Source organism: Phyllobates terribilis, unplaced genomic scaffold, assembly GCF_046119375.1.
Source record: "Phyllobates terribilis strain yellow unplaced genomic scaffold, ASM4611937v1 Scaffold_61__1_contigs__length_8056638, whole genome shotgun sequence".
NCBI classification, from domain to species: Eukaryota; Metazoa; Chordata; class Amphibia; order Anura; family Dendrobatidae; genus Phyllobates; species Phyllobates terribilis.
The window spans coordinates 812,189-1,099,370 of NW_027362821.1; positions in this window are offsets into that span (position 1 = coordinate 812,189).

Sequence of the window (287,182 nt, forward strand, 5' to 3'; positions counted from 1 at the left end):
GTTGCTTATAGCGGTCTCTGTGAGCTTCTCAATGCTGTTCAGCCAGCCAGGTATCCTGCCTGCAGTAGATGGAATGTGGCAATGGAACACTGCTGCGCGTGTCACAATAGGCTCTGAGCCTTTATATACCTGCGCACAGCAGCAGCCACCTTCAGTCTGCTGCTGGACAGCCAGCAGCAGCAAGCCGAAAAGTGCAGGCATGTAAGGGATCTAGAGTAGTGTTGAGCCACCCCCATAGTGTTCGGGTTCGGTTCGGTTCGTCGAACACCGGGATGTTCGAGGAACTGTTCGTCGAACTGTTCGTCGAACACCCTAGAACACCATCGAACACCGTTAAAACCAATGGCAGACAAACAAAAACACATAGAAAACACCTTCAAAGGTGTCCAAAAGCTGACAAACTGCTCAGAAGACACTCTCTTTAAAAAAGCCGGCCGGCAATTCAACAGCGGCATACACCGGTACCCGACAATTTAGACAAGAAGGAATAGAGCATCACACATAGATTAGATAGATAGAAACATGTCAGTCACACATATAAGAAGCACAGTGACAGTGTTGGTTACTGCACTTGTCATTTAGTGTAAAGGATTTATTAAAAAAAATATTAGTGTTTTCATGCACCGTCTCTTTAAAAAAGCCGGCCGGCAATTCAGCAGCGGTACCCGACAATTTAGAACAGAAAGAATAGAGCTTCACACATAGATTAGATAGATAGAAACATGTCAGTCACATATATAATAAGTACAGTGACAGTGTTGCTTACTGTACTTGTCATTTAGTGTAAAGGATTTATTTAAAAAAATAATAGTGTTTTCATGCACTGTCTCTTTAAAAAAGCCAGCCGGCAATTCAGCATCTGTACTCGACAATTTAGAACAGAAAGAATAGAGAATCACACATAGATTAGATAGATAGAAACATGTCAGTCAGATATATAATAAGTACAGTGATAGTGTTGGTTACTGTACTTGTCATTTAGTGTTAAAATAAAGGATTTATTAAAAAAAAAATTTAGCGTGGGGTTCCCCGTAATTTTAGTCTCTAGCGGAGGTTAAGCAGACGGCTGGGGCAGATGTTTGAAGCCTGGGAAGGGGGTAATACCCACGGAGCTTCCCAGGCTACTAATATCAGCCCCCAGCTGAATACCTAGCCTTTACTAGCTATTAAAATGGGGGACCCCCCAAAAAAATGACGTGGGGTCCCCCCTAATTTAATAGCTAGCAAAGGCTAGGCAGACAGCTGGGGGCTGATATTAATAGCCCAGGAAGGGTGCCATGAATATTGGCCCCCTCCCAGGCTAGAAACACCAGCCGTCAGCCGCCCCAGAAATGGCGCATCCATAGGATGCGCCAATTCTGGCACTTAGCCTCGCTCTTCCCACTGCCCTGTAGCGGTGGCAGTGGGGTAATAGGGTTGGGGTTGATGTCAGCTTATAATGCCAGCTGACATCAAGCCCAGGTTAGTAATGGAGAGGCGTCTATAAGACACCCCCATTACTAACCCCATAGTGAAAGTTAAAAGAAAACACAACACCCAGAATAAAGTCCTTTAATTGAAATAAACACAATTCTTTATTGTTCTAAATTAAACCATACTTACCATCACGCCCATTCCAGCTGAAGCCAACGATCTCCTGCAATAAAAGAAAAATAATAAAGCAACCTCATCCTTACCTTTCGATGGTTCCCAGGACAGCTCCAGCTCTGCTACATCGAGATGACAGGCTGGACCGCAGCAGAACGCTGCCATCCAGCCTGTCAACCCGCAGACACTGAGAAGAGCAGGCTTGCTTCGCTCCTCAGTGTCTCGCTGTGACGGCATCCAGATGAGCCGAGGTCATGTCCAATGAACTCGGCTCACCTCATGCACGTCACTGACAGCGTGGGAAAATTCTCCTGCACTCAGCGCTTCAGCGTGGGAGAATTCTCACGCTGAAGCGCTGAGTGCAGGAGAATTTTCCCACGCTGTCAGTGACGTGCATGAGGTGAGCTGAGATCATTGGACATGAACTCACCTCATGCACGTCACTGACAGCGTGGGAAAATTCTCACGCTGAAGCCCTGAGTGCAGGAGAATTCTCCCACGCTGTCAGTGACGTGCATGAGGTGAGCTCATGTCCAATGAACTCAGCTCACCTCATGCACGTCACTGACAGCGTGGGAAAATTCTCCTGCACTCAGCGCTTCAGCGTGAGAATTTTCCCACGCTGTCAGTGACGTGCATGAGGTGAGTTCATGTCCAATGATCTCAGCTCACCTCATGCACGTCACAGCGTGGGAGAATTCTCACGCTGAAGCGCTGAGTGCAGGAGAATTTTCCCACGCTGTCAGTGACGTGCATGAGGTGAGCCGAGTTCATTGGACATGACCTCGGCTCATCTGGATGCCGTCACAGCGATACACTGAGGAGCGCAAGCATGCCTGCGCTTCTCAGTGTCCGCGGGATGACAGGCTGGATGGCAGCGTTCTGCTGCGGTCCAGCCAGTCATCTCGATGTAGCAGAGCTGAAGCTGTCGTGGGAAACATGGAAAGGTAAGGATGATGTTGGTTTATTATTTTTCTTTTATTTCAGGAGATCGTTGGCTTCAGCTGGAATGGGCGTGATGGTAAGTATGGTTTAATTTATAACAATAAAGAATTGTGTGTTTATTTCAATTAAAGGACTTTATTCTGGGTGTTGTGTTTTTTTTAAATACTTTACTAGAAATTCATGGCGGTCATGTCTAATACTGGCGTGACCCCATGAATTTTGGGCTTAGGGCCAGCTGATAATACCAAGCTGGCCCTAACCCCTTTATTACCCAGTGAGCCACCGCACCAGGGCCCTGGATGAGTTGGGTACAGCGCCAGAAGATGGCGCTTCTATGAACGCGCCATTTTCCGGGGTGGCTGCGGACTGCAATTTGCAGCGGGGGGGGGCAGAAAGCTTGGGTCTTCCTGCGCTGCAGATTCCAGCCCCCAGCTCCCTAGTTGTACCTGGCTGGACACAAAAATAGGGCGAAGCCCCACGTATTTTTTTTTTAATTATTTCATGAAATTCATGAAATAATTAAGAAAAAAAGGCCTTCTCTATATTGTTGTGTCCGGCCAGGTACAAATAGGCAGCTGGTGGTTGGGGGCAGCCCGTTCCTGCCTGCTGTACCTGGCTGGACCCAAATATAGTGCGAAGCCCCACCTCAATTTTTTTTAATTATTTAAGGAAATTCATGAAATAATTAAGAAAAAAAGGCCTTCCCTATATTGTTGTGTCCGGCCAGGTACAAATAGGCAGCTGGTGGTTGGGGGCAGCCCGTTCCTGCCTGCTGTACCTGGCTGGACACAAATATAGTGCGAAGCCCCACTTCAATTTTTTTTAATTATTTAAGGAAATTCATGAAATAATTAAGAAAAAAAGGGCTTCCCTATATTGTTGTGTTCGGCCAGGTACAAATAGGCAGCTGGTGGTTGGGGGCAGCCCGTTCCTGCCTGCTGTACCTGACTGTACACAAATATAGTGCGAAGCCCCACTTCAATTTTTTTAAATTACTTCAGGAAATTCATGAAATAATTAAAAAAAAATTGACGTGGGGCTTCGCACTATACTTGTGTCCAGTCAGGTGCAGCAGCCAGGAACGGGCTGCCCCCAACCACCGGCTGCCTATTTGTACCTGGCCAGACACAACAATATAGGGAAGACCTTTTTTTTTTAATTATTTCATGAAATAATTAAAAAAAAATTGAGGTGGGGCTTCGCACTATATTTGGGTCCAGCCAGGTACAGCAGGCAGGACCGGGCTGCCCCCAACCAACAGCTGCCTATTTGTACCTGGCCGGACACAACAATGTAGGGAAGCCCTTTTTTTCTTAATTATTTCATGAAATAATTTAAAGAAAATTGACGTGGGGCTTCACCCTGTTTTTGTGTCCAGCCAGGTACAACTAGGCAGCTGGGGGCTGGAATCCGCAGCGCAGGGAGAACCAAGCTTTCTGGGCCACCCCCGCTGCAAATTGCAGTCCGCAGCCACCCCGGAAAATGGCGCGTTCATAGAAGCGCCATCTTCTGGCGCTGTACCCAACTCATCCAGGGCCCTGGTGCGGTGGCTCACTGGGTAATAAAGGGGTTAGGGCCAGCTTGGCATTATCAGCTGGCCCTAAGCCCGAAATTCATGGGGTCACACCAATATTAGACATGACCACCATGAATTTCTAGTAAAGTATTTAAAAAAAACACAACACCCAGAATAAAGTCCTTTAATTGAAATAAACACACAATTCTTTATTGTTCTAAATTAAACCATACTTACCGTCACGCCCATTCCAGCTGAAGCCAACGATCTCCTGAAATAAAAGAAAAATAATAAACCAACATCATCCTTACCTTTCCATGGTTCCCATGACAGCTTCAGCTCTGCTACATCGAGATGACAGGCTGTACCGCAGCAGAACGCTGCCATCCAGCCTGTCATCCCGAAGACACTGAGAAGCGCAGGCTTGCTTGCGCTCCACAGTGTCTCTCTGTGAGGGCATCCAGATGAGCCGAGTTAATGTCCAATGAACTCGGCTCACCTCATGCACGTCACTGACAGCGTGGGAAAATTCTCCTGCACTCAGCTCTTCAGCGTGGGAGAATTCTCGCGCTGAAGCGCTGAGTGCAGGAGAATTTTCCCACGCTGTCAGTGACGTGCATGAGGTGAACTGAGTTCATTGGACATGAGCTCACCTCATGCACGTCACTGACAGCGTGGGAGAATTCTCCTGCACTCAGCGCTTCAGCGTGAGAATTTTCCCACGCTGTCAGTGACGTGCATGAGGTGTGCCGAGTTCATTGGACATGAACTCGGCTCATCTGGATGCCGTCACAGAGAGACGCTGAGGAGCGCAAGCAAGCCTGCGCTTCTCAGTGTCTGCGGGATGACAGGCTGGATGGCAGCTTTCTGCTGTGGTCCAGCCTGTCATCTCGATGTAGCAGAGCTGAAGCTGTCGTGGGAACCATGGAAAGGTAAGGATTATGTTGCTTTATTATTTTTCTTTTATTGCAGGGGATCGTTGGCTTCAGCTGGAATGGGCGTGATTGTAAGTATGGTTTAATTTAGAACAATAAAGAATTGTGTCTTTATTTCAATTAAAGGACTTTATTCTGGGTGTTTGTGTTTTTTTTTAACTTTGACTACGGGGTTAGTAATGGGGGTGTCTTATAGACGCCTCTCCATTACTAACCTGGGCTTGATGTCAGCTGGCATTATAAGCTGACATCAACCCCAGCCCTATTACCCCACTGCCACCGCTACAGGGCAGTGGGAAGAGCGAGGCTAAGTGCCAGAATTGGCGCAACCTATGGATGCGCCATTTCTGGGGCGGCTGTCGGCTGGTGTTTCTAGCCTGGGAGGGGGCCAATATTCATGGCACCCTTCCTGGGCTATTAATATCAGCCCCCAGCTGTCTGCCTAGCCTTTGCTAGCTAATAAAATAGGGGGGACCCCACGTCATTTTTTTGGGGGGTCCCCATTTTAATAGCTAGTAAAGGCTAGGTATTCAGCTGGGGGCTGATATTAGTAGCCTGGGAAGCTCCGTGGGTATTACCCCCTTCCCAGGCTTCAAACATCTGCCCCAGCCGTCTGCTTAACCTCCGCTAGAGCCTAAAATTAAGGGGAACCCCACGCCAATTTTTTTTTAAATAAATCCTTTATTTTAACACTAAATGACAAGTACAGTAATCAACACTATCACTGTACTTATTATATATGTGACTGACATGTTTCTATCTATCTAATCTATGTGTGATGCTCTATTCCTTCCATTCTAAATTGTCGGGTACCGCTGCTGAATTGCCGGCCGGCTTTTTTAAAGAGACAGTGCATGAAAACACTATTATTTTTTTTAATAAATCCTTTACACTAAATGACAAGTACAGTAAGCAACACTGTCACTGTACTTCATATATATGTGACTGACATGTTTCTATCTATCTAATCTATGTGTGAAGCTCTATTCTTTCGGTTCTAAATTGTCGGGTACCAGTGTACGCCGCTGCTGAATTGCCGGCTTTTCATGTTTCACTGTGATCACAGTTCCCATCGATTTGGGCAATCACTCTAATGCCACAACCACCATGGCTGTGGCATTACAGTGAGTGGCAGACAATCCCTGCATGATTGGTGAACTAAATAGCGCCAGACATGCAGGACACGCTTTTGGTGCACGAACAGTTATCGAACATAACCTCGAACAGCCGAATTTTTTGCAAATCGTTCGGGTTCGTCGAACAACTCGAACACCGCCTAAAACAGCTCGAATTTGAGATTGGCGAACAGTTCTAGTCGAACACCGCTCATCTCTAATCTAGAGGTTGACAACATGTCTTCTTAACGGGAGTCCAGGTGCCCATCTCCACAAATGGACTTTTCAGGATCCGAGGGTGGCACCGTAGGCTGCAACCAATTGCCGCAACTTCTTTAATTTCATGCCTGCAGACTAAAAAAAATAACCCAAAAAAGTTTGGTTGATTGGTCCTTTGGCGTACTTTTAAAGTGTTGCTTATAACAGTCTCTGTGAGCTTCTCAATGCTTTCAGCCAGCCAGGTATCCTGCCTGCAGTAGATGGAATGTGGCAATGGAACACTGCTGCGCGTGTCACAATAGATTCTGAGCCTTTATATACCTGCGCACGGTAGCAGCCACCTTCAGTCTGCTGCTGGACAGCCAGCAGCAGCAGCAGCAAGCCAAAAAGTGCAGGCATGTAAGGGATCTAGAGGTTGACAACATGTCTTCTTAACGGGAGTCCAGGTGCCAATCTCCACAAATGGACTTTTCAGGATCTGAGGGTGGCACCGTAGGCCGCAACCAATTGCAGCAACTTCTTTAATTTCATGCCTGCAGACTATAAAAAATAACCCAAAAAAGTTTGGTTTATTGGTCTGTAGCGTTCTTTTAAAGTGTTGCTTATAGCAGTCTCTGTGAGCTTCTCAATGCTGTTCAGCCAGCCAGGTATCCTGCCTGCAGTAGATGGAATGTGGCAATGGAACACTGCTGCGCGTGTCACAATAGGCTCTGAGCCTTTATATACCTGCGCACAGCAGCAGCCACCTTCAGTCTGCTGCTGGACAGCCAGCAGCAGCAAGCCGAAAAGTGCAGGCATGTAAGGGATCTAGAGTAGTGTTGAGCCACCCCCATAGTGTTCGGGTTCGGTTCGGTTCGTCGAACACCGGGATGTTCGAGGAACTGTTCGTCGAACTGTTCGTCGAACACCCTAGAACACCATCGAACACCGTTAAAACCAATGGCAGACAAACAAAAACACATAGAAAACACCTTCAAAGGTGTCCAAAAGCTGACAAACTGCTCAGAAGACACTCTCTTTAAAAAAGCCGGCCGGCAATTCAGCAGCGGCATACACCGGTACCCGACAATTTAGACAAGAAGGAATAGAGCATCACACATAGATTAGATAGATAGAAACATGTCAGTCACACATATAAGAAGCACAGTGACAGTGTTGGTTACTGCACTTGTCATTTAGTGTAAAGGATTTATTAAAAAAAATATTAGTGTTTTCATGCACCGTCTCTTTAAAAAAGCCGGCCGGCAATTCAGCAGCGGTACCCGACAATTTAGAACAGAAAGAATAGAGCTTCACACATAGATTAGATAGATAGAAACATGTCAGTCACATATATAATAAGTACAGTGACAGTGTTGCTTACTGTACTTGTCATTTAGTGTAAAGGATTTATTTAAAAAAATAATAGTGTTTTCATGCACTGTCTCTTTAAAAAAGCCAGCCGGCAATTCAGCATCTGTACTCGACAATTTAGAACAGAAAGAATAGAGAATCACACATAGATTAGATAGATAGAAACATGTCAGTCAGATATATAATAAGTACAGTGATAGTGTTGGTTACTGTACTTGTCATTTAGTGTTAAAATAAAGGATTTATTAAAAAAAAAATTTAGCGTGGGGTTCCCCGTAATTTTAGTCTCTAGCGGAGGTTAAGCAGACGGCTGGGGCAGATGTTTGAAGCCTGGGAAGGGGGTAATACCCACGGAGCTTCCCAGGCTACTAATATCAGCCCCCAGCTGAATACCTAGCCTTTACTAGCTATTAAAATGGGGGACCCCCCAAAAAAATGACGTGGGGTCCCCCCTAATTTAATAGCTAGCAAAGGCTAGGCAGACAGCTGGGGGCTGATATTAATAGCCCAGGAAGGGTGCCATGAATATTGGCCCCCTCCCAGGCTAGAAACACCAGCCGTCAGCCGCCCCAGAAATGGCGCATCCATAGGATGCGCCAATTCTGGCACTTAGCCTCGCTCTTCCCACTGCCCTGTAGCGGTGGCAGTGGGGTAATAGGGTTGGGGTTGATGTCAGCTTATAATGCCAGCTGACATCAAGCCCAGGTTAGTAATGGAGAGGCGTCTATAAGACACCCCCATTACTAACCCCATAGTGAAAGTTAAAAGAAAACACAACACCCAGAATAAAGTCCTTTAATTGAAATAAACACAATTCTTTATTGTTCTAAATTAAACCATACTTACCATCACGCCCATTCCAGCTGAAGCCAACGATCTCCTGCAATAAAAGAAAAATAATAAAGCAACCTCATCCTTACCTTTCGATGGTTCCCAGGACAGCTCCAGCTCTGCTACATCGAGATGACAGGCTGGACCGCAGCAGAACGCTGCCATCCAGCCTGTCAACCCGCAGACACTGAGAAGAGCAGGCTTGCTTCGCTCCTCAGTGTCTCGCTGTGACGGCATCCAGATGAGCCGAGGTCATGTCCAATGAACTCGGCTCACCTCATGCACGTCACTGACAGCGTGGGAAAATTCTCCTGCACTCAGCGCTTCAGCGTGGGAGAATTCTCACGCTGAAGCGCTGAGTGCAGGAGAATTTTCCCACGCTGTCAGTGACGTGCATGAGGTGAGCTGAGATCATTGGACATGAACTCACCTCATGCACGTCACTGACAGCGTGGGAAAATTCTCACGCTGAAGCCCTGAGTGCAGGAGAATTCTCCCACGCTGTCAGTGACGTGCATGAGGTGAGCTCATGTCCAATGAACTCAGCTCACCTCATGCACGTCACTGACAGCGTGGGAAAATTCTCCTGCACTCAGCGCTTCAGCGTGAGAATTTTCCCACGCTGTCAGTGACGTGCATGAGGTGAGTTCATGTCCAATGATCTCAGCTCACCTCATGCACGTCACAGCGTGGGAGAATTCTCACGCTGAAGCGCTGAGTGCAGGAGAATTTTCCCACGCTGTCAGTGACGTGCATGAGGTGAGCTGAGATCATTGGACATGAACTCACCTCATGCACGTCACTGACAGCGTGGGAAAATTCTCACGCTGAAGCCCTGAGTGCAGGAGAATTCTCCTACGCTGTCAGTGACGTGCATGAGGTGAGCTCATGTCCAATGAACTCAGCTCACCTCATGCACGTCACTGACAGCGTGGGAAAATTCTCCTGCACTCAGCGCTTCAGCGTGAGAATTTTCCCACGCTGTCAGTGACGTGCATGAGGTGAGTTCATGTCCAATGATCTCAGCTCACCTCATGCACGTCACAGCGTGGGAGAATTCTCACGCTGAAGCGCTGAGTGCAGGAGAATTTTCCCACGCTGTCAGTGACGTGCATGAGGTGAGCCGAGTTCATTGGACATGACCTCGGCTCATCTGGATGCCGTCACAGCGATACACTGAGGAGCGCAAGCATGCCTGCGCTTCTCAGTGTCCGCGGGATGACAGGCTGGATGGCAGCGTTCTGCTGCGGTCCAGCCAGTCATCTCGATGTAGCAGAGCTGAAGCTGTCGTGGGAAACATGGAAAGGTAAGGATGATGTTGGTTTATTATTTTTCTTTTATTTCAGGAGATCGTTGGCTTCAGCTAGAATGGGCGTGATGGTAAGTATGGTTTAATTTATAACAATAAAGAATTGTGTGTTTATTTCAATTAAAGGACTTTATTCTGGGTGTTGTGTTTTTTTTAAATACTTTACTAGAAATTCATGGCGGTCATGTCTAATACTGGCGTGACCCCATGAATTTTGGGCTTAGGGCCAGCTGATAATACCAAGCTGGCCCTAACCCCTTTATTACCCAGTGAGCCACCGCACCAGGGCCCTGGATGAGTTGGGTACAGCGCCAGAAGATGGCGCTTCTATGAACGCGCCATTTTCCGGGGTGGCTGCGGACTGCAATTTGCAGCGGGGGGGGGGGGGGCCCAGAAAGCTTGGGCCTTCCTGCGCTGCAGATTCCAGCCCCCAGCTCCCTAGTTGTACCTGGCTGGACACAAAAATAGGGCGAAGCCCCACGTATATTTTTTTTAATTATTTCATGAAATTCATGAAATAATTAAGAAAAAAAGGCCTTCTCTATATTGTTGTGTCCGGCCAGGTACAAATAGGCAGCTGGTGGTTGGGGGCAGCCCGTTCCTGCCTGCTGTACCTGGCTGGACCCAAATATAGTGCGAAGCCCCACCTCAATTTTTTTTAATTATTTAAGGAAATTCATGAAATAATTAAGAAAAAAAGGCCTTCCCTATATTGTTGTGTTCGGCCAGGTACAAATAGGCAGCTGGTGGTTGGGGGCAGCCCGTTCCTGCCTGCTGTACCTGGCTGTACACAAATATAGTGCGAAGCCCCACTTCAATTTTTTTAAATTACTTCAGGAAATTCATGAAATAATTAAAAAAAAATTGACGTGGGGCTTCGCACTATACTTGTGTCCAGTCAGGTGCAGCAGCCAGGAACGGGCTGCCCCCAACCACCGGCTGCCTATTTGTACCTGGCCAGACACAACAATATAGGGAAGACCTTTTTTTTTTAATTATTTCATGAAATAATTAAAAAAAAATTGAGGTGGGGCTTCGCACTATATTTGGGTCCAGCCAGGTACAACTAGGCAGCTGGGGGCTGGAATCCGCAGCGCAGGGAGAACCAAGCTTTCTGGGCCACCCCCGCTGCAAATTGCAGTCCGCAGCCACCCCTGAAAATGGCGCGTTCATAGAAGCGCCATCTTCTGGCGCTGTACCCAACTCATCCAGGGCCCTGGTGCGGTGGCTCACTGGGTAATAAAGGGGTTAGGGCCAGCTTGGCATTATCAGCTGGCCCTAAGCCCGAAATTCATGGGGTCACACCAATATTAGACATGACCACCATGAATTTCTAGTAAAGTATTTAAAAAAAACACAACACCCAGAATAAAGTCCTTTAATTGAAATAAACACACAATTCTTTATTGTTCTAAATTAAACCATACTTACCGTCACGCCCATTCCAGCTGAAGCCAACGATCTCCTGAAATAAAAGAAAAATAATAAACCAACATCATCCTTACCTTTCCATGGTTCCCATGACAGCTTCAGCTCTGCTACATCGAGATGACAGGCTGTACCGCAGCAGAACGCTGCCATCCAGCCTGTCATCCCGAAGACACTGAGAAGCGCAGGCTTGCTTGCGCTCCACAGTGTCTCTCTGTGAGGGCATCCAGATGAGCCGAGTTAATGTCCAATGAACTCGGCTCACCTCATGCACGTCACTGACAGCGTGGGAAAATTCTCCTGCACTCAGCGCTTCAGCGTGGGAGAATTCTCGCGCTGAAGCGCTGAGTGCAGGAGAATTTTCCCACGCTGTCAGTGACGTGCATGAGGTGAACTGAGTTCATTGGACATGAGCTCACCTCATGCACGTCACTGACAGCGTGGGAGAATTCTCCTGCACTCAGCGCTTCAGCGTGAGAATTTTCCCACGCTGTCAGTGACGTGCATGAGGTGTGCCGAGTTCATTGGACATGAACTCGGCTCATCTGGATGCCGTCACAGAGAGACGCTGAGGAGCGCAAGCAAGCCTGCGCTTCTCAGTGTCTGCGGGATGACAGGCTGGATGGCAGCTTTCTGCTGTGGTCCAGCCTGTCATCTCGATGTAGCAGAGCTGAAGCTGTCGTGGGAACCATGGAAAGGTAAGGATTATGTTGCTTTATTATTTTTCTTTTATTGCAGGGGATCGTTGGCTTCAGCTGGAATGGGCGTGATTGTAAGTATGGTTTAATTTAGAACAATAAAGAATTGTGTCTTTATTTCAATTAAAGGACTTTATTCTGGGTGTTTGTGTTTTTTTTTAACTTTGACTATGGGGTTAGTAATGGGGGTGTCTTATAGACGCCTCTCCATTACTAACCTGGGCTTGATGTCAGCTGGCATTATAAGCTGACATCAACCCCAGCCCTATTACCCCACTGCCACCGCTACAGGGCAGTGGGAAGAGCGAGGCTAAGTGCCAGAATTGGCGCAACCTATGGATGCGCCATTTCTGGGGCGGCTGTCGGCTGGTGTTTCTAGCCTGGGAGGGGGCCAATATTCATGGCACCCTTCCTGGGCTATTAATATCAGCCCCCAGCTGTCTGCCTAGCCTTTGCTAGCTAATAAAATAGGGGGGACCCCACGTCATTTTTTTGGGGGGTCCCCATTTTAATAGCTAGTAAAGGCTAGGTATTCAGCTGGGGGCTGATATTAGTAGCCTGGGAAGCTCCGTGGGTATTACCCCCTTCCCAGGCTTCAAACATCTGCCCCAGCCATCTGCTTAACCTCCGCTAGAGCCTAAAATTAAGGGGAACCCCACGCCAATTTTTTTTTAAATAAATCCTTTATTTTAACACTAAATGACAAGTACAGTAATCAACACTATCACTGTACTTATTATATATGTGACTGACATGTTTCTATCTATCTAATCTATGTGTGATGCTCTATTCCTTCCATTCTAAATTGTCGGGTACCGCTGCTGAATTGCCGGCCGGCTTTTTTAAAGAGACAGTGCATGAAAACACTATTATTTTTTTTAATAAATCCTTTACACTAAATGACAAGTACAGTAAGCAACACTGTCACTGTACTTCATATATATGTGACTGACATGTTTCTATCTATCTAATCTATGTGTGAAGCTCTATTCTTTCGGTTCTAAATTGTCGGGTACCGGTGTACGCCGCTGCTGAATTGCCGGCTTTTCATGTTTCACTGTGATCACAGTTCCCATCGATTTGGGCAATCACTCTAATGCCACAACCACCATGGCTGTGGCATTACAGTGAGTGGCAGACAATCCCTGCATGATTGGTGAACTAAATAGCGCCAGACATGCAGGACACGCTTTTGGTGCACGAACAGTTATCGAACATAACCTCGAACAGCCGAATTTTTTGCAAATCGTTCGGGTTCGTCGAACAACTCGAACACCGCCTAAAACAGCTCGAATTTGAGATTGGCGAACAGTTCTAGTCGAACACCGCTCATCTCTAATCTAGAGGTTGACAACATGTCTTCTTAACGGGAGTCCAGGTGCCCATCTCCTCAAATGGACTTTTCAGGATCCGAGGGTGGCACCGTAGGCCGCAACCAATTGCCCCAACTTCTTTAATTTCATGCCTGCAGACTATAAAGAATAACCCAAAAAGTTTGGTTGATTGGTCTGTGGCGTTCTTTTAAAGTGTTGCTTATAGCGGTCTCTGTGAGCTTCTCAATGCTGTTCAGCCAGCCAGGTATCCTGCCTGCAGTAGATGGAATGTGGCAATGGAACACTGCTGCGCGTGTCACAATAGGCTCTGAGCCTTTATATACCTGCGCACGGCAGCAGCCACCTTCAGTCTGCTGCTGGACAGCCAGCAGCAGCAGCAAGCCGAAAAGTGCAGGCATGTAAGGGATCTAGAGGTTGACAACATGTCTTCTTAACGGGAGTCCAGGTGTCCATCTCCACAAATGGACTTTTCAGGATCCGAGGGTGGCACCGTAGGCGGCAACCAATTGCCGCAGCTTCTTTAATTTCATGCCTGCAGACTATAAAAAATAACCCAAAAAAGTTTGGTTTATTGGTCTGTGGCGTTCTTTTAAAGTGTTGCTTATAGCGGTCTCTGTGAGCTTCTCAATGCTGTTCAGCCAGCCAGGTATCCTGCCTGCAGTAGATGGAATGTGGCAATGGAACACTGCTGCGCGTGTCACAATAGGCTCTGAGCCTTTATATACCTGCGCACGGCAGCAGCCACCTTCAGTCTGCTGCTAGGACAGCCAGCAGCAGCAGCAAGCCGAAAGGTGCAGGCATGTAAGGGATCTAGAGGTTGACAACATGTCTTCTTAACGGGAGTACAGGTGCCAATCTCCACAAATGGACTTTTCAGGATCTGAGGGTGGCACAGTAGGCCGCAACCAATTGCCGCAACTTCTTTAATTTCATGCCTGCAGACTATAAAAAATAACCCAAAAAAGTTTGGTTGATTGGTCTGTGGCGTACTTTTAAAGTGTTGCTTATAACAGTCTCTGTGAGCTTCTCAATGCTTTCAGCCAGCCAGGTATCCTGCCTGCAGTAGATGGAATGTGGCAATGGAACACTGCTGCGCGTGTCACAATAGGTTCTGAGCCTTTATATACCTGCGCACAGTAGCAGCCACCTTCAGTCTGCTGCTGGACAGCCAGCAGCAGCAGCAGCAAGCCGAAAAGTGCAGGCATGTAAGGGATCTAGAGGTTGACAACATGTCTTCTTAACGGGAGTCCAGGTGCCCATCTCCACAAATGGACTTTTCAGGATTCGAGGGTGGCACCGAAGGCCGCAACCAATTGCCGCAACTTCTTTAATTTCATGCCTGCAGACTATAAAAAATAACCCCAAAAAGTTTGGTTGATTGGTCTGTGGCGTTCTTTTACAGTGTTGCTTATAGCGGTCTCTGTGAGCTTCTCAATGCTGTTCAGCCAGCCAGGTATCCTGCCTGCAGTAGATGGAATGTGGCAATGGAACACTGCTGCGCGTGTCACAATAGGCTCTGAGCCTTTATATACCTGCGTACGGCAGCAGCCACCTTCAGTCTGCTGCTGGACAGCCAGCAGGAGCAGCAGCAAGCCGAAAAGTGCAGGCATGTAAGGGATCTAGAGGTTGACAACATGTCTTCTTAACGGGAGTCGAGGTGCCCATCTCCACAAATGGACTTTTCAGGATCCGAGGGTCGCACCGTAGGCCGCAACCAATTGCCGCAACTTCATTAATTTCATGCCTGCAGACTATAAAAAATAACCCAAAAAAGTTTGGTTGATTGGTCTGTGGCGTTCTTTTACAGTGTTGCTTATAGTGGTCTCTGTGAGCTTCTCAATGATGTTCAGCCAGCCAGGTATCCTGCCTGCAGTAGATGGAATGTGGCAATGGAACACTGCTGTGCGTGTCACAATAGGCTCTGAGCCTTTATATACCTGCGCACGGCAGCAGCCACCTTCAGTCTGCTGCTGGACAGCTAGCAGCAGCAGCAGCAAGCCGAAAAGTGCAGGCACGTAAGGGATCTAGAGGTTGACGACATGTCTTCTTAACGGGAGTCCAGGTGCCCATCTCCACAAATGGACTTTTCAGGATCCGAGGGTGGCACCGTAGGCCGCAACCAATTGCCGCAACTTCTTTAATTTCATGCCTGCAGACTATAAAAAAAATAACCCAAAAAAGTTTGGTTGATTGGTCTGTGGCGTTCTTTTAAAGTGTTGCTTAAAGCGGTCTCTGTGAGCTTCTCAATGCTGTTCAGCCAGCCAGGTATCCTGCCTGCAGTAGATGGAAAGTGGCAATGGAACACTGCTGCGCGTGTCACAATAGGCTCTGAGCCTTTATATACCTGCGTACGGCAGCAGCCGCCTTCAGTCTGCTGCTGGACAGCCAGCAACAGCAGCAGCAAGCCGAAAAGTGCAGGCATGTAAGGGATCTAGAGGTTGACAACATGTCTTCTTAACGGGAGTCCAGGTGCCCATCTCCACAAATGGACTTTTCAGGATCCGAGGGTGGCACCGTAGGCCGCAACCAATTGCCGCAACTTCTTTAATTTCATGCCTGCAGACTATAAAAAATAACCCAAAAAAGTATGGTTGATTGTTCTGTGGCATTCTTTTAAAATGTTGCTTATAGCGGTCTCTGTGAGCTTCTCAATGCTTTCAGCCAGCCAGGTATCCTGCCTGCAGTAGATGGAATGTGGCAATGGAACACTGCTGCGCGTGTCACAATAGGCTCTGAGCCTTTATATACCTGCGCACGGCAGCAGCCACCTGCAGTCTGCTGCTGGACAGCCAGCAGCAGCAGCAGCAAGCCGAAAAGTGCAGCCATGTAAGGGATCTAGAGGTTGACAACATGTCTTCTTAACGGGAGTCCAGGTGCCCCTCTCCACAAATGGACTTTTCAGGATCCGAGGGTGGCACCGTAGGCCGCAACCAATTGCCGCAACTTCTTTAATTTCATGCCTGCAGACTATAAAAAATAACACAAAAAAGTTTGGTTGATTGTTCTGTGGCGTTCTTTTACCGTGTTGCTTATAGCGGTCTCTGTGAGCTTTTCAATGGTGTTCTGCCAGCCAGGTATCCTGCCTGCAGTAGATGGAATGTGGCAATGGAACACTGCTGCGCGTGTCACAATAGGCTCTGAGCCTTTATATACCTGCGCACGGCAGCAGCCACCTTCAGTCTGCTGCTGGACAGCCAGCAGCAGCAGCAGCAAGCCGAAAAATGCAGGCATGTAAGGGATCTAGAGGTTGACAACATGTCTTCTTAACGGGAGTCCAGGTGCCCATCTCCACAAATGGACTTTTTAGGATCCGAGGGTGGCACCGTAGGCCGCAACCAATTGCCGCAACTTCATTAATTTCATGCCTGCAGACTAAAAAAAATAACCCAAAAAAGTTTGGTTGATTGGTCCTTTGGCGTACTTTTAAAGTGTTGCTTATAACAGTCTCTGTGAGCTTCTCAATGCTTTCAGCCAGCCAGGTATCCTGCCTGCAGTAGATGGAATGTGGCAATGGAACACTGCTGCGCGTGTCACAATAGGCTCTGAGCCTTTATATACCTGCGCACGGTAGCAGCCACCTTCAGTCTGCTGCTGGACAGCCAGCAGCAGCAAGCCGAAAAGTGCAGGCATGTAAGGGATCTAGAGGTTGACAACATGTCTTCTTAACGGGAGTCCAGGTGCCAATCTCCACAAATGGACTTTTCAGGATCCGAGGGTGGCACCGTAGGCCGCAACCAATTGCCGCAACTTCTTTAATTTCATGCCTGCAGACTATAAAAAATAACCCAAAAAAGTTTGGTTGATTGGTCTGTGGCGTACTTTTAAAGTGTTGCTTATAACAGTCTCTGTGAGCTTCTCAATGCTTTCAGCCAGCCAGGTATCCTGCCTGCAGTAGATGGAATGTGGCAATGGAACACTGCTGCGCGTGTCACAATAGGTTCTGAGCCTTTATATACCTGCGCACGGTAGCAGCCACCTTCAGTCTGCTGCTGGACAGCCAGCAGCAGCAAGCCGAAAAGTGCAGGCATGTAAGGGATCTAGAGGTTGACAACATGTCTTCTTAACGGGAGTCCAGGTGCCAATCTCCACAAATGGACTTTTCAGGATCTGAGGGTGGCACCGTAGGCCGCAACCAATTGCCGCAACTTCTTTAATTTCATGCCTGCAGACTATAAAAAATAACCCAAAAAAGTTTGGTTGATTGGTCTGTGGCGTACTTTTAAAGTGTTGCTTATAACAGTCTCTGTGAGCTTCTCAATGCTTTCAGCCAGCCAGGTATCCTGCCTGCAGTAGATGGAATGTGGCAATGGAACACTGCTGCGCGTGTCACAATAGGTTCTGAGCCTTTATATACCTGCGCACGGTAGCAGCCACCTTCAGTCTGTTGCTGGACAGCCAGCAGCAGCAGCAGCAAGCCGAAAAGTGCAGGCATGTAAGGGATCTAGAGGTTGACAACATGTCTTCTTAACGGGAGTCCAGGTGCCCATCTCCACAAATGGACTTTTCAGGATCAGACGGTGGCACCGTAGGCCGCAACCAATTGCCGCAACTTCTTTAATTTCATGCCTGCAGACTATAAACAATTTCCCAAAAAAGTTTGGTTGATTGGTCTGTGGCGTTCTTTCAAACTGTTGCTTATAGCGTTCTCTGTGAGCTTCTCAATGCTGTTGAGCCAGCCAGGTATCCTGCCTGCAGTAGATGGAATGTGGCAATGGAACACTGCTGCGCGTGTCACAATAGGCTCTGAGCCTTTATATACCTGCGCACGGCAGCAGCCACCTTCAGTCTGCTGCTGGACAGCCAGCAGCAGCAGCAAGCCGAAAAGTGCAGGCATGTAAGGGATCTAGAGGTTGACAACATGTCTTCTTAATGGGAGTCCAGGTGCCCACCTCCTCAAATGGACTTTTCAGGATCCGAGGGTGGCACCGTAGGCCGCAACCAATAGCCCCAACTTATTTAATTTCATGCCTGCAGACTATAAAGAATAACCCAAAAAGTTTGGTTGATTGGTCTGTGGCGTTCTTTTACAGTGTTGCTTATAGCGGTCTCTGTGAGCTTCTCAATGCTGTTCAGCCAGCCAGGTATCCTGCCTGCAGTAGATGGAATGTGGCAATGGAACACTGCTGCGCGTGTCACAATAGGCTCTGAGCCTTTATATACTTGCGCACGGCAGCAGCCACCTTCAGTCTGCTGCTGGACAGCCAGCAGCAGCAGCAAGCCGAAAAGTGCAGGCATGTAAGGGATCTAGAGGTTGACAACATGTCTTTTTAACGGGAGTCCAGGTGCCCATCTCCTCAAATGGACTTTTCAGGATCCGAGGGTGGCACCGTAGGCCGCAACCAATAGCCCCAACTTCTTTAATTTCATGCCTGCAGACTATAAAGAATAACCCAAAAAGTTTGGTTGATTGGTCTGTGGCGTTCTTTTACAGTGTTGCTTATAGCGGTCTCTGTGAGCTTCTCAATGCTGTTCAGCCAGCCAGGTATCCTGCCTGCAGTAGATGGAATGTGGCAATGGAACACTGCTGCGCGTGTCACAATAGGCTCTGAGCCTTTATATACCTGCGCACGGCAGCAGCCACCTTCAGTCTGCTGCTAGGACAGCCAGCAGCAGCAGCAGCAAGCCGAAAAGTGCAGGCATGTAAGGGATCTAGAGGTTGACAACATGTCTTCTTAATGGGAGTCCAGGTGTCAATCTCCACAAATGGACTTTTCAGGATCTGAGGGTGGCACAGTAGGCCGCAACCAATTGCCGCAACTTCTTTAATTTCATGCCTGCAGACTATAAAAAATAACCCAAAAAAGTTTGGTTGATTGGTCTGTGGCGTACTTTTAAAGTGTTGCTTATAACAGTCTCTGTGAGCTTCTCAATGCTTTCAGCCAGCCAGGTATCCTGCCTGCAGTAGATGGAATGTGGCAATGGAACACTGCTGCGCGTGTCACAATAGGTTCTGAGCCTTTATATACCTGCGCACGGTAGCAGCCACCTCCAGTCTGCCGCTGGACAGCCAGCAGCAGCAGCAGCAAGCCGAAAAGTGCAGGCATGTAAGGGATCTAGAGGTTGACAACATGTCTTCTTAACGGGAGTCCAGGTGCCCATCTCCACAAATGGACTTTTCAGGATCCGAGGGTGGCACCGTAGGCCGCAACCAATTGCCGCAACTTCATTAATTTCATGCCTGCAGACTAAAAAAAATAACCCAAAAAAGTTTGGTTGATTGGTCCTTTGGCGTACTTTTAAAGTGTTGCTTATAACAGTCTCTGTGAGCTTCTCAATGCTTTCAGCCAGCCAGGTATCCTGCCTGCAGTAGATGGAATGTGGCAATGGAACACTGCTGCGCGTGTCACAATAGGTTCTGAGCCTTTATATACCTACGCACGGTAGCAGCCACCTTCAGTCTGCTGCTGGACAGCCAGCAGCAGCAAGCCGAAAAGTGCAGGCATGTAAGGGATCTAGAGGTTGACAACATGTCTTCTTAACGGGAGTCCAGGTGCCCATCTCCACAAATGGACTTTTCAGGATCAGAGGGTGGCACCGTAGGCCGCAATCAATTGCCGCAACTTCTTTAATTTCATGCCTGCCGACTATAAAAAATAACCCAAAAAAGTTTGGTTGATTGGTCTGTGGCGTTCTTTCAAAGTGTTGCTTATAGCGGTCTCTGTGAGCTTCTCAATGCTGTTCAGCCAGCCAGGTATCCTGCCTGCAGTAGATGGAATGTGGCAATGGAACACTGCTGCGCGTGTCACAATAGGCTCTGAGCCTTTATATACCTGCGCACGGCAGCAGCCACCTTCAGTCTGCTGCTGGACAGCCAGCAGCAGCAGCAAGCCGAAAAGTGCAGGCATGTAAGGGATCTAGAGGTTGACAACATGTCTTCTTAACGGGAGTCCAGGTGCCCATCTCCTCAAATGGACTTTTCAGGATCCGAGGGTGGCACCGTAGGCCGCAACCAATAGCCCCAACTTCTTTAATTTCATGCCTGCAGACTATAAAGAATAACCCAAAAAAGTTTGGTTGATTGGTCTGTGGCGTACTTTTAAAGTGTTGCTTATAACAGTCTCTGTGAGCTTCTCAATGCTTTCAGCCAGCCAGGTATCCTGCCTGCAGTAGATGGAATGTGGCAATGGAACACTGCTGCGCGTGTCACAATAGGTTCTGAGCCTTTATATACCTGCGCACGGTAGCAGCCACCTTCAGTCTGCCGCTGGACAGCCAGCAGCAGCAGCAGCAAGCCGAAAAGTGCAGGCATGTAAGGGATCTAGAGGTTGACAACATATCTTCTTAACGGGAGTCCAGGTGCCCATCTCCACGAATGGACTTTTCAGGATCCAAGGGTGGCACCGAAGGCCGCAACCAATTGCCGCAACTTCTTTAATTTCATGCCTGCAGACTATAAAAAATAACCCAAAAAAGTTTGGTTGATTGGTCTGTGGCGTTCTTTTACAGTGTTGCTTATAGCGGTCTCTGTGAGCTTCTCAATGCTGTTCAGCCAGCCAGGTATCCTGCCTGCAGTAGATGGAATGTGGCAATGGAACACTGCTGCGCGTGTCACAATAGGCTCTGAGCCTTTATATACCTGCGCAAGGTAGCAGCCACCTTCAGTCTGTTGCTGGACAGCCAGCAGCAGCAGCAGCAAGCCGAAAAGTGCAGGCATGTAAGGGATCTAGAGGTTGACAACATGTCTTCTTAACGGGAGTCCAGGTGCCCATCTCCACAAATGGACTTTTCAGGATCCGAGGGTGGCACCGTAGGCCGCAACCAATTGCCGCAACTTCTTTAATTTCATGCCTGCAGACTTTAAAAAATAACCCAAAAAAGTTTGGTTGATTGGTCTGTGGCGTTCTTTCAAAGCGTTGCTTATAGCGTTCTCTGTGAGCTTCTCAATGCTGTTCAGCCAGCCAGGTATCCTGCCTGCAGTAGATGGAATGTGGCAATGGAACACTGCTGCGCGTGTCACAATAGTCTCTGAGCCTTTATATACCTGCGCACGGCAGCAGCCACCTTCAGTCTGCTGCTGGACAGCCAGCAGCAGCAGCAGCAAGCCGAAAAGTGCAGGCTTGTAAGGGATCTAAAGGTTGACAACATGTCTTCTTAACGGGAGTCCAGGTGCCCATCTCCTCAAATGGACTTTTCAGGATCCGAGGGTGGCACCGTAGGGTGCAACCAATTGCCCCAACTTGTTTAATTTCATGCCTGCAGACTATAAAGAATAACCAAAAAAGTTTGGTTGATTGGTCTGTGGCGTTCTTTTACAGTGTTGCTTATAGCGATCTCTGTGAGCTTCTCAATGCTGTTCAGCCAGCCAGGTATCCTGCCTGCAGTAGATGGAATGTGGCAATGGAACACTGCTGCGCGTGTCACAATAGGCTCTGAGCCTTTATATACCTGCGCACGGCAGCAGCCACCTTCAGTCTGCTGCTGGACAGCCAGCAGCAGCAGCAGCAAGCCGAAAAGTGCAGGCATGTAAGGGATCTAGAGGTTGACAACATGTCTTCTTAACGGGAGTCCAGGTGCCCATCTCCACAAATGGACTTTTCAGGATCCGAGGGTGGCACCATAGGCCGCAACCAATTGCCGCAATGTCTTTAATTTCATGCCTGCAGATTATAAAAAATAACCCAAAAAAGTTTGGTTGATTGATCTGTGGCGTTCTTTTACAGTGTTGCTTATAGCGGTCTCTGTGAGCTTCTCAATGCTGTTCAGCCAGCCAGGTATCCTGCCTGCAGTAGATGGAATGTGGCAATGGAACACTGCTGCGCGTGTCACAATAGGCTCTGAGCCTTTAGGTACCTGCTCACGGCAGAAGCCACCTTCAGTCTGCTGCTGGACAGCCAGCAGCAGCAGCAGCAAGCCGAAAAGTGCAGGCATGTAAGGGATCTAGAGGTTGACAACATGTCTTCTTAACGGGAGTCCAGGTGCCCATCTCCACAAATGGACTTTTCAGGATCCGAGGGTGGCACCGTAGGCCGCAACCAATTGCCGCAACTTCATTAATTTCATGCCTGCACACTAAAAAAAATAACCCAAAAAAGTTTGGTTGATTGGTCCTTTGGCGTACTTTTAAAGTGTTGCTTATAACAGTCTCTGTGAGCTTCTCAATGCTTTCAGCCAGCCAGGTATCCTGCCTGCAGTAGATGGAATGTGGCAATGGAACACTGCTGCGCGTGTCACAATAGGTTCTGAGCCTTTATATACCTGCGCACGGTAGCAGCCACCTTCAGTCTGCTGCTGGACTGCCAGCAGCAGCAAGCCGAAAAGTGCAGGCATGTAAGGGATCTAGAGGTTGACAACATGTCTTATTAACGGGAGTCCAGGTGCCAATCTCCACAAATGGACTTTTCAGGATCTGAGGGTGGCACCGTAGGCCGCAACCAATTGCCGCAACTTCTTTAATTTCATGCCTGCAGACTATAAAAAATAACCCAAAAAAGTTTGGTTGATTGGTGTGTGGCGTACTTTTAAAGTGTTGCTTATAACAGTCTCTGTGAGCTTCTCAATGCTTTCAGCCAGCCAGGTATCCTGCCTGCAGTAGATGGAATGTGGCAATGGAACACTGCTGCGCGTGTCACAATAGGCTCTGAGCCTTTATATATCTGCGCACGGCAGCAGCCACCTTCAGTCTGCTGCTGGACAGCCAGCAGCAGCAGCAGCAAGCCGAAAAGTGCAGGCATGTAAGGGATCTAGAGGTTGACAACATGTCTTATTAACGGGAGTCCAGGTGCCCATCTCCACAAATGGACTTTTCAGGATCAGAGGGTGGCACCGTAGGCCGCAACCAATTGCCGCAACTTCTATAATTTCATGCCTGCAGACTATAAAAAATAACCCAAAAAAGTTTGGTTGATTGGTCTGTGGCGTTCTTTCAAAGTGTTGCTTATAGCGGTCTCTGTGAGCTTCTCAATGCTGTTCAGCCAGCCAGGTATCCTGCCTGCAGTAGATGGAATGTGGCAATGGAACACTGCTGCGCGTGTCACAATAGGCTCTGAGCCTTTATATACCTGCGCACGGCAGCAGCCACCTTCAGTCTGCTGCTGGACAGCCAGCAGCAGCAGCAAGCCGAAAAGTGCAGGCATGTAAGGGATCTAGAGGTTGACAACATGTCTTCTTAACGGGAGTCCAGGTGCCCATCTCCTCAAATGGACTTTTCAGGATCCGAGGGTGGCACCGTAGGCCGCAACCAATAGCCCCAACTTATTTAATTTCATGCCTGCAGACTATAAAGAATAACCCAAAAAGTTTGGTTGATTGGTCTGTGGCGTTCTTTTACAGTGTTGCTTATAGCGGTCTCTGTGAGCTTCTCAATGCTGTTCAGCCAGCCAGGTATCCTGCCTGCAGTAGATGGAATGTGGCAATGGAACACTGCTGCGCGTGTCACAATAGGCTCTGAGCCTTTATATACTTGCGCACGGCAGCAGCCACCTTCAGTCTGCTGCTGGACAGCCAGCAGCAGCAGCAGCAAGCCGAAAAGTGCAGGCATGTAAGGGATCTAGAGGTTGACAACATGTCTTCTTAACGGGAGTCCAGGTGCCCATCTCCTCAAATGGACTTTTCAGGATCCGAGGGTGGCACCGTAGGCCGCAACCAATAGCCCCAACTTCTTTAATTTCATGCCTGCAGACTATAAAGAATAACCCAAAAAGTTTGGTTGATTGGTCTGTGGCGTTCTTTTACAGTGTTGCTTATAGCGGTCTCTGTGAGCTTCTCAATGCTGTTCAGCCAGCCAGGTATCCTGCCTGCAGTAGATGGAATGTGGCAATGGAACACTGCTGCGCGTGTCACAATAGACTCTGAGCCTTTATATACCTGCGCACGGCAGCAGCCACCTTCAGTCTGCTGCTAGGACAGCCAGCAGCAGCAGCAGCAAGCCGAAAAGTGCAGGCATGTAAGGGATCTAGAGGTTGACAACATGTCTTCTTAATGGGAGTCCAGGTGTCAATCTCCACAAATGGACTTTTCAGGATCTGAGGGTGGCACAGTAGGCCGCAACCAATTGCCGCAACTTCTTTAATTTCATGCCTGCAGACTATAAAAAATAACCCAAAAAAGTTTGGTTGATTGGTCTGTGGCGTACTTTTAAAGTGTTGCTTATAACAGTCTCTGTGAGCTTCTCAATGCTTTCAGCCAGCCAGGTATCCTGCCTGCAGTAGATGGAATGTGGCAATGGAACACTGCTGCGCGTGTCACAATAGGTTCTGAGCCTTTATATACCTGCGCACGGTAGCAGCCACCTTCAGTCTGCTGCTGGACAGCCAGCAGCAGCAGCAGCAAGCCGAAAAGTGCAGGCATGTAAGGGATCTAGAGGTTGACAACATGTCTTCTTAACGGGAGTCCAGGTGCCCATCTCCACAAATGGACTTTTCAGGATCCAAGGGTGGCACCGAAGGCCGCAACCAATTGCCGCAACTTCTTTAATTTCATGCCTGCAGACTATAAAAAATAACCAAAAAAAGTTTGGTTGATTGGTCTGTGGCGTTCTTTTACAGTGTTGCTTATAGCGATCTCTGTGAGCTTCTCAATGCTGTTCAGCCAGCCAGGTATCCTGCCTGCAGTAGATGGAATGTGGCAATGGAACACTGCTGCGCTTGTCACAATAGGCTCTGAGCCTTTATATACCTGCGCACGGCAGCAGCCACCTTCAGTCTGCTGCTGGACAGCCAGCAGCAGCAGCAAGCCGAAAAGTGCAGGCATGTAAGGGATCTAGAGGTTGACAACATGTCTTCTTAACGGGAGTCCAGGTGCCCATCTCCACAAATGGACTTTTCAGGATCCGAGGGTGGCACCGTATGCCGCAACCAATTGCCGCAACTTCTTTAATTTCATGCCTGCAGATTATAAAAAATAACCCAAAAAAGTTTGGTTGATTGGTCTGTGGCGTTCTTTTAAAGTGTTGCTTATAGCGGTCTCTGTGAGCTTCTCAATGCTGTTCAGCCAGCCAGGTATCCTGCCTGCAGTAGATGGAATGTGGCAATGGAACACTGCTGCGCGTGTCACAATAGGCTCTGAGCCTTTATATACCTGCGCACGGCAGCAGCCACCTTCAGTCTGCTGCTGGACAGCCAGCAGCAGCAGCAGCAAGCCGAAAAGTGCAGGCATGTAAGGGATCTAGAGGTTGACAACATGTCTTCTTAACGGGAGTCCAGGTGCCCATCTCCACAAATGGACTTTTCAGGATCCGAGGGTGGCACCATAGGCCGCAACCAATTGCCGCAATGTCTTTAATTTCATGCCTGCAGATTATAAAAAATAACCCAAAAAAGTTTGGTTGATTGATCTGTGGCGTTCTTTTACAGTGTTGCTTATAGCGGTCTCTGTGAGCTTCTCAATGCTGTTCAGCCAGCCAGGTATCCTGCCTGCAGTAGATGGAATGTGGCAATGGAACACTGCTGCGCGTGTCACAATAGGCTCTGAGCCTTTATGTACCTGCTCACGGCAGAAGCCACCTTCAGTCTGCTGCTGGACAGCCAGCAGCAGCAGCAGCAAGCCGAAAAGTGCAGGCATGTAAGGGATCTAGAGGTTGACAACATGTCTTTTTAACGGGAGTCCAGGTGCCCATCTCCACAAATGGACTTTTCAGGATCCGAGGGTGGCACCGTAGGCCGCAACCAATTGCCGCAACTTCATTAATTTCATGCCTGCACACTAAAAAAAATAACCCAAAAAAGTTTGGTTGATTGGTCCTTTGGCGTACTTTTAAAGTGTTGCTTATAACAGTCTCTGTGAGCTTCTCAATGCTTTCAGCCAGCCAGGTATCCTGCCTGCAGTAGATGGAATGTGGCAATGGAACACTGCTGCGCGTGTCACAATAGGTTCTGAGCCTTTATATACCTGCGCACGGTAGCAGCCACCTTCAGTCTGCTGCTGGACAGCCAGCAGCAGCAAGCCGAAAAGTGCAGGCATGTAAGGGATCTAGAGGTTGACAACATGTCTTATTAACGGGAGTCCAGGTGCCAATCTCCACAAATGGACTTTTCAGGATCTGAGGGTGGCACCGTAGGCCGCAAATAATTGCTGCAACTTCTTTAATTTCATGCCTGCAGACTATAAAAAATAACCCAAAAAAGTTTGGTTGATTGGTGTGTGGCGTACTTTTAAAGTGTTGCTTATAACAGTCTCTGTGAGCTTCTCAATGCTTTCAGCCAGCCAGGTATCCTGCCTGCAGTAGATGGAATGTGGCAATGGAACACTGCTGCGCGTGTCACAATAGGTTCTGAGCCTTTATATACCTGCGCACGGTAGCAGCCACCTTCAGTCTGTTGCTGGACAGCCAGCAGCAGCAGCAGCAAGCCGAAAAGTGCAGGCATGTAAGGGATCTAGAGGTTGACAACATGTCTTCTTAACGGGAGTCCAGGTGCCCATCTCCACAAATGGACTTTTCAGGATCAGAGGGTGGCACCGTAGGCCGCAACCAATTGCCGCAACTTCTATAATTTCATGCCTGCAGACTATAAAAAATAACCCAAAAAAGTTTGGTTGATTGGTCTGTGGCGTTCTTTCAAAGTGTTGCTTATAGCGTTCTCTGTGAGCTTCTCAATGCTGTTCAGCCAGCCAGGTATCCTGCCTGCAGTAGATGGAATGTGGCAATGGAACACTGCTGCGCGTGTCACAATAGGCTCTGAGCCTTTATATACCTGCGCACGGCAGCAGCCACCTTCAGTCTGCTGCTGGACAGCCAGCAGCAGCAGCAGCAAGCCGAAAAGTGCAGGCATGTAAGGGATCTAGAGGTTGACAACATGTCTTCTTAACGGGAGTCCAGGTGCCCATCTCCTCAAATGGACTTTTCAGGATCCGAGGGTGGCACCGTAGGCCGCAACCAATAGCCCCAACTTCTTTAATTTCATGCCTGCAGACTATAAAGAATAACCCAAAAAGTTTGGTTGATTGGTCTGTGGCGTTCTTTTACAGTGTTGCTTATAGCGGTCTCTGTGAGCTTCTCAATGCTGTTCAGCCAGCCAGGTATCCTGCCTGCAGTAGATGGAATGTGGCAATGGAACACTGCTGCGCGTGTCACAATAGGCTCTGAGCCTTTATATACCTGCGCACGGCAGCAGCCACCTTCAGTCTGCTGCTAGGACAGCCAGCAGCAGCAGCAGCAAGCCGAAAAGTGCAGGCATGTAAGGGATCTAGAGGTTGACAACATGTCTTCTTAATGGGAGTCCAGGTGTCAATCTCCACAAATGGACTTTTCAGGATCTGAGGGTGGCACAGTAGGCCGCAACCAATTGCCGCAACTTCTTTAATTTCATGCCTGCAGACTATAAAAAATAACCCAAAAAAGTTTGGTTGATTGGTCTGTGGCGTACTTTTAAAGTGTTGCTTATAACAGTCTCTGTGAGCTTCTCAATGCTTTCAGCCAGCCAGGTATCCTGCCTGCAGTAGATGGAATGTGGCAATGGAACACTGCTGCGCGTGTCACAATAGGTTCTGAGCCTTTATATACCTGCGCACGGTAGCAGCCACCTTCAGTCTGCTGCTGGACAGCCAGCAGCAGCAGCAGCAAGCCGAAAAGTGCAGGCATGTAAGGGATCTAGAGGTTGACAACATGTCTTCTTAACGGGAGTCCAGGTGCCCATCTCCACAAATGGACTTTTCAGGATCCAAGGGTGGCACCGAAGGCCGCAACCAATTGCCGCAACTTCTTTAATTTCATGCCTGCAGACTATAAAAAATAACCAAAAAAAGTTTGGTTGATTGGTCTGTGGCGTTCTTTTAAAGTGTTGCTTATAGCGGTCTCTGTGAGCTTCTCAATGCTTATCAGCCAGCCAGGTATCCTGCCTGCAGTAGATGGAATGTGGCAATGGAACACTGCTGCGCGTGTCACAATAGGCTCTGAGCCTTTATATACCTGCGCACGGCAGCAGCCACCTTCAGTCTGCTGCTGGACAGCCAGCAGCAGCAGCAGCAAGCCGAAAAGTGCAGGCATGTAAGGGATCTAGAGGTTGACAACATGTCTTCTTAACGGGAGTCCAGGTGCCCATCTCCACAAATGGACTTTTCAGGATCCGAGGGTGGCACCATAGGCCGCAACCAATTGCCGCAATGTCTTTAATTTCATGCCTGCAGACTATAAAAAATAACCCAAAAAAGTTTGGTTGATTGATCTGTGGCGTTCTTTTAAAGTGTTGCTTATAGCGGTCTCTGTGAGCTTCTCAATGCTGTTCAGCCAGCCAGGTATCCTGCCTGCAGTAGATGGAATGTGGCAATGGAACACTGCTGCGCGTGTCACAATAGGCTCTGAGCCTTTATGTACCTGCTCACGGGAGAAGCCACCTTCAGTCTGCTGCTGGACAGCCAGCAGCAGCAGCAAGCCGAAAAGTGCAGTCATGTAAGGGATCTAGAGGTTGACAACATGTCTTCTTAACAGGAGTCCAGGTGCCCATCTCCACAAATGGACTTTTCAGGATCCGAGGGTGTCACCGTAGGCCGCAACTAATTGCCGCAACTTCTTTAATTTCATGCCTGCAGATTAGAAAAAATAACCCAAAAAAGTTTGGTTGATTGGTCTGTGGCGTTCTTTTAAAGTGTTGCTTATAGCGGTCTCTGTGAGCTTCTCAATTCTGTTCAGCCAGCCAGGTATCCTGCATGCAATAGATGGAATGTGGCAATGGAACACTGCTGCGCGTGTCACAATAGGCTCTGAGCCTTTAAATACCTGCGCACGGCAGCAGCCACCTTCAGTCTGCTGCTGGACAGCCAGCAGCAGCAGCAGCAAGCCTAAAATTGCAGGCATGTAAGGGATCTAGAGGTTGACAACATGTCTTCTTAACGGGAGTCCAGGTGCCCATCTCCACAAATGGACTTTTCAGGATCCGAGGGTGGCACCGTAGGCCGCAACTAATTGCCGCAACTTCTTTAATTTCATGCCTGCAGATTAGAAAAAATAACCCAAAAAAGTTTGGTTGATTGGTCTGTGGCGTTCTTTTAAAGTGTTGCTTATAGCGGTCTCTGTGAGCTTCTCAATGCTGTTCAGCAAGCCAGGTATCCTGCCTGCAGTAGATGGAATGTGGCAATGGAACACTGCTGCGCGTGTCACAATAGGCTCTGAGCCTTTATATACCTGCGCACGGCAGCAGCCACCTTCAGTCTGCTGCTGGACAGCTAGCAGCAGCAGCGGCAAGCCGAAAAGTGCAGGCATGTAAGGGATCTAGAGGTTGCCAACATGTCTTCTTAACGGGAGTCCAGGTGCCCATCTCCACAAATGGACTTTTCAGGATCCGAGGGTGGCACCGTAGGCCGCAACCAATTGCCGCAACTTCTTTAATTTCATGCCTGCAGACTATAAAAAATAACCCAAAAAAGTTTGGTTGATTGGTCTGTGGCGTTCTTTTAAAGTGTTGCTTATAGCGGTCTCTGTGAGCTTCTCAATGCTGTTCAGCCAGCCAGGTATCCTGCCTGCAGTAGATGGAATGTGGCAATGGAACACTGCTGCGCGTGTCACAATAGGCTCTGAGCCTTTAAATACCTGCGCACGGCAGCAGCCACCTTCAGTCTGCTGCTGGACAGCCAGCAGCAGCAAGCCTAAAATTGCAGGCATGTAAGGGATCTAGAGGTTGACAACATGTCTTCTTAACGGGAGTCCAGGTGCCCATCTCCACAAATGGACTTTTCAGGATCCGAGGGTGGCACCGTAGGCCGCAACCAATTGCCGCAACTTCTTTAATTTCATGCCTGCCGATTATAAAAAATAACCCAAAAAAGTTTGGTTGATTGGTCTGTGGCGTTCTTTTAAAGTGTTGCTTATAGCGGTCTCTGTGAGCTTCTCAATGCTGTTCAGCCAGCCAGGTATCCTGCCTGCAGTAGATGGAATGTGGCAATGGAACACTGCTGCGCGTGTCACAATAGGCTCTAAGCCTTTATATACCTGCGCACGGCAGCAGCCACCTTCAGTCTGCTGCTGGACAGCCAGCAGCAGCAGCAAGCCTAAAAGTGCAGGCATGTAAGGGATCTAGAGGTTGACAACATGTCTTCTTAACGGGAGTCCAGGTGCCCATCTCCACAAATGGGCTTTTCAGGATCCGAGGTTGGCACCGTAGGCCGCAACCAATTGCCGCAACTTCTTTAATTTCTTGCCTGCAGACTATAAAAAATAAGCCAAAAAAGTTTGGTTGATTGGTCTGTGGCGTTCTTTTAAAGTGTTGCTTATAGCGGTCTCTGTGAGCTTCTCAATGCTGTTCAGCCAGCCAGGTATCCTGCCTGCAGTAGATGGAATGTGGCAATGGAACACTGCTGCGCGTGTCACAATAGGCTCTGAGCCTTTATATACCTGCGCACGGCAGCAGCCACCTTCAGTCTGCTGCTGGACAGCCAGCAGCAGCAGCAAGCCGAAAAGTGCAGGCATGTAAGGGATCTAGAGGTTGACAACATGTCTTCTTAACGGGTTTTCAGGTGCCCATCTCCACAAATGGACTTTTCAGGATCCGAGGGTGGCACCGTAGGCCGCAACCAATTGTCGCAACTTCTTTAATTTCATGCCTGCAGACTATAAAAAATAACCCAAAAAAGTTTGGTTGATTGGTCTGTGGCGTTCTTTTAAAGTGTTGCTTATAGCGGTCTCTGTGAGCTTCTCAATGCTGTTCAGCCAGCCAGGTATCCTGCCTGCAGGAGATGGAATGTGGCCATGGAACACTGCTGCGCGTGTCACAATAGGCTCTGAGCCTTTATATACTTGCGCACGGCAGCAGCCACCTTCAGTCTCCTGCTGGACAGCCAGCAGCAGCAGCAGCAAGCCGAAAAGTGCAGGCATGTAAGCGATCTAGAGGTTGACAACATGTCTTCTTAACGGGAGTCCAGGTGCCCATCTCCACAAATGGACTTTTCAGGATCCGAGGGTGGCACCGTAGGCCGCAACCAATTGCCGCAACTTCTTTAATTTCATGCCTGCAGACTATAAAAAATAGCCCAAAAAAGTTTGGTTGATTGGTCTGTGGCGTTCTTTTAAAGTGTTGCTTATAGCAGTCTCTGTGAGCTTCTCAATGCTGTTCAGCCAGCCAGGTATCCTGCCTGCAGTAGATGGAATGTGGCAATGGAACACGGCTGCGCGTGTCACAATAGGCTCTGAGCCTTTATATTCCTGTGCATGGCAGCAGCCACCTTCAGTCTGCTGCTGGACAGCCAGCAGCAGCAGCAGCAAGCCAAAAAGTGCAGGCATGTAAGGGATCTAGAGGTTGACAACATGTCTTCTTAACGGGAGTCCAGGTGCCCATCTCCACAAATGGACTTTTCAGGATCCGAGGGTGGCACCGTAGGCCGGAACCAATTTCCGCAACTTCTTTGATTTCATGCCTGCAGACTATAAAAAATAACCCAAAAAAGTTTGGTTGATTGGTCTGTGGCGTTCTTTTAAAGTGTTGCTTATAGCGGTCTCTGTGAGCTTCTCAATGCTGTTCCGCCAGCCAGGTATCCTGCCTGCAGTAGATGGAATGTGGCAATGGAACACTGCTGCGCGTGTCACAATAGGCTCTGAGCCTTTATATACCTGCGCACGGCAGCAGCCACCTTCAGTCTGCTGCTGGACAGCCAGCAGCAGCAGCAGCAAGCCGAAAAGTGCAGGCATGTAAGGGATCTAGAGGTTGACAACATGTCTTCTTAACGGGAGTCCAGGTGCCCATCTCCACAAATGGACTTTTCAGGATCCCAGGGTGGCACCATAGGCCGCAACCAATTGCCGCAACTTCCTTAATTTCATGCCTGCAGACTATAAAAAATAACCCAAAAAAGTTTGGTTGATTGGTCTGTGGCGTTCTTTTAAAGTGTTGCTTATAGCGGTCTCTGTGAGCTTCTCAATGCTGTTCAGCCAGCCTGGTATCCTGACTGCAGTAGATGGAATGTGGCAATGGAACACTGCTGCGCGTGTCACAATAGGCTCTGAGCCTTTATATACCTGCGCACGGCAGCAGCCACCTTCAGTCTGCTGCTGGACAGACAGCAGCAGCAGCAGCAAGCCGAAAAGTGCAGGCATGTAAGCGATCTAGAGGTTGACAACATGTCTTCTTAAGGGCAGTCCAGGTGCCGATCTCCACAAATGGACTTTTCAGGATCCGAGGGTGGCACCATAGGCCGCAACCAATTGCCGCAACTTGTTTAATTTCATGCCTGCAGACTATAAAAAATAACCCCAAAAAGTTTGGTTGATTAGTCTGTGGCGTTCTTTTAAAGTGTTGCTTATAGCGGTCTCTGTCAGCTTCTCAATGCTGTTCAGCCAGCCAGGTATCCTGCCTGCAGTAGATGGAATGTGGCAATGGAACACTGCTGCGCGTGTCACAATAGGCTCTGAGCCTTTATATACCTGCGCATGGCAGCAGCCACCTTCAGTCTGCTGCTGGACAGCCAGCAGTAGCAGCAAGCCGAAAAGTGCAGGCATGTAAGGGATCTAGAGGTTGACATCATGTCTTCTTAACGGGAGTCCAGGTGCCCATCTCCACAAATGGACTTTTCAGGATCCGAGGGTGGCACCGTAGGCCGCAACCAATTGCCGCAACCTCTTTGATTTAATGCCTGCAGACTATAAAAAATAACCCCAAAAAGTTTGGTTGATTGGTCTGTGGCGTTCTTTTAAAGTGTTGCTTATAGCGGTCTCTGTGAGCTTCTCAATGCTGTTCAGCCAGCCAGGTATCCTGCCTGCAGTAGATGGAATGTGGCAATGGAACACTTCTGCGCGTGTCACAATAGGCTCTGAGCCTTTATATACCTGCGTACGGCAGCAGCCACCTTCAGTCTGCTGCTGGACAGCCAGAAGCAGCAGCAGCTAGCCGAAAAGTGCAGGCATGTAAGGGATCTAGAGGTTGACAACATGTCTTCTTAACGGGAGTCCAGGTGCCCATCTCCACAAATGGACTTTTCAGGATCCGAGGGTGGCACCGTAGGCCGCAACCAATTGCCGCAACTTCTTTAATTTCATTCCTGCAGTCTATAAAAAATAACCCAAAAAAGTTTTGTTGATTGGTCTGTGGCGTTCTTTTAAAATGTTGCTTATAGCTGTCTCAGTGAGCTTCTCAATGCTGTTCAGCCAGCCAGGTATCCTGCCTGCAGTAGATGGAATCTGGCAATGGAACACTGCTGCGCGTGTCACAATAGGCTCTGAGCCTTTATATACCTGCGCATGGCAGCAGCCACCTTCAGTCTGCTGCTGGACAGCCAGCAGCAGCAGCAGCAAGCCGAAAAGTGCAGGCATGTAAGGGATCTAGAGGTTGACAACATGTCTTCTTAACGGGAGTCCAGGTGCCCATCTCCACAAATGGACTTTTCAGGATCCGACGGTGGCACCGTAGGCCGCAACCAATTGCCGCAACTTCTTTAATTTCATGCCTGCAGACTATAAAAAATAACCCAAAAAAGTTTGGTTGATTGGTCTGTGGCGTTCTTTTAAAGTGTTGCTTATAGCAGTCTCTGTGAGCTTCTCAATGCTGTTCAGCCAGCCAGGTATCCTTCCTGCAGTAGATGGAATGTGGCAATGGAACACTGCTGCGCGTGTCACAATAGGCTCTGAGCCTTTATATACCTGCGCACGGCAGCAGCCACCTTCAGTCTGCTGCTGGACAGCCAGCAGCAGCAGCAAGCTGAAAAGTGCAGGCATGTAAGGGATCTAGAGGTTGACAACATGTCTTCTTAACGGGAGTCCAGGTGCCCATCTCCACAAATGGACTTTTCAGGATCCGAGGGTGGCACCGTAGGCCGCAACCAATTGCTGCAACTTCTTTAATTTCATGCCTGCAGACTATAAAAAATAACCCAAAAAAGTTTTGTTGATTGGTCTCTGGCGTTCTTTTAAAGTGTTGCTTATAGCGGTCTCTATGAGCTTCTCAATGCTGTTCAGACAGCCAGGTATCCTGCCTGCAGTAGATGGAATGTGGCAATGTAACACTGCTGAGCGTGTCACAATAGGCTCTGAGCTTTTATATACCTGCGCACGGCAGCAGCCACCTAAAGTCTGCTGCTGGACAGCCAGCAGCAGCAGCAGCAAGCCGAAAAGTGCAGGCATGTAAGGGATCTAGAGGTTGACAACATGTCTTCTTAACGGGAGTCCAGGTGTCCATCTCCACAAATGGACTTTTCAGGATCCGAGGGTGGCACCGTAGGCGGCAACCAATTGCCGCAGCTTCTTTAATTTCATGCCTGCAGACTATAAAAAATAACCCAAAAAAGTTTGGTTTATTGGTCTGTGGCGTTCTTTTAAAGTGTTGCTTATAGCGGTCTCTGTGAGCTTCTCAATGCTGTTCAGCCAGCCAGGTATCCTGCCTGCAGTAGATGGAATGTGGCAATGGAACACTGCTGCGCGTGTCACAATAGGCTCTGAGCCTTTATATACCTGCGCACGGCAGCAGCCACCTTCAGTCTGCTGCTAGGACAGCCAGCAGCAGCAGCAAGCCGAAAGGTGCAGGCATGTAAGGGATCTAGAGGTTGACAACATGTCTTCTTAACGGGAGTACAGGTGCCAATCTCCACAAATGGACTTTTCAGGATCTGAGGGTGGCACCGTAGGCCGCAACCAATTGCCGCAACTTCTTTAATTTCATGCCTGCAGACTATAAAAAATAACCCAAAAAAGTTTGGTTGATTGGTCTGTGGCGTACTTTTAAAGTGTTGCTTATAACAGTCTCTGTGAGCTTCTCAATGCTTTCAGCCAGCCAGGTATCCTGCCTGCAGTAGATGGAATGTGGCAATGGAACACTGCTGCGCGTGTCACAATAGGTTCTGAGCCTTTATATACCTGCGCACGGTAGCAGCCACCTTCAGTCTGTTGCTGGACAGCCAGCAGCAGCAGCAGCAAGCCGAAAAGTGCAGGCATGTAAGGGATCTAGAGGTTGACAACATGTCTTCTTAACGGGAGTCCAGGTGCCCATCTCCACAAATGGACTTTTCAGGATTCGAGGGTGGCACCGAAGGCCGCAACCAATTGCCGCAACTTCTTTAATTTCATGCCTGCAGACTATAAAAAATAACCCCAAAAAGTTTGGTTGATTGGTCTGTGGCGTTCTTTTACAGTGTTGCTTATAGCGGTCTCTGTGAGCTTCTCAATGCTGTTCAGCCAGCCAGGTGTCCTGCCTGCAGTAGATGGAATGTGGCAATGGAACACTGCTGCGCGTGTCACAATAGGCTCTGAGCCTTTATATACCTGCGTACGGCAGCAGCCACCTTCAGTCTGCTGCTGGACAGCCAGCAGGAGCAGCAGCAAGCCGAAAAGTGCAGGCATGTAAGGGATCTAGAGGTTGACAACATGTCTTCTTAACGGGAGTCCAGGTGCCCATCTCCTCAAATGGACTTTTCAGGATCCGAGGGTGGCACCGTAGGCCGCAACCAATAGCCCCAACTTATTTAATTTCATGCCTGCAGACTATAAAGAATAACCCAAAAAGTTTGGTTGATTGGTCTGTGGCGTTCTTTTACAGTGTTGCTTATAGCGGTCTCTGTGAGCTTCTCAATGCTGTTCAGCCAGCCAGGTATCCTGCCTGCAGTAGATGGAATGTGGCAATGGAACACTGCTGCGCGTGTCACAATAGGCTCTGAGCCTTTATATACTTGCGCACGGCAGCAGCCACCTTCAGTCTGCTGCTGGACAGCCAGCAGCAGCAGCAAGCCGAAAAGTGCAGGCATGTAAGGGATCTAGAGGTTGACAACATGTCTTTTTAACGGGAGTCCAGGTGCCCATCTCCTCAAATGGACTTTTCAGGATCCGAGGGTGGCACCGTAGGCCGCAACCAATAGCCCCAACTTCTTTAATTTCATGCCTGCAGACTATAAAGAATAACCCAAAAAGTTTGGTTGATTGGTCTGTGGCGTTCTTTTACAGTGTTGCTTATAGCGGTCTCTGTGAGCTTCTCAATGCTGTTCAGCCAGCCAGGTATCCTGCCTGCAGTAGATGGAATGTGGCAATGGAACACTGCTGCGCGTGTCACAATAGGCTCTGAGCCTTTATATACCTGCGCACGGCAGCAGCCACCTTCAGTCTGCTGCTGGACAGCCAGCAGCAGCAGCAGCAAGCCGAAAAGTGCAGGCATGTAAGGGATCTAGAGGTTGACAACATGTCTTCTTAATGGGAGTCCAGGTGTCAATCTCCACAAATGGACTTTTCAGGATCTGAGGGTGGCACAGTAGGCCGCAACCAATTGCCGCAACTTCTTTAATTTCATGCCTGCAGACTATAAAAAATAACCCAAAAAAGTTTGGTTGATTGGTCTGTGGCGTACTTTTAAAGTGTTGCTTATAACAGTCTCTGTGAGCTTCTCAATGCTTTCAGCCAGCCAGGTATCCTGCCTGCAGTAGATGGAATGTGGCAATGGAACACTGCTGCGCGTGTCACAATAGGTTCTGAGCCTTTATATACCTGCGCACGGTAGCAGCCACCTCCAGTCTGCCGCTGGACAGCCAGCAGCAGCAGCAGCAAGCCGAAAAGTGCAGGCATGTAAGGGATCTAGAGGTTGACAACATGTCTTCTTAACGGGAGTCCAGGTGCCCATCTCCACAAATGGACTTTTCAGGATCCGAGGGTGGCACCGTAGGCCGCAAACAATTGCCGCAACTTCATTAATTTCATGCCTGCAGACTAAAAAAAATAACCCAAAAAAGTTTGGTTGATTGGTCCTTTGGCGTACTTTTAAAGTGTTGCTTATAACAGTCTCTGTGAGCTTCTCAATGCTTTCAGCCAGCCAGGTATCCTGCCTGCAGTAGATGGAATGTGGCAATGGAACACTGCTGCGCGTGTCACAATAGGTTCTGAGCCTTTATATACCTACGCACGGTAGCAGCCACCTTCAGTCTGCTGCTGGACAGCCAGCAGCAGCAAGCCGAAAAGTGCAGGCATGTAAGGGATCTAGAGGTTGACAACATGTCTTCTTAACGGGAGTCCAGGTGCCCATCTCCACAAATGGACTTTTCAGGATCAGAGGGTGGCACCGTAGGCCGCAATCAATTGACGCAACTTCTTTAGTTTCATGCCTGCCGACTATAAAAAATAACCCAAAAAAGTTTGGTTGATTGGTCTGTGGCGTTCTTTCAAAGTGTTGCTTATAGCGGTCTCTGTGAGCTTCTCAATGCTGTTCAGCCAGCCAGGTATCCTGCCTGCAGTAGATGGAATGTGGCAATGGAACACTGCTGCGCGTGTCACAATAGGCTCTGAGCCTTTATATACCTGCGCACGGCAGCAGCCACCTTCAGTCTGCTGCTGGACAGCCAGCAGCAGCAGCAAGCCGAAAAGTGCAGGCATGTAAGGGATCTAGAGGTTGACAACATGTCTTCTTAACGGGAGTCCAGGTGCCCATCTCCTCAAATGGACTTTTCAGGATCCGAGGGTGGCACCGTAGGCCGCAACCAATAGCCCCAACTTCTTTAATTTCATGCCTGCAGACTATAAAGAATAACCCAAAAAAGTTTGGTTGATTGGTCTGTGGCGTACTTTTAAAGTGTTGCTTATAACAGTCTCTGTGAGCTTCTCAATGCTTTCAGCCAGCCAGGTATCCTGCCTGCAGTAGATGGAATGTGGCAATGGAACACTGCTGCGCGTGTCACAATAGGTTCTGAGCCTTTATATACCTGCGCACGGTAGCAGCCACCTTCAGTCTGCCGCTGGACAGCCAGCAGCAGCAGCAGCAAGCCGAAAAGTGCAGGCATGTAAGGGATCTAGAGGTTGACAACATATCTTCTTAACGGGAGTCCAGGTGCCCATCTCCACAAATGGACTTTTCAGGATCCAAGGGTGGCACCGAAGGCCGCAACCAATTGCCGCAACTTCTTTAATTTCATGCCTGCAGACTATAAAAAATAACCCAAAAAAGTTTGGTTGATTGGTCTGTGGCGTTCTTTTACAGTGTTGCTTATAGCGATCTCTGTGAGCTTCTCAATGCTGTTCAGCCAGCCAGGTATCCTGCCTGCAGTAGATGGAATGTGGCAATGGAACACTGCTGCGCGTGTCACAATAGGCTCTGAGCCTTTATATACCTGCGCAAGGTAGCAGCCACCTTCAGTCTGTTGCTGGACAGCCAGCAGCAGCAGCAGCAAGCCGAAAAGTGCAGGCATGTAAGGGATCTAGAGGTTGACAACATGTCTTCTTAACGGGAGTCCAGGTGCCCATCTCCACAAATGGACTTTTCAGGATCCGGGGTGGCACCGTAGGCCGCAACCAATTGCCGCAACTTCTTTAATTTCATGCCTGCAGACTTTAAAAAATAACCCAAAAAAGTTTGGTTGATTGGTCTGTGGCGTTCTTTCAAAGCGTTGCTTATAGCGTTCTCTGTGAGCTTCTCAATGCTGTTCAGCCAGCCAGGTATCCTGCCTGCAGTAGATGGAATGTGGCAATGGAACACTGCTGCGCGTGTCACAATAGTCTCTGAGCCTTTATATACCTGCGCACGGCAGCAGCCACCTTCAGTCTGCTGCTGGACAGCCAGCAGCAGCAGCAGCAAGCCGAAAAGTGCAGGCTTGTAAGGGATCTAAAGGTTGACAACATGTCTTCTTAACGGGAGTCCAGGTGCCCATCTCCTCAAATGGACTTTTCAGGATCCGAGGGTGGCACCGTAGGGTGCAACCAATTGCCCCAACTTGTTTAATTTCATGCCTGCAGACTATAAAGAATAACCAAAAAAGTTTGGTTGATTGGTCTGTGGCGTTCTTTTACAGTGTTGCTTATAGCGATCTCTGTGAGCTTCTCAATGCTGTTCAGCCAGCCAGGTATCCTGCCTGTAGTAGATGGAATGTGGCAATGGAACACTGCTGCGCGTGTCACAATAGGCTCTGAGCCTTTATATACCTGCGCACGGCAGCAGCCACCTTCAGTCTGCTGCTGGACAGCCAGCAGCAGCAGCAGCAAGCCGAAAAGTGCAGGCATGTAAGGGATCTAGAGGTTGACAACATGTCTTCTTAACGGGAGTCCAGGTGCCCATCTCCACAAATGGACTTTTCAGGATCCGAGGGTGGCACCATAGGCCGCAACCAATTGCCGCAATGTCTTTAATTTCATGCCTGCAGATTATAAAAAATAACCCAAAAAAGTTTGGTTGATTGATCTGTGGCGTTCTTTTACAGTGTTGCTTATAGCGGTCTCTGTGAGCTTCTCAATGCTGTTCAGCCAGCCAGGTATCCTGCCTGCAGTAGATGGAATGTGGCAATGGAACACTGCTGCGCGTGTCACAATAGGCTCTGAGCCTTTAGGTACCTGCTCACGGCAGAAGCCACCTTCAGTCTGCTGCTGGACAGCCAGCAGCAGCAGCAGCAAGCCGAAAAGTGCAGGCATGTAAGGGATCTAGAGGTTGACAACATGTCTTCTTAACGGGAGTCCAGGTGCCCATCTCCACAAATGGACTTTTCAGGATCCGAGGGTGGCACCGTAGGCCGCAACCAATTGCCGCAACTTCATTAATTTCATGCCTGCACACTAAAAAAAATAACCCAAAAAAGTTTGGTTGATTGGTCCTTTGGCGTACTTTTAAAGTGTTGCTTATAACAGTCTCTGTGAGCTTCTCAATGCTTTCAGCCAGCCAGGTATCCTGCCTGCAGTAGATGGAATGTGGCAATGGAACACTGCTGCGCGTGTCACAATAGGTTCTGAGCCTTTATATACCTGCGCACGGTAGCAGCCACCTTCAGTCTGCTGCTGGACTGCCAGCAGCAGCAAGCCGAAAAGTGCAGGCATGTAAGGGATCTAGAGGTTGACAACATGTCTTATTAACGGGAGTCCAGGTGCCAATCTCCACAAATGGACTTTTCAGGATCTGAGGGTGGCACCGTAGGCCGCAACCAATTGCCGCAACTTCTTTAATTTCATGCCTGCAGACTATAAAAAATAACCCAAAAAAGTTTGGTTGATTGGTGTGTGGCGTACTTTTAAAGTGTTGCTTATAACAGTCTCTGTGAGCTTCTCAATGCTTTCAGCCAGCCAGGTATCCTGCCTGCAGTAGATGGAATGTGGCAATGGAACACTGCTGCGCGTGTCACAATAGGCTCTGAGCCTTTATATACCTGCGCACGGCAGCAGCCACCTTCAGTCTGCTGCTGGACAGCCAGCAGCAGCAGCAGCAAGCCGAAAAGTGCAGGCATGTAAGGGATCTAGAGGTTGACAACATGTCTTATTAACGGGAGTCCAGGTGCCCATCTCCACAAATGGACTTTTCAGGATCAGAGGGTGGCACCGTAGGCCGCAACCAATTGCCGCAACTTCTATAATTTCATGCCTGCAGACTATAAAAAATAACCCAAAAAAGTTTGGTTGATTGGTCTGTGGCGTTCTTTCAAAGTGTTGCTTATAGCGGTCTCTGTGAGCTTCTCAATGCTGTTCAGCCAGCCAGGTATCCTGCCTGCAGTAGATGGAATGTGGCAATGGAACACTGCTGCGCGTGTCACAATAGGTTCTGAGCCTTTATATACCTGCGCACGGTAGCAGCCACCTTCAGTCTGCCGCTGGACAGCCAGCAGCAGCAGCAGCAAGCCGAAAAGTGCAGGCATGTAAGGGATCTAGAGGTTGACAACATATCTTCTTAACGGGAGTCCAGGTGCCCATCTCCACAAATGGACTTTTCAGGATCCAAGGGTGGCACCGAAGGCCGCAACCAATTGCCGCAACTTCTTTAATTTCATGCCTGCAGACTATAAAAAATAACCCAAAAAAGTTTGGTTGATTGGTCTGTGGCGTTCTTTTACAGTGTTGCTTATAGCGATCTCTGTGAGCTTCTCAATGCTGTTCAGCCAGCCAGGTATCCTGCCTGCAGTAGATGGAATGTGGCAATGGAACACTGCTGCGCGTGTCACAATAGGCTCTGAGCCTTTATATACCTGCGCAAGGTAGCAGCCACCTTCAGTCTGTTGCTGGACAGCCAGCAGCAGCAGCAGCAAGCCGAAAAGTGCAGGCATGTAAGGGATCTAGAGGTTGACAACATGTCTTCTTAACGGGAGTCCAGGTGCCCATCTCCACAAATGGACTTTTCAGGATCCGAGGGTGGCACCGTAGGCCGCAACCAATTGCCGCAACTTCTTTAATTTCATGCCTGCAGACTTTAAAAAATAACCCAAAAAAGTTTGGTTGATTGGTCTGTGGCGTTCTTTCAAAGCGTTGCTTATAGCGTTCTCTGTGAGCTTCTCAATGCTGTTCAGCCAGCCAGGTATCCTGCCTGCAGTAGATGGAATGTGGCAATGGAACACTGCTGCGCGTGTCACAATAGTCTCTGAGCCTTTATATACCTGCGCACGGCAGCAGCCACCTTCAGTCTGCTGCTGGACAGCCAGCAGCAGCAGCAGCAAGCCGAAAAGTGCAGGCTTGTAAGGGATCTAAAGGTTGACAACATGTCTTCTTAACGGGAGTCCAGGTGCCCATCTCCTCAAATGGACTTTTCAGGATCCGAGGGTGGCACCGTAGGGTGCAACCAATTGCCCCAACTTGTTTAATTTCATGCCTGCAGACTATAAAGAATAACCAAAAAAGTTTGGTTGATTGGTCTGTGGCGTTCTTTTACAGTGTTGCTTATAGCGATCTCTGTGAGCTTCTCAATGCTGTTCAGCCAGCCAGGTATCCTGCCTGTAGTAGATGGAATGTGGCAATGGAACACTGCTGCGCGTGTCACAATAGGCTCTGAGCCTTTATATACCTGCGCACGGCAGCAGCCACCTTCAGTCTGCTGCTGGACAGCCAGCAGCAGCAGCAGCAAGCCGAAAAGTGCAGGCATGTAAGGGATCTAGAGGTTGACAACATGTCTTCTTAACGGGAGTCCAGGTGCCCATCTCCACAAATGGACTTTTCAGGATCCGAGGGTGGCACCATAGGCCGCAACCAATTGCCGCAATGTCTTTAATTTCATGCCTGCAGATTATAAAAAATAACCCAAAAAAGTTTGGTTGATTGATCTGTGGCGTTCTTTTACAGTGTTGCTTATAGCGGTCTCTGTGAGCTTCTCAATGCTGTTCAGCCAGCCAGGTATCCTGCCTGCAGTAGATGGAATGTGGCAATGGAACACTGCTGCGCGTGTCACAATAGGCTCTGAGCCTTTAGGTACCTGCTCACGGCAGAAGCCACCTTCAGTCTGCTGCTGGACAGCCAGCAGCAGCAGCAGCAAGCCGAAAAGTGCAGGCATGTAAGGGATCTAGAGGTTGACAACATGTCTTCTTAACGGGAGTCCAGGTGCCCATCTCCACAAATGGACTTTTCAGGATCCGAGGGTGGCACCGTAGGCCGCAACCAATTGCCGCAACTTCATTAATTTCATGCCTGCACACTAAAAAAAATAACCCAAAAAAGTTTGGTTGATTGGTCCTTTGGCGTACTTTTAAAGTGTTGCTTATAACAGTCTCTGTGAGCTTCTCAATGCTTTCAGCCAGCCAGGTATCCTGCCTGCAGTAGATGGAATGTGGCAATGGAACACTGCTGCGCGTGTCACAATAGGTTCTGAGCCTTTATATACCTGCGCACGGTAGCAGCCACCTTCAGTCTGCTGCTGGACTGCCAGCAGCAGCAAGCCGAAAAGTGCAGGCATGTAAGGGATCTAGAGGTTGACAACATGTCTTATTAACGGGAGTCCAGGTGCCAATCTCCACAAATGGACTTTTCAGGATCTGAGGGTGGCACCGTAGGCCGCAACCAATTGCCGCAACTTCTTTAATTTCATGCCTGCAGACTATAAAAAATAACCCAAAAAAGTTTGGTTGATTGGTGTGTGGCGTACTTTTAAAGTGTTGCTTATAACAGTCTCTGTGAGCTTCTCAATGCTTTCAGCCAGCCAGGTATCCTGCCTGCAGTAGATGGAATGTGGCAATGGAACACTGCTGCGCGTGTCACAATAGGCTCTGAGCCTTTATATACCTGCGCACGGCAGCAGCCACCTTCAGTCTGCTGCTGGACAGCCAGCAGCAGCAGCAGCAAGCCGAAAAGTGCAGGCATGTAAGGGATCTAGAGGTTGACAACATGTCTTATTAACGGGAGTCCAGGTGCCCATCTCCACAAATGGACTTTTCAGGATCAGAGGGTGGCACCGTAGGCCGCAACCAATTGCCGCAACTTCTATAATTTCATGCCTGCAGACTATAAAAAATAACCCAAAAAAGTTTGGTTGATTGGTCTGTGGCGTTCTTTCAAAGTGTTGCTTATAGCGGTCTCTGTGAGCTTCTCAATGCTGTTCAGCCAGCCAGGTATCCTGCCTGCAGTAGATGGAATGTGGCAATGGAACACTGCTGCGCGTGTCACAATAGGCTCTGAGCCTTTATATACCTGCGCACGGCAGCAGCCACCTTCAGTCTGCTGCTGGACAGCCAGCAGCAGCAGCAAGCCGAAAAGTGCAGGCATGTAAGGGATCTAGAGGTTGACAACATGTCTTCTTAACGGGAGTCCAGGTGCCCATCTCCTCAAATGGACTTTTCAGGATCCGAGGGTGGCACCGTAGGCCGCAACCAATAGCCCCAACTTATTTAATTTCATGCCTGCAGACTATAAAGAATAACCCAAAAAGTTTGGTTGATTGGTCTGTGGCGTTCTTTTACAGTGTTGCTTATAGCGGTCTCTGTGAGCTTCTCAATGCTGTTCAGCCAGCCAGGTATCCTGCCTGCAGTAGATGGAATGTGGCAATGGAACACTGCTGCGCGTGTCACAATAGGCTCTGAGCCTTTATATACTTGCGCACGGCAGCAGCCACCTTCAGTCTGCTGCTGGACAGCCAGCAGCAGCAGCAGCAAGCCGAAAAGTGCAGGCATGTAAGGGATCTAGAGGTTGACAACATGTCTTCTTAACGGGAGTCCAGGTGCCCATCTCCTCAAATGGACTTTTCAGGATCCGAGGGTGGCACCGTAGGCCGCAACCAATAGCCCCAACTTCTTTAATTTCATGCCTGCAGACTATAAAGAATAACCCAAAAAGTTTGGTTGATTGGTCTGTGGCGTTCTTTTACAGTGTTGCTTATAGCGGTCTCTGTGAGCTTCTCAATGCTGTTCAGCCAGCCAGGTATCCTGCCTGCAGTAGATGGAATGTGGCAATGGAACACTGCTGCGCGTGTCACAATAGGCTCTGAGCCTTTATATACCTGCGCACGGCAGCAGCCACCTTCAGTCTGCTGCTAGGACAGCCAGCAGCAGCAGCAGCAAGCCGAAAAGTGCAGGCATGTAAGGGATCTAGAGGTTGACAACATGTCTTCTTAATGGGAGTCCAGGTGTCAATCTCCACAAATGGACTTTTCAGGATCTGAGGGTGGCACAGTAGGCCGCAACCAATTGCCGCAACTTCTTTAATTTCATGCCTGCAGACTATAAAAAATAACCCAAAAAAGTTTGGTTGATTGGTCTGTGGCGTACTTTTAAAGTGTTGCTTATAACAGTCTCTGTGAGCTTCTCAATGCTTTCAGCCAGCCAGGTATCCTGCCTGCAGTAGATGGAATGTGGCAATGGAACACTGCTGCGCGTGTCACAATAGGTTCTGAGCCTTTATATACCTGCGCACGGTAGCAGCCACCTTCAGTCTGCTGCTGGACAGCCAGCAGCAGCAGCAGCAAGCCGAAAAGTGCAGGCATGTAAGGGATCTAGAGGTTGACAACATGTCTTCTTAACGGGAGTCCAGGTGCCCATCTCCACAAATGGACTTTTCAGGATCCAAGGGTGGCACCGAAGGCCGCAACCAATTGCCGCAACTTCTTTAATTTCATGCCTGCAGACTATAAAAAATAACCAAAAAAAGTTTGGTTGATTGGTCTGTGGCGTTCTTTTACAGTGTTGCTTATAGCGATCTCTGTGAGCTTCTCAATGCTGTTCAGCCAGCCAGGTATCCTGCCTGCAGTAGATGGAATGTGGCAATGGAACACTGCTGCGCTTGTCACAATAGGCTCTGAGCCTTTATATACCTGCGCACGGCAGCAGCCACCTTCAGTCTGCTGCTGGACAGCCAGCAGCAGCAGCAAGCCGAAAAGTGCAGGCATGTAAGGGATCTAGAGGTTGACAACATGTCTTCTTAACGGGAGTCCAGGTGCCCATCTCCACAAATGGACTTTTCAGGATCCGAGGGTGGCACCGTATGCCGCAACCAATTGCCGCAACTTCTTTAATTTCATGCCTGCAGATTATAAAAAATAACCCAAAAAAGTTTGGTTGATTGGTCTGTGGCGTTCTTTTAAAGTGTTGCTTATAGCGGTCTCTGTGAGCTTCTCAATGCTGTTCAGCCAGCCAGGTATCCTGCCTGCAGTAGATGGAATGTGGCAATGGAACACTGCTGCGCGTGTCACAATAGGCTCTGAGCCTTTATATACCTGCGCACGGCAGCAGCCACCTTCAGTCTGCTGCTGGACAGCCAGCAGCAGCAGCAGCAAGCCGAAAAGTGCAGGCATGTAAGGGATCTAGAGGTTGACAACATGTCTTCTTAACGGGAGTCCAGGTGCCCATCTCCACAAATGGACTTTTCAGGATCCGAGGGTGGCACCATAGGCCGCAACCAATTGCCGCAATGTCTTTAATTTCATGCCTGCAGATTATAAAAAATAACCCAAAAAAGTTTGGTTGATTGATCTGTGGCGTTCTTTTACAGTGTTGCTTATAGCGGTCTCTGTGAGCTTCTCAATGCTGTTCAGCCAGCCAGGTATCCTGCCTGCAGTAGATGGAATGTGGCAATGGAACACTGCTGCGCGTGTCACAATAGGCTCTGAGCCTTTATGTACCTGCTCACGGCAGAAGCCACCTTCAGTCTGCTGCTGGACAGCCAGCAGCAGCAGCAGCAAGCCGAAAAGTGCAGGCATGTAAGGGATCTAGAGGTTGACAACATGTCTTTTTAACGGGAGTCCAGGTGCCCATCTCCACAAATGGACTTTTCAGGATCCGAGGGTGGCACCGTAGGCCGCAACCAATTGCCGCAACTTCATTAATTTCATGCCTGCACACTAAAAAAAATAACCCAAAAAAGTTTGGTTGATTGGTCCTTTGGCGTACTTTTAAAGTGTTGCTTATAACAGTCTCTGTGAGCTTCTCAATGCTTTCAGCCAGCCAGGTATCCTGCCTGCAGTAGATGGAATGTGGCAATGGAACACTGCTGCGCGTGTCACAATAGGTTCTGAGCCTTTATATACCTGCGCACGGTAGCAGCCACCTTCAGTCTGTTGCTGGACAGCCAGCAGCAGCAGCAGCAAGCCGAAAAGTGCAGGCATGTAAGGGATCTAGAGGTTGACAACATGTCTTCTTAACGGGAGTCCAGGTGCCCATCTCCACAAATGGACTTTTCAGGATCAGAGGGTGGCACCGTAGGCCGCAACCAATTGCCGCAACTTCTATAATTTCATGCCTGCAGACTATAAAAAATAACCCAAAAAAGTTTGGTTGATTGGTCTGTGGCGTTCTTTCAAAGTGTTGCTTATAGCGTTCTCTGTGAGCTTCTCAATGCTGTTCAGCCAGCCAGGTATCCTGCCTGCAGTAGATGGAATGTGGCAATGGAACACTGCTGCGCGTGTCACAATAGGCTCTGAGCCTTTATATACCTGCGCACGGCAGCAGCCACCTTCAGTCTGCTGCTGGACAGCCAGCAGCAGCAGCAGCAAGCCGAAAAGTGCAGGCATGTAAGGGATCTAGAGGTTGACAACATGTCTTCTTAACGGGAGTCCAGGTGCCCATCTCCTCAAATGGACTTTTCAGGATCCGAGGGTGGCACCGTAAGCCGCAACCAATAGCCCCAACTTCTTTAATTTCATGCCTGCAGACTATAAAGAATAACCCAAAAAGTTTGGTTGATTGGTCTGTGGCGTTCTTTTACAGTGTTGCTTATAGCGGTCTCTGTGAGCTTCTCAATGCTGTTCAGCCAGCCAGGTATCCTGCCTGCAGTAGATGGAATGTGGCAATGGAACACTGCTGCGCGTGTCACAATAGGCTCTGAGCCTTTATATACCTGCGCACGGCAGCAGCCACCTTCAGTCTGCTGCTAGGACAGCCAGCAGCAGCAGCAGCAAGCCGAAAAGTGCAGGCATGTAAGGGATCTAGAGGTTGACAACATGTCTTCTTAATGGGAGTCCAGGTGTCAATCTCCACAAATGGACTTTTCAGGATCTGAGGGTGGCACAGTAGGCCGCAACCAATTGCCGCAACTTCTTTAATTTCATGCCTGCAGACTATAAAAAATAACCCAAAAAAGTTTGGTTGATTGGTCTGTGGCGTACTTTTAAAGTGTTGCTTATAACAGTCTCTGTGAGCTTCTCAATGCTTTCAGCCAGCCAGGTATCCTGCCTGCAGTAGATGGAATGTGGCAATGGAACACTGCTGCGCGTGTCACAATAGGTTCTGAGCCTTTATATACCTGCGCACGGTAGCAGCCACCTTCAGTCTGCTGCTGGACAGCCAGCAGCAGCAGCAGCAAGCCGAAAAGTGCAGGCATGTAAGGGATCTAGAGGTTGACAACATGTCTTCTTAACGGGAGTCCAGGTGCCCATCTCCACAAATGGACTTTTCAGGATCCAAGGGTGGCACCGAAGGCCGCAACCAATTGCCGCAACTTCTTTAATTTCATGCCTGCAGACTATAAAAAATAACCAAAAAAAGTTTGGTTGATTGGTCTGTGGCGTTCTTTTACAGTGTTGCTTATAGCGATCTCTGTGAGCTTCTCAATGCTGTTCAGCCAGCCAGGTATCCTGCCTGCAGTAGATGGAATGTGGCAATGGAACACTGCTGCGCTTGTCACAATAGGCTCTGAGCCTTTATATACCTGCGCACGGCAGCAGCCACCTTCAGTCTGCTGCTGGACAGCCAGCAGCAGCAGCAAGCCGAAAAGTGCAGGCATGTAAGGGATCTAGAGGTTGACAACATGTCTTCTTAACGGGAGTCCAGGTGCCCATCTCCACAAATGGACTTTTCAGGATCCGAGGGTGGCACCGTATGCCGCAACCAATTGCCGCAACTTCTTTAATTTCATGCCTGCAGATTATAAAAAATAACCCAAAAAAGTTTGGTTGATTGGTCTGTGGCGTTCTTTTAAAGTGTTGCTTATAGCGGTCTCTGTGAGCTTCTCAATGCTGTTCAGCCAGCCAGGTATCCTGCCTGCAGTAGATGGAATGTGGCAATGGAACACTGCTGCGCGTGTCACAATAGGCTCTGAGCCTTTATATACCTGCGCACGGCAGCAGCCACCTTCAGTCTGCTGCTGGACAGCCAGCAGCAGCAGCAGCAAGCCGAAAAGTGCAGGCATGTAAGGGATCTAGAGGTTGACAACATGTCTTCTTAACAGGAGTCCAGGTGCCCATCTCCACAAATGGACTTTTCAGGATCCGAGGGTGGCACCATAGGCCGCAACCAATTGCCGCAATGTCTTTAATTTCATGCCTGCAGATTATAAAAAATAACCCAAAAAAGTTTGGTTGATTGATCTGTGGCGTTCTTTTACAGTGTTGCTTATAGCGGTCTCTGTGAGCTTCTCAATGCTGTTCAGCCAGCCAGGTATCCTGCCTGCAGTAGATGGAATGTGGCAATGGAACACTGCTGCGCGTGTCACAATAGGCTCTGAGCCTTTATGTACCTGCTCACGGCAGAAGCCACCTTCAGTCTGCTGCTGGACAGCCAGCAGCAGCAGCAGCAAGCCGAAAAGTGCAGGCATGTAAGGGATCTAGAGGTTGACAACATGTCTTCTTAACGGGAGTCCAGGTGCCCATCTCCACAAATGGACTTTTCAGGATCCGAGGGTGGCACCGTAGGCCGCAACCAATTGCCGCAACTTCTTTAATTTCATGCCTGCAGACTATAAAAAATAACCCAAAAAAGTTTGGTTGATTGGTCTGTGGCGTTCTTTTAAAGTGTTGCTTATAGCGGTCTCTGTGAGCTTCTCAATGCTGTTCAGCCAGCCAGGTATCCTGCCTGCAGTAGATGGAATGTGGCAATGGAACACTGCTGCGCGTGTCACAATAGGCTCTGAGCCTTTAAATACCTGCGCACGGCAGCAGCCACCTTCAGTCTGCTGCTGGACAGCCAGCAGCAGCAGCAGCAATCCTAAAATTGCAGGCATGTAAGGGATCTAGAGGTTGACAACATGTCTTCTTAACGGGAGTCCAGGTGCCCATCTCCACAAATGGACTTTTCAGGATCCGAGGGTGGCACCGTAGGCCGCAACCAATTGCCGCAACTTCTTTTATTTCATGCCTGCAGACTTTAAAAAATAACCCAAAAAAGTTTGGTTGATTGGTCTGTGGCGTTCTTTCAAAGTGTTGCTTATAGCGTTCTCTGTGAGCTTCTCAATGCTGTTCAGCCAGCCAGGTATCCTGCCTGCAGTAGATGGAATGTGGCAATGGAACACTGCTGCGCGTGTCACAATAGTCTCTGAGCCTTTATATACCTGCGCACGGCAGCAGCCACCTTCAGTCTGCTGCTGGACAGCCAGCAGCAGCAGCAGCAAGCCGAAAAGTGCAGGCTTGTAAGGGATCTAGAGGTTGACAACATGTCTTCTTAACGGGAGTCCAGGTGCCCATCTCCTCAAATGGACTTTTCAGGATCCGAGGGTGGCACCGTAGGCTGCAACCAATTGCCCCAACTTCTTTAATTTCATGCCTGCAGACTATAAAGAATAACCAAAAAAGTTTGGTTGATTGGTCTGTGGCGTTCTTTTAAAGTGTTGCTTATAGCGGTCTCTGTGAGCTTCTCAATGCTGTTCAGCCAGCCAGGTATCCTGCCTGCAGTAGATGGAATGTGGCAATGGAACACTGCTGCGCGTGTCACAATAGGCTCTGAGCCTTTATATACCTGCGCACGGCAGCAGCCACCTTCAGTCTGCTGCTGGACAGCCAGCAGCAGCAGCAGCAAGCCAAAAAGTGCAGGCATGTAAGGGATCTAGAGGTTGACAACATGTCTTCTTAACGGGAGTCCAGGTGCCCATCTCCACAAATGGACTTTTCAGGATCCGAGGGTGGCACCATAGGCCGCAACCAATTGCCGCAATGTCTTTAATTTCATGCCTGCAGATTATAAAAAATAACCCAAAAAAGTTTGGTTGATTGATCTGTGGCGTTCTTTTACAGTGTTGCTTATAGCGGTCTCTGTGAGCTTCTCAATGCTGTTCAGCCAGCCAGGTATCCTGCCTGCAGTAGATGGAATGTGGCAATGGAACACTGCTGCGCGTGTCACAATAGGCTCTTAGCCTTTATGTACCTGCTCACGGCAGAAGCCACCTTCAGTCTGCTGCTGGACAGCCAGCAGCAGCAGCAGCAAGCCGAAAAGTGCAGGAATGTAAGGGATCTAGAGGTTGACAACATGTCTTCTTAACGGGAGTCCAGGTGCCCATATCCACAAATGGACTTTTCAGGATCCGAGGGTGGCACCGTAGGCCGCAACTAATTGCCACAACTTCTTTAATTTCATGCCTGCAGATTAGAAAAAATAACCCAAAAAAGTTTGGTTGATTGGTCTGTGGCGTTCTTTTAAAGTGTCGCTTATAGCGGTCTCTGTGAGCTTCTCAATGCTGTTCAGCAAGCCAGGTATCCTGCCTGCAGTAGATGGAATGTGGCAATGGAACACTGCTGCGCGTGTCACAATAGACTCTGAGCCTTTATATACCTGCGCACGGCAGCAGCCACCTTCAGTCTGCTGCTGGACAGCTAGCAGCAGCAGCGGCAAGCCGAAAAGTGCAGGCATGTAAGGGATCTAGAGGTTGCCAACATGTCTTCTTAACGGGAGTCCAGGTGCCCATCTCCACAAATGGACTTTTCAGGATCCGAGGGTGGCACCGTAGGCCGCAACCAATTGCCGCAACTTCTTTAATTTCATGCCTGCAGACTATAAAAAATAACCCAAAAAAGTTTGGTTGATTGGTCTGTGGCGTTCTTTTAAAGTGTTGCTTATAGTGGTCTCTGTGAGCTTCTCAATGCTGTTCAGCCAGCCAGGTATCCTGCCTGCAGTAGATGGAATGTGGCAATGGAACACTGCTGCGCGTGTCACAATAGGCTCTGAGCCTTTAAATACCTGCGCACGGCAGCAGCCACCTTCAGTCTGCTGCTGGACAGCCAGCAGCAGCAGCAGCAAGCCTAAAATTGCAGGCATGTAAGGGATCTAGAGGTTGACAACATGTCTTCTTAACGGGAGTCCAGGTGCCCATCTCCACAAATGGACTTTTCAGGATCCGAGGGTGGCAACGTAGGCCGCAACCAATTGCCGCAACTTCTTTAATTTCATGCCTGCAGACTTTAAAAAATAACCCAAAAAAGTTTGGTTGATTGGTCTGTGGCGTTCTTTCAAAGTGTTGCTTATAGCGTTCTCTGTGAGCTTCTCAATGCTGTTCAGCCAGCCAGGTATCCTGCCTGCAGTAGATGGAATGTGGCAATGGAACACTGCTGCGCGTGTCACAACAGTCTCTGAGCCTTTATATACCTGCGCACGGCAGCAGCCACCTTCAGTCTGCTGCTGGACAGCCAGCAGCAGCAGCAAGCCGAAAAGTGCAGGCATGTAAGGGATCTAGAGGTTGACAACATGTCTTCTTAACGGGAGTCCAGGTGCCCATCTCCACAAATGGACTTTTCAGGATCCGAGGGTGGCACCATAGGCCGCAACCAATTGCCGCAACTTCTTTAATTTCATGCCTGCAGATTATAAAAAATAACCCCAAAAAGTTTCGTTGATTGGTCTGTGGCGTTCTTTTAAAGTGTTGCTTATAGCGGTCTCTGTGAGCTTCTCAATGCTTATCAGCCAGCCAGGTATCCTGCCTGCAGTAGATGGAATGTGGCAATGGAACACTGCTGCGCGTGTCACAATAGGCTCTGAGCCTTTATATACCTGCGCACGGCAGCAGCCACCTTCAGTCTGCTGCTGGACAGCCAGCAGCAGCAGCAGCAAGCCGAAAAGTGCAGGCATGTAAGGGATCTAGAGGTTGACAACATGTCTTCTTAACGGGAGTCCAGGTGCCCATCTCCACAAATGGACTTTTCAGGATCCGAGGGTGGCACCATAGGCCGCAACCAATTGCCGCAATGTCTTTAATTTCATGCCTGCAGACTATAAAAAATAACCCAAAAAAGTTTGGTTGATTGATCTGTGGCGTTCTTTTAAAGTGTTGCTTATAGCGGTCTCTGTGAGCTTCTCAATGCTGTTCAGCCAGCCAGGTATCCTGCCTGCAGTAGATGGAATGTGGCAATGGAACACTGCTGCGCGTGTCACAATAGGCTCTGAGCCTTTATGTACCTGCTCACGGCAGAAGCCACCTTCAGTCTGCTGCTGGACAGCCAGCAGCAGCAGCAAGCCGAAAAGTGCAGTCATGTAAGGGATCTAGAGGTTGACAACATGTCTTCTTAACAGGAGTCCAGGTGCCCATCTCCACAAATGGACTTTTCAGGATCCGAGGGTGTCACCGTAGGCCGCAACTAATTGCCGCAACTTCTTTAATTTCATGCCTGCAGATTAGAAAAAATAACCCAAAAAAGTTTGGTTGATTGGTCTGTGGCGTTCTTTTAAAGTGTTGCTTATAGCGGTCTCTGTGAGCTTCTCAATTCTGTTCAGCCAGCCAGGTATCCTGCATGCAATAGATGGAATGTGGCAATGGAACACTGCTGCGCGTGTCACAATAGGCTCTGAGCCTTTAAATACCTGCGCACGGCAGCAGCCACCTTCAGTCTGCTGCTGGACAGCCAGCAGCAGCAGCAGCAAGCCTAAAATTGCAGGCATGTAAGGGATCTAGAGGTTGACAACATGTCTTCTTAACGGGAGTCCAGGTGCCCATCTCCACAAATGGACTTTTCAGGATCCGAGGGTGGCACCGTAGGCCGCAACTAATTGCCGCAACTTCTTTAATTTCATGCCTGCAGATTAGAAAAAATAACCCAAAAAAGTTTGGTTGATTGGTCTGTGGCGTTCTTTTAAAGTGTTGCTTATAGCGGTCTCTGTGAGCTTCTCAATGCTGTTCAGCCAGCCAGGTATCCTGCCTGCAGTAGATGGAATGTGGCAATGGAACACTGCTGCGCGTGTCACAATAGGCTCTGAGCCTTTATATACCTGCGCACGGCAGCAGCCACCTTCAGTCTGCTGCTGGACAGCTAGCAGCAGCAGCGGCAAGCCGAAAAGTGCAGGCATGTAAGGGATCTAGAGGTTGCCAACATGTCTTCTTAACGGGAGTCCAGGTGCCCATCTCCACAAATGGACTTTTCAGGATCCGAGGGTGGCACCGTAGGCCGCAACCAATTGCCGCAACTTCTTTAATTTCATGCCTGCAGACTATAAAAAATAACCCAAAAAAGTTTGGTTGATTGGTCTGTGGCGTTCTTTTAAAGTGTTGCTTATAGCGGTCTCTGTGAGCTTCTCAATGCTGTTCAGCCAGCCAGGTATCCTGCCTGCAGTAGATGGAATGTGGCAATGGAACACTGCTGCGCGTGTCACAATAGGCTCTGAGCCTTTAAATACCTGCGCACGGCAGCAGCCACCTTCAGTCTGCTGCTGGACAGCCAGCAGCAGCAAGCCTAAAATTGCAGGCATGTAAGGGATCTAGAGGTTGACAACATGTCTTCTTAACGGGAGTCCAGGTGCCCATCTCCACAAATGGACTTTTCAGGATCCGAGGGTGGCACCGTAGGCCGCAACCAATTGCCGCAACTTCTTTAATTTCATGCCTGCCGATTATAAAAAATAACCCAAAAAAGTTTGGTTGATTGGTCTGTGGCGTTCTTTTAAAGTGTTGCTTATAGCGGTCTCTGTGAGCTTCTCAATGCTGTTCAGCCAGCCAGGTATCCTGCCTGCAGTAGATGGAATGTGGCAATGGAACACTGCTGCGCGTGTCACAATAGGCTCTAAGCCTTTATATACCTGCGCACGGCAGCAGCCACCTTCAGTCTGCTGCTGGACAGCCAGCAGCAGCAGCAAGCCTAAAAGTGCAGGCATGTAAGGGATCTAGAGGTTGACAACATGTCTTCTTAACGGGAGTCCAGGTGCCCATCTCCACAAATGGGCTTTTCAGGATCCGAGGTTGGCACCGTAGGCCGCAACCAATTGCCGCAACTTCTTTAATTTCTTGCCTGCAGACTATAAAAAATAAGCCAAAAAAGTTTGGTTGATTGGTCTGTGGCGTTCTTTTAAAGTGTTGCTTATAGCGGTCTCTGTGAGCTTCTCAATGCTGTTCAGCCAGCCAGGTATCCTGCCTGCAGTAGATGGAATGTGGCAATGGAACACTGCTGCGCGTGTCACAATAGGCTCTGAGCCTTTATATACCTGCGCACGGCAGCAGCCACCTTCAGTCTGCTGCTGGACAGCCAGCAGCAGCAGCAAGCCGAAAAGTGCAGGCATGTAAGGGATCTAGAGGTTGACAACATGTCTTCTTAACGGGTTTTCAGGTGCCCATCTCCACAAATGGACTTTTCAGGATCCGAGGGTGGCACCGTAGGCCGCAACCAATTGTCGCAACTTCTTTAATTTCATGCCTGCAGACTATAAAAAATAACCCAAAAAAGTTTGGTTGATTGGTCTGTGGCGTTCTTTTAAAGTGTTGCTTATAGCGGTCTCTGTGAGCTTCTCAATGCTGTTCAGCCAGCCAGGTATCCTGCCTGCAGGAGATGGAATGTGGCCATGGAACACTGCTGCGTGTGTCACAATAGGCTCTGAGCCTTTATATACTTGCGCACGGCAGCAGCCACCTTCAGTCTCCTGCTGGACAGCCAGCAGCAGCAGCAGCAAGCCGAAAAGTGCAGGCATGTAAGCGATCTAGAGGTTGACAACATGTCTTCTTAACGGGAGTCCAGGTGCCCATCTCCACAAATGGACTTTTCAGGATCCGAGGGTGGCACCGTAGGCCGCAACCAATTGCCGCAACTTCTTTAATTTCATGCCTGCAGACTATAAAAAATAGCCCAAAAAAGTTTGGTTGATTGGTCTGTGGCGTTCTTTTAAAGTGTTGCTTATAGCAGTCTCTGTGAGCTTCTCAATGCTGTTCAGCCAGCCAGGTATCCTGCCTGCAGTAGATGGAATGTGGCAATGGAACACGGCTGCGCGTGTCACAATAGGCTCTGAGCCTTTATATACCTGTGCATGGCAGCAGCCACCTTCAGTCTGCTGCTGGACAGCCAGCAGCAGCAGCAGCAAGCCAAAAAGTGCAGGCATGTAAGGGATCTAGAGGTTGACAACATGTCTTCTTAACGGGAGTCCAGGTGCCCATCTCCACAAATGGACTTTTCAGGATCCGAGGGTGGCACCGTAGGCCGGAACCAATTTCCGCAACTTCTTTGATTTCATGCCTGCAGACTATAAAAAATAACCCAAAAAAGTTTGGTTGATTGGTCTGTGGCGTTCTTTTAAAGTGTTGCTTATAGCGGTCTCTGTGAGCTTCTCAATGCTGTTCCGCCAGCCAGGTATCCTGCCTGCAGTAGATGGAATGTGGCAATGGAACACTGCTGCGCGTGTCACAATAGGCTCTGAGCCTTTATATACCTGCGCACGGCAGCAGCCACCTTCAGTCTGCTGCTGGACAGCCAGCAGCAGCAGCAGCAAGCCGAAAAGTGCAGGCATGTAAGGGATCTAGAGGTTGACAACATGTCTTCTTAACGGGAGTCCAGGTGCCCATCTCCACAAATGGACTTTTCAGGATCCCAGGGTGGCACCATAGGCCGCAACCAATTGCCGCAACTTCCTTAATTTCATGCCTGCAGACTATAAAAAATAACCCAAAAAAGTTTGGTTGATTGGTCTGTGGCGTTCTTTTAAAGTGTTGCTTATAGCGGTCTCTGTGAGCTTCTCAATGCTGTTCAGCCAGCCAGGTATCCTGACTGCAGTAGATGGAATGTGGCAATGGAACACTGCTGCGCGTGTCACAATAGGCTCTGAGCCTTTATATACCTGCGCACGGCAGCAGCCACCTTCAGTCTGCTGCTGGACAGACAGCAGCAGCAGCAGCAAGCCGAAAAGTGCAGGCATGTAAGCGATCTAGAGGTTGACAACATGTCTTCTTAAGGGCAGTCCAGGTGCCGATCTCCACAAATGGACTTTTCAGGATCCGAGGGTGGCACCATAGGCCGCAACCAATTGCCGCAACTTGTTTAATTTCATGCCTGCAGACTATAAAAAATAACCCCAAAAAGTTTGGTTGATTAGTCTGTGGCGTTCTTTTAAAGTGTTGCTTATAGCGGTCTCTGTCAGCTTCTCAATGCTGTTCAGCCAGCCAGGTATCCTGCCTGCAGTAGATGGAATGTGGCAATGGAACACTGCTGCGCGTGTCACAATAGGCTCTGAGCCTTTATATACTTGCGCACGGCAGCAGCCACCTTCAGTCTCCTGCTGGACAGCCAGCAGCAGCAGCAAGCCGAAAAGTGCAGGCATGTAAGGGATCTAGAGGTTGACAACATGTCTTCTTAACAGGAGTCCAGGTGCCCATCTCCACAAATGGACTTTTCAGGATCCGAGGGTGGCACCGTAGGCCGCAAACAATTGCCGCAACTTCTTTGATTTAATGCCTGCAGACTATAAAAAATAACCCCAAAAAGTTTGGTTGATTGGTCTGTGGCGTTCTTTTAAAGTGTTGCTTATAGCGGTCTCTGTGAGCTTCTCAATGCTGTACAGCCAGCCAGGTATCCTGCCTGCAGTAGATGGAATGTGGCAATGGAACACTGCTGCGCGTGTCACAATAGGCTCTGAGCTTTTATATACCTGCGCACGGCAGCAGCCACCTTCAGTCTGCTGCTGGACAGCCAGCAGCAGCAGCAAGCCGAAAAGTGCAGGCATGTAAGGGATCTAGAGGTTGACAACATGTCTTCTCAACGGGAGTCCAGGTGCCCATTTCCACAAATGGACTTTTCAGGATCCGAGGGTGGCACCGTAGGCCGCAACCAATTGCCGCAACTTCTTTAATTTCATGCCTGCAGACTATAAAAAATAACCCAAAAAAGTTTGGTTGATTGGTCTGTGGCGTTCTTTTAAAGTGTTGCTTATAGCGGTCTCTGTGAGCTTCTCAATGCTGTTCAGCCAGCCAGGTATCCAGCCTGCAGTAGATGGAATGTGGCAATGGAACACTGCTGCGCGTGTCACAATAGGCTCTGAGCCTTTATATACCTGCGCATGGCAGCAGCCACCTTCAGTCTGCTGCTGGACAGCCAGCAGTAGCAGCAAGCCGAAAAGTGCAGGCATGTAAGGGATCTAGAGGTTGACATCATGTCTTCTTAACGGGAGTCCAGGTGCCCATCTCCACAAATGGACTTTTCAGGATCCGAGGGTGGCACCGTAGGCCGCAACCAATTGCCGCAACCTCTTTGATTTAATGCCTGCAGACTATAAAAAATAACCCCAAAAAGTTTGGTTGATTGGTCTGTGGCGTTCTTTTAAAGTGTTGCTTATAGCGGTCTCTGTGAGCTTCTCAATGCTGTTCAGCCAGCCAGGTATCCTGCCTGCAGTAGATGGAATGTGGCAATGGAACACTTCTGCGCGTGTCACAATAGGCTCTGAGCCTTTATATACCTGCGTACGGCAGCAGCCACCTTCAGTCTGCTGCTGGACAGCCAGAAGCAGCAGCAGCTAGCCGAAAAGTGCAGGCATGTAAGGGATCTAGAGGTTGACAACATGTCTTCTTAACGGGAGTCCAGGTGCCCATCTCCACAAATGGACTTTTCAGGATCCGAGGGTGGCACCGTAGGCCGCAACCAATTGCCGCAACTTCTTTAATTTCATTCCTGCAGTCTATAAAAAATAACCCAAAAAAGTTTTGTTGATTGGTCTGTGGCGTTCTTTTAAAATGTTGCTTATAGCTGTCTCAGTGAGCTTCTCAATGCTGTTCAGCCAGCCAGGTATCCTGCCTGCAGTAGATGGAATCTGGCAATGGAACACTGCTGCGCGTGTCACAATAGGCTCTGAGCCTTTATATACCTGCGCATGGCAGCAGCCACCTTCAGTCTGCTGCTGGACAGCCAGCAGCAGCAGCAGCAAGCCGAAAAGTGCAGGCATGTAAGGGATCTAGAGGTTGACAACATGTCTTCTTAACGGGAGTCCAGGTGCCCATCTCCACAAATGGACTTTTCAGGATCCGACGGTGGCACCGTAGGCCGCAACCAATTGCCGCAACTTCTTTAATTTCATGCCTGCAGACTATAAAAAATAACCCAAAAAAGTTTGGTTGATTGGTCTGTGGCGTTCTTTTAAAGTGTTGCTTATAGCAGTCTCTGTGAGCTTCTCAATGCTGTTCAGCCAGCCAGGTATCCTTCCTGCAGTAGATGGAATGTGGCAATGGAACACTGCTGCGCGTGTCACAATAGGCTCTGAGCCTTTATATACCTGCGCACGGCAGCAGCCACCTTCAGTCTGCTGCTGGACAGCCAGCAGCAGCAGCAAGCTGAAAAGTGCAGGCATGTAAGGGATCTAGAGGTTGACAACATGTCTTCTTAACGGGAGTCCAGGTGCCCATCTCCACAAATGGACTTTTCAGGATCCGAGGGTGGCACCGTAGGCCGCAACCAATTGCTGCAACTTCTTTAATTTCATGCCTGCAGACTATAAAAAATAACCCAAAAAAGTTTTGTTGATTGGTCTCTGGCGTTCTTTTAAAGTGTTGCTTATAGCGGTCTCTATGAGCTTCTCAATGCTGTTCAGACAGCCAGGTATCCTGCCTGCAGTAGATGGAATGTGGCAATGTAACACTGCTGAGCGTGTCACAATAGGCTCTGAGCTTTTATATACCTGCGCACGGCAGCAGCCACCTAAAGTCTGCTGCTGGACAGCCAGCAGCAGCAGCAGCAAGCCGAAAAGTGCAGGCATGTAAGGGATCTAGAGGTTGACAACATGTCTTCTTAACGGGAGTCCAGGTGCCCATTTCCACAAATGGACTTTTCAGGATCCGAGGGTGGCACCGTAGGCCGCAATCAATTGCCGCAACTTCTTTAATTTCATGCCTGCAGACTATAAAAAATAACCCAAAAAAGTTTGGTTGATTGGTCTGTGGCGTTCTTTTAAAGTGTTGCTTATAGCGGTCTCTGTGAGCTTCTCAATGCTGTTCAGCCAGCCAGGTATCCTGCCTGCAGTAGATGGAATGTGGCAATGGAACACTGGCTGCGCGTGTCACAATAGGCTTTGAGCCTTTATATACCTGAGCACGGCAGCAGCCACCTTCAGTCTGCTGCTGGACAGCCAGTAGTAGCAGCAAGCCGAAAAGTGCAGGCATGTAAGGGATTTAGAGGTTGACAACATGTCTTCCTAACGGGAGTCCAGGTGCGCATCTCCACAAATGGACTTTTCAGGATCCGAGGGTGGCACCGTAGGCCGCAACCAATTGCCGCAACTTCTTTAATTTCATGCCTCCAGACTATAAAAAATAGCCCAAAAAAGTTTGGTTGATTGGTCTGTGGCGTTCTTTTAAAGTGTTGCTTATAGCGGTCTCTGTGAGCTTCTCAATGCTGTTCAGCCAGCCAGGTTTCCTGCCTGCAGTAGATGGAATGTGGCAATGGAACACTGCTGCACGTGTCACAATAGGCTCTGAGCCTTTATATACCTGCGCATGGCAGCAGCCACCTTCAGTTTGCTGCTGGACAGCCAGCAGCAGCAGCAAGCCGAAAAGTGCAGGCATGTAAGGGATCTAGAGGTTGACAACATGTCTTCTTAACAGGAGTCCAGGTGCCCATCTCCACAAATGGACTTTTCAGGATCCGAGGGTGGCACCGTAGGCCGCAACCAATTGCCGCAACTTCTTTGATTTAATGCCTGCAGACTATAAAAAATAACCCCAAAAAGTTTGGTTGATTGGTCTGTGGCGTTCTTTTAAAGAGTTGCTTATAGCGGTCTCTGTGAGCTTCTCAATGCTGTACAGCCAGCCAGGTATCCTGCCTGCAATAGATGGAATGTGGCAATGGAACACTGCTGCGCGTGTCACAATAGGCTCTGAGCTTTTATATACCTGCGCACGGCAGCAGCCACCTTCAGTCTGCTGCTGGACAGCCAGCAGCAGCAGCAAGCCGAAAAGTGCAGGCATGTAAGGGATCTAGAGGTTGACAACATGTCTTCTCAACGGGAGTCCAGGTGCCCATTTCCACAAATGGACTTTTCAGGATCCGAGGGTGGCACCGTAGGCCGCAACCAATTGCCGCAACTTCTTTAATTTCATGCCTGCAGACTATAAAAAATAACCCAAAAAAGTTTGGTTGATTGGTCTGTGGCGTTCTTTTAAAGTGTTGCTTATAGCGGTCTCTGTGAGCTTCTCAATGCTGTTCAGCCAGCCAGGTATCCAGCCTGCAGTAGATGGAATGTGGCAATGGAACACTGCTGCGTGTGTCACAATAGGCTCTGAGCCTTTATATACCTGCGCATGGCAGCAGCCACCTTCAGTCTGCTGCTGGACAGCCAGCAGTAGCAGCAAGCCGAAAAGTGCAGGCATGTAAGGGATCTAGAGGTTGACATCATGTCTTCTTAACGGGAGTCCAGGTGCCCATCTCCACAAATGGACTTTTCAGGATCCGAGGGTGGCACCGTAGGCCGCAACCAATTGCCGCAACCTCTTTGATTTAATGCCTGCAGACTATAAAAAATAACCCCAAACATTTTGGTTGATTGGTCTGTGGCGTTCTTTTAAAGTGTTGCTTATAGCGGTCTCTGTGAGCTTCTCAATGCTGTTCAGCCAGTCAGGTATCCTGCCTGCAGTAGATGGAATGTGGCAATGGAACACTTCTGCGCGTGTCACAATAGGCTCTGAGCCTTTATATACCTGCGTACGGCAGCAGCCACCTTCAGTCTGCTGCTGGACAGCCAGAAGCAGCAGCAGCTAGCCGAAAAGTGCAGGCATGTAAGGGATCTAGAGGTTGACAACATGTCTTCTTAACGGGAGTCCAGGTGCCCATCTCCACAAATGGACTTTTCAGGATCCGACGGTGGCACCGTAGGCCGCAACCAATTGCCGCAACTTCTTTAATTTCATGCCTGCAGACTATAAAAAATAACCCAAAAAAGTTTGGTTGATTGGTCTGTGGCGTTCTTTTAAAGTGTTGCTTATAGCGGTCTCTGTGAGCTTCTCAATGCTGTTCAGCCAGCCAGGTATCCTGCCTGCAGTAGATGGAATGTGGCAATGGAACACTGCTGCGCGTGTCACAATAGGCTCTGAGCCTTTATATACCTGCGCACGGCAGCAGCCACCTTCAGTGTGCTGCTGGACAGCCAGCAGCAGCAGCAGCAAGCCGAAAAGTGCAGGCATGTAAGGGATCTAGAGGTTGACAACATGTCTTCTTAACGGGAGTCCAGGTGCCCATCTCCACAAATGGATTTTTCAGGATCCGAGGGTGGCACCGTAGGCCGCAACCAATTGCTGAAACTTCTTTAATTTCATGCCTGCAGACTATAAAAAATAACCCAAAAAAGTTTTGTTGATTGGTCTGTGGCGTTCTTTTAAAGTGTTGCTTATAGCGGTCTCTATGAGCTTCTCAATGCTGTTCAGACAGCCAGGTATCCTGCCTGCAGTAGATGGAATGTGGCAATGTAACACTGCTGAGCGTGTCACAATAGGCTCTGAGCTTTTATATACCTGCGCACGGCAGCAGCCACCTAAAGTCTGCTGCTGGACAGCCAGCAGCAGCAGCAGCAAGCCGAAAAGTGCAGGCATGTAAGGGATCTAGAGGTTGACAACATGTCTTCTTAACGGGAGTCCAGGTGCCCATTTCCACAAATGGACTTTTCAGGATCCGAGGGTGGCACCGTAGGCCGCAACCAATTGCCGCAACTTCTTTAATTTCATGCCTGCAGACTATAAAAAATAACCCAAAAAAGTTTGGTTGATTGGTCTGTGGCGTTCTTTTAAAGTGTTGCTTATAGCGGTCTCTGTGAGCTTCTCAATGCTGTTCAGCCAGCCAGGTATCCTGCCTGCAGTAGATGGAATGTGGCAATCAAACACTGCTGCGCGTGTCACAATAGGCTCTGAGCCTTTATATACCTGCGCACGGCAGCAGCCACCTTCAGTCTGCTGCTGGACTGCCAGCAGCAGCAGCAGCAAGCCAAAAAGTGCAGGCATGTAAGGGATCTAGAGGTTGACAACATGTCTTCTTAACGGGAGTCCAGGTGCCCATCTCCACAAATGGACTTTTCAGGATCCGAGGGTGGCACCGTAGGCAGCAACCAATTGCTGCAACTTCTTTAATTTCATGCCTGCAGACTATAAAAAATAACCCAAAAAAGTTTTTTTGATTGTTCTCTGGCGTTCTTTTAAAGTGTTGCTTATAGCGGTCTCTATGAGCTTCTCAATGCTGTTCAGCCAGCCAGGTATCCTGCCTGCAGTAGATGGAATGTGGCAATGAAACACTGCTGCGTGTGTCACAATAGGCTCTGAGCCTTTATATACCTGCGCACGGCAGCAGCCACCTTCAGTCTGCTGCTGGACAGCCAGCAGGAGCAGCAGCAAGCCAAAAAGTGCAAGCATGTAAGGGATCTAGAGGTTAGCAACATGTCTTCTTAACGGGAATCCAGGTGCCCATCTCCACAAATGGACTTTTCAGGATCCTAGGGTGGCACCGTAGGCCGCAACCAGTTGCCGCAACTTCTTTAATTTCATGCCTGCAGACTATAAAAAATAACCCAAAAAAGTTTGGTTGACTGGTCTGTGGCGTTCTTTTAAAGTGTTGCTTATAGCGGTCTCTGTGAGCTTCTCAATGCTGTTCAGCCAGCCAGGTATCCTGCCTGCAGTAGATGGAATGTGGCAATGGAACACTGCTGCGCGTGTCACAATAGGCTCTGAGCCTTTATATACCTGAGCACGGCAGCAGCCACCTTCAGTGTGCTGCTGGACAGCCAGCAGCAGCAGTGTAGCACCCTGAGGATTCGGCTGCTACAGGGGTATTGCACCTCAACCCAGAGGTGTGATATTCCACTCCCGGGTAAGGATGGAGTGTGGAACTGAGCTCGGTAGGCTGCATGCACTACACACATCCCATTTCCGAGGAGCAGACCGACGGTACTCCCACTTAGAAATGTGCAGGTACGACCGAGTCTGTTCCTGGCTGGAGTGGGAGGGGGGTGGTACATCCCATGTAGTGTAGGGGCAGATAGGGGGAGCAGCCTGGGTAAAGATAGGAGCTCATTGGGTGCTGGTCACCTGAGCTCACACATAGAGGGTGTATATAAGGTGGGCACCAACTAAGATCAGGGTCAGATTTAGAGGATCAGATGCAGAGAGGATCAGCTGCAGAGAACAAGTCAGGAGCAGAGGAGAGAAGAAAGACCAAGACCCAGAGTGAGAGAGGAGAAAAGAGAGAGACCCAGAGCACAGAAGAGGAGGACTCTGAGATCCCAACTAAAAGCACCGGGTGAAGAGTCGGCATCAGGGTACCGGAACCCAAGCTGGTGGGGGTAAAAACATTCCCCAGCCAGAGACCGGAGACCGTGGGCAGCGTCTGCCACGGTCACCCATCACATCCACCCCGAAGGCACACCACATGAAGGGTCAGGGAACCCAGGGCCAAGGGTGTCCCAACAGAAGGCCCGAGGGAGCTGGACCTAGGTGGATTACTGGTGGGGACGGCCAGAGAACGGGACAGAAAGAGAGCTCAGGGCCACGCTCCGGACTTGTTTGGGGGTTGGCTGGATCCAGGACCTGGTGGACGCAGCACGGCTCGGGTGGTCACTAGCAGCTGGAGTGACCAGTACAACATCTGCAGTAAGTAAACACCCTTAACTGCACAACCCGACTCTGTCTTCACTGCCGTCTGCACTACACCACCACAACCCCCATCCTCTGCGCCTGTCCCCTCTGAGGCTATACCCCTCCCGTTGGGGGTTATCCCACCAAGCTGCGCATCCACCATCAGCCTCAGCGGACCCTGCTGCAGCGGCGGCCACAGTGACCGCATCACAACGGGTGGCGTAGTCGACACAAAAGAACTCTTAATAACATCTGTAGGACTGCCACATAACACTTAGCTTGACGCCCTGGGCACGGGCCGGGTCACAGCCACTCGGAAGACTACAACCCCCATCTGATCCGGCTCCGGATATTCCCACTAACGAATATGGCCCAGGGGGCGCGTCAACTTTGGCGTAGTCGGCAGGATTACGTGCCCGCAACACCCGGGTACTGCGTGCCTGAAGAAAAGTGCAAGTTTACCTCAGAAAGAAGTCTCCCGCCGGTTCCGGAGGGTCCACGCCATCGGACTCCATCACCAGTCGTTTCCCGCCGATTGTCCGCCATTTCCAACTTGTTCCCGCCATCTGCAGAGTTTCCCGCCACTGGGCGACGCTTCCCGCCAAAACCGCAGATTTCCCGCCTTGGAAGAGCAGCGGACGCCATTATGGGCGTGCCAAAGGAGGGCAAGAGGCCACCTCCCATCGTGGGCCAGGACAGAAAATGGCGCCAAAAGTGGAAACCGCCCCCACCAACAGAGACTGTGATGCTGGAGGTGTCTGTCAGCGTGAAAGAACTACCCCTGGAGCTGACAGTCACCGAGTTGCCCCGGGACCGCCCTCGAAGTGGGAGGAGACGAAAGAAGAGAGCGAAGATGGGTGCCGCCTGGAGCAGTCTGGAGCGAGCGCACCCGGAGACAAGAAGTCTGGAGAGGAGTAGCAGAGAAGCTCACCCGGAGATGTCCAGAGAGCAGAGCAGCACCGGCCCGCTGGCCAGGAGCCTGCTGGAAGAAGAGCAGAGCAGCACCGACCCGTTGGTCAGGAGCCTGCTGGACACCACGACCCCACTAGGCCTAGTGGAGGTCCTTGCACAGCTCCCCCGAGACCGGGAGTGTGCGCAGACTGCCCTGGAGGGCCTCGCACGGAGGATGGCCCGGGTACAGCGCGAGATATTGGCGGAATGGAGCCGGGAGATGGCCCAGCAAGCTGAAACCAAGACGCAAGCTGAAACCAAGACCCGGAGCACGCCAGCCGAGATGAGGAAGGAGACCGCCTCTGAGGATGGCGCGGGAGGACCAAAGGTCGGAGACGGCGCAGAGAAGGGAGCCGAACGCATGGAGGCAGGTAAAGGGGACGTCTATACCCCAAGCCGTGACACCGCCCACCTGCCCCAGCTCCCCGTCGCAGAGCCCGAAAGTCCCCCTGCTGTGCCCGAAAACGCCATGTCACCGACGCAGACTAGGCCCCAACCGGAAGCCGCCGCCGCGACCCCTGTGACGTCACACGCCTCGACCCCGAGCGTGACCAAGCAGGAAGTACCACCAGCCTGGTCGCAGGGCCTAGAATTCCCGGGCGTCGCATCACCAACAGCGTCCCCTACCTCCGCGGAGCCTCCGGCCTGGCCGCAAGGCCAGGTAGCCCAGGGCGCCGCCGTCCTAACGGTGCCCTTCACCTTCCAGGTGCCCCAGGCCTGGCCGCAAGGCCTGGGCAACCCGGGCGCCACCACCACCGCGCCCGCACCCGTGAAACCAAGGGTGCCGCGTCTGGGAGAGGACTTGTTTGCCCAGCACACGTGGCCGGACGGGCAGCCTTTCATCTGGCCCCAGAAGTATTACGAACTGGAGCACCAGAGGAGGGTTGGGGCCATGTGTGCACCCCTGATTCCGGCTCCGAAGCCCGTAATAAGGATCTCGCCCCCGCTAGCGGAAGCACAGTTTGAGTGGGACCCCACCGGAGAAGATCTAATGGGGTTCACTCAGGAAACCAGGGCAGCTGCAGCGGAGCGTGCTGAGTGCTGCCGCCAACAGCTTGAGGAGTTTGCGAGGGAGCGGAGAGAGAGGCGGGTCCGGGAACAGCAAGCTCAAGTAAGGAGCGCGGAGCAGAAGAGCCGGGCCAGGAGGGACCCCCGTGCAGCGCACAGTCCCCGTACCACCGGGACTGTAATAAAGTTTAACCTGCAGCATGGGTGGGGCTTTATCAGAGACAACAACACCCCCGGCGACGTCTTTGTCACGCGCAGAGACGTGGAGTCCCATCTGCCGGAGGGGCACAGAGGTCGTGACCTCTACATCGGAGACGAGGTCACCTTCACCCGGCACAAGTGTGCCAAAGGACCTTACGCCCTCCACGTACACCGCCTGACGGAGGAGGAGTTGCGGTGCGAGGAGGAGGAGCAAGAGGACCCGGACGGGTCTGAAGTTACCAACAGCTATAAGCAAAGAGCAGGAGGAAGACGCCGTTGAGTGCGGCAGAGAAGTGATGTAAATAGTTACCCAACCGGGTACCAAAGAAACTGTTGATACTTATATATAGTCCCCGTTGGGACCAGCTGAGTGAACTGTTTACCCGTTAACCCCTTAATCCCACAGGCTGAGGACTGTGAGCAGCCATTCCCTTTCCCTCCTTACCTGGCCGAGGACTGAGAGCGGCCATATCCCCTGTATATAGTTGCGCGTCCTAAAGCGCCCCCTACCGGTTTTATAGAAAACCAGTTTTTCTAAGAGACTGTCGCACTTTTCCCGGACACACGTTGCACAGTGTCCGGAGGAGGAGGAACCTGAAACAAGAGACGACGAGAATGTTTATATGAAAAGTTTTATATATATAATGTTTTATATGTTTTATTATGTTTATATGAAAATTTTGTATGTTTTGGTGTTTTTGTCCTTACAGCCCGGGGACGTGCTGTGATTTACCAGGGGGGAATGTAGCACCCTGAGGATTCGGCTGCTACAGGGGTATTGCACCTCAACCCAGAGGTGTGATATTCCACTCCCGGGTAAGGATGGAGTGTGGAACTGAGCTCGGTAGGCTGCATGCACTACACACATCCCATTTCCGAGGAGCAGACCGACGGTACTCCCACTTAGAAATGTGCAGGTACGACCGAGTCTGTTCCTGGCTGGAGTGGGAGGGGGGTGGTACATCCCATGTAGTGTAGGGGCAGATAGGGGGAGCAGCCTGGGTAAAGATAGGAGCTCATTGGGTGCTGGTCACCTGAGCTCACACATAGAGGGTGTATATAAGGTGGGCACCAACTAAGATCAGGGTCAGATGCAGAGGATCAGATGCAGAGAGGATCAGCTGCAGAGAACAAGTCAGGAGCAGAGGAGAGAAGAAAGACCAAGACCCAGAGTGAGAGAGGAGAAAAGAGAGAGACCCAGAGCACAGAAGAGGAGGACTCTGAGATCCCAACTAAAAGCACCGGGTGAAGAGTCGGCATCAGGGTACCGGAACCCAAGCTGGTGGGGGTAAAAACATTCCCCAGCCAGAGACCGGAGACCGTGGGCAGCGTCTGCCACGGTCACCCATCACATCCACCCCGAAGGCACACCACATGAAGGGTCAGGGAACCCAGGGCCAAGGGTGTCCCAACAGAAGGCCCGAGGGAGCTGGACCTAGGTGGATTACTGGTGGGGACGGCCAGAGAACGGGACAGAAAGAGAGCTCAGGGCCACGCTCCGGACTTGTTTGGGGGTTGGCTGGATCCAGGACCTGGTGGACGCAGCACGGCTCGGGTGGTCACTAGCAGCTGGAGTGACCAGTACAACATCTGCAGTAAGTAAACACCCTTAACTGCACAACCCGACTCTGTCTTCACTGCCGTCTGCACTACACCACCACAACCCCCATCCTCTGCGCCTGTCCCCTCTGAGGCTATACCCCTCCCGTTGGGGGTTATCCCACCAAGCTGCGCATCCACCATCAGCCTCAGCGGACCCTGCTGCAGCGGCGGCCACAGTGACCGCATCACAACGGGTGGCGTAGTCGACACAAAAGAACTCTTAATAACATCTGTAGGACTGCCACATAACACTTAGCTTGACGCCCTGGGCACGGGCCGGGTCACAGCCACTCGGAAGACTACAACCCCCATCTGAACCGGCTCCGGATATTCCCACTAACGAATATGGCCCAGGGGGCGCGTCAGCAGCAGCAAGCAGAAAAGTGCAGGCATGTAAGGGATCTAGAGGTTGACAACATGTCTTCTTAACGGGAGTCCAGGTGCCCATCTCCACAAATGGATTTTCAGGATCCGAGGATGGCACCGTAGGCCGCAACCAATTGCTGCAACTTCTTTAATTTCATGCCTGCAGACTATAAAAAATAACCCAAAAAAGTTTTGTTGATTGGTCTGTGGCGTTCTTTTAAAGTGTTGCTTATAGCGGTCTCTATGAGCTTCTCAATGCTGTTCAGCCAGCCAGGTATCCTGCCTGCAGTAGAGGGAATGTGGCAAGGGAACACTGCTGCGTGTGTCACAATAGGCTCTGAGCCTTTATATACCTGCGCACGGCAGCAGCCACCTTCAGTCTGCTGCTGGACATCCAGCAGGAGCAGCAGCAAGCCGAAAAGTGCAGGCATGTAAGGGATCTAGAGGTTGACAACATGTCTTCTTAACGGGAGTCCAGGTGCCCATCTCCACAAATGGACTTTTCAGGATCCGAGGGTGGCACCGTAGGCCGCAACCAATTGCTGCAACTTCTTTAATTTCATGCCTGCAGACTATAAAAAATAACCCAAAAAAGTTTGGTTGACTGGTCTGTGGCGTTCTTTTAAAGTGTTGCTTAAAGCGGTCTCTGTGAGCTTCTCAATGCTGTTCAGCCAGCCAGGTATCCTGCATGCAGTAGATGGAATGTGGCAATGGAACACTGCTGCGCGTGTCACAATAGGCTCTGAGCCTTTATATACCTGCGCACGGCAGCAGCCACCTTCAGTCTGCTGCTGGACAGCCAGCAGCAGCAGCAGCAAGCCGAAAAGTGCAGGCATGTAAGGGATCTAGAGGTTGACAACATGTCTTCTTAACGGGAGTCCAGGTGCCCATCTCCACAAATGGACTTTTCAGGATCCGAGGGTGGCACCGTAGGCCGCAACCAATTGCCGCAACTTCTTTAATTTCATGCCTGCAGACTATAAAAAATAACCCAAAAAAGTTTGGTTGACTGGTCTGTGGCGTTCTTTTAAAGTGTGTTTATAGCGGTCTCTGTGAGCTTCTCAATGCTGTTCAGCCAGCCAGGTATCCTGCCTGCAGTAGATGGAATGTGGCAATGGAAGACTGCTGCGCGTGTCACAATAGGCTCTGAGCCTTTATATACCTGCGCAAGGCAGCAGCCACCTTCAGTCTGCTGCTGGACTGCCAGCAGCAGCAGCAGCAAGCCGAAAAGTGCAGGCATGTAGGGGATCTAGAGGTTGACAACATGTCTTCTTAACGGGAGTCCAGGTGCCCATCTCCACAAATGGACTTTTCAGGATCCGAGGGTGGCACCGTAGGCCGCAACCAATTGCCGCAAATTCTTTAATTTCATGCCTGCAGACTATAAAAAATAACCCAAAAAAGTTTGGTTGATTGGTCTGTGGCGTTCTTTTAAAGTGTTGCTTATAGCGGTCTCTGTGAGCTTCTCAATGCTGTTCAGCCAGCCAGGTATCCTGCCTGCAGTAGATGGAATGTGGCAATGGAACACTGCTGCGCGTGTCACAATAGGCTCTGAGCCTTTATATACCTGAGCACGGCAGCAGCCACCTTCAGTGTGCTGCTGGACAGCCAGCAGGAGCAGCAAGCCGAAAAGTGCAGGCATGTAAAGGATCTAGAGGTTGACAACATGTCTTCTTAACGGGAGTCCAGGTGCCCATCTCCACAAATGGACTTTTCAGGATCCGAGGATGGCACCGTAGGCCGCAACCAATTGCTGCAACTTCTTTAATTTCATGCCTGCAGACTATAAAAAATAACCCAAAAAAGTTTTGTTGATTGGTCTGTGGCGTTCTTTTAAAGTGTTGCTTATAGCGGTCTCTATGAGCTTCTCAATGCTGTTCAGCCAGCCAGGTATCCTGCCTGCAGTAGATGGAATGTGGCAAGGGAACACTGCTGCGCGTGTCACAATAGGCTCTGAGCCTTTATATACCTGCGCATGGCAGCAGCCACCTTCAGTCTGCTGCTGGACAGCCAGCAGTAGCAGCAAGCCGAAAAGTGCAGGCATGTAAGGGATCTAGAGGTTGACATCATGTCTTCTTAACGGGAGTCCAGGTGCCCATCTCCACAAATGGACTTTTCAGGATCCGAGGGTGGCACCGTAGGCCGCAACCAATTGCCGCAACCTCTTTGATTTAATGCCTGCAGACTATAAAAAATAACCCCAAAAAGTTTGGTTGATTGGTCTGTGGCGTTCTTTTAAAGTGTTGCTTATAGCGGTCTCTGTGAGCTTCTCAATGCTGTTCAGCCAGCCAGGTATCCTGCCTGCAGTAGATGGAATGTGGCAATGGAACACTTCTGCGCGTGTCACAATAGGCTCTGAGCCTTTATATACCTGCGTACGGCAGCAGCCACCTTCAGTCTGCTGCTGGACAGCCAGAAGCAGCAGCAGCTAGCCGAAAAGTGCAGGCATGTAAGGGATCTAGAGGTTGACAACATGTCTTCTTAACGGGAGTCCAGGTGCCCATCTCCACAAATGGACTTTTCAGGATCCGACGGTGGCACCGTAGGCCGCAACCAATTGCCGCAACTTCTTTAATTTCATGCCTGCAGACTATAAAAAATAACCCAAAAAAGTTTGGTTGATTGGTCTGTGGCGTTCTTTTAAAGTGTTGCTTATAGCGGTCTCTGTGAGCTTCTCAATGCTGTTCAGCCAGCCAGGTATCCTGCCTGCAGTAGATGGAATGTGGCAATGGAACACTGCTGCGCGTGTCACAATAGGCTCTGAGCCTTTATATACCTGCGCACGGCAGCAGCCACCTTCAGTGTGCTGCTGGACAGCCAGCAGCAGCAGCAAGCCGAAAAGTGCAGGCATGTAAGGGATCTAGAGGTTGACAACATGTCTTCTTAACGGGAGTCCAGGTGCCCATCTCCACAAATGGATTTTTCAGGATCCGAGGGTGGCACCGTAGGCCGCAACCAATTGCTGAAACTTCTTTAATTTCATGCCTGCAGACTATAAAAAATAACCCAAAAAAGTTTTGTTGATTGGTCTGTGGCGTTCTTTTAAAGTGTTGCTTATAGCGGTCTCTATGAGCTTCTCAATGCTGTTCAGACAGCCAGGTATCCTGCCTGCAGTAGATGGAATGTGGCAATGTAACACTGCTGCGCGTGTCACAATAGGCTCTGAGCTTTTATATACCTGCGCACGGCAGCAGCCACCTAAAGTCTGCTGCTGGACAGCCAGCAGCAGCAGCAGCAAGCCGAAAAGTGCAGGCATGTAAGGGATCTAGAGGTTGACAACATGTCTTCTTAACGGGAGTCCAGGTGCCCATTTCCACAAATGGACTTTTCAGGATCCGAGGGTGGCACCGTAGGCCGCAACCAATTGCCGCAACTTCTTTAATTTCATGCCTGCAGACTATAAAAAATAACCCAAAAAAGTTTGGTTGATTGGTCTGTGGCGTTCTTTTAAAGTGTTGCTTATAGCGGTCTCTGTGAGCTTCTCAATGCTGTTCAGCCAGCCAGGTATCCTGCCTGCAGTAGATGGAATGTGGCAGTGAAACACTGCTGCGCGTGTCACAATAGGCTCTGAGCCTTTATATACCTGCGCACGGCAGCAGCCACCTTCAGTCTGCTGCTGGACTGCCAGCAGCAGCAGCAGCAAGCCAAAAAGTGCAGGCATGTAAGGGATCTAGAGGTTGACAACATGTCTTCTTAACGGGAGTCCAGGTGCCCATCTCCACAAATGGACTTTTCAGGATCCGAGGGTGGCACCGTAGGCAGCAACCAATTGCTGCAACTTCTTTAATTTCATGCCTGCAGACTATAAAAAATAACCCAAAAAAGTTTTGTTGATTGTTCTCTGGCGTTCTTTTAAAGTGTTGCTTATAGCGGTCTCTATGAGCTTCTCAATGCTGTTCAGCCAGCCAGGTATCCTGCCTGCAGTAGATGGAATGTGGCAATGAAACACTGCTGCGTGTGTCACAATAGGCTCTGAGCCTTTATATACCTGCGCACGGCAGCAGCCACCTTCAGTCTGCTGCTGGACAGCCAGCAGGAGCAGCAGCAAGCCGAAAAGTGCAAGCATGTTAGGGATCTAGAGGTTGACAACATGTCTTCTTAACGGGAGTCCAGGTGCCCATCTCCACAAATGGACTTTTCAGGATCCGAGGGTGGCACCGTAGGCCGCAACCAATTTCCGCAACTTCTTTAATTTCATGCCTGCAGACTATAAAAAATAACCCAAAAAAGTTTGGTTGACTGGTCTGTGGCGTTCTTTTAAAGTGTTGCTTATAGCGGTCTCTGTGAGCTTCTCAATGCTGTTCCGCCAGCCAGGTATCCTGCCTGCAGTAGATGGAATGTGGCAATGGAACACTGCTGCGCGTGTCACAATAGGCTCTGAGCCTTTATATACCTGAGCACGGCAGCAGCCACCTTCAGTGTGCTGCTGGACAGCCAGCAGCAGCAGCAGCAAGCAGAAAAGTGCAGGCATGTAAGGGATCTAGAGGTTGACAACATGTCTTCTTAACGGGAGTCCAGGTGCCCATCTCCACAAATGGACTTTTCAGGATCCGAGGATGGCACCGTAGGCCGCAACCAATTGCTGCAACTTCTTTAATTTCATGCCAGCAGACTATAAAAAATAACCCAAAAAAGTTTTGTTGATTGGTCTGTGGCGTTCTTTTAAAGTGTTGCTTATAGCGGTCTCTATGAGCTTCTCAATGCTGTTCAGCCAGCCAGGTATCCTGCCTGCAGTAGAGGGAATGTGGCAAGGGAACACTGCTGCGTGTGTCACAATAGGCTCTGAGCCTTTATATACCTGCGCACGGCAGCAGCCACCTTCAGTCTGCTGCTGGACATCCAGCAGGAGCAGCAGCAAGCCGAAAAGTGCAGGCATGTAAGGGATCTAGAGGTTGACAACATGTCTTCTTAACGGGAGTCCAGGTGCCCATCTCCACAAATGGACTTTTCAGGATCCGAGGGTGGCACCGTAGGCCGCAACCAATTTCCGCAACTTCTTTAATTTCATGCCTGCAGACTATAAAAAATAACCCAAAAAAGTTTGGTTGACTGGTCTGTGGCGTTCTTTTAAAGTGTTGCTTATAGCGGTCTCTGTGAGCTTCTCAATGCTGTTCAGCCAGCCAGGTATCCTGCCTGCAGTAGATGGAATGTGGCAATGGAACACTGCTGCGCGTGTCACAATAGGCTCTGAGCCTTTATATACCTGCGCACGGCAGCAGCCACCTTCAGTCTGCTGCTGGACAGCCAGCAGCAGCAGCAGCAAGCCGAAAAGTGCAGGCATGTAAGGGATCTAGAGGTTGACAACATGTCTTCTTAACGGGAGTCCAGGTGCCCATCTCCACAAATGGACTTTTCAGGATCCGAGGGTGGCACCGTAGGCCGCAACCAATTGCCGCAACTTCTTTAATTTCATGCCTGCAGACTATAAAAAATAACCCAAAAAAGTTTGGTTGACTGGTCTGTGGCGTTCTTTTAAAGTGTGTTTATAGCGGTCTCTGTGAGCTTCTCAATGCTGTTCAGCCAGCCAGGTATCCTGCCTGCAGTAGATGGAATGTGGCAATGGAAGACTGCTGCGCGTGTCACAATAGGCTCTGAGCCTTTATATACCTGCGCAAGGCAGCAGCCACCTTCAGTCTGCTGCTGGACAGCCAGCAGCAGCAAGCCGAAAAGTGCAGGCATGTAAGGGATCTAGAGGTTGACAACATGTCTTCTTAACGGGAGTCCAGGTGCCCATCTCCACAAATGGACTTTTCAGGATCCGAGGGTGGCACCGTAGGCCGCAACCAATTGCCGCAACTTCTTTAATTTCATGCCTGCAGACTATAAAAAATAACCCAAAAAAGTTTGGTTGACTGGTCTGTGGCGTTCTTTTAAAGTGTGTTTATAGCGGTCTCTGTGAGCTTCTCAATGCTGTTCAGCCAGCCAGGTATCCTGCCTACAGTAGATGGAATGTGGCAATGTAACACTGCTGAGCGTGTCACAATAGGCTCTGAGCTTTTATATACCTGCGCACGGCAGCAGCCACCTAAAGTCTGCTGCTGGACAGCCAGCAGCAGCAGCAGCAAGCCGAAAAGTGCAGACATGTAGGGGATCTAGAGGTTGACAACATGTCTTCTTAACGGGAGTCCAGGTGCCCATCTCCACAAATGGACTTTTCAGGATCCGAGGGTGGCACCGTAGGCCGCAACCAATTGCCGCAAATTCTTTAATTTCATGCCTGCAGACTATAAAAAATAACCCAAAAAAGTTTGGTTGATTGGTCTGTGGCGTTCTTTTAAAGTGTTGCTTATAGCGGTCTCTGTGAGCTTCTCAATGCTGTTCAGCCAGCCAGGTATCCTGCCTGCAGTAGATGGAATGTGGCAATGGAACACTGCTGCGCGTGTCACAATAGGCTCTGAGCCTTTATATACCTGAGCACGGCAGCAGCCACCTTCAGTGTGCTGCTGGACAGCCAGCAGGAGCAGCAAGCCGAAAAGTGCAGGCATGTAAAGGATCTAGAGGTTGACAACATGTCTTCTTAACGGGAGTCCAGGTGCCCATCTCCACAAATGGACTTTTCAGGATCCGAGGATGGCACCGTAGGCCTCAACCAATTGCTGCAACTTCTTTAATTTCATGCCTGCAGACTATAAAAAATAACCCAAAAAAGTTTTGTTGATTGGTCTGTGGCGTTCTTTTAAAGTGTTGCTTATAGCGGTCTCCATGAGCTTCTCAATGCTGTTCAGCCAGCCAGGTATCCTGCCTGCAGTAGATGGAATGTGGCAAGGGAACACTGCTGCGCGTGTCACAATAGGCTCTGAGCCTTTATATACCTGCGCATGGCAGCAGCCACCTTCAGTCTGCTGCTGGACAGCCAGCAGTAGCAGCAAGCCGAAAAGTGCAGGCATGTAAGGGATCTAGAGGTTGACATCATGTCTTCTTAACGGGAGTCCAGGTGCCCATCTCCACAAATGGACTTTTCAGGATCCGAGGGTGGCACCGTAGGCCGCAACCAATTGCCGCAACCTCTTTGATTTAATGCCTGCAGACTATAAAAAATAACCCCAAAAAGTTTGGTTGATTGGTCTGTGGCGTTCTTTTAAAGTGTTGCTTATAGCGGTCTCTGTGAGCTTCTCAATGCTGTTCAGCCAGCCAGGTATCCTGCCTGCAGTAGATGGAATGTGGCAATGGAACACTGCTGCACGTGTCACAATAGGCTCTGAGCCTTTATATACCTGAGCACGGCAGCAGCCACCTTCAGTGTGCTGCTGGACAGTCAGCAGCAGCAGCAGCAAGCAGAAAAGTGCAGGCATGTAAGGGATCTAGAGGTTGACAACATGTCTTCTTAACGGGAGTCCAGGTGCCCATCTCCACAAATGGACTTTTCAGGATCCGAGGATGGCACCGTAGGCCGCAACCAATTGCTGCAACTTCTTTAATTTCATGCCTGCAGACTATAAAAAATAACCCAAAAAAGTTTTGTTGATTGGTCTGTGGCGTTCTTTTAAAGTGTTGCTTATAGCGGTCTCTATGAGCTTCTCAATGCTGTTCAGCCAGCCAGGTATCCTGCCTGCAGTAGAGGGAATGTGGCAAGGGAACACTGCTGCGTGTGTCACAATAGGCTCTGAGCCTTTATATACCTGCGCACGGCAGCAGCCACCTTCAGTCTGCTGCTGGACATCCAGCAGGAGCAGCAGCAAGCCGAAAAGTGCAGGCATGTAAGGGATCTAGAGGTTGACAACATGTCTTCTTAACGGGAGTCCAGGTGCCCATCTCCACAAATGGACTTTTCAGGATCCGAGGGTGGCACCGTAGGCCGCAACCAATTTCCGCAACTTCTTTAATTTCATGCCTGCAGACTATAAAAAATAACCCAAAAAGTTTGGTTGACTGGTCTGTGGCGTTCTTTTAAAGTGTTGCTTATAGCGGTCTCTGTGAGCTTCTCAATGCTGTTCAGCCAGCCAGGTATCCTGCATGCAGTAGATGGAATGTGGCAATGGAACACTGCTGCGCGTGTCACAATAGGCTCTGAGCCTTTATATACCTGCGCACGGCAGCAGCCACCTTCAGTCTGCTGCTGGACAGCCAGCAGCAGCAGCAGCAAGCCGAAAAGTGCAGGCATGTAAGGGATCTAGAGGTTGACAACATGTCTTCTTAACGGGAGTCCAGGTGCCCATCTCCACAAATGGACTTTTCAGGATCCGAGGGTGGAACCGTAGGCCGCAACCAATTGCCGCAACTTCTTTAATTTCATGCCTGCAGACTATAAAAAATAACCCAAAAAAGTTTGGTTGACTGGTCTGTGGCGTTCTTTTAAAGTGTGTTTATAGCGGTCTCTGTGAGCTTCTCAATGCTGTTCAGCCAGCCAGGTATCCTGCCTGCAGTAGATGGAATGTGGCAATGGAAGACTGCTGCGCGTGTCACAATAGGCTCTGAGCCTTTATATACCTGCGCAAGGCAGCAGCCACCTTCAGTCTGCTGCTGGACTGCCAGCAGCAGCAGCAGCAAGCCGAAAAGTGCAGGCATGTAGGGGATCTAGAGGTTGACAACATGTCTTCTTAACGGGAGTCCAGGTGCCCATCTCCACAAATGGACTTTTCAGGATCCGAGGGTGGCACCGTAGGCCGCAACCAATTGCCGCAAATTCTTTAATTTCATGCCTGCAGACTATAAAAAATAACCCAAAAAAGTTTTGTTGATTGGTCTGTGGCGTTCTTTTAAAGTGTTGCTTATAGCGGTCTCTGTGAGCTTCTCAATGCTGTTCAGCCAGCCAGGTATCCTGCCTGCAGTAGATGGAATGTGGCAATGGAACACTGCTGCGCGTGTCACAATAGGCTCTGAGCCTTTATATACCTGAGCACGGCAGCAGCCACCTTCAGTGTGCTGCTGGACAGCCAGCAGGAGCAGCAAGCCGAAAAGTGCAGGCATGTAAAGGATCTAGAGGTTGACAACATGTCTTCTTAACGGGAGTCCAGGTGCCCATCTCCACAAATGGACTTTTCAGGATCCGAGGATGGCACCGTAGGCCGCAACCAATTGCTGCAACTTCTTTAATTTCATGCCTGCAGACTATAAAAAATAACCCAAAAAAGTTTTGTTGATTGGTCTGTGGCGTTCTTTTAAAGTGTTGATTATAGCGGTCTCTATGAGCTTCTCAATGCTGTTCAGCCAGCCAGGTATCCTGCCTGCAGTAGATGGAATGTGGCAAGGGAACACTGCTGCGCGTGTCACAATAGGCTCTGAGCCTTTATATACCTGCGCACGGCAGCAGCCACCTTCAGTCTGCTGCTGGACAGCCAGCAGGAGCAGCAGCAAGCCGAAAAGTGCAGGCATGTAAGGGGTATAGAGATTGACAACATGTCTTCTTAACGGGAGTCCAGGTGCCCATCTCCACAAATGGACTTTTCAGGATCCGAGGGTGGCACCGTAGGCCGCAACCAATTTCCGTAACTTCTTTAATTTCATGCCTGCAGACTATAAAAAATAACCCAAAAAAGTTTGGTTGACTGGTCTGTGGCGTTCTTTTAAAGTGTTGCTTACAGCGGTCTCTGTGAGCTTCTCAATGCTGTTCAGCCAGCCAGGTATCCTGCATGCAGTAGATGGAATATGGCAATGGAACACTACTGCGCGTGTCACAATAGGCTCTGAGCCTTTATATACCTGCGCACGGCAGCAGCCACCTTCAGTCTGCTGCTGGACAGCCAGCAGGAGCAGCAGCAAGCCGAAAAGTGCAGCCATGTAAGGGATCTAGAGGTTGACAACATGTCTTCTTAACGGGAGTCCAGGTGCCCATCTCCACAAATGGACTTTTCAGGATCCGAGGGTGGCACCGTAGGCCGCAACCAATTTCCGCAACTTCTTTAATTTCATGCCTGCAGACTATAAAAAATAACCCAAAAAAGTTTGGTTGACTGGTCTGTGGCGTTCTTTTACAGTGTTGCTTATAGCCGTCTCTGTGAGCTTCTCAATGCTGTTCAGTCAGCCAGGTATCCTGCCTGCAGTAGATGGAATGTGGCAATGGAACATTGCTGCGCGTGTCACAATAGGCTCTGAGCCTTTATATACCTGCGCACGGCAGCAGCCACCTTCAGTCTGCTGCTGGACAGCCAGCAGGAGCAGCAGCAAGCCGAAAAGTGCAGGCATGTAAGGTGTCTAGAGGTTGACAACATGTCTTCTTAACGGGAGTCCAGGTGCCCATCTCCACAAATGGACTTTTCAGGATCCGAGGGTGGCACCGTAGGCCGCAACCAATTGCCGCAACTTCTTTAATTTCATGCCTGCAGACTATAAAAAATAACCCAAAAAAGTTTGGTTGATTGGTCTGTGGCGTTCTTTTAAAGTGTTGCTTATAGCGGTCTCTGTGAGCTTCTCAATGCTGTTCAGCCAGCCAGGTATCCTGCCTGCAGTAGATGGAATGTGGCAATGGAACACTGCTGCGCGTGTCACAATAGGCTCTGAGCCTTTATATACCTGCGCACGGCAGCATCCACCTTCAGTCTGCTGCTGGACAGCCAGCAGTAGCAGCAGCAAGCCGAAAAGTGCAGGCATGTAAGGGATCTAGAGGTTGACAACATGTCTTCTTAACGGGAGTCCAGGTGCCCATCTCCACAAATGGACTTTTCAGGATCCAAGGGAGGCAACGTAGGCCGCAACCAATTTCCGCAACTTCTTTAATTTCATGCCTGCAGACTATAAAAAATAACCCAAAAAAGTTTGGTTGACTGGTCTGTGGCGTTCTTTTAAAGTATTGCTTATAGCGGTCTCTGTGAGCTTCTCAATGCTGTTCAGCCAGCCAGGTAACCTGCCTGCAGTAGATGGAATGTGGCAATGGAACACTGCTGCGTGTGTCACAATAGGCTCTGAGCCTTTATATACCTGCGCACGGCAGCAGCCACCTTCAGTCTGCTGCTGGACAGCCAGGAGCAGCAGCAAGCCGAAAAGTGCAGGCATGTAAGGGATGTAGAGGTTGACAACATGTCTTCTTAACGGGAGTCCAGGTGCCCATCTCCACAAATGGACTTTTCAGGATCCGAGGGTGGCACCGTAGGCCGCAACGAATTGCCGCAACTTCTTTAATTTCATGCCTGCAGACTATAAAAAATAACCCAAAAAAGTTTGGTTGATTGGTCTGTGGCATTCTTTTAAAGTGTTGCTTATAGCGGTCTCTGTGAGCTTCTCAATGCTGTTCAGCCAGCCAGGTATCCTGCCTGCAGTAGATGGAATGTGGCAATGGAACACTGCTGCGCGTGTCACAATAGGCTCTGAGCCTTTATATACCTGCGCACGGCAGCAGCCACCTTCAGTCTGCTGCTGGACAGCCAGCAGCAGCAGCAGCAAGCCGAAAAGTGCAGGCATGTAAGGGATCTAGAGGTTGACAACATGTCTTCTTAACGGGAGTCCAGGTGCCCATCTCCACAAATGGACTTTTCAGGATCCGAGGGTGGCACCGTAGGCCGCAACCAATTGCCGCAACTTCTTTAATTTTATGCCTGCAGACTATAAAAGATAACCCAAAAAAGTTTGGTTGATTGGTCTGTGGAGTTCTTTTAAAGTGTTGCTTATAGCGGTCTCTGTGAGCTTCTCAATGCTGTTCAGCCAGCCAGGTATCCTGCCTGCAGTAGATGGAATGTGGCAATGGAACACTGCTGCGCGTGTCACAATAGGCTCTGAGCCTTTATATACCTGCGCATGGCAGCAGGCACCTTCAGTCTGCTGCTGGACAGCCAGCAGCAGCAGCAGCAAGCCGAAAAGTGCAGGCATGTAAGGGATCTAGAGGTTGACAACATGTCTTCTTAACGGGAGTCCAGGTGCCCATCTCCACAAATGGACTTTTCAGGATCCGAGGGTGGCACCGTTGGCCGCAACCAATTTCTGCAACTTCTTTAATTTCATGCCTGCAGACTATAAAAAATAACCCAAAAAAGTTTGGTTGACTGGTCTGTGGCGTTCTTTTAAAGTGTTGCTTATAGCGGTCTCTGTGAGCTTCTCAATGCTGTTCAGCCAGCCAGGTATCCTTCCTGCAGTAGATGGAATGTGGCAATGGAACACTGCTGCGCGTGTCACAATAGGCTCTGAGCCTTTATATACCTGCGCACGGCAGCAGCCACCTTCAGTCTGCTGCTGGACAGCCAGCAGCAGCAGCAGCAAGCCGAAAAGTGCAGGCATGTAAGGGATCTAGAGGTTGACAAGATGTCTTCTTAACGGGAGTCCAGGTGCCCATCTCCACAAATGGACTTTTCAGGATCCGAGGGTGGCACCGTAGGCCGCAACCAATTGCCGCAACTTCTTTAATTTCATGCCTGCAGACTATAAAAAATAACCCAAAAAAGTTTGGTTGATTGGTCTGTGGCGTTCTTTTAAAGTGTTGCTTATAGCGGTCTCTGTGAGCTTCTCAATGCTGTTCAGCCAGCAGGTATCCTGCCTGCAGTAGATGGAATGTGGCAATGGAACACTGCTGCGCGTGTCACAATAGGCTCTGAGCCTTTATATACCTGCGCATGGCAGCAGCCACCTTCAGTCTGCTGCTGGACAGCCAGCAGCAGCAGCAGCAAGCCGAAAAGTGCAGGCATGTAAGGGATCTAGAGGTTGACAACATGTCTTCTTAACGGGAGTCCAGGTGCCCATCTCCACAAATGGACTTTTCAATATCCTAGGGTGGCACCGTAGGCCGCAACCAATTGCCGCAACTTCTTTAATTTCATGCCTGCAGACTATAAAAAATAACCCAAAAAAGTTTGGTTGACTGGTCTGTGGCGTTCTTTTAAAGTGTTGCTTATAGCGGTCTCTGTGAGCTTCTCAATGCTGTTCAATGGAATGTGGCAATGGAACACTGCTACGCGTGTCACAATAGGCTCTGAGCCTTTATATACCTGCGCACGGCAGCAGCCACCTTCAGTCTGCTGCTGGACAGCCAGCAGCCGCAGCAGCAAGCCAAAAAGTGCAGGCATGAAAGGGATCTAGAGGTTGACAACATGTCTTCTTAACGGTAGTCCAAGTGCCCATCTCCACAAATGGACTTTTCAGGATCCGAGGGTGGCACCGTAGGCCGCAACCAATTGCCGCAACTACTTTAATTTCATGCCTACAGACTATAAAAAATAACCCAAAAAAGTTTGGTTGATTGGTCTGTGGCGTTCTTTTAAAGTGTTGCTTATAGCGGTCTCTGTGAGCTTCTCAATGCTGTTCAGCCAGCCAGGTATCCTGCCTGCAGTAGATGGAATGTGGCAATGGGACACTGCTGCACGTGTCACAATAGGCTCTGAGCCTTTATACACCTGCGCAAGGCAGCAGGCACCTTCAGTCTGCTGCTGGACAGCCAGAAGCAGCAGCAGCAAGCCGAAGAGTGCAGTCATGTTAGGGTTCTAGAGGTTGACAATATGTCTTCTTAACGGGAGTCCAGGTGCCCATCTCCACAAATGGACTTTTCAGGATCCGAGGGTGGCACCTTAGGCCGCAACCAATTGCCGCAACTTCTTTAATTTCATGCCTGCAGACTATAAAAAATAACCCAAAAAAGTTTGGTTGATTGGTCTGTGGCGTTCTTTTAAAGTGTTGCTTATAGCGGTCTCTGTGAGCTTCTCAATGCTGTTCAGCCAGCCAGGTATCCTGCCTGCAGTAGTTGGAATGTGGCAATGGAACACTGCTGCACGTGTCACAATAGGCTCTGAGCCTTTATATACCTGCGCACGGCAGCAGCCACCTTCAGTCTGCTGCTGGACAGCCAGCAGCAGCAGCAGCAAGCCGAAAAGTGCAGGCATGTAAGGGATCTAGAGGTTGACAACATGTCTTCTTAACGGGAGTCCAGGTGCCCATCTCCACAAATGGACTTTTCAGGATCCGAGGGTGGCACCGTAGGCCGCAAACAATTGCTGCAACTTCTTTAATTTCATGCCTGCAGACTATAGAAAATAACCCCAAAAAAGTTTGGTTGATTGGTCTGTGGCGTTCTTTTAAAGTGTTGCTTATACCAGTCTCTGTGAGCTTCTCAATGCTGTTCAGCCAGCCAGATATCCTGCCTGCAGTAGATGGAACGTGGCAATGGGACACTGCTGCGCGTGTCATAATAGGCTCTGAGCCTTTATATACCTGCGCACGGCAGCAGCCACCTTCAGTCTGCTGCTGGACAGCCAGCAGCAGCAGCAAGCCGAAAAGTGCAGGCATGTAAGGGATCTAGAGGTTGACAACATGTCTTCTTAACGGGAGTCCAGGTGCCCATCTCCACCAATGGACTTTTCAGAATCCGAGGGTGGCACCGTAGGCCGCAACCAATTGCTGCAACTTCTTTAATTTCATGCCTGCAGACTATAAAATATAACCCCAAAAAGTTTGGTTGATTGGTCGGTGGCGTTCTTTTAAAGTGTTGCTTATAGCGGTCTCTGTGAGCTTCTCAATGCTGTTCAGCCAGCCAGGTATCCTACCTGCAGTAGATGGAATGTGGCAATGGAACACTGCTGCGCGTGTCACAATAGGCTCTGAGCCTTTATATACCTGCGCACGGCAGCAGCCACCTTCAGTCTGCTGCTGGACAGCCAGCAGCAGCAGTAGCAAGCCGAAAAGTGCAGGCATGTAAGGGATCTAGAGGTTGACAACATGTCTTCTTAACGGGAGTCCAGGTGCCCATCTCCACAAACGGACTTTTCAGGATCCGAGGGTGGCACCGTAGGTCGCAACCAATTGCCGCAACTTCTTTAATTTCATGCCTGCAGACTATAAAAAATAACCCAAAAAAGTTTGGTTGATTGGTCTGTGGCGTTCTTTTAAAGTGTTGCTTAAAGCGGTCTCTGTGAGCTTCTCAATGCTGTTCAGCCAGCCAGGTATCCTGCCTGCAGTAGATGGAATGTGGCAATGGAACACTGCTGCGCGTGTCACAATAGGCTCTGAGCCTTTATATACCTGCGCACGGCAGCAGCCACCTTCAGTCTGCTGATGGACGCAACTTCTTTAATTTCATGCCTGCAGACTATAAAAAATAGCCCAAAAAAGTTTGGTTGATTGGTCTGTGGCGTTCTTTTAAAGTGTTGCTTATAGCGGTCTCTGTGAGCTTCTCAATGCTGTTCAGCCAGCCAGGTATCCTGCCTGCAGTAGATGGAATGTGGCAATGGAACACTGCTGCGCGTGTCACAATAGGCTCTGAGCCTTTATGTACCTGCGCACTTCAGCAGCCACCTTCAGTCTGCTGCTGGACAGCCAGCAGCAAGCCGAAAAGTGCAGGCATGTAAGGGATCTAGAGGTTGACAACATGTCTTCTTAACGGGAGTCCAGGTGCCCATCTCCACAAATGGACTTTTCAGGATCCGAGGGTGGCACCGTAGGTCGCAACCAATTGCCGCAACTTCTTTAATTTCATGCCTGCAGACTATAAAAAATAACCCAAAAAAGTTTGGTTGATTGGTCTGTGGCGTTCTATTAAAGTGTTCCTTAAAGCGGTCTCTGTGAGCTTCTCAATGCTGTTCAGCCAGCCAGGTATTCTGCCTGCAGTAGATGGAATGTGGCAATGGAACACTGCTGCGCGTGTCACAATAGGCTCTGAGCTTTTATATACCTGCGCACGGCAGCAGCCACCTTCAGTCTGCTGATGGACGCAACTTTTTTAATTTCATACCTGCAGACTATAAAAAATAGCCCAAAAAAGTTTGGTTGATTGGTCTGTGGCGTTCTTTTAAAGTGTTGCTTATAGCGGTCTCTGTGAGCTTCTCAATGCTGTTCAGCCAGCCAGGTATCCTGCCTGCAGTAGATGGAATGTGGCAATGGAACACTGCTGCGCGTGTCACAATAGGCTCTGAGCCTTTATGTACCTGCGCACGGCAGCAGCCACCTTCAGTCTGCTGCTGGACAGCCAGCAGCAGCAGCAAGCCGAAAAGTGCAGGCATGTAAGGGATTTAGAGGTTGACAACATGTCTTCTTAACGGGAGTCCAGGTGCCCATCTTCACAAATGGACTTTTCAGGATCCGAGGGCGGCACCGTAGGCCGCAACCAATTGCCGCAACTTCTTTAATTTCATGCCTGCAGACTATAAAAAATAACCCAAAAAAGTTTGGTTGATTGGTCTGTGGAGTTCTTTTAAAGTGTTGCTTAGGGAGGTCTCTGTGACCTTCTCAATGCTGTTCAGCCAGCCAGGTATCCTGCCTGCAGTAGATGGATTGTGGCAATGGAACACTGCTGCGCGTGTCACAATAGACTCTGAGCCTTTACATACCTGCGCACGGCAGCAGCCACCTTCAGTCTGCTGCTGGACAGCCAGCAGCAGCAGCAGCAAGCTGAAAAGTGCAGGCATGTAAGGGATCTAGATGTTGACAACATGTCTTCTTAACGGGAGTCCAGGTGCCCATCTCCACAAATGGACTTTTCAGGTTCCGAGGGTGGCACCGTAGGCCGCAACCAATTGCCGCAACTTCTTTAATTTCATGCCTGCAGACTATAAAAAATAACCCAAAAAAGTTTGGTTGATTGGTCTGTGGCGTTCTTTTAAAGTGTTGCTTATAGCAGTCTCTGTGAGCTTCTCAATGCTTTCAGCCAGCCAGGTATCCTGCCTGCAGTAGATGGAATGTGGCAATGGAACACTGCTGCGCGTGTCACAATAGGCTCTGAGCCTTGACCGTGTACGGCCAACACGGGTTCCATGGATCAACATGCCCCCATCTTCCAGCACTCACCTTTCTCCCACCAAATAAAAACACTGCACCTGTATTTCTTTGGATAAATTTGGCCACAGCGGCCATTTTATTAACAAACAACATTAACATATTAACAGTGTTATAAAATAAATAAGAATGGAGGGTTCTTGGAGTTAAAATTAGATCTGGTATAAATTAAACCGAACTCGAACCACCATATTACCCTCAGCCGTCCATCACCAGCTCAAGGGCACCAAAAGCTCCCAGGGTAAAACCCCGTCCAGAGCCCAAAACCAAATGCCAGTTCACCCCGCTTAATCAAGGCACTGCCTGTGATTATCCAATATTCTTTCCACCGACACTTCTGTGCCAACTCCAAGAACCCCACCCCCCGCCAAGCCACTGCGACAAACCCTCATAAAACTTTACATGTCCTTTTTTAATATAACCCATCGATAATACACAATATCAATAACTCCTTTATCTCCTCCTCACTAAAACCACCCTTTCACCATTAACTTCACAGCATACCAACAGAAAGAAGGGGTGGGTGGGTGGGAACTTTCCCCGCTGACTTCCTTCCTGGACTGACCGTTTTCCCGCACTTTTCCTTATTATATCCCCCCCCCTTTCCCAATGCCCGCCCCTCCAGGCTTATAACCAATCCCGATATTGGGATAAAATTACACCCTCGTGGCCCATCCCGGTCATGTGGGGCTTCCTTCTAGTTACACTTGCTTCCAGCCCCCTTCTTTATATACCTGCGCACGGCAGTAGCCACCTTCAGTCTGCTGCTGGACAGCCAGCAGCAGCAGCAGCAAGCCGAAAAGTGCAGGCATGTAAGGGATCTAGAGGTTGACAACATGTCTTCTTAACGGGAGTCCAGGTGCCCATCTCCACAAATGGACTTTTCAGGATCCGAGGGTGGCACCGTAGGCCGCAACCAATTGCTGCAACTTCTTTAATTTCATGCCTACAGACTATAAAAAATAACCCAAAAAAGTTTGGTTGATTGGTCTGTGGCGTTCTTTTAAAGTGTTGCTTATAGCGGTCTCTGTGAGCTTCTCAATGCTGTTCAGGCAGCCAGGTATACTGCCTGCAGTAGATGGAATGTGGCAATGGAACACTGCTGCGCGTGTCACAATAGGCTCTGAGCCTTTATATACCTGCGCACGGCAGCAGCCACCTTCAGTCTGCTGCTGGACAGCCAGCAGCAGCAGCAGCAAGCCGAAAAGTGCAGGCATGTAAGGGATCTAGAGGTTGACAACATGTCTTCTTAACGGGAGTCCAGGTGCTCATCTCCACAAATGGACTTTTCAGGATCCAAGGGTGGCACCGTAGGCCGCAACCAATTGCCGCAACTTCTTTAATTTCATGCCTGCAGACTATAAAAAATAACCCAAAAAAGTTTGGTTGATTGGTCTGTGGCGTTCTTTTAAAGTGTTGCTTACAGCGGTCTCTGTGATCTTCTCAATGCTGTTCAGCCAGCCAGGTATCCTGCCTGCAGTAGATGGAATGTGGCAATGGAACACTGCTGCGCGTGTCACAATAGGCTCTGAGCAGGGGCTTACATAGGAATCATGGGGCCCCATAGCAGAAGCTCTAATTGGGCCCCCCCCCAAAAAAAATGTAAATAATTGTCGGGGTCACCAAAGATCAGATCTCACAACTTTCCATCCTTTACATAGTAATTTTTCTCCTGCTGACGTCCTAGATCTCTCTTTCATTGCCCCATAAAGTGTGATGCCAATAAAAGGCCCCCCCAAACACAGTATGAAAACCCCATCGTGAATTCCTCCACATGCACAGTATAATGACCCTACTATACCCCACCTCAACTCCCAGGGTAAAGTATGCTGACCCCAACACAGTATGATCCCCCCAACTGTGAGCCGCTAGAGAGGATGGTACATAATAAGGGAGGGTGTTATACATAATAAAAGAGGAAACTATATAACTAAGGATGGCACTATACATAATAAGTGAGTACACTATATGCTAAGGGACTGTGCTATACATAATAAGGCTACATTCCTGCATCTGTGTGCAGTGTCGGTGTGCTGCCCTGTTTTACTGACGCATTGAGCATGTCCTATTCTAATCCTCAAAATCGGATCAGAACAGGACATTCTCTGACCCTCTTAGATCTCATTCTCAGATCCGTGATTTTCATGGATGTGTGAATGGATCTGTAAAACTGTACGAGTCCGTGGACCATCCGATAAAAAGATCTGGCAGCACACGGACATTTCACACAAATGTGAGAATGTGGCCTAAGGGATTTTACAGATAACATTATCACTCAGTGCAGATACAGAATAATATTTACATCCAGGCACTTACCGCTGACGTCTCATCTGATCAGATCTGGTTTCCGCTGCTTCTTCTCCATCTGGTCAGACCTTCATCTCCCAGCCAAGACTCGTCTTGTCACGATGATCTCCAGCCTAGAAAATAACAAGGTCACATATTGTATGTATACATGTGTTTCCCCCGCTCTGCGTCCTCGAATACTGATATGTAACTCCCCCATTAATATACTATTAGCCACTTAGTAATCAAAATATAAAGTGATAAGCAGCACTGTGCCCCCCATTAACTATAATCTGCACCGGCCAATAATATAAATTATTCAGTCTCTGTGACTCTCCCCAATTAACTGTAAGGCTATGTGCACACGGAAAACATACAAGGCTTCACAGTACAAGCAAAGTGAAACCCCCATAATTGTTCTCTCCCAGCACCCCCATCATTGCTCTCCCAGCACCCTCGTCATTGCTCCCTCCCAGCACCCCCATCATTACTCTCTCCCAGCACCCCCGTCATTGCTCTGTCCCAGCACCCCCGTCATTGCTTTGTCTCAGCACCCTCATCGTTGCTCTCTCCCAGCACCCCCATCATTGCTCTCTCCCAGCACCCGCATCATTGCTCTCTCTCAGCACCCGCATCATTGCTCTGTCCCACCACCCCCATCATTGCTCTCTCCCAGCCCCCATCATTGCTCTGCCCCAGAACCCCTATCATTGCTCTGTCCCAGCACCTCCATCATTGCTCTCTCCCAGCCCCCCATCATTGCTCTGTCCCAGCACCTTCATCATTGCTTCTCCCAGCACTCCCATCATCGCTCTCTCCCAGCACCCCCATCATTGCGCTCTCCCAGCACCCCCATCATTTCCTCTCAGCACCCCCCATCATTACTCTGTCCCAGCACCTCCATCATTGCTCTCTCCCAGCCTCACATCATTGCTCTCTCCCAGCCCCCCACCATTGCTCTGTCCCAGCACCCCCATCATTGCTCTCTCCCAGCACCCCCATCATTGCTCTCTCCCAGCAACACGTCATTGCTCTCCCCTTCCCCACCATCCCCATCATTGCTCTCCCCAGCCCTATCAGCCCCATTATTGCTCTTCCCAGCCCCATCATTCCTCTCCCCAGCCCCATCAGCCCCATTATTGCTCTTTCCAGCCCCATCAGCCCCATTATTGCTCTTCCCAGCCCCATCATTCCTCTCCCCAGCCCCATCAGCCCCATTATTGCTCTCCCCAGCCCCATCATCCCATCATTCCTCTCCCCAGCCCCATCAACTCCATTATTCCTCTCCCCAGCCCCATCAGCCCCATTATTGCTCACCCAAGCCCCACCATCCCATCATTGCTCTCCCCAGCCCCACCATCCCCATCATTGCTCTCCCCAGCCCCATCATTCCTCTCCCCAGCCCCATCATTGCTCTCCATAGCCCTACCATCCCATTATTCCTCTCCCCAGTCCCATCAACCCCATTATTCCTCTCCCCAGTCCCATCATTCCTCTCCCCAGCCCCATTATTGCTCTTCCCAGCCCCATTAGTCCCATTATTCCTATCCCAAGCCCATCATTCCTCTCCCCAGCCCCATCAGCCCCATTATTGCACTCCCCAGCCCCATCAACCCCATTATTCCTCTCCCCAGCCCCATCAGCCCCATTATTGCTCTCCCCAGCCCCATCAACCCCATTATTCCTCTCCCCAGCCCCATCAGCCCTCTCTCCAGCCCCAATATTTCTCTCCCCAGCCCCATCATTGCTCTCCCCAGTCCCATCAGCCCCATTATTGCTCTTCCCAGCCTCATCATTCTTCTCCCCAGCCCCACCATCCCACCATTGCTCTCCCCCCACCTCCCCACCCCAGCATTTCAGTAAAAAACAAACAAACTAAAAAACAACAACTTACCTCAGCTCGCTCCCCTGCAGCAGCATCCTCCTGGTTGCCGGCAGCTTTCTTCCTGACCCAGGCGCGCGCTGCATGATGACGTCATCAAGCTGCGCGCGCCTGGGTCAGGTAGGAAGCAGAGGACGAACTCTCCAGCTCCGCTGCTATTCTCCTCCTTACAGCAGCGGAGCTGCAGGGATCGCTCCCTGACCGCCACGTGCAGGGAGCAGCTGCACCTTGTGGGCCCCTTGGTGCAGCTGCATGGTGGGGACCCGGCGCAGCTGCACCGGCGGCGGTATGTCCACCCCTGGACTGCTATGGGGCCCCCACGGCTCACGGGCCCCATAGCAGTCGCGTGGTATGCCGCCATTGGCTTTGAGCCTTTATATACCTGCGTACGGCAGCAGCCACCTTCAGTCTGCTGTTGGACAGCCAGCAGCAGCAGCAGCAAGCCGAAAAGTGCAGGCATGTAAGGGATCTAGAGGATGACAACATGTCTTCTTAACGGGAGTCCAGGTGCCCATCTCCACAAATGGACTTTTCAGGATCCGAGGGTGGCACCGTAGGCCGCAACCAATTGCCGCAACTTCTTTAATTTCATGCCTGCAGACTATAAAAAATAACCCAAAAAAGTTTGGTTGATTGGCCTGTGGCGTTCTTTTAAAGTGTTGCTTATAGCGGTCTCTGTGAGCTTCTCAATGCTGTTCAGCCAGCCAGGTATCCTGCCTGCAGTAGATGGAATGTGGCAATGGAACACTGCTGCGCGTTTCACAATAGGCTCTGAGCCTTTATATACCTGAGGACAGCAGCAGCCACCTTCAGTCTGCTGCTGGACCGCCAGCAGCAACAGCAGCAGCAAGCCGAAAAGTGCAGGCATGTAAGGGATCTAGAGGTTGACAACATGTCTTCTTAACGGGAGTCCAGGTGCCCATCTCCACAAATTGACTTTTCAGGATCCGAGGTTGGCACCGTAGGCCACAACCAATTGCCGCAACTTCTTTAATTTCATGCCGGCAGACTATAAAAAATAACCCAAAAAAGTTTGGTTGATTGGTCTGTGGCGTTCTTTTAAAGTGTTGCTTATAGCAGTCTCTGTGAGCTTCTCAATGCTGTTCAGCCAGCCAGGTATCCTGCCTGCAGTAGATGGAATGTGGCAATGGAACACTGCTGCGCGTGTCACAATAGGCTCTGAGCCTTTATATACCTGCGCAAGGCAGCAGCAGCAGCAAGCCGAAAAGTGCAGGCATGTAAGGGATCTAGAGGTTGACAACATGTCTTCTTAACGGGAGTCCTGGTGCCCATCTCCACAAATGGACTTTTCAGGATCCGAGGGTGGCACCGTAGGCCGCAACCAATTGCCGCAACTTCTTTAATTTCATGCCTGCAGACTATAAAAAATAACCCAAAAAAGTTTGGTTGATTGGTCTGTGGCGTTCTTTTAAAGTGTTGCTTATAGCGGTCTCTGTGAGCTTCTCAATGCTGTTCAGCCAGCCAGGTATCCTGCCTGCAGTAGATGGAATGTGGCAATGGAACACTGCTGCGCGTGTCACAATAGGCTCTGAGCCTTTATATACCTGAGGACAGCAGCAGCCACCTTCAGTCTACTGCTGGACCGCCAGCAGCAGCAGCAGCAAGCCGAAAAGTGCAGGCATGTAAGGGATCTAAAGGTTGACAACATGTCTTCTTAACGGGAGTCCAGGTGCCCATCTCCACAAATTGACTTTTCAGGATCCGAGGTTGGCACCGTAGGCCACAACCAATTGCCGCAACTTCTTTAATTTCATGCCGGCAGACTATAAAAAATAACCCAAAAAAGTTTGGTTGATTGGTCTGTGGCGTTCTTTTAAAGTGTTGCTTATAGCAGTCTCTGTGAGCTTCTCAATGCTGCTCAGCCAGCCAGGTATCCTGCCTGCAGTAGATGGAATGTGGCAATGGAACACTGCTGCGCGTGTCACAATAGGCTCTGAGCCTTTATATACCTGCGCACGGCAGTAGCCACCTTCAGTCTGCTGCTGCACAGCCAGCAGCAGCAGCAGCAAGCCGAAAAGTACAGGCATGTAAGGGATCTAGAGGTTGACAACATGTCTTCTTAACGGGAGTCCAGGTGCCCATCTCCACAAACGAACTTTTCAGGATCCGAGGGTGGCACCGTAGGCCGCAACCAATTGCCGCAACTTCTTTCATTTCATGCCTGCAGACTATAAAAAATAACCCAAAAAAGTTTGGTTGATTGGTCTGTGGCGTTCTTTTAAAGTGTTGCTTATAGCGGTCTCTGTGAGCTTCTCAATGCTGTTCAGCCAGCCAGGTATCCTGCCTGCTGTAGATGGAATGTGGCAATGGAACACTGCTGCGCGTGTCACAATAGGCTCTGAGCCTTTATATACCTGCGCACGGCAGCAGCAGCAGCAAGCCGAAAAGTGCAGGCATGTAAGGGATCTAGAGGTTGACAACATGTCTTCTTAACGGGAGTCCAGGTGCCCATCTCCACAAATGGACTTTTCAGGATCCGAGGGTGGCACCGTAGGCCGCAACCAATTGCCGCAACTTCTTTAATTTCATGCCTGCAGACTATAAAAAATAACCCAAAAAAGTTTGGTTGATTGGTCTGTGGCGTTCTTTTAAAGTGTTGCTTATAGCGGTCTCTGTGAGCTTCTCAATGCTGTTCAGCCAGCCAGGTATCCTGCCTGCAGTAGATGGAATGTGGCAATGGAACACTGCTGCGCGTGTCACAATAGGCTCTGAGCCTTTATATACCTGAGGACTGCAGCAGCCACCTTCAGTCTACTGCTGGACCGCCAGCAGCAGCAGCAGCAAGCCGAAAAGTGCAGGCATGTAAGGGATCTAAAGGTTGACAACAAGTCTTCTTAACGGGAGTCCAGGTGCCCATCTCCACAAATTGACTTTTCAGGATCCGAGGTTGGCACCGTAGGCCACAACCAATTGCCGCAACTTCTTTAATTTCATGCCGGCAGACTATAAAAAATAACCCAAAAAAGTTTGGTTGATTGGTCTGTGGCGTTCTTTTAAAGTGTTGCTTATAGCAGTCTCTGTGAGCTTCTCAATGCTGCTCAGCCAGCCAGGTATCCTGCCTGCAGTAGATGGAATGTGGCAATGGAACACTGCTGCGCGTGTCACAATAGGCTCTGAGCCTTTATATACCTGCGCACGGCAGTAGCCACCTTCAGTCTGCTGCTGCACAGCCAGCAGCAGCAGCAGCAAGCCGAAAAGTACAGGCATGTAAGGGATCTAGAGGTTGACAACATGTCTTCTTAACGGGAGTCCAGGTGCCCATCTCCACAAACGAACTTTTCAGGATCCGAGGGTGGCACCGTAGGCCGCAACCAATTGCCGCAACTTCTTTCATTTCATGCCTGCAGACTATAAAAAATAACCCAAAAAAGTTTGGTTGATTGGTCTGTGGCGTTCTTTTAAAGTGTTGCTTATAGCGGTCTCTGTGAGCTTCTCAATGCTGTTCAGCCAGCCAGGTATCCTGCCTGCAGTAGATGGAATGTGGCAATGGAACACTGCTGCGCGTGTCACAATAGGCTCTGAGCCTTTATATACCTGCGCACGGCAGCAGCCACCTACAGTCTGCTGCTGGACAGCCAGCAGCAGCAGCAAGCCGAAAAGTGCAGGCATGTAAGGGATCTAGAGGTTGACAACATGTCTTCTTAACGGGTTTCCAGGTGCCCATCTCCACAAATGGACTTTTCAGGATCCGAGGGTGGCACCGTAGGCCGCAAACAATTGCCGCAACTTCTTTCATTTCATGCCTGCAGACTATAAAAAATAACCCAAAAAAGTTTGGTTGATTGGTCTGTGGCGTTCTTTTAAAGTGTTGCTTATAGCGGTCTCTGTGAGCTTCTCAATGCTGTTCAGCCAGCCAGGTATCCTGCCTGCAGTAGATGGAGTGTGGCAATGGAACACTGCTGCGCGTGTCACAATAGGCTCTGAGCCTTTATATACCTGAGCACGGCAGCAGCCACCTTCAGTCTGCTGCTGGACAGCCAGCAGCAGCAGCAGCAAGCCAAAAAGTGCAGGCATGTAAGAGATCTAGAGGTTGACAACATGTCTTCTTAACGGGAGTCCAGGTGCTCATCTCCACAAATGGACTTTTCAGGATCCGAGGGTGGCACCGTAGGCCGCAACGAATTGCCGCAACTTCTTTAATTTCATGCCTGCAGACTAAAAAAAATAACCCAAAAAAGTTTGGTTGATTGGTCTGTGGCGTTCTTTTAAAGTGTTGCTTATAGCGGTCTCTGTGAGCTTCTCAATGCTGTTCAGCCAGCCAGGTATCCTGCCTGCAGTAGATGGAATGTGGCAATGGAACACTGCTGCGCGTGTCACAATAGGCTCTGAGCCTTTATATACCTGCGCACGGCAGCAGCCACCTTCAGTTTGCTGCTGGACAGCCAGCAGCAGCAGCAGCAAGCCGAAAGGTGCAGGCATGTAAGGGATCTAGAGGCTGACAACATGTCTTCTTAACGGGAGTTCAGGTGCCCATCTCCACAAATGGACTTTTCAGGATCCGAGGGTGGCACCGTAGGCCGCAACCAATTGCCGCAACTTCTTTAATTTCATGCCTGCAGACTATAAAAAATAACCCAAAAAAGTTTGGTTGATTGGTCTGTGGCGTTCTTTTAAAGTGTTGCTTATAGCGGTTTCTGTGAGCTTCTCAATGCTGTTCAGCCAGCCAGGAATCCTGCCTGCAGTAGATGGAATGTGGCAATGGAACACTGCTGCGTGTGTCACAATAGGCTCTGAGCCTTTATATACCTGTGCACGGCAGCAGCCACCTTCAGTCTGCTGCTGGACAGCCAGCAGCAGCAGCAACAAGCCAAAAAGTGCAGGCATGTAAGGGATCTAGAGGTTGACAACATGTCTTCTTAACGGGAGTCCAGGTGCCCATCTCCACAAATGGACTTTTCAGGATCCGAGGGTGGCACCGTAGGCCGCAAACAATTGCCGCAACTTCTTTAATTTCATGCCTGCAGACTATAAAAAATAACCCAAAAAAGTTTGGTTGATTGGTCTGTGGCGTTCTTTTAAAGTGTTGCTTATAGCGGTCTCTGTGAGCTTCTCAATGCTGTTCAGCCAGCCAGGTATCCTGCCTGCAGTAGATGGAATGTGGCAATGGAACACTGCTGCGCGTGTCACAATAGGCTCTGAGCCTTTATATACCTGCGCACGGCAGCAGCCACCTTCAGTCTGCTGCTGGACAGCCAGCAGCAGCAGCAAGCCGAAAAGTGCAGGCATGTAAGGGATCTAGAGGTTGACAACATGTCTTCTTAACGGGAGTCCAGGTGCCCATCTCCACAAATGGACTTTTCAGGATCCGAGGGTGGCAACATAGGCCGCAACCAATTGCCGCAACTTCTTTAATTTCATGCCTGCAGACTCTAAAAAATAACCCAAAAATGTTTGGTTGATTGGTCTGTGGCGTTCTTTTAAAGTGTTGCTTATAGCGGTCTCTGTGAGCTTCTCAATGCTGTTCAGCCAGCCAGGTATCCTGCCTGCAGTAGATGGAATGTGGCAATGGAACACTGCTGCGCGTGTCACAATAGGCTCTGAGCCTTTATATACCTGAGGACAGCAGCAGGAACCTTCAGTCTGCTGCTGGACCGCCAGCAGCAGCAGCAGCAAGCCGAAAACTGCAGGCATGTAAGGGATCTAGAGGTTGACAACATGTCTTCTTAACGGGAGTCCAGGTGCCCATCTCCACAAATGGACTTTTCAGGATCCGAGGGTGGTACCGTAGGCCGCAACCAATTGCCGCAACTTCTTTAATTTCATGCCTGCAGACTATAAAAAATAACCCAAAAAAGTTTGGTTGATTGGTCTGTGGCGTTCTTTTAAAGTGTTGCTTATAGCGGTCTCTGTGAGCTTCTCAATGCTGTTCAGCCAGCCAGGTATCCTGCCTGCAGTAGATGGAATGTGGCAATGGAACACTGCTGCGCGTGTCACAATAGGCTCTGAGCCTTTATATACCTGCGCACGGCAGCAGCCACCTTCAGTCTGCTGCTGGACAGCCAGCAGCAGCAGCAGCAAGCCGAAAAGTGCAGGCATGTAAGGGATCTAGAGGTTGACAACATGTCTTCTTAACGGGAGTCCAGGTGCCCATCTCCACAAATGGACTTTTCAGGATCCGAGGGTGGCACCGTAGGCCGCAAACAATTGCTGCAACTTCTTTCATTTCATGCCTGCAGACTATAAAAAATAACCCAAAAAAGTTTGCTTGATTGGTCTGTGGCGTTCTTTTAAAGTGTTGCTTATAGCGGTCTCTGTGAGCTTCTCAAAGCTGTTCAGCCAGCCAGGTATCCTGCCTGCAGTAGATGGAATGTGGCAATGGAACACGGCTGCGCGTGTCACAATAGGCTCTGAGCCTTTATATACCTGAGCACGGCAGCAGCCACCTTCAGTCTGCTGCTGGACAGCCAGCAGCAGCAGGAGCAAGCCAAAAAGTGCAGGCATGTAAGAGATCTAGAGGTTGACAACATGTCTTCTTAACGGGAGTCCAGGTGCTCATCTCCACAAATGGACTTTTCAGGATCCGAGGGTGGCACCGTATGCCTCAACCAATTGCCGCAACTTCTTTCATTTCATGCCTGCAGACTATAAAAAATAACCCAAAAAAGTTTTGTTGATTGGTCTGTAGCGTTCTTTTAAAGTGTTGCTTATAGCGGTCTCTGTGAGCTTCTCAATGCTGTTCAGCCAGCCAGGTATCCTGCCTGCAGTAGATGGAATGTGGCAATGGAACACTGCTGCGCGTGGCACAATAGGCTCTGAGCCTTTATATACTTGTGCACGGCAGCAGCCACCTTCAGTCTGCTGCTGGACAGCCAGCAGCAAGCCAAAAAGTGCAGGCATGTAAGGGATCTAGAGGTTGACAACATGTCTTCTTAACGGGAGTCCAGGTGCTCATCTCCACAAATGGACTTTTCAGGATCCGAGGGTGGCACTGTAGGCCGCAACCAATTGCCGCAACTTCTTTAATTTCATGCCTGCAGACTATAAAAAATAACCCAAAAAAGTTTGGTTGATTGGTCTGTGGCGTTCTTTTAAAGTGTTGCTTATAGCGGTCTCTGTGAGCTTCTCAATGCTGTTCAGCCAGCCAGGTATCCTGCCTGCAGTAGATGGAATGTGGCAATGGAACACTACTGCGCGTGGCACAATAGGCTCTGAGCCTTTATATACTTGTGCACGGCAGCAGCCACCTTCAGTCTGCTGCTGGACAGCCAGCAGCAAGCCAAAAAGTGCAGGCATGTAAGGGATCTAGAGGTTGACAACATGTCTTCTTAACGGGAGTCCAGGTGCTCATCTCCACAAATGGACTTTTCAGGATCCGAGGGTGGCACTGTAGGCCACAACCAATTGCCGCAACTTCTTTAATTTCATGCCTGCAGACTATAAAAAATAACCCAAAAAAGTTTGGTTGATTGGTCTGTGGCGTTCTTCTAAAGTGCTGCTTATAGCGGTCTCTGTGAGCTTCTCAATGCTGTTCAGCCAGCCAGGTATCCTGCCTGCTGTAGATGGAATGTGGCAATGGAACACTGCTGCGCGTGTCACAATAGGCTCTGAGCCTTTATATACCTGTGCACGGCAGCAGCCACCTTCAGTCTGCTGCTGGACAGCCAGCAGCAGCAGCAACAAGCCAAAAAGTGCAGGCATGTAAGGGATCTAGAGGTTGACAACATGTCTTCTTAACGGGAGTCCAGGTGCCCATCTCCACAAATGGACTTTTCAGGATCCGAGGGTGGCACCGTAGGCCGCAAACAATTGCCGCAACTTCTTTAATTTCATGCCTGCAGACTATAAAAAATAACCCAAAAAAGTTTGGTTGATTGGTCTGTGGCGTTCTTTTAAAGTGTTGCTTATAGCGGTCTCTGTGAGCTTCTCAATGCTGTTCAGCCAGCCAGGTGTCCTGCCTGCAGTAGATGGAATGTGGCAATGGAACACTGCTGCGCGTGTCACAATAGGCTCTGAGCCTTTATATACCTGCGCACGGCAGCAGCCACCTTCAGTCTGCTGCTGGACAGCCAGCAGCAGCAGCAAGCCGAAAAGTGCAGGCATGTAAGGGATCTAGAGGTTGACAACATGTCTTCTTAACGGGAGTCCAGGTGCCCATCTCCACAAATGGACTTTTCAGGATCCGAGGGTGGCACCGTAGGCCGCAAACAATTGCCGCAACTTCTTTCATTTCATGCCTGCAGACTATAAAAAATAACCCCAAAAAGTTGGTTGATTGGTCTGTGGCGTTCTTTTAAAGTGTTGCTTATAGCGGTCTCTGTGAGCTTCTCAATGCTGTTCAGCCAGCCAGGTATCCTGCCTGCAGTAGATGGAATGTGGCAATGGAACACTGCTGCGCATGTCACAATAGGCTCTGAGCCTTTATATACCTGAGCACGGCAGCAGCCACCTACAGTCTGCTGCTGGACAGCCAGCAGCAGCAAGCCAAAAAGTGCAGGCATGTAAGAGATCTAGAGGTTGACAACATGTCTTCTTAACGGGAGTCCAGGTGCTCATCTCCACAAATGGACTTTTCAGGATCCGAGGGTGGCACCGTATGCCTCAACCAATTGCCGCAACTTCTTTCATTTCATGCCTGCAGACTATAAAAAATAACCCAAAAAAGTTTTGTTGATTGGTCTGTAGCGTTCTTTTAAAGTGTTGCTTATAGCGGTCTCTGTGAGCTTCTCAATGCTGTTCAGCCAGCCAGGTATCCTGCCTGCAGTAGATGGAATGTGGCAATGGAACACTGCTGCGCGTGGCACAATAGGCTCTGAGCCTTTATATACTTGTGCACGGCAGCAGCCACCTTCAGTCTGCTGCTGGACAGCCAGCAGCAAGCCAAAAAGTGCAGGCATGTAAGGGATCTAGAGGTTGACAACATGTCTTCTTAACGGGAGTCCAGGTGCTCATCTCCACAAATGGACTTTTCAGGATCCGAGGGTGGCACTGTAGGCCGCAACCAATTGCCGCAACTTCTTTAATTTCATGCCTGCAGACTATAAAAAATAACCCAAAAAAGTTTGGTTGATTGGTCTGTGGCGTTCTTTTAAAGTGTTGCTTATAGCGGTCTCTGTGAGCTTCTCAATGCTGTTCAGCCAGCCAGGTATCCTGCCTGCTGTAGATGGAATGTGGCAATGGAACACTGCTGCGCGTGTCACAATAGGCTCTGAGCCTTTATATACCTGTGCACGGCAGCAGCCACCCTCAGTCTGCTGCTGGACAGCCAGCAGGAGCAGCAACAAGCCAAAAAGTGCAGGCATGTAAGGGATCTAGAGGTTGACAACATGTCTTCTTAACGGGAGTCCAGGTGCCCATCTCCACAAATGGACTTTTCAGGATCCGAGGGTGGCACCGTAGGCCGCAAACAATTGCCGCAACTTCTTTAATTTCATGCCTGCAGACTATAAAAAATAACCCAAAAAAGTTTGGTTGATTGCTCTGTGGCGTTCTTTTAAAGTGTTGCTTATAGCGGTCTCTGTGAGCTTCTCAATGCTGTTCAGCCAGCCAGGTATCCTGCCTGCAGTAGATGGAATGTGGCAATGGAACACTGCTGCGCGTGTCACAATAGGCTCTGATCTTTTATTTACCTGCGCACGGCAGCAGCCACCTTTAGTCTGCTGCTGGACAGCCAGCAGTAGCAGCAAGCCGAAAAGTGCAGGAATGTAAGGAATCTAGAGGTTGATAACATGTCTTCTTAACGGGAGTCCAGGTGTCCATCTCCACAAATGGACTTTTCAGGATCTGAGGGTGGCACCGTAGGCCGCAACCAATTGCCGCAACTTCTTTAATTTCATGCCTGCAGACTATAAAAAATAACCCAAAAAAGTTTGGTTGATTGATTGGTCTGTGACGTTCTTTTAAAGTGTTGCTTATAGCGGTCTCTGTGAGCTTCTCAATGCTGTTCAGCCAGCCAGGTATCCTGCCTGCAGTAGATGGAATGTGGCAATGGAACACTGCTGCGCGTGTCACAATAGGCTCTGAGCCTTTATATACCTGAGCACGGCAGCAGCCACCTTCAGTCTGCTTCTGGACAGCCAGCAGCAGCAGCAGCAAGCCAAAAAGTGCAGGCATGTAAGAGATCTAGAGGTTGACAACATGTCTTCTTAACGGGAGTCCAGGTGCTCATCTCCACAAATGGACTTTTCAGGATCCGAGGGTGGCACCGTATGCCTCAACCAATTGCCGCAACTTCTTTCATTTCATGCCTGCAGACTATAAAAAATAACCCAAAAAAGTTTTGTTGATTGGTCTGTAGCGTTCTTTTAAAGTGTTGCTTATAGCGGTCTCTGTGAGCTTCTCAATGCTGTTCAGCCAGCCAGGTATCCTGCCTGCAGTAGATGGAATGTGGCAATGGAACACTGCTGCGCGTGGCACAATAGGCTCTGAGCCTTTATATACTTGTGCACGGCAGCAGCCACCTTCAGTCTGCTGCTGGACAGCCAGCAGCAAGCCAAAAAGTGCAGGCATGTAAGGGATCTAGAGGTTGACAACATGTCTTCTTAACGGGAGTCCAGGTGATCATCTCCACAAATGGACTTTTCAGGATCCGAGGGTGGCACTGTAGGCCACAACCAATTGCCGCAACTTCTTTAATTTCATGCCTGCAGACTATAAAAAATAACCCAAAAAAGTTTGGTTGATTGGTCTGTGGCGTTCTTTTAAAGTGTTGCTTATAGCGGTCTCTGTGAGCTTCTCAATGCTGTTCAGCCAGCCAGGTATCCTGCCTGCTGTAGATGGAATGTGGCAATGGAACACTGCTGCGCGTGTCACAATAGGCTCTGAGCCTTTATATACCTGTGCACGGCAGCAGCCACCTTCAGTCTGCTGCTGGACAGCCAGCAGCAGCAGCAACAAGCCAAAAAGTGCAGGCATGTAAGGGATCTAGAGGTTGACAACATGTCTTCTTAACGGGAGTCCAGGTGCCCATCTCCACAAATGGACTTTTCAGGATCCGAGGGTGGCACCGTAGGCCGCAAACAATTGCCGCAACTTCTTTAATTTCATGCCTGCAGACTATAAAAAATAACCCAAAAAAGTTTGGTTGATTGGTCTGTGGCGTTCTTTTAAAGTGTTGCTTATAGCGGTCTCTGTGAGCTTCTCAATGCTGTTCAGCCAGCCAGGTGTCCTGCCTGCAGTAGATGGAATGTGGCAATGGAACACTGCTGCGCGTGTCACAATAGGCTCTGAGCCTTTATATACCTGCGCACGGCAGCAGCCACCTTCAGTCTGCTGCTGGACAGCCAGCAGCAGCAGCAAGCCGAAAAGTGCAGGCATGTAAGGGATCTAGAGGTTGACAACATGTCTTCTTAACGGGAGTCCAGGTGCCCATCTCCACAAATGGACTTTTCAGGATCCGAGGGTGGCACCGTAGGCCGCAAACAATTGCCGCAACTTCTTTAATTTCATGCCTGCAGACTATAAAAAATAACCCAAAAAAGTTGGTTGATTGGTCTGTGGCGTTCTTTTAAAGTGTTGCTTATAGCGGTCTCTGTGAGATTCTCAATGCTGTTCAGCCAGCCAGGTATCCTGCCTGCAGTAGATGGAATGTGGCAATGGAACACTGCTGCGCATGTCACAATAGGCTCTGAGCCTTTATATACCTGAGCACGGCAGCAGCCACCTACAGTCTGCTGCTGGACAGCCAGCAGCAGCAGCAGCAAGCCAAAAAGTGCAGGCATGTAAGAGATCTAGAGGTTGACAACATGTCTTCTTAACGGGAGTCCATGTGCTCATCTCCACAAATGGACTTTTCAGGATCCGAGGGTGGCACCGTATGCCTCAACCAATTGCCGCAACTTCTTTCATTTCATGCCTGCAGACTATAAAAAATAACCCAAAAAAGTTTTGTTGATTGGTCTGTAGCGTTCTTTTAAAGTGTTGCTTATAGCGGTCTCTGTGAGCTTCTCAATGCTGTTCAGCCAGCCAGGTATCCTGCCTGCAGTAGATGGAATGTGGCAATGGAACACTGCTGCGCGTGGCACAATAGGCTCTGAGCCTTTATATACTTGTGCACGGCAGCAGCCACCTTCAGTCTGCTGCTGGACAGCCAGCAGCAAGCCAAAAAGTGCAGGCATGTAAGGGATCTAGAGGTTGACAACATGTCTTCTTAACGGGAGTCCAGGTGCTCATCTCCACAAATGGACTTTTCAGGATCCGAGGGTGGCACTGTAGGCCGCAACCAATTGCCGCAACTTCTTTAATTTCATGCCTGCAGACTATAAAAAATAACCCAAAAAAGTTTGGTTGATTGGTCTGTGGCGTTCTTTTAAAGTGTTGCTTATAGCGGTCTCTGTGAGCTTCTCAATGCTGTTCAGCCAGCCAGGTATCCTGCCTGCAGTAGATGGAATGTGGCAATGGAACACTGCTGCGCGTGGCACAATAGGCTCTGAGCCTTTATATACTTGTGCACGGCAGCAGCCACCTTCAGTCTGCTGCTGGACAGCCAGCAGCAAGCCAAAAAGTGCAGGCATGTAAGGGATCTAGAGGTTGACAACATGTCTTCTTAACGGGAGTCCAGGTGCTCATCTCCACAAATGGACTTTTCAGGATCCGAGGGTGGCACTGTAGGCCGCAACCAATTGCCGCAACTTCTTTAATTTCATGCCTGCAGACTATAAAAAATAACCCAAAAAAGTTTGGTTGATTGGTCTGTGGCGTTCTTTTAAAGTGTTGCTTATAGCGGTCTCTGTGAGCTTCTCAATGCTGTTCAGCCAGCCAGGTATCCTGCCTGCTGTAGATGGAATGTGGCAATGGAACACTGCTGCGCGTGTCACAATAGGCTCTGAGCCTTTATATACCTGTGCACGGCAGCAGCCACCTTCAGTCTGCTGCTGGACAGCCAGCAGCAGCAGCAACAAGCCAAAAAGTGCAGGCATGTAAGGGATCTAGAGGTTGACAACATGTCTTCTTAACGGGAGTCCAGGTGCCCATCTCCACAAATGGACTTTTCAGGATCCGAGGGTGGCACCGTAGGCCGCAAACAATTGCCGCAACTTCTTTAATTTCATGCCTGCAGACTATAAAAAATAACCCAAAAAAGTTTGGTTGATTGGTCTGTGGCGTTCTTTTAAAGTGTTGCTTATAGCGGTCTCTGTGAGCTTCTCAATGCTGTTCAGCCAGCCAGGTATCCTGCCTGCAGTAGATGGAATGTGGCAATGGAACACTGCTGCGCGTGTCACAATAGGCTCTGAGCCTTTATATACCTGCGCACGGCAGCAGCCACCTTCAGTCTGCTGCTGGACAGCCAGCAGCAGCAGCAAGCCGAAAAGTGCAGGCATGTAAGGGATCTAGAGGTTGACAACATGTCTTCTTAACGGGAGTCCAGGTGCCCATCTCCACAAATGGACTTTTCAGGATCCGAGGGTGGCACCGTAGGCCGCAACCAATTGCCGCAACTTCTTTAATTTCATGCCTGCAGACTCTAAAAAATAACCCAAAAATGTTTGGTTGATTGGTCTGTGGCGTTCTTTTAAAGTGTTGCTTATAGCGGTCTCTGTGAGCTTCTCAATGCTGTTCAGCCAGCCAGGTATCCTGCCTGCAGTAGATGGAATGTGGCAATGGAACACTGCTGCGCGTGTCACAATAGGCTCTGAGCCTTTATATACCTGAGGACAGCAGCAGGAACCTTCAGTCTGCTGCTGGACCGCCAGCAGCAGCAGCAGCAAGCCGAAAACTGCAGGCATGTAAGGGATCTAGAGGTTGACAACATGTCTTCTTAACGGGAGTCCAGGTGCCCATCTCCACAAATGGACTTTTCAGGATCCGAGGGTGGTACCGTAGGCCGCAACCAATTGCCGCAACTTCTTTAATTTCATGCCTGCAGACTATAAAAAATAACCCAAAAAAGTTTGGTTGATTGGTCTGTGGCGTTCTTTTAAAGTGTTGCTTATAGCGGTCTCTGTGAGCTTCTCAATGCTGTTCAGCCAGCCAGGTATCCTGCCTGCAGTAGATGGAATGTGGCAATGGAACACTGCTGCGCGTGTCACAATAGGCTCTGAGCCTTTATATACCTGCGCACGGCAGCAGCCACCTTCAGTCTGCTGCTGGACAGCCAGCAGCAGCAGCAATCCGAAAAGTGCAGGCATGTAAGGGATCTAGAGGTTGACAACATGTCTTCTTAACGGGAGTCCAGGTGCCCATCTCCACAAATAGACTTTTCAGGATCCGAGGGTGGCACCGTAGGCCGCAAACAATTGCTGCAACTTCTTTCATTTCATGCCTGCAGACTATAAAAAATAACCCAAAAAAGTTTGCTTGATTGGTCTGTGGCGTTCTTTTAAAGTGTTGCTTATAGCGGTCTCTGTGAGCTTCTCAAAGCTGTTCAGCCAGCCAGGTATCCTGCCTGCAGTAGATGGAATGTGGCAATGGAACACGGCTGCGCGTGTCACAATAGGCTCTGAGCATTTATATACCTGAGCACGGCAGCAGCCACCTTCAGTCTGCTGCTGGACAGCCAGCAGCAGCAGGAGCAAGCCAAAAAGTGCAGGCATGTAAGAGATCTAGAGGTTGACAACATGTCTTCTTAACGGGAGTCCAGGTGCTCATCTCCACAAATGGACTTTTCAGGATCCGAGGGTGGCACCGTATGCCTCAACCAATTGCCGCAACTTCTTTCATTTCATGCCTGCAGACTATAAAAAATAACCCAAAAAGTTTTGTTGATTGGTCTGTAGCGTTCTTTTAAAGTGTTGCTTATAGCGGTCTCTGTGAGCTTCTCAATGCTGTTCAGCCAGCCAGGTATCCTGCCTGCAGTAGATGGAATGTGGCAATGGAACACTGCTGCGCGTGTCACAATAGGCTCTGAGCCTTTATATACTTGTGCACGGCAGCAGCCACCTTCAGTCTGCTGCTGGACAGCCAGCAGCAAGCCAAAAAGTGCAGGCATGTAAGGGATCTAGAGGTTGACAACATGTCTTCTTAACGGGAGTCCAGGTGCTCATCTCCACAAATGGACTTTTCAGGATCCGAGGGTGGCACTGTAGGCCGCAACCAATTGCCGCAACTTCTTTAATTTCATGCCTGCAGACTATAAAAAATAACCCAAAAAAGTTTGGTTGATTGGTCTGTGGCGTTCTTTTAAAGTGTTGCTTATAGCGGTCTCTGTGAGCTTCTCAATGCTGTTCAGCCAGCCAGGTATCCTGCCTGCTGTAGATGGAATGTGGCAATGGAACACTGCTGCGCGTGTCACAATAGGCTCTGAGTCTTTATATACCTGTGCACGGCAGCAGCCACCTTCAGTCTGCTGCTGGACAGCCAGCAGCAGCAGCAACAAGCCAAAAAGTGCAGGCATGTAAGGGATCTAGAGGTTGACAACATGTCTTCTTAACGGGAGTCCAGGTGCCCATCTCCACAAATGGACTTTTCAGGATCCGAGGGTGGCACCGTAGGCCGCAAACAATTGCCGCAACTTCTTTAATTTCATGCCTGCAGACTATAAAAAATAACCCAAAAAAGTTTGGTTGATTGGTCTGTGGCGTTCTTTTAAAGTGTTGCTTATAGCGGTCTCTGTGAGCTTCTCAATGCTGTTCAGCCAGCCAGGTATCCTGCCTGCAGTAGATGGAATGTGGCAATGGAACACTGCTGCGCGTGTCACAATAGGCTCTGATCTTTTATTTACCTGCGCACGGCAGCAGCCACCTTTAGTCTGCTGCTGGACAGCCAGCAGCAGCAGCAAGCCGAAAAGTGCAGGAATGTAAGGAATCTAGAGGTTGATAACATGTCTTCTTAACGGGAGTCCAGGTGCCCATCTCCACAAATGGACTTTTCAGGATCTGAGGGTGGCACCGTAGGCCGCAACCAATTGCCGCAACTTCTTTAATTTCATGCCTGCAGACTATAAAAAATAACCCAAAAAAGTTTGGTTGATTGGTCTGTGACGTTCTTTTAAAGTGTTGCTTATAGCGGTCTCTGTGAGCTTCTCAATGCTGTTTAGCCAGCCAGGTATCCTGCCTGCAGTAGATGGAATGTGGCAATGGAACACTGCTGCGCGTGTCACAATAGGCTCTGAGCCTTTATATACCTGAGCACGGCAGCAGCCACCTTCAGTCTGCTGCTGGACAGCCAGCAGCAGCAGCAGCAAGCCAAAAAGTGCAGGCATGTAAGAGATCTAGAGGTTGACAACATGTCTTCTTAACGGGAGTCCAGGTGCTCATCTCCACAAATGGACTTTTCAGGATCCGAGGGTGGCACCGTATGCCTCAACCAATTGCCGCAACTTCTTTCATTTCATGCCTGCAGACTATAAAAAATAACCCAAAAAAGTTTTGTTGATTGGTCTGTAGCGTTCTTTTAAAGTGTTGCTTATAGCGGTCTCTGTGAGCTTCTCAATGCTGTTCAGCCAGCCAGGTATCCTGCCTGCAGTAGATGGAATGTGGCAATGGAACACTGCTGCGCGTGGCACAATAGGCTCTGAGCCTTTATATACTTGTGCACGGCAGCAGCCACCTTCAGTCTGCTGCTGGACAGCCAGCAGCAAGCCAAAAAGTGCAGGCATGTAAGGGATCTAGAGGTTGACAACATGTCTTCTTAACGGGAGTCCAGGTGCTCATCTCCACAAATGGACTTTTCAGGATCCGAGGGTGGCACTGTAGGCCACAACCAATTGCCGCAACTTCTTTAATTTCATGCCTGCAGACTATAAAAAATAACCCAAAAAAGTTTGGTTGATTGGTCTGTGGCGTTCTTTTAAAGTGTTGCTTATAGCGGTCTCTGTGAGCTTCTCAATGCTGTTCAGCCAGCCAGGTATCCTGCCTGCTGTAGATGGAATGTGGCAATGGAACACTGCTGCGCGTGTCACAATAGGCTCTGAGCCTTTATATACCTGTGCACGGCAGCAGCCACCTTCAGTCTGCTGCTGGACAGCCAGCAGCAGCAGCAACAAGCCAAAAAGTGCAGGCATGTAAGGGATCTAGAGGTTGACAACATGTCTTCTTAACGGGAGTCCAGGTGCCCATCTCCACAAATGGACTTTTCAGGATCCGAGGGTGGCACCGTAGGCCGCAAACAATTGCCGCAACTTCTTTAATTTCATGCCTGCAGACTATAAAAAATAACCCAAAAAAGTTTGGTTGATTGGTCTGTGGCGTTCTTTTAAAGTGTTGCTTATAGCGGTCTCTGTGAGCTTCTCAATGCTGTTCAGCCAGCCAGGTGTCCTGCCTGCAGTAGATGGAATGTGGCAATGGAACACTGCTGCGCGTGTCACAATAGGCTCTGAGCCTTTATATACCTGCGCACGGCAGCAGCCACCTTCAGTCTGCTGCTGGACAGCCAGCAGCAGCAGCAAGCCGAAAAGTGCAGGCATGTAAGGGATCTAGAGGTTGACAACATGTCTTCTTAACGGGAGTCCAGGTGCCCATCTCCACAAATGGACTTTTCAGGATCCGAGGGTGGCACCGTAGGCCGCAAACAATTGCCGCAACTTCTTTCATTTCATGCCTGCAGACTATAAAAAATAACCCAAAAAAGTTGGTTGATTGGTCTGTGGCGTTCTTTTAAAGTGTTGCTTATAGCGGTCTCTGTGAGCTTCTCAATGCTGTTCAGCCAGCCAGGTATCCTGCCTGCAGTAGATGGAATGTGGCAATGGAACACTGCTGCGCATGTCACAATAGGCTCTGAGCCTTTATATACCTGAGCACGGCAGCAGCCACCTACAGTCTGCTGCTGGACAGCCAGCAGCAGCAGCAGCAAGCCAAAAAGTGCAGGCATGTAAGAGATCTAGAGGTTGACAACATGTCTTCTTAAAGGGAGTCCAGGTGCTCATCTCCACAAATGGACTTTTCAGGATCCGAGGGTGGCACCGTATGCCGCAACCAATTGCCGCAACTTCTTTAATTTCATGCCTGCAGACTATAAAAAATAACCCAAAAAAGTTTGGTTGATTGGTCTGTGGCGTTCTTTTAAAGTGTTGCTTATAGCGGTCTCTGTGATCTTCTCAATGCTGTTCAGCCAGCCAGGTATCCTGCCTGCAGTAGATGGAATGTGGCAATGGAACACTGCTGCGCGTGTCACAATAGGCTCTGAGCCTTTATATACCTGTGCACGGCAGCAGCCACCTTCATTCTGCTGCTGGACAGCCAGCAGCAGCAGCAGCAAGCCGAAAAGTGCAGGCATGTAAGGGATCTAGAGGTTGACAACATGTCTTCTTAATGGGAGTCCAGGTGCCCATCTCCACAAATTGATTTTTCAGGATCCGAGGTTGGCAACGTAGGCCACAACCAATTGCCGCAACTTCTTTAATTTCATGCCGGCAGACTATAAAAAATAACCCAAAAAAGTTTGGTTGATTGGTCTGTGGCGTTCTTTTAAAGTGTTGCTTATAGCAGTCTCTGTGAGCTTCTCAATGCTGCTCAGCCAGCCAGGTATCCTGCCTGCAGTAGATGGAATGTGGCAATGGAACACTGCTGCGCGTGTCACAATAGGCTCTGAGCCTTTATATACCTGCGCACGGCAGTAGCCACCTTCAGTCTGCTCCTAGACAGCCAGTAGCAAGCCAAAAAGTGCAGGCATGTAAGGGATCTAAAGGTTGACAACATGTCTTCTTAACGGGAGTCCAGGTGCTCATCTCCACAAATGGACTTTTCAGGATCCGAGAGTGGCACCGTAGGCCGCAACCAATTGCCGCAACTTCTTTAATTTCATGCCTGCAGACTATAAAAAATAACCCAAAAAAGTTTGGTTGATTGGTCTGTGGCGTTCTTTTAAAGTGTTGCTTATAGCAGTCTCTGTGAGCTTCTCAATGCTGTTCAGCCAGCCAGGTATCCTGCCTGCAGTAGATGGAATGTGGCAATGGAACACTGAAGCGCGTGTCACAATAGGCTCTGAGCCTTTATATACCTGTGCACGGCAGCAGCCACCTTCAGTCTGCTGCTGGACAGCCAGCAGCAGCAGCAACAAGCCAAAAAGTGCAGGCATGTAAGGGATCTAGAGGTTGACAACATGTCTTCTTAACGGGAGTCCAGGTGCCCATCTCCACAAATGGACTTTTCAGGATCCGAGAGTGGCACCGTAGGCTGCAACCAATTTCCGCAACTTCTTTAATTTCATGCCTGCAGACTATAAAAAATAACCCAAAAAAGTTTGGTTGATTGGTCTGTGGCGTTCTTTTAAAGTGTTGCTTATAGCGGTCGCTGTGAGCTTCTCAATGCTGTTCAGTCAGCCAGGTATCCTGCCTGCAGTAGATGGAATGTGGCAATGGAACACTGCTGCGCGTGTCACAATAGGCTCTGAGCCTTTATATACCTGCGCATGGCAGCAGCCACCTTCAGTCTGCTGCTGGACAGTCAGCAGCAGCAGCAAGCCGAAAAGTGCAGGCATGTAAGGGATCTAGAGGTTGACAACATGTCTTCTTAACGGGAGTCCAGGTGCCCATCTCCACAAATGGACTTTTCAGGATCCGAGGGTGGCACCGTAGGCCGCAACCAATTTCCGCAACTTCTTTAATTTCATTTCTGCAGACTATAAAAAATAACCCAAAAAAGTTTGGTTGATTGGTCTGTGGCGTTCTTTTAAAGTGTTGCTTATAGCGGTCGCTGTGAGCTTCTCAATGCTGTTCAGTCAGCCAGGTATCCTGCCTGCAGTAGATGGAATGTGGCAATGGAACACTGCTGCGCGTGTCACAATAGGCTCTGAGCCTTTATATACCTGCGCATGGCAGCAGCCACCTTCAGTCTGCTGCTGGACAGTCAGCAGCAGCAGCAAGCCGAAAAGTGGAGGCATGTAAGGGATCTAGAGGTTGACAACATGTCTACTAAACGGGAGTCCAGGTGCCCATCTCCACAAATGGACTTTTCAGGATCCGAGGGTGGCACCGTAGGCCGCAACCAATTGCCGCAACTTCTTTAATTTCATGCCTGCAGACTATAAAAAATAACCCAATAAACTTTGGTTGATTGGTCTGTGGCGTTCTTTTAAAGTGTTGCTTATAGCGGTCTCTGTGAGCTTCTCAATGATGTTCAGTCAGCCAGCTATCCTGCCTGCAGTAGATGGAATGTGGCAATGGAACACTGCTGCGTGTGTCACAATAGTCTCTGAGCCTTTATATACCTGTGCACTGCAGCAGCCACCTTCAGTCTGCTGCTGGACAGCCAGCAGCAGCAGCAGCAAGCCGAAAAGTGCAGGCATGTAAGGGATCTAGAGGTTGACAACATGTCTTCTTAACGGGAGTCCAGGTGCCCATCTCCACAAATGAACTTTTCAGGATCCGAGGGTGGCACCGTAGGCCGCAACCAATTGCCGCAACTTCTTTCATTTCATGCCTGCAGACTATAAAAAATAACCCAAAAAAGTTTGGTTGATTGGTCTGTGGCGTTCTTTTAAAGTGTTGCTTATAGCGGTCTCTGTGAGCTTCTCAATGCTGTTCAGCCAGCCAGGTATCCTGCCTGCAGTAGATGGAATGTGGCAATGGAACACTGCTGCGCGTGTCACAATAGGCTCTGAGCCTTTATATACCTGCGCACGGCAGCAGCCACCTTCAGTCTGCTGCTGGACAGCCAGCAGCAGCAGCAAGCCGAAAAGTGCAGGCATGTAAGGGATCTAGATGTTGACAACATGTCTTCTTAACGGGAGTCCAGGTGCCCATCTCCACAAATGGACTTTTCAGGATCCGAGGGTGGCACCGTAGGCCGCAAACAATTGCCGCAACTTCTTTCATTTCATGCCTGCAGACTATAAAAAATAACCCAAAAAAGTTTGGTTGATTGGTCTGTGGCGTTCTTTTAAAGTGTTGCTTATAGCGGTCGCTGTGAGCTTCTCAATGCTGTTCAGCCAGACAGGTATCCTGCCTGCAGTAGATGGAATGTGGCAATGGAACACTGCTGCGCGTGTCACAATAGGCTCTGAGCCTTTATATACCTGAGCACGGCAGCAGCCACCTTCAGTCTGCTGCTGGACAGACAGCAGCAGCAGCAGCAAGCCAAAAAGTGCAGGCATGTAAGAGATCTAGAGGTTGACAACATGTCTTCTTAACGGGAGTCCAGGTGCTCATCTCCACAAATGGACTTTTCAGGATCCGAGGGTGGCACCGTAGGCCGCAACAAATTGCCGCAACTTCTTTAATTTCATGCCTGCAGACTGTAAAAAATAACCCAAAAAAGTTTGGTTGATTGGTCTGTGGCGTTCTTTTAAAGTGTTGCTTATAGCGGTCTCTGTGAGCTTCTCAATGCTGTTCAGCCAGCCAGGTATCCTGCCTGCAGTAGATGGAATGTGGCAATGGAACACTGCTGCGCGTGTCACAATAGGCTCTGAGCCTTTATATACCTGCGCACGGCAGCAGCCACCTTCAGTCTGCTGCTGGACAGCCAGCAGCAGCAGCAAGCCGAAAGGTGCAGGCATGTAAGGGATCTAGAGGCTGACAACATGTCTTCTTAACGGGAGTCCAGGTGCCCATCTCCACAAATGGACTTTTCAGGATCCGAGGGTGGCACCGTAGGCCGCAACCAATTGCCGCAACTTCTTTAATTTCATGCCTGCAGACTATAAAAAATAACCCAAAAAAGTTTGGTTGATTGGTCTGTGGCGATCTTTTAAAGTGTTGCTTATAGCGGTCTCTGTGAGCTTCTCAATGCTGTTCAGCCAGCCAGGTATCCTGCCTGCAGTAGATGGAATGTGGCAATGGAACACTGCTGCGCGTGTCACAATAGGCTCTGAGCCTTTATATACCTGCGCACGGCAGCAGCCACCTTCAGTCTGCTGCTGGACAGTCAGCAGCAGCAGCAAGCCGAAAAGTGCAGGCATGTAAGGGATCTAGAGGTTGACAACATGTCTTCTTAAAGGGAGTCCAGGTGCCCATCTCCACAAATGGACTTTTCAGGATCCGAGTGTGGCACCGTAGGCCGCAACCAATTGCCGCAACTTCTTTAATTTCATGCCTGCAGACTCTAAAAAATAACCCAAAAATGTTTGGTTGATTGGTCTGTGGCGTTCTTTTAAAGTGTTGCTTATAGCGGTCTCTGTGAGCTTCTCAATGCTGTTCAGCCAGCCAGGTATCCTGCCTGCAGTAGATGGAATGTGGCAATGGAACACTGCTGCGCGTGTCACAATTGGCTCTGAGCCTTTATATACCTGCGCACGGCAGTAGCCACCTTCAGTCTGCTGCTGGACAGCCAGCAGCAGCAGCAGCAGCAAGCCGAAAAGTGCAGGCATGTAAGGGATCTAGAGGTTGACAACATGTCTTCTTAACGGGAGTCCAGGTGCCCATCTCCACAAATGGACTTTTCAGGATCCGAGGGTGGCACCGTAGGCCGCAACCAATTGCCGCAACTTCTTTAATTTCATGCCTGCAGACTATAAAAAATAACCCAAAAAAGTTTGGTTGATTGGTCTGTGGCGTTCTTTTAAAGTGTTGCTTATAGCGGTCTCTGTGAGCTTCTCAATGCTGTTCAGCCAGCCAGGTATCCTGCCTGCAGTAGATGGAATGTGGCAATGGAACACTGCTGCGTGTGTCACAATAGTCTCTGAGCCTTTATATACCTGTGCACTGCAGCAGCCACCTTCAGTCTGCTGCTGGACAGCCAGCAGCAGCAGCAGCAAGCCGAAAAGTGCAGGCATGTAAGGGATCTAGAGGTTGACAACATGTCTTCTTAACGGGAGTCCAGGTGCCCATCTCCACAAATGAACTTTTCAGGATCCGAGGGTGGCACCGTAGGCCGCAACCAATTGCCGCAACTTCTTTCATTTCATGCCTGCAGACTATAAAAAATAACCCAAAAAAGTTTGGTTGATTGGTCTGTGGCGTTCTTTTAAAGTGTTGCTTATAGCGGTCTCTGTGAGCTTCTCAATGCTGTTCAGCCAGCCAGGTATCCTGCCTGCAGTAGATGGAATGTGGCAATGGAACACTGCTGCGCGTGTCACAATAGGCTCTGAGCCTTTATATACCTGCGCACGGCAGCAGCCACCTTCAGTCTGCTGCTGGACAGCCAGCAGCAGCAGCAAGCCGAAAAGTGCAGGCATGTAAGGGATCTAGAGGTTGACAACATGTCTTCTTAACGGGAGTCCAGGTGCCCATCTCCACAAATGGACTTTTCAGGATCCGAGGGTGGCACCGTAGGCCGCAAACAATTGCCGCAACTTCTTTCATTTCATGCCTGCAGACTATAAAAAATAACCCAAAAAAGTTTGGTTGATTGGTCTGTGGCGTTCTTTTAAAGTGTTGCTTATAGCGGTCTCTGTGAGCTTCTCAATGCTGTTCAGCCAGACAGGTATCCTGCCTGCAGTAGATGGAATGTGGCAATGGAACACTGCTGCGCGTGTCACAATAGGCTCTGAGCCTTTATATACCTGAGCACGGCAGCAGCCACCTTCAGTCTGCTGCTGGACAGCCAGCAGCAGCAGCAGCAAGCCAAAAAGTGCAGGCATGTAAGAGATCTAGAGGTTGACAACATGTCTTCTTAACGGGAGTCCAGGTGCTCATCTCCACAAATGGACTTTTCAGGATCCGAGGGTGGCACCGTAGGCCGCAACAAATTGCCGCAAATTCTTTAATTTCATGCCTGCAGACTGTAAAAAATAACCCAAAAAAGTTTGGTTGATTGGTCTGTGGCGTTCTTTTAAAGTGTTGCTTATAGCGGTCTCTGTGAGCTTCTCAATGCTGTTCAGCCAGCCAGGTATCCTGCCTGCAGTAGATGGAATGTGGCAATGGAACACTGCTGTGCGTGTCACAATAGGCTCTGAGCCTTTATATACCTGCGCACGGCAGCAGCCACCTTCAGTCTGCTGCTGGACAGCCAGCAGCAGCAGCAAGCCGAAAGGTGCAGGCATGTAAGGGATCTAGAGGCTGACAACATGTCTTCTTAACGGGAGTCCAGGTGCCCATCTCCACAAATGGACTTTTCAGGATCCGAGGGTGGCACCGTAGGCCGCAACCAATTGCCGCAACTTCTTTAATTTCATGCCTGCAGACTATAAAAAATAACCCAAAAAAGTTTGGTTGATTGGTCTGTGGCGATCTTTTAAAGTGTTGCTTATAGCGGTCTCTGTGAGCTTCTCAATGCTGTTCAGCCAGCCAGGTATCCTGCCTGCAGTAGATGGAATGTGGCAATGGAACACTGCTGCGCGTGTCACAATAGGCTCTGAGCCTTTATATACCTGCGCACGGCAGCAGCCACCTTCAGTCTGCTGCTGGACAGTCAGCAGCAGCAGCAAGCCGAAAAGTGCAGGCATGTAAGGGATCTAGAGGTTGACAACATGTCTTCTTAAAGGGAGTCCAGGTGCCCATCTCCACAAATGGACTTTTCAGGATCCGAGTGTGGCACCGTAGGCCGCAACCAATTGCCGCAACTTCTTTAATTTCATGCCTGCAGACTCTAAAAAATAACCCAAAAATGTTTGGTTGATTGGTCTGTGGCGTTCTTTTAAAGTGTTGCTTATAGCGGTCTCTGTGAGCTTCTCAATGCTGTTCAGCCAGCCAGGTATCCTGCCTGCAGTAGATGGAATGTGGCAATGGAACACTGCTGCGCGTGTCACAATTGGCTCTGAGCCTTTATATACCTGCGCACGGCAGTAGCCACCTTCAGTCTGCTGCTGGACAGCCAGCAGCAGCAGCAGCAGCAAGCCGAAAAGTGCAGGCATGTAAGGGATCTAGAGGTTGACAACATGTCTTCTTAACGGGAGTCCAGGTGCCCATCTCCACAAATGGACTTTTCAGGATCCGAGGGTGGCACCGTAGGCCGCAACCAATTGCCGCAACTTCTTTAATTTCATGCCTGCAGACTATAAAAAATAACCCAAAAAAGTTTGGTTGATTGGTCTGTGGCGTTCTTTTAAAGTGTTGCTTATAGCGGTCTCTGTGAGCTTCTCAATGCTGTTCAGCCAGCCAGGTATCCTGCCTGCAGTAGATGGAATGTGGCAATGGAACACTGCTGCGCGTGTCACAATAGTCTCTGAGCCTTTATATACCTGCGCACTGCAGCAGCCACCTTCAGTCTGCTGCTGGACAGCCAGCAGCAGCAGCAGCAAGCCGAAAAGTGCAGGCATGTAAGGGATCTAGAGGTTGACAACATGTCTTCTTAATGGGAGTCCAGGTGCCCATCTCCACAAATGGACTTTTCAGGATCCGAGGGTGGCACCATAGGCCGCAACCAATTGCCGCAACTTCTTTAATTTCATGCCTGCAGACTATAAAAAATAACCCAAAAAAGTTTGGTTGATTGGTCTGTGGCGTTCTTTTAAAGTGTTGCTTATAGCGGTCTCTGTGAGCTTCTCAATGCTGTTCAGCCAACCAGGTATCCTGCCTGCAGTAGATGGAATGTGGCAATGGAACACTGCTGCGCGTGTCACAATAGGCTCTGAGCCTTTATATACCTGAGGACAGCAGCAGCCACCTTCAGTCTGCTGCTGGACCGCCAGCAGCAGCAGCAGCAAGCCGAAAACTGCAGGCATGTAAGGGATCTAGAGGTTGACAACATGTCTTCTTAACGGGAGTCCAGGTGCCCATCTCCACAAATGGACTTTTCAGGATCCGAGGGTGGTACCGTAGGCCGCAACCAATTGCCGCAACTTCTTTAATTTCATGCCTGCAGACTATAAAAAATAACCCAAAAAAGTTTGGTTGATTGGTCTGTGGCGTTCTTTTAAAGTGTTGCTTATAGCGGTCTCTGTGAGCTTCTCAATGCTGTTCAGCCAGCCAGGTATCCTGCCTGCAGTAGATGGAATGTGGCAATGGAACACTGCTGCGCGTGTCACAATAGGCTCTGAGCCTTTATATACCTGCGCACGGCAGCAGCCACCTTCAGTCTGCTGCTGGACAGCCAGCAGCAGCAGCAGCAAGCCGAAAAGTGCAGGTATGTAAGGGATCTAGAGGTTGACAACATGTCTTCTTAACGGGAGTCCAGGTGCCCATCTCCACAAATGGACTTTTCAGGATCCGAGGGTGGCACCGTAGGCCGCAAACAATTGCTGCAACTTCTTTCATTTCATGCCTGCAGACTATAAAAAATAACCCAAAAAAGTTTGCTTGATTGGTCTGTGGCGTTCTTTTAAATTGTTGCTTATAGCGGTCTCTGTGAGCTTCTCAATGCTGTTTAGCCAGCCAGGTATCCTGCCTGCAGTAGATGGAATGTGGCAATGGAACACTGCTGCGCGTGTCACAATAGGCTCTGAGCCTTTATATACCTGAGCACGGCAGCAGCCACCTTCAGTCTGCTGCTGGACAGCCAGCAGCAGCAGCAGCAAGCCGAAAAGTGCAGGCATGTAAGAGATCTAGAGGTTGACAACATGTCTTCTTAACGGGAGTCCAGGTGCTCATCTCCACAAATGGACTTTTCAGGATCCGAGGGTGGCACCGTATGCCTCAACCAATTGCCGCAACTTCTTTCATTTCATGCCTGCAGACTATAAAAAATAACCCAAAAAAGTTTTGTTGATTGGTCTGTAGCGTTCTTTTAAAGTGTTGCTTATAGCGGTCTCTGTGAGCTTCTCAATGCTGTTCAGCCAGCCAGGTATCCTGCCTGCAGTAGATGGAATGTGGCAATGGAACACTGCTGCGCGTGGCACAATAGGCTCTGAGCCTTTATATACTTGTGCACGGCAGCAGCCACCTTCAGTCTGCTGCTGGACAGCCAGCAGCAAGCCAAAAAGTGCAGGCATGTAAGGGATCTAGAGGTTGACAACATGTCTTCTTAACGGGAGTCCAGGTGCTCATCTCCACAAATGGACATTTCAGGATCCGAGGGTGGCACTGTAGGCCGCAACCAATTGCCGCAACTTCTTTAATTTCATGCCTGCAGACTATAAAAAATAACCCAAAAAAGTTTGGTTGATTGGTCTGTGGCGTTCTTTTAAAGTGTTGCTTATAGCGGTCTCTGTGAGCTTCTCAATGCTGTTCAGCCAGCCAGGTATCCTGCCTGCTGTAGATGGAATGTGGCAATGGAACACTGCTGCGCGTGTCACAATAGGCTCTGAGCCTTTATATACCTGTGCACGGCAGCAGCCACCTTCAGTCTGCTGCTGGACAGCCAGCAGCAGCATCAACAAGCCAAAAAGTGCAGGCATGTAAGGGATCTAGAGGTTGACAACATGTCTTCTTAACGGGAGTCCAGGTGCCCATCTCCACAAATGGACTTTTCAGGATCCGAGGGTGGCACCGTAGGCCGCAAACAATTGCCGCAACTTCTTTAATTTCATGCCTGCAGACTATAAAAAATAACCCAAAAAAGTTTGGTTGATTGGTCTGTGGCGTTCTTTTAAAGTGTTGCTTATAGCGTTCTCTGTGAGCTTCTCAATGCTGTTCAGCCAGCCAGGTATCCTGCCTGCAGTAGATGGAATGTGGCAATGGAACACTGCTGCGCGTGTCACAATAGGCTCTGATCTTTTATTTACCTGCGCACGGCAGCAGCCACCTTTAGTCTGCTGCTGGACAGCCAGCAGCAGCAGCAAGCCGAAAAGTGCAGGAATGTAAGGAATCTAGAGGGAGATAACATGTCTTCTTAACGGGAGTCCAGGTGCCCATCTCCACAAATGGACTTTTCAGGATGTGAGGGTGGCACCGTAGGCCGCAACCAATTGCCGCAACTTCTTTAATTTCATGCCTGCAGACTATAAAAAATAACCCAAAAAAGTTTGGTTGATTGGTCTGTGGCGTTCTGTTAAAGTGTTGCTTATAGCGGTCTCTGTGAGCTTCTCAATGCTATTCAGCCAGTCAGGTATCCTGCCTGCAGTAGATGGAATGTGGCAATGGAACACTGCTGCGCGTGTCACAATAGGCTCTGAGCCTTTATATACCTGCGCACGGCAGCAGCCACCTTCAGTCTGCTGCTGGACAGCCAGCAGCAGCAGCAAGCCGAAAAGTGCATGCATGTAAGGGATCTAGAGGTTGACAACATGTCTTCTTAACGGGAGTCCAGGTGCCCATCTCCACAAATGGACTTTTCAGGATCCGAGGGTGGCACCGTAGGCCGCAAACAATTGCCGCAACTTCTTTCATTTCATGCCTGCAGACTATAAAAAATAACCCAAAAAAGTTTGGTTGATTGGTCTGTGGCGTTCTTTTAAAGTGTTGCTTATAGCGGTCTCTGTGAGCTTCTCAATGCTGTTCAGTCAGCCAGGTATCCTGCCTGCAGTAGATGGAATGTGGCAATGGAACACTGCTGCGCGTGTCACAATAGGCTCTGAGCCTTTATATACCTGAGTACGGCAGCAGCCACCTTCAGTCTGCTGCTGGACAGCCAGCAGCAGCAAGCCGAAAAGTGGAGGCATGTAAGGGATCTAGAGGTTGACAACATGTCTTCTTAACGGGAGTCCAGGTGCCCATCTCCACAAATGGACTTTTCAGGATCCGAGGGTGGCACCGTAGGCCGCAAACAATTGCCGCAACTTCTTTAATTTCATGCCTGCAGACTATAAAAAATAACCCAAAAAAGTTTGGTTGATTGGTCTGTGGCGTTCTTTTAAAGTGTTGCTTATAGCGGTCTCTGTGAGCTTCTCAATGCTGTTCAGCCAGCCAGGTGTCCTGCCTGCAGTAGATGGAATGTGGCAATGGAACACTGCTGCGCGTGTCACAATAGGCTCTGAGCCTTTATATACCTGCGCACGGCAGCAGCCACCTTCAGTCTGCTGCTGGACAGCCAGCAGCAGCAGCAGCAAGCCGAAAAGTGCAGGCATGTAAGGGATCTAGAGGTTGACAACATGTCTTCTTCACGGGAGTCCAGGTGCCCATCTCCACAAATGGACTTTTCAGGATCCGAGGGTGGCACCGTAGGCCGCAACCAATTGCCGCAACTTCTTTCATTTCATGCCTGCAGACTATAAAAAATAACCCAAAAAAGTTTGGTTGATGGGTCTGTGGCGTTCTGTTAAAGTGTTGCTTATAGCGGTCTCTGTGAGCTTCTCAATGCTGTTCAGCCAGCCAGGTATCCTGCCTGCAGTAGATGGAATGTGGCAATGGAACACTGCTGCGCGTGTCACAATAGGCTCTGAGCCTTTATATACCTGCGCACGGCAGCAGCCACCTTCAGTCTGCTGCTGGACAGCCAGCAGCAGCAGCAAGCCGAAAAGTGCAGGCATGTAAGGGATCTAGAGGTTGACAACATGTCTTCTTAACGGGAGTCCAGGTGCCCATCTCCACAAATGGACTTTTCAGGATCCGAGGGTGGCACCGTAGGCCGCAAACAATTGCCGCAACTTCTTTCATTTCATGCCTGCAGACTATAAAAAATAACCCAAAAAAGTTGGTTGATTGGTCTGTGGCGTTCTTTTAAAGTGTTGCTTATAGCGGTCTCTGTGAGCTTCTCAATGCTGTTCAGCCAGCCAGGTATCCTGCCTGCAGTAGATGGAATGTGGCAATGGAACACTGCTGCGCATGTCACAATAGGCTCTGAGCCTTTATATACCTGAGCACGGCAGCAGCCACCTACAGTCTGCTGCTGGACAGCCAGCAGCAGCAGCAGCAAGCCAAAAAGTGCAGGCATGTAAGAGATCTAGAGGTTGACAACATGTCTTCTTAAAGGGAGTCCAGGTGCTCATCTCCACAAATGGACTTTTCAGGATCCGAGGGTGGCACCGTAGGCCGCAAACAATTGCCGCAACTTCTTTAATTTCATGCCTGCAGACTATAAAAAATAACCCAAAAAAGTTTGGTTGATTGGTCTGTGGCGTTCTTTTAAAGTGTTGCTTATAGCGGTCTCTGTGAGCTTCTCAATGCTGTTCAGCCAGCCAGGTATCCTGCCTGCAGTAGATGGAATGTGGCAATGGAACACTGCTGCGCGTGTCACAATAGGCTCTGATCTTTTATTTACCTGCGCACGGCAGCAGCCACCTTTAGTCTGCTGCTGGACAGCCAGCAGCAGCAGCAAGCCGAAAAGTGCAGGAATGTAAGGAATCTAGAGGTTGATAACATGTCTTCTTAACGGGAGTCCAGGTGCCCATCTCCACAAATGGACTTTTCAGGATGTGAGGGTGGCACCGTAGGCCGCAACCAATTGCCGCAACTTCTTTAATTTCATGCCTGCAGACTATAAAAAATAACCCAAAAAAGTTTGGTTGATTGGTCTGTGGCGTTCTTTTAAAGTGTTGCTTATAGCGGTCTCTGTGAGCTTCTCAATACTATTCAGCCAGTCAGGTATCCTGCCTGCAGTAGATGGAATGTGGCAATGGAACACTGCTGCGCGTGTCACAATAGGCTCTGAGCCTTTATATACCTGCGCTCGGCAGCAGCCACCTTCAGTCTGCTGCTGGACAGCCAGCAGCAGCAGCAAGCCGAAAAGTGCATGCATGTAAGGGATCTAGAGGTTGACAACATGTCTTCTTAACGGGAGTCCAGGTGCCCATCTCCACAAATGGACTTTTCAGGATCCGAGGGTGGCACCGTAGGCCGCAAACAATTGCCGCAACTTCTTTCATTTCATGCCTGCAGACTATAAAAAATAACCCAAAAAAGTTTGGTTGATTGGTCTGTGGCGTTCTTTTAAAGTGTTGCTTATAGCGGTCTCTGTGAGCTTCTCAATGCTGTTCAGTCAGCCAGGTATCCTGCCTGCAGTAGATGGAATGTGGCAATGGAACACTGCTGCGCGTGTCACAATAGGCTCTGAGCCTTTATATACCTGAGTACGGCAGCAGCCACCTTCAGTCTGCTGCTGTACAGCCAGCAGCAGCAAGCCGAAAAGTGGAGGCATGTAAGGGATCTAGAGGTTGACAACATGTCTTCTTAACGGGAGTCCAGGTGCCCATCTCCACAAATGGACTTTTCAGGATCCGAGGGTGGCACCGTAGGCCGCAAACAATTGCCGCAACTTCTTTAATTTCATGCCTGCAGACTATAAAAAATAACCCAAAAAAGTTTGGTTGATTGGTCTGTGGCGTTCTTTTAAAGTGTTGCTTATAGCGGTCTCTGTGAGCTTCTCAATGCTGTTCAGCCAGCCAGGTGTCCTGCCTGCAGTAGATGGAATGTGGCAATGGAACACTGCTGCGCGTGTCACAATAGGCTCTGAGCCTTTATATACCTGCGCACGGCAGCAGCCACCTTCAGTCTGCTGCTGGACAGCCAGCAGCAGCAGCAGCAAGCCGAAAAGTGCAGGCATGTAAGGGATCTAGAGGTTGACAACATGTCTTCTTCACGGGAGTCCAGGTGCCCATCTCCACAAATGGACTTTTCAGGATCCGAGGGTGGCACCGTAGGCCGCAACCAATTGCCGCAACTTCTTTCATTTCATGCCTGCAGACTATAAAAAATAACCCAAAAAAGTTTGGTTGATGGGTCTGTGGCGTTCTGTTAAAGTGTTGCTTATAGCGGTCTCTGTGAGCTTCTCAATGCTGTTCAGCCAGCCAGGTATCCTGCCTGCAGTAGATGGAATGTGGCAATGGAACACTGCTGCGCGTGTCACAATAGGCTCTGAGCCTTTATATACCTGCGCACGGCAGCAGCCACCTTCAGTCTGCTGCTGGACAGCCAGCAGCAGCAGCAGCAAGCCAAAAAGTGCAGGCATGTAAGAGATCTAGAGGTTGACAACATGTCTTCTTAAAGGGAGTCCAGGTGCTCATCTCCACAAATGGACTTTTCAGGATCCGAGGGTGGCACCGTATGCCGCAACCAATTGCCGCAACTTCTTTAATTTCATGCCTGCAGACTATAAAAAATAACCCAAAAAGTTTGGTTGATTGGTCTGTGGCGTTCTTTTAAAGTGTTGCTTATAGCGGTCTCTGTGAGCTTCTCAATGCTGTTCAGCCAGCCAGGTATCCTGCCTGCAGTAGATGGAATGTGGCAATGGAACACTGCTGCGCGTGTCACAATAGGCTCTGAGCCTTTATATACCTGCGCACGGCAGCAGCCACCTTCAGTCTGCTGCTGGACAGCCAGCAGCAGCAAGCCGAAAAGTGCAGGCATGTAAGGGATCTAGAGGTTGACAACATGTCTTCTTAATGGGAGTCCAGGTGCCCATCTCCACAAATTGACTTTTCAGGATCCGAGGTTGGCAACGTAGGCCACAACCAATTGCCGCAACTTCTTTAATTTCATGCCGGCAGACTATAAAAAATAACCCAAAAAAGTTTGGTTGATTGGTCTGTGGCGTTCTTTTAAAGTGTTGCTTATAGCAGTCTCTGTGAGCTTCTCAATGCTGCTCAGCCAGCCAGGTATCCTGCCTGCAGTAGATGGAATGTGGCAATGGAACACTGCTGCGCGTGTCACAATAGGCTCTGAGCCTTTATATACCTGCGCACGGCAGTAGCCACCTTCAGTCTGCTGCTAGACAGCCAGTAGCAAGCCAAAAAGTGCAGGCATGTAAGGGATCTAGAGGTTGACAACATGTCTTCTTAACGGGAGTCCAGGTGCTCATCTCCACAAATGGACTTTTCAGGATCCGAGAGTGGCACCGTAGGCCGCAACCAATTGCCGCAACTTCTTTAATTTCATGCCTGCAGACTATAAAAAATAACCCAAAAAAGTTTGGTTGATTGGTCTGTGGCGTTCTATTAAAGTGTTGCTTATAGCAGTCTCTGTGAGCTTCTCAATGCTGTTCAGCCAGCCAGGTATCCTGCCTGCAGTAGATGGAATGTGGCAATGGAACACTGAAGCGCGTGTCACAATAGGCTCTGAGCCTTTATATACCTGTGCACGGCAGCAGCCACCTTCAGTCTGCTGCTGGACAGTCAGCAGCAGCAGCAACAAGCCAAAAAGTGCAGGCATGTAAGGGATCTAGAGGTTGACAACATGTCTTCTTAACTGGAGTCCAGGTGCCCATCTCCACAAATGGACTTTTCAGGATCCGAGAGTGGCACCGTAGGCTGCAACCAATTTCCGCAACTTCTTTAATTTCATGCCTGCAGACTATAAAAAATAACCCAAAAAAGTTTGGTTGATTGGTCTGTGGCGTTCTTTTAAAGTGTTGCTTATAGCGGTCGCTGTGAGCTTCTCAATGCTGTTCAGTCAGCCAGGTATCCTGCCTGCAGTAGATGGAATGTGGCAATGGAACACTGCTGCGCGTGTCACAATAGGCTCTGAGCCTTTATATACCTGCGCATGGCAGCAGCCACCTTCAGTCTGCTGCTGGACAGTCAGCAGCAGCAGCAAGCCGAAAAGTGCAGGCATGTAAGGGATCTAGAGGTTGACAACATGTCTTCTTAACGGGAGTCCAGGTGCCCATCTCCACAAATGGACTTTTCAGGATCCGAGGGTGGCACCGTAGGCCACAACCAATTTCCGCAACTTCTTTAATTTCATGCCTGCAGACTATAAAAAATAACCCAAAAAAGTTTGGTTGATTGGTCTGTGGCGTTCTTTTAAAGTGTTGCTTATAGCGGTCGCTGTGAGCTTCTCAATGCTGTTCAGTCAGCCAGGTATCCTGCCTGCAGTAGATGGAATGTGGCAATGGAACACTGCTGCGCGTGTCACAATAGGCTCTGAGCCTTTATATACCTGCGCATGGCAGCAGCCACCTTCAGTCTGCTGCTGGACAGTCAGCAGCAGCAGCAAGCCTAAAAGTGGAGGCATGTAAGGGATCTAGAGGTTGACAACATGTCTACTAAACGGGAGTCCAGGTGCCCATCTCCACAAATGGACTTTTCAGGATCCGAGGGTGGCACCGTAGGCCGCAACCAATTGCCGCAACTTCTTTAATTTCATGCCTGCAGACTATAAAAAATAACCCAATAAAGTTTGGTTGATTGGTCTGTGGCGTTCTTTTAAAGTGTTGCTTATAGCGGTCTCTGTGAGCTTCTCAATGATGTTCAGCCAGCCAGCTATCCTGCCTGCAGTAGATGGAATGTGGCAATGGAACACTGCTGCGTGTGTCACAATAGTCTCTGAGCCTTTATATACCTGTGCACTGCAGCAGCCACCTTCAGTCTGCTGCTGGACAGCCAGCAGCAGCAGCAGCAAGCCGAAAAGTGCAGGCATGTAAGGGATCTAGAGGTTGACAACATGTCTTCTTAACGGGAGTCCAGGTGCCCATCTCCACAAATGGACTTTTCAGGATCCGAGGGTGGCACCGTAGGCCGCAACCAATTGCCGCAACTTCTTTAATTTCATGCCTGCAGACTATAAAAAATAACCCAAAAAAGATTGGTTGATTGGTCTGTGGCGTTCTTTTAAAGTGTTGCTTATAGCGGTCTCTGTGAGCTTCTCAATGCTGTTCAGCCAGCCAGGTATCCTGCCTGCAGTAGATGGAATGTGGCAATGGAACACTGCTGCGCGTGTCACAATAGGCTCTGAGCCTTTATATACCTGCGCACGGCAGCAGCCACCTTCAGTCTGCTGCTGGACAGCCAGCAGTAGCAGCAAGCCGAAAAGTGCAGGCATGTAAGGAATCTAGAGGTTGACAACAGGTCTTCTTAAAGGGAGTACAGGTGCCCATCTCCACAAATGGACTTTTCAGGATCCGAGGATGGCACCGTAGGCCGCAACCAATTGCCTCAACTTCTTTAATTTCATGCCTGCAGACTATAAAAAATAACCTAAAAAAGTTTGGTTGATTGGTCTCTGGCGTTCTTTTAAAGTGTTGCTTATAGCGGTCTCTGTGAGCTTCTCAATGCTGTTCAGCCAGCCAGGTATCCTGCCTGCAGTAGATGGAATGTGGCAATGGAACACTGCTGCGCGTGTCACAATAGGCTCTGAGCCTTTATATACCTGCGCACGGCAGCAGGCACCTTCAGTCTGCTGCTGGACAGCCAGCAGGAGCAGCAGCAAGCCGAAAAGTGCAGGCATGTAAGGAATCTAGAGGTTGATAACATGTCTTCTTAACGGGAGTCCAGGTGCCCATCTCAACAAATGGACTTTTCAGGATCTGAGGGTGGCACCGTAGGCCGCAACCAATTGCCGCAACTTCTTTAATTTCATGCCTTCAGACTATAAAAAATAACCCAAAAAAGTTTGGTTGATTGGTCTGTGGCGTTCTTTTAAAGTGTTGCTTATAGCGGTCTCTGTGAACTTCTCAATGCTGTTCAGCCAGCCAGGTATCCTGCCTGCAGTAGATGGAATGTGGCAATGGAACACTGCTGCGCGTGTCACAATAGGCTCTGAGCCTTTATATACCTGCGCTCGGCAGCAGCCACCTTCAGTCTGCTGCTGGACAGCCAGCAGCAGCAGCAAGCCGAAAAGTGCAGGCATGTAAGGGATCTAGAGGTTGACAACATGTCTTCTTAACGGGAGTCCAGGTGCCCATCTCAACAAATGGACTTTTCAGGATCCGAGGGTGGCACCGTAGGCCGCAAACAATTGCCGCAACTTCTTTCATTTCATGCCTGCAGACTATAAAAAATAACCCAAAAAAGTTTGGTTGACTGGTCTGTGGCGTTCTTTTAAAGTGTTGCTTATAGCGGTCGCTGTGAGCTTCTCAATGCTGTTCAGCCAGCCAGGTATCCTGCCTGCAGTAGATGGAATGTGGCAATGGAACACTGCTGCGCGTGTCACAATAGGCTCTGAGCTTTTATATACCTGCGCACGGCAGCAGCCACCTTCAGTCTGCTGCTGGACAGCCAGCAGCAGCAGCAAGCCGAAAAGTGCAGGCATGTAAGGGATCTAGAGGTTGACAACATGTCTTCTTAACGGGAGTCCAGGTGCCCATCTCCACAAATGGACTTTTCAGGATCCGAGGGTGTCACCGTAGGCCGCAACCAATTGCCGCAACTTCTTTAATTTCATGCCTGCAGACTATAAAAAATAACCCAAAAAAGTTTGGTTGATTGGTCTGTGGCGTTCTTTTAAAGTGTTGCTTATAGCGGTCTCTGTGAGCTTCTCAATGCTGTTCAGTCAGCCAGCTATCCTGCCTGCAGTAGATGGAATGTGGCAATGGAACACTGCTGCGCGTGTCACAATAGGCTCTGAGCCTTTATATACCTGCGCACGGCAGTAGCCAACTTCAGTCTGCTGCTGGACAGCCAGCAGCAGCAGCAGCAAGCCGAAAAGTGCAGGCATGTAAGGGATCTAGAGGTTGACAACATGTCTTCTTAACGGGAGTCCAGGTGCTCATCTCCACAAATGGACTTTTCAGGATCAGAGGGTGGTACCGTTGGCCGCAACCAATTGCCGCAACTTCTTTAATTTCATGCCTGCAGACTATAAAAATTAACCCAAAAAAGTTTGGTTGATTGGTCTGTGGCGTTCTTTTAAAGTGTTGCTTATAGCGGTCTCTGTGAGCTTCTCAATGCTGTTCAGCCAGCCAGGTATCCTGCCTGCAGTAGATGGAATGTGGCAATGGAACACTGCTGCGCGTGTCACAATAGGCTCTGAGCCTTTATATACCTGAGCACGGCAGCAGCCACCTTCAGTCTGCTGCTGGACAGGCAGCAGCAGCAGCAAGCCGAAAAGTGCAGGCATGTAAGAGATCTAGAGGTTGACAACATGTCTTCTTAACTGGAGTCCAGGTACTCATCTCCACAAATGGACTTTTCAGGATCCGGGGGTGGCACCGTAGGCCGCAACCAATTGCCGCAACTTCTTTAATTTCATGCCTGCAGACTATAAAAAATAACCCAAAAAAGTTTGGTTGATTGGTCTGTGGCGTTCTTTTAAAGTGTTGCTTATAGCGGTCTCTGTGAGCTTCTCAATGCTGTTCAGCCAGCCAGGTATACTGCCTGCAGTAGATGGAATGTGGCAATGGAACACTGCTGCGCGTGTCACAATAGGCTCTGAGCTTTTATATACCTGCGCACGGCAGCAGCCACCTTCAGTCTGCTGCTGGACAGTCAGCAGCAGCAGCAAGCCGAAAAGTGCAGGCATGTAAGGGATCTAGAGGTTGACAACATGTCTTCTTAACGGGAGTCCAGGTGCTCATCTCCACAAATGGACTTTTCAGGATCAGAGGGTGGCACCGTTGGCCGCAACCAATTGCCGCAACTTCTTTAATTTCATGCCTGCAGACTATAAAAAATAACCCAAAAAAGTTTGGTTGATTGGTCTGTGGCGTTCTTTTAAAGTGTTGCTTATAGCGGTCTCTGTGAGCTTCTCAATGCTGTTCAGCCAGCCAGGTATACTGCCTGCAGTAGATGGAATGTGGCAATGGAACACTGCTGCGCGTGTCACAATAGGCTCTGAGCTTTTATTTACCTGCGCACGGCAGCAGCCACCTTTAGTCTGCTGCTGGACAGCCAGCAGCAGCAGCAAGCCGAAAAGTGCAGGCATGTAAGGAATCTAGAGGTTGATAACATGTCTTCTTAACGGGAGTCCAGGTGCCCATCTCCACAAATGGACTTTTCAGGATCTGAGGGTGGCACCGTAGGCCGCAACCAATTGCCGCAACTTCTTTAATTTCATGCCTGCAGACTATAAAAAATAACCCAAAAAAGTTTGGTTGATTGGTCTGTGGCGTTCTTTTAAAGTGTTGCTTATAGCGGTCTCTGTGAGCTTCTCAATGCTGTTCAGCCAGCCAGGTATCCTGCCTGCAGTAGATGGAATGTGGCAATGGAACACTGCTGCGCGTGTCACAATAGGCTCTGAGCCTTTATATACCTGCGCAAGGCAGCAGCCACCTTCAGTCTGCTGCTGGACAGCCAGCAGCAGCAGCAAGCCGAAAAGTGCAGGCATGTAAGGGATCTAGAGGTTGACAACATGTCTTCTTAACGGGAGTCCAGGTGCCCATCTCCACAAATGGACTTTTCAGGATCCGAGGGTGGCACCGTAGGCCGCAAACAATTGCCGCAACTTCTTTCATTTCATGCCTGCAGACTATAAAAAATAACCCAAAAAAGTTTGGTTGATTGGTCTGTGGCGTTCTTTTAAAGTGTTGCTTATAGCGGTCTCTGTGAGCTTCTCAATGCTGTTCAGTCAGCCAGGTATCCTGCCTGCAGTAGATGGAATGTGGCAATGGAACACTGCTGCACGTGTCACAATAGGCTCTGAGCCTTTATATACCTGCGCACGGCAGCAGCCACCTTCAGTCTGCTGCTGGACAGCCAGCAGCAGCAGCAGCAAGCCGAAAAGTGCAGGCATGTAAGGGATCTACAGGTTGACAACATGTCTTCTTAACGGGAGTCCAGGTGCCCATCTTCACAAATGGACTTTTTAGGATCCGAGGGTGGCACCGTAGGCTGCAAACAATTGCCGCAACTTCTTTAATTTCATGCCTGCAGTCTATAAAAAATAACCCAAAAAAGTTTGGTTGATTGGTCTGTGGCTTTCTTTTAAAGTGTTGCTTATAGCAGTCTCTGTGAGCTTCTCAATGCTGTTCAGCCAGCCAGGTATCCTGCCTGCAGTTGATGGAATGTGGCAATGGAACACTGCTGCTCGTGTCACAATAGGCTCTGAGCTTTTATTTACCTGCGCACGGCAGCAGCCACCTTCAGTCTGCTGCTGGACAGCCAGCAGTAGCAGCAAGCCGAAAAGTGCAGGCATGTAAGGAATCTAGAGGTTGATAACATGTCTTCTTAACGGGAGTCCAGGTGCCCATCTCCACAAATGGACTTTTCAGGATCTGAGGGTGGCACCGTAGGCCGCAACCAATTGCCGCAACTTCTTTAATTTCATGCCTGCAGACTATAAAAAATAACCCAAAAAAGTTTGGTTGATTGGTCTGTGGCGTTCTTTTAAAGTGTTGCTTATAGCGGTCTCTGTGAGCTTCTCAATGCTGTTCAGCCAGCCAGGTATCCTGCCTGCAGTAGATGGAATGTTGCCATGGAACACTGCTGCGCGTGTCACAATAGGCTCTGAGCCTTTATATACCTGCGACGGCAGCAGCCACCTTCAGTCTGCTGCTGGACAGCCAGCAGCAGCAGCTAGCCGAAAAGTGCAGGCATGCAAGGGATCTAGAGGTTGACAACATGTCTTCTTAACGGGAGTCCAGGTGCCCATCTCCACAAACGGACTTTTCAGGATCCGAGGGTGGCACCGTAGGTCGCAACCAATTGCCGCAACTTCTTTAATTTCATGCCTGCAGACTATAAAAAATAACCCAAAAAAGTTTGGTTGATTGGTCTGTGGCGTTCTTTTAAAGTGTTGCTTCTAGCGGTCTCTGTGAGCTTCTCAATGCTGTTCAGCCAGCCAGGTATCCTGCCTGCAGTAGATGGAATGGGGCAATGGAACACTGCTGCGCGTGTCACAATAGGCTCTGAGCCTTTATATACCTGTGCACGGCAGCAGCCACCTTCAGTCTGCTGCTGGACAGTCAGCAGCAGCAGCAAGCCGAAAAGTGCAGGCATGTAAGGGATCTAGAGGTTGACAACATGTCTTCTTGACGGGAGTCCAGGTGCCCATCTCCACAAATGGACTTTTCAGGACCCGAGGGTGGCACCGTAGGCCACAACCAATTGCCGCAACTTCTTTAATTTCATGCCTGCAGACTATAAAAAATAACCCAAAAAAGATTGGTTGATTGGTCTGTGGCGTTCTTTTAAAGTGTTGCTTATAGCGGTCTCTGTGAGCTTCTCAATGCTGTTCAGCCAGCCAGGTATCCTGCCTGCAGTAGATGGAATGTGGCAATGGAACACTGCTGCGCATGTCACAATAGGCTCTGAGCCTTTATATAACTGCGCACGGCAGCAGCCACCTTCAGTCTGCTGCTGGACAGCCAACAGCAGCAGCAAGCCGAAAAGTGCAGGCATGTAAGGGATCTAGAGGTTGACAACAGGTCTTCTTAAAGGGAGTCCAGGTGCCCATCTCCACAAATTGACTTTTCAGGATCCGAGGGTGGCACCGTAGGCCGCAACCAATTGCCTCAACTTCTTTAATTTCATGCCTGCAGACTATAAAAAATAACCCAAAAAAGTTTGGTTGATTGGTCTGTGGCGTTCTTTTAAAGTGTTGCTTATTGCGGTCTCTGTGAGCTTCTCAATGCTGTTCAGCCAGCCAGGTATCCTGCCTGCAGTAGATGGAATGTGGCAATGGAACACTGCTGCGTGTGTCACAATAGACTCTGAGCCTTTATATACCTGCGCACGGCAGCAGCAACCTTCAGTCTGCTGCTGTACAGCCAGCAGCAGCAGCAGCAAGCCGAAAAGTGCAGGCATGTAAGGGATCTAGAGGTTGACAACATGTCTTCTTAACGGGAGTCCAGGTGCCCATCTCCACAAATCGACTTTTCAGAATCCGAGGGTGGCACCGTAGGCCGCAACCAATTGCCGCAACTTCTTTAATTTCATGCCTGCAGACTATAAAAAATAACCCAAAAAAGTTTGGTTGATTGGTCTGTGGCATTGTTTTAAAGTGTTGCTTATAGCGGTCTCTGTGAGCTTCTCAATGCTGTTCAGCCAGCCAGGTATCCTGCCTGCAGTAGATGGAATGTGGCAATGGAACACTGCTGCGCGTGTCACAATAGGCTCTGAGCCTTTATATACCTGCGCACGGCAGCAGCCACCTTCAGTCTGCTGCTGGACAGCCAGCAGCAGCAGCAAGCCGAAAAGTGCAGGCATGTAAGGGATCTAGAGGTTGACAACATGTCTTCTTAACGGGTGTCCAGGTGCCCATCTCCACAAATGGACTTTTCAGGATCCGAGGGTGGCACCGTAGACCGCAAACAATTGCCGCAACTTCTTTAATTTCATGCCTGCAGACTATAAAAAATAACCCAAAAAAGTTTGGTTGATTGGTCTGTGGCGTTCTTTTAAAGTGTTGCTTATAGCGGTCTCTGTGAGCTTCTCAATGCTGTTCAGCCAGCCAGGTATCCTGCCTGCATTATATGGAATGTGGCAATGGAACACTGCTGCGCGTGTCACAATAGGCTCTGAGCCTTTATATACCTGCGCACGGCAGCAGCCACCTTCAATCTGCTGCTGGACAGCCAGCAGCAGCAGCAGCAAGCAGAAAAGTGCAGGCATGTAAGGGATCTAGAGGTTGACAACATGTCTTCTTAACGGGAGTCCAGGTGCTCATCTCCACAAATGGACTTTTCAGGATCCGAGGGTGGCACCGTAGGCGGCAACCAATTGCCGCAACTTCTTTAATTTCATGCCTGCAGACTATAAAAAATAACCCAAAAAAGTTTGGTTGATTGGACTGTGGCGTTCTTTTAAAGTGTTGCTTATAGCGGTCTCTGTGAGCTTCTCAATGCTGTTCAGCCAGCCAGGTATCCTGCCTGCATTAGATGGAATGTGGCAATGGAACACTGCTGCGCGTGTCACAATAGACTCTGAGCCTTTATATACCTGCGCACGGCAGCAGCAACCTTCAGTCTGCTGCTGGACAGCCAGCAGCAGCAGCAGCAAGCCGAAAAGTGCAGGCATGTAAGGGATCTAGAGGTTGACAACATGTCTTCATAACGGGAGTCCAGGTGCCCATCTCCACAAATGGACTTTTCAGGATCCGAGGGTGGCACCGTAGGCCGCAACCAATTGCCGCAACTTCTTTAATTTCATGCCTGCAGACTATAAAAAATAACCCAAAAAAGTTTGGTTGATTGGTCTGTGGCATTGTTTTAAAGTGTTGCTTATAGCGATCTCTGTGAGCTTCTCAATGCTGTTCAGCCAGCCAGGTATCCTGCCTGCAGTAGATGGAATGTGGCCATGGAACACTGCTGCGCGTGTCACAATAGGCTCTGAGCCTTTATATACCTGCGACGGCAGCAGCCACCTTCAGTCTGCTGCTGGACAGCCAGCAGCAGCAGCAGCAAGCCGAAAAGTGCAGGCATGTAAGGGATCTAGAGGTTGACAACATGTCTTCTTAACGGGAGTCCAGGTGCCCATCTCCACAAATCGACTTTTCAGGATCCGAGGGTGGCACCGTAGGCCGCAACCAATTGCCGCAACTTCTTTAATTTCATGCCTGCAGACTATAAAAAATAACCCAAAAAAGTTTGGTTGATTGGTCTGTGGCATTGTTTTAAAGTGTTGCTTATAGCGGTCTCTGTGAGCTTCTCAATGCTGTTCAGCCAGCCAGGTATCCTGCCTGCAGTAGATGGAATGTGACAATGGAACACTGCTGCGCGTGTCACAATAGGCTCTGAGCCTTTATATACCTGCGACGGCAGCAGCCACCTTCAGTCTGCTGCTGGACAGCCAGCAGCAGCAGCAGCAAGCCGAAAAGTGCAGGCATGTAAGGGATCTAGAGGTTGACAACATGTCTTCTTAACGGGAGTCCAGGTGCTCATCTCCACAAATGGACTTTTCAGGATCCGAGGGTGGCACCGTAGGCGGCAACCAATTCCCGCAACTTCTTTAATTTCATGCCTGCAGACTATAAAAAATAACCCAAAAAAGTTTGGTTGATTGGTCTGTGGCATTCTTTGAAAGTGTTGCTTATAGCGGTCTCTGTGAGCTTCTCAATGCTGTTCAGCCAGCCAGGTATCCTGCCTGCAGTAGATGGAATGTGGCAATGGAACACTGCTGCGCGTGTCACAATAGGCTCTGAGCCTTTATATACCTGCGCACGGCAGCAGCCACCTTCAGTCTGCTGCTGGACAGCCAGCAGCAGCAGCAGCAAGCAGAAAAGTGCAGGCATGTAAGGGATCTAGAGGTTGACAACATGTCTTCTTAACGGGTGTCCAGGTGCCCATCTCCACAAATGGACTTTTCAGGATCCGAGGGTGGCACCGTAGACCGCAAACAATTGCCGCAACTTCTTTAATTTCATGCCTGCAGACTATAAAAAATAACCCAAAAAAGTTTGGTTGATTGGTCTGTGGCGTTCTTTTAAAGTGTTGCTTATAGCGGTCTCTGTGAGCTTCTCAATGCTGTTCAGCCAGCCAGGTATCCTGCCTGCAGTAGATGGAATGTGGCAATGGAACACTGCTGCGCGTGTCACAATAGGCTCTGAGCCTTTATATACCTGTGCACGGCAGCAGCCACCTTCAGTCTGCTGCTGGACAGTCAGCAGCAGCAGCAAGCCGAAAAGTGCAGGCATGTAAGGGATCTAGAGGTTGACAACATGTCTTCTTAACGGGAGTCCAGGTGCCCATCTCCACAAATGGACTTTTCAGGATCCGAGGGTGGCACCGTAGGCCGCAACCAATTGCCGCAACTTCTTTAATTTCATGCCTGCAGACTATAAAAAATAACCCAAAAAAGATTGGTTGATTGGTCTGTGGCGTTCTTTTAAAGTGTTGCTTATAGCGGTCTCTGTGAGCTTCTCAATGCTGTTCAGCCAGCCAGGTATCCTGCCTGCAGTAGATGGAATGTGGCAATGGAACACTGCTGCGCGTGTCACAATAGGCTCTGAGCCTTTATATAACTGCGCACGGCAGCAGCCACCTTCAGTCTGCTGCTGGACAGCCAGCAGCAGCAGCAAGCCGAGAAGTGCAGGCATGTAAGGGATCTAGAGGTTGACAACAGGTCTTCTTAAAGGGAGTCCAGGTGCCCATCTCCACAAATGGACTTTTCAGGATCCGAGGGTGGCACCGTAGGCTGCAATCAATTGCCGCAACTTCTTTAATTTCATGCCTACAGACTATAAAAAATAACCCAAAAAAGTTTGGTTGATTGGTCTGTGGCGTTCTTTTAAAGTGTTGCTTATAGCGGTCTCTGTGAGCTTCTCAATGCTGTTCAGCCAGCCAGGTATCCTGCCTGCAGTAGATGGAATGTGGCAATGGAACACTGCTGCGTGTGTCACAATAGACTCTGAGCCTTTATATACCTGCGCACGGCAGCAGCAACCTTCAGTCTGCTGCTGGACAGCCAGCAGCAGCAGCAGCAAGCCGAAAAGTGCAGGCATGTAAGGGATCTAGAGGTTGACAACATGTCTTCTTAACGGGAGTCCAGGTGCCCATCTCCACAAATGGACTTTTCAGGATCCGAGGGTGGCACCGTAGGCCGCAACCAATTGCTGCAACTTCTTTAATTTCATGCCTGCAGACTATAAAAAATAACCCAAAAAAGTTTGGTTGATTGGTCTGTGGCATTGTTTTAAAGTGTTGCTTATAGCGGTCTCTGTGAGCTTCTCAATGCTGTTCAGCCAGCCAGGTATCCTGCCTGCAGTAGATGGAATGTGGCCATGGAACACTGCTGCGCGTGTCACAATAGGCTCTGAGCCTTTATATACCTGCGACGGCAGCAGCCACCTTCAGTCTGCTGCTGGACAGCCAGCAGCAGCAGCAGCAAGCCGAAAAGTGCAGGCATGTAAGGGATCTAGAGGTTGACAACATGTCTTCTTAACGGGAGTCCAGGTGCTCATCTCCACAAATGGACTTTTCAGGATCCGAGGGTGGCACCGTAGGCGGCAACCAATTGCCGCAACTTCTTTAATTTCATGCCTGCAAACTATTAAAAAATAACCCAAAAAAGTTTGGTTGATTGGTCTGTGGCGTTCTTTTAAAGTGTTGCTTATAGCGGTCTCTGTGAGCTTCTCAATGCTGTTCAGCCAGCCAGGTATCCTGCCTGCAGTAGATGGAATGTGGCAATGGAACACTGCTGCGCGTGTCACAATAGGCTCTGAGCCTTTATATACCTGCGCACGGCAGCAGCCACCTTCAGTCTGCTGCTGGACAGCCAGCAGCAGCAGCAAGCCGAAAAGTGCAGGCATGTAAGGGATCTAGAGGTTGACAACATGTCTTCTTAACGGGAGTCCAGGTGCCCATCTCCACAAATGGACTTTTCAGGATCCGAGGGTGGAACCGTAGACCGCAAACAATTGCCGCAACTTCTTTAATTTCATGCCTGCAGACTATAAAAAATAACCCAAAAAAGTTTGGTTGATTGGTCTGTGGTGTTCTTTTAAAGTGTTGCTTATAGCGGTCTCTGTGAGCTTCTCAATGCTGTTCAGCCAGCCAGGTATCCTGCCTGCAGTAGATGGAATGTGGCAATGGAACACTGCTGCGCGTGTCACAATAGGCTCTGAGCCTTTATATAACTGCGCACGGCAGCAGCCACCTTCAGTCTGCTGCTGGACAGCCAGCAGCAGCAGCAGCAAGCCGAAAAGTGCAGGCATGTAAGGGATCTAGAGGTTGACAACATGTCTTCTTAACGGGAGTCCAGGTGCCCATCTCCACAAATGGACTTTTCAGGATCCGAGGGTGGCACCGTAGGCTGCAATCAATTGCCTCAACCTCTTTAATTTCATGCCTGCAGACTATAAAAAATAACCCAAAAAAGTTTGGTTGATTGGTCTGTGGCGTTCTTTTAAAGTGTTGCTTATTGCGGTCTCTGTGAGCTTCTCAATGCTGTTCAGCCAGCCAGGTATCCTGCCTGCAGTAGATGGAATGTGGCAATGGAACACTGCTGCGCGTGTCACAATAGACTCTGAGCCTTTATATACCTGCGCACGGCAGCAGCAACCTTCAGTCTGCTGCTGGACAGCCAGCAGCAGCAGCAGCAAGCCGAAAAGTGCAGGCATGTAAGGGATCTAGAGGTTGACAACATGTCTTCTTAACGGGAGTCCAGGTGCCCATCTCCACAAATGGACTTTTCAGGATCCGAGGGTGGCACCGTAGGCCGCAACCAATTGCCGCAACTTCTTTAATTTCATGCCTGCAGACTATAAAAAATAACCCAAAAAAGTTTGGTTGATTGGTCTGTGGCGTTCTTTTAAAGTGTTGCTTATAGCGGTCTCTGTGAGCTTCTCAATGCTGTTCAGCCAGCCAGGTATCCTGCCTGCAGTCGATGGAATGTGGCAATGGAGCACTGCTGCGCGTGTCACAATAGGCTCTGAGCCTTTATATACCTGCGCACGGCAGCAGCCACCTTCAGTCTGCTGCTGGACAGCCAGCAGCAGCAGCAAGCCGAAAAGTGCAGGCATGTAAGGGATCTAGAGGTTGACAACATGTCTTCTTAACGGGAGTCCAGGTGCCCATCTCCACAAATGGACTTTTCAGGATCCGAGGGTGGAACCGTAGACCGCAAACAATTGCCGCAACTTCTTTAATTTCATGCCTGCAGACTATAAAAAATAACCCAAAAAAGTTTGGTTGATTGGTCTGTGGCGTTCTTTTAAAGTGTTGCTTATAGCGGTCTCTGTGAGCTTCTCAATGCTGTTCAGCCAGCCAGGTATCCTGCCTGCAGTAGATGGAATGTGGCCATGGAACACTGCTGCGCGTGTCACAATAGGCTCTGAGCCTTTATATACCTGCGACGGCAGCAGCCACCTTCAGTCTGCTGCTGGACAGCCAGCAGCAGCAGCAGCAAGCCGAAAAGTGCAGGCATGTAAGGGATCTAGAGGTTGACAACATGTCTTCTTAACGGGAGTCCAGGTGCTCATCTTCACAAATGGACTTTTCAGGATCCGAGGGTGGCACCGTAGGCGGCAACCAATTGCCGCAACTTCTTTAATTTCATGCCTGCAGACTATAAAAAATAACCCAAAAAAGTTTGGTTGATTGGTCTGTGGCATTGTTTTAAAGTGTTGCTTATAGCGGTCTCTGTGAGCTTCTCAATGCTGTTCAGCCAGCCAGGTATCCTGCCTGCAGTAGATGGAATGTGGCAATGGAACACTGCTGCGCGTGTCACAATAGACTCTGAGCCTTTATATACCTGCGCACGGCAGCAGCAACCTTCAGTCTGCTGCTGGACAGCCAGCAGCAGCAGCAGCAAGCCGAAAAGTGCAGGCATGTAAGGGATCTAGAGGTTGACAACATGTCTTCTTAACGGGAGTCCAGGTGCCCATCTCCACAAATCGACTTTTCAGGATCCGAGGGTGGCACAGTAGGCCGCAACCAATTGCCACAACTTCTTTAATTTCATGCCTGCAGACTATAAAAAATAACCCAAAAAAGTTTGGTTGATTGGTCTGTGGCGTTCTTTTAAAGTGTTGCTTATAGCGGTCTCTGTGAGCTTCTCAATGCTGTTCAGCCAGCCAGGTATCCTGCCTGCAGTAGATGGAATGTGGCAATGGAACACTGCTGCGCCTGTCACAATAGGCTCTGAGCCTTTATATACCTGCGCACGGCAGCAGCCACCTTCAGTCTGCTGCTGGACAGCCAGCAGCAGCAGCAGCAGCAAGCCGAAAAGTGCAGGCATGTAAGGGATCTAGAGGTTGACAACATGTCTTCTTAACGGGAGTCCAGGTGCTCATCTCCACAAATGGACTTTTCAGGATCCGAGGGTGGCACCGTAGACGGCTACCAATTGCCGCAACTTCTTTAATTTCATGCCTGCAGACTATAAAAAATAACCCAAAAAAGTTTGGTTGATTGGTCTGTGGCATTCTTTAAAAGTGTTGCTTATAGCGGTCTCTGTGAGCTTCTCAATGCTGTTCAGCCAGCCAGGTATCCTGCCTGCAGTAGATGGAATGTGGCAATGGAACACTGCTGCGCGTGTCACAATAGGCTCTGAGCCTTTATATACCTGCGCACGGCAGCAGCCACCTTCAGTCTGCTGCTGGACAGCCAGCAGCAGCAGCAGCAAGCAGAAAAGTGCAGGCATGTAAGGGATCTAGAGGTTGACAACATGTCTTCTTAACGGGTGTCCAGGTGCCCATCTCCACAAATGGACTTTTCAGGATCCGAGGGTGGCACCGTAGACCGCAAACAATTGCCGCAACTTCTTTAATTTCATGCCTGCAGACTATAAAAAATAACCCAAAAAAGTTTGGTTGATTGGTCTGTGGCGTTCTTTTAAAGTGTTGCTTATAGCGGTCTCTGTGAGCTTCTCAATGCTGTTCAGCCAGCCAGGTATCCTGCCTGCAGTAGATGGAATGTGGCAATGGAACACTGCTGCGTGTGTCACAATAGGCTCTGAGCCTTTATATACCTGCGCACGGCAGCAGCCACCTTCAGTCTGCTGCTGGACAGCCAGCAGCAGCAGCAAGCCGAAAAGTGCAGGCATGTAAGGGATCTAGAGGTTGACAACATGTCTTCTTAACGGGAGTCCAGGTGCCCATCTCCACAAATGGACTTTTCAGGATCCGAGGGTGGCACCGTAGGCCGCAAACAATTGCCGCAACTTCTTTCATTTAATGCCTGCAGACTATAAAAAATAACCCAAAAAAGTTTGGTTGATTGGTCTGTGGCGTTCTTTTAAAGTGTTGCTTATAGCGGTCTCTGTGAGCTTCTCAATGCTGTTCAGCCAGCCAAGTATCCTGCCTGCAGTAGATGGAATGGGGCAATGGAACACTGCTGCGCGTGTCACAATAGGCTCTGAGCCTTTATATACCTGTGCACGGCAGCAGCCACCTTCAGTCTGCTGCTGGACAGTCAGCAGCAGCAGCAAGCCGAAAAGTGCAGGCATGTAAGGGATCTAGAGGTTGACAACATGTCTTCTTAACGGGAGTCCAGGTGCCCATCTCCACAAATGGACTTTTCAGGATCCGAGGGTGGCACCGTAGGCCGCAACCAATTGCCGCAACTTCTTTAATTTCATGCCTGCAGACTATAAAAAATAACCCAAAAAAGTTTGGTTGATTGGTCTGTGGCATTGTTTTAAAGTGTTGCTTATAGCGGTCTCTGTGAGCTTCTCAATGCTGTTCAGCCAGCCAGGTATCCTGCCTGCAGTAGATGGAATGTGGCCATGGAACACTGCTGCGCGTGTCACAATAGGCTCTGAGCCTTTATATACCTGCGACGGCAGCAGCCACCTTCAGTCTGCTGCTGGACAGCCAGCAGCAGCAGCAGCAAGCCGAAAAGTGCAGGCATGTAAGGGATCTAGAGGTTGACAACATGTCTTCTTAACGGGAGTCCAGGTGCCCATCTCCACAAATGGACTTTTCAGGATCCGAGGGTGGCACCGTAGACCGGAAACAATTGCCGCAACTTCCTTAATTTCATGCCTGCGGACTATAAAAAATAACCCAAAAAAAGTTTGGTTGATTGGTCTGTGGCGTTCTTTTAAAGTGTTGCTTATAGCGGTCTCTGTGAGCTTCTCAATGCTGTTCAGCCAGCCAGGTATCCTGCCTGCAGTAGATGGAATATGGCAATGGAACACTGCTGCGCGTGTCACAATAGGCTCTGAGCCTTTATATACCTGCGCACGGAAGCAGCCACCTTCAGTCTGCTGCTGGACAGCCAGCAGCAGCAGCAGCAAGCCGAAAAGTGCAGGCATGTAAGGGATCTAGAGGTTGACAACATGTCTTCTTAACGGGAGTCCAGGTGCCCATCTCCACAAATGGACTTTTCAGGATCTGAGGGTGGTACCGTAGGCCGCAACCAATTGCCGCAACTTCTTTAATTTCATGCCTGCAGACTATAAAAAATAACCCAAAAAAGTTTGGTTGATTGGTCTGTGGCGTGCTTTTAAAGTGTTGCTTATAGCGGTCTCTGTGAGCTTCTCAATGCTGTTCAGCCAGCCAGGTATCCTGCCTGCAGTAGATGGAATGTGGCAATGGAACACTGCTGCGCGTGTCACAATAGGCTCTGAGCCTTTATATACCTGCGCACGGCAGCAGCCACCTTCAGTCTGCTGCTGGACACCCAGCAGCAGCAGCAGCAAGCCGAAAAGTCCAGGCATGTAAGGGATCTAGAGGTTGACAACATGTCTTCTTAACGGGCGTCCAGGTGCCCATCTCCACAAATGGACTTTTTAGGATCCGAGGGTGGCACCGTAGACCGCAAACAATTGCCGCAACTTCTTTAATTTCATGCCTGCAGACTATAAAAAATAACCCAAAAAAGTTTGGTTGATTGGTCTGTGGCGTTCTTTTAAAGTGTTGCTTATAACGGTCTCTGTGAGCTTCTCAATGCTGTTCAGCCAGCCAGGTATCCTGCCTGCAGTAGATGGAATGTGGCAATGGAACACTGCTGCGCGTGTCACAATAGGCTCTGAGCCTTTATATACCTGCGCACGGCAGCAGCCACCTTCAATCTGCTGCTGGACAGCCAGCAGCAGCAAGCAGAAAAGTGCAGGCATGTAAGGGATCAAGAGGTTGACAACATGTCTTCTTAACGGGAGTCCAGGTGCCCATCTCCACAAAAGGACTTTTCAGGATCCGAGGGTGGCACCGTAGACCGCAAACAATTGCCGCAACTTCTTTAATTTCATGCCTGCGGACTATAAAAAATAACCCAAAAAAAGTTTGGTTGATTGGTCTGTGGCGTTCTTTTAAAGTGTTGCTTATAGCGGTCTCTGGGAGCTTCTCAATGCTGTTCAGCCAGCCAGGTATCCTGCCTGCAGTAGATGGAATATGGCAATGGAACACTGCTGCGCGTGTCACATTAGGCTCTGAGCCTTTATATACCTGCGCACGTCAGCAGCCACCTTCAGTCTGCTGTTGGACAGCCAGCAGCAACAGCAAGCCGAAAAGTGCAGGCATGTAAGGGATCTAGAGGTTGACAACATGTCTTCTTAACGGGAGTCCAGGTGCCCATCTCCACAAATGGACTTTTCAGGATCTGAGGGTGGCACCGTAGACCGCAAACAATTGCCGCAACTTCTTTAATTTCATGCCTGCAGACTATAAAAAATAACCCAAAAAAGTTTGGTTGATTGGTCTGTGGCGTTCTTTTAAAGTGTTGCTTATAGCGGTCTCTGTGAGCTTCTCAATGCTGTTCAGCCAGCCAGGTATCCTGCCTGCAGTAGATGGAATGTGGCAATGGAACACTGCTGCGCGTGTCACAATAGGCTCTGAGCCTTTATATACCTGCGCACGGCAGCAGCCACCTTCAATCTGCTGCTGGACAGCCAGCAGCAGCAAGCAGAAAAGTGCAGGCATGTAAGGGATCTAGAGGTTGACAACATGTCTTCTTAACGGGAGTCCAGGTGCCCATCTCCACAAAAGGACTTTTCAGGATCCGAGGGTGGCACCGTAGGCCGCAACCAATTACTGCAACTTCTTTAATTTCATGCCTGCAGACTATAAAAAATAACCCAAAAAAGTTTGGTTGATTGGTCTGTGGCATTCTTTTAAAGTGTTGCTTATAGCAGTCTCTGTGAGCTTCTCAATGCTGTTCAGCCAGCCAGGCATCCTGCCTGCAGTAGATGGAATGTGGCAATGGAACACTGCTGCGCGTGTCACAATAGGCTCTGAGCCTTTATATACCTGCGCACGGCAGCAGCCACCTTCAGTCTGCTGCTGGACAGCCAGCAGCAGCAGCAGCAAGCCGAAAAGTGCAGGCATGTAAGGGATCTAGAGGTTGACAACATGTCTTCTTAACGGGAGTCCAGGTGCCCATCTCCACAAATGGACTTTTCAGGATCCGAGGGTGGCACCGTAGGCCGCAACCAATTGCCGCAACTTCTTTAATTTCATGCCTGCAGACTATAAAAAATAACCCAAAAAAGTTTGGTTGATTGGTCTGTGGCGTTCTTTTAAAGTGTTGCTTATAGCGGTCTCTGTGAGCTTCTCAATGCTGTTCAGCCAGCCAGGTATCCTGCCTGCAGTAGATGGAATGTGGCAATGGAACACTGCTGCGCGTGTCACAATAGGCTCTGAGCCTTTATATACCTGCGCACGGCAGCAGCCACCTTCAGTCTGCTGCTGGACAGCCAGCAGCAGCAGCAGCAAGCCGAAAAGTGCAGGCATGTAAGGGATCTAGAGGTTGACAACATGTCTTCTTAACGGGAGTCCAGGTGCCCATCTCCACAAATGGACTTTTCAGGATCCGAGGGTGGCACCGTAGGCCGCAACCAATTGCCGCAACTTCTTTAATTTCATGCCTGCAGACTATAAAAAATAACCCAAAAAAGTTTGGTTGATTGGTCTGTGGCGTTCTTTTAAAGTGTTGCTTATAGCGGTCTCTGTGAGCTTCTCAATGCTGTTCAGCCAGCCAGGTATCCTGCCTGCAGTAGATGGAATGTGGCAATGGAACACTGCTGCGCGTGTCGCAATAGGCTCTGAGCCTTTATATACCTGCGCACGGCAGCAGCCACCTTCAGTCTGCTGCTGGACAGCCAGCAGCAGCAGCAGCAAGCCGAAAAGTGCAGGCATGTAAGGGATCTAGAGGTTGACAACATGTCTTCTTAACGGGAGTCCAGGTGCCCATCTCCACAAATGGACTTTTCAGGATCCGAGGGTGGCACCGTAGGCTGCAAACAATTGCCGCAACTTCTTTAATTTCATGCCTGCAGACTATAAAAAATAACCCAAAAAAGTTTGGTTAATTGGTCTGTGGCATTCTTTTAAAGTGTTGCTTATAGCGGTCTCTGTGAGCTTCTCAATGCTGTTCAGCCAGCCAGGTATCCTGCCTGCAGTAGATGGAATGTGGCAATGGAACACTGCTGCGCGTGTCATAATAGGCTCTGAGCCTTTATATACCTGAGCACGGCAGCAGCCACCTTCAGTCTGCTGCTGGACAGCCAGCAGCAGCAGCAGCAAGCCGAAAAGTACAGGCATGTAAGAGATCTAGAGGTTGACAACATGTCTTCTTAACGGGAGTCCAGGTGCTCATCTCCACAAATGGACTTTTCAGGATCAGAGGGTGGCACCGTTGGCCGGAACCAATTGCCGCAACTTCTTTAATTTCATGCCTGCAGACTATAAAAAATAACCCAAAAAAGTTTGGTTGATTGGTCTGTGGCGTGCTTTTAAAGTGTTGCTTATAGCGGTCTCTGTGAGCTTCTCAATGCTGTTCAGCCAGCCAGGTATCCTGCCTGCAGTAGATGGAATGTGGCAATGGAACACTGCTGCGCGTGTCACAATAGGCTCTGAGCCTTTATATACCTGCGCACGGCAGCAGCCACCTTCAGTCTGCTGCTGGACAGCCAGCAGCAGCAGCAGCAAGCCGAAAAGTCCAGGCATGTAAGGGATCTAGAGGTTGACAACATGTCTTCTTAACGGGCGTCCAGGTGCCCATCTCCACAAATGGAATTTTTAGGATCCGAGGGTGGCACCGTAGGCCGCAACCAATTGCCGCAACTTCTTTAATTTCATGCCTGCAGACTATAAAAAATAACCCAAAAAAGTTTGGTTGATTGGTCTGTGGCGTTCTTTTAAAGTGTTGCTTATAGCGGTCTCTGTGAGCTTCTCAATGCTGTTCTGCCAGCCAGGTATCCTGCCTGCAGTAGATGGAATGTGGCAATGGTACACTGCTGCGCGTGTCATAATAGGCTCTGAGCCTTTATATACCTGCACACGGCAGCAGCCACCTTCAGTCTGCTGCTGGACAGCCAGCAGCAGCAAGCTGAAAAGTGCAGGCATGTAAGGGATCTAGAGGTTGACAACATGTCTTCTTAACGGGAGTCCAGGTGCCCATCTCCACAAATGGACTTTTCAGGATCCGAGGGTGGCACCGTAGGCTGCAAACAATTGCCGCAACTTCTTTAATTTCATGCCTGCAGACTATAAAAAATAACCCAAAAAAGTTTGGTTGATTGGTCTGTGGTGTTCTTTTAAAGTGTTGCTTATAGCGGTCTCTGTGAGCTTCTCAATGCTGTTCAGCCAGCCAGGTATCCTGCCTGCAGTAGATGGAATGTGGCAATGGAACACTGCTGCGCGTGTCATAATAGGCTCTGAGCCTTTATATACCTGAGCACGGCAGCAGCCACCTTCAGTCTGCTGCTGGACAGCCAGCAGCAGCAGCAAGCCGAAAAGTACAGGCATGTAAGAGATCTAGAGGTTGACAACATGTCTTCTTAACGGGAGTCCAGGTGTTCATCTCCACATATGGACTTTTCAGGATCAGAGGGTGGCACCGTTGGCCGCAACCAATTGCCGCAACTTCTTTAATTTCATGCCTGCAGACTATAAAAAATAACCCAAAAAAGTTTGGTTGATTGGTCTGTGTTGTTCTTTTAAAGTGTTGCTTATAGCGGTCTCTGTGAGCTTCTCAATGCTGTTCAGCCAGCCAGGTGTCCTGCCTGCAGTAGATGGAATGTGACAATGGAACACTGCTGCGCGTGTCACAATAGGCTCTGAGCCTTTATATACCTGCGCACGGCAGCAGCCACCTTCAGTCTGCTGCTGGACAGCCAGCAGCAGCAGCAGCAAGCCGAAAAGTGCAGGCATGTAAGAGATCTAGAGGTTGACAACATGTCTTCTTAACGGGAGTCCAGGTACTCATCTCCACAAATGGACTTTTCAGGATCCGAGGGTGACACCGTAGGCCGCAACCAATTGCCGCAACTTCTTTAATTTCATGCCTGCAGACTATAAAAAATAACCCAAAAAAGTTTGGTTGATTGGTCTGTGGCGTTCTTTTAAAGTGTTGCTTATAGCGGTCTTTGTGAGCTTCTCAATGCTGTTCAGCCAGCCAGGTATCCTGCCTGCAGTAGATGGTATGTGGCAATGGAACACTGCTGCGCGTGTCACTATAGGCTCTGAGCCTTTATATACCTGAGCACGGCAGCAGCCACCTTCAGTCTGCTGCTGGACAGCCAGCAGCAGCAGCAGCAAGCCGAAAAGTGCAGGCATGTAAGGGATCTAGAGGTTGACAACATGTCTTCTTAACGGGAGTCCAGGTGCCCATCTCCACAAATGGACTTTTCAGGATCCGAGGGTGGCACCGTAGGCCGCAAACAATTGCCGCAACTTCTTTAATTTCATGCCTGCAGACTATAAAAAATAACCCAAAAAAGTTTGGTTGATTGGTCTGTGGCGTTCTTTTAAAGTGTTGCTTATAGCGGTCTCTGTGAGCTTCTCAATGCTGTTCAGCCAGCCAGGTATCCTGCCTGCAGTAGATGGAATGTGGCAATGGAACACTGCTGCGCGTGTCACAATAGGCTCTGAGCCTTTATATACCTGTGCACGGCAGCAGCCACCTTCAGTCTGCTGCTGGACAGCCAGCAGCAGCAAGCCAAAAAGTGCAGGCATGTAAGGGATCTAAAGGTTGACAACATGTCTTCTTAACGGGAGTCCAGGTGCTCATCTCCACAAATGGACTTTTCAGGATCCGAGGGTGGCACCGTAGGCCGCAACCAATTGCCGCAACTTCTTTAATTTCATGCCTGCAGACTATAAAAAATAACCCAAAAAAGTTTGGTTGATTGGTCTGTGGCGTTCTTTTAAAGTGTTGCTTATAGCGGTCTCTGTGAGCTTCTCAATGCTGTTCAGCCAGCCAGGTATCCTGCCTGCAGTAGATGGAATGAGGCAATGGAACACTGCTGCGCGTGTCACAATATTCTCTGAGCCTTTATATACCTGCGCACGGCAGCAGCCACCTTCAGTCTGCTGCTGGACAGCCAGCAGCAGCAGCAGCAAGCCGAAAAGTCCAGGCATGTAAGGGATCTAGAGGTTGACAACATGTCTTCTTAACGGGCGTCCAGGTGCCCATCTCCACAAATGGAATTTTTAGGATCCGAGGGTGGCACCGTAGGCCGCAACCAATTGCCGCAACTTCTTTAATTTCATGCCTGCAGACTATAAAAAATAACCCAAAAAAGATTGGTTGATTGGTCTGTGGCGTTCTTTTAAAGTGTTGCTTATAGCGGTCTCTGTGAGCTTCTCAATGCTGTTCTGCCAGCCAGGTATCCTGCCTGCAGTAGATGGAATGTGGCAATGGTACACTGCTGCGCGTGTCATAATAGGCTCTGAGCCTTTATATACCTGCACACGGCAGCAGCCACCTTCAGTCTGCTGCTGGACAGCCAGCAGCAGCAAGCTGAAAAGTGCAGGCATGTAAGGAATCTAGAGGTTGACAACATGTCTTCTTAACGGGAGTCCAGGTGCCCATCTCCACAAATGGACTTTTCAGGATCCGAGGGTGGCACCGTAGGCTGCAAACAATTGCCGCAACTTCTTTAATTTCATGCCTGCAGACTATAAAAAATAACCCAAAAAAGTTTGGTTGATTGGTCTCTGGCGTTCTTTTAAAGTGTTGCTTATAGCGGTCTCTGTGAGCTTCTCAATGCTGTTCAGCCAGCCAGGTATCCTGCCTGCAGTAGATGGAATGTGGCAATGGAACACTGCTGCGCGTGTCATAATAGGCTCTTAGCCTTTATATACCTGAGCACGGCAGCAGCCACCTTCAGTCTGCTGCTGGACAGCCAGCAGCAGCAGCAAGCCGAAAAGTACAGGCATGTAAGAGATCTAGAGGTTGACAACATGTCTTCTTAACGGGAGTCCAGGTGTTCATCTCCACAAATGGACTTTTCAGGATCAGAGGGTGGCACCGTTGGCCGCAACCAATTGCCGCAACTTCTTTAATTTCATGCCTGCAGACTATAAAAAATAACCCAAAAAAGTTTGGTTGATTGGTCTGTGTTGTTCTTTTAAAGTGTTGCTTATAGCGGTCTCTGTGAGCTTCTCAATGCTGTTCAGCCAGCCAGGTGTCCTGCCTGCAGTAGATGGAATGTGGCAATGGAACACTGCTGCGCGTGTCACAATAGGCTCTGAGCCTTTATATACCTGCGCACGGCAGCAGCCACCTTCAGTCTGCTGCTGGACAGCCAGCAGCAGCAAGCCGAAAAGTGCAGGCATGTAAGGGATCTAGAGGTTGACAACATGTCTTCTTAAAGGTAGTCCAGGTGCCCATCTCCACAAATGGACTTTTCAGGATCCGAGGGTGGCACCGTAGGCCGCAACCAATTGCCCCAGCTTCTTTAATTTCATGCCTGCAGACTATAAAAAATAACCCAAAAAAGTTTGGTTGATTGGTCTGTGGCGTTCTTTTAAAGTGTTGCTTATAGCGGTCTCTGTGAGCTTCTCAATGCTGTTCAGCCAGCCAGGTATCCTGCCTGCAGTAGATGGAATGTGGCAATGGAACACTGCTGCGCGTGTCACAATAGGCTCTGAGCCTTTATATACCTGCGCAGGGCAGTAGCCACCTTCAGTCTGCTGCTGGACAGCCAGCAGCAGCAGCAGCAAGCCGAAAAGTGCAGGCATGTAAGGGATCTAGAGGTTGACAACATGTCTTCTTAAAGGGAGTCCAGGTGCCCATCTCCACAAATGGACTTTTCAGGATCCGAGGGTGGCACCGTAGGCCGCAACCAATTGCCGCAACTTCTTTAATTTCATGCCTGCAGACTATAAAAAATAACCCAAAAAAGATTGGTTGATTGGTCTGTGGCGTTCTTTTAAAGTGTTGCTTATAGCGGTCTCTGTGAGCTTCTCAATGCTGTTCAGCCAGCCAGGTAACCTGCCTGCAGTAGATGGAATGTGGCAATGGAACACTGCTGCGCGTGTCACAATAGGCTCTGAGCCTTTATATACCTGAGGACGGCAGCAGCCACCTTCAGTCTGCTGCTGGACAGCCAGCAGCAGCATCAAGCCGAAAAGTGCAGGCATGTAAGGGATCTAGAGGTTGACAACATGTCTTCTTAACGGGAGTCCAGGTGCCCATCTCCACAAATGGACTTTTCAGGATCCGAGGGTGGCACCGTAGGCCGCAACCAATTGCCGCAACTTCTTTAATTTCATGCCTGCAGACTATAAAAAATAACCCAAAAAAGTTTGGTTGATTGGTCTGTGGCGTTCTTTTAAAGTGTTGCTTATAGCGGTCTCTGTGAGCTTCTCAATGCTGTTCAGCCAGCCAGGTATCCTGCCTGCAGTAGATGGAATGTGGCAATGGAACACTGCTGCGCGTGTCACAATAGGCTCTGAGCCTTTATATACCTGTGCACGGCAGCAGCCACCTTCAGTCTGCTGCTGGTCAGCCAGCAGCAGCAGCAGCAAGCCGAAAAGTGCAGGCATGTAAGGGATCTAGAGGTTGACGACATGTCTTCTTAACGGGAGTCCAGGTGCCCATCTCCACAAATGGACTTTTCAGGATCCGAGGGTGGCACCGTAGGCCGCAACCAATTGCCGCAACTTCTTTAATTTCATGCCTGCAGACTATAAAAAATAACCCAAAAAAGTTTGGTTGATTGGTCTGTGGCGTTCTTTTAAAGTGTTGCTTATAGCGGTCGCTGTGAGCTTCTCAATGCTGTTCAGCCAGCCAGGTATCCTGCCTGCAGTAGATGGAATGTGGCAATGGAACACTGCTGCGCGTGTCACAATAGGCTCTGAGCCTTTATATACCTGCGCACGGCAGCAGCCACCTTCAGTCTGCTGCTGGACAGTCAGCAGCAGCAGCAAGCCGAAAAGTGCAGGCATGTAAGGGATCTAGAGGTTGACAACATGTCTTCTTAACGGGAGTCCAGGTGCCCATCTCCACAAATGGACTTTTCAGGATCCGAGGGTGGCACCGTAGGCCGCAACCAATTGCCGCAACTTCTTTAATTTCATGCCTGCAGACTATAAAAAATAACCTAAAAAAGTTTGGTTGATTGGTCTGTGGCGTTCTTTTAAAGTGTTGCTTATAGCGGTCTCTGTGAGCTTCTCAATGCTGTTCAGCCAGCCAGGTATCCTGCCTGCAGTAGATGGAATGTGGCAATGGAACACTGCTGCGCGTGTCACAATAGGCTCTGAGCCTTTATATACCTGCGCACGGCAGCAGCCACCTTCAGTCTGCTGCTGGACAGTCAGCAGCAGCAGCAAGCCGAAAAGTGCAGGCATGTAAGGGATCTAGAGGTTGACAACATGTCTTCTTAACGGGAGTCCAGGTGCCCATCTCCACAAATGGACTTTTCAGGATCCGAGGGTGGCACCGTAGGCCGCAACCAATTGCCGCAACTTCTTTAATTTCATGCCTGCAGACTATAAAAAATAACCCAAAAAAGATTGGTTGATTGGTCTGTGGCGTTCTTTTAAAGTGTTACTTATAGCGGTCTCTGTGAGCTTCTCAATGCTGTTCAGCCAGCCAGGTATCCTGCCTGCAGTAGATGGAATGTGGCAATGGAACCCTTCTGCGCGTGTCACAATAGGCTCTGAGCCTTTATATAACTGCGCACGGCAGCAGCCACCTTCAGTCTGCTGCTGGACAGCCAGCAGCAGCAGCAAGCCGAAAAGTGCAGGCATGTAAGGGATCTAGAGGTTGACAACAGGTCTTCTTAAAGGGAGTTGTAGCACCCTGAGGATTCGGCTGCTACAGGGGTATTGCACCTCAACCCAGAGGTGTGATATTCCACTCCCGGGTAAGGAAGGAGTGTGGAACTGAGCTCAGATAGACTGCATGCACTACATACATCCCATTCCAGAGGAGCAGGCCGACGGCACTCCCACTTAGAAATGTGCAGGTGCGACCGAGCCTGTTCCTGGCTGGAGTGGGAGGGGGGAGGAACATCCCATGTAGTGTAGGGGCAGATAGGGGGAGCAGTCTGGGTAGTGTTAGGAGCTCATTGGGTGCTGGTCACCTGAGCTCACACATAGAGGGTGTATATAAGGTGGGCACCATCAAAGATCAGGGTCAGACGCAGAGGACAAGTCAGATGCAGAGAGTCAGAAGGAGAGAACAAGTCTTCTGCAGAGGAAGTCAGCCTGCAGCAAGGGAGCAGAGCAGACCTGAGCCTGAAGAGTGAGAGAGTGGAGTACAGAAAGACCCAGAGGGGGACAAAGAAGGGACCCAAGAACCCAAATCAGATCACCGGGTGAGGAGTCAGCAGAAGGGTACCGGAACCCAAGCTGGTGGGGGTAAAGACATTCCCCAGCCAGAGACCGGAGACCGTGGGCAGTGTCTGTCACGGTCACCCACTACATTCACCCTGAAGGCACACCACACGGAGGGTCAGGGAACCTGAGGCCAAAGGTTGCCCAACAGAAGGCCCGAGGGAGCTGGATTTAGGTGAATCACTGGTGGGGACGGCTGAAGAGAGGACAGAGAGAGAGAGCTCAGGGCCACGCTCCGGACTTGTTTGGGGGTTGGCCGGATCCAGGACCTGGTGGTCGCAGCACGGCTCGGGTGGTCACTTGGAGCTAGAGTGACCCGTATAACAACTGCAGTAAGTAAAGACCCTTAACTGCACAACCCGAGTCTGTCATCATTACCGGCTGCACCGCACCACCACAACCCCCATCCTCTGCGCCTGTCCCCTCTGAGGCTATACCCCTCCCGTTGGGGGTTATCCCACCAAGCTGCGCACCCACCATCAGCCTCAGCGGACCCAGCAGCAGCGGCGGCCACAGTGACCGCATCACAACGGGTGGCGTAGTCGACAAAACGAACTTTAATAACATCAGTAAAGACTGCCACATAACACTGAGCTTGACGCCCTGGGCACGGGACCGGGTCACAGCCGCTCGGAGACTACAACCCCCCATCTGATCCGGTGCCGGGTATTCCCCTCAAAAAGGAATATGTCCCAGGGGGCGCGTCAACTTTGGCGTAGTCGGCAGGATTACGTGCCCGCAACACCCGGGTACTGCGTGCCTGAAGAAAAGTGCAAGTTTACCTCAGAAAGAAGTCTCCCGCCGGTTCCGGAGGGTCCACGCCATCGGACTCCATCACCAGTCGTTTCCCGCCGATTGTCCGCCATTTCCAGCTTGTTCCCGCCATCTGCCGAGTTTCCCGCCACTGGGAAGCGATTCCCGCCAAAACCGCAGATTTCCCGCCTTGGAAGAGCAGCGGACGCCATTATGGGCGTGCCAAAGGAGAGCAAGAGGCAACCTCCCATCGTGGGCCGGGACAGAAAATGGCGCCAAAAGTGGAAACCGCCCCCACCAACAGAGACTGTGATGCTGGAGGTGTCTGTCAGCGTGAAAGAACTCCCCCTGGAGCTGACAGTCACCGAGTTGCCCCGGGACCGCCCTCGAAGTGGGAGGAGACGAAAGAAAGGAGAGAAGATGGGTGTCGCCTGGAGCAGGGTAGAACGAGCGCACCCGGAGGCAAGAGGTCTAATGAGGAGTAGCGGAGAAGCTCACCCGGAGTCGAGGAGAGAAAGAGTAGACCCGGGAATGGAGCGGCAGCAGAGCAGCACCGGCCCGCTGGCCAGGAGCCTGCTGGAGGAAGAAGGAGGAGAGCAGAGCAGCACCGGCCCGATGGCCAGGAGCCTGCCGGAAGCAGAGCAGAGCAGCACCGACCCGATGGTCAGGAGCCTGCTGGAGTCAACAACCCCGCTAGGCTTAGCGGAGATCCTGGCGCAGCTTCCCCGAGATCGGGAGTGCGCGCGGAGTGCCCTGGAGGGCCTCGCGGGAAGGATGGCCCGAGTGCAGAGGGAGATCCTGGCGGAGTGGGGCCGGGAGATGGCCCAGCAAGCTGGAACCCGTCCACTTAACCCGCTCCCTTGGAAGAAGACATCGACTGCCTCTGCGGATGACGCGGGAGGACCCAAGGCCGGAGACGGCGCAGAAGAGGGAGCGAGACGCATGGCAGCAGGTAAGGGGGATGCCTATACCCCATACCGGAAGACCGCTTACCTGCCCCAGCTCCCCGTCGCAGAGCCCGAAGGTCCCCCGGCCGTACCCGAGACCGCCATGACACCGCCACCGACTAGGCCCCGACCGGAAGCCGCCGTCGCGACCCCGATGACGTCACGCATCGTGACCCGGAGCGTGGCGCCGGAAGAGGAGCCTCCGGCCTGGTCACAGGGCCTAGCATTTCCGGGCGCCGCATCCAAAGCAGAGCCATCTACCTCCGCGGAGCCTCCGGCCTGGTCGCAAGGCCAGGTAACCCAGGGCGCCGCCGTCCTAACGGTGCCCTTCACCTTCCAGGTGCCCCAGGCCTGGCCGCAAGGCCTGGGCAACCCGGGCGCCACCACCACCGCGCCCGCGCCCGTAATACCTAGGGTGCCACATCTGGGAGAGGACCCCTTCAGCCAGCTAACGTGGCCGGACGGTCGGCCTTTCATCTGGCCCGAAGGATTCTTGGAGCTGGAGCGGCAGAAGCAACTAGGTCCCCTGTGTGAGCCCCTAATCCCGGCTCCGAAGCCCGTGACTCGGGTCTCGCCTCCACTCGAGGAAGCCCAGTTCGTGTGGGACCCCACGGGAGAAGATTTGATGGGGTTCACCGGAGAGACTCGGGCAGCTGCAGCAGCGCGCACAGAGTGTTGCCGTCAACAGCTGGCAGAGTTCAAGAGAGAGCGGGAGGAGAGGCAGGCCAAAGAGCAATGGGCCCAGACCCGCAGCGCGGAGCAAAAGAGTCGGACCAGAAGGGACCCCCGTGCAGCAGATCGTCCCCGTACCATCGGGACGGTAATAAAGTTTAATGCGCAGCATGGGTGGGGCTTCATAAGGGACCAGAACACCATGGGTGACGTCTTCGTTACACGACGGGACGTCGAGTCCCACCTGCCAGAGGGTCACAAAGGCCGTGACCTCTACGTCGGTGACGAGGTAACGTTCACCCGGCACAAGTGTGCCAAGGGACCTTACGCCCTCCACGTGCATCGCTTGACGGAGGAGGAGTTGCGGTGCGAGGAGGAGGAGCAAGAGGACCCGGACGGGTCTGAAGAAACCACCAGCCGTAAGATAAGAGCAGGAGGCAGACGCCGTTGAGTGCGGCAGAGCAGGAGACTGTATATAGTTGCCTGTCGGGGCACAGTGAATCGAAACTGAAACTGGAACTGTTGTTGCTGCTAAAATAGTCCCCGTTGGGACCAGCGAACTGTTACCTGTAACCCTTTCCATACCAGGCTGAGGACTGTGAGCAGCCATCCCTTTCCCTTTACCTGGCCGGGGACTGAGAACGGCCAAAATTTCCCTGTACATAGTTGCGCTTGCTAAAGCGCCCCCTACCGGTTTTATTTGGGAAACTGTTTTACAAAAGACTGTCGCACTCTACCTGGTCACGAGTTGCACGGTGACCAGAGAAACAGAAGAGAGAAAGAGACGACGAGAATGTTGTTTACCTGAAAAAGTTTATATATATATTTATATAGTATTTCGTATAATATTTAATATGTTTTACATGTTTATAAAAATGTTGTATGTTTTGGTGTTTTTTGTCTTTGCAGCCCGAGGGCGTGCTGTGATTTACCAGGGGGGAATGTAGCACCCTGAGGATTCGGCTGCTACAGGGGTATTGCACCTCAACCCAGAGGTGTGATATTCCACTCCCGGGTAAGGAAGGAGTGTGGAACTGAGCTCAGATAGACTGCATGCACTACATACATCCCATTCCAGAGGAGCAGGCCGACGGCACTCCCACTTAGAAATGTGCAGGTGCGACCGAGCCTGTTCCTGGCTGGAGTGGGAGGGGGGAGGAACATCCCATGTAGTGTAGGGGCAGATAGGGGGAGCAGTCTGGGTAGTGTTAGGAGCTCATTGGGTGCTGGTCACCTGAGCTCACACATAGAGGGTGTATATAAGGTGGGCACCATCAAAGATCAGGGTCAGACGCAGAGGACAAGTCAGATGCAGAGAGTCAGAAGGAGAGAACAAGTCTTCTGCAGAGGAAGTCAGCCTGCAGCAAGGGAGCAGAGCAGACCTGAGCCTGAAGAGTGAGAGAGTGGAGTACAGAAAGACCCAGAGGGGGACAAAGAAGGGACCCAAGAACCCAAATCAGATCACCGGGTGAGGAGTCAGCAGAAGGGTACCGGAACCCAAGCTGGTGGGGGTAAAGACATTCCCCAGCCAGAGACCGGAGACCGTGGGCAGTGTCTGTCACGGTCACCCACTACATTCACCCTGAAGGCACACCACACGGAGGGTCAGGGAACCTGAGGCCAAAGGTGTTAGAACCTTGCTGTTAGGTTTTTTTTCCTTTGCTGGTCACATGACCTTGTTGGCCTATTTAATCCTGCTCCGCCCTTCTGGCTTTGCTGGACTTCATTGTATATCTACTTTCTAGCTAGCCTGTGCTCTGTATCTAACTCTGTTAGTTTGCTTGGTCTACGGACCTCTAGGTTCTATCTATTTTGTTTGTTCGTCTGTCTGCTGCTATTTCTGTTAGGAGGTGTCCCATATTCCTCCCAGTCCTTAGTACTTGTAGGGATTCCCTCCCCAAATCTATAGGTCTCCGTACAGACTAGATTAGGACTTTAGCAGGTCTGATCGCAGGATCAGGTTCCCTGTTACATCGTAGGGATTCAGCTGAGTCTTATAGTAGGGACAGATCTCCTCTCTTTCCTTAGCTTTGGTAGCAGAACATAACAGTAAGTCCAGCCTGTAAATTCTCTAAGGAAAGATTTTTTTTTGTTCCATCATGGTGTCGGTTCAGGATTTGGCTAAACACCTGCAGGGACTCTCTCTGGAAGTGGCCGAGCTCCGTCAGCACGTGAGTAACTGTCCTGGAGCATATTTCTTGGAGCCTAAGGTATGTTTGCCGGATTTATTTTTTGGTGAACATCGAGAATTTTTTTCATTTAAAAATGCTTGCTTATTGTATTTTCGTTTGAGACCCAAGTCCTCTGGGGATGAATCCCAGCGCGTAGGGTTCATAATGTCACTTTTGCGCAAAGAGCCTCAGGAGTGGGCCTTTTCTTTGCAACCTAGTGATACATGCTTCAGATCAGTGGATAGTTTTTTTTCTGCTTTAGGACTATTATATGATGATCCTGACCGTGTCGCATCAGCTGAGACTGAGTTGAGACGTTTAAAACAAGGATCAGGTAATATGGAAAAATATTGTACACATTTTCGTCGTTGGTCCACTCAAACAGGGTGGAACGATTCTGCTCTGAAAAGTCTATTTCTTGCTGGGCTCAGTGAAAAGGTTAAAGACCTGCTAATTGCTTATCCTACACCTGAGGATTTGCAACAGGCTATGCAATTAGCTATACGGGTGGACAGAAGACTGCGTGCTAGGGTTAATGAGAGCAAATCCTCTGCTATGTCAGTTTCTGGTTATGATAATGTGTGTACTAACAGTGGTGAACCGATGGAGATTGGATCGGTGGCACCTCGCTCTCAAGAAAAACACCGTCGTTTTTCAGAAGGCTTGTGTTTCTATTGTGGAAAATCTGGTCATTTGATTAAAGGCTGTGAGCTTCGTATGAAGAAAGAAAAAAAAATGGTCAGTCACGCCCGTATTGCCTGTTTAAATTCCAAGGGTATATTTTTAGCTGCTTCCACGATTGCTCAGGAAAAATTAATGGAATTTCGGGTGTTTGTTGATTGCGGGTCTACACTGAATGTTATTGATGGGGGATTCGTGGAAAAACTCAATTTAAAACCTGAACCTTTATCATCCCCCATTGCTGTGGTTTCTGTGGATGGCTCCCCTTTGAAGAATATTACTCTCAAGGTCAGTGAATTTCCTCTCACTATTAATGGTGTTCACCATGAGAAATTGGATTTGGTAGTGTTGAATAACTTGCCTTCTCCAGTAATATTGGGTTTGCCCTGGTTAAAATTTCACAATCCTGTACTGGATTGGTCTACCAGTGAAATTAAATCCTGGAGCCATAAATGTTATGACAAGTGTTGTAACGGGCGTATTGCAGCTTTGGATAGGGGAGAATTGCCTGTTCCTATTCAGGATTTTTGGAGAGTTTTTTCTGAGAAAGAATCGCAGGTTTTGCCTCCCCATAGAGACTATGATTGTTCTATTGAATTTGTCCCTGGAGCGACTCTTCCTAAAAGTCGTTTATTTAACCTTACTATTCCTGAGAGGAAGGCTTTGGAGGAATACATACAGACAAGTTTGGCCGCCGGTCACATTAGGCCCTCTAAGTCTCCTGTGGCGGTTGGATTTTTTTTTGTAAAAAAAAAGGACGGCGGTTTACGTCCTTGTCTGGATTTTCGTGAGATTAACAAAATTACGGTACGCAATCCTTACCCACTGCCATTGATTCCTGATCTGTTTAACCAGTTATTGGGGGCCAAGTGGTTCTCTAAAATTGACCTTAAGGGGGCATACAATCTGTTGCGCATGAAGGAGGGTGATGAATGGAAGACTGCTTTTAACACTCCTGTGGGTCATTTTGAGAATCTGGTTATGCCTTTTGGTCTTACTAATGCTCCTGCATTTTTTCAGAATCTGATTAATGACATCCTTAGACCTTTGATCGGTAAAAATGTGGTTGTGTATTTGGATGACATTTTGATTTATTCGCCAGATCTGGAGTCTCATTGGCGGAGCGTGCGTGAGGTATTACAGTTATTAATGGACAATTCGCTTTTTGCTAAGCTGGAGAAATGTGAGTTCGCTGTACAGAGAATTAGTTTTTTGGGCTACATTATCTCCAGCAAAGGTTTTGAGATGGATCCGGTTAAGGTTCAGGCTGTGCAGGAATGGCCTAGGCCTATTGGTTTGAAATCAATACAGAGGTTTTTGGGTTTCGCCAATTACTATAGAAAATTCATAAAAAATTTTTCTAGTATTGTCAAACCTCTGACTGATCTCACCAGGAAAGGTGCTGATGCGGTTCAGTGGTCTTCTGAGGCCATTGAAGCTTTTGTGTATCTCAAGGAGAGGTTCACCTCTGCTCCCATCCTTATGCAGCCTGATGTTACTAGGCCGTTTTTGGTTGAGGTTGATGCTTCCTCTGTGGGGGTTGGCGCAGTGTTGTCTCAGGATAACGGGGATGGATTACATCCCTGTGCATTTTTTTCAAAAAAATTTTCGGAGACTGAATTGAATTACGATATTGGTAATCGGGAATTATTGGCTATTAAACTCGCATTTGAACACTGGCGCCACTTCTTGGAAGGTGCGGAATTTCCCGTTCAGGTTCTTACGGATCATAAAAATCTGATATATCTTGACGCTGCCAAGCGCCTGAATGCCCGTCAGGCTAGGTGGGCACTGTTTTTCTCGCGGTTTAATTTCTCCGTTACTTACATCCCTGGTACTAAGAATGTTAAGGCGGATGCCTTGTCTCGCAGTTTTTCTCCCATAGTCGGTGCTGAGAAAGAGGAAAACATTTTACAAGAAGGTGTTGTGATAGCTGCTTTAGACTCCGTTTTGGAAGATGAGATTCTTAAAGCTCAGGAGAATGCCCCATCTAACACTCCTCATGGGAGGTTGTTTGTGCCTGGGACCTTTAGGAGAGATTTGTTTGTTGAGTGTCACGAATCTCGGTTGGCAGGTCATCCCGGAATCTCTGAGACCAAGAGACTGGTGGGTCGCAGTTTTTGGTGGCCTGGATGGCAGAAGGAAGTCATTAAGTGGGTGCGTCAATGTACTATATGTGCTAGATCTAAGTCCTCACATACTCCTGCTGCGGGGTTGCTTTGTCCTTTGGAGGTCCCCAGTGCTCCTTGGACACATTTGGCTATGGACTTTATAACTGACCTTCCCCCCTCTGAGGGTTTTACTGTCATCTGGGTGGTCGTGGACCGTTTTAGCAAGATGTGTCACTTGGTTCCCTTCGTCAAACTGCCCTGCGCTAAAACTCTCGCTAAGGCCTTTGTCAAGGAAATTGTCAGACTTCATGGCGTTCCTACTGACATTGTTTCTGATAGGGGTCCTCAGTTCGTGGCTCGTTTTTGGCGTGCCTTTTGTGACAGGTTGGGAATTCATTTGTCGTTTTCGTCCGGATATCATCCTGAATCTAATGGCCAGACAGAAAGGAAAAACCAGGATGTTGAGCAGTTCTTGCGTTGTTTTGTGGCAGACAATCAAGAGGGGTGGTCTGAGTTTCTGCCACTTGCCGAATTTGCTCTGAACAATCATACATCTTCTTCTGCTGGTTGTTCGCCTTTTTTTTGTTGTTCTGGGAGACATCCGTCGTTTGGGTCGTTCTCCAAGTTGGGATCTGCCGTGCCTGAGGAGGAGAATTTTTCCGGTGATTTGGAAAGAGTTTGGACGGATGTGCGTGGTAATCTTCAGGAGGCCAACAGAAAATCTAAAGACTACTTTGATAGGAAACGACAGGAGGTTTTGTTCGCTGTTGGTGACATGGTTTGGTTGTCCTCTAGGAATCTGCGGTTGAGGATTCCTTCTAAGAAATTGGGTCCCAAGTTTGTAGGGCCCTTTAAGGTGCTTCAGGTTGTCAACCAATCTGCTGTTAGGTTGGAGGTTCCTACCTCCTGGAGAATTAATCCGGTCTTTCATGTCTCTCTGTTAAAAAAAGCTGTTGTGTCGGATGGTGACGCCTCTGCCTCTGTTCCTCCGGTGGTGGAGGACGGGGAATATGAAATTTCTCGCATCCTTGACTCTAGACGGTATAGAGGTAGTTTGCAGTATCTTGTGGCCTGGAAAGGTTTCGGACCCGAGGATAACTCTTGGGTGAGGTCAGATGATGTTTCCGCGTCCAGACTTATCAGAGCGTTTCACAGGAGATTTCCTGATAAGCCTGGTCCTAGGGGATCCGGAGGATCCTCTTAGAAGGGGGGGTACTGTTAGAACCTTGCTGTTAGGTTTTTTTTCCTTTGCTGGTCACATGACCTTGTTGGCCTATTTAATCCTGCTCCGCCCTTCTGGCTTTGCTGGACTTCATTGTATATCTACTTTCTAGCTAGCCTGTGCTCTGTATCTAACTCTGTTAGTTTGCTTGGTCTACGGACCTCTAGGTTCTATCTATTTTGTTTGTTCGTCTGTCTGCTGCTATTTCTGTTAGGAGGTGTCCCATATTCCTCCCAGTCCTTAGTACTTGTAGGGATTCCCTCCCCAAATCTATAGGTCTCCGTACAGACTAGATTAGGACTTTAGCAGGTCTGATCGCAGGATCAGGTTCCCTGTTACATCGTAGGGATTCAGCTGAGTCTTATAGTAGGGACAGATCTCCTCTCTTTCCTTAGCTTTGGTAGCAGAACATAACAAAAGGTTGCCCAACAGAAGGCCCGAGGGAGCTGGATTTAGGTGAATCACTGGTGGGGACGGCTGAAGAGAGGACAGAGAGAGAGAGCTCAGGGCCACGCTCCGGACTTGTTTGGGGGTTGGCCGGATCCAGGACCTGGTGGTCGCAGCACGGCTCGGGTGGTCACTTGGAGCTAGAGTGACCCGTATAACAACTGCAGTAAGTAAAGACCCTTAACTGCACAACCCGAGTCTGTCATCATTACCGGCTGCACCGCACCACCACAACCCCCATCCTCTGCGCCTGTCCCCTCTGAGGCTATACCCCTCCCGTTGGGGGTTATCCCACCAAGCTGCGCACCCACCATCAGCCTCAGCGGACCCAGCAGCAGCGGCGGCCACAGTGACCGCATCACAACGGGTGGCGTAGTCGACAAAACGAACTTTAATAACATCAGTAAAGACTGCCACATAACACTGAGCTTGACGCCCTGGGCACGGGACCGGGTCACAGCCGCTCGGAGACTACAACCCCCCATCTGATCCGGTGCCGGGTATTCCCCTCAAAAAGGAATATGTCCCAGGGGGCGCGTCAGAGTCCAGGTGCCCATCTCCACAAATGGACTTTTCAGGATCCGAGGGTGGCACCGTAGGCCGCAACCAATTGCCGCAACTTCTTTAATTTCATGCCTGCAGACTATAAAAAATAACCCAAAAAAGATTGGTTGATTGGTCTGTGGCGTTCTTTTAAAGTGTTGCTTATAGCGGTCTCTGTGAGCTTCTCAATGCTGTTCAGCCAGCCAGGTATCCTGCCTGCAGTAGATGGAATGTGGCAATGGAACACTGCTGCGCGTGTCACAATAGGCTCTGAGCCTTTATATACCTGTGCACGGCAGCAGCCACCTTCAGTCTGCTGCTGGTCAGCCAGCAGCAGCAGCAGCAAGCCGAAAAGTGCAGGCATGTAAGGGATCTAGAGGTTGACGACATGTCTTCTTAACGGGAGTCCAGGTGCCCATCTCCACAAATGGACTTTTCAGGATCCGAGGGTGGCACCGTAGGCCGCAACCAATTGCCGCAACTTCTTTAATTTCATGCCTGCAGACTATAAAAAATAACCCAAAAAAGTTTGGTTGATTGGTCTGTGGCGTTCTTTTAAAGTGTTGCTTATAGCGGTCGCTGTGAGCTTCTCAATGCTGTTCAGCCAGCCAGGTATCCTGCCTGCAGTAGATGGAATGTGGCAATGGAACACTGCTGCGCGTGTCACAATAGGCTCTGAGCCTTTATATACCTGCGCACGGCAGCAGCCACCTTCAGTCTGCTGCTGGACAGTCAGCAGCAGCAGCAAGCCGAAAAGTGCAGGCATGTAAGGGATCTAGAGGTTGACAACATGTCTTCTTAACGGGAGTCCAGGTGCCCATCTCCACAAATGGACTTTTCAGGATCCGAGGGTGGCACCGTAGGCCGCAACCAATTGCCGCAACTTCTTTAATTTCATGCCTGCAGACTATAAAAAATAACCCAAAAAAGATTGGTTGATTGGTCTGTGGCGTTCTTTTAAAGTGTTGCTTATAGCGGTCTCTGTGAGCTTCTCAATGCTGTTCAGCCAGCCAGGTATCCTGCCTGCAGTAGATGGAATGTGGCAATGGAACCCTTCTGCGCGTGTCACAATAGGCTCTGAGCCTTTATATAACTGCGCACGGCAGCAGCCACCTTCAGTCTGCTGCTGGACAGCCAGCAGCAGCAGCAAGCCGAAAAGTGCAGGCATGTAAGGGATCTAGAGGTTGACAACAGGTCTTCTTAAAGGGAGTCCAGGTGCCCATCTCCACAAATGGACTTTTCAGGATCCGAGGGTGGCACCGTAGGCCGCAACCAATTGCCTCAACTTCTTTAATTTCATGCCTACAGACTATAAAAAATAACCTAAAAAAGTTTGGTTGATTGGTCTGTGGCGTTCTTTTAAAGTGTTGCTTATAGCGGTCTCTGTGAGCTTCTCAATGCTGTTCAGCCAGCCAGGTATCCTGCCTGCAGTAGATGGAATGTGGCAATGGAACACTGCTGCGCGTGTCACAATAGGCTCTGAGCCTTTATATACCTGCGCACGGCAGCAGCCACCTTCAGTCTGCTGCTGGACAGTCAGCAGCAGCAGCAAGCCGAAAAGTGCAGGCATGTAAGGGATCTAGAGGTTGACAACATGTCTTCTTAACGGGAGTCCAGGTGCCCATCTCCACAAATGGACTTTTCAGGATCCGAGGGTGGCACCGTAGGCCGCAACCAATTGCCGCAACTTCTTTAATTTCATGCCTGCAGACTATAAAAAATAACCCAAAAAAGATTGGTTGATTGGTCTGTGGCGTTCTTTTAAAGTGTTACTTATAGCGGTCTCTGTGAGCTTCTCAATGCTGTTCAGCCAGCCAGGTATCCTGCCTGCAGTAGATGGAATGTGGCAATGGAACCCTTCTGCGCGTGTCACAATAGGCTCTGAGCCTTTATATAACTGCGCACGGCAGCAGCCACCTTCAGTCTGCTGCTGGACAGCCAGCAGCAGCAGCAAGCCGAAAAGTGCAGGCATGTAAGGGATCTAGAGGTTGACAACAGGTCTTCTTAAAGGGAGTCCAGGTGCCCATCTCCACAAATGGACTTTTCAGGATCCGAGGGTGGCACCGTAGGCCGCAACCAATTGCCGCAACTTCTTTAATTTCATGCCTGCAGACTATAAAAAATAACCCAAAAAAGATTGGTTGATTGGTCTGTGGCGTTCTTTTAAAGTGTTGCTTATAGCGGTCTCTGTGAGCTTCTCAATGCTGTTCAGCCAGCCAGGTATCCTGCCTGCAGTAGATGGAATGTGGCAATGGAACCCTTCTGCGCGTGTCACAATAGGCTCTGAGCCTTTATATAACTGCGCACGGCAGCAGCCACCTTCAGTCTGCTGCTGGACAGCCAGCAGCAGCAGCAAGCCGAAAAGTGCAGGCATGTAAGGGATCTAGAGGTTGACAACAGGTCTTCTTAAAGGGAGTCCAGGTGCCCATCTCCACAAATGGACTTTTCAGGATCCGAGGGTGGCACCGTAGGCCGCAACCAATTGCCTCAACTTCTTTAATTTCATGCCTGCAGACTATAAAAAATAACCTAAAAAAGTTTGGTTGATTGGTCTTTGGCGTTCTTTTAAAGTGTTGCTTATAGCGGTCTCTGTGAGCTTCTCAATGCTGTTCAGCCAGCCAGGTATCCTGCCTGCAGTAGATGGAATGTGGCAATGGAACACTGCTGCGCGTGTCACAATAGGCTCTGAGCCTTTATATACCTGCGCACGGCAGCAGCAACCTTCAGTCTGCTGCTGGACAGCCAGCAGCAGCAGCAAGCCGAAAAGTGCAGGCATGTAAGGGATCTGGAGGTTGACAACATGTCTTCTTAACGGGAGTCCAGGTGCCCATCTCCACAAATGGACTTTTCAGGATCCGAGGGTGGCACCGTAGGCCGCAACCAATTGCCGCAACTTCTTTAATTTCATGCCTGCAGACTATAAAAAATAACCCAAAAAAGTTTGGTTGATTGGTCTGTGGCGTTCTTTTAAAGTGTTGCTTATAGCGGTCTCTGTGAGCTTCTCAATGCTGTTCAGCCAGCCAGGTATCCTGCCTGCAGTAGATGGAATGTGGCAATGGAACACTGCTGCGCGTGTCACAATAGGCTCTGAGCCTTTATATACCTGTGCACGGCAGCAGCCACCTTCAGTCTGCTGCTGGTCAGCCAGCAGCAGCAGCAGCAAGCCGAAAAGTGCAGGCATGTAAGGGATCTAGAGGTTGACGACATGTCTTCTTAACGGGAGTCCAGGTGCCCATCTCCACAAATGGACTTTTCAGGATCCGAGGGTGGCACCGTAGGCCGCAACCAATTGCCGCAACTTCTTTAATTTCATGCCTGCAGACTATAAAAAATAACCCAAAAAAGTTTGGTTGATTGGTCTGTGGCGTTCTTTTAAAGTGTTGCTTATAGCGGTCGCTGTGAGCTTCTCAATGCTGTTCAGCCAGCCAGGTATCCTGCCTGCAGTAGATGGAATGTGGCAATGGAACACTGCTGCGCGTGTCACAATAGGCTCTGAGCCTTTATATACCTGCGCACGGCAGCAGCCACCTTCAGTCTGCTGCTGGACAGTCAGCAGCAGCAGCAAGCCGAAAAGTGCAGGCATGTAAGGGATCTAGAGGTTGACAACATGTCTTCTTAACGGGAGTCCAGGTGCCCATCTCCACAAATGGACTTTTCAGGATCCGAGGGTGGCACCGTAGGCCGCAACCAATTGCCGCAACTTCTTTAATTTCATGCCTGCAGACTATAAAAAATAACCCAAAAAAGAATGGTTGATTGGTCTGTGGCGTTCTTTTAAAGTGTTGCTTATAGCGGTCTCTGTGAGCTTCTCAATGCTGTTCAGCCAGCCAGGTATCCTGCCTGCAGTAGATGGAATGTGGCAATGGAACCCTTCTGCGCGTGTCACAATAGGCTCTGAGCCTTTATATAACTGCGCACGGCAGCAGCCACCTTCAGTCTGCTGCTGGACAGCCAGCAGCAGCAGCAAGCCGAAAAGTGCAGGCATGTAAGGGATCTAGAGGTTGACAACAGGTCTTCTTAAAGGGAGTCCAGGTGCCCATCTCCACAAATGGACTTTTCAGGATCCGAGGGTGGCACCGTAGGCCGCAACCAATTGCCTCAACTTCTTTAATTTCATGCCTGCAGACTATAAAAAATAACCTAAAAAAGTTTGGTTGATTGGTCTGTGGCGTTCTTTTAAAGTGTTGCTTATAGCGGTCTCTGTGAGCTTCTCAATGCTGTTCAGCCAGCCAGGTATCCTGCCTGCAGTAGATGGAATGTGGCAATGGAACACTGCTGCGCGTGTCACAATAGGCTCTGAGCCTTTATGTACCTGCGCACGGCAGCAGCCACTTTCAGTCTGCTGCTGGACAGTCAGCAGCAGCAGCAAGCCGAAAAGTGCAGGCATGTAAGGGATCTAGAGGTTGACAACATGTCTTCTTAACGGGAGTCCAGGTGCCCATCTCCACAAATGGACTTTTCAGGATCCGAGGGTGGCACCGTAGGCCGCAACCAATTGCCGCAACTTCTTTAATTTCATGCCTGCAGACTATAAAAAATAACCCAAAAAAGATTGGTTGATTGGTCTGTGGCGTTCTTTTAAAGTGTTGCTTATAGCGGTCTCTGTGAGCTTCTCAATGCTGTTCAGCCAGCCAGGTATCCTGCCTGCAGTAGATGGAATGTGGCAATGGAACCCTTCTGCGCGTGTCACAATAGGCTCTGAGCCTTTATATAACTGCGCACGGCAGCAGCCACCTTCAGTCTGCTTCTGGACAGCCAGCAGCAGCAGCAAGCCGAAAAGTGCAGGCATGTAAGGGATCTGGAGGTTGACAACATGTCTTCTTAACGGGAGTCCAGGTGCCCATCTCCACAAATGGACTTTTCAGGATCCGAGGGTGGCACCGTAGGCCGCAAACAATTGCCGCAACTTCTTTAATTTCATGCCTGCAGACTATAAAAAATAACCCAAAAAAGTTTGGTTGATTGGTCTGTGGCGTTCTTTTAAAGTGTTGCTTATAGCGGTCTCTGTGAGCTTCTCAATGCTGTTCAGCCAGCCAGGTATCCTGCCTGCCGTAGAAGGAATGTGACAATGGAACACTGCTGCGCGTGTCACAATAGGCTCTGAGCCTTTATATACCTGTGCACGGCAGCAGCCACCTTCAGTCTGCTGCTGGACAGCCAGCAGCAGCAGCAGCAAGCCAAAAAGTGCAGGCATGTAAGGGATCTAAAGGTTGACAACATGTCTTCTTAACGGGAGTCCAGGTGCTCATCTCCACAAATGGACTTTTCAGGATCCGAGGGTGGCACCGTAGGCCGCAACCAATTGCCGCAACTTCTTTAATTTCATGCCTGCAGACTATAAAAAATAACCCAAAAAAGTTTGGTTGATTGGTCTGTGGCGTTCTTTTAAAGTGTTGCTTATAGCGGTCTCTGTGAGCTTCTCAATGCTGTTCAGCCAGCCAGGTATCCTGCCTGCAGTAGATGGAATGTGGCAATGGAACACTGCTGCGCGTGTCACAATAGGCTCTGAGCCTATATATACCTGTGCACGGCAGCAGCCACCTTCAGTCTGCTGCTGGTCAGCCAGCAGCAGCAGCAGCAAGCCGAAAAGTGCAGGCATGTAAGGGATCTAGAGGTTGACGACATGTCTTCTTAACGGGAGTCCAGGTGCCCATCTCCACAAATGGACTTTTCAGGATCCGAGGGTGGCACCGTAGGCCGCAACCAATTGCCGCAACTTCTTTAATTTCATGCCTGCAGACTATAAAAAATAACCCAAAAAAGTTTGGTTGATTGGTCTGTGGCGTTCTTTTAAAGTGTTGCTTATAGCGGTCTCTGTGAGCTTCTCAATGCTGTTCAGCCAGCCAGGTATCCTGCCTGCAGTAGATGGAATGTGGCAATGGAACACTGCTGCGCGTGTCACAATAGGCTCTGAGCCTTTATATACCTGCGCACGGCAGCAGCCACCTTCAGTCTGCTGCTGGACAGCCAGTAGCAGCAGCAAGCCGAAAAGTGCAGGCATGTAAGGGATCTAGAGGTTGACAACAGGTCTTCTTAAAGGGAGTCCAGGTGCCCATCTCCACAAATGGACTTTTCAGGATCCGAGGGTGGCACCGTAGGCCGCAAACAATTGCCGCAACTTCTTTAATTTCATGCCTGCAGACTATAAAAAATAACCCAAAAAAGATTGGTTGATTGGTCTGTGGCGTTCTTTTAAAGTGTTGCTTATAGCGGTCTCTGTGAGCTTCTCAATGCTGTTCAGCCAGCCAGGTATCCTGCCTGCAGTAGATGGAATGTGGCAATGGAACCCTTCTGCGCGTGTCACAATAGGCTCTGAGCCTTTATATAACTGCGCACGGCAGCAGCCACCTTCAGTCTGCTGCTGGACAGCCAGCAGCAGCAGCAAGCCGAAAAGTGCAGGCATGTAAGGGATCTAGAGGTTGACAACAGGTCTTCTCAAAGGGAGTCCAGGTGCCCATCTCCACAAATGGACTTTTCAGGATCCGAGGGTGGCACCGTAGGACGCAACCAATTGCCTCAACTTCTTTAATTTCATGCCTGCAGACTATAAAAAATAACCTAAAAAAGTTTGGTTGATTGGTCTGTGGCGTTCTTTTAAAGTGTTGCTTATAGCGGTCTCTGTGAGCTTCTCAATGCTGTTCAGCCAGCCAGGTATCCTGCCTGCAGTAGATGGAATGTGGCAATGGAACACTGCTGCGCGTGTCACAATAGGCTCTGAGCCTTTATATACCTGCGCACGGCAGTAGCATCCTTCAGTCTGCTGCTGGACAGCCAGCAGCAGCAGCAAGCCGAAAAGTGCAGGCATGTAAGGGATCTGGATGTTGACAACATGTCTTCTTAACGGGAGTCCAGGTGCCCATCTCCACAAATGGACTTTTCAGGATCAGAGGGTGGCACCGTAGGCCGCAACCAATTGCCGCAACTTCTTTAATTACATGCCTGCAGACTATAAAAAATAACCCAAAAAAGTTTGGTTGATTGGTCTGTGGCATTGTTTTAAAGTGTTGCTTATAGCGGTCTCTGGGAGCTTCTCAATGCTGTTCAGCCAGCCAGGTATCCTGCCTGCAGTAGATGGAATGTGGCAATGGAACACTGCTGCGCGTGTCACAATAGGCTCTGAGCCTTTATATACCTGCGCACGGCAGCAGCCACCTTCAGTCTGCTGCTGGACAGCCAGCAGCAGCAGCAGCAAGCCGAAAAGTGCAGGCATGTAAGGGATCTAGAGGTTGACAACATGTCTTCTTAACGGGAGTCCAGGTGCCCATCTCCATAAATGGACTTTTCAGGATCCGAGGGTGGCACCATAGGCTGCAAACAATTGCCGCAACTTCTTTAATTTCATGCCTGCAGACTATAAAAAATAACCCAAAAAAGTTTGGTTGATTGGTCTGTGGCATTCTTTTAAAGTGTTGCTTATAGCGGTCTCTGTGAGCTTCTCAATGCTGTTCAGCCAGCCAGGTATCCTGCCTGCAGTAGATGGAATGTGGCAATGGAACACTGCTGCGCGTGTCATAATAGGCTCTGAGCCTTTATATACCTGAGCACAGCAGCAGCCACCTTCAGTCTGCTGCTGGACAGCCAGCAGCAGCAGCAAGCCGAAAAGTACAGGCATGTAAGAGATCTAGAGGTTGACAACATGTCTTCTTAACGGGAGTCCAGGTGCTCATCTCCACAAATGGACTTTTCAGGATCCGAGGGTGGCACCGTAGGCCACAAACAATTGCCGCAACTTCTTTAATTTCATGCCTGCAGACTATAAAAATAACCCAAAAAAGTTTGGTTGATTGGTCTGTGGCGTTCTTTTAAAGTGTTGCTTATAGCGGTCTCTGTGAGCTTCTCAATGCTGTTCAGCCAGCCAGGTATCCTGCCTGCAGTAGATGGAATGTGGCAATGGAACACTGCTGCGCGTGTCACAATAGGCTCTGAGCCTTTATATACCTGAGCACGGCAGCAGCCACCTTCAGTCTGCTGCTGGACAGCCAGCAGCAGCAGCAAGCCGAAAAGTGCAGGCATGAAAGAGATCTAGAGGTTGACAACATGTCTTCTTAACGGGAGTCCAGGTGCCCATCTCCACAAATGGACTTTTCAGGATCCGAGGGTGGCACCGTAGGCCGCAACCAATTGCCGCAACTTCTTTAATTTCATGCCTGCAGACTATAAAAAATAACCCAAAAAAGATTGGTTGATTGGTCTGTGGCGTTCTTTTAAAGTGTTGCTTATAGCGGTCTCTGTGAGCTTCTCAATGCTGTTCAGCCAGCCAGGTATCCTGCCTGCAGTAGATGGAATGTGGCAATGGAACCCTTCTGCGCGTGTCACAATAGGCTCTGAGCCTTTATATAACTGCGCACGGCAGCAGCCACCTTCAGTCTGCTGCTGGACAGCCAGCAGCAGCAGCAAGCCGAAAAGTGCAGGCATGTAAGGGATCTAGAGGTTGACAACAGGTCTTCTTAAAGGGAGTCCAGGTGCCCATCTCCACAAATGGACTTTTCAGGATCCGAGGTTGGCACCGTAGGCCGCAACCAATTGCCTCAACTTCTTTAATTTCATGCCTGCAGACTATAAAAAATAACCTAAAAAAGTTTGGTTGATTGGTCTGTGGCGTTCTTTTAAAGTGTTGCTTATAGCGGTCTCTGTGAGCTTCTCAATGCTGTTCAGCCAGCCAGGTATCCTGCCTGCAGTAGATGGAATGTGGCAATGGAACACTGCTGCGCGTGTCACAATAGGCTCTGAGCCTTTATATACCTGCGCACGGCAGCAGCCACCTTCAGTCTGCTGCTGGACAGCCAGCAGCAGCAAGCCGAAAAGTGCAGGCATGTAAGGGATCTAGAGGTTGACAACATGTCTTCTTAACGGGAGTCCAGGTGCCCATCTCCACAAATGAACTTTTCAGGATCCGAGGGTGGCACCGTAGGCCGCAACCAATTGCCGCACTTCTTTAATTTCATGCCTGCAGACTATAAAAAATAACCCAAAAAAGTTTGGTTGATTGGTCTGTGGCGTTCTTTTAAAGTGTTGCTTATAGCGGTCTCTGTGAGCTTCTCAATGCTGTTCAGCCAGCCAGGTATCCTGCCTGCAGTAGATGGAATGTGGCAATGGAACACTGCTGCGCGTGTCACAATAGGCTCTGAGCCTTTATATACCTGAGCACGGCAGCAGCCACCTTCAGTCTGCTGCTGGACAGCCAGCAACAGCAGCAAGCCGAAAAGTGCAGGCATGTAAGGGATCTAGAGGTTGACAACATGTCTTCTTAACGGGAGTCCAGGTGCCCATCTCCACAAATGGACTTTTCAGGATCCGAGGGTGGCACCGTAGGCTGCAAACAATTACCGCAACTTCTTTAATTTCATGCCTGCAGACTATAAAAAATAACCCCAAAAAGTTTGGTTGATTGGTCTGTGGCGTTCTTTTAAAGTGTTGCTTATAGCGGTCTCTGTGAGCTTCTCAATGCTGTTCAGCCAGCCAGGTATCCTGCCTGCAGTAGATTGAATGTGGCAATGGAACACTGCTGCGCGTGTCACAATAGGCTCTGAGCCTTTATATACCTGCGCACGGCAGCAGCCACCTTCAGTCTGCTGCTGGACAGACAGCAGCAGCAGCAGCAAGCCGAAAAGTGCAGGCATGTAAGAGATCTAGAGGTTGACAACATGTCTTCTTAACGGGAGTCCAGGTGCTCATCTCCACAAATGGACTTTTCAGGATCAGAGGGTGGCACCGTTGGCCGCAACCATTTGCCGCAACTTCATTAATTTCATGCCTGCAGACTATAAAAAATAACCCAAAAAAGTTTGGTTGATTGGTCTGTGGCGTTCTTTTAAAGTGTTGCTTATAGCGGTCTCTGTGAGCTTCTCAATGCTTTTCAGCCAGCCAGGTATCCTGCCTGCAGTAGATGGAATGTGGCAATGGAACACTGCTGCGCGTGTCACAATAGGCTCTGAGCCTTTATATACCTGAGCACGGCAGCAGCCACCTTCAGTCTGCTGCTGGACAGCCAGCAGCAGCAGCAGCAAGCCGAAAAGTGCAGGCATGTAAGAGATCTAGAGGTTGACAACATGTCTTCTTAACGGGAGTCCAGGTACTCATCTCCACAAATGGACTTTTCAGGATCCGAGGGTGGCACCGTAGGCCGCAACCAATTGCCGCAACTTCTTTAATTTCATGCCTGCAGACTATAAAAAATAACCCAAAAAAGTTTGGTTGATTGGTCTGTGGCGTTCTTTTAAAGTGTTGCTTATAGCGGTCTCTGTGAGCTTCTCAATGCTGTTCAGCCAGCCAGGTATCCTGCCTGCAGTAGATGGAATGTGGCAATGGAACACTGCTGCGCGTGTCACAATAGGCTCTGAGCCTTTATATACCTGCGCACGTCAGCAGCCACCTTCAGTCTGCTGCTGAACAGCCAGCAGCAGCAGCAGCAAGCGGAAAAGTGCAGGCATGTAAGGGATCTAGAGGTTGACAACATGTCTTCTTAACGGGAGTCCAGGTGCCCATCTCCACAAATGGACTTTTCAGGATCCGAGTGTGGCACGGTAGGCCGCAACCAATTGCCGCAACTTCTTTAATTTCATGCCTGCAAACTATAAAAAATAACCCAAAAAAGTTTGGTTGATTGGTCTGTGGCGTTCTTTTAAAGTGTTGCTTATAGCGGTCTCTGTGAGCTTCTCAATGCTGTTCAGCCAGCCAGGTATCCTGCCTGCAGTAGATGGAATGTGGAAATGGAACACTGCTGCGCGTGTCACAATAGGCTCTGAGCCTTTATATACCTGCGTACGGCAGCAGCCACCTTCATTTTGTTGCTGGACAGCCAGCAGCAGCAGCAAGCCGAAAAGTGCAGGCATGTAAGGGATCTAGAGGTTGACAACATGTCTTCTTAACGGGAGTCCAGGTGCTCATCTCCACAAATGGACTTTTCAGGATCCGAGGGTGGCACCGTAGGCCGCAACCAATTGCCGCAACTACTTTAATTTCATGCCTGCAGACTATAAAAAATAACCCAAAAAAGTTTGGTTGATTGATTTGTGGCGTTCTTTTAAAGTGTTGCTTATAGCGGTCTCTGTGAGCTTCTCAATGCTGTTCAGCCAGCCAGGTATCCTGCCTGCAGTATATGGAATGTGGCAATGGAACACTGCTGCGCGTGTCACAATTGTTAGAACTCTCCTGTTAGTTTTTTTTTAGTTTGCTGGTCACATGACCATTTTTGCCTATTTAATCCGGCTCCGCCCTCCTGGTCTTGCTGGACTTCATTGTATTTACTACTCTTGAGCTAGCTTGGTGCTCTGTTGCCGTTCTCTGTTAGTTTTGCTAGGTCTTCTGACCTCTATGCTTTTTGTTGTGTGTTTGTCTTTGACTGCTACTATTTCTGCTAGGAGGTGTCCAACTTATCCCAGTCCCTAGTTCTTGTAGGGATCCCTCCCTCACATCTATAGGTCTTCGTTCAGACTAGCCGAGGACTTTAGCGGGTCTGATCGCAGGATCAGGTTCCCCGTTACATCGTAGGGATCTAGTTTAGTTCTATTGTAGGGACAGTTCTCCTGTCTTTCCTTAGTCCCTGTAGCAGATCATAACAGTAAGTCCATCCCTAAAAGAAAAAAAAAAAAAATTTCTCTAAGGAAAGACCTCCAGTTTTCCATCATGGTCTCGGTTCAAGATTTGGCTCAACGCTTGCAGGGACTCTCTCTGGAGGTGGCCAAGCTCCAACAACACGTGAGTAGCTGTTCTGGAGCACATTTTGTGGAACCAAAGGTACGTCTGCCTGATTTATTTTTTGGCGAACAACAAGATTTTTTTTCTTTTAAAAATGCTTGTTTATTGTATTTTCGTTTGAGACCCGGATCCTCTGGTGATGAATCACAGCGCATAGGGTTCATAATGTCACTTTTGCGCAAAGATCCTCAGGGATGGGCCTTCTCTCTCCAACCTAGTGATCCGTGCTTTAGATCAGTGGATAGTTTTTTTTCTGCTTTGGGTTTGTTGTATGATGATCCTGATCGTGTCTCATCTGCTGAGTCTGAATTGAGACGTTTGAGGCAGGGATCAGGTAATGTGGAAAAATATTGTTCTCACTTCCGTCGGTGGTCTGCCCAGTTGGGGTGGAACGATTCAGCTTTGAAAAGCTTGTTTCTTGCAGCGCTAGGTGAAAGGGTTAAGGATTTACTGATTGCTTATCCCACACCTGGAAACTTGCAGGAGGCTATGCAATTAGCTATACGGTTGGACAGGAGACTGCGTGCAAGGGTTAATGAGAGCAAATCCTCTGCTATGTCAGCTCCGAGTCTTGAGAGGGTCTGTGCTGACAATGGAGAGCCGATGGAGATTGGGGCGATGCCACCCCGCTCTCAGGAAAAAGATCGCAGGCTTTCTGAAGGCTTGTGCTTCTATTGCGGAAATTCTGGTCATTTTATTAAGAACTGTGTGCTTCGTTTGAAGAAAGGAAAAAAAATGGTCAGTTATGCCCGTATTGCCTGTTTAAATTCTAAGGGAGTATTCCTATCTGCCACTACTGCTGCTCAGGATGAATTAATTGAATTTCGGGTATTTGTGGATTGTGGTTCTACTCTGAATGTGATTGATGGGGGATTCTTGGAAAAACTTAGATTAGAACCTAAAACTTTGTCATCCCCTATTGCTGTGGTTTCTGTTGATGGCTCTCCCTTGAAGAGTGTTACTCATAAGGTCTGTGAATTTCCCCTCACTATTAATGGTATTCACCAAGAAAATTTGGATTTGCTGGTATTGGATAAATTGCCTTCTCCAGTAATATTGGGGTTACCCTGGTTAAAATTGCACAATCCTGTACTGGATTGGTCTACCAATGAAATTAAGTCCTGGAGCCCTAAGTGTTATGACAAGTGTTGTAACGGACGTATTGCTGCTGTGGATAAAGGGGAATTGCCTGTACCTATTCAGGATTTTTGGAGAGTTTTTTCTGAGGAGGAGTCACAAATTTTGCCTCCCCATAGAGACTATGATTGTACCATTGAATTTGTCCCTGGAGCGACTCTTCCTAAAAGTCGTTTATTTAATCTTACTATTCCTGAGAGAAAGACTTTGGAGGAATACATACAGACAAGCTTGGCCGCCAGTCACATTAGGCCTTCCAAGTCTCCTGTGGCTGTTGGATTTTTTTTTGTAAAAAAAAAAGATGGCGGTTTACGTCCTTGTCTGGACTTTCGTGAGATTAATAAAATTACTGTACGCAATCCTTACCCACTGCCATTGATTCCTGATTTATTTAACCAGTTAGTGGGGGCCAAGTGGTTCTCTAAAATTGATCTCCGGGGGGCATACAATTTGTTGCGCATGAAGGAGGGTGATGAATGGAAGACTGCTTTTAACACTCCTGTGGGTCATTTTGAGAATCTGATTATGCCTTTTGGTCTTACTAATGCTCCTGCATTTTTTCAGAATCTTATTAATGACATCCTTAGACCTTTAATCGGCAAAAATGTGGTTGTGTATTTGGATGACATTCTGATTTATTCGCCTGACCTGGAGTCTCATTGGCGGAGCGTACGTGAGGTATTACAGTTATTAATGGACAATTCGCTTTTTGCTAAGCTGGAGAAATGTGAGTTCGCTTTACAGAGAATTAGTTTTTTGGGCTACATTATCTCCAGTGAAGGTTTTGAGATGGACCCGGTTAAAGTTCAAGCTGTGCAGGAATGGCCTAGGCCTATTGGTTTGAAATTGATACAGAGGTTTTTGGGTTTCGCCAATTATTACAGAAAATTCATAAAAAAAATTTCTATTGTTGTCAAACCGCTGACCGATCTCACCAGGAAAGGTGCTAATGCGGTTCAGTGGACTTCTGAGGCCATTGAAGCTTTTGTGTTTCTAAAGGAGAGGTTCACCTCTGCTCCCATCCTTATGCAGCCTGATGTGACTAAGCCGTTTTTGGTTGAGGTTGATGCTTCTTCGGTGGGGGTCGGTGCGGTGTTGTCTCAGGAAAACAAGGATGGAGTACATCCCTGTGCCTTTTTTTCAAAAAAATTTTCTGAGACTGAACTTAATTACGATATTGGTAATCGGGAATTGCTGGCGATTAAACTCGCATTTGAACACTGGCGTCACCTCTTGGAAGGTGCTGAATTTCCAATTCAGGTTTTCACTGATCATAAAAATCTGATCTATCTTGATGCTGCCAAGCGCTTGAATGCCCGTCAGGCTAGGTGGGCACTTTTTTTCTCGCGGTTTAATTTTTCCGTTACTTACATCCCGGGTACCAAGAATGTTAAAGCGGATGCTTTGTCTCGCAGCTTTTCTCCCATGGTCGGTGTTGAGGAGGAAGAGGAGAGCATTTTACAAGAAGGTGTTGTGATTGCTGCTTTGGACTCCGTTTTGGAGGATGAGATTCTTAAAGCTCAGGAGAATGCGCCATCTAACAATCCCCATGGGAGGTTGTTTGTGCCTAGGACCTTTAGGAGAGATTTGTTTGTTGAGTGTCATGAGTCTCGGTTGGCAGGTCATCCAGGAATTTCTGAGACCAAGAGACTTGTGGGTCGCAGTTTTTGGTGGCCTGGATGGCAGAAAGAAGTCATTAAGTGGGTGCGCCAATGTACTGTGTGTGCTAGATCCAAGTCTTCGCATGCTCCTGCTGCGGGGTTGCTTTGCCCTCTGGAGGTTCCTAGTGCACCTTGGACACATCTGGCTATGGACTTTATTACTGACCTTCCCCCCTCTGAAGGTTTCACGGTCATCTGGGTGGTCGTGGACCGTTTTAGCAAGATATGTCACTTGGTTCCCTTCATCAAACTGCCTTGCGCTAAGACACTCGCTAAGGCCTTTGTAAAGGAAATTGTCAGACTACATGGTGTTCCTACTGACATTGTTTCTGATAGGGGACCTCAGTTTGTGGCTCGTTTTTGGCGTGCCTTTTGTGACAGGTTGGGAGTTCATTTGTCGTTTTCATCTGGATATCATCCTGAGTCTAATGGCCAGACAGAAAGGAAGAACCAGGATGTTGAGCAGTTCTTGCGTTGTTTTGTGGCAGACAATCAAGAGGGGTGGTCTGAGTTTCTGCCACTTGCTGAATTTGCTCTTAACAACCATACATCCTCTTCTGCTGGGTGTTCGCCTTTTTTTTTGTTGTTCTGGGAGACATCCGTCTTTTGGGTCATTCTCCAAATTGGTTTCGGCTGTGCCTGAGGAGGAGAGTTTTTCCGGTGATTTGGAGAGAGTTTGGACGGATGTGCGTGGTAATCTTCAGGAGGCTAACAAAAAATCTAAGAGGTACTTTGATAGGAAACGGCAAGAGGTTTTGTTTGCTGTTGGTGACATGGTTTGGTTGTCCTCTAAGAATCTGCGATTGAGGATTCCTTCTAAAAAATTGGGTCCCAAGTTCGTAGGGCCCTTTAAGGTGCTTCAGATAGTTAACCAATCTGCTGTTAGGTTGGAGGTTCCTACGTCCTGGAAGATTAACCCGGTGTTTCATGTTTCTCTGTTGAAAAAAGCTGATGTGTCTGATGGTGACGCCTCTGCCACTGTTCCTCCGGTGGTGGAGGACGGGGAATATGAAATTTCCCGCATCCTAAATTTTAGACGGTATAGAGGGAGTTTGCAGTATCTCATCGCTTGGAAGGGTTTCGGACCTGAGGATAACTCATGGGTGAGGGCGGATGATGTTTCTGCTTCCAGACTTGTCAGAGCGTTTCACAGGAGGTTTCCTGGCAAGCCTGGGCCTAGGGGATCCGGAGGATCCTCTTAGTAGAGGGGGTACTGTTAGAACTCTCCTGTTAGGTTTTTTTTAGTTTGCTGGTCACATGACCATTTTTGCCTATTTAATCCGGCTCCGCCCTCCTGGTCTTGCTGGACTTATTGTATTTACTACTCTTGAGCTAGCTTGGTGCTCTGTTGCCGTTCTCTGTTAGTTTTGCTAGGTCTTCTGACCTCTATGCTTTTTGTTGTGTGTTTGTCTTTGACTGCTACTATTTCTGCTAGGAGGTGTCCAACTTATCCCAGTCCATAGTTCTTGTAGGGATCCCTCCCTCACATCTATAGGTCTTCGTTCAGACTAGCCGAGGACTTTAGCGGGTCTGATCGCAGGATCAGGTTCCCCGTTACATCGTAGGGATCTAGTTTAGTTCTATTGTAGGGACAGTTCTCCTGTCTTTCCTTAGTCCCTGTAGCAGATCATAACAGTAAGTCCATCCCTAAAAGAAAAAAAAAAAATTTCTCTAAGGAAAGACCTCCAGTTTTCCATCATGGTCTCGGTTCAAGATTTGGCTCAACGCTTGCAGGGACTCTCTCTGGAGGTGGCCAAGCTCCAACAACACGTGAGTAGCTGTTCTGGAGCACATTTTGTGGAACCAAAGGTACGTCTGCCTGATTTATTTTTTGGCGAACAACAAGATTTTTTTTCTTTTAAAAATGCTTGTTTATTGTATTTTCGTTTGAGACCCGGATCCTCTGGTGATGAATCACAGCGCATAGGGTTCATAATGTCACTTTTGCGCAAAGATCCTCAGGGATGGGCCTTCTCTCTCCAACCTAGTGATCCGTGCTTTAGATCAGTGGATAGTTTTTTTTCTGCTTTGGGTTTGTTGTATGATGATCCTGATCGTGTCTCATCTGCTGAGTCTGAATTGAGACGTTTGAGGCAGGGATCAGGTAATGTGGAAAAATATTGTTCTCACTTCCGTCGGTGGTCTGCCCAGTTGGGGTGGAACGATTCAGCTTTGAAAAGCTTGTTTCTTGCAGCGCTAGGTGAAAGGGTTAAGGATTTACTGATTGCTTATCCCACACCTGGAAACTTGCAGGAGGCTATGCAATTAGCTATACGGTTGGACAGGAGACTGCGTGCAAGGGTTAATGAGAGCAAATCCTCTGCTATGTCAGCTCCGAGTCTTGAGAGGGTCTGTGCTGACAATGGAGAGCCGATGGAGATTGGGGCGATGCCACCCCGCTCTCAGGAAAAAGATCGCAGGCTTTCTGAAGGCTTGTGCTTCTATTGCGGAAATTCTGGTCATTTTATTAAGAACTGTGTGCTTCGTTTGAAGAAAGAAAAAAAAATGGTCAGTTATGCCCGTATTGCCTGTTTAAATTCTAAGGGAGTATTCCTATCTGCCACTACTGCTGCTCAGGATGAATTAATTGAATTTCGGGTATTTGTGGATTGTGGTTCTACTCTGAATGTGATTGATGGGGGATTCTTGGAAAAACTTAGATTAGAACCTAAAACTTTGTCATCCCCTATTGCTGTGGTTTCTGTTGATGGCTCTCCCTTGAAGAGTGTTACTCATAAGGTCTGTGAATTTCCCCTCACTATTAATGGTATTCACCAAGAAAATTTGGATTTGCTGGTATTGGACAATTTGCCTTCTCCAGTAATATTGGGGTTACCCTGGTTAAAATTGCACAATCCTGTACTGGATTGGTCTACCAATGAAATTAAGTCCTGGAGCCCTAAGTGTTATGACAAGTGTTGTAACGGACGTATTGCTGCTGTGGATAAAGGGGAATTGCCTGTACCTATTCAGGATTTTTGGAGAGTTTTTTCTGAGGAGGAGTCACAAATTTTGCCTCCCCATAGAGACTATGATTGTACCATTGAATTTGTCCCTGGAGCGACTCTTCCTAAAAGTCGTTTATTTAATCTTACTATTCCTGAGAGAAAGACTTTGGAGGAATACATACAGACAAACTTGGCCGCCGGTCACATTAGGCCTTCCAAGTCTCCTGTGGCTGTTGGATTTTTTTTTGTAAAAAAAAAAGATGGCGGTTTACGTCCTTGTGTGGACTTTCGTGAGATTAATAAAATTACTGTACGCAATCCTTACCCACTGCCATTGATTCCTGATTTATTTAACCAGTTAGTGGGGGCCAAGTGGTTCTCTAAAATTGATCTCCGGGGGGCATACAATTTGTTGCGCATGAAGGAGGGTGATGAATGGAAGACTGCTTTTAACACTCCTGTGGGTCATTTTGAGAATCTGGTTATGCCTTTTGGTCTTACCAATGCTCCAGCATTTTTTCAGAATCTTATTAGACCTTTAATCGGCAAAAATGTGGTTGTGTATTTGGATGACATTCTGATTTATTCGCCTGACCTGGAGTCTCATTGGCGGAGCGTACGTGAGGTATTACAGTTATTAATGGACAATTCGCTTTTTGCTAAGCTGGAGAAATGTGAGTTCGCTTTACAGAGAATTAGTTTTTTGGGCTACATTATCTCCAGTGAAGGTTTTGAGATGGACCCGGTTAAAGTTCAAGCTGTGCAGGAATGGCCTAGGCCTATTGGTTTGAAATTGATACAGAGGTTTTTGGGTTTCGCCAATTATTACAGAAAATTCATAAAAAAAAATTCTATTATTGTCAAACCGCTGACCGATCTCACCAGGAAAGGTGCTAATGCGGTTCAGTGGACTTCTGAGGCCATTGAAGCTTTTGTGTTTCTAAAGGAGAGGTTCACCTCTGCTCCCATCCTTATGCAGCCTGATGTGACTAAGCCGTTTTTGGTTGAGGTTGATGCTTCTTCGGTGGGGGTCGGTGCGGTGTTGTCTCAGGAAAACAAGGATGGAGTATATCCCTGTGCCTTTTTTTCAAAAAAATTTTCTGAGACTGAACTTAATTACGATATTGGTAATCGGGAATTGCTGGCGATTAAACTCGCATTTGAACACTGGCGTCACCTCTTGGAAGGTGCTGAATTTCCAATTCAGGTTTTCACTGATCATAAAAATCTGATCTATCTTGATGCTGCCAAGCGCTTGAATGCCCGTCAGGCTAGGTGGGCACTTTTTTTCTCGCGGTTTAATTTTTCCGTTACTTACATCCCGGGTACCAAGAATGTTAAAGCGGATGCTTTGTCTCGCAGCTTTTCTCCCATGGTCGGTGTTGAGGAGGAAGAGGAGAGCATTTTACAAGAAGATGTTGTGATTGCTGCTTTGGACTCCGTTTTGGAGGATGAGATTCTTAAAGCTCAGGAGAATGCCCCATCTAACACTCCCCATGGGAGGTTGTTTGTGCCTAGGACCTTTAGGAGAGATTTGTTTGTTGAGTGTCATGAGTCTCGGTTGGCAGGTCATCCAGGAATTTCTGAGACCAAGAGACTTGTGGGTCGCAGTTTTTGGTGGCCTGGATGGCAGAAGGAAGTCATTAAGTGGGTGCGCCAATGTACTGTGTGTGCTAGATCCAAGTCTTCGCATGCTCCTGCTGCGGGGTTGCTTTGCCCTCTGGAGGTTCCTAGTGCACCTTGGACACATCTGGCTATGGACTTTATTACTGACCTTCCCCCCTCTGAAGGTTTCACGGTCATCTGGGTGGTCGTGGACCGTTTTAGCAAGATGTGTCACTTGGTTCCCTTCATCAAACTGCCTTGCGCTAAGACACTCGCTAAGGCCTTTGTCAAGGAAATTGTCAGACTACATGGTGTTCCTACTGACATTGTTTCTGATAGGGGACCTCAGTTCGTGGCTCGTTTTTGGCGTGCCTTTTGTGACAGGTTGGGAGTTCATTTGTCGTTTTCATCTGGATATCATCCTGAGTCTAATGGCCAGACAGAAAGGAAGAACCAGGATGTTGAGCAGTTCTTGCGTTGTTTTGTGGCAGACAATCAAGAGGGGTGGTCTGAGTTTCTGCCACTTGCTGAATTTGCTCTTAACAACCATACATCCTCTTCTGCTGGGTGTTCGCCTTTTTTTTGTTGTTCTGGGAGACATCCGTCTTTTGGGTCATTCTCCAAATTGGTTTCGGCTGTGCCTGAGGAGGAGAGTTTTTCCAGTGATTTGGAGAGAGTTTGGACGGATGTGCGTGGTAATCTTCAGGAGGCTAACAAAAAATCTAAGAGGTACTTTGATAGGAAACGGCAAGAGGTTTTGTTTGCTGTTGGTGACATGGTTTGGTTGTCCTCTAAGAATCTGCGATTGAGGATTCCTTCTAAAAAATTGGGTCCCAAGTTCGTAGGGCCCTTTAAGGTGCTTCAGATAGTTAACCAATCTGCTGTTAGGTTGGAGGTTCCTACGTCCTGGAAGATTAACCCGGTGTTTCATGTTTCTCTGTTGAAAAAAGCTGATGTGTCTGATGGTGACGCCTCTGCCACTGTTCCTCCGGTGGTGGAGGACGGGGAATATGAAATTTCCCGCATCCTAAATTCTAGACGGTATAGAGGGAGTTTGCATTATCTCGTCGCTTGGAAGGGTTTCGGACCTGAGGATAACTCATGGGTGAGGGCGGATGATGTTTCTGCTTCCAGACTTGTCAGAGCGTTTCACAGGAGGTTTCCTGGTAAGCCTGGGCCTAGGGGATCCGGAGGATCCTCTTAGTAGAGGGGGTACTGATAGAACTCTCCTGTTAGGTTTTTTTTAGTTTGCTGGTCACATGACCATTTTTGCCTATTTAATCCGGCTCCGCCCTCCTGGTCTTGCTGGACTTCATTGTATTTACTACTCTTGAGCTAGCTTGGTGCTCTGTTGCCATTCTCTGTTAGTTTTGCTAGGTCTTCTGAACTCTATGCTTTTTGTTGTGTGTTTGTCTTTGACTGCCACTATTTCTGCTAGGAGGTGTCCAACTTATCCCAGTCCCTAGTTCTTGTAGGGATCCCTCCCTCACATCTATAGGTCTTCGTTCAGACTAGCCGAGGACTTTAGCGGGTCTGATAGCAGGATCAGGTTCCCCGTTACATCGTAGGGATCTAGTTTAGTTCTATTGTAGGGACAGTTCTCCTGTCTTTCCTTAGTCCCTGTAGCAGATCATAACAACAATAGGCTCTGAGCCTTTATATACCTGCGCACGGAGCAGCCACCTTCAGTCTGCTGCTGGACAGCCAGCAGCAGCAGCAGCAAGCCGAAAAGTGCAGGCATGTAAGGGATCTAGAGTTTGACAACATGTCTTCTTAACGGGAGTCCAGGTGCCCATCTCCACAAATGGACTTTTCAGGATCCGAGGGTGGCACCATAGGCCGCAACCAATTGCAGCAACTTCTTTAATTTCATGCCTGCAGACTATAAAAAATAACCCAAAAAAGTTTGGTTGATTGGTCTGTGGCGTTCTTTTAAAGTGTTGCTTATAGCAGTTTCTGTGAGCTTCTCAATGCTGTTCAGCCAGCCAGGTATCCTGCCTGCAGTAGATGGAATGTGGCAATGGAACACTGCTGCGCGTGTCACAATACGCTCTGAGCCTTTATATACCTGCGCACGGCAGCAGCCACCTTCAGTCTGCTGCTGGACAGCCAGCAGCAGCAGCAAGCCGAAAAGTGCAGGCATGTAAGGGATCTAGAGGTTGACAACATGTCTTCTTAACGGGAGTCCAGGTGCCCATCTCCACAAATGGACTTTTCAGGTTCCGAGGGTGGCACCATAGGCCGCAACCAATTGCCGCAACTTCTTTAATTTCATGCCTGCAGACTATAAAAAATAACCCAAAAAAGTTTGGTTGATTGGTCTGTGGCGTTCTTTTAAAGTGTTGCTTATAGCGGTCTCTGTGAGCTTCTCAATGCTGTTCAACCAGCCAGGTATCCTGCCTGCAGTAGATGGAATGTGGCAATGGAACACTGCTGCGCGTGTCACAATAGGCTCTGAGCCTTTATATACCTGCGCACGGCAGCAGCCACCTTCAGTCTGCTGCTGGACAGCCAGCAGCAGCAGGAAGCCGAAAAGTGCAGGCATGTAAGGGATCCAGAGGTTGACAACATGTCTTCTTAACGGGAGTCCAGGTGCCCATCTCCACAAATGGACTTTTCAGGATCCGAGGGTGGCACCGTAGGCCGCAACCAGTTGCCGCAACTTCTTTAATTTCATGCCTGCAGACTATAAAAAATAACCCAAAAAAGTTTGGTTGATTGGTCTGTGGCGTTCTTTTAAAGTGTTGCTTATAGCGGTCTCTGTGAGCTTCTCAATGCTGTTCAGCCAGCCAGGTATCCTGCCTGCAGTAGATGGAATGTGGCAATGGAACACTGCTGCGCGTCTCACAATAGGCTCTGAGCCTTTATATACCTGCGCACGGCAGCAACCACCTTCAGTCTGCTGCTGGACAGCCAGCAGCAGCAGCAAGCCGAAAAGTGCAGGCATGTAAGGGATCTAGAGGTTGACAACATGTCTTCTTAACGGGAGTCCAGGTGCCCATCTCCACAAATGGACTTTTCAGGATCCGAGGGTGGCACCGTAGGCCGCAACCAATTGCCGCAACTTCTTTAATTTCATGCCTGCAGACTATAAAAAATAACCCAAAAAAGTTTGGTTGATTGGTCTGTGGCGTTCTTTTAAAGTGTTGCTTATAGCGGTCTCTGTGAGCTTCTCAATGCTGTTCAGCCAGCCAGGTATCCTGCCTGCAGTAGATGGAATGTGGCAATGGAACACTGCTGCGCGTGTCACAATAGGCTCTGAGCCTTTATATACCTGCGCACGGCAGCAGCCACCTTCAGTCTGCTGCTGGACAGCCAGCAGCAGCAGCAGCAAGCCGAAAAGTGCAGGCATGTAAGGGATCTAGAGGTTGACAACATGTCTTCTTAACGGGAGTCCAGGTGCCCCTCTCCACAAATGGACTTTTCAGGATCCGAGGGTGGCACCATAGGCCGCAACCAATTGCCGCAACTTCTTTAATTTCATGCCTGCAGACTATAAAAAATAACCCAAAAAAGTTTGGTTGATTGGTCTGTGGCGTTCTTTTAAAGTGTTGCTTATAGCGGTCTCTGTGAGCTTCTCAATGCTGTTCAGCCAGCCAGGTATCCTGCCTGCAGTAGATGGAATGTGGCAATGGAACACTGCTGCGCGTCTCACAATAGGCTCTGAGCCTTTATATACCTGCGCACGACAGCAACCACCTTCAGTCTGCTGCTGGACAGCCAGCAGCAGCAGCAAGCCGAAAAGTGCAGGCATGTAAGGGATCTAGAGGTTGGCAACATGTCTTCTTAACGGGAGTCCAGGTGCCCATCTCCACAAATGGACTTTTCAGGATCCGAGGGTGGCACCGTAGGCCGCAACCAATTGCCGCAACTTCTTTAATTTCATGCCTGCAGACTATAAAAAATAACCCAAAAAAGTTTGGTTGATTGGTCTGTGGCGTTCTTTTAAAGTGTTGCTTATAGCGGTCTCTGTGAGCTTCTCAATGCTGTTCAGCCAGCCAGCTATCCTGCCTGCAGTAGATGGAATGTGGCAATGGAACACTGCTGCGCGTGTCACAATAGGCTCTGAGCCTTTATATACCTGCGCACGGCAGCAGCCACCTTCAGTCTGCTGCTGGACAGCCAGCAGCAGCAAGCCGAAAAGTGCAGGCATGTAAGGGATCTAGAGGTTGACAACATGTCTTCTTAACGGGAGTCCAGGTGCCCATCTCCACAAATGGACTTTTCAGGATCCGAGGGTGGCACCGTAGGCCGCAAACAATTGCCGCAACTTCTTTCATTTCATGCCTGCAGACTATAAAAAATAACCCAAAAAAGTTTGGTTGATTGGTCTGTGGCGTTCTTTTAAAGTGTTGCTTATAGCGGTCTCTGTGAGCTTCTCAATGCTGTTCAGCCAGCCAGCTATCCTGCCTGCAGTAGATGGAATGTGGCAATGGAACACTGCTGCGCGTGTCACAATAGGCTCTGAGCCTTTATATACCTGCGCACGGCAGCAGCCACCTTCAGTCTGCTGCTGGACAGCCAGCAGCAGCAAGCCGAAAAGTGCAGGCATGTAAGGGATCTAGAGGTTGACAACATGTCTTCTTAACGGGAGTCCAGGTGCCCATCTCCACAAATGGACTTTTCAGGATCCGAGGGTGGCACAGTAGGCCGCAACCAATTGCCGCAACTTCTTTAATTTCATGCCTGCAGACTATAAAAAATAACCCAAAAAAGTTTGGTTGATTGGTCTGTGGCGTTCTTTTAAAGTGTTGCTTATAGCGGTCTCTGTGAGCTTCTCAATGCTGTTCAGCCAGTCAGGTATCCTGCCTGCAGTAGATGGAATGTGGCAATGGAACACTGCTGCGCGTGTCACAATAGGCTCTGAGCCTTTATATACCTGCGCACGGCAGCAGCCACCTTCAGTCTGCTGCTGGACAGCCAGCAGCAGCAGCAGCAAGCCGAAAAGTGCAGGCATGTAAAGGATCCAGAGGTTGACAACATGTCTTCTTAACGGGAGTCCAGGTGCCCATCTCCACAAATGGACTTTTCAGGATCCGAGGGTGGCACCGTAGGCCGCAACCAATTGCCGCAACTTCTTTAATTTCATGCCTGCAGACTAGTGTTGAGCCACCCCCGTAGTGTTCGGGTTCGGTTCGGTTTGTCGAACACCGGGATGTTCGAGGAACTGTTCGTCGAACTGTTCGTCGATCACCTTAGAACACCGTCGAACACCGTTAAAACCAATGGCAGGCAAACAAAAACACATAGGAACACATAGAAAACACCTTCAAAGGTGTCCAAAAGCTGACAAACTGCTCAGAAGACGCTTTCTTTAAAAAAGCCGGCCGGCAATTCAGCAGCGGCATACACCGGTACCCGACAATTTAGACTTGAAGGAATAGAGCATCACACATAGATTAGATAGATAGAAACATGTCAGTCACATATATATGAAGAACAGTGACAGTGTTGCTTACTGTACTTGTCATTTACTGCAAAGAATTTATTTAAAAAAATAATAGTGTTTTCATGCACCGTCTCTTTAAAAAAGCCGGCTGGCAATTCAGCATCTGTACCCGACAATTTAGAATAGAAGGAATAGAGAATCACACATAGATTAGATAGATAGAAACATGTCAGCCACATATATACGAAGTACAGTGACAGTGTTGCTTACTGTACTTGTCATTTAGTGTAAAGGATTTATTAAAAAATATAATAGTGTTTTCGTGCACCGTCTCTTTAAAAAAGCCGGCCGGCAATTCAGCATCTGTACCCGACAATTTATAACAGACAGAATAGAGCTTCACACATAGATTAGATAGATAGAAACATGTCAGTCACATATATAATAAGTACAGTGACAGTGTTGGTTACTGTACTTGTCATTTAGTATTAAAATAAAGGATTTATTATTAAAAAAAATTGGCGTGGGGTTCCCTGTAATTTTAGTCTCTAGCGGAGGTTAAGCAGACAGCTGGGGCAGATGTTTGAAGGCTGGGAAGGGGGTAATACCCACGGAGCTTCCCAGGCTACTAATATCAGCCCCCAGCTGAATACCTAGCCTTTACTAGCTATTAAAATGGAGGACCCCCCCAAAAAAATGACGTGGGGTCCCCCCTAATTTAATAGCTAGCAAAGGCTAGGCAGACAGCTGGGGGCTGATATTAATAGCCCAGGAAGGGAGCCATGAATATTGGCCCCCTCCCAGGCTAGAAACACCAGCCCTCAGCCGCCCCAGAAATGGCGCATCCATAGGATGCGCCAATTCTGGCACTTAGCCTCGCTCTTCCACGCTGCCCTGGTGCGGTGGCAGGGGGTAATAGGGTTGGGGTTGATGTCAGCTTATAATGCCAGCTGACATCAAGCCCAGGTTAGTAATGGAGAGGCGTCTATAAGACACCCCCATTACTAACCCCATAGTCAAAGTTAAAAAAAAAACACAAACACCCAGAATAAAGTCCTTTAATTGAAATAAAGACACAATTCTTTATTGTTCTAAATTAAACCATACTTACCATCACGCCCATTCCAGCTGAAGCCAACGATCTCCTGCAATAAAAGAAAAATAATAAAGCAACCTCATCCTTACCTTTCCATGGTTCCCAGGACAGCTCCAGCTCTGCTACATCGAGATGACAGGCTGGACCGCAGCAGAACGCTGCCATCCAGCTTGCCATGCCGCACACACTGAGAAGCGCAGGCATGCTTGCACTCCTCAGTGTCTGACTGTGACGGCATCCAGATGAGCCGACAATGAACTCGGCTCACCTCATGTACGTCACTGACAGCGTGGGAAAATTCTCCTGCACTCAGCGCTTCAGCGTGAGAATTTTCCCACGCTGTCAGTGACGTGCATGAGGTGAGCCGAGTTCATTGGACATGACCTCGGCTCATCTGGATGCCGTCACAGCCAGACACTGAGTAGCGCAAGCATGCCTGCGCTTCTCAGTGTCTGCGGGATGACAGGCTGGATGGCAGCGTTCTGCTGCGGTCCAGCCTGTCATCTCGATGTAGCAGAGCTGAAGCTGTCATGGGAGCCATGGAAAGGTAAGGATGATGTTGCTTTATTACTTTACTTTTATTGCAGGAGATCATTGGCTTCAGCTGGAATGGGCGTGGCGGTAAGTATGGTTTAATTTAGAACAATAAAGAATTGTGTGTTTATTTCAATTAAAGGACTTTTTTCTGGGTGTTTGTGTTTTTTTTAAATACTTTACTAGAAATTCATGGTGGTCATGTCTAATATTGGCGTGACCCCATGAATTTCGGGCTTAGGGCCAGCTGATAATGCCAAGCTGGCCTTAACCCCTTTATTACCCAGTGAGCCACCGCATCAGGGCCCTGGATGAGTTGGGTACAGCGCCAGAAGAGTGCGCTTCTATGAACGCGCCATTTTCCGGGGCGGCTGCGGACTGCAATTTGCAGCGGGTGGGGCCCAGAAAGCTTGGGCCTCCCTGCGCTGCAGATTCCAGCCCCCAGCTGCCTAGTTGTACCTGGCTGGACACAAAAATAGGGCGAAGCTCCACGTATTTTTTTTTTAAATTCATGAAATTCATGGAATAATTAAGAAAAAAAGGGCTTGCCTATATTGTTGTGTCCGGCTAGGTACAAATAGGCAGCTGGTGGTTGGGAGCAGCCCGTTCCTGCCTGCTGTACCTGACTGGACACAAATATAGGGCGAAGCCCCACATCAATTTTTTTTTCATTATTTCATGAATTTCCTGAAATAATTTAAAAAAAATTGACGTGGGGCTTCGCCCTATATTTGTGTCCAGTCAGGTACAGCAGGCAGGAACGGGCTGCCCCCAACCACCAGCTGCCTATTTGTACCTGGCCAGACACAACAATATAGGGAAGCCCTTTTTTAAAAAAATTATTTCATGAAATAATTAAAAAAAAATTGACGTGGTGCTTCGCACTATATTTGTGTCCAGCCAGGTACAGCAGGCAGGGACGGGCTGCCCCCAACCACCAGCTGCCTATTTGTACCTGGCCAGACACAACAATATAGGGAAGCCCTTTTTTTCTTAATTATTCCATGAATTTCATGAAATAATTTAAAAAAAAAATGCGTGGGGCTTCGCCCTATTTTTGTGCCCAGCCAGGTACAACTAGGCAGCTGGGGGCTGGAATCTGCAGCGCAGGGAGTTCCAAGCTTTCTGGACCCCACCCGCTGCATATTGCAGTCCGCAGCCGCCCCGGAAAATGGCGCGTTCATAGAAGCGCCATCTTCTGGCGCTGTACCCAACTCATCCAGGGCCCTGGTGCGGTGGCTCACTGGGTAATAAAGGGGTTAAGGCCAGCTTGGCATTATCAGCTGGCCCTAAGCCCGAAATTCATGGGGTCACGCCAATATTAGACATGACCACCATGAATTTCTAGTAAAGTATTTAAAAAAACACAACACCCAGAATAAAGTCCTTTAATTGAAATAAACACACAATTCTTTATTGTTCTAAATTAAACCATACTTACTGTCACGCCCATTCCAGCTGAAGCCAATGTCTTCTGCAATAAAAGTAAAATAATAAAGCAACCTCATCCTTACCTTTCCATGGTTCCCACGACAGCTTCAGCTCTGCTACATCGAGATGACAGGCTGGACCGCAGCAGAACGCTGCCATCCAGCCTGTCATCCCGTGGACACTCAGAAGCGCAGGCATGCTTGCGCTCCTCAGTGTCTCGCTGTGACAGCATAAAGATGAGACAAGCTCATGTCCAATGAACTCGGCGCACCTCATGCACGTCACTGACAGCGTGGGAGAATTCTCCTGCACTCAGCACTTCAGCGTGAAAATTCTCCCACGCTGTCAGTGACGTACATGAGGTCAGCTGAGTTCATTGGACATGAATGAGCTCACCTCATGCACGTCACTGACAGCGTGGGAAAATTCTCACGCTGAAGCGCTGAGTGCAGGAGAATTTTCCCACGCTGTCAGTGATGTGCATGAGGTGAGCTCATTCATGTCCAATGATCTCAGCTCACCTCATGCACGTCACTGACAGCGTGGGAAAATTCTCCTGCACTCAGCGCTACAGCGTGAGAATTCTCCCACGCTGTCAGTGACGTGCATGAGGTGAGCTCATTCATGTCCAATGAACTCAGCTGACCTCATGCACGTCACTGACAGCGTGGGAGAATTCTCACGCTGAAGTGCTGAGTGCAGGAGAATTCTCCCACGCTGTCAGTGACGTGCATGAGGTGCGCCGAGTTCATTGGACATGAACTCGTCTCATCTTTATGCCGTCACAGCCAGACACTGCAGAGCGCAAGCATGCCTGCGCTTCTCAGTGTCTGCGGGATGACAGGATGGATGGCAGCGTTCTGCTGCGGTCCAGCCTGTCATCTCGATGTAGCAGAGCTGAAGCTGTCGTGGGAACCATGGAAAGGTAAGGATGAGGTTGCTTTATTATTTTTCTTTTATTGCAGGAGATCGTTGGCTTCAGCTGGAATGGGCGTGACGGTAAGTATGGTTTAATTTAGAACAATAAAGGAATGTGTCTTTATTTCAATTAAAGGACTTTATTCTGGGTGTTTGTGTTTTCTTTTAACTTTTACTATGGGGTTAGTAATGGGGGTGTCTTATAGACGCCTCTCCATTACTAACCTGGGCTTGATGTCAGCTGGCATTATAAGCTGACATCAACCCCAACCCTATTACCCCCTGCCACCGCACCAGGGCAGCGTGGAAGAGCGAGGCTAAGTGCCAGAATTGGCGCATCCTATGGATGCGCCATTTCTGGGGCGGCTGACGGCTGGTGTTTCTAGCCTGGGAGGGGGCCAATATTCATGGTTCCCTTCCTGGGCTATTAATATCAGCCCCCAGCTGTCTGCCTAGCCTTTGCTAGCTATTAAATTAGGGGGGACCCCACGTCATTTTTTTGGGGGGTCCCCCATTTTAATAGCTAGTAAAGTCTAGGTATTCAGCTGGGGGCTGATATTAATAGTCTGGGAAGCTCCGTGGGTATTACCCCCTTCCCAGGCTTCAAACATCTGCCCCAGCTGTCTGCTTAACCTCCGCTAGAGACTAAAATTACGGGGAACCCCACGCCAATTATTTTTAATAATAAATCCTTTATTTTAATACTAAATGACAAGTACAGTAACCAACACTGTCACTGTACTTATTATATATGTGACTGACATGTTTCTATCTATCTAATCTATGTGTGAAGCTCTATTCTGTCTGTTATAAATTGTCGGGTACAGATGCTGAATTGCCGGCCGGCTTTTTTAAAGAGACGGTGCATGAAAACACTATTATTTTTTTTAATAAATCCTTTGCAGTAAATGACAAGTACAGTAAGCAACACTGTCACAGTACTTCATATATATGTGACTGACATGTTTCTATCTATCTAATCTATGTGTGAAGCTCTATTCTGTCTGTTATAAATTGTTGGGTACCGCTGCTGAATTGCCGGCCGGCTTTTTTAAAGAGACGGTGCACGAAAACACTATTATATTTTTTAATAAATCCTTTACACTAAATGACAAGTACAGTAAGCAACACTGTCACTGTACTTCGTATATATGTGGCTGACATGTTTCTATCTATCTAATCTATGTGTGATTCTCTATTCCTTCTATTCTAAATTGTCGGGTACAGATGCTGAATTGCCGGCCGGCTTTTTTAAAGAGACGGTGCATGAAAACACTATTATTTTTTTTGATAAATCCTTTACACTAAATGACAAGTACAGTAAGCAACACTGTCACTGTGCTTCTTATATGTGTGACTGACATGTTTCTATCTATCTAATCTATGTGTGATTCTCTATTCTTTCTGTTCTAAATTGTCGGGTACCGGTGTATGCCGCTGCTGAATTGCCGGCTTTTCATGTTTCACTGTGAGCACTGTTCCCATCGATTTGGGCAATCACTGTAATGCCACAACCACCATGGCTGTGGCATTACAGTGAGTGGCAGACAATCCCTGCATGATTGGTGCTCTAAATAGCGCCAGACATGCAGGACACGCTTTTGGTGCACGAACAGTTATCGAACATAACCTCGAACAGCCGAATTTTTTGCAAATCGTTCGGGTTCGTCGAACAACTCGAACACCGCCCAAAACAGCTCGAATTTGAGATTGGCGAACAGTTCTAGTCGAACACGGCTCATCTCTACTGCAGACTATAAAAAATAACCCAAAAAAGTTTGGTTGATTGGTCTGTGGCGTTCTTTTAAAGTGTTGCTTATAGCGGTCTCTGTGAGTTTCTCAATGCTGTTCAGCCAGCCAGGTATCCTGCCTGCAGTAGATGGAATGTGGCAATGGAACACTGCTGCGCGTGTCACAATAGGCTCTGAGCCTTTATATACCTGCGTAACGCAGCAGCCACCTTCAGTTTGCTGTTGGACAGCCAGCAGCAGCAGCAGCAAGCCGAAAAGTGCAGGCATGTAAGGGATCTAGAGGTTGACAACATGTCTTCTTAACGGGAGTCCAGGTGCCCATCTCCACAAATGGACTTTTCAGGATCCGAGGGTGGCACGGTAGGCCGCAACCAATTGCCGCAACTTCTTTAATTTCATGCCTGCAGACTATAAAAAATAACCCAAAAAAGTTTGGTTGATTGGTCTGTGGCGTTCTTTTAAAGTGCTGCTTATAGCGGTCTCTGTGAGCTTCTCAATGCTGTTCAGCCAGGTATCCTGCCTGCAGTAGATGGAATGTGGCAATGGAACACTGCTGCGCGTGTCACAATAGGCTCTGAGCCTTTATATACCTGCGTACGGCAGCAGCCACCTTCAGTTTGCTGCTGGACAGCCAGCAGCAGCAAGCTGAAAAGTGCAGGCATGTAAGGGATCTAGAGGTTGACAACATGTCTTCTTAACGGGAGTCCAGGTGCCCATCTCCACAAATGGACTTTTCAGGATCCGAGGGTGGCACCGTAGGCCGCAACAAAATTCCGCAACTTCTTTAATTTCATGCCTGCAGACTATAAAAAATAACCCAAAAAAGTTTGGTTGATTGGTCTGTGGCGTTCTTTTAAAGTGTTGCTTATAGCGGTCTCTGTGAGCTTCTCAATGCTGTTCAGCCAGCCAGGTATCCTGCCTGCAGTAGATGGAATGTGGCAATGGAACACTGCTGCGCGTGTCACAATAGGCTCTGAGTCTTTATATACCTGCGCACGGCAGCAGCCACCTTCAGTCTGCTGCTGGACAGCCAGCAGCAGCAGCAGCAAGCCGAAAAGTGCAGGCATGTAAGGGATCTAGAGGTTGACAACATGTCTTCTTAACGGGAGTCCAGGTGCCCATCTCCACAAATGGACTTTTCAGGATCCGAGGGTGGCACCGTAGGCCGCAACCAATTGCCGCAACATCTTTAATTTCATGCCTGCAGACTATAAACAATAACCCAAAAAAAGTTTGGTTGATTGGTCTGTGGCGTTCTTTTAAAGTGTTGCCTATAGCGGTCTCTGTGAGCTTCTCAATGCTATTCAGCCAGCCAGGTATCCTGCCTGCAGTAGATGGAATGTGGCAATGGAACACTGCTGCGCGTGTCACAATAGGCTCTGAGCCTTTATATACCTGCGCACTGCAGCAGCCACCTTCAGTCTGCTGCTGGACAGCCAGCAGCAGCAGCAAGTCGAAAAGTGCTGGCATGTAAGGGATCTAGAGGTTGACAACATGTCTTCTTAACGGGAGTCCAGGTGCCCATCTCCACAATTGGACTTTTCAGGATCCGAGGGTGGCACCGTAGGCCGCAACTAATTGCCGCAACTTCTTTAATTTCATGTCTGCAGACTATAAAAAATAACCCAAAAAAGTTTGGTTGATTGGTCTGTGGCGTTCTTTTAAAGTGTTGCTTATAGTGGTCTCTGTGAGCTTCTCAATGCTGTTCAGCCAGCCAGGTATCCTGCCTGCAGTAGATGGAATGTGGCAATGGAACACTGCTGCGCGTGTCACAATAGGCTCTGAGACTTTATATACCTGCGCACGGCAGCAGCCACCTTCAGTCTGCTGCTGGACAGCCAGCAGCAGCAGCAGCAAGCCGAAAAGTGCAGGCATGTAAGGGATCTAGAGGTTAACAACATGTCTTCTTAACGGGAGTCCAGGTGCCCATCTCCACAAATGGACTTTTCAGGATCCGAGGGTGCAACTGACGCGCCCCCTGGGACATATTCCTTTTTGAGGGGAATACCCGGCACCGGATCAGATGGGGGGGTTGTAGTCTCCGAGCGGCTGTGACCCGGCCCGTGCCCAGGGCGTCAAGCTCAGTGTTATGTGGCAGTCCTACAGATGTTATTAAGAGTTCTTTTGTGTCGACTACGCCACCCGTTGTGATGCGGTCACTGTGGCCGCCGCTGCAGCAGGGTCCGCTGAGGCTGATGGTGGGTGCGCAGCTTGGTGGGATAACCCCCAACGGGAGGGGTATAGCCTCAGGGAGGACAGGTGCAGAGGATGGGGGTTGTGGTGGTGTAGTGCAGACGGCAGTGAAGACAGAGTCGGGTTGTGCAGTTAAGGGTGTTTACTTACTGCAGATGTTGTACTGGTCACTCAGCTGCTAGTGACCACCCGAGCCGTGCTGCGTCCACCAGGTCCTGGATCCAGCCAACCCCCAAACAAGTCCGGAGCGTGGCCCTGAGCTCTCTTTCTGTCCCGTTCTCTGGCCGTCCCCACCAGTAATCCACCTAGGTCCAGCTCCCTCGGGCCTTCTGTTGGGACACCCTTGGCCCTGGGTTCCCTGACCCTTCATGTGGTGTGCCTTCGGGGTGGATGTGATGGGTGACCGTGGCAGACGCTGCCCACGGTCTCCGGTCTCTGGCTGGGGAATGTTTTTACCCCCACCAGCTTGGGTTCCGGTACCCTGATGCCGACTCTTCACCCGGTGCTTTTAGTTGGGATCTCAGAGTCCTTCTCTTCTGTGCTCTGGGTCTCTCTCTTTTCTCCTCTCTCACTCTGGGTCTTTGTCTTTCTTCTCTCCTCTGCTCCTGACTTGTTCTCTGCAGCTGACTGACTCTCTGCATCTGATCCTCTGCATCTGACCCTGATCTTAGTTGGTGCCCACCTTATATACACCCTCTATGTGTGAGCTCAGGTGACCAGCACCCAATGAGCTCCTATCTTTACCCAGGCTGCTCCCCCTATCTGCCCCTACACTACATGGGATGTACCACCCCCCTCCCACTCCAGCCAGGAACAGACTCGGTCGTACCTGCACATTTCTAAGTGGGAGTACCGTCGGCCTGTTCCCCGGAAATGGGATGTGTGTAGTGCATGCAGCCTACCGAGCTCAGTTCCACTCTCCATCCTTGCCCGGGAGTGGAATATCACACTTCTGGGTTGAGGTGCAATACTCCTGTAGCAGCCGAATCCTCAGGGTGCTACATTCCCCCCTGGTAAACCACAGCACGTCCTCGGGCTGTAAAGACAAAAACACCAAAACATACAAATTTTTTTTTTTTTCATATAAACATAATAAAACATATAAAACATTATATATATAAAACTTTTCATATAAACATTCTCGTCGTCTCTTGTTTCAGGTTCCTCCTCCGGACACTTGTGCAACGTGTGTCCGGGAAAAGTGCGACAGTCACTTAGAAAAACTGGTTTTCTATAAAACCGGTAGGGGGCGCTTTAGGACGCGCAACTATTTACAAGGGGTATGGCCGCTCTCAGTCCTCGGCCAGGTAAGGAGGGAAAGGGGATGGCTGCTCACAGTCCTCAGCCTGTGGGATTAAGGGGTTAACGGGTAAACAGTTCACTCAGCTGGTCCCAACGGGGACTATATATAAGTATCAACAGTTTCTTTGGTACCCGGTCGGGTAACTATTTACATCACTTCTCTGCCGCACTCAACGGCGTCTTCCTCCTGCTCTTTCTTTGTGGACAGTTTCAGTTTCAGGCCCGTCCGGGCACGTATGTTGGGCGAACAGATCTTCTCCCAGATGCGGCACTCTTGGTTTTATGGGCGCGGTGGTGGTGGCGCCCGGGTTGCCCAGGCCTTGCGGCCAGGCCTGGGGCACCTGGAAGGTGAAGGGCACCGTTAATACGGCGGCGCCCTGGGCTACCTGGCCTTGCGACCAGGCCGGAGGCTCCGCGGAGGTAGGGGGCGCTGTTGGTATTGCGGCGCCCGGGGGTACTAGGCCTTGCGACCAGGCTGGTGGTACTTCCTGCTTGGTCACGCTCGGGATCGAGGCGTGTGACGTCACAGGGGTGGCGGCGGCGGCTTCCGGTTGGGGCCTAGTCTGCGTCGGTGACATGGCGTTTTCGGGCACATCAGGGGGACTTTCGGGCTCTGCGACGGGGAGCTGGGGCAGGTAAGCGGTGTCACGGCTTGGGGTATAGGCGTCCCCTTTACCTGCCTCCCTGCGTTCGGCTCCCTCCTCGGCGCCGTCTCCGGCCTTGGGTCCTCCCGCGCCATCCTCAGAGGCGGTCTCCTTCCTCATCTCGGCTGGCGTGCTCCGGGTCTTGGTTTCAGCTTGCGTCTTGGTTTCAGCTTGCTGGGCCATCTCCCGGCTCCATTCCGCCAATATCTCGCGCTGTACCCGGGCCATCCTCCGTGCGAGGCCCTCCAGGGCAGTCTGTGCACACTCCCGGTCTCGGGGGAGCTGTGCAAGGACCTCCACTAGGCCTAGTGGGGTCGTGGTGTCCAGCAGGCTCCTGACCAACGGGTCGGTGCTGCTCTGCTCTTCTTCCAGCAGGCTCCTGGCCAGCGGGCCGGTGCTGCTCTGCTCTCTGGACATCTCCGGGTGAGCTTTTCTGCTGCTCCTCTCCAGGCTTCCTGCCTCCGGGTGCGCTCGCTCCAGACTGCTCCAGGCGGCACCCATCTTCGTTCTTTTCTCTCGTCTCCTCCCACTTCGAGGGCGGTCCCGGGGCAACTCGGTGACTGTCAGCTCCAGGGGTAGTTCTTTCACGCTGACAGACACCTCCAGCATCACAGTCTCTGTTGGTGGGGGCGGTTTCCACTTTTGGCGCCATTTTCTGTCCTGGCCCACGATGGGAGGCGGCCTCTTGCCCTCCTTTGGCACGCCCATAATGGCGTCCGCTGCTCTTCCAAGGCGGGAAATCTTCGGATTTGGCGGGAAGCGTCGCCCAGTGGCGGGAAACTCTGCAGATGGCGGGAACAAGCTGGAAATGGCGGACAATCGGCGGGAAACGACCTGTGATGGGGTCCGATGGCGTGGACCCTCCGGAACCGGCGGGAGACTTCTTTCTGAGGTAAACTTGCACTTTTCTTCAGGCACGCAGTACCCGGGTGCTGCGGGCACGTAATCCTGCCGACTACGCCAAAGTTGACGCGCCCCCTGGGACATATTCCTTTTTGAGGGGAATACCCGGCACCGGATCAGATGGGGGGGTTGTAGTCTCCGAGCGGCTGTGACCCGGCCCGTGCCCAGGGCGTCAAGCTCAGTGTTATGTGGCAGTCCTACAGATGTTATTAAGAGTTCTTTTGTGTCGACTACGCCACCCGTTGTGATGCGGTCACTGTGGCCGCCGCTGCAGCAGGGTCCGCTGAGGCTGATGGTGGGTGCGCAGCTTGGTGGGATAACCCCCAACGGGAGGGGTATAGCCTCAGGGAGGACAGGTGCAGAGGATGGGGGTTGTGGTGGTGTAGTGCAGACGGCAGTGAAGACAGAGTCGGGTTGTGCAGTTAAGGGTGTTTACTTACTGCAGATGTTGTACTGGTCACTCAGCTGCTAGTGACCACCCGAGCCGTGCTGCGTCCACCAGGTCCTGGATCCAGCCAACCCCCAAACAAGTCCAGAGCGTGGCCCTGAGCTCTCTTTCTGTCCCGTTCTCTGGCCGTCCCCACCAGTAATCCACCTAGGTCCAGCTCCCTCGGGCCTTCTGTTGGGACACCCTTGGCCCTGGGTTCCCTGACCCTTCATGTGGTGTGCCTTCGGGGTGGATGTGATGGGTGACCGTGGCAGACGCTGCCCACGGTCTCCGGTCTCTGGCTGGGGAATGTTTTTACCCCCACCAGCTTGGGTTCCGGTACCCTGATGCCGACTCTTCACCCGGTGCTTTTAGTTGGGATCTCAGAGTCCTTCTCTTCTGTGCTCTGGGTCTCTCTCTTTTCTCCTCTCTCACTCTGGGTCTTTGTCTTTCTTCTCTCCTCTGCTCCTGACTTGTTCTCTGCAGCTGACTGACTCTCTGCATCTGATCCTCTGCATCTGACCCTGATCTTAGTTGGTGCCCACCTTATATACACCCTCTATGTGTGAGCTCAGGTGACCAGCACCCAATGAGCTCCTATCTTTACCCAGGCTGCTCCCCCTATCTGCCCCTACACTACATGGGATGTACCACCCCCCTCCCACTCCAGCCAGGAACAGACTCGGTCGTACCTGCACATTTCTAAGTGGGAGTACTGTCGGCCTGTTCCCCGGAAATGGGATGTGTGTAGTGCATGCAGCCTACCGAGCTCAGTTCCACTCTCCATCCTTGCCCGGGAGTGGAATATCACACTTCTGGGTTGAGGTGCAATACTCCTGTAGCAGCCGAATCCTCAGGGTGCTACACAACCAATTGCCGCAACTTCTTTAATTTCATGCCTGCAGACTATAAAAAATAACCCAAAAAAGTTTGGTTGATTGGTCTGTGGCGTTCTTTTAAAGTGTTGCTTATAGCGGTCTCTGTGAGCTTCTCAATGCTTTTCAGCCAGCCAGGTATCCTGCCTGCAGTAGATGGAATGTGGCAATGGAACACTGCTGCGCGTGTCACAATAGGCTCTGAGCCTTTATATACCTGCGCACGGCAGCAGCCACCTTCAGTCTGCTGCTGGACAGCCAGCAGCAGCAGCAGCAAGCCGAAAAGTGCAGGCATGTAAGGGATCTAGAGGTTGACAACATGTCTTCTTAACGGGAGTCCAGGTGCCCATCTCCACAAATGGACTTTTCAGGATCCGAGGGTGGCACCGTAGGCCGCAACCAATTGCCGCAACTTCTTTAATTTCATGCCTGCAGACTATAAAAAATAACCCAAAAAAGTTTGGTTGATTGGTCTGTGGCGTTCTTTTAAAGTGTTGCTTATAGCGGTCTCTGTGAGCTTCTCAATGCTGTTCAGCCAGCCAGGTATCCTGCCTGCAGTAGATGGAATGTGGCAATGGAACACTGCTGCGCGTGTCACAATAGGCTCTGAGCCTTTATTTACCTGCGCACGGCAGCAGCCACCTTCAGTCTGCTGCTGGACAGCCAGCAGCAGCAAGCCGAAAAGTGCAGGCATGTAAGGGATCTAGAGGTTGACAGCATGTCTTCTTAACGGGAGCCCAGGTGCCCATCTCCACAAATGGACTTTTCAGGATCCGAGGGTGACACCGTAGGCCGCAACCAATTGCCGCAACTTCTTTAATTTCATGCCTGCAGACTATAAAAAATAACCCAAAAAAGTTTGGTTGATTGGTCTGTGGCGTTCTTTTAAAGTGTTGCTTATAGCGGTCTCTGTGAGCTTCTCAATGCTGTTCAGCCAGCCAGGTATCCTGCCTGTGTGACACCCCAGGGGTCTGGTTGTCACAGTGATAGAGATATTACGTCTGAGAGCAGGTGGGAGGTCCTTTGGTCAGGGATCCTGTGCATGCCACACCTCCTGCCCAGCCTTGGGAGGGGAAGAACTTCCCCTGTATAAACCCGGGGCTGAGGCAGAGTGATTGAGTCCAGGAAGAGCAGAGACAAGAGCAGCATAGGAAGCAGCAGAGTCACAAGGAGTCAGGGGCTGGCAGCTAAAGAGCTCGCCCTGACTAAGAAGATTCTTTACCGGACCCGGAGTCCGAGGCTGTGGGGACTAACTTCTACCCAGCAGCAGAATCCGTCAGGCAGGGGATTTCAGGTCCCCTGGCCCAGAAGCCCGAAGGCCCCGAGTCACCGGCCATACGGGTGAGCACCACACGGTACACTCAGGGACGTGGGCTACTTACATCAGCTTCTAGCAAGGTAGCCAGAAGAGTACAGTCAGCTTGGGAGGCCTACAACTACGCCTGGCCAGGGGAGATCCCATCTGCTCAAGGACTGACCAGGCCCCGTTCGCTAGCAAGTACTCCGGGAGGGTCTATCGTTGTTATCAGTAAAGACCCTGAACGCTACCATACCGTCTCTGAGTGGTTCCTGCTACCCCCATCATCCACGTCGGCTGCCCTGAGGCCATACCCCTCCCGTTGGGGGTTATACTATCACGCTGCACCATCCTTCCACCGGCCTCAGCGGTCTGCCCTGCAGCAGCAGCCCCCTGGCTGCATTCAACGGGTGGCGTAGTCATCAACCGTTTTCTACCGCTAACAGACTGCCGTCCAGTTTGACTCCCTGGGCACGGACCGGGTCACCGCCACGAGACTACAACCCTAAACAGATCCGGCTCCGGGTAAGCTCCCGCGTGCGCAACGCAGCGCGACACAGGCCCAGGGGCGCGTCAACTTTGGCGTAGTCGGCAGGATCACGTGCCCGCAACCACCGGGTACTGCGTGCCTGAAAAGCAAAGACTGTTCAAACTTACCAGTGGTGAAGATTCCCGCCATCGGTGAAGATTCCCGCCATCCGGCGCCATCTTCAGCCTTCTTCCCGCCATCCGTGGAGTTTTCCCGCCATTGGACGCCATCTTGAGGACGCCGCGCGGGAAGAAGAGGGGCGTGGACTCCGAAAGCGCGCGAGAACTGAAGCCCCGCCTCACGTCCGGACGTTGCGTAAGGTCCTGGAAGGAGCCCAGCAGACGCCGACGTCACAGGAGCGCGACGGAAGGTCCTCAACCCTGACGATCCACCGCGGAGCCGCGGCCTACGGAAGAGGATCATCGCAAGGTAGGCCACGGTCCACTAGGGGGGAGGAAGATGTCGGATACGGAGGAGAGCTTCACTACCTCGACCCCCGCCAGCGCCACCGCTGCTGCAGTTATGCCCTTCACCATGCCATATATCCCGGGAGCAGCTTGGCTACCCCAGTACTCAGGGGAGTCACATACCCTGCATGACTTTAGAGAAAAGCTGGATAGCCTCTTCCAGGTGTACCCCCTCACAGAAGAGCAAAAAGTGAGCATCCTGGTGGCCCAACTAATCGGGGCAGCCAAAAGAGAAGTAAAATCTTGGCCACCTGGGAGGAGGACTGTCGCAGAGATACTAACCCGGCTGAGGGACACCTTCGATACCCGCACCTCAGCCGAGATCAAGCTTAGATTCTACGGGTGCAAGCAGCGAGCGCATGAGAGTATAAGGGACTATGCACTAAACCTACAAGAGGCCCTGAGGGCCATAAAGCAGACCGACCCTGATGGGGTGGGAAACGAGGACAGGCTGTTGACTGAACAATTTATAGAGGGTTTATATTGCAATGCCCACCGAACCCAGTTGCGGGCAATGGCCTTACAGGATCCCCATCTGGACTTTGCACAGTTCAAGGATAGAGCTATCCGGGTGCTCCGAGAACCAGCACCGGGTGGCGTTGTGACCCACAGGCGCCCAGCTATTACTTACCACCAGGAGGCGGCGCCCTTGTTGGCAGGGCCTGTGGGAGCTGATGCGCAGGCTTTGGACAATGACCCGGCTCCAGACCTACACCATCAGGTCCAAGAGCTAGTTAAGAGCGTTGCTGCGCTAACCCGAACTGTGCAGTCTTTACAGGTTTCCACTCCAGGGAAGATCCAGCTGGCATCCGGACCGGAGGACATCCCGTGGCGTCGACCAAGGAGGACCCCACCGGCCAGAGGAAGACCCAGTGACCGATACAGCGAGGACGGACGACCCATCTGCCGCCGCTGCAATCAACCCGGACATATGGAAAGGTACTGTTCTTTAAACGGGCACAACCTGGGGTAGAGGGCCAACCCCCAGGAAAAAGATCACCAGGCCCATCGAACTGGCGCGACAGATATGTGGGAGGACGTCCAGTCTTGCCTGTGGTACTGGATGGCATTCCCATGAGTGCCCTACTGGACACCGGGTCACAGGTCACCACCATCCCGTACGTGCTCTTCAAGCAGTACTGGAATGACTCGGATATTACCCGCTACCCTGACGACGACTTGAGTATCATCGCCAGCAATGGTCAGCCCGTGCCACAGATCGGATTTAAAGAGGTGACCATCAAAATTGGTAGAGTCGAACTGGCCGCACAGGGACTGATCATTGTAGACATTGACAAACATGAGAGTCACCCAAAGATAACTCTAGGAACTAATGTAATTGAAAATTGTCTTGCAGAGGTGATTTTCCTTTTACAGCAGGTTGCCAAGAATGCCAGCTCCGGCGAGCAGCGGGTGCTCCAGAAAGAGATCCGGGCACTGATGCAACGGCAACAAGTGGAACTCTCCGGCGGTGAGATTGGTAGCGTAAGAATGTGTGACCCTTTTCCTATTGCCATGCCCCCAAAAAGTGAAATGATGATTTGGTGCCGGGCAGCTATTGGTCTGAGAGGTAGAGATTACCAGGCAATGGTAGAACCAGTTTACTCAGATAGTAGGCCCACCATTTTGACAGCACGGGGGGTGGTCAATGTACGCCATGGGAGGGTGCCCGTTCGCATAATAAATATCGGGGAGAGGGAAGTGTACCTGCCCCGGTATGCCACGCTAGCCAAATTATATACCACTAATCAAAATTCTATACAATTTGTGGAACCCTTGCCTCCATCTCACCCGGAGGAAGGTAACGGCTCTAAGAAAGACATGGAGGACTGGTGTCAGCAACTACATCTGGGTACTGACTCCACTCCCTCACACCAGAAACAAGGAGTCTATCGGGTGGTTCAAGAGTATGAGAGAGTGTTTAGTAAACACCCGTTAGACTTCGGGCGAGTCAAGGGGGTAGAACACCGCATCCCCACGGGAGATCATCCTCCCATAAAAGAGAGGTATCGACCCGTACCCCCTGCACATTACCAACACGCCAAGGGGATGCTTAGAGACATGAAGGAGGCTGGGGTAATCCGGGATAGCTGTAGCCCCTGGGCAGCCCCACTAGTTTTAGTCAAAAAGAAAGACAACACCATGAGGATGTGTGTAGATTACCGGAAAATCAACCGTATCACACACAAGGATGCGTACCCCTTACCAAGGATAGAGGAGTCATTGGCTGCTTTAAGATCTGCTAACTTCTTCTCTACCTTGGATCTCACTAGCGGGTACTGGCAGGTTCCTGTAGCAGAGGCAGACCGGGAGAAGACTGCATTCACCACCCCGATGGGACTTAGTGAGTTCACCTGCATGCCGTTCGGACTCTGCAACGCCCCAGGAACCTTCCAACGATTAATGGAGTGCTGTCTGGGCCACAGAAACTTCGAGACGGTCCTGTTGTACCTGGACGATGTCATCGTATACTCCAAAACTTACGAGGACCACCTGAAACACCTGGCGGAGGTGTTCGAAGCTCTGGCGAGTTATGGCCTAAAGGTGAAACCCTCCAAGTGTCACCTCCTGAAACCAAAGGTGCAATACCTGGGACACGTGGTGAGCGCTGACGGAGTGGCTCCCGACCCCGATAAGATCACCGCAATTAAGGGATGGCCAAGCCCCTCCAGCGTAAAAGAAGTGCGGCAGTTCCTAGGGTTGGTAGGCTACTACCGAAGGTTTATTCCCGGTTTCACCAAAAAGGCAGCGCCTATGCAGGACCTCCTGATAGGCCAGTCCCGGAAGGCCAAGAACCAGAAGCCGCCCTTCAAATGGGAAGAGCTAGAAGAAGAGTCCTTCCGCCAGCTGAAGATGGCCCTCACGGGGGATGAAATCTTGGCGTACCCAGACTATAGCCAGCCCTTCATCCTCTACACCGACGCCAGTAACATCGGGCTAGGAGCCGTACTATCCCAGATTCAGCAGGGGAGAGAACGAGTGATCTCCTATGCCAGCCGAAAACTGCGACCCACCGAAAGGAACCCCGAGAATTACAGCTCATTTAAGCTAGAGTTCCTGGCCGTGGTATGGGCAGTCACCGAGCGCTTTAGGCATTACCTCGCTTCTTCCCGGTTCACCGTATACACGGATAACAACCCGTTGATACACCTGGACACGGCAAGACTCGGTGCCCTGGAGCAGAGGTGGATGGCCCGTCTGTCCAACTACGAGTTTACAATTAAATACCGGGCAGGGCGCTCCAATACCAACGCGGACGCCCTGTCCAGGATGCCCAACCTGCCGGACGGAGGAGAAGATCCGGAGGGACTGGAAGAAGTTGAACTCCCTGCGTTCCACCGTCATGGGACTATCCAGTATTCCCACCGGGTAAGGAGTAAGCAGGCTGCTACGTTGAACCCCTTACCTCACTACAACTGGGCGGAAACGCAAGACAGCGACCCTGCCGTCCGACTGGTGAAGGAGATGCTGACTCGCCCGGAGGCTAGCCTGGAATCAGACGCTCCAGAGGAAGCCAAACAACTATGGGCAGAGAAGAGTCGACTGTTCCTTTACAAGGGGAAGTTGTGCCGCAGAATGGTTAACTCCAGGACGCATGAACTACTCTGGCAAGTAGTGGTGCCACGAAGAGACGCAGCCATGGTGATGGAGGCATACCACGACGGAGCTGGACACTTCGGGTGGAAAAAGCTGGAGTTCCTGCTGCGCGAGCGGTTCCACTGGGTAGGCATGAGGGGAACCATCGAGAAGTGGTGCAGAGACTGTGGCCCGTGCAATCTGAGAAGGAAGGACCGGGCCAGCCAGAAGACTCCCCTGCAGTCCATCGTCACCCGGCAACCGTTGGAACTGGTGGCCTTGGATCATGTAAAACTGACCCCCAGCAGAAGTGGCTACGTCTACGCGTTAACCATCGTGGATCATTACTCCCGGTTTCTGGTTGTCGTCCCCGTCAAGGACTTAACGGCTCGAACAGCAGCTAGAGCCTTCCAGCAGCACTTTTGCCGCCCACACGGGTACCCGGACCAAGTGCTGACGGACCAGGGACCTGCCTTTGAAGCGGAGGTCTTCCAGGAATTCTGTAATCTGTATGGCTGCCGGAAGATAAGGACGACACCCTACCATCCGCAAACTAATGGACTTTGTGAAAAAATGAACCAGGTGGTAATGGATCTTCTAAAAACGTTGCCCCTGGAAGAACGCAGTCTGTGGCCTGAGAAGTTGCCCGATCTGGTGGACCTATACAACCACATCCCGGTAGGTTCCACCAACTGTACCCCGGCTTACCTAATGAGGGCAAGACCTGGTAAGTTACCTGTTGACCTGGAAATGGGAGTCCTGACGCCCGAGGACACTTCACCAGAAACAGACTGGGACACAGAGAGGCAGCAGCAGTACCGGAAAGTACAGGAGAGCGTGGAGCGAAGTCTTTGTCAGGCTAGGGAAAGACAAGAGAAGACTTACAACCAGTATGCTCCCGCTGTTCCCCTGGTACCCGGAGAGCAGGTCTTGAAGAGGAAGAGACGGCTCCACAAGTTGGACGACCAGTGGGAGAAGGACCCGTACACCGTACTGCCCTCAAGCCACGAGAACCCGAAGGTCTGTACCATCAGTAAAGACGGAGGGGAAACCACAGCCATTGTATCCCGGGACCACCTGAAGAAGTGCCCCGAACAACTGAGGAACCCTGAGGAGGAACAGGAAGACCATCGACCCGTGGAAGAAAGGGAAGATATGGTTAGTACCGTGCTCGGGGACTTCCCTCGGTCTTGGACTCAAGTCAATGGTGCAGTTGTGGTACCCGTACTCACCTTCCTCCAACCATCATCCCAAGAACCTACGGAGCAACGGGTAGAGCTGGAAGAGCAGCCGGTCCAGGAGGCAGAAGACTCCACCCAAGCGGAACGGGAGAATCCACCCTCTGCTTATAGTGAGCCTGCCGTACCCCTAGTGAGACAAAGAGCCGGTAGACAGCTGCCCAGTTTACCCTTGACAGCTCCTACACCCTGTAGTTCAGGGCCAGACAGTCAGCTCCGTAGGTCCACTAGGGCCACTAGAGGCCAGTTACCCGCACGTTGGAGGATCTAAATGTTTAAGTTGTTTTACAATGTTTACCTGTTTATTGTTGCTTGTGTGTAATTTTGTGTTTCTAGTTGTTTTTAGGAGTCTTCGGTGGATTTACCGGGAATCCTTTGTATATAGTTGGAGCGTAACCCAGGATGGACTAGAGACTGTTAAGGACTCGGGGTAGGACAGACCCCTACCTGGTTACGTCTCCCTGTGTTGGTGAAATGGACACCTTTGCTTTTCTTCAAAGACTGCACCCGGTTGCGGACATCCGTGACCATCTTATTGTGTTTCCTTATTGTATTTTATTGTTCTTTGATATACCTTGTTATATTTTTCTAAAAAAATGTTTAGTCCCGGAGTACTAAATTTCACTAGGGGGGAGTGTGACACCCCAGGGGTCTGGTTGTCACAGTGATAGAGATATTACGTCTGAGAGCAGGTGGGAGGTCCTTTGGTCAGGGATCCTGTGCATGCCACACCTCCTGCCCAGCCTTGGGAGGGGAAGAACTTCCCCTGTATAAACCCGGGGCTGAGGCAGAGTGATTGAGTCCAGGAAGAGCAGAGACAAGAGCAGCATAGGAAGCAGCAGAGTCACAAGGAGTCAGGGGCTGGCAGCTAAAGAGCTCGCCCTGACTAAGAAGATTCTTTACCGGACCCGGAGTCCGAGGCTGTGGGGACTAACTTCTACCCAGCAGCAGAATCCGTCAGGCAGGGGATTTCAGGTCCCCTGGCCCAGAAGCCCGAAGGCCCCGAGTCACCGGCCATACGGGTGAGCACCACACGGTACACTCAGGGACGTGGGCTACTTACATCAGCTTCTAGCAAGGTAGCCAGAAGAGTACAGTCAGCTTGGGAGGCCTACAACTACGCCTGGCCAGGGGAGATCCCATCTGCTCAAGGACTGACCAGGCCCCGTTCGCTAGCAAGTACTCCGGGAGGGTCTATCGTTGTTATCAGTAAAGACCCTGAACGCTACCATACCGTCTCTGAGTGGTTCCTGCTACCCCCATCATCCACGTCGGCTGCCCTGAGGCCATACCCCTCCCGTTGGGGGTTATACTATCACGCTGCACCATCCTTCCACCGGCCTCAGCGGTCTGCCCTGCAGCAGCAGCCCCCTGGCTGCATTCAACGGGTGGCGTAGTCATCAACCGTTTTCTACCGCTAACAGACTGCCGTCCAGTTTGACTCCCTGGGCACGGACCGGGTCACCGCCACGAGACTACAACCCTAAACAGATCCGGCTCCGGGTAAGCTCCCGCGTGCGCAACGCAGCGCGACACAGGCCCAGGGGCGCGTCACCTGCAGTAGATGGAATGTGGCAATGGAACACTGCTGCGCGTGTCACAATAGGCTCTGAGCCTTTATATACCTGCGCACGGCAGCAGCCGCCTTCAGTCTGCTGCTGGACAGTCAGCAGCAGCAGCAGCAAGCCGAAAAGTGCAGGCATGTAAGGGATCTAGAGGTTGACAACATGTCTTCTTAACGGGAGTCCAGGTGCCCATCTCCACAAATGGACTTTTCAGGATCCGAGGGTGGCACCGTAGGCCGCAACCAATTGCCGCAACTTCTTTAATTTCATGCCTGCAGACTATAAAAAATAACCCAAAAAAGTTTGGTTGATTGGTCTGTGGCGTTCTTTTAAAGTGTTGCTTATAGCGGTCTCTGTGAGCTTCTCAATGCTGTTCAGCCAGCCAGGTATCCTGCCTGCAGTAGATGGAATGTGGCAATGGAACACTGCTGCGCGTGTCACAATAGGCTCTGAGCCTTTATTTACCTGCGCACGGCAGCAGCCACCTTCAGTCTGCTGCTGTACAGCCAGCAGCAGCAAGCCGAAAAGTGCAGGCATGTAAGGGAACTAGAGGTTGACAACATGTCTTCTTAACGGGAGTCCAGGTGCCCATCTCCACAAATGGACTTTTCAGGATCCGAGGGTGGCACCGTAGGCCGCAACCAATTGCCGCAACTTCTTTAATTTCATGCCTGCAGACTATAAAAAATAACCCAAAAAAGTTTGGTTGATTGGTCTGTGGCGTTCTTTTAAAGTGTTGCTTATAGCGGTCTCTGTGAGCTGCTCAATGCTGTTCAGCCAGCCAGGTATCCTGTCTGCAGTAGATGGAATGTGGCAATGGAACACTGCTGCGCGTGTCACAATAGGCTCTGAGCCTTTATATACCTGCGCACGGCAGCAGCCACCTTCAGTCTGCTGCTGGACAGCCAGAAGCAGCAGCAGCAAGCCGAAAAGTGCAGGCATGTAAGGGATCTAGAGGTTGACAACATGTCTTCTTAACGGGAGTCCAGGTGCCCATCTCCACAAATGGACTTTTCAGGATCCGAGGGTGGCACCGTAGGCCGCAACCAATTGCCGCAACTTCTTTAATTTCATGCCTGCAGACTATAAAAAATAACCCAAAAAAGTTTGGTTGATTGGTCTGTGGCGTTCTTTTAAAGTGTTGCTTATAGCGGTCTCTGTGAGCTTCTCAATGCTGTTCAGCCAGCCAGGTATCCTGCCTGCAGTAGATGGAATGTGGCAATGGAACACTGCTGCGCGTGTCACAATAGGCTCTGAGCCTTTATTTACCTGCGCACGGCAGCAGCCACCTTCAGTCTGCTGCTGGACAGCCAGCAGCAGCAGCAGCAAGCCGAAAAGTGCAGGCATGTAAGGGATCTAGAGGTTGACAACATGTCTTCTTATCGGGAGTCCAGGTGTCCATCTCCACAAATGGACTTTTCAGGATCCGAGGGTGACACCGTAGGCCGCAACCAATTGCCGCAACTTCTTTAATTTCATGCCTGCAGACTATAAAAAATAACCCAAAAAAGTTTGGTTGATTGGTCTGTGGCGTTTTTTTAAAGTGTTGCTTATAGCAGTCTCTGTGAGCTTCTCAATGCTGTTCAGCCAGCCAGGTATCCTGCCTGCAGTAGATGGAATGTGGCAATGGAACACTGCTGCGCGTGTCACAATAGGCTCTGAGCCTTTATATACCTGCGCACGGCAGCAGCCACCTTCAGTCTGCTGCTGGACAGCCAGCAGCAGCAGCAGCAAGCCGAAAAGTGCAGGCATGTAAGGGATCTAGAGGTTGACAACATGTCTTCTTAACGGGAGTCCAGGTGCCCATCTCCACAAATGGACTTTTCAGGATCTGAGGGTGGCATCGTAGGCCGCAACCAATTGCCGCAACTTCTTTAATTTCATGCCTGCAGACTATAAAAAATAACCCAAAAAAGTTTGGTTGATTGGTCTGTGGCGTTCTTTTAAAGTGTTGCTTATAGCAGTCTCTGTGAGCTTCTCAATGCTGTTCAGCCAGCCAGGTATCCTGCCTGCAGTAGATGGAATGTGGCAATGGAACACTGCTGCGCGTGTCACAATAGGCTCTGAGCCTTTATATACCTGCCCACGGCAGCAGCCACCTTCAGTCTGCTGCTGGACAGCCAGCAGCAGCAAGCCGAAAAGAGCAGGCATGTAAGGGATCTAGAGGTTGACAACATGTCTTCTTATCGGGAGTCCAGGTGCCCATCTCCACAAATGGACTTTTCAGGATCCGAGGGTGGCACCGTAGGCCGCAACCAATTGCCGCAACTTCTTTAATTTCATGCCTGCAGACTATAAAAAATAACCCAAAAAAGTTTGGTTGATTGGTCTGTGGCGTTCTTTTAAAATGTTGCTTATAGCGGTCTCTGTGAGCTTCTCAATGCTGTTCAGCCAGCCAGTTATCCTGCCTGCAGTAGATGGAATGTGGCAATGGAACACTGCTGCGCGTGTCACAATAGGCTCTGAGCCTTTATATACCTGCGCACGGCAGCAGCCACCTTCAGTCTGCTGCTGGACAGGCAGCAGCAGCAGCAAGCCGAAAAGTGCAGGCATGTAAGGGATCTAGAGGTTGACAACATGTCTTCTTAACGGGAGTCCAGGTGCCCATCTCCACAAATGGACTTTTCAGGATCCGAGGGTGGCACCATAGGCCGCAACCAATTGCCGCAACTTCTTTAATTTCATGCCTGCAGACTATAAAAAATAACCCAAAAAAGTTTGGTTGATTGGTCTGTGGCGTTCTTTTAAAGTGTTGCTTATAGCGGTCTCTGTGAGCTGCTCAATGCTGTTCAGCCAGCCAGGTATCCTGCCTGCAGTAGATGGAATGTGGCAATGGAACACTGCTGCGTGTGTCACAATAGGCTCTGAGCCTTTATATACCTGCGCACGGCAGCAGCCACCGTCAGTCTGCTGCTGGACAGCCAGAAGCAGCAGCAGCAAGCCGAAAAGTGCAGGCATGTAAGGGATCTATAGGTTGACAACATGTCTTCTTAACGGGAGTCCAGGTGCCCATCTCCACAAATGGACTTTTCAGGATCCGAGGGTGGCACCGTAGGCTGCAACCAATTGCCGCAACTTCTTTAATTTCATGCCTGCAGACTATAAAAAATAACCCAAAAAAGTTTGGTTGATTGGTCTGTGGCGTTCTTTTAAAGTGGTGCTTATAGCGGTCTCTGTGAGCTTCTCAATGCTGTTCAGCCAGCCAGGTATCCTGCCTGCAGTAGATGGAATGTGGCAATGGAACACTGCTGCTCGTGTCACAATAGGATCTGAGCCTTTATTTACCTGCGCACGGCAGCAGCCACCTTCAGTCTGCTGCTGGACAGCCAGCAGCAGCAGCAAGCCGAAAAGTGCAGGCATGTAAGGGATCTAGAGGTTGACAATATGTCTTCTTAACGGGAGTCCAGGTGCCCATCTCCACAAATGGACTTTTCAGGATCCGAGGGTGGCACCGTAGGCCGCAACCAATTGCCGCAACTTCTTTAATTTCATGCCTGCAGACTATAAAAAATAACCCCAAAAAGTTTGGTTGATTGGTCTGTGGCGTTCTTTTAAAGTGTTGCTTATAGCGGTCTCTGTGAGCTTCTCAATGCTGTTCAGCCAGCCAGGTATCCTGCCTGCAGTAGATGGAATGTGGCAATGGAACACTGCTGCGCGTGTCACAATAGGCTCTGAGCCTTTATATACCTGCGCACGGCAGCAGCCACCTTCAGTCTGCTGCTGGACAGCCAGAAGCAGCAGCAGTAAGCCGAAAAGTGCAGGCATGTAAGGGATCTAGAGGTTGACAACATGTCTTCTTAACGGGAGTCCAGGTGCCCATCTCCACAAATGGACTTTTCAGAATCCGAGGGTGGCACCGTAGGCCGCAACCAATTGCCGCAACTTCTTTAATTTCATGCCTGCAGACTATAAAAAATAACCCAAAAAAGTTTGGTTGATTGGTCTGTGGCGTTCTTTTAAAGTGTTGCTTATAGCGGTCTCTGTGAGCTTCTCAATGCTGTTCAGCCAGCCAGGTATCCTGCCTGCAGTAGATGGAATGTGGCAATGGAACACTGCTGCGCGTGTCACAATAGGCTCTGAGCCTTTATTTACCTGCGCACGGCAGCAGCCACCTTCAGTCTGCAGCTGGACAGCCAGCAGCAGCAGCAGCAAGCCGAAAAGTGCAGGCATGTAAGGGATCTAGAGGTTGACAACATGTCTTCTTAACGGGAGTCCAGGTGCCCATCTCCACAAATGGACTTTTCAGGATCCGAGGGTGGCTCCGTAGGCCGCAACCAATTGCCGCAACTTCTTTAATTTCATGCCTGCAGACTATAAAAAAATAACCCAAAAAAGTTTGGTTGATTGGTCTGTGGCGTTCTTTTAATGTGTTGCTTATAGTGTTCTCTGTGAGCTTCTCAATGCTGTTCAGCCAGCCAGGTATCCTGCCTGCAGTAGATGGAATGTGGCAATGGAACACTGCTGCACGTGTCACAATAGGCTCTGAGCCTTTATATACCTGCGCACGGCAGCAGCCACCTTCAGTCTGCTGCTGGACAGCCAGCAGCAGCAGCAGCAAGCCGAAAAGTGCAGGCATGTAAGGGATCTAGAGGTTGACAACATGTCTTCTTAACGGGAGTCCAGGTGCCCATCTCCACAAATGGACTTTTCAGGATCCGAGGGTGGCACCGTAGGCCGCAACCAATTGCCGCAACTTCTTTAATTTCATGCCTGCAGACTATAAAAAATAACCCAAAAAAGTTTGGTTGATTGGTCTGTGGCGTTCTTTTAAAGTGTTGCTTATAGCGGTCTCTGTGAGCTTCTCAATGCTGTTCAGCCAGCCAGGTATCCTGCCTGCAGTAGATGGAATGTGGCAATGGAACACTGCTGCGCGTGTCACAATAGGCTCTGAGCCTTTATTTACCTGCGCACAGCAGCAGCCACCTTCAGTCTGCTGCTGGACAGCCAGCAGCAGCAAGCCGAAAAGTGCAGGCATGTAAGGGATTTAAAGGTTGACAACATGTCTTCTTAACGGGAGTCCAGGTGCCCATCTCCACAAATGGACTTTTCAGGATCCGAGGGTGGAACCGTAGGCCGCAACCAATTGCCGCAACTTCTTTAATTTCATGCCTGCAGACTATAAAAAATAACCCAAGAAAGTTTGGTTGATTGGTCTGTGGCGTTCTTTTAAAGTGTTGCTTATAGCAGTCTTTGTGAGCTTCTCAATGCTGTTCAGCCAGCCAGGTATCTTGCCTGCAGTAGATGGAATGTGGCAATGGAACATTGCTGCGCGTGTCACAATAGGCTCTGAGCCTTTATATACCTGCCCACGGCAGCAGCCACCTTCAGTCTGCTGCTGGACAGCCAGCAGCATCAGCAAGCCGAAAAGTGCAGGCATGTAAGGGATCTAGAGGTTGACAACATGACTTCTTAATGGGAGTCCAGGTGCCCATCTCCACAAATGGACTTTTCAGGATCCGAGGGTGGCACCGTAGGCCGCAACCAATGGCCGCAACTTCTTTAATTTCATGCCTGCAGACTATAAAAAATAACCCAAAAAAGTTTGGTTGATTGGTCTGTGGCGTTCTTTTAAAGTGTTGCTTATAGCGGTCTCTGTGAGCTTCTCAATGCTGTTCAGCCAGCCAGGTATCCTGCCTGCAGTAGATGGAATGTGGCAATGGAACACTGCTGCGCGTGTCACAATAGGCTCTGAGCCTTTATATACCTGAGCACGGCAGCAGCCACCTTCAGTCTGCTGCTGGACAGCCAGCAGCAGCAGCAGCAAGCCGAAAAGTGCAGGCATGTAAGGGATCTAGAGGTTGACAACATGTCTTCTTAACGGTAGTCCAGGTGCCCATCTCCACAAATGGACTTTTCAGGATCCAAGGGTGGAACCGTAGGCCGCAACCAATTGCCCCAACTTCTTTAATTTCATGCCTGCAGACTATAAAAAATAACCCAAGAAAGCTTGGTTGATTGGTCTGTGGCGTTCTTTTAAAGTGTTGCTTATAGCGGTCTCTGTGAGCTTCTCAATGCTGTTCAGCCAGCCAGGTATCCTGCCTGCAGTAGATGGAATGTGGCAATGGAACACTGCTGCGCGTGTCACAATAGGCTCTGAGCCTTTATATACCTGCCCACGGCAGCAGCCACCTTCAGTCTGCTGCTGGACAGCCAGCAGCAGCAGCAAGCCGAAAAGTGCAGGCATGTAAGGGATCTAGAGGTTGACAACATGTCTTCTTATCGGGAGTCCAGGTGCCCATCTCCACAAATGGACTTTTCAGGATCCGAGGGTGGCACCGTAGGCCGCAACCAATTGCCGCAACTTCTTTAATTTCATGCCTGCAGACTATAAAAAAAAAACCAAGAAAGCTTGGTTGATTGGTCTGTGGCGTTCTTTTAAAGTGTTGCTTATAGCGGTCTCTGTGAGCTTCTCAATGCTGTTCAGCCAGCCAGGTATCCTGCCTGCAGTAGATGGAATGTGGCAATGGAACACTGCTGCGCGTGTCACAATAGGCTCTGAGCCTTTATATACCTGCCCACGGCAGCAGCCACCTTCAGTCTGCTGCTGGACAGCCAGCAGCAGCAGCAAGCCGAAAAGTGCAGGCATGTAAGGGATCTAGAGGTTGACAACATGTCTTCTTAATGGGAGTCCAAGTGCCCATCTCCACAAATGGACTTTTCAGGATCCGAGGGTGGCACCGTAGGCCGCAACCAATTGCCGCAACTTCTTTAATTTCATGCCTGCAGACTATAAAAAATAACCCAAAAAAGTTTGGTTGATTGGTCTGTGGCGTTCTTTTAAAGTGTTGCTTATAGCGGTCTCTGTGAGCTTCTCAATGCTGTTCAGCAAGCAAGGTATCCTGCCTGCAGTAGATGGAATGTGGCAATGGAACACTGCTGCGCGTGTCACAATAGGCTCTGAGCCTTTATAAACCTGCGCACGGCAGCAGCCACCTTCAGTCTGCTGCTGGACAGCCAGCAGCAGCAGCAAGCCGAAAAGTGCAGGCATGTAAGGGATTTAGAGGTTGACAACATGTCTTCTTATCGGGAGTCCAGGTGCCCATCTCCACAAATAGACTTTTCAGGATCCGAGGGTGGCACCGTAGGCAGCAACCAATTGCCGCAACTTCTTTAATTTCATGCCTGCAGACTATAAAAAATAACCCAAAAAAGTTTGGTTGATTGGTCTGTGGCGTTCTTTTAAAGTGTTGCTTATAGCGGTCTCTGTGAGCTTCTCAATGCTGTTCAGCCAGCCAGGTATCCTGCCTGCAGTAGATGGAATGTGGCAATGGAACACTGCTGCGCGTGTCACAATAGGCTCTGAGCCTTTATATACCTGCGCACGGCAGCAGCCACCTTCAGTCTGCTCCTGGACAGCCAGCAGCAGCAGCAAGCCGAAAAGTGCAGGCATGTAAGAGATCTAGAGGTTGACTACATGTCTTCTTAACGGGAGTCCAGGTGCCCATCTCCACAAATGGACTTTTCAGGATCCGAGGGTGGCACCGTAGGCCGCAACCAATTGCTGCAACTTCTTTAATTTCATGCCTGCAGACTATAAAAAATAACCCAAAAAAGTTTGGTTGATTGGTTGGTGGCGTTCTTTTAAAGTTTTGCTTATAGCGGTCTCTGTGACCTTCTCAATGCTGTTCAGCCAGCCAGGTATCCTGCCTGCAGTAGATGGAATGTGGCAATGGAACACTGCTGCGCGTGTCACAATAGGCTCTGAGCCTTTATATACCTGCGCACGGCAGCAGCCACCTTCAGTCTGCTGCTGGACAGCCAGCAGTAGCAGCAGCAAGCCGAAAAGTGCAGGCATGTAAGGGATCTAGAGGTTGACAACATGTCTTCTTATCGGGAGTCCAGGTGCCCATCTCCACAAATGGACTTTTCAGGATCCGAGGGTGGAACCGTAGGCCGCAACCAATTGCCGCAACTTCTTTAATTTCATGCCTGCAGACTATAATAAATAACCCAAAAAAGTTTGGTTGATTGGTCTGTGGCGTTCTTTTAAAGTGTTGCTTATAGCGGTCTCTGTGAGGTTCTCAATACTGTTCAGCCAGCCAGGTATCCTGCCTGCAGTAGATGGAATGTGGCAATGGAACATTGCTGCGCGTGTCACAATAGGCTCTGAGCCTTTATATACCTGCGCACGGCAGCAGCCAACTTCAGTCTGCTGCTGGACAGGCAGGAGCAGCAGCAAGCCGAAAAGTGCAGGCATGTAAGGGATCTAGAGGTTGACAACATGTCTTCTTAATGGGAGTCCAGGTGCCCATCTCCACAAATGGACTTTTCAGGATCCGAGGGTGGCACCGTAGGCCGCAACCAAATGCCGCAACTTCTTTAATTTCATGCCTGCAGACTATAAAAAATAACCCAAAAAAGTTTGGTTGATTGGTCTGTGGCGTTCTTTTAAAGTGTTGCTTATAGCGGTCTCTGTGAGCTTCTCAATGCTGTTCAGCCAGCCAGGTATCCTGCCTGCAGTAGATGGAATGTGGCAATGGAACACTGCTGCGCGTGTCACAATAGGCTCTGAGCCTTTATATACCTGCGCACGGCAGCAGCCACCTTCAGTCTGCTGCTGCAGAGGCACCAGCAGCAGCAGCAAGCCGAAAAGTGCAGGCATGTATGGGATCTAGAGGTTGACAACATGTCTTCTTAACGGGAGTCCAGGTGCCCATCTCCACAAATCGACTTTTCAGGATCCGAGGGTGGCACCGTAGGCCGCAACCAATTGCCGCAACTTCTTTAATTTCATGCCTGCAGACTATAAAAAATAACCCAAAAAAGATTGGTTGATTGGTCTGTGGCGTTCTTTTAAAGTGTTGCTTATAGCGGTCTCTGTGACCTTCTCAATGCTGTTCAGCCATCCAGGTATCCTGCATGCAGTAGATGGAATGTGGCAATGGAACACTGCTGCGCGTGTCACAATAGGCTCTGAGCCTTTATATACCTGCGCACGGCAGCAGCCACCTTCAGTCTGCTGCTGGACAGCCAGCAGTAGCAGCAGCAAGCCAAAAAGTGCAGGCATGTAAGGGATCTAGAGGTTGACAACATGTCTTCTTAACGGGAGTCCAGGTGCCCATCTCCAGAAATGGACTTTTCAGGATCCGAGGGTGGCACCGTAGGCCGCAACCAATTGCCGCAACTTCTTTAATTTCATGCCTGCAGACTATAAAAAATAACCCAAAAAAGTTTGGTTGATTGGTCTGTGGCGTTCTTTTAAAGTGTTGCTTATAGCGGTCTCTGTGAGCTTCTCAATGCTGTTCAGCCAGCCAGGTATCCTGCCTGCAGTAGATGGAATGTGGCAATGGAACACTGCTGCGCGTGTCACAATAGGCTCTGAGCCTTTATATACCTGCGCACGGCAGCAGCCACCTTCAGTCTGCTGCTGGACAGGCAGCAGCAGCAGCAGCAAGCCGAAAAGTGCAGGCATGTAAGGGATCTAAAGGTTGACAACATGTCTTCTTAACGGGAGTCCAGGTGCCCATCTCCACAAATGGACTTTTCAGGATCCGAGGGTGGCACCGTAGGCCGCAACCAATTGCCGCAACTTCTTTAATTTCATGCCTGCAGACTATGAAAAATAACCCAAAAAAGTTTGGTTGATTGGTCTGTGGCGTTCTTTTAAAGTGTTGCTTATAGCGGTCTCTGTGAGCTTCTCAATGCTGTTCAGCCAGCCAGGTATCCTGCCTGCAGTAGATGGAATGTGGCAATGGAACACTGCTGCGCGTGTCACAATAGGCTCTGAGCCTTTATATACCTGCGCACGGCAGCAGCCACCTTCAGTCTGCTGCTGGACAGGCACCAGTTGCAGAAGCAAGCCGAAAAGTGCAGGCATGTAAGGGATCTAGAGGTTGACAACATGTCTTCTTAACGGGAGTCCAGGTGCCCATCTCCACAAATGGACTTTTCAGGATCCGAGGGTGGCACCGTAGGCCGCAGCTAATTGCCGCAACTTCTTTAATTTCATGCCTGCAGACTATAAAAAATAACCCAAAAAAGTTTGGTTGATTGGTCTGTGGCGTTCTTTTAAAGTGTTGCTTATAGCGGTCTCTGTGAGCTTCTCAATGCTGTTCAGCCAGCCAGGTATCCTGCCTGCAGTAGATGGAATGTGGCAATGGAACACTGCTGCGCGTGTCACAATAGGCTCTGAGCCTTTATATACCTGCGCACGGCAGCAGCCACCTTCAGTCTGCTGCTGGACAGCCAGCAGCAGCAGCAAGCTGAAAAGTGCAGGCATGTAAGGGATCTAGAGGTTGACAACATGTCTTCTTAACGGGAGTCCAGGTGCCCATCTCCACAAATGGACTTTTCAGGATCCGAGAGTGGCACCGTAGGCCGCAACCAATTGCCGCAACTTCTTTAATTTCATGCCTGCAGACTATAAAAAATAACCCAAAAAAGTTTGGTTGATTGGTCTGTGGCATTCTTTTAAAGTGTTGCTTATAGCGGTCTCTGTGAGCTTCTCAATGCTGTTCAGCCAGCCAGGTATCCTGCCTGCAGTAGATGGACTGTGCCAATGGAACACTGCTGCACGTGTCACAATAGGCTCTGAGCCTTTATATACCTGCGCACGGCAGCAGCCAACTTCAGTCTGCTGCTGGACAGCCAGCAGCAGCAGCAATCCGAAAAGTGCAGGCATGTAAGGGATCTAGAGGTTGACAACATGACTTCTTAACGGGAGTCCAGGTGCCCATCTCCACAAATGGACTTTTTAGGATCCGAGAGTGGCACCGTAGGCCGCAACCAATTTCCGCAACTTCTTTAATTTCATGCCTGCAGCTTATAAAAAATAACCCAAAAAAGTTTGGTTGATTGGTCTGTGGCGTTCTTTTAAAGTGTTGCTTATAGCGGTCTCTGTGAGCTTCTCAATGCTGTTCAGCCAGCCAGGTATCCTGCCTGCAGTAGATGGAATGTGGCAATGGAACACTGCTGCGCGTGTCACAATAGGCTCTGAGCCTTTATATACCTGCGCACGGCAGCAGCCACCTTCAGTCTGCTGCTGGACAGCCAGCAGCAGCATCAAGCCGAAAAGTGCAGGCATGTAAGGGATCTAGAGGTTGACAACATGTCTTAACGGGAGTCCAGGTGCCCATCTCCACAAATGGACTTTTCAGGATCCGAGGGTGGCACCGTAGGCCGCAACCAATTGCCGCAACTTCTTTAATTTCATGCCTGCAGACTATAAAAAATAACCCAAAAAAGTTTGGTTGATTGGTCTGTGGCGTTCTTTTAAAGTGTTGCTTATAGCGGTCTCTGTGAGCTTCTCAATGCTGTTCAGCCAGCCAGGTATCCTGCCTGCAGTAGATGGAATGTGGCAATGGAACACTGCTGCGCGTGTCACAATAGGCTCTGAGCCTTTATATACCTGCGCACGGCAGCAGCCACCTTCAGTCTGCTGCTGGACTGCCAGCAGCAGCAGCAGCAAGCCGAAAAGTGCAGGCATGTAAGGGATCTAGAGGTTGACAACATGTCTTCTTAACGGGAGTCCAGGTGCCCATCTCCACAAATGGACTTTTCAGGATCCGAGGGTGGCACCGTAGGCCGCAACCAATTGCCGCAACTTCTTTAATTTCATGCCTGCAGACTATAAAAAATAACCCAAAAAAGTTTGGTTGATTGGTCTGTGGCGTTCTTTTAAAGTGTTGCTTATAGCGGTCTCTGTGAGCTTCTCAATGCTGTTCAGCCAGCCAGGTATCCTGCCTGCAGTAGATGGAATGTGGCAATGGAACACTGCTGCGCGTGTCACAATAGGCTCTGAGCCTTTATATACCTACGCACGGCAGCAGCCACCTTCAGTCTGCTGCTGGACAGCCAGCAGCAGCAGCAGCAAGCCGAAAAGTGCAGGCATGTAAGGGATCTAGAGGTTGACAACATGTCTTAACGGGAGTCCAGGTGCCCATCTCCACAAATGGACTTTTCAGGATCCGAGGGTGGCACCGTAGGCCGCAACCAATTGCCGCAACTTCTTTAATTTCATGCCTGCAGACTATAAAAAATAACCCAAAAAAGTTTGGTTGATTGGTCTGTGGCGTTCTTTTAAAGTGTTGCTTATAGCGGTCTCTGTGAGCTTCTCAATGCTGTTCAGCCAGCCAGGTATCCTGCCTGCAGTAGATGGAATGTGGCAATGGAACACTGCTGCGCGTGTCACAATAGGCTCTGAGCCTTTATATACCTGCGCACGGCAGCAGCCACCTTCAGTCTGCTGCTGGACTGCCAGCAGCAGCAGCAGCAAGCCGAAAAGTGCAGGCATGTAAGGGATCTAGAGGTTGACAACATGTCTTCTTAACGGGAGTCCAGGTGCCCATCTCCACAAATGGACTTTTCAGGATCCGAGGGTGGCACCGTAGGCCGCAACAAATTGCCGCAACTTCTTTAATTTCATGCCTGCAGACTATAAAAAATAACCCAAAAAAGTTTGGTTGATTGGTCTGTGGCGTTCTTTTAAAGTGTTGCTTATAGCGGTCTCTGTGAGCTTCTCAATGCTGTTCAGCCAGCCAGGTATCCTGCCTGCAGTAGATGGAATGTGGCAATGGAACACTGCTGCGCGTGTCACGATAGGCTCTGAGCCTTTATATACCTGCGCACGGCAGCAGCCACCTTCAGTCTGCTGCTGGACAGGCACCAGTTGCAGCAGCAAGCCGAAAAGTGCAGGCATGTAAGGGATCTAGAGGTTGACAACATGTCTTCTTAACGGGAGTCCAGGTACCCATCTCCACAAATGGACTTTTCAGGATCCGAGGGTGGCACCGTAGGCCGCAACCAATTGCCGCAACTTCTTTAATTTCATGCCTGCAGACTATAAAAAATAACCCAAAAAAGTTTGGTTGATTGGTCTGTGGCATTCTTTTAAAGTGTTGCTTATAGCGGTCTCTGTGAGCTTCTCAATGCTGTTCAGCCAGCCAGGTATCCTGCCTGCAGTAGATGGAATGTGGCAATGGAACACTGCTGCGCATGTCACAATAGGCTCTGAGCCTTTATATACCTGCGCACGGCAGCAGCCACCTTCAGTCTGCTGCTGGACAGCCAGCAGCAGCAAGCTGAAAAGTGCAGGCATGTAAGGGATCTAGAGGTTGACAACATGTCTTCTTAACGGGAGTCCAGGTGCCCATCTCCACAAATGGACTTTTCAGGATCCGAGGGTGTCACCATAGGCCGCAACCAATTGCCGCAACTTATTTCATTTCATGCCTGCAGGCTATGAAAAATAACCCAAAAAAGTTTGGTTGATTGGTCTGTGGCGTTCTTTTAAAGTGTTGCTTATAGCGGTCTCTGTGAGCTTCTCAATGCTGTTCAGCCAGCCAGGTATCCTGCCTGCAGTAGATGGAATGTGGCAATGGAACACTGCTGCGCGTGTCACAATAGGCTCTGAGCCTTTATATACCTGCGCACGGCAGCAGCCACCTTCAGTCTGCTGCTGTACAGGCAGCAGCAGCAGCAAGCCGAAAAGTGCAGGCATGTAAGGGATCTAGAGGTTGACAACATGTCTTCTTAACGGGAGTCCAGGTGCCCATCTCCACAAATGGACTTTTCAGGATCCGAGGGTGGCACCGTAGGCCGCAACCAATTGCCGCAACTTCTTTAATTTCATGCCTGCAGGCTATGAAAAATAACCCAAAAAAGTTTGGTTGATTGGTCTGTGGCGTTCTTTTAAAGTGTTGCTTATAGCGGTCTCTGTGAGCTTCTCAATGCTGTTCAGCCAGCCAGGTATCCTGCCTGCAGTAGATGGAATGTGGCAATGGAACACTGCTGCGCGTGTCACAATAGGCTCTGAGCCTTTATTTACCTGCGCACAGCAGCAGCCACCTTCAGCCTGCTGCTGGATAGCCAGCAGCAGCAAGCCGAAAAGTGCAGGCATGTAAGGGATCTAGAGGTTGACAACATGTCTTCTTAATGGGAGTCCAGGTGCCCATCTCCACAAATGGACTTTTCAGGATCCGAGGGTGGCACCGTAGGCCGCAACCAAATGCCGCAACTTCTTTAATTTCATGCCTGCAGACTATAAAAAATAACCCAAAAAAGTTTGGTTGATTGGTCTGTGGCGTTCTTTTAAAGTGTTGCTTATAGCGGTCTCTGTGAGCTTCTCAATGCTGTTCAGCCAGCCAGGTATCCTGCCTGCAGTAGATGGAATGTGGCAATGGAACACTGCTGCGCGTGTCACAATAGGCTCTGAGCCTTTATATACCTGCGCACGGCAGCAGCCACCTTCAGTCTGCTGCTGAACAGGCACCAGCAGCAGCAGCAAGCCGAAAAGTGCAGGCATGTATGGGATCTAGAGGTTGACAACATGTCTTCTTAACGGGAGTCCAGGTGCCCATCTCCACAAATCGACTTTTCAGGATCCGAGGGTGGCACCGTAGGCCGCAACCAATTGCCGCAACTTCTTTAATTTCATGCCTGCAGACTATAAAAAATAACCCAAAAAAGATTGGTTGATTGGTCTGTGGCGTTCTTTTAAAGTGTTGCTTATAGCGGTCTCTGTGACCTTCTCAATGCTGTTCAGCCATCCAGGTATCCTGCATGCAGTAGATGGAATGTGGCAATGGAACACTGCTGCGCGTGTCACAATAGGCTCTGAGCCTTTATATACCTGCGCACGGCAGCAGCCACCTTCAGTCTGCTGCTGGACAGCCAGCAGTAGCAGCAGCAAGCCAAAAAGTGCAGGCATGTAAGGGATCTAGAGGTTGACAACATGTCTTCTTAACGGGAGTCCAGGTGCCCATCTCCAGAAATGGACTTTTCAGGATCCGAGGGTGGCACCGTAGGCCGCAACCAATTGCCGCAACTTCTTTAATTTCATGCCTGCAGACTATAAAAAATAACCCAAAAAAGTTTGGTTGATTGGTCTGTGGCGTTCTTTTAAAGTGTTGCTTATAGCGGTCTCTGTGAGCTTCTCAATGCTGTTCAGCCAGCCAGGTATCCTGCCTGCAGTAGATGGAATGTGGCAATGGAACACTGCTGCGCGTGTCACAATAGGCTCTGAGCCTTTATATACCTGCGCACGGCAGCAGCCACCTTCAGTCTGCTGCTGGACAGGCAGCAGCAGCAAGCCGAAAAGTGCAGGCATGTAAGCGATCTAAAGGTTGACAACATGTCTTCTTAACGGGAGTCCAGGTGCCCATCTCCACAAATGGACTTTTCAGGATCCTAGGGTGGCACCGTAGGCCGCAACCAATTGCCGCAACTTCTTTAATTTCATGCCTGCAGACTATGAAAAATAACCCAAAAAAGTTTGGTTGATTGGTCTGTGGCGTTCTTTTAAAGTGTTGCTTATAGCGGTCTCTGTGAGCTTCTCAATGCTGTTCAGCCAGCCAGGTATCCTGCCTGCAGTAGATGGAATGTGGCAATGGAACACTGCTGCGCGTGTCACAATAGGCTCTGAGCCTTTATATACCTGCGCACGGCAGCAGCCACCTTCAGTCTGCTGCTGGACAGCCAGCAGCAGCAGCAGCAATCCGAAAAGTGCAGGCATGTAAGGGATCTAGAGGTTGACAACATGTCTTCTTAACGGGAGTCCAGGTGCCCATCTCCACAAATGGACTTTTCAGGATCCGAGGGTGGCACCGTAGGCCGCAGCTAATTGCCGCAACTTCTTTAATTTCATGCCTGCAGACTATAAAAAATAACCCAAAAAAGTTTGGTTGATTGGTCTGTGGCGTTCTTTTAAAGTGTTGCTTATAGCGGTCTCTGTGAGCTTCTCAATGCTGTTCAGCCAGCCAGGTATCCTGCCTGCAGTAGATGGAATGTGGCAATGGAACACTGCTGCGCGTGTCACAATAGGCTCTGAGCCTTTATATACCTGCGCACGGCAGCAGCCACCTTCAGTCTGCTGCTGGACAGCCAGCAGCAGCAGCAAGCTGAAAAGTGCAGGCATGTAAGGGATCTAGAGGTTGACAACATGTCTTCTTAACGGGAGTCCAGGTGCCCATCTCCACAAATGGACTTTTCAGGATCCGAGAGTGGCACCGTAGGCCGCAACCAATTGCCGCAACTTCTTTAATTTCATGCCTGCAGACTATAAAAAATAACCCAAAAAAGTTTGGTTGATTGGTCTGTGGCATTCTTTTAAAGTGTTGCTTATAGCCGTCTCTGTGAGCTTCTCAATGCTGTTCAGCCAGCCAGGTATCCTGCCTGCAGTAGATGGAATGTGGCAATGGAACACTGCTGCGCGTGTCACAATAGGCTCTGAGCCTTTATATACCTGCGCACGGCAGCAGCCACCTTCAGTCTGCTGCTGGACAGCCAGCAGCAGTAGCAAGCCGAAAAGTGCAGGCATGTCAGGGATCTAGAGGTTGACAACATGTCTTATTAATGGGAGTCCAGGTGCCCATCTCCACAAATGGATTTTTCAGGATCCGAGGGTGGAACCGTAGGCCGCAACCAATTGCCGCAACTTCTTTAATTTCATGCCTGCAGACTATAAAAAATAACCCAAAAAAGTTTGGTTGATTGGTCTGTGGCGTTCTTTTAAAGTGTTGCTTCTAGCGGTCTCTGTGAGCTTCTCAATGCTGTTCAGCCAGCCAGGTATCCTGCCTGCAGTAGATGGAATGTGGCAATGGAACACTGCTGCGCGTGTCACGATAGGCTCTGAGCCTTTATATACCTGCGCACGGCAGCAGCCACCTTCAGTCTGTTGCTGGACAGGCACCAGTTGCAGAAGCAAGCCGAAAAGTGCAGGCATGTAAGGGATCTAGAGGTTGACAACATGTCTTCTTAACGGGAGTCCAGGTGCCCATCTCCACAAATGGACTTTTCAGGATCCGAGGGTGGCACCGTAGGCCGCAACCAATTGCCGCAACTTCTTTAATTTCATGCCTGCAGACTATAAAAAATAACCCAAAAAAGTTTGGTAATTGGTCTGTGGCATTCTTTTAAAGTGTTGCTTATAGCGGTCTCTGTGAGCTTCTCAATGCTGTTCAGCCAGCCAGGTATCCTGCCTGCAGTAGATGGAATGTGGCAATGGAACACTGCTGCGAGTGTCACAATAGGCTCTGAGCCTTTATATACTTGCGTACGGCAGCAGCCACCTTCAGTCTGCTGCTGGACAGCCAGCAGCAGCAGCAAGCCGAAAAGTGCAGGCATGTAAGGGATCTAGAGGTTGACAACATGTCTTCTTAACGGGAGTCCAGGTGCCCATCTCCACAAATGGACTTTTTAGGATCCGAGAGTGGCACCGTAGGCCGCAACCAATTTCCGCAACTTCTTTAATTTCATGCCTGCAGCTTATAAAAAATAACCCAAAAAAGTTTGGTTGATTGGTCTGTGGCGTTCTTTTAAAGTGTTGCTTATAGCGGTCTCTGTGAGCTTCTCAATGCTGTTCAGCCAGCCAGGTATCCTGCCTGCAGTAGATGGAATGTGGCAATGGAACACTGCTGCGTGTGTCACAATAGGCTCTGAGCCTTTATATACCTGCGCACGGCAGCAGCCACCTTCAGTCTGCTGCTGGACAGCCAGCAGCAGCATCAAGCCGAAAAGTGCAGGCATGTAAGGGATCTAGAGGTTGACAACATGTCTTAACGGGAGTCCAGGTGCCCATCTCCACAAATGGACTTTTCAGGATCCGAGGGTGGCACCGTAGGCCGCAACCAATTGCCGCAACTTCTTTAATTTCATGCCTGCAGACTATAAGAAATAACCCAAAAAAGTTTGGTTGATTGGTCTGTGGCGTTCTTTTAAAGTGTTGCTTATAGCGGTCTCTGTGAGCTTCTCAATGCTGTTCAGCCAGCCAGGTATCCTGCCTGCAGTAGATGGAATGTGGCAATGGAACACTGCTACGCGTGTCACAATAGGCTCTGAGCCTTTATATACCTGCGCACGGCAGCAGCCACCTTCAGTCTGCTGCTGGACTGCCAGCAGCAGCAGCAGCAAGCCGAAAAGTGCAGGCATGTAAGGGATCTAGAGGTTGACAACATGTCTTCTTAACGGGAGTCCAGGTGCCCATCTCCACAAATGGACTTTTCAGGATCCGAGGGTGGCACCGTAGGCCGCAACCAATTGCCGCAACTTCTTTAATTTCATGCCTGCAGACTATAAAAAATAACCCAAAAAAGTTTGGTTGATTGGTCTGTGGCGTTCTTTTAAAGTGTTGCTTATAGCGGTCTCTGTGAGCTTCTCAATGCTGTTCAGCCAGCCAGGTATCCTGCCTGCAGTAGATGGAATGAGGCAATGGAACACTGCTGCGCGTGTCACGATAGGCTCTGAGCCTTTATATACCTGCGCACGGCAGCAGCCACCTTCAGTCTGCTGCTGGACAGGCACCAGTTGCAGCAGCAAGCCGAAAAGTGCAGGCATGTAAGGGATCTAGAGGTTGACAACATGTCTTCTTAACGGGAGTCCAGGTACCCATCTCCACAAATGGACTTTTCAGGATCCGAGGGTGGCACCGTAGGCCGCAACCAATTGCCGCAACTTCTTTAATTTCATGCCTGCAGACTATAAAAAATAACCCAAAAAAGTTTGGTTGATTGGTCTGTGGCATTCTTTTAAAGTGTTGCTTATAGCGGTCTCTGTGAGCTTCTCAATGCTGTTCAGCCAGCCAGGTATCCTGCCTGCAGTAGATGGAATGTGGCAATGGAACACTGCTGCGCATGTCACAATAGGCTCTGAGCCTTTATATACCTGCGCACGGCAGCAGCCACCTTCAGTCTGCTGCTGGACAGCCAGCAGCAGCAAGCTGAAAAGTGCAGGCATGTAAGGGATCTAGAGGTTGACAACATGTCTTCTTAACGGGAGTCCAGGTGCCCATCTCCACAAATGGACTTTTCAGGATCCGAGGGTGTCACCATAGGCCGCAACCAATTGCCGCAACTTCTTTAATTTCATGCCTGCAGACTATAAAAAATAACCCAAAAAAGTTTGGTTGATTGGTCTGTGGCGTTCTTTTAAAGTGTTGCTTATAGCGGTCTCTGTGAGCTTCTCAATGCTGTTCAGCCAGCCAGGTATCCTGCCTGCAGTAGATGGAATGTGGCAATGGAACACTGCTGCGCGTGTCACAATAGGCTCTGAGCCTTTATATACTTGCGTACGGCAGCAGCCACCTTCAGTCTGCTGCTGGACAGCCAGCAGCAGCAGCAGCAAGCCGAAAAGTGCAGGCATGTAAGGGATCTAGAGGTTGACAACATGTCTTCTTAACGGGAGTCCAGGTGCCCATCTCCACAAATGGACTTTTCAGGATCCGAGGGTGGCACCGTAGGCCGCAACCAATTCCCGCAACTTCTTTAGTTTCATGCCTGCAGACTATAAAAAATAACCCCAAAAAGTTTGGTTGATTGGTCTGTGGCGTTCTTTTAAAGTGTTGCTTATAGCGGTCTCTGTGAGCTTCTCAATCCTGCTCAGCCAGCCAGGTATCCTGCCTTCAGTAGATGGACTGTGGCAATGGAACACTGCTGTGCGTGTCACAATAGGCTCTGAGCCTTTATATACCTGCGCACGGCAGCAGCCACCTTCAGTCTGCTGCTGGACAGCCAGCAGCAGCAGCAATCCGAAAAGTGCAGGCATGTAAGGGATCTAGAGGTTGACAACATGTCTTCTTAACGGGAGTCCAGGTGCCCATCTCCACAAATGGACTTTTCAGGATCCGAGGGTGGCACCGTAGGCCGCAACCAATTGCCGCAACTTCTTTAATTTCATGCCTGCAGACTATAAAAAATAACCCAAAAAAGTTTGGTTGATTGGTCTGTGGCGTTCTTTTAAAGTGTTGCTTATAGCGGCCTCTGTGAGCTTCTCAATGCTGTTCAGCCAGCCAGGTATTCGGCCTGCAGTAAATGGAATGTGGCAATGGAACACTGCTGCGCGTGTCACAAAAGGCTCTGAGCCTTTATATACCTGCGCACGGCAGCAGTCACCTTCAGTCTGCTGCTGGTCAGCCAGCAGCAGCAGCAGCAAGCCGAAAAGTGCAGGCATGTAAGAGATCTAGAGGTTGACAACATGTCTTCTTAACGGGAGTCCAGGTGCCCATATCCACAAATGGACTTTTCAGGATCCGAGGGTGGCACCGTATCCCGCAACCAATTGCTGCAACTTCTTTAATTTCATGCCTGCAGACTATAAAAAATAACCCAAAAAAGTTTGGTTGATTGGTCTGTGGCTTTCTTTTAAAGTGTTGCTTATAGCGGGCTCTGTGAGCTTCTCAATGCTGTTCAGCCAGCCAGGTATCCTGCCTGCAGTAGATGGAATGTGGCAATGGAACACTGCTGCGCGTGTTACAGTAGGCTCTCAGCCTTTATATACCTGCGCACGGCAGCAGCCACCTTCAGTCTGCTGCTGGACAGCCAGCAGCAGCAAGCCGAAAAGTGCAGGCATGTAAGGGATCTAGAGGTTGACAACATGTTTTCTTAACGGGAGTCCTGGTGCCCATCTCCACAAACGGACTTTTCAGTATCCGAGGGTGGCACCGTAGGCCGCAACCAATTGCCGCAACTTCTTTAATTTCATGACTGCAGACTATAAAAAATAACCCAAAAAAGTTTGGTTGATTGGTCTGTGGCGTTCTTTTAAAGTGTTGCTTATAGCGGTCTCTGTGAGCTTCTCCATGCTGTTCAGCCAGCCAGGTATCCTGCCTGCAGTAGATGGAATGTGGCAATGGAACACTACTGCGCGTGTCACAATAGGCTCTGAGCCTTTATATACCTGCGCACGGCAGCAGAAACCTTCAGTCTGCTGCTGGACAGCCATCAGCAGCAGCAAGCCGAAAAGTGCAGGCATGTAAGGGATCTAGAGGTTGACAACATGTCTTATTAACGGGAGTCCAGGTGCCCATCTCCACAAATGGACTTTTCAGGATCCGAGGGTGGCACCGTAGGCCGCAACCAATTGCCGCAACATCTTTAATTTCATGCCTGCAGACTATAAAAAATAACCCAAAAAAGTTTGGTTGATTGGTCTGTGGCGTTCTTTTAAAGTGTTGCTTATAGCAGTCTCTGTGAGCTTCTCAATGCTGTTCAGCCAGCCAGGTATCCTGCCTGCAGTAGATGGAATGTGGCAATGGAACACTGCTGCGGCTGTCACAATAGGCTCTGAGCCTTTATATACCTGCGCACGGCAGCTGCCACCTTCAGTCTGCTGCTGGACAGCCAGCAGCAGCAGCAAGCTGAAAAGTGGAGGCATGTAAGGGATCTAGAGGTTGACAACATGTCTTCTTAACGGGAGTCCAGGTTCCCATCTCCACAAATGGACTTTTCAGGATCCGAGGGTGGCACCGTAGGCCGCAACCAATTGCCGCAACTTCTTTAATTTCATGCCTGCAGACTATAAAAAATAACCCAAAAAAGTTTGGTTGATTGGTCTGTGGCGTTCTTTTAAAGTGTTGCTTATAGCGGTCTCTGTGAGCTTCTCAATGCTGTTCAGCCAGCCAGGTATCCTGCCTGCAGTAGATGGAATGTGGCAATTGAACACTACTGCGCGTGTCACAATAGGCTCTGAGCCTTTACATACCTGCGCACGGCAGCAGCCACCTTCAGTCTGCTGCTGGACAGCCAGCAGCAGCAGCAAGCTGAAAAGTGCAGGCATGTAAGTGATCTAGAGGTTGACAACTTGTCTTCTTAACGGGAGTCCAGGTGCCCATCTCCACAAATGGACTTTTCAGTATCCGAGGGTGGCACCGTAGGCTGCAACAAATTGCCGCAACTTCTTTAATTTCATGCCTGCAGACTATAAAAAATAACCCAAAAAAGTTTGGTTGATTGGTCTGTGGCGTTCTTTTAAAGTGTTGCTTATAGCGGTCTCTGTGAGCTTCTCAATGCTGTTCAGCCAGCCAGGTATCCTGCCTGCAGTAGATGGAATGTGGCAATGGAACACTGCTGCTCGTGTCACAATAGGCTCTGAGCCTTTATATACCTGCGCACGGCAGCAGCCACCTTCAGTCTGCTGCTGGACAGCCAGCAGCAGCAGCAAGCCGAAAAGTGCAGGCATGTAAGGGATCTAGAGGTTGACAACATGTCTTCTTAACGGGAGTCCAGGTGCCCATCTCCACAAATGGACTTTTCAGGATCCGAGTGTGGCACCGTAGGCCGCAACGAATTCCCGCAACTTCTTTAATTTCATGCCTGCAGACTATAAAAAATAACCCCAAAAAGTTTGGTTGATTGGTCTGTGGCGTTCTTTTAAAGTGTTGCTTATAGCGGTCTCTGTGAGCTTCTCAATGCTGTTCAGCCAGCCAGGTATCCTGCCTGCATAGATGGAATGTGGCAATGGAACACTGCTGCGCGTGTCACAATAGGCTCTGAGCCTTTATATACCTGCGCACGGCAGCAGCCACCTTCAGTCTGCTGCTGGACAGCCAGCAGCAGCAGCAATCCGAAAAGTGCAGGCATGTAAGGGATCTAGAGGTTGACAACATGTCTTCTTAACGGGAGTCCAGGTGCCCATCTGCACAAATGGACTTTTTAGGATCCGAGAGTGGCACCGTAGGCCGCAACCAATTTCCGCAACTTCTTTAATTTCATGCCTGCAGCTTATAAAAAATAACCCAAAAAAGTTTGCTTGATTGGTCTGTGGCGTTCTTTTAAAGTGTTGCTTATAGCGGTCTCTGTGAGCTTCTCAATGCTGTTCAGCCAGCCAGGTATCCTGCCTGCAGTAGATGGAATGTGGCCATGGAACACTGCTGCGCGTATCACAATAGGCTCTGAGCCTTTATATACCTGCGCACGGCAGCAGCCACCTTCAGTCAGCTGCTGGACAGCCAGCAGCAGCAGCAAGCTGAAAAGTGCAGGCATGTAAGGGATCTAGCAGTTGACAACATGTCTTCTTAACGGGAGTCCAGGTGCCCATCTCCACAAATGGACTTCTCAGGATCCGAGGGTGGCACCGTAGGCCGCAACCGATTGCTGCAACTTCTTTAATTTCATGCCTGCAGACTATAAAAAATAACCCAAAAAAGTTTGGTTGATTGGTCTGTGGCGTTCTTTTAAAGTGTTGCTTATAGCGGTCTCTGTGAGCTTCTCAATGCTGTTCAGCCAGCCAGGTATCCTGCCTGCAGTAGATGGAATGTGGCAATGGAACACTGCTGCGCGTGTCACAATAGGCTCTGAGCCTTTATATATCTGCGCACGGCAGCAGCCACCTTCAGTCTGCTGCTGGACAGCCAGCAGCAGCAGCAGCAAGCCGAAAAGTGCAGGCATGTAAGCGATCTAGAGGTTGACAACATGTCTTCTTAACGGGAGTCCAGGTGCCCATCTCCACAAATGGACTTTTCAGAATCCGAGGGTGGCACCGTAGGCCGCAACGAATTGCCGCAATTTCTTTAATTTCATGCTTGCAGACTATAAAAAATAACCCCAAAAAGTTTGGTTGATTGGTCTGTGGCGTTCTTTTAAAGTGTTGCTTATAGCGGTCTCTGTGAGCTTCTCAATGCTGTTCAGCCAGCCAGGTATCCTGCCTGCAGTAGATGGACTGTGGCAATGGAACACTGCTGCGCGTGTCACAATAGGCTCTGAGCCTTTATAAACCTGCGCACGGCAGCAGCCACCTTCAGTCTGCTGCTGGACAGCCAGCAGCAGCAATCCGAAAAGTGCAGGCATGTAAGGAATTTAGAGGTTGACAACATGTCTTCTTAACGGAAGTCCAGGTGCCCATCTCCACAAATGGACTTTTCAGGATCCGAGGGTGGCACCGTAGGCCGCAACCAATTGCTGCAACTTCTTTAATTTCATGACTGCAGACTATAAAAAATGACCCAAAAAAGTTTGGTTGATTGGTCTGTGGCGTTCTTTTAAAGTGTTGCTTATAGCGGTCTCTGTGAGCTTCTCAATGCTGTTCAGCCAGCCAGGTATCCTGCCTGCAGTAGATGGAATGTGGCAATGGAACACTGCTGCGCGTGTCACAATAGGCTCTGAGCCTTTATATACCTGCGCACGGCAGCAGCCACCTTCAGTCTGCTGCTGGACAGGCAGCAGCAGCAGCAGCAAGCCGAAAAGTGCAGGCATGTAAGGGATCTAAAGGTTGACAACATGTCTTCTTAACGGGAGTCCAGGTGCCCATCTCCACAAATGGACTTTTCAGGATCCGAGGGTGGCACCGTAGGCCGCAGCTAATTGCCGCAACTTCTTTAATTTCATGCCTGCAGACTATAAAAAATAACCCAAAAAAGTTTGGTTGATTGGTCTGTGGCATTCTTTTAAAGTGTTGCTTATAGCGGTCTCTGTGAGCTTCTCAATGCTGTTCAGCCAGCCAGGTATCCTGCCTGCAGTAGATGGAATGTGGCAATGGAACACTGCTGCGCATGTCACAATAGGCTCTGAGCCTTTATATACCTGCGCACGGCAGCAGCCACCTTCAGTCTGCTGCTGGACAGCCAGCAGCAGTAGCAAGCCGAAAAGTGCAGGCATGTAAGGGATCTAGAGGTTGACAACATGTCTTCTTAACGGAAGTCCAGGTGCCCATCTCCACAAATGGACTTTTCAGGATCCGAGGGTGGCACCGTAGGCCGCAACCAATTGCTGCAACTTCTTTAATTTCATGACTGCAGACTATAAAAAATGACCCAAAAAAGTTTGGTTGATTGGTCTGTGGCGTTCTTTTAAAGTGTTGCTTATAGCGGTCTCTGTGAGCTTCTCAATGCTGTTCAGCCAGCCAGGTATCCTGCCTGCAGTAGATGGAATGTGGCAATGGAACACTGCTGCGCGTGTCACAATAGGCTCTGAGCCTTTATATACCTGCGCACGGCAGCAGCCACCTTCAGTCTGCTGCTGGACAGCCAGCAGCAGCAGCAGCAAGCCGAAAAGTGCAGGCATGTAAGGGATCTAGAGGTTGACAACATGTCTTCTTAACGGGAGTCCAGGTGCCCATCTCCACAAATGGACTTTTCAGGATCCGAGGGTGGCACCGTAGGCCGCAGCTAATTGCCGCAACTTCTTTAATTTCATGCCTGCAGACTATAAAAAATAACCCAAAAAAGTTTGGTTGATTGGTCTGTGGCGTTCTTTTAAAGTGTTGCTTATAGCAGTCTCTGTGAGCTTCTCAATGCTGTTCAGCCAGCCAGGTATCCTGCCTGCAGTAGATGGAATGTGGCAATGGAACACTGCTGCGCGTGTCACAATAGGCTCTGAGCCTTTATGTACCTGCGCACGGCAGCAGCCACCTTCAGTCTGCTGCTGGACAGCCAGCAGTAGCAGCAGCAAGCCAAAAAGTGCAGGCATGTAAGGGATCTAGAGGTTGACAACATGTCTTCTTAACGGGAGTCCAGGTGCCCATCTCCAGAAATGGACTTTTCAGGATCCGAGGGTGGCACCGTAGGCCGCAACCAATTGCCGCAACTTCTTTAATTTCATGCCTGCAGACTATAAAAAATAACCCAAAAAAGTTTGGTTGATTGGTCTGTGGCGTTCTTTTAAAGTGTTGCTTATAGCGGTCTCTGTGAGCTTCTCAATGCTGTTCAGCCAGCCAGGTATCCTGCCTGCAGTAGATGGAATGTGGCAATGGAACACTGCTGCGCGTGTCACAATAGGCTCTGAGCCTTTATATACCTGCACACGGCAGCAGCCACCTTCAGTCTGCTGCTGGATAGCCAGCAGCAGCAAGCCGAAAAGTGCAGGCATGTAAGGGATCTAGAGGTTGACAACATGTCTTCTTAATGGGAGTCCAGGTGCTCATCTCCACAAATGGACTTTTCAGGATCCGAGGGTGGAACCGTAGCCCGCAACTAATTGCCGCAACTTCTTTAATTTCATTGCTGCAGACTATAAAAAATAACCCAAGAAAATTTGGTTGATTGGTCTGTGGCGTTCTTTTAAAGTGTTGCTTATAGCGGTCTCTGTGAGCTTCTCAATACTGTTCAGCCAGCCAGGTATCCTGCCTGCAGTAGATGGAATGTGTCAATGGCACACTGCTGCGCGTGTCACAATAGGCTCTGAGCCTTTATATACCTGCGCACGGCAGCAGCCACCTTCAGTCTGCTGCTGGACAGCCAGCAGCAGCAGGAAGCCGAAAAGTGCAGGCATGTAAGGGATCTAGAGATTGACAACATGTCTTCTTAACGGGAGTCCAGGTGCCCATCTCCACAAATGGACTTTTCAGGATCCGAGGGTGGCACCGTAGGCCGCAACCAATTGCCGCAACTTCTTTAATTTCATGCCTGCAGACTATAAAAAATAACCCAAAAAAGTTTGGTTGATTGGTCTGTGGCGTTCTTTTAAAGTGTTGCTTATAGCAGTCTCTGTGAGGTTCTCAATGCTGTTCAGCCAGCCAGGTATCCTGCCTGCAGTAGATGGAATGTGGCAATGGAACACTGCTGTGCGTGTCACAATAGGCTCTGAGCCTTTATATACCTGCGCACGGCAGCAGCCACCTTCAGTCTGCTGCTGGACAGCCAGCAGCAGTAGCAAGCCGAAAAGTGCAGGCATGTAAGGGATCTAGAGGTTGACAACATGTCTTCTTAACGGAAGTCCAGGTGCCCATCTCCACAAATGGACTTTTCAGGATCCGAGGGTGGCACCGTAGGCCGCAACCAATTGCTGCAACTTCTTTAATTTCATGACTGCAGACTATAAAAAATGACCCAAAAAAGTTTGGTTGATTGGTCTGTGGCGTTCTTTTAAAGTGTTGCTTATAGCGGTCTCTGTGAGCTTCTCAATGCTGTTCAGCCAGCCAGGTATCCTGCCTGCAGTAGATGGAATGTGGCAATGGAACACTGCTGCGCGTGTCACAATAGGCTCTGAGCCTTTATATACCTGCGCACGGCAGCAGCCACCTTCAGTCTGCTGCTGGACAGCCAGCAGCAGCAGCAGCAAGCCGAAAAGTGCAGGCATGTAAGGGATCTAGAGGTTGACAACATGTCTTCTTAACGGGAGTCCAGGTGCCCATCTCCACAAATGGACTTTTCAGGATCCGAGGGTGGCACCGTAGGCCGCAGCTAATTGCCGCAACTTCTTTAATTTCATGCCTGCAGACTATAAAAAATAACCCAAAAAAGTTTGGTTGATTGGTCTGTGGCGTTCTTTTAAAGTGTTGCTTATAGCAGTCTCTGTGAGCTTCTCAATGCTGTTCAGCCAGCCAGGTATCCTGCCTGCAGTAGATGGAATGTGGCAATGGAACACTGCTGCGCGTGTCACAATAGGCTCTGAGCCTTTATATACCTGCGCACGGCAGCAGCCACCTTCAGTCTGCTGCTGGACAGCCAGCAGTAGCAGCAGCAAGCCAAAAAGTGCAGGCATGTAAGGGATCTAGAGGTTGACAACATGTCTTCTTAACGGGAGTCCAGGTGCCCATCTCCAGAAATGGACTTTTCAGGATCCGAGGGTGGCACCGTAGGCCGCAACCAATTGCCGCAACTTCTTTAATTTCATGCCTGCAGACTATAAAAAATAACCCAAAAAAGTTTGGTTGATTGGTCTGTGGCGTTCTTTTAAAGTGTTGCTTATAGCGGTCTCTGTGAGCTTCTCAATGCTGTTCAGCCAGCCAGGTATCCTGCCTGCAGTAGATGGAATGTGGCAATGGAACACTGCTGCGCGTGTCACAATAGGCTCTGAGCCTTTATATACCTGCACACGGCAGCAGCCACCTTCAGTCTGCTGCTGGATAGCCAGCAGCAGCAAGCCGAAAAGTGCAGGCATGTAAGGGATCTAGAGGTTGACAACATGTCTTCTTAATGGGAGTCCAGGTGCTCATCTCCACAAATGGACTTTTCAGGATCCGAGGGTGGAACCGTAGCCCGCAACTAATTGCCGCAACTTCTTTAATTTCATTGCTGCAGACTATAAAAAATAACCCAAGAAAATTTGGTTGATTGGTCTGTGGCGTTCTTTTAAAGTGTTGCTTATAGCGGTCTCTGTGAGCTTCTCAATACTGTTCAGCCAGCCAGGTATCCTGCCTGCAGTAGATGGAATGTGTCAATGGCACACTGCTGCGCGTGTCACAATAGGCTCTGAGCCTTTATATACCTGCGCACGGCAGCAGCCACCTTCAGTCTGCTGCTGGACAGCCAGCAGGAGCAGCAGCAAGCCGAAAAGTGCAGGCATGTAAGGGATCTAGAGATTGACAACATGTCTTCTTAACGGGAGTCCAGGTGCCCATCTCCACAAATGGACTTTTCAGGATCCGAGGGTGGCACCGTAGGCCGCAACCAATTGCCGCAACTTCTTTAATTTCATGCCTGCAGACTATAAAAAATAGCCCAAAAAAGTTTGGTTGATTGGTCTGTGGCGTTCTTTTAAAGTGTTGCTTATAGCAGTCTCTGTGAGGTTCTCAATGCTGTTCAGCCAGCCAGGTATCCTGCCTGCAGTAGATGGAATGTGGCAATGGAACACTGCTGTGCGTGTCACAATAGGCTCTGAGCCTTTATATACCTGCGCACGGCAGCAGCCACCTTCAGTCTGCTGTTGGACAGCCAGCAGCAGCAGCGAGCCGAAAAGTGCAGGCATGTAAGGGATCTAGAGGTTGACAACATGTCTTCTTATCGGGAGTCCAGGTGCCCATCTCCACAAATGGACTTTTCAGGATCCGAGGGTGGCACCGTAGGCTGCAACCAATTGCCGCAACTTCTTTAATTTCATGCCTGCAGACTATAAAAAATAACCCAAAAAAGTTTGGTTGATTGGTCTGTGGCGTTCTTTTAAAGTGTTGCTTATAGCGGTCTCTGTGAGCTTCTCAATGCTGTTCAGCCAGCCAGGTATCCTGCCTGCAGTAGATGGAATGTGGCAATGGAACACTGCTGCGCGTGTCACAATAGGCTCTGAGCCTTTATATACCTGCGCACGGCAGCAGCCACCTTCAGTCTGCTGCTGGACAGGCAGCAGCAGCAGCAGCAAGCCGAAAAGTGCAGGCATGTAAGGGATCTAAAGGTTGACAACATGTCTTCTTAACGGGAGTCCAGGTGCCCATCTCCACAAATGGACTTTTCAGGATCCGAGGGTGGCACCGTAGGCCGCAACCAATTGCCGCAACTTCTTTAATTTCATGCCTGCAGACTATGAAAAATAACCCAAAAAAGTTTGGTTGATTGGTCTGTGGCGTTCTTTTAAAGTGTTGCTTATAGCGGTCTCTGTGAGCTTCTCAATGCTGTTCAGCCAGCCAGGTATCCTGCCTGCAGTAGATGGAATGTGGCAATGGAACACTGCTGCGCGTGTCACAATAGGCTCTGAGCCTTTATATACCTGCGCACGGCAGCAGCCACCTTCAGTCTGCTGCTGGACAGCCAGCAGCAGCAGCAGCAAGCCGAAAAGTGCAGGCATGTAAGGGATCTAGAGGTTGACAACATGTCTTCTTAACGGGAGTCCAGGTGCCCATCTCCACAAATGGACTTTTCAGGATCCGAGGGTGGCACCGTAGGCCGCAGCTAATTGCCGCAACTTCTTTAATTTCATGCCTGCAGACTATAAAAAATAACCCAAAAAAGTTTGGTTGATTGGTCTGTGGCGTTCTTTTAAAGTGTTGCTTATAGCGGTCTCTGTGAGCTTCTCAATGCTGTTCAGCCAGCCAGGTATCCTGCCTGCAGTAGATGGAATGTGGCAATGGAACACTGCTGCGCGTGTCACAATAGGCTCTGAGCCTTTATATACCTGCGCACGGCAGCAGCCACCTTCAGTCTGCTGCTGGACAGCCAGCAGCAGCAGCAAGCTGAAAAGTGCAGGCATGTAAGGGATCTAGAGGTTGACAACATGTCTTCTTAACGGGAGTCCAGGTGCCCATCTCCACAAATGGACTTTTCAGGATCCGAGAGTGGCACCGTAGGCCGCAACCAATTGCCGCAACTTCTTTAATTTCATGCCTGCAGACTATAAAAAATAACCCCAAAAAGTTTGGTTGATTGGTCTGTGGCATTCTTTTAAAGTGTTGCTTATAGCGGTCTCTGTGAGCTTCTCAATGCTGTTCAGCCAGCCAGGTATCCTGCCTGCAGTAGATGGAATGTGGCAATGGAACACTGCTGTGCGTGTCACAATAGGCTCTGAGCCTTTATATACCTGCGCACGGCAGCAGAAACCTTCAGTCTGCTGCTGGACAGCCAGCAGCAGCAGCAAGCCGAAAAGTGCAGGCATGTCAGGGATCTAGAGGTTGACAACATGTCTTATTAATGGGAGTCCAGGTGCCCATCTCCACAAATGGATTTTTCAGGATCCGAGGGTGGCACCGTAGGCCGCAACCAATTGCCGCAACTTCTTTAATTTCATGCCTGCAGACTATAAAAAATAACCCAAAAAAGTTTGGTTGATTGGTCTGTGGCGTTCTTTTAAAGTGTTGCTTCTAGCGGTCTCTGTGAGCTTCTCAATGCTGTTCAGCCAGCCAGGTATCCTGCCTGCAGTAGATGGAATGTGGCAATGGAACACTGCTAAGCGTGTCACGATAGGCTCTGAGCCTTTATATACCTGCGCACGGCAGCAGCCACCTTCAGTCTGCTGCTGGACAGGCACCAGTTGCAGAAGCAAGCCGAAAAGTGCAGGCATGTAAGGGATCTAGAGGTTGACAACATGTCTTCTTAACGGGAGTCCAGGTACCCATCTCCACAAATGGACTTTTCAGGATCCGAGGGTGGCACCGTAGGCAGCAACCAATTGGCGCAACTTCTTTAATTTCATGCCTGCAGACTATAAAAAATAACCCAAAAAAGTTTGGTAATTGGTCTGTGGCATTCTTTTAAAGTGTTGCTTATAGCGGTCTCTGTGAGCTTCTCAATGCTGTTCAGCCAGCCAGGTATCCTGCCTGCAGTAGATGGAATGTGGCAATGGAACACTGCTGCGAGTGTCACAATAGGCTCTGAGCCTTTATATACCTGCGCACGGCAGCAGCCACCTTCAGTCTGCTGCTGGACAGCCAGCAGCAGCAGCAAGCTGAAAAGTGCAGGCATGTAAGGGATCTAGAGGTTGACAACATGTCTTCTTAACGGGAGTCCAGGTGCCCATCTCCACAAATGGACTTTTCAGGATCCGAGGGTGTCACCATAGGCTGCAACCAATTGCCGCAACTTATTTAATTTCATGCCTGCAGACTATAAAAAATAACCCAAAAAAGTTTGGTTGATTGGTCTGTGGCGTTCTTTTAAAGTGTTGCTTATAGCGGTCTCTGTGAGCTTCTCAATGCTGTTCAGCCAGCCAGGTATCCTGCCTGCAGTAGATGGAATGTGGCAATGGAACACTGCTGCGCGTGTCACAATAGGCTCTGAGCCTTTATATACCTGCGCACGGCAGCAGAAATCTTCAGTCTGCTGCTGGACAGCCAGCAGCAGCAGCAAGACGAAAAGTGCAGGCATGTAAGGGATCTAGAGGTTGACAACATGTCTTATTAACGGGAGTCCAGGTGCCCATCTCCACAAATGGACTTTTCAGGATCCGAGGGTGTCACCATAGGCCGCAACCAATTGCCGCAACTTCCTTAATTTCATGCCTGCAGACTATAAAAAATAACCCAAAAAAGTTTGGTTGATTGGTCTGTGGCGTTCTTTTAAAGTGTTGCTTATAGCGGTCTCTGTGAGCTTCTCAATGCTGTTCAGCCAGCCAGGTATCCTGCCTGCAGTAGATGGAATGTGGCAATGGAACACTGCTGCACGTGTCACAATAGGCTCTGAGCCTTTATATACTTGCGTACGGCAGCAGCCACCTTCAGTCTGCTGCTGGACAGCCAGCAGCAGCAGCAGCAAGCCGAAAAGTGCAGGCATGTAAGGGATCTAGAGGTTGACAACATGTCTTCTTAACGGGAGTCCAGGTGTCCATCTCCACAAATGGACTTTTCAGGATCCGAGGGTGGCACCGTAGGCCGCAACGAATTCCCGCAACTTCTTTAATTTCATGCCTGCAGACTATAAAAAATAACCCCAAAAAGTTTGGTTGATTGGTCTGTGGCGTTCTTTTAAAGTGTTGCTTATAGCGGTCTCTGTGAGCTTCTCAATGCTGTTCAGCCAGCCAGGTATCCTGCCTTCAGTAGATGGACTGTGCCAATGGAACACTGCTGCACGTGTCACAATAGGCTCTGAGCCTTTATATACCTGCGCACGGCAGCAGCCACCTTCAGTCTGCTGCTGGACAGCCAGCAGCAGCGAGCCGAAAAGTGCAGGCATGTAAGGGATCTAGAGGTTGACAACATGTCTTATTAACGGGAGTCCAGGTGCCCATCTCCACAAATGGACTTTTCAGGATCCGAGGGTGGCACCGTAGGCCTCAACCAATTGCCGCAACTTCTTTATTTTCATTCCTGCAGACTATAAAAAATAACCCAAAAAAGTTTGGTTGATTGGTCTGTTTAGTTCTTTTAAAGTGTTGCTTATAGCGGTCTCTGTGAGCTTCTCAATGCTGTTCAGCCAGCCAGGTATCCTGCCTGCAGTAGATGGAATGTGGCAATTGAACACTACTGCGCGTGTCACAATAGGCTCTGAGCCTTTACATACCTGCGCACGGCAGCAGCCACCTTCAGTCTGCTGCTGGACAGCCAGCAGCAGCAGCAAGCTGAAAAGTGCAGGCATGTAAGTGATCTAGAGGTTGACAACTTGTCTTCTTAACGGGAGTCCAGGTGCCCATCTCCACAAATGGACTTTTCAGGATCCGAGGGTGGCACCGTAGGCCGCAACGAATTCCCGCAACTTCTTTAATTTCATGCCTGCAGACTATAAAAAATAACCCCAAAAAGTTTGGTTGATTGGTCTGTGGCGTTCTTTTAAAGTGTTGCTTATAGCGGTCTCTGTGAGCTTCTCAATGCTGTTCAGCCAGCCAGGTATCCTGCCTGCAGTAGATGGAATGTGGCAATGGAACATTGCTGCTCGTGTCACAATAGGCTCTGAGCCTTTATATACCTGCGCACGGCAGCAGCCACCTTCAGTCTGCTGCTGGACAGCCAGCAGCAGCAGCAAGCCGAAAAGTGCAGGCATGTAAGGGATCTAGAGGTTGACAACATGTCTTCTTAACGGGAGTCCAGGTGCCCATCTCCACAAATGGACTTTTCAGGATCCGAGGGCGGCACCGTAGGCCGCAACGAATTCCCGCAACTTCTTTAATTTCATGCCTGCAGACTATAAAAAATAACCCCAAAAAGTTTGGTTGATTGGTCTGTGGCGTTCTTTTAAAGTGTTGCTTATAGCGGTCTCTGTGAGCTTCTCAATGCTGTTCAGCCAGCCAGGTATCCTGCCTGCAGTAGATGGAATGTGACAATTGAACACTGCTGCGCGTGTCACAATAGGCTCTGAGCCTTTATATACCTGCGCACGGCAGCAGCCACCTTCAGTCTGCTGCTGGACAGCCAGCAGCAGCAGCAAGCCGAAAAGTGCAGGCATGTAAGGGATCTAGAGGTTGACAACATGTCTTCTTAACGGGAGTCCAGGTTCCCATCTCCACAAATGGACTTTTCAGGATTCGAGGGTGGCACCGTAGGCCGCAACCAATTGCCGCAACATCTTTAATTTCATGCCTGCAGACTATAAAAAATAACCCAAAAAAGTTTGGTTGATTGGTCTGTGGCGTTCTTTTAAAGTGTTGCTTATAGCGGTCTCTGTGAGCTTCTCAATGCTGTTCAGCCAGCCAGGTATCCTGCCTGCAGTAGATGGAATGTGGCAATGGAACACTGCTGCGCGTGTCACAATAGGCTCTGAGCCTTTATATACCTGCGCACGGCAGCAGCCACCTTCAGTCTGCTGCTGGACAGCCAGCAGCAGCAGCAAGCCGAAAAGTGCAGGCATGTAAGGGATCTAGAGGTTGACAACATGTCTTCTTAACGGGAGTCCAGGTGCCCATCTCCACAAATGGACTTTTCAGGATCCGAGGGCGGCACCGTAGGCCGCAACGAATTCCCGCAACTTCTTTAATTTCATGCCTGCAGACTATAAAAAATATCCCCAAAAAGTTTGGTTGATTGGTCTGTGGCGTTCTTTTAAAGTGTTGCTTATAGCGGTCTCTGTGAGCTTCTCAATGCTGTTCAGCCAGCCAGGTATCCTGCCTGCAGTAGATGGAATGTGACAATTGAACACTGCTGCGCGTGTCACAATAGGCTCTGAGCCTTTATATACCTGCGCACGGCAGCAGCCACCTTCAGTCTGCTGCTGGACAGCCAGCAGCAGCAGCAAGCCGAAAAGTGCAGGCATGTAAGGGATCTAGAGGTTGACAACATGTCTTATTAACGGGAGTCCAGGTTCCCATCTCCACAAATGGACTTTTCAGGATTCGAGGGTGGCACCGTAGGCCGCAACCAATTGCCGCAACATCTTTAATTTCATGCCTGCAGACTATAAAAAATAACCCAAAAAAGTTTGGTTGATTGGTCTGTGGCGTTCTTTTAAAGTGTTGCTTATAGCGGTCTCTGTGAGCTTCTCAATGCTGTTCAGCCAGCCAGGTATCCTGCCTGCAGTAGATGGAATGTGGCAATGGAACACTGCTGCGCGTGTCACAATAGGCTCTGAGCCTTTATATACCTGCACACGGCAGCAGCCACCTTCAGTCTGCTGCTGGATAGCCAGCAGCAGCAAGCCGAAAAGTGCAGGCATGTAAGGGATCTAGAGGTTGACAACATGTCTTCTTAATGGGAGTCCAGGTGCTCATCTCCACAAATGGACTTTTCAGGATCCGAGGGTGGAACCGTAGCCCGCAACTAATTGCCGCAACTTCTTTAATTTCATTGCTGCAGACTATAAAAAATAACCCAAGAAAATTTGGTTGATTGGTCTGTGGCGTTCTTTTAAAGTGTTGCTTATAGCGGTCTCTGTGAGCTTCTCAATACTGTTCAGCCAGCCAGGTATCCTGCCTGCAGTAGATGGAATGTGTCAATGGCACACTGCTGCGCGTGTCACAATAGGCTCTGAGCCTTTATATACCTGCGCACGGCAGCAGCCACCTTCAGTCTGCTGCTGGACAGCCAGCAGGAGCAGCAGCAAGCCGAAAAGTGCAGGCATGTAAGGGATCTAGAGATTGACAACATGTCTTCTTAACGGGAGTCCAGGTGCCCATCTCCACAAATGGACTTTTCAGGATCCGAGGGTGGCACCGTAGGCCGCAACCAATTGCCGCAACTTCTTTAATTTCATGCCTGCAGACTATAAAAAATAACCCAAAAAAGTTTGGTTGATTGGTCTGTGGCGTTCTTTTAAAGTGTTGCTTATAGCAGTCTCTGTGAGGTTCTCAATGCTGTTCAGCCAGCCAGGTATCCTGCCTGCAGTAGATGGAATGTGGCAATGGAACACTGCTGTGCGTGTCACAATAGGCTCTGAGCCTTTATATACCTGCGCACGGCAGCAGCCACCTTCAGTCTGCTGTTGGACAGCCAGCAGCAGCAGCGAGCCGAAAAGTGCAGGCATGTAAGGGATCTAGAGGTTGACAACATGTCTTCTTATCGGGAGTCCAGGTGCCCATCTCCACAAATGGACTTTTCAGGATCCGAGGGTGGCACCGTAGGCTGCAACCAATTGCCGCAACTTCTTTAATTTCATGCCTGCAGACTATAAAAAATAACCCAAAAAAGTTTGGTTGATTGGTCTGTGGCGTTCTTTTAAAGTGTTGCTTATAGCGGTCTCTGTGAGCTTCTCAATGCTGTTCAGCCAGCCAGGTATCCTGCCTGCAGTAGATGGAATGTGGCAATGGAACACTGCTGCGCGTGTCACAATAGGCTCTGAGCCTTTATATACCTGCGCACGGCAGCAGCCACCTTCAGTCTGCTGCTGGACAGGCAGCAGCAGCAGCAGCAAGCCGAAAAGTGCAGGCATGTAAGGGATCTAAAGGTTGACAACATGTCTTCTTAACGGGAGTCCAGGTGCCCATCTCCACAAATGGACTTTTCAGGATCCGAGGGTGGCACCGTAGGCCGCAACCAATTGCCGCAACTTCTTTAATTTCATGCCTGCAGACTATGAAAAATAACCCAAAAAAGTTTGGTTGATTGGTCTGTGGCGTTCTTTTAAAGTGTTGCTTATAGCGGTCTCTGTGAGCTTCTCAATGCTGTTCAGCCAGCCAGGTATCCTGCCTGCAGTAGATGGAATGTGGCAATGGAACACTGCTGCGCGTGTCACAATAGGCTCTGAGCCTTTATATACCTGCGCACGGCAGCAGCCACCTTCAGTCTGCTGCTGGACAGCCAGCAGCAGCAGCAGCAAGCCGAAAAGTGCAGGCATGTAAGGGATCTAGAGGTTGACAACATGTCTTCTTAACGGGAGTCCAGGTGCCCATCTCCACAAATGGACTTTTCAGGATCCGAGGGTGGCACCGTAGGCCGCAGCTAATTGCCGCAACTTCTTTAATTTCATGCCTGCAGACTATAAAAAATAACCCAAAAAAGTTTGGTTGATTGGTCTGTGGCGTTCTTTTAAAGTGTTGCTTATAGCGGTCTCTGTGAGCTTCTCAATGCTGTTCAGCCAGCCAGGTATCCTGCCTGCAGTAGATGGAATGTGGCAATGGAACACTGCTGCGCGTGTCACAATAGGCTCTGAGCCTTTATATACCTGCGCACGGCAGCAGCCACCTTCAGTCTGCTGCTGGACAGCCAGCAGCAGCAGCAAGCTGAAAAGTGCAGGCATGTAAGGGATCTAGAGGTTGACAACATGTCTTCTTAACGGGAGTCCAGGTGCCCATCTCCACAAATGGACTTTTCAGGATCCGAGAGTGGCACCGTAGGCCGCAACCAATTGCCGCAACTTCTTTAATTTCATGCCTGCAGACTATAAAAAATAACCCCAAAAAGTTTGGTTGATTGGTCTGTGGCATTCTTTTAAAGTGTTGCTTATAGCGGTCTCTGTGAGCTTCTCAATGCTGTTCAGCCAGCCAGGTATCCTGCCTGCAGTAGATGGAATGTGGCAATGGAACACTGCTGTGCGTGTCACAATAGGCTCTGAGCCTTTATATACCTGCGCACGGCAGCAGAAACCTTCAGTCTGCTGCTGGACAGCCAGCAGCAGCAGCAAGCCGAAAAGTGCAGGCATGTCAGGGATCTAGAGGTTGACAACATGTCTTATTAATGGGAGTCCAGGTGCCCATCTCCACAAATGGATTTTTCAGGATCCGAGGGTGGAACCGTAGGCCGCAACCAATTGCCGCAACTTCTTTAATTTCATGCCTGCAGACTATAAAAAATAACCCAAAAAAGTTTGGTTGATTGGTCTGTGGCGTTCTTTTAAAGTGTTGCTTCTAGCGGTCTCTGTGAGCTTCTCAATGCTGTTCAGCCAGCCAGGTATCCTGCCTGCAGTAGATGGAATGTGGCAATGGAACACTGCTAAGCGTGTCACGATAGGCTCTGAGCCTTTATATACCTGCGCACGGCAGCAGCCACCTTCAGTCTGCTGCTGGACAGGCACCAGTTGCAGAAGCAAGCCGAAAAGTGCAGGCATGTAAGGGATCTAGAGGTTGACAACATGTCTTCTTAACGGGAGTCCAGGTACCCATCTCCACAAATGGACTTTTCAGGATCCGAGGGTGGCACCGTAGGCAGCAACCAATTGGCGCAACTTCTTTAATTTCATGCCTGCAGACTATAAAAAATAACCCAAAAAAGTTTGGTAATTGGTCTGTGGCATTCTTTTAAAGTGTTGCTTATAGCGGTCTCTGTGAGCTTCTCAATGCTGTTCAGCCAGCCAGGTATCCTGCCTGCAGTAGATGGAATGTGGCAATGGAACACTGCTGCGAGTGTCACAATAGGCTCTGAGCCTTTATATACCTGCGCACGGCAGCAGCCACCTTCAGTCTGCTGCTGGACAGCCAGCAGCAGCAGCAAGCTGAAAAGTGCAGGCATGTAAGGGATCTAGAGGTTGACAACATGTCTTCTTAACGGGAGTCCAGGTGCCCATCTCCACAAATGGACTTTTCAGGATCCGAGGGTGTCACCATAGGCTGCAACCAATTGCCGCAACTTATTTAATTTCATGCCTGCAGACTATAAAAAATAACCCAAAAAAGTTTGGTTGATTGGTCTGTGGCGTTCTTTTAAAGTGTTGCTTATAGCGGTCTCTGTGAGCTTCTCAATGCTGTTCAGCCAGCCAGGTATCCTGCCTGCAGTAGATGGAATGTGGCAATGGAACACTGCTGCGCGTGTCACAATAGGCTCTGAGCCTTTATATACCTGCGCACGGCAGCAGAAATCTTCAGTCTGCTGCTGGACAGCCAGCAGCAGCAGCAAGACGAAAAGTGCAGGCATGTAAGGGATCTAGAGGTTGACAACATGTCTTATTAACGGGAGTCCAGGTGCCCATCTCCACAAATGGACTTTTCAGGATCCGAGGGTGTCACCATAGGCCGCAACCAATTGCCGCAACTTCCTTAATTTCATGCCTGCAGACTATAAAAAATAACCCAAAAAAGTTTGGTTGATTGGTCTGTGGCGTTCTTTTAAAGTGTTGCTTATAGCGGTCTCTGTGAGCTTCTCAATGCTGTTCAGCCAGCCAGGTATCCTGCCTGCAGTAGATGGAATGTGGCAATGGAACACTGCTGCACGTGTCACAATAGGCTCTGAGCCTTTATATACTTGCGTACGGCAGCAGCCACCTTCAGTCTGCTGCTGGACAGCCAGCAGCAGCAGCAGCAAGCCGAAAAGTGCAGGCATGTAAGGGATCTAGAGGTTGACAACATGTCTTCTTAACGGGAGTCCAGGTGTCCATCTCCACAAATGGACTTTTCAGGATCCGAGGGTGGCACCGTAGGCCGCAACGAATTCCCGCAACTTCTTTAATTTCATGCCTGCAGACTATAAAAAATAACCCCAAAAAGTTTGGTTGATTGGTCTGTGGCGTTCTTTTAAAGTGTTGCTTATAGCGGTCTCTGTGAGCTTCTCAATGCTGTTCAGCCAGCCAGGTATCCTGCCTTCAGTAGATGGACTGTGCCAATGGAACACTGCTGCACGTGTCACAATAGGCTCTGAGCCTTTATATACCTGCGCACGGCAGCAGCCACCTTCAGTCTGCTGCTGGACAGCCAGCAGCAGCGAGCCGAAAAGTGCAGGCATGTAAGGGATCTAGAGGTTGACAACATGTCTTATTAACGGGAGTCCAGGTGCCCATCTCCACAAATGGACTTTTCAGGATCCGAGGGTGGCACCGTAGGCCTCAACCAATTGCCGCAACTTCTTTATTTTCATTCCTGCAGACTATAAAAAATAACGCCAAAAAGTTTGGTTGATTGGTCTGTTTAGTTCTTTTAAAGTGTTGCTTATAGCGGTCTCTGTGAGCTTCTCAATGCTGTTCAGCCAGCCAGGTATCCTGCCTGCAGTAGATGGAATGTGGCAATTGAACACTACTGCGCGTGTCACAATAGGCTCTGAGCCTTTACATACCTGCGCACGGCAGCAGCCACCTTCAGTCTGCTGCTGGACAGCCAGCAGCAGCAGCAAGCTGAAAAGTGCAGGCATGTAAGTGATCTAGAGGTTGACAACTTGTCTTCTTAACGGGAGTCCAGGTGCCCATCTCCACAAATGGACTTTTCAGGATCCGAGGGTGGCACCGTAGGCCGCAACGAATTCCCGCAACTTCTTTAATTTCATGCCTGCAGACTATAAAAAATAACCCCAAAAAGTTTGGTTGATTGGTCTGTGGCGTTCTTTTAAAGTGTTGCTTATAGCGGTCTCTGTGAGCTTCTCAATGCTGTTCAGCCAGCCAGGTATCCTGCCTGCAGTAGATGGAATGTGGCAATGGAACATTGCTGCTCGTGTCACAATAGGCTCTGAGCCTTTATATACCTGCGCACGGCAGCAGCCACCTTCAGTCTGCTGCTGGACAGCCAGCAGCAGCAGCAAGCCGAAAAGTGCAGGCATGTAAGGGATCTAGAGGTTGACAACATGTCTTATTAACGGGAGTCCAGGTTCCCATCTCCACAAATGGACTTTTCAGGATTCGAGGGTGGCACCGTAGGCCGCAACCAATTGCCGCAACATCTTTAATTTCATGCCTGCAGACTATAAAAAATAACCCAAAAAAGTTTGGTTGATTGGTCTGTGGCGTTCTTTTAAAATGTTGCTTATAGCGGTCTCTGTGAGCTTCTCAATGCTGTTCAGCCAGCCAGGTATCCTGCCTGCAGTAGATGGAATGTGGCAATGGAACACTGCTGCGCGTGTCACAATAGGCTCTGAGCCTTTATATACCTGCGCACGGCAGCAGCCACCTTCAGTCTGCTGCTGGACAGCCAGCAGCAGCGAGCCGAAAAGTGCAGGCATGTAAGGGATCTAGAGGTTGACAACATGTCTTCTTCATGGGAGTCCAGGTGCCCATCTCCACAAATGGACTTTTCAGGATCCGAGGGTGGCACCGTAGGCCGCAACCAATTGCCGCAACTTTTTTAATTTCATGCCTGCAGACTATAAAAAATAGCCCCAAAAAGTTTGGTTGATTGGTCTGTGGCGTTCTTTTAAAGTGTTGCTTATAGCGGTCTCTGTGAGCTTCTCAATGCTGTTCAGCCAGCCAGGTATCCTGCCTGCAGTAGATGGAATGTGGCAATGGAACACTGCTGCGGCTGTCACAATAGGCTCTGAGCCTCTATATACCTGCGCACGGCAGCTGCCACCTTCAGTCTGCTGCTGGACAGCCAGCAGCAGCAGCAAGCTGAAAAGTGCAGGCATGTAAGGGATCTAGAGGTTGACAACATGTCTTCTTAACGGGAGTCCAGGTGCCCATCTCCACAAATGGACTTTTCAGGATCCGAGGGTGGCACCGTAGGCCGCAACCAATTGCCGCAACTTCTTTAATTTCATGCCTGCAGACTATAAAAAATAACCCAAAAAAGTTTGGTTGATTGGTCTGTGGCGTTCTTTTAAAGTGTTGCTTATAGCAGTCTCTGTGAGCTTCTCAATTCTGTTCAGCCAGCCAGGTATCCTGCCTGCAGTAGATGGAATGTGGCAATGGAACACTGCTGCGCGTGTCACAATAGGCTCTGAGCCTTTATATACCTGCGCACGGCAGCAGCCACCTTCAGTCTGCTGCTGGACAGCCAGCAGCAGCAGCAAGCTGAAAAGTGCAGGCATGTAAGGGATCTAGAGGTTGACAACATGTCTTCTTAACGGGAGTCCAGGTGCCCATCTCCACAAATGGACTTTTCAGGATCCGAGGGTGGTACCATAGGCCGCAACCAATTGCCGCAACTTCTTTAATTTCATGCCTGCAGACTATAAAAAATAACCCAAAAAAGTTTGGTTGATTGGTCTGTGGCGTTCTTTTAAAATGTTTCTTATAGCGGTCTCTGTGAGCTTCTCAGTGCTGTTCAGCCAGCCAGGTATCCTGCCTGCAGTAGATGGAATGTGGCAATGGAACACTGCTGCGCGTGTCACAATAGGCTCTGAGCCTTTATATACCTGCGCACGGCAGCTGCCACCTTCAGTCAGCTGCTGGACAGCCAGCAGCAGCAGCAAGCCGAAAAGTGCAGGCATGTAAGGGATCTAGCAGTTGACAACATGTCTTCTTAACGGGAGTCCAGGTGCCCATCTCCACAAATGGACTTCTCAGGATCCAAGGGTGGCACCGTAGGCCGCAACCGATTGCTGCAACTTCTTTAATTTCATGCCTGCAGACTATAAAAAATAACCCAAAAAAGTTTGGTTGATTGGTCTGTGGCGTTCTTTTAAAGTGTTGCTTATAGCGGTCTCTGTGAGCTTCTCAATGCTGTTCAGCCAGCCAGGTATCCTGCCTGCAGTAGATGGAATGTGGCAATGGAACACTGCTGCGCGTGTCACAATAGGCTCTGAGCCTTTATATATCTGCGCACGGCAGTAGCCACCTTCAGTCTGCTGCTGGACAGCCAGCAGCAGCAGCAGCAAGCCGAAAAGTGCAGGCATGTAAGCGATCTAGAGGTTGACAACATGTCTTCTTAACGGGAGTCCAGGTGCCCATCTCCACAAATGGACTTTTCAGAATCCGAGGGTGGCACCGTAGGCCGCAACGAATTGCCGCAACTTCTTTAATTTCATGCTTGCAGACTATAAAAAATAACCCCAAAAAGTTTGGTTGATTGGTCTGTGGCGTTCTTTTAAAGTGTTGCTTATAGCGGTCTCTGTGAGCTTCTCAATGCTGTTCAGCCAGCCAGGTATCCTGCCTGCAGTAGATGGACTGTGGCAATGGAACACTGCTGCGCGTGTCACAATAGGCTCTGAGCCTTTATAAACCTGCGCACGGCAGCAGCCACCTTCAGTCTGCTGCTGGACAGCCAGCAGCAGCAATCCGAAAAGTGCAGGCATGTAAGGAATTTAGAGGTTGACAACATGTCTTCTTAACGGGAGTCCAGGCGCCCATCTCCACAAATGGACTTTTTAGGATCCGAGAGTGGCACAGTAGGCCGCAACCAATTTCCGCAACTTCTTTAATTTCATGCCTGCAGCTTATAAAAAATAACCCCAAAAAAATTGGTTGATTGGTCTGTGGCGTTCTTTTAAAGTGTTGATTATAGCGGTCTCTGTGAGCTTCTCAATGCTGTTCAGCCAGCCAGGTATCCTGCCTGCAGTAGATGGAATGTGGCAATGGAACACTGCTGCGCCTGTCACAATAGGCTCTGAGCCTTGACCGTATACGGCCAACCCGGGTTCCACCGTTCATATGCCTCCACCCCCATCTTACCACACTTACAAATAAAAACACTGCACCTGTAATTTCTTTGGATAAATTTGGCCACAGCGGCCATTTTATTAACAAACAACATTAACATATATACATTATTATGAAATAAATAAGAAGGGAGGGTTCTTGGAGTTAAAGATTGATCTGGCAAAACTAAAAACCGAAGTCGAACCACCGTGTTACCCTCAGCCATCCATCTCCAGCTCGAGGGCACCAAAGCTCCCAGGGTAAAACCCCGTCCAGAGCCCCAAAAAACCATATGCCAGATCACCCCGGTTAATCAAACCAAGACCTATAAAATTCAAATAATTTTCCACCGACACTTCTGTGCCAACTCCAAGAACCCCACCCCCCGCCACAAACGAACAGCCCTGACCACCTCAGGCTTGTGAGCGCCCCAACACCGCCATAGCCCTCTCAATCCCTTCCTGTATAGCCAAAGTCCACAAATCAATTCCAACATCGTTCAGATGTACTCCATCCTTTGCCCAAAATTCTCCAACCCCTGCCTCAAGATCAAGATGCCGGACACTTACTCCCCCGTTCCGACAGACAAATGCTGCTATGGCTCTATTTAACTTCACTCGTGCCCTGTTAATGCCCTTCATTGATCTAGCCTCCCTCCATTTCTTCCTCGGTACAATGTCCGACCAAACCGTTAACACCCCCGGAAAAGATTTCCACAACCTTAAAAAATCGATCCGAATATCCCTCATCAATTCCCTAACTGGCCGAGACCCCAAATCATTCCCCCCCATATGCACTACCAAAATATCCGGCGCCCGGTCCAAACGAGTCGCCCTATAGAATTCCGGGAGCACCCTTCTCCATACCATCCCTCGAAAACCCAGCCACCGAACCACCGCTTGCTCCCTGCTAAAACCCGCTTGCCTACCGTTCGGCCTCGCATCCGCCCGCAGCGCCCCCCAATGAACGAAAGAGTGTCCGAGAAACCAGACTAATAACGGGACGTCACCTGCAAAAAGACAACCAAAGAATTGTACTCACTTCTTAACCAGATAATAACGTAAGCCTGCATACCTAATGCCGTACATAGGACAGATAACGATCTGAACTCCACCTCCCGATGCGCTTTATCACCTCCTTGCTTAAACCCAAACCATCCGCTTCTGACGCCGCACCGATTCTGAAAGAATGCGAACCGTAAACCTCAGGGCTAAGGCCCAATTCTATGATCCCTTTCTTAAACACTGCAATAAATTGAAAACGAGACAAAAACTCACCATTTTTATGACATAATAATGGGCCCTTACGTCCCGACCAGACTTGCCAATAAGCCATTAAACATCTCCTAGGACACATAAACGATCCATCCACTTCACCCAGTACCACTCGCTTGCCTCTGCCCAATTGATCCATCTTCCCCCTCCTAATCCAGAATTCTATGCACCTATCCCGACCGCTCACGTCCTCGGCAAACAAACCCCCAGCCTTACTCCTACTTGGTGCCACCAACTCGCCTAATCTTAGTGCGCCAAAAACGCCCATGAAAAAGCCAACCTAAACAGTGTGGCTTCAAAAACCGAACAACAGATCTTATCCAAAGCAAAACCCAACTGCTCTAAAAATACTAAAAGTCACCGATCTTCGTTTGTCTAATACTTTACTTCCCCTCCTAAAACCCTTAATTGCTTGCTTCACTAAAAAGGATTTTGTAACATCTTTTAACCCCAGTAATCTAAAACCAAATGCCAATCCTGCAACAAATTTACTAACTTTTGAAACAGACCACCCGCTCTCCGCTGCCTTTCCTACAAGAAACAACACCGCCATTTCCCTATCACCATCACTCTCCACCTCACCCCACTGCAGTAACCAACTTTGCCATACTCGCCACGATGCCTCGTATGATGCCCAGGTCTGCCTTGTGATGGACTCCTGTATTAAACGTCCTGCTCTTCCATAACCAGCTGCCACAAATGCGAAGGGCATTCCTGTCCCACGTCCTCTGCCTCTGGTGCTAGCGCCCGAAAACGGTCCCACTGAAAACGAGACAAGGCATCTGCTATGGAATTTTGCACACCTGGAACATGGACCGCTGTAATCCAAGCGTTCAAGTTAAGGCAACAAAGAACTAGATTCCTCAGCAGCCTAATCACAGGCGGAGACGAAGCAGACAAGCTGTTGATGACAGATACCACTCCCATGTTGTCGCAATGAAACCGAATTCTCCTGTTAGCAAAACACTCACCCCAAATAGTAACTGCAACAACAATGGGGAACAATTCCAAAAAAGCCAAATTCTTCGTAAGACCCTTCTCCTTCCACTCGCTCGGCCATACTCCAACACTCCACCGCCCTTTCCAGTAGGCCCCATAACCAGCACCTCCTGCAGCATCCGTAAATATCTCACAATCAAAGTTGCTTAAGAACTCCTGCTGGATTAATGACCTGCCGTTATAACTTTCCAAAAACAACTTCCAAACCTTTAAATCCTCCTTGTGTTCCCTATTTAGCCGAATAAAATGATGGGGGGCCCGCACTCCTACTGTCGCGCCTGACAACCTGCGATAAAATATTCTGCCCATTGGCATAATCCTGCATGCAAAATTCAGTCGCCCCAACAGCGATTGCAACTCCCTCAGGGTCACCTTGCGCAGCCTCCCGACTCTATCAACCTCCTGCTTGAGCAAAATCAATTTGTCCTCCGGTAACCAACACTCCATCCTTTCTGTATCAATTACAATGCCCAAAAAACTTATGGTTGTGCAAGGGCCTTCTGTCTTCTCTTCAGCCAATGGTACGCCAAAATGCTCTGCCACCCACACCATAGTACCTAATAAATTCCTACACAACAACGATTGCGGAGGGCCTATAAACAAGAAATCATCTAAATAATGAATGACTGACTTAACTGATGCCAGGTCCTTCACAACCCATTCCAAAAATGTACTAAACGTTTCAAACAAAGAACACGAAATTGCACAACCCATTGGCAAGCACTTATCCACATAATATGCCCCATTCCAAAACAACCTAACAACGGGATACTATCCGGGTGAACTGGCAGCAACCGAAAAGCCGACTCGATATCCGTTTTTGCTAGCAACGATCCTGACCCATATCGCCGTACCCATTGCACCGCAGCATCAAATGAAGTATATTCAACGGAACACAATTCTTGTGCAATGCCATCGTTCACCGAGAGCCCCTTCGGGTATGACAAATACTGAATCAAACGAAACTTATTCCGCTCTTTTTTGGGCACAACCCCCAGTGGTGAAATAATCACTTTGCTGCTAGGTAAGTCCTGAAACGGTCCCGCCATCCTACCCAATTCCACTTCCTTTGCCAATTTCACACTGACCACATCCGGATGAAGAGAGGCCGAGGTCAAATTTTTTACTGAAAAGGGGACCTCGTGCTCAGGAGGAGGTATTCTAAAACCTTCCAAAAAAACCATCCGAAATAACCTTAGCTTTCAATTGATCTGGATACCTACTTAGAAAGGGGGCCATCACGTGCACCCTCACTGGAGTCACCCCTTTGACCGGTACCCACTGTCGCCTTTCCCTTACCCTTTTTAAAACATTTTGATGCTCCGTGTGAGCCTCCACTACAATGGGAGCACACATGTTTAAATTTACAGGAGCTCCCATATTTGCATTGGCCCTCGTTGAATTGCCAGCAAGTTCCAGCCTCTTTCTTAGTGCTTTGTGCCCCCTGACTGTTTCCCCCATGTCCTGTTGATTGGTTCCCACTACTGTTGCTCCCGTGAAAGGACTGCCCATACCTCACAGGGGCCATAACCTTCAGCCACAATCCAATGTCCTTTTGATCCCATCTAATCTCCGGGCGAACTGCCTTCCTCTGACGAAATTGCTCGTCATACCGTAACCATGCCTGACCCCCATAAGTCCTATGAGCCTCCCCAATAGCGTCCAAGTAGCAAAACAAACCCGAGCAATTATCAGGAGCCTTTTCCCCAATAACGCTAGCCATTATTGCAAAAGCTTGTAACCAGTTAACAAACGTCTGTGGAATCAACCTCCACCTGCGCTTTTCTTCCTCCTCTTTCTTACTGTCCTCCTTTTTTCCGTTATCCAGGTTAAACTTTTCCAACGGAAGAAGGGAAAAAATTTCCACATACTCATCCCGCCAAATTTTTTCCTTAACCTCTTTTTTTAAATGCGCCCCCAATGGCCCCTCAAAACACACATATACCTCCCCTTTTGCCCTATCATCCAGTTTTACAGTATCCCCTTTCTCCTTTTCCGTCTGCACACACACCGACACCCCAGACGGTGTCCCGGCTGCAAACCCCGCTGACCTGGCCGATGCGCTCCCCTCCTGTGCCAACACCGTTTGACTATGTACCCAAGCCCCCGCTGGTGACGACCCCACTTGATTATCTCCACCGCCTTCTAATCTGGCCAGAATGCGCGACATGTTAACCAACATATCCCTAATCCCGCATACATCTGACCCACTACCACCCCCAACATGTTCCCCACTGGGGCCCGCTGACTGCCTATCCCCCACCCCGACTGCCAATGACCCCGTGGGCGACAAACCATACATAGATGCATACTCACCAAGCTGCACAGGTGCTGTGTCCCCGCCAGCCGTACGCCCCGAGTCCTGACGATTCCTTGCTTCGCCTCGATCTCCACCGAAGTCAGATCCGCTCGCCTCCATGCACTCAAGGCCCGCGCCCCTGGCCTCCACGTCACCAGGGGGGACCCGAGCCCGTGTTGACATCCCAGCCGCTCGTCCTCCACTCATCTCTGTTCCTGTCCTCGCCGCCGTCCATGTACCGCGTTGTTTAGCAGATCCAGACTCCCTAGCCCGATCCGTGACAGTCCGTGAGAAACTGCCAGGCAACCCCATGCTGCTGCCTGCCGCCTCATCCCTCTGCATGGTGTGACTTGGGCCAGGCAGGAGGTCCTGGAACTGCTTCTGCCTGCCCGTGTGCTTCTGCTGCATCCTTCCCCCGCTGGACTGTTTGGCAGGCACCCCGACAGGTACCTCGCCAGGTGTGCCTGCCGCGCGAGTATCCCCTTGGTTAGCCGCCTCAGCATTAGTGTTGGTCCTCCGCCTTTTGAATCTCCCACTCCGTGCATTGCCGCGGGATCTTGGAGCGGGGGGCGTGTCCGCGTGCCCGCCGCTCATTGGCTGCGCGTTATCGTCGTGAGTTTCCGGGGCCGGAAGTGACGTGGGCCGCACTTCGGGGGAAGCCCCGCCCCCCGGATGGCGCGTCATCAGCACGGGCCTTGCTTCCGGCGCGGCCTGCGCTCTGGTACTGCGGCGCGCCGCCGGAGCAGGCCGCACCACAACGGAGCGGGGCACCTCGTTCCCGGACCTCGACCCGACACCTGGAGAGCCAGCACGCCGGCTGGGCGGATTCCTGCCGCGGCGTGCACGTTGGCGGGGGGTTCCGCCATCATGAACATCCAACGCAGGGTCCCCTGAGGGGCTCCGCAGCCTGCGCCTGCTGCACGTACCCACCATCTCCGGGGAGAGCCTCTCGGGAGGCCGCGTCCTCCTGGCGGTTCTTCCTGATCCAGACGTGGATCCTTCTTCGCCAGCATTCCCCAGCAGACCGGACAGCTGGGCCTCGAGCCATCCTCCTCGCCTGGATCTAGCTACCTCCCTCAACCTAGCGACAAGGGACTCCACAGACTCCATGACCGCAGAGAAACGTTCCAAATAAAGGTAAGGGTTTTTTTTTTTTTTTTGTGTTCCTCTATTACTTTTTCCTATGCTCTTCTCCTCTGGACTGTCCGTTTCCCGCACTTTTTCCCTCTTATACCTCTCTTCCCCCAGCTCCACCCCCGTCCCAATGCCCGCCTTTCCTGACCTCTACCCAATCCCAATTATTGGGATTCAAATTGCACCCTCCTGGCCCATCCCGGTCATGTGGGGCTTACTGCTAGGTTGCCCTGCCTCCAGCCCCCTTCTTTATATACCTGCGCACGGCAGCAGCCACCTTCAGTCTGCTGCTGGACAGCCAGCAGCAGCAGCAAGCCGAAAAGTGCAGGCATGTAAGAGATCTAGAGGTTGACAACAGGTCTTCTTAACGGGAGTCCAGGTGCCCATCTCCACAAATGGACTTTTCAGTATCCGAGGGTGGCACCGTAGGCCGCAACAAATTGCCGCAACTTCTTTAATTTCATGCCTGCAGACTATAAAAAATAACCCAAAAAAGTTTGGTTGATTGGTCTGTGGCGTTCTTTTAAAGTGTTGCTTATAGGGGTTTCTATGAGCTTCTCAATGCTGTTCAGCCAGCCAGGTATCCTGCCTGCTATAGATGGAATGTGGCAATGGAACACTGCTGCGCGTGTCACAATAGGCTCTGAGCCTTTATATACCTGCGCACGGCAGCAGCCACCTTCAGTCTGCTGCTGGAAAGCCAGCAGCAGCAAGCTGAAAAGTGCAGGCATGTAAGGGATCTAGAGGTTGACAACATGTCTTCTTAACGGGAGTCCAGGTGCCCATCTCCACAAATGGACTTTTCAGGATCCGAGGGTGGCACCGTAGGCCGCAACCAATTGCCGCAACTTCTTTAATTTCATGCCTGCAGACTATAAAAAATAACCCAAAAAAGTTGGGTTGATTGGTCTGTGGCGTTCTTTTAAAGTGTTGCTTATAGCGGTTTCTATGAGCTTCACAATGCTGTTCAGCCAGCCAGGTATCCTGCCTGCAGTAGATGGAATGTGGCAATGGAACACTGCTGCGCGTGTCATAATAGGCTCTGAGCCTTTATACACCTGCGCACGGCAGCAGCCACCTTCAGTCTGCTGCTGGACAGCCAGCAGCAGCAGCAGCAAGCCGAAAAGTGCAGGCATGTAAGGGATCTAGAGGTTGACAACATGTCTTCTTAACGGGAGTCCAGGTGCCCATCTCCAAAAATGGACTTTTCAGGATCCGAGGGTGGCACCATAGGCCGCAACCAATTGCCGCAACTTCTTTAATTTCATGCCTGCAGACTATAAAAAATAACCCAAAAAGTTTGGTTGATTGGTCTGTGGCGTTCTTTTAAAGTGTTGCTTATAGCGGTCTCTGTGAGCTTCTCAATGCTGTTCAGCCAGCCAGGTATCCTGCCTGCAGTAGATGGAATGTGGCAATGGAACACTGCTGCGGCTGTCACAATAAGCTCTGAGCCTTTATATACCTGCGCACGGCAGCAGCCACCTTCAGTCTGCTGCTGGACAGCCAGCAGCAGCAAGCTGAAAAGTGCAGGCATGTAAGGGATCTAGAGGTTGACAACATGTCTTATTAACGGGAGTCCAGGTGCCCATCTCCACAAATGGACTTCTCAGGATCCGAGGGTGGCACCGTAGGCCGCAATCGATTGCTGCAACTTCTTTAATTTCATGCCTGCAGACTATAAAAAATAACCCAAAAAAGTTTGGTTGATTGGTCTGTGGCGTTCTTTTAAAGTGTTGCTTATAGCGGTCTCTGTGAGCTTCTCAATGCTGTTCAGCCAGCCAGGTATCCTGCCTGCAGTAGATGGAATGTGGCAATGGAACATTGCTGCGCGTGTCACAATAGGCTCTGAGCCTTTATATATCTGCGCACGGCAGCAGCCACCTTCAGTCTGCTGCTGGACAGCCAGCAGCAGCAGCAACAAGCCGAAAAGTGCAGGCATGTAAGGGATCTAGAGGTTGACAACATGTCTTCTTAACTGGAGTCCAGGTGCCCATCTCCACAAATGGACTTTTCAGAATCCGAGGGTGGCACCGTAGGCCGCAACGAATTGCCGCAACTTCTTTAATTTCATGCCTGCAGACTATAAAAAATAACCCCAAAAAGTTTGGTTGATTGGTCTGTGGCGTTCTTTTAAAGTGTTGCTTATAGCGGTCTCTGTGAGCTTCTCAATGCTGTTCAGCCAGCCAGGTATCCTGCCTGCAGTAGATGGACTGTGGCAATGGAACACTACTGCGCGTGTCACAATAGGCTCTGAGCCTTTATAAACCTGCGCACGGCAGCAGCCACCTTCAGTCTGCTGCTGGACAGCCAGCAGCAGCAATCCGAAAAGTGCAGGCATGTAAGGAATTTAGAGGTTGACAACATGTCTTCTTAACGGGAGTCCAGGCGCCCATCTCCACAAATGGACTTTTTAGGATCCGAGAGTGGCACAGTAGGCCGCAACCAATTTCCGCAACTTCTTTAATTTCATGCCTGCAGCTTATAAAAAATAACCCCCAAAAAATTGGTTGATTGGTCTGTGGCGTTCTTTTAAAGTGTTGCTTATAGCGGTCTCTGTGAGCTTCTCAATGCTGTTCAGCCAGCCAGGTATTCTGCCTGCAGTAGATGGAATGCGGCAATGGAACACTACTGCGCGTGTCACAATAGGCTCTGAGCTTTTATATACCTGCGCACGGCAGCTGCCACCTTCAGTCTGCTGCTGGACAGCCAGCAGCAGCAGCAAGCCGAAAAGTGCAGGCATGTAAGGTATCTAGAGTTTGACAACATGTCTTATTAACGGGAGTCCAGGTGCCCATCTCCACAAATGGACTTTTCAGGATCCGAGGGTGGCACCGTAGGCCGCAACCAATTGCCGCAACTTGTTTAATTTCATGCCTGCAGACTATAATAAATAACCCAAAAAAGTTTGGTTGATTGGTCTGTGGCGTTCTTTTAAAGTGTTGCTTATAGCGGTCTCTGTGAGCTTCTCAATGCTGTTCAGCCAGCCAGGTATCCTGCCTGCAGTAGATGGAATGTGGCAATGGAACACTGCTGCGCGTGTCACAATAGGCTCTGAGCCTTTATATACCTGCGCACGGCAGCAGCCACCTTCAGTCTGCTGCTGGACAGCCAGCAGCAGCAGCAAGCCGAAAAGTGCAGGCATGTAAGGGATCTAGAGGTTGACAACATGTCTTCTTAACGGGAGTCCAGGTGCCCATCTCCACAAATGGACTTTTCAGGATCCGAGGGTGGCACCATAGGCAGCAACCAATTGCCGCAACTTCTTTAATTTCATGCCTGCAGACTATAAAAAATAACCCCAAAAAGTTTGGTTGATTGGTCTGTGGCGTTCTTTTAAAGTGTTGCTTATAGCGGTCTCTGTGAGCTTCTCAATGCTGTTCAGCCAGCCAGGTATCCTGCCTGCAGTAGATGGAATGTGGCAATGGAACACTGCTGCGCGTGTCACAATAGGCTCTGAGCCTTTATATACCTGCGCACGGCAGCAGCTACCTTCAGTCTGCTGCTGGACAGCCAGCAGCAGCAGCAAGCTGAAAAGTGCAGGTATGTAAGGGATCTAGAGGTTGACAACATGTCTTCTTAACGGGAGTCCAGGTGCCCATCTCCACAAATGGACTTTTCAGGATCCGAGTGTGGCACCGTAGGCCGCAACCAATTGCAGCAACTTCTTTAATTTCATGCCTGCAGACTATAGAAAATAACCCAAAATAGTTTGCTTGATTGGTCTGTGGCGTTCTTTTAAAGTGTTGCTTATAGCGGTTTCTATGAGCTTCTCAATGCTGTTCAGCCAGCCAGGTATCCTACCTGCAGTAGATGGAATGTGGCAATGGAACACTACTGTGCGTGTCACAATAGGCTCTGAGCCTTTATATACCTGCGCACGGCAGCAGCCACCTTCAGTCTGCTGCTGGACAGCCAGCAGCAGCAGCAAGCCGAAAAGTGCAGGCATGTAAGGGATCTAGAGGTTGACAACATGTCTTCTTAACGGGAGTCCAGGTGCCCATCTCCACAAATGGACTTTTCAGGATCCGAGCGTGGCACCATAGGCCGCAACCAATTGCCGCAACTTCTTTAATTTCATGCCTGCAGACTATAAAAAATAACCCCAAAAAGTATGGTTGATTGGTCTGTGGCGTTCTTTTAAAGTGTTGCTTATAGCGGTCTCTGTGAGCTTCTCAATGCTGTTCAGCCAGCCAGGTATCCTGCCTGCAGTAGATGGAATGTGGCAATGGAACACTGCTGCGCGTGTCACAATAGGCTCTGAGCCTTTATATACCTGCGCACGGCAGCAGCCACCTTCAGTCTGCTGCTGGACAGCCAGCAGCAGCAGCAGCAAGCCGAAAAGTGCAGGCATGTAAGGGATCTAGAGGTTGACAACATGTCTTCTTAACGGGAGTCCAGGTGCCCATCTCCACAAATGGACTTTTCAGAATCCAAGGGTGGCACCGTAGGCCGCAACGAATTGCCGCAACTTCTTTAATTTCATGCCTGCAGACTATAAAAAATAACCCCAAAAAGTTTGGTTGATTGGTCTGTGGCGTTCTTTTAAAGTGTTGCTTATAGCGGTCTCTGTGAGCTTCTCAATGCTGTTCAGCTAGCCAGGTATCCTGCCTGCATAGATGGACTGTGGCAATGGAACACTGCTGCGCGTGTTACAATAGGCTCTGAGCCTTTATAAACCTGCGCACGGCAGCAGCCACCTTCAGTCTGCTGCTGGACAGCGAGCAGCAGGAGCAATCCGAAAAGTGCAGGCATGTAAGGGATCTAGAGGTTGACAACATGTCTTCTTAACGGGAGTCCAGGCGCCCATCTCCACAAATGGACTTTTTAGGATCCGAGAGTGGCACAGTAGGCCGCAACCAATTTCCGCAACTTCTTTAATTTCATGCCTGCAGCTTATAAAAAATAACCCAAAAAGTTTGGTTGATTGGTCTGTGGCGTTCTTTTAAAGTGTTGCTTATAGCGGTCTCTGTGAGCTTCTCAATGCTGTTCAGCCAGCCAGGTATCCTGCCTGCAGTAGATGGAATGTGGCAATGGAACACTGCTGCGCGTGTCACAATATTCTCTGAGCCTTTATATACCTGCGCACGGCAGCAGCCCCCTTCAGTGTGGTGCTGGACAGCCAGCAGCAGCAGCAAGCCGAAAAGTGCAGGCATGTAAGGGATCTAGAGGTTGACAACAGGTCTTCTTAACGGGAGTCCAGGTGCCCCTCTCCACAAATGGACTTTTCAGTATCCGAGGGTGGCACCGTAGGCCGCAACAAATTGCCGCAACTTCTTTAATTTCATGCCTGCAGACTATAAAAAATAACCCAAAAAAGTTTGGTTGATTGGTCTGTGGCGTTCTTTTAAAGTGTTGCTTATAGCTGTCTCTGTGAGCTTCTCAATGCTGTTCAGCCAGCCAGGTATCCTGCCTGCAGTAGATGGAATGTGGCAATGGAACACTGCTGCGCGTGTCACAATAGGCTCTGAGCCTTTATATACCTGCGCACGGCAGCAGCCACCTTCAGTCTGCTGCTGGACAGCCAGCAGCAGCAGCAGCAAGCCGAAAAGTGCAGGCATGTAAGGGATCTAGAGGTTGACAACATGTCTTCTTAACGGGAGTCCAGGTGCCCATCTCCACAAATGGACTTTTCAGGATCCGAGGGTGGCACCGTAGGCCGCAACCAATTGCCGCAACTTGTTTAATTTCATGCCTGCAGACTATAAAAAATAACGCAAAATAGTTTGCTTGATTGGTCTGTGGCGTTCTTTTAAAGTGTTGCTTATAGCGGTCTCTGTGAGCTTCTCAATGCTGTTCAGCCAGCCAGGTATCCTGCCTGCAGTAGATGGAATGTGGCAATGGAACACTGCTGCGCGTGTCACAATAAGCTCTGAGCCTTTATTTACCTGCGCACGGCAGCAGCCACCTTCAGTCTGCTGCTGGACAGCCAGCAGCAGCAGCAGCAAGCCGAAAAGTGCAGGCATGTAAGGGATCTAGAGGTTGACAACATGTCTTCTTAACGGGAGTCCAGGTGCCCATCTCCACAAATGGACTTTTCAGAATCCAAGGGTGGCACCGTAGGCCACAACGAATTGCCGCAACTTCTTTAATTTCATGCCTGCAGACTATAAAAAATAACCCCAAAAAGTTTGGTTGATTGGTCTGTGGCGTTCTTTTAAAGTGTTGCTTATAGCGGTCTCTGTGAGCTTCTCAATGCTGTTCAGCCAGCCAGGTATCCTGCCTGCAGTAGATGGAATGTGGCAATGGAACACTGCTGCGCCTGTCACAATAGGCTCTGAGCCTTTATATACCTGCGCACGGCAGCAGCCACCTTCAGTGTGCTGCTGGACAGCCAGCAGCAGCAGCAAGCCGAAAAGTGCAGGCATGTAAGGAATCTAGAGGTTAACAACAAGTCTTCTTAACGGGAGTCCAGGTGCCCATCTCCACAAATGGACTTTTCAGTATCCGAGGGTGGCACCGCAGGCCGCAACAAATTGCCGCAACTTCTTTAATTTCATGCCTGCAGACTATAAAAAATAACCCAAAAAAGTTTGGTTGATTGGTCTGTGGCGTTCTTTTAAAGTGTTGCTTATAGCGGTCTCTGTGAGCTTCTCAATGCTCTTCAGCCAGCCAGGTATCCTGCTTGCAGTAGATGGAATGTGGCAATGGAACACTGCTGCGCGTGTCACAATAGGCTCTGAACCTTTATATACCTGCGCACGGCAGCAGCCACCTTCAGTCTGCTGCTGGACAGTCAGCAGCAGCAGCAGCAAGCCGAAAAGTGCAGGCATGTAAAGGATCTAGAGGTTGACAACATGTCTTCTTAACGGGAGTCCAGGTGCCCATCTCCACAAATGGACTTTTCAGAATCCAAGGGTGGCACCGTAGGCCGCAACGAATTGCCGCAACTTCTTTAATTTCATGCCTGCAGACTATAAAAAATAACCCCAAAAAGTTTGGTTGATTGGTCTGTGGCGTTCTTTTAAAGTGTTGCTTATAGCGGTCTCTGTGAGCTTCTCAATGCTGTTCAGCCAGCCAGGTATCCTGCCTGCATAGATGGACTGTGGCAATGGAACACTGCTGCGCGTGTCACAATAGGCTCTGAGCCTTTATAAACTTGCGCACGGCAGCAGCCACCTTCAGTCTGCTGCTGGACAGCGAGCAGCAGGAGCAAGCCGAAAAGTGCCGGCATGTAAGGGATCTAGAGGTTGACAACATGTCTTCTTAACGGGAGTCCAGGCGCCCATCTCCACAAATGGACTTTTTAGGATCCGAGAGTGGCACAGTAGGCCGCAACCAATTTCCGCAACTTCTTTAATTTCATGCCTGCAGCTTATAAAAAAATAACCCAAAAAGTTTGTTTGATTGGTCTGTGGCGTTCTTTTAAAGTGTTGCTTATAGCGGTCTCTGTGAGCTTCTCAATGCTGTTCAGCCAGCCAGGTATCCTGCCTGCAGTAGATGGAATGTGGCAATGGAACACTGCTGCGCCTGTCACAATAGGCTCTGAGCCTTTATATACCTGCGCACGGCAGCAGCCACCTTCAGTGTGCTGCTGGACAGCCAGCAGCAGCAAGCCGAAAAGTGCAGGCATGTAAGGGATCTAGAGGTTGACAACAGGTCTTCTTAATGGGAGTCCAGGTGCCCATCTCCACAAATGGACTTTTCAGTATCCGAGGGTGGCACCGTAGGCCGCAACAAATTGCCGCAACTTCTTTAATTTCATGCCTGCAGACTATAAAAAATAACCCAAAAAAGTTTGGTTGATTGGTCTGTGGCGTTCTTTTAAAGTGTTGCTTATAGCGGTTTCTATGATCTTCTCAATGCTGTTCAGCCAGCCAGGTATCCTGCTTGCAGTAGATGGAATGTGGCAATGGAACACTGCTGCGCGTGTCACAATAGGCTCTGAGCCTTTATATACCTGCGCACGGCAGCAGCCACCTTCAGTCTGCTGCTGGACAGCCAGCAGCAGCAGCAATCCGAAAAGTGCAGGCATGTAAGGGATCTAGAGGTTGACAACATGTCTTCTTAACGGGAGTCCAGGCGCCCATCTCCACAAATGGACTTTTTAGGATCCGAGAGTGGCACAGTAGGCCGCAACCAATTTCCGCAACTTCTTTAATTTCATGCCTGTGACGCGCCCCCTGGGACATATTCCTTTTTGAGGGGAATACCCGGCACCGGATCAGATGGGGGGTTGTAGTCTCCGAGCGGCCGTGACCCGGCCCCGTGCCCAGGGCGTCAAGCTCAGTGTTATGTGGCAGTCCTACAGATGTTATTAAGAGTTCTTTTGTGTCGACTACGCCACCCGTTGTGATGCGGTCACTGTGGCCGCCGCTGCAGCAGGGTCCGCTGAGGCTGATGGTGGGTGCGCAGCTTGGTGGGATAACCCCCAACGGGAGGGGTATAGCCTCAGGGGGGACAGGTGCAGAGGATGGGGGCTGTGGTGGTGCAGTGCAGACGGCAGTGAAGACAGAGTCGGGTTGTGCAGTTAAGGGTGTTTACTTACTGCAGATGTTGTACTGGTCACTCCAGCTCCGAGTGACCACCCGAGCCGTGCTGCGTCCACCAGGTCCTGGATCCAGCCAACCCCCAAACAAGTCCGGAGCGTGGCCCTGAGCTCTCCTTCTGTCCCGTTCACTGGCCGTCCCCACCAGTGATCCACCTAGGTCCAGCTCCCTCGGGCCTTCTGTTGGGACACCCTTGGCCTTGGGTTCCCTGACCCTTCATGTGGTGTGCCTTCGGGGTGGATGTGGTGGGTGACCGTGGCAAACGCTGCCCACGGTCTCCGGTCTCTGGCTGGGGAATGTTTTTACCCCCACCAGCTTGGGTTCCGGTACCCTGATGCCGACTCTTCACCCGGGGTTTTAATTTGGGATCTTAGAGTCCTGTTCTTCTGTGCCTCTGGGTCTCTCTCTCTCTCCTCTCTCACTCTGGGTCTTTCCTTCTCCTCTGCTCCTGACTTGTTCTCTGCATCTGACCCTGTTCTTAGTTGGTGCCCACCTTATATACACCCTCTATGTGTGAGCTCAGGTGACCAGCACCCAATGAGCTCCTAACTTTACCCAGGCTGCTCCCCCTATCTGCCCCTACACTACTTGGGATGTACCACCCCCCTCCCACTCCAGCCAGGAACAGACTCGGTCGTACCTGCACATTTCTAAGTGGGAGTACCGTCGGTCTGCTCCTCGGAAATGGGATGTGTGTAGTGCATGCAGCCTACCGAGCTCAGTTCCACACTCCTTCCTTACCCGGGAGTGGAATATCACACCTCTGGGTTGAGGTGCAATACCCCTGTAGCAGCCGAATCCTCAGGGTGCTACATTCCCCCCTGGTAAATCACAGCACGTCCTCGGGCTGTAAGACATAAAACATCACCAAAACATACAAATTTTTATAAACATATAAAACATATAAAACATTATATAAATAACATATCTTAGCAGATAAAACTTTCTCGTCGTCTCTTGTTTCTGGTTCCTCCTCCGGACACTGTGCAACGTGTGTCCGGGAAAAGTGCGACAGTCTCTTAGAAAATCAGGTTTTCTATAAAACCGGTAGGGGGCGCTTTAGGACGCGCAACTATATACAGGGCAAGTTGGCCGCTCTCAGTCCTCGGCCAGGTAAGGAGGGAAAGGGAATGGCTGCTCACAGTCCTCAGCCTGTGGGATTAAGGGGTTAACGGGTGAACAGTTCACTCAGCTGGTCCCAACGGGGACTATATATATGTAGCAACAGTTTCAGTTTCTTTATACCCCGATCGGGTAACTATTTACAGCACCTGCTCTGCCGCACTCAACGGCGTCTTCCTCCTGCTCGTTGCTTGTAGCTGATGGTAACTTCAGACCCGTCCGGGTCCTCTTGCTCCTCCTCCTCGCACCGCAACTCCTCCTCCGTCAGGCGGTGTACGTGGAGGGCGTAAGGTCCTTTGGCACACTTGTGCCGGGTGAAGGTGACCTCGTCTCCGATGTAGAGGTCACGACCTCTGTGACCCTCCGGCAGATGGGACTCAACGTCTCTGCGCGTTACAAAAACGTCGCCGGGGGTGTTGTGGTCTCTGATGAAGCCCCACCCATGCTGCTGGTTGAACTTGATCACTGTCCCGATGGTGCGGGGACAATGCGCTGCACGGGGGTCCCTCCTGGTTCGGCTCTTCTGCTCGGCGCTCCGTACTTGGGCCTGTTGTTCCCGGACCCGCCTCTCTCTCCGCTCCCTCGCAAACTCTTCGAGCTGCTGTCGGCAACACTCAGCACGCTCCGCTGCAGCTGCCCTGGTTTCCTGAGTGAACCCCATCAGGTCTTCTCCGGTGGGGTCCCACTCAAATTGGGCTTCTTCCAGAGGAGGCGAGATCCTTTTCACGGGCTTCGGAGCCGGAATCAGGGGTGCACACATGGCCCCAACCCTCCTCTGGTGCTCCAGTTCGTAATACTTCTGGGGCCAGATGAAGGGCTGCCCGTCCGGCCACGTGTGCTGGGCAAACAAGTCCTCTCCCAGACGCGGCACCCTTGGTTTTACGGGTGCGGGCGCGGTGGTGGTGGCGCCCGGGTTGCCCAGGCCTTGCGGCCAGGCCTGGGGCACCTGGAAGGTGAAGGGCACCGTTAGGACAGCGGCGCCCTGGGCTACCTGGCCTTGCGGCCAGGCCTGAGGCTCCGCGGAGGTAGGGGGCGCTGTTGGTGATGCGACGCCCGGGGGTACTAGGCCTTGCGACCAGGCTGGTGGTACTTCCTGCTTGGTCACGCTCGGGGTCGAGGCGTGTGACGTCACAGGGGTCGCGGCGGCGGCTTCCGGTTGGGGCCTAGTCTGCGTCGGTGACATGGCGTTTTCGGGCACAGCAGGGGGACTTTCGGGCTCTGCGACGGGGAGCTGGGGCAGGTAAGCGGTGTCCCGGCTTGGGGTGTAGACGTCCCCTTTACCTGCCTCCATGCGTTCGGCTCCCTTCTCGGCGCCGTCTACGGCCTTTGGTCCTCCCGCGCCATCCTCAGAGGCGGTCTGTCTCCTCATCTTGGCTGGCGTGCTCCGGGTCTTGGTTTCAGCTTGCTGGGCCATCTCCCGGCTCCATTCCGCCAATATCTCGCGCTGTACCCGGGCCATCCTCCGTGCGAGGCCCTCCAGGGCAGTCTGTGCACACTCCCGGTCTCGGGGGAGCTGTGCAAGGACCTCCACTAGGCCTAGTGGGGTCGTGGTGTCTAGCAGGCTCCTGACCAACGGGTCGGTGCTGCTCTGCTCTTCTTCCAGCAGGCTCCTGGCCAGCGGGCCGGTGCTGCTCTGCTCTCTGGACATCTCCGGGTGAGCTTTTCTGCTGCTCCTCCCCAGGCTTCCTGCCTCCGGGTGCGCTCGCTCCAGACTGCTCCAGGCGGCACCCATCTTCGTTCTTTTCTTTCGTCTCCTCCCACTTTGAGGGCGGTCCCGGGGCAACTCGGTGACTGTCAGCTCCAGGGGTAGTTCTTTCACGCTGACAGACACCTCTAGCATCACAGTCTCCGTTGGTGGGGGCGGTTTCCACTTTTGGCGCCATTTTCTGTCCCGGCCCACGATGGGAGGCGGCCTCTCGCCCTCCTTTGGCACGCCCATAATGGCGTCCGCTGCTCTTCCGAGGCGGGAAATCTTCGGATTTGGCGGGAAGCGTCGCCCAGTGGCGGGAAACTCTGCAGATGGCGGGAACAAGCTGGAAATGGCGGACAATCGGCGGGAAACGACCTGTGATGGGGTCCGATGGCGTGGACCCTCCGGAACCGGCGGGAGACTTCTTTCTGAGGTAAACTTGCACTTTTCTTCAGGCACGCAGTACCCGGGTGTTGCGGGCACGTAATCCTGCCGACTACGCCAAAGTTGACGCGCCCCCTGGGACATATTCCTTTTTGAGGGGAATACCCGGCACCGGATCAGATGGGGGGTTGTAGTCTCCGAGCGGCCGTGACCCGGCCCCGTGCCCAGGGCGTCAAGCTCAGTGTTATGTGGCAGTCCTACAGATGTTATTAAGAGTTCTTTTGTGTCGACTACGCCACCCGTTGTGATGCGGTCACTGTGGCCGCCGCTGCAGCAGGGTCCGCTGAGGCTGATGGTGGGTGCGCAGCTTGGTGGGATAACCCCCAACGGGAGGGGTATAGCCTCAGGGGGGACAGGTGCAGAGGATGGGGGCTGTGGTGGTGCAGTGCAGACGGCAGTGAAGACAGAGTCGGGTTGTGCAGTTAAGGGTGTTTACTTACTGCAGATGTTGTACTGGTCACTCCAGCTCCGAGTGACCACCCGAGCCGTGCTGCGTCCACCAGGTCCTGGATCCAGCCAACCCCCAAACAAGTCCGGAGCGTGGCCCTGAGCTCTCCTTCTGTCCCGTTCACTGGCCGTCCCCACCAGTGATCCACCTAGGTCCAGCTCCCTCGGGCCTTCTGTTGGGACACCCTTGGCCTTGGGTTCCCTGACCCTTCATGTGGTGTGCCTTCGGGGTGGATGTGGTGGGTGACCGTGGCAAACGCTGCCCACGGTCTCCGGTCTCTGGCTGGGGAATGTTTTTACCCCCACCAGCTTGGGTTCCGGTACCCTGATGCCGACTCTTCACCCGGGGTTTTAATTTGGGATCTTAGAGTCCTGTTCTTCTGTGCCTCTGGGTCTCTCTCTCTCTCCTCTCTCACTCTGGGTCTTTCCTTCTCCTCTGCTCCTGACTTGTTCTCTGCATCTGACCCTGTTCTTAGTTGGTGCCCACCTTATATACACCCTCTATGTGTGAGCTCAGGTGACCAGCACCCAATGAGCTCCTAACTTTACCCAGGCTGCTCCCCCTATCTGCCCCTACACTACTTGGGATGTACCACCCCCCTCCCACTCCAGCCAGGAACAGACTCGGTCGTACCTGCACATTTCTAAGTGGGAGTACCGTCGGTCTGCTCCTCGGAAATGGGATGTGTGTAGTGCATGCAGCCTACCGAGCTCAGTTCCACACTCCTTCCTTACCCGGGAGTGGAATATCACACCTCTGGGTTGAGGTGCAATACCCCTGTAGCAGCCGAATCCTCAGGGTGCTACACCTGCAGCTTATAAAAATTAACCCCAAAAAGTTTGGTTGATTGGTCTGTGGCGTTCTTTTAAAGTGTTGCTTATAGCGGTCTCTGTGAGCTTCTCAATGCTGTTCAGCCAGCCAGGTATCCTGCCTGCAGTAGATGGACTGTGGCAATGGAACACTGCTGCGCGTGTCACAATAGGCTCTGAGCCTTTATAAACCTGCGCACGGCAGCAGCCACCTTCAGTCTGCTGCTGGACAGCCAGCAGCAGCAGCAATCCGAAAAGTGCAGGCATGTAAGGGATCTAGAGGTTGACAACATGTCTTCTTAACGGGAGTCCCAGCGCCCATCTCCACAAATGGACTTTTTAGGATCCGAGAGTGGCACAGTAGGCCGCAACCAATTTCCGCAACTTCTTTAATTTCATGCCTGCAGCTTATAAAAAATAACCCAAAAAAGTTTGGTTGATTGGTCTGTGGCGTTCTTTTAAAGTGTTGCTTATAGCGGTCTCTGTGAGCTTCTCAATGCTGTTCAGCCAGCCAGGTATCCTGCCTGCAGTAGATGGACTGTGGCAATGGAACACTGCTGCGCGTGTCACAATAGGCTCTGAGCCTTTATAAACCTGCGCACGGCAGCAGCCACCTTCAGTCTGCTGTTGGACAGCCAGCAGCAGCAGCAATCCGAAAAGTGCAGGCATGTAAGGGATCTAGAGGTTGACAACATGTCTTCTTAACGGGAGTCCAGGCGCCCATCTCCACAAATGGACTTTTTAGGATCCGAGAGTGGCACAGTAGGCCGCAACCAATTTCCGCAACTTCTTTAATTTCATGCCTGCAGCTTATAAAAAATAACCCAAAAAAGTTTGGTTGATTGGTCTGTGGCGTTCTTTTAAAGTGTTGCTTATAACGGTCTCTGTGAGCTTCTCAATGCTGTTCAGCCAGCCAGGTATCCTGCCTGCAGTAGATGGAATGTGGCAATGGAACACTGCTGCGCCTGTCACAATAGGCTCTGAGCCTTTATATACCTGCGCACGGCAGCAGCCACCTTCAGTCTGCTGCTGGACAGCCAGCAGCAGCAATCCGAAAAGTGCAGGCATGTAAGGGATTTAGAGGTTGGCAACATGTCTTCTTAACGGGAGTCCAGGCGCCCATCTCCACAAATGGACTTTTTAGGATCCGAGAGTGGCACCGTAGGCCGCAACCAATTTCCGCAACTTCTTTAATTTCATGCCTGCAGCTTATAAAAATTAACCCAAAAAGTTTGGTTGATTGGTCTGTGGCGTTCTTTTAAAGTGTTGCTTATAGCGGTCTCTGTGAGCTTCTCAATGCTGTTCAGCCAGCCAGGTATCCTGCCTGCAGTAGATGGACTGTGGCAATGGAACACTGCTGCGCGTGTCACAATAGGCTCTGAGCCTTTATAAACCTGCGCACGACAGCAGCCACCTTCAGTCTGCTGCTGGACAGCCAGCAGCAGCAGCAAGCCGAAAAGTGCAGGCATGTAAGGGATCTAGAGGTTGACAACATGTCTTCTTAATGGGAGTCCAGGTGCCCATCTCCACAAATGGACTTTTCAGGATCCGAGGGTGGCACCGTAGGCCGCAACCAATTGCCGCAACTACTTTAATTTCATGCCTGCAGACTATAAAAAATAACCCAAAAAAGTTTGGTTGATTGATTTGTGGCGTTCTTTTAAAGTGTTGCTTATAGCGGTCTCTGTGAGCTTCTCAATGCTGTTCAGCCAGCCAGGTATCCTGCCTGCAGTATATGGAATGTGGCAATGGAACACTGCTGCGCGTGTCACAATTGTTAGAACTCTCCTGTTAGGTTTTTTTTAGTTTGCTGGTCACATGACCATTTTTGCCTATTTAATCCGGCTCCGCCCTCCTGGTCTTGCTGGACTTCATTGTATTTACTACTCTTGAGCTAGCTTGGTGCTCTGTTGCCGTTCTCTGTTAGTTTTGCTAGGTCTACTGACCTCTATGCTTTTTGTTGTGTGTTTGTCTTTGACTGCTACTATTTCTGCTAGGAGGTGTCCAACTTATCCCAGTCCCTAGTTCTTGTAGGGATCCCTCCCTCACATCTATAGGTCTTCGTTCAGACTAGCCGAGGACTTTAGCGGGTCTGATCGCAGGATCAGGTTCCCCGTTACATCGTAGGGATCTAGTTTAGTTCTATTGTAGGGACAGTTCTCCTGTCTTTCCTTAGTCCCTGTAGCAGATCATAACAACAATAGGCTCTGAGCCTTTATATACCTGCGCACGGAGCAGCCACCTTCAGTCTGCTGCTGGACAGCCAGCAGCAGCAGCAGCAAGCCGAAAAGTGCAGGCATGTAAGGGATCTAGAGTTTGACAACATGTCTTCTTAACGGGAGTCCAGGTGCCCATCTCCACAAATGGACTTTTCAGGATCCGAGGGTGGCACCATAGGCCGCAACCAATTGCAGCAACTTCTTTAATTTCATGCCTGCAGACTATAAAAAATAACCCAAAAAAGTTTGGTTGATTGGTCTGTGGCGTTCTTTTAAAGTGTTGCTTATAGCGGTTTCTGTGAGCTTCTCAATGCTGTTCAGCCAGCCAGGTATCCTGCCTGCAGTAGATGGAATGTGGCAATGGAACACTGCTGCGCGTGTCACAATAGGCTCTGAGCCTTTATATACCTGCGCACGGCAGCAGCCACCTTCAGTCTGCTGCTGGACAGACAGCAGCAGCAAGCCGAAAAGTGCAGGCATGTAAGGGATCTAGAGGTTGACAACATGTCTTCTTAACGGGAGTCCAGGTGCCCATCTCCACAAATGGACTTTTCAGGATCCGAGGGTGGCACCATAGGCCGCAACCAATTGCCGCAACTTCTTTAATTTCATGCCTGCAGACTATAAAAAATAACCCAAAAAAGTTTGGTTGATTGGTCTGTGGCGTTCTTTTAAAGTGTTGCTTATAGCGGTCTCTGTGAGCTTGTCATTGCTGTTCAGCCAGCCAGGTATCCTGCTTGCAGTAGATGGAATGTGGCAATGGAACACTGCTGCGCGTGTCACAATAGGCTCTGAGCCTTTATATACCTGCGCACGGCAGCAGCCACCTTCAGTCTGCTGCTGGACAGCCAGCAGCAGCAGCAAGCCGAAAAGTGCAGGCATGTAAGGGATCTAGAGGTTGACAACATGTCTTCTTAATGGGAGTCCAGGTGCCCATTTCCACAAATGGACTTTTCAGGATCCGAGGGTGGCACCGTAGGCCGCAACCAATCGCCGCAACTTCTTTAATTTCATGCCTGCAGACTATAAAAAATAACCCAATAAAGTTTGGTTGATTGATTTGTGGCGTTCTTTTAAAGTGTTGCTTATAGCGGTCTCTGTGAGCTTCTCAATGCTGTTCAGCCAGCCAGGTATCCTGCCTGCAGTATATGGACTGTGGCAATGGAACACTGCTGCGCGTGTCACAATTGTTAGAACTCTCCTGTTAGTTTTTTTTTAGTTTGCTGGTCACATGACCATTTTTGCCTATTTAATCCGGCTCCGCCCTCCTGGTCTTGCTGGACTTCATTGTATTTACTACTCTTGAGCTAGCTTGGTGCTCTGTTGCCGTTCTCTGTTAGTTTTGCTAGGTCTTCTGACCTCTATGCTTTTTGTTGTGTGTTTGTCTTTGACTGCTACTATTTCTGCTAGGAGGTGTCCAACTTATCCCAGTCCCTAGTTCTTGTAGGGATCCCTCCCTCACATCTATAGGTCTTCGTTCAGACTAGCCGAGGACTTTAGCGGGTCTGATCGCAGGATCAGGTTCCCCGTTACATCGTAGGGATCTAGTTTAGTTCTATTGTAGGGACAGTTCTCCTGTCTTTCCTTAGTCCCTGTAGCAGATCATAACAGTAAGTCCATCCCTAAAAGAAAAAAAAAAAATTTCTCTAAGGAAAGACCTCCAGTTTTCCATCATGGTCTCGGTTCAAGATTTGGCTCAACGCTTGCAGGGACTCTCTCTGGAGGTGGTTCAAGCTCCAACAACACGTGAGTAGCTGTTCTGGAGCACATTTTGTGGAACCAAAGGTACGTCTGCCTGATTTATTTTTTGGCGAACAACAAGATTTTTTTTCTTTTAAAAATGCTTGTTTATTGTATTTTCGTTTGAGACCCGGATCCTCTGGTGATGAATCACAGCGCATAGGGTTCATAATGTCACTTTTGCGCAAAGATCCTCAGGGATGGGCCTTCTCTCTCCAACCTAGTGATCCGTGCTTTAGATCAGTGGATAGTTTTTTTTCTGCTTTGGGTTTGTTGTATGATGATCCTGATCGTGTCTCATCTGCTGAGTCTGAATTGAGACGTTTGAGGCAGGGATCAGGTAATGTGGAAAAATATTGTTCTCACTTCCGTCGGTGGTCTGCCCAGTTGGGGTGGAACGATTCAGCTTTGAAAAGCTTGTTTCTTGCAGCGCTAGGTGAAAGGGTTAAGGATTTACTGATTGCTTATCCCACACCTGGAAACTTGCAGGAGGCTATGCAATTAGCTATACGGTTGGACAGGAGACTGCGTGCAAGGGTTAATGAGAGCAAATCCTCTGCTATGTCAGCTCCGAGTCTTGAGAGGGTCTGTGCTGACAATGGAGAGCCGATGGAGATTGGGGCGATGCCACCCCGCTCTCAGGAAAAAGATCGCAGGCTTTCTAAAGGCTTGTGCTTCTATTGCGGAAATTCTGGTCATTTTATTAAGAACTGTGTGCTTCGTTTGAAGAAAGAAAAAAAAATGGTCAGTTATGCCCGTATTGCCTGTTTAAATTCTAAGGGAGTATTCCTATCTGCCACTACTGCTGCTCAGGATGAATTAATTGAATTTCGGGTATTTGTGGATTGTGGTTCTACTCTGAATGTGATTGATGGGGGATTCTTGGAAAAACTTAGATTAGAACCTAAAACTTTGTCATCCCCTATTGCTGTGGTTTCTGTTGATGGCTCTCCCTTGAAGAGTGTTACTCATAAGGTCTGTGAATTTCCCCTCACTATTAATGGTATTCACCAAGAAAATTTGGATTTGGTAGTATTGGACAATTTGCCTTCTCCAGTAATATTGGGGTTACCCTGGTTAAAATTGCACAATCCTGTACTGGATTGGTCTACCAATGAAATTAAGTCCTGGAGCCCTAAGTGTTATGACAAGTGTTGTAACGGACGTATTGCTGCTGTGGATAAAGGGGAATTGCCTGTACCTATTCAGGATTTTTGGAGAGTTTTTTCTGAGGAGGAGTCACAAATTTTGCCTCCCCATAGAGACTATGATTGTACCATTGAATTTGTCCCTGGAGCGACTCTTCCTAAAAGTCGTTTATTTAATCTTACTATTCCTGAGAGAAAGACTTTGGAGGAATACATACAGACAAACTTGGCCACCGGTCACATTAGGCCTTCCAAGTCTCCTGTGGCTGTTGGATTTTTTTTTGTAAAAAAAAAAGATGGCGGTTTACGTCCTTGTGTGGACTTTCGTGAGATTAATAAAATTACTGTATGCAATCCTTACCCACTGCCATTGATTCCTGATTTATTTAACCAGTTAGTGGGGGCCAAGTGGTTCTCTAAAATTGATCTCCGGGGGGCATACAATTTGTTGCGCATGAAGGAGGGTGATGAATGGAAGACTGCTTTTAACACTCCTGTGGGTCATTTTGAGAATTTGGTTATGCCTTTTGGTCTTACCAATGCTCCAGCATTTTTTCAGAATCTTATTAGACCTTTAATCGGCAAAAATGTGGTTGTGTATTTGGATGACATTCTGATTTATTCGCCTGACCTGGAGTCTCATTGGCGGAGCGTACGTGAGGTATTACAGTTATTAATGGACAATTCGCTTTTTGCTAAGCTGGAGAAATGTGAGTTCGCTTTACAGAGAATTAGTTTTTTGGGCTACATTATCTCCAGTGAAGGTTTTGAGATGGACCCGGTTAAAGTTCAAGCTGTGCAGGAATGGCCTAGGCCTATTGGTTTGAAATTGATACAGAGGTTTTTGGGTTTCGCCAATTATTACAGAAAATTCATAAAAAAAAATTCTATTATTGTCAAACCGCTGACCGATCTCACCAGGAAAGGTGCTAATGCGGTTCAGTGGACTTCTGAGGCCATTGAAGCTTTTGTGTTTCTAAAGGAGAGGTTCACCTCTGCTCCCATCCTTATGCAGCCTGATGTGACTAAGCCGTTTTTGGTTGAGGTTGATGCTTCTTCGGTGGGGGTCGGTGCGGTGTTGTCTCAGGAAAACAAGGATGGAGTACATCCCTGTGCCTTTTTTTCAAAAAAATTTTCTGAGACTGAACTTAATTACGATATTGGTAATCGGGAATTGCTGGCGATTAAACTCGCATTTGAACACTGGCGTCACCTCTTGGAAGGTGCTGAATTTCCCATTCAGGTTTTCACTGATCATAAAAATCTGATCTATCTTGATGCTGCCAAGCGCTTGAATGCCCGTCAGGCTAGGTGGGCACTTTTTTTCTCGCGGTTTAATTTTTCCGTTACTTACATCCCGGGTACCAAGAATGTTAAAGCGGATGCTTTGTCTCGCAGCTTTTCTCCCATGGTCGGTGTTGAGGAGGAAGAGGAGAGCATTTTACAAGAAGATGTTGTGATTGCTGCTTTGGACTCCGTTTTGGAGGATGAGATTCTTAAAGCTCAGGAGAATGCCCCATCTAACACTCCCCATGGGAGGTTGTTTGTGCCTAGGACCTTTAGGAGAGATTTGTTTGTTGAGTGTCATGAGTCTCGGTTGGCAGGTCATCCAGGAATTTCTGAGACCAAGAGACTTGTGGGTCGCAGTTTTTGGTGGCCTGGATGGCAGAAGGAAGTCATTAAGTGGGTGCGCCAATGTACTGTGTGTGCTAGATCCAAGTCTTCGCATGCTCCTGCTGCGGGGTTGCTTTGCCCTCTGGAGGTTCCTAGTGCACCTTGGACACATCTGGCTATGGACTTTATTACTGACCTTCCCCCCTCTGAAGGTTTCACGGTCATCTGGGTGGTCGTGGACCGTTTTAGCAAGATGTGTAACTTGGTTCCCTTCATCAAACTGCCTTGCGCTAAGACACTCGCTAAGGCCTTTGTCAAGGAAATTGTCAGACTACATGGTGTTCCTACTGACATTGTTTCTGATAGGGGACCTCAGTTCGTGGCTCGTTTTTGGCGTGCCTTTTGTGACAGGTTGGGAGTTCATTTGTCGTTTTCATCTGGATATCATCCTGAGTCTAATGGCCAGACAGAAAGGAAGAACCAGGATGTTGAGCAGTTCTTGCGTTGTTTTGTGGCAGACAATCAAGAGGGGTGGTCTGAGTTTCTGCCACTTGCTGAATTTGCTCTTAACAACCATACATCCTCTTCTGCTGGGTGTTCGCCTTTTTTTTGTTGTTCTGGGAGACATCCGTCTTTTGGGTCATTCTCCAAATTGGTTTCGGCTGTGCCTGAGGAGGAGAGTTTTTCCAGTGATTTGGAGAGAGTTTGGACGGATGTGCGTGGTAATCTTCAGGAGGCTAACAAAAAATCTAAGAGGTACTTTGATAGGAAACGGCAAGAGGTTTTGTTTGCTGTTGGTGACATGGTTTGGTTGTCCTCTAAGAATCTGCGATTGAGGATTCCTTCTAAAAAATTGGGTCCCAAGTTCGTAGGGCCCTTTAAGGTGCTTCAGATAGTTAACCAATCTGCTGTTAGGTTGGAGGTTCCTACGTCCTGGAAGATTAACCCGGTGTTTCATGTTTCTCTGTTGAAAAAAGCTGATGTGTCTGATGGTGACGCCTCTGCCACTGTTCCTCCGGTGGTGGAGGACGGGGAATATGAAATTTCCCGCATCCTAAATTCTAGACGGTATAGAGGGAGTTTGCATTATCTCGTCGCTTGGAAGGGTTTCGGACCTGAGGATAACTCATGGGTGAGGGCGGATGATGTTTCTGCTTCCAGACTTGTCAGAGCGTTTCACAGGAGGTTTCCTGGTAAGCCTGGGCCTAGGGGATCCGGAGGATCCTCTTAGTAGAGGGGGTACTGATAGAACTCTCCTGTTAGGTTTTTTTTAGTTTGCTGGTCACATGACCATTTTTGCCTATTTAATCCGGCTCCGCCCTCCTGGTCTTGCTGGACTTCATTGTATTTACTACTCTTGAGCTAGCTTGGTGCTCTGTTGCCGTTCTCTGTTAGTTTTGCTAGGTCTTCTGAACTCTATGCTTTTTGTTGTGTGTTTGTCTTTGACTGCCACTATTTCTGCTAGGAGGTGTCCAACTTATCCCAGTCCCTAGTTCTTGTAGGGATCCCTCCCTCACATCTATAGGTCTTCGTTCAGACTAGCCGAGGACTTTAGCGGGTCTGATAGCAGGATCAGGTTCCCCGTTACATCGTAGGGATCTAGTTTAGTTCTATTGTAGGGACAGTTCTCCTGTCTTTAATTAGTCCCTGTAGCAGATCATAACAACAATAGGCTCTGAGCCTTTATATACCTGCGCACGGAGCAGCCACCTTCAGTCTGCTGCTGGACAGCCAGCAGCAGCAGCAAGCCGAAAAGTGCAGGCATGTAAGGGATCTAGAGTTTGACAACATGTCTTCTTAACGGGAGTCCAGGTGCCCATCTCCACAAATGGACTTTTCAGGATCCGAGGGTGGCACCATAGGCCGCAACCAATTGCAGCAACTTCTTTAATTTCATGCCTGCAGACTATAAAAAATAACCCAAAAAAGTTTGGTTGATTGGTCTGTGGCGTTCTTTTAAAGTGTTGCTTATAGCAGTTTCTGTGAGCTTCTCAATGCTGTTCAGCCAGCCAGGTATCCTGCCTGCAGTAGATGGAATGTGGCAATGGAACACTGCTGCGCGTGTCACAATACGCTCTGAGCCTTTATATACCTGCGCACGGCAGCAGCCACCTTCAGTCTGCTGCTGGACAGCCAGCAGCAGCAGCAAGCCGAAAAGTGCAGGCATGTAAGGGATCTAGAGGTTGACAACATGTCTTCTTAACGGGAGTCCTGGTGCCCATCTCCACAAATGGACTTTTCAGGATCCGAGGGTGGCACCGTAGGCCGCAACCAATTGCCGCAACTTCTTTAATTTCATGCCTGCAGACTATAAAAAATAACCCAAAAAAGTTTGGTTGATTGGTCTGTGGCGTTCTTTTAAAGTGTTGCTTATAGAGGTCTCTGTGAGCTTCTCAATGCTGTTCAGCCAGCCAGGTATCCTGCCTGCAGTAGATGGAATGTGGCAATGGAACATTGCTGCGCGTGTCACAATAGGCTCTGAGCCTTTATATACCTGCGCACGGCAGCAGCCACCTTCAGTCTGCTGCTAGACAGCCAGCAGCAGCAGCAAGCCGAAAAGTGCAGGCATGTAAGGGATCTAGAGGTTGACAACATGTCTTCTTAACGGGAGTCCAGGTGCCCATCTCCACAAATGGACTTTTCAGGTTCCGAGGGTGGCACCATAGGCCGCAACCAATTGCCGCAACTTCTTTAATTTCATGCCTGCAGACTATAAAAAATAACCCATAAAAGTTTGGTTGATTGGTCTGTGGCGTTCTTTTAAAGTGTTGCTTATAGCGGTCTCTGTGAGCTTCTCAATGCTGTTCAACCAGCCAGGTATCCTGCCTGCAGTAGATGGAATGTGGCAATGGAACACTGCTGCGCGTGTCACAATAGGCTCTGAGCCTTTATATACCTACGCACGGCAGCAGCCACCTTCAGTCTGTTGCTGGATAGCCAGCAGCAGCAGCAAGCCGAAAAGTGCAGGCATGTAAGGGATCCAGAGGTTGACAACATGTCTTCTTAACGGGAGTCCAGGTGCCCATCTCCACAAATGGACTTTTCAGGATCCGAGGGTGGCACCGTAGGCCGCAACCAATTGCCGCAACTTCTTTAATTTCATGCCTGCAGACTATAAAAAATAACCCAAAAAAGTTTGGTTGATTGGTCTGTGGCGTTCTTTTAAAGTGTTGCTTATAGCGGTCTCTGTGAGCTTCTCAATGCTGTTCAGCCAGCCAGCTATCCTGCCTGCAGTAGATGGAATGTGGCAATGGAACACTGCTGCGCGTGTCACAATAGGCTCTGAGCCTTTATATACCTGCGCACGGCAGCAGCCACCTTCAGTCTGCTGCTGGACAGCGAGCAGCAGCAGCAGCAAGCCGAAAAGTGCAGGCATGTAAGGGATCTAGAGGTTGACAACATGTCTTCTTAACGGGAGTCCAGGTGCCCCTCTCCACAAATGGACTTTTCAGGATCCGAGGGTGGAACCGTAGGCCGCAACCAATTGCCGCAACTTCTTTAATTTCATGCCTGCAGACTATAAAAAATAACCCAAAAAAGTTTGGTTGATTGGTCTGTGGCGTTCTTTTAAAGTGTTGCTTATAGCAGTCTCTGTGAGCTTCTCAATGCTGTTCAGCCAGCCAGGTATCCTGCCTGCAGTAGATGGAATGTGGCAATGGAACACTGCTGCGCGTCTCACAATAGGCTCTGAGCCTTTATATACCTGCGCACGACAGCAACCACCTTCAGTCTGCTGCTGGACAGCCAGCAGCAGCAGCAAGCCGAAAAGTGCAGGCATGTAAGGGATCTAGAGGTTGACAACATGTCTTCTTAACGGGAGTCCAGGTGCCCATCTCCACAAATGGACTTTTCAGGATCCGAGGGTGGCACCGTAGGCCGCAACCAATTGCCGCAACTTCTTTAATTTCATGCCTGCAGACTATAAAAAATAACCCAAAAAAGTTTGGTTGATTGGTCTGTGGCGTTCTTTTAAAGTGTTGCTTATAGCGGTCTCTGTGAGCTTCTCAATGCTGTTCAGCCAGCCAGCTATCCTGCCTGCAGTAGATGGAATGTGGCAATGGAACACTGCTGCTCGTGTCACAATAGGCTCTGAGCCTTTATATACCTGCGCACGGCAGCAGCCACCTTCAGTCTGCTGCTGGACAGCCAGCAGCAGCAGCAGCAAGCCGAAAAGTGCAGGCATGTAAGGGATCTAGAGGTTGACAACATGTCTTCTTAACGGGAGTCCAGGTGCCCATCTCCACAAATGGACTTTTCAGGATCCGAGGGTGGCACCGTAGGCCGCAACCAATTGCCGCAACTTCTTTAATTTCATGCCTGCAGACTATAAAAAATAACCCAAAAAAGTTTGCTTGATTGGTCTGTGGCGTTCTTTTAAAGTGTTGCTTATAGCGGTCTCTGTGAGCTTCTCAATGCTGTTCAGCCAGCCAGCTATCCTGCCTGCAGTAGATGGAATGTGGCAATGGAACACTGCTGCGCGTGTCACAATAGGCTCTGAGCCTTTATATACCTGCGCACGGCAGCAGCCACCTTCAGTCTGCTGCTGGACAGCCAGCAGCAGCAAGCCGAAAAGTGCAGGCATGTAAGGGATCTAGAGGTTGACAACATGTCTTCTTAACGGGAGTCCAGGTGCCCATCTCCACAAATGGACTTTTCAGGATCCGAGGGTGGCACCGTAGGCCGCAACCAATTGCCGCAACTTCTTTAATTTCATGCCTGCAGACTATAAAAAATAACCCAAAAAAGTTTGGTTGATTGGTCTGTGGCGTTCTTTTAAAGTGTTGCTTATAGCGGTCTCTGTGAGCTTCTCAATGCTGTTCAGCCAGCCAGCTATCCTGCCTGCAGTAGATGGAATGTGGCAATGGAACACTGCTGCGCGTGTCACAATAGGCTCTGAGCCTTTATATACCTGCGCACGGCAGCAGCCACCTTCAGTCTGCTGCTGGAAAGCCAGCAGCAGCAAGCCGAAAAGTGCAGGCATGTAAGGGATCCAGAGGTTGACAACATGTCTTCTTAACGGGAGTCCAGGTGCCCATCTCCACAAATGGACTTTTCAGGATCCGAGGGTGGCACCGTAGGCCGCAACCAATTGCCGCAACTTCTTTAATTTCATGCCTGCAGACTATAAAAAATAACCCAAAAAAGTTTGGTTGATTGGTCTGTGGCGTTCTTTTAAAGTGTTGCTTATAGCGGTCTCTGTGAGCTTCTCAATGCTGTTCAGCCAGCCAGGTATCCTGCCTGCAGTAGATGGAATGTGGCAATGGAACACTGCTGCGCGTGTCACAATAGGCTCTGAGCCTTTATATACCTGCGCACGGCAGCAACCACCTTCAGTCTGCTGCTGGACAGCCAGCAGCAGCAGCAAGCCGAAAAGTGCAGGCATGTAAGGGATCTGGAGGTTGACAACATGTCTTCTTAACGGGAGTCCAGGTGCCCATCTCCACAAATGGACTTTTCAGGATCCGAGGGTGGCACCATAGGCCGCAACCAATTGCCGCAACTTCTTTAATTTCATGCCTGCAGACTATAAAAAATAACCCAAAAAAGTTTGGTTGATTGGTCTGTGGCGTTCTTTTAAAGTGTTGCTTATAGCGGTCTCTGTGAGCTTCTCAATGCTGTTCAGCCAGCCAGGTATCCTGCCTGCAGTATATGGAATGTGGCAATGGAACACTGCTGCGCATGTCACAATAGGCTCTGAGCCTTTATATACCTGCGCACGGCAGCAGCCACCTTCAGTCTGCTGCTGGACAGCCAGCAGCAGCAGCAGCAAGCCGAAAAGTGCAGGCATGTAAGGGATCTAGAGGTTGACAACATGTCTTCTTAACGGGAGTCCTGGTGCCCATCTCCACAAATGGACTTTTCCGGATCCGAGGGTGGCACCGTAGGCCACAACCAATTGCCGCAACTTCTTTAATTTCATGCCTGCAGAGTATAAAAAATAACCCAAAAAAGTTTGGTTGATCGGTCTGTGGCGTTCTTTTAAAGTGTTGCTTATAGCGGTCTCTGTGAGCTTCTCAATGCTGTTCAGCCAGCCAGGTATCCTGCCTGCAGTAGATGGAATGTGGCAATGGAACATTGCTGCGCGTGTCACAATAGGCTCTGAGCCTTTATATACCTGCGCACGGCAGCAGCCACCTTCAGTCTGCTGCTGGACAGCCAGCAGCAGCAGCAAGCCGAAAAGTGCAGGCATGTAAGGGATCTAGAGGTTGACAACATGTCTTCTTAACGGGAGTCCAGGTGCCCATCTCCACAAATGGACTTTTCAGGATCCGAGGGTGGCACCGTAGGCCGCAACCAATTGCCGCAACTTCTTTAATTTCATGCCTGCAGACTATAAAAAATAACCCAAAAAAGTTTGGTTGATTGGTCTCTGGCGTTCTTTTAAAGTGTTGCTTATAGTGGTCTCTGTGAGCTTCTCAATGCTGTTCAGCCAGCCAGGTATCCTGCCTGCAATAGATGGAATGTGGCAATGGAACACTGCTGCGCGTGTCACAATAGGCTCTGAGCCTTTATATACCTGCGCACGGCAGTAGCCACCTTCAGTCTGCTGCTGGACAGCCAGCAGCAGCAGCAAGCCGAAAAGTGCAGGCATGTAAGGGATCTAGAGGTTGACAACATGTCTTCTTAACGGGAGTCCAGGTGCCCATCTCCACAAATGGACTTTTCAGGATCCGAGGGTGGCACCGTAGGCCGCAACCAATTGCCGCAACTTCTTTAATTTCATGCCTGCAGACTATAAAAAGTAACCCAAAAAAGTTTGGTTGATTGCTCTGTGGCGTTCTTTTAAAGTGTTGCTTATAGCGGTCTCTGTGAGCTTCTCAATGCTGTTCAGCCAGCCAGGTATCGTGCCTGCAGTAGATGGAATAGGGCAATGGAACACTGCTGCGCGTGTCACAATAGGCTCTGAGCCTTTATATACCTGCGCACGGCAGCAGCCACCTTCAGTTTGCTGCTGGACTGCTAGCAGCAGCAGCAGCAAGCCGAAAAGTGCAGGCATGTAAGGGATCTAGAGGTTGACAACATGTCTTCTTAACGGGAGTCCAGGTGCCCATCTCCACAAATGGACTTTTCAGGATCCGAGGGTGGCACCGTAGGCCGCAACCAATTGCCGCAACTTCTTTAATTTCATGCCTGCAGACTATAAAAAATAACCCAAAAAAGTTTGGTTGATTGGTCTGTGGCGTTCTTTTAAAGTGTTGCTTATAGCGGTCTCTGTGAGCTTCTCAATGCTGCTCAGCCAGCCAGGTATCCTGCCTGCAGTAGATGGAATGTGGCAATGGAACACTGCTGCGCGTGTCACAATAGGCTCTGAGCCTTGATATACCTGCGCACGGCAGCAGCCACCTTCAGTTTGCTGCTGGACAGCTAGCAGCAGCAGCAGCAAGCCGAAAAGTGCAGGCATGTAAGGGATCTAGAGGTTGATAACATTTCTTCTTAACGGGAGTCCAGGTGCCCATCTCCACAAATGGACTTTTCAGGATCCGAGGGTGGCACCGTAAGCCGCAACCAATTACCGCAACTTCTTTAATTTCATGCCTGCAGACTATAAAAAATAACCCAAAAAAGTTTGGCTGATTGGTCTATGGCGTTCTTATAACGTGTTGCTTATAGCGGTCTCTGTGAGCTTCTCAATGCTGTTCAGCCAATCAGGTATCCTGCCTGCAGTAGATGGAATGTGGCAATTGACCACTGCTGCGCGTGTCACAATAGGCTCTGAGCCTCTATATACCTGCGCACGGCAGCAGCCACCTTCAGTCTGCTGCTGGACAGCAAGCAGCAGCAGCAGCAAGCCGAAAAGTGCAGGCATGTAAGGGATCTAGAGGTTGACAACATGTCTTCTTAATGGGAGTCCAGGTGGCCATCTCCACAAATGGACTTTTCAGGATCCGAGGGTGGCACCGTAGGCCGCAACCAATTGCCGCAACTTCTTTAATTTCATGCCTGCAGACTATAAAAAATAACCTAAAAAAGTTGGTTGCTTGGTCTGTGGTGTTCTTTTAAAGTGTTGCTTATAGCGGTCCCTGTGAGCTTCTCAATGCTGTTCAGCCAGCCAGGTATCCTGCCTGCAGTAGATGGAATGTGGCAATGGAACACTGCTGCGCGTGTCACAATAGGCTCTGAGCCTTTATATACCTGCCCACGGCAGCAGACACCTTCAGTCTGCTGCTGGACAGCCAGCAGCAGCAGCAAGCCGAAAAGTGCAGGCATGTAAGGGATCTAGAGGTTGACAACATGTCTTCTTAACGGGAGTCCAGGTGCGCATCTCCACAAATGGACTTTTCAGGATCCGAGGGTGGCACCATAGGCCGCAACCAATTGCCGCAACTTCTTTAATTTCATGCCTGCAGACTATAAAAAATAACCAAAAAAAGTTTGGTTGATTGGTCTGTGGCGTTCCTATAAAGTGTTGCTTATAGCGGTCTCTGTGAGCTTCTCAATGCTGTTCAGCCAGCCAGGTATCCTGCCTGCAGTAGATGGAATGTGGCAATGGAACAATGCTGCGTGTGTCACAATAGGCTCTGAGCCTTTATATACCTGCACACGGCAGCAGCCACCTTCAGTCTGCTGCTGGACAGCCAGCAGCAGCAGCAAGCCGAAAAGTGCAGGCATGTAAGGGATCTAGAGGTTGACAACATGTCTTCTTAGCGGGAGTCCAGGTGCCCATCTCCACAAATGGACTTTTCAGGATCCGAGGGTGGCACCGTAGGCCGCAACCAATTGCCGCAACTTCTTTAATTTCATGCCTGCAGACTATAAAAAATAACCCAAAAAAGTTTGGTTGATTGGTCTGTGGCGTTCTTTTAAAGTGTTGCTTATAGCGGTCTCTGTGAGCTTCTCAATGCTGTTCAGCCAGCCAGGTATCCTGCCTGCAGTAGATTGAATGTGGCAATGGAACACTGCTGCGCCTGTCACAATAGGCTCTGAGCCATTATATACCTGCGCACGTCAGCAGCCACCTTCAGTCTGCTGCAGGACAGCCAGCAGCAGCAGCAAGCCGAAAAGTGCAGGCATGTAAGGGATCTAGAGGTTGATAACATGTCTTCTTAACGGGAGTCCAGGTGCCCATCTCCACAAATGGACTTTTCAGGATCCGAGGGTGGCACCGTAGGCAGCAACCAATTGCCGCAACTTCTTTAATTTCATGCCTGCAGACTATAAAAAATAACCCAAAAAAGTTTGGTTGATTGGTCTGTGGCGTTCTTTTGAAAGTGTTGCTTATAGCGGTCTCTGTGAGCTTCTCAATGCTGTTCAGCCAGCCAGGTATCCTGCCTGCAGTAGATGGAATGTGGCAATGGAACACTGCTGCGCGTGTCACAATAGGCTCTGAGCCTTTATATACCTGCGCACGGCAGCAGCCATCTTCAGTCTGCTGCTGGACAGCCAGCAGCAGCAGGAGCAAGCCGAAAAGTGCAGGCATGTAAGGGATCTAGAGGTTGACAACATGTCTTCTTAACGGGAGTCCAGGTGCCCATCTCCACAAATGGACTTTTCAGGATCCGAGGGTGGCACCGTAGGCCGCAACCAATTGCCGCAACTTCTTTAATTTCATGCCTGCAGACTATAAAAAATAACCCAAAAAAGTTTGGTTGATTGGTCTGTGGCGTTCTTTTAAAGTGTTGCTTATAGCGGTCTCTGTGAGCTTCTCAATGCTGTTCAGCCAGACAGGTATCCTGCCTGCAGTAGATGGAATGTGGCAATGGAACACTGCTGCGCGTGTCACAATAGGCTCTGAGCCTTTATATACCTGCGCACGGCAGCAGCCACCTTCAGTCTGCTGCTGGACAGCCAGCAGCAGCAGCAAGCCGAAAAGTGCAGGCATGTAAGGGATCTAGAGGTTGACAACATGTCTTCTTAACGGGAGTCCAGGTGCCCATCTCCACAAATGGACTTTTCAGGATCCGAGGGTGGCACCGTAGGCCGCAACCAATTGCCGCAACTTCTTTAATTTCATGCCTGCAGACTATAAAAAATAACCCAAAAAAGTTTGGTTGATTGGTCTGTGGCGTTCTTTTAAAGTGTTGCTTATAGCGGTCTCTGTGAGCTTCTCAATGCTGTTCAGCCAGACAGGTATCCTGCCTGCAGTAGATGGAATGTGGCAATGGAACACTGCTGCGCGTGTCACAATAGGCTCTGAGCCTTTATATACCTGCGCACGGCAGCAGCCACCTTCAGTCTGCTGCTGGACAGCCAGCAGCAGCAGCAAGCCGAAAAGTGCAGGCATGTAAGGGATCTAGAGGTTGACAACATGTCTTCTTAACGGGAGTCCAGGTGCCCATCTCCACAAATGGACTTTTCAGGATCCGAGGGTGGCACCGTAGGCCGCAACCAATTGCAGCAACTTCTGTAATTTCATGCCTGCAGACTATAAAAAATAACCCAAAAAAGTTTGGATGATTGTCTGTGGCGTTCTTTTAAAGTGTTGCTTTTAGCGGTCTCTGTGAGCTTCTCAATGCTGTTCAGCCAGCCAGGTATCCTGCCTGCAGTAGATGGAATGTGGCAATGGAACACTGCTGCGCGTGTCACAATAGGCTCTGAGCCTTTATATACCTGCACACGGCAGCAGCCACCTTCAGTCTGCTGCTGGACAGCCAGCAGCAGCAAGCCGAAAAGTGCAGGCATGTAAGGGATCTAGAGGTTGACAACATGTCTTCTTAATGGGAGTCCAGGTGCCCATCTAGACAAATTAACTTTTCAGGATCCGAGGGTGGCACCGTAGGCCGCAACCAATTGCCCCAACTTCTTTAATTTCATTCCTGCAGGCTATAAAAAATAACCCAAAAATGTTTGGTTGATTGGTCTGTAGCGTTCTTTTAAAGTGTTGCTTATAGCGGTCTCTGTGAGCTTCTCAATGCTGTTCAGCCAGCCAGGTATCCTGCCTGCAGTAGATGGAATGTGGCAATAGAACACTGCTGCGCGTGTCACAATAGGCTCTGAGCCTTTATATACCGGCGCACGGCAGCAGCCACCTTCAGTCTGCTGCTGGACAGCCAGCAGCAGCAGCAAGCCGAAAAGTGCAGGCATGTAAGGGATCTAGAGGTTGACAACATGTCTTCTTAACGGGAGTCCAGGTGCCCATCTCCACAAATGGACTTTTCAGGATCCGAGGGTGGCACCGTAGGCCGCAACCAATTGCCGCAACTTCTTTAATTTCATGCCTGCAGACTATAAAAAATAACCCAAAAAAGTTTGGTTGATCGGTCTGTGGCGTTCTTTTAAAGTGTTGCTTATAGCGGTCTCTGTGAGCTTCTCAATGCTGTTCAGCGAGCCAGGTATCCTGCCTGCAGTAGATGGAATGTGGCAATGGAACACTGCTGCGCGTGTCACAATAGGCTCTGAGCCTTTATATACCTGCGCACGGCAGCAGCCACCTTCAGTCTGCTGCTGGACAGCCAGCAGCAGCAGCAGCAAGCCGAAAAGTGCAGGCATGTAAGGGATCTAGAGGTTGACAACATGTCTTCTTAACAGGAGTCCAGGTGCCCATCTCCACAAATGGACTTTTCAGGATCCGAGGGTGGCACCGTAGGCTGCAACCAATTGCAGCAACTTCTGTAATTTCATGCCTGCAGACTATAAAAAATAACCCAAAAAAGTTTGGTTGATTGGTCTGTGGCGTTCTTTTAAAGTGTTGCTTATAGCCGTCTCTGTGAGCTTCTCAATGATTTTCAGCCAGCCAGGTATCCTGCCTGCAGTAGATGGAATGTGGCAATGGAACACTGCTGCGCGTGTCACAATAGGCTCTGAGCCTTTATATACCTGCGCACGGCAGCAGCCACCTTCAGTCGGCTGCTGGACAGCCAGCAGCAGCAGCAGCAAGCCGAAAAGTGCAGGCATGTAAGGGATTTAGAGGTTGACAACATGTCTTCTTAACGGGAGTCCAGGTGCCCATCTCCACAAATGGACTTTTCAGGATCCGAGGGTGGCACCATAGGCCGCAACCAATTGCCCCAACTTCTTTAATTTCATTCCTGCAGGCTACAAAAAATAACCCAAAAAAGTTTGGTTGATTGGTCTGTGACGTTCTTTTAAAGTGTTGCTTATAGTGGTCTCTGTGAGCTTCTCAATGCTGTTCAGCTAGCCAGGTATCCTGCCTGCAGTAGATGGAATGTGGCAATGGAACACTGCTGCACGTGTCACAATAGGCTCTGAGCCTTTATATACCGGCGCACGGCAGCAGCCACCTTCAGTCTGCTGCTGGACAGCCAGCAGCAGCAGCAAGCCGAAAAGTGCAGGCATGTAAGCGATCTAGAGGTTGACAACATGTCTTCTTAACGGGAGTCCAGGTGCCCATATCCACAAATGGACTTTTCAGGATCCGAGGGTGGCACCGTAGGCCGCAACCAATTGCCGCAACTTCTTTAATTTCATGCCTGCAGACTATAAAAAATAACCCAAAAAAGTTTGGTTGATTGGTCTGTGGCGTTCTTTTAAAGTGTTGCTTATAGCGGTCTCTGTGAGCTTCTCAATGCTGTTCAGCCAGCCAGGTATCCTGCCTGCAGTAGATGGAATGTGGCAATGGAACACTGCTGCGCGTGTCACAATAGGCTCTGAGCCTTTATATACCTGCGCACGGCAGCAGCCACCTTCAGTCTGCTGCTGGACAGCCAGCAGCAGCAGCAGCAAGCCGAAAAGTGCAGGCATGTAAGGGATCTAGAGGTTGACAACATGTCTTCTTAACGGGAATCCAGGTGGCCATCTCCACAAATGGACATTTCAGGATCCGAGGGTGGCACCGTAGGCCGCAACCAATTGCTGCAACTTCTTTAATTTCATGCCTGCAGACTATAAAAAATAACCCAAAAAAGTTTTGCTGATTGGTCTGTGGCGTTCTTATAAAGTGTTGCTTATAGCGGTCTCTGTGAGCTTCTCAAAGCTGTTCAGCCAGCCAGGTATCCTGCCTGCAGTAGATGGAATGTGGCAATGGAACACTGCTGCGCGTGTCACAATAGGCTCTGAGCCTTTATATACCTGCGCACGGCAGCAGCCACCTTCAGTCTGCTGCTGGACAGCCAGAAGCAGCAGGAGCAAGCCGAAAAGTGCAGGCATGTAAGGGATCTAGAGGTTGACAACATGTCTTCTTAACGGGAGTCCAGGTGCCCATCTCCACAAATGGACTTTTCAGGATCCGAGGGTGGCACCGTAGGCCGCAACCAATTGCCGCAACTTCTTTAATTTCATGCCTGCAGACTATAAAAAATAACCCAAAAAAGTTTTGCTGATTGGTCTGTGGCATTCTTTTAAAGTGTTGCTTATAGCGGTCTCTGTGAGCTTCTCAATGCTGTTCAGCCAGCCAGGTATCCTGCCTGCAGTAGATGGAATGTGGCAATGGAACACTGCTGCGCGTGTCACAATAGGCACTGAGCCTTTATATACCTGCACACGGCAGCAGCCCCCTTCAGTCTGCTGCTGGACAGCCAGCAGCAGCAAGCCGAAAAGTGCAGGCATGTAAGGGATCTAGAGGTTGACAACATGTCTTCTTAATGGGAGTCCAGGTGCCCATCTAGACAAATGGACTTTTCAGGATCCGAGGGTGGCACCGTAGGCCGCAACCAATTGCCGCAACTTCTTTAATTTCATTCCTGCAGGATATAAAAAATAACCCAAAAAAGTTTGGTTGGTTGCTCTGTGGCGTTCTTTTAAAGTGTTGCTTATAGCGGTCTCAGTGAGCTTCTCAATGCTGTTCAGCCAGCCAGGTATCCTGCCTGCAGTAGATGGAATGTGGCAATAGAACACTGCTGCGCGTGTCACAATAGGCTCTGAGCCTTTATATACCGGCGCACGGCAGCAGCCACCTTCAGTCTGCTGCTGGACAGCCAGCAGCAGCAGCAAGCCGAAAAGTGCAGGCATGTAAGCGATCTAGAGGTTGACAACATGTCTTCTTAACGGGAGTCCAGGTGCCCATATCCACAAATGGACTTTTCAGGATCCGAGGGTGGCACCGTAGGCCGCAACCAATTGCCGCAACTTCTTTAATTTCATGCCTGCAGACTATAAAAAATAACCCAAAAAAGTTTGGTTGATTGGTCTGTGGCGTTCTTTTAAAGTGTTGCTTATAGCGGTCTCTGTGAGCTTCTCAATGCTGTTCAGCCAGCCAGGTATCCTGCCTGCAGTAGATGGAATGAGGCACTGGAACACTGCTGCGCGTGTCACAATAGGCTCTGAGCCTTTATATACCTGCGCACGGCAGCAGCCACCTTCAGTCTGCTGCTGGACAGCCAGCAGCAGCAGCAGCAAGCCGAAAAGTGCAGGCATGTAAGGGATCTAGAGGTTGACAACATGTCTTCTTAACGGGAGTCCAGGTGCCCATCTCCACAAATGGACATTTCAGGATCCGAGGGTGGCACCGTAGGCCGCAACCAATTGCTGCAACTTCTTTAATTTCATGCCTGCAGACTATAAAAAATAACCCAAAAAAGTTTGGCTGATTGGTCTGTGGCGTTCTTATAAAGTGTTGCTTATAGCGGTCTCTGTGAGCTTCTCAATGCTGTTCAGCCAGCCAGGTATCCTGCCTGCAGTAGATGGAATGTGGCAATGGAACACTGCTGCGCGTGTCACAATAGGCTCTGAGCCTTTATATACCTGCACACGGCAGCAGCCTCCTTCAGTCTGCTGCTGGACAGCCAGCAGCAGCAAGCCGAAAAGTGCAGGCATGTAAGGGATCTAGAGGTTGACAACATGTCTTCTTAATGGGAGTCCAGGTGCCCATCTAGACAAATGGACTTTTCAGGATCCGAGGGTGGCACCGTAGGCTGCAACCAATTGCCCCTACTTCTTTAATTTCATTCCTGCAGGCTATAAAAAATAACCCAAAAAAGTTTGGTTGATTGGTCTGTGGCGTTCTTTTAAAGTGTTGCTTACAGCAGTCTCTGTGAGCTTCTCAATGCTGTTCAGCCAGCCAGGTATCCTGCCTGCAGTAGATGGAATGTGGCAATGGAACACTGCTGCGCGTGTCACAATAGGCTCTGAGCCTTTATATACCTGCGCACGGCAGCAGCCACCTTCAGTCTGCTGCTGGACAGCCAGAAGCAGCAGGAGCAAGCCGAAAAGTGCAGGCATGTAAGGGATCTAGAGGTTGACAACATGTCTTCTTAACGGGAGTCCAGGTGCCCATCTCCACAAATGGACTTTTCAGGATCCGAGGGTGGCACCGTAGGCCGCAACCAATTGCCGCAACTTCTTTAATTTCATGCCTGCAGACTATAAAAAATAACCCAAAAAAGTTTTGCTGATTGGTCTGTGGCATTCTTTTAAAGTGTTGCTTATAGCGGTCTCTGTGAGCTTCTCAATGCTGTTCAGCCAGCCAGGTATCCTGCCTGCAGTAGATGGAATGTGGCAATGGAACACTGCTGCGCGTGTCACAATAGGCACTGAGCCTTTATATACCTGCACACGGCAGCAGCCCCCTTCAGTCTGCTGCTGGACAGCCAGCAGCAGCAAGCCGAAAAGTGCAGGCATGTAAGGGATCTAGAGGTTGACAACATGTCTTCTTAATGGGAGTCCAGGTGCCCATCTAGACAAATGGACTTTTCAGGATCCGAGGGTGGCACCGTAGGCCGCAACCAATTGCCGCAACTTCTTTAATTTCATTCCTGCAGGATATAAAAAATAACCCAAAAAAGTTTGGTTGGTTGCTCTGTGGCGTTCTTTTAAAGTGTTGCTTATAGCGGTCTCAGTGAGCTTCTCAATGCTGTTCAGCCAGCCAGGTATCCTGCCTGCAGTAGATGGAATGTGGCAATAGAACACTGCTGCGCGTGTCACAATAGGCTCTGAGCCTTTATATACCGGCGCACGGCAGCAGCCACCTTCAGTCTGCTGCTGGACAGCCAGCAGCAGCAGCAAGCCGAAAAGTGCAGGCATGTAAGCGATCTAGAGGTTGACAACATGTCTTCTTAACGGGAGTCCAGGTGCCCATATCCACAAATGGACTTTTCAGGATCCGAGGGTGGCACCGTAGGCCGCAACCAATTGCCGCAACTTCTTTAATTTCATGCCTGCAGACTATAAAAAATAACCCAAAAAAGTTTGGTTGATTGGTCTGTGGCGTTCTTTTAAAGTGTTGCTTATAGCGGTCTCTGTGAGCTTCTCAATGCTGTTCAGCCAGCCAGGTATCCTGCCTGCAGTAGATGGAATGAGGCACTGGAACACTGCTGCGCGTGTCACAATAGGCTCTGAGCCTTTATATACCTGCGCACGGCAGCAGCCACCTTCAGTCTGCTGCTGGACAGCCAGCAGCAGCAGCAGCAAGCCGAAAAGTGCAGGCATGTAAGGGATCTAGAGGTTGACAACATGTCTTCTTAACGGGAGTCCAGGTGCCCATCTCCACAAATGGACATTTCAGGATCCGAGGGTGGCACCGTAGGCCGCAACCAATTGCTGCAACTTCTTTAATTTCATGCCTGCAGACTATAAAAAATAACCCAAAAAAGTTTGGCTGATTGGTCTGTGGCGTTCTTATAAAGTGTTGCTTATAGCGGTCTCTGTGAGCTTCTCAATGCTGTTCAGCCAGCCAGGTATCCTGCCTGCAGTAGATGGAATGTGGCAATGGAACACTGCTGCGCGTGTCACAATAGGCTCTGAGCCTTTATATACCTGCACACGGCAGCAGCCTCCTTCAGTCTGCTGCTGGACAGCCAGCAGCAGCAAGCCGAAAAGTGCAGGCATGTAAGGGATCTAGAGGTTGACAACATGTCTTCTTAATGGGAGTCCAGGTGCCCATCTAGACAAATGGACTTTTCAGGATCCGAGGGTGGCACCGTAGGCTGCAACCAATTGCCCCTACTTCTTTAATTTCATTCCTGCAGGCTATAAAAAATAACCCAAAAAAGTTTGGTTGATTGGTCTGTGGCGTTCTTTTAAAGTGTTGCTTACAGCAGTCTCTGTGAGCTTCTCAATGCTGTTCAGCCAGCCAGGTATCCTGCCTGCAGTAGATGGAATGTGGCAATGGAACACTGCTGCGCGTGTCACAATAGGCTCTGAGCCTTTATATACCGGCGCACGGCAGCAGCAACCTTCAGTCTGCTGCTGGACAGCCAGCAG